Source organism: Ictidomys tridecemlineatus, chromosome 8, assembly GCF_052094955.1.
Source record: "Ictidomys tridecemlineatus isolate mIctTri1 chromosome 8, mIctTri1.hap1, whole genome shotgun sequence".
In the NCBI taxonomy this organism is placed as follows: Eukaryota; Metazoa; Chordata; class Mammalia; order Rodentia; family Sciuridae; genus Ictidomys; species Ictidomys tridecemlineatus.
The window spans coordinates 150,688,210-150,932,002 of record NC_135484.1 but is presented as its reverse complement, the minus strand read 5'-3'; the positions used below and the strand labels follow the sequence as shown (position 1 = coordinate 150,932,002).

The 243,793-nt window shown below is 47.8% G+C and overlaps 1 protein-coding gene across 2 annotated transcripts; it reads left to right on the top strand.

Moving 5' to 3' along the window:
- Positions 1–8,503: 8,503 nt before the first annotated feature.
- Positions 8,504–108,846, top strand: Mboat1 (membrane bound glycerophospholipid O-acyltransferase 1). 2 transcript variants are annotated; one of them, XM_078020590.1, is made up of 13 exons: positions 8,504–8,965; positions 56,880–57,025; positions 58,075–58,152; positions 63,296–63,391; positions 75,472–75,527; positions 77,529–77,583; positions 81,871–82,054; positions 82,969–83,161; positions 87,623–87,726; positions 90,480–90,544; positions 92,728–92,860; positions 101,059–101,210; positions 107,560–108,846. In XM_078020590.1, the coding sequence occupies exons 1-13, from the start codon at positions 8,867–8,869 to the stop codon at positions 107,684–107,686; spliced, it is 1,488 nt and encodes a 495-aa protein (XP_077876716.1). In that variant the 5' UTR covers positions 8,504–8,866; the 3' UTR covers positions 107,687–108,846. The 2 variants fall into 2 exon arrangements, with proteins under 2 accessions (XP_077876716.1, XP_077876717.1); XM_078020591.1 differs by lacking the exons at positions 56,880–57,025; positions 58,075–58,152 and having other exon boundaries at positions 8,517–8,965.
- The last annotated feature ends 134,947 nt before the right edge of the window (positions 108,847–243,793 follow it).

The window sequence follows — 243,793 nt, the reverse complement described above, 5'->3', positions numbered from 1 at the left end:
AACTTTATTTCATTATTATTATTTTTTAATGTGGTGCTGAGAAGCGAACCCAGTGCCCCACTCATGCTAGGCAAGCGCTCTCCACCGAGCCCCAGCCGCAGCCGCCTGTTTACCTCTGGCTTGGTGTGAGTCCTCGGGTGTGCTGTGCCGTACAGATCACATTTCATTTTCTCCCACATGGACAGGTTTGCAGACATTTTCTTGCCTGTCATCCCAGCAGCTTGGGAGGCTGAGGCAGGAGGATCGCAAGCCCAAGGACAGGCTTGGCAAATTAGTGTGACCCTGTCTCAGGATAACATTGAGAAAGCAGGCTGGGGATAGAGCTCAGTGGGCGAGCTTTTTGTTTTTATGTCAACAAAGAAAAAAGACAAAACCGCCTTTTGCCTTCAAATCACAGGAGCCTGACTGTGGCTCTCCTTCTTGGGAGGCTGAGGCAGGAGGAAGGCTGCTGCCTGCAAGTTCAAGGCCAGCCAGGCAAAACTCTGCCTCAAAAAAAGAAAAAAGAAAGAAAGAAAGAAAGAAAAAACTCTGCTGGTGGAAACCGTGACCTTTGATGTTCGCCGTGGAGGCGTCTGAAGATCTGCACGTTCAGCGAGTCGCTGCAGGAATGCTGTGTGTGGATGGTGGGAACAGAAGCCAGTGAGGGCAGAAAGATCCGGAACAAAGGCTGACATCAGAGCAATGCCCCGCCGTGGGCACAACCTGCAGTGGGCAGAGGACTTTGCCCAGAGCGTGGGATCTTTGGCTTGCGGGGTGCATCTGAATTTCGCAGCAGCGTGACTCTGGCCGAATCTGGGGTACACGTGTGTCTGCACAACACGTGGCTGTCAGTGTCACCTTGATGAACCAACATGCTGAGCAAACGTGTTGGGAACCGCCTGGGATTCCCGCAGGTGCACCTTGAGGGACGCCACTTCTGTGCTCGGTTCGAATGCAAACCACTTTTGCAGTTTAATGTCCCAAAGGCTGCCAGTGATTCCGTCCCCTCCCCCGCCCCCTTTTCTTGCACCATGAGACCCTAAGAAATGACGAGAATCCAAAGTGGGGAAGCTCGCTTCTCTTTTTGGTAATGATCTAAAAAGATGCAGTCATTTTGCTGTGGTCCTGATGTGCCCCCTGAATCCCCGTGCCTAACACCATCTCACTGTGGTGGGGTGGAGACGTGGGGCTTCGGGAGGCCACTGGCCAAGCCCGATGGCACCCCGATCCCAGACTTCCCAGACTCCCGCACTGGGAGCAGCACCTTTCTGCTGTTGATGAATCACCTGGTCTAAGGCCTTTTGTCACAATAGCACAAAGAGACTAAATAGAGCACATCATCTTTCAATATTGTACCCGGAGTAGCTCCCCTTGGCCATCACAGGACCCGCCCAAATCATCACCCATGGCTCCGGGATCCCCGTGGCCATCTCTCCGGCCAGCTGGCTCAGGCCCCTCCTCTCTCCGCCCCTCACTCTGCTCCAGCCGACTGCCAGGCCTGCTCCTGTCCTTGGGCCTTTGCTGGAGGTGATTTTTCTTTCTAGAATGTTCTGTGCGTAGAAATCTGCTGTGTTACCTCCCTCACCTCCTGTGATGCCGCCTGCCGCTGACCCTTCACCCTGCCCTTTCCTTCCCCTCCCTGTGCATCGTCCTCATCTAACATGGCGATATTGGGCCTCGGTTTACGTCTTTCCCTGGCGGTGCAGGCTCTGGGAAGGGGAGGATTCCGTCTGCTGGTGGATGGAGCATATCCCAAGCACCTAGCACAGTGCCTAATACATTATAACCCTTAACAAACCCTTGCTGAAGGCCAAATCCCTCTGCACAAACAAAAGCCCTGTTTCTGCAAGTGTGAATGGGAATGCTGATCCGGGAGAAGTCTATGGTCAGTTGAGCCTGATATACCCCGTGGAATGTGCTGGCCTGAATACCCACTAGCAGATTTTTGTGATCTCTGGGAACATCAGTGATTGAGGTATAAGATAATCAGACAGCACTGACCAGTAACATTGACAAATGTTTAGAAGAGAAACAGTACATTAGGAGTTTGCAAAAAAAGCCCAGAGAGAGTGTGACAGCACACGCCTGTAATCTTGGGAGGCTGAGGCAGGAGGATCACAAGTTCGAGGCCAGCTTTATCAACTTTGTAAGACCCTAAAAAACTTAGGGAGACCATGTCTTAAAATTAAAAAATAAATAAAAGTAAAAGGGTTGGGGATGTGGCTCAGTGGTTAAGCCCCTCTGGGTTCAATCCCCAGTATTAAAAAAAAAATAAGGGGAAATAAAAGGGGCTGGAGAATAGGGGCGAATACCTAGTTAGTCCTGTAAATGTCAGGGTTCACTGTCCACTCAGCACCCAGGGCTGGCCGTCTAACGTGTTGACAGAGGGCCAAGCGGGCTCAGAACAAAAGCTGGGTCATGAGGACTTACGTGAAAAACAGAAGGGACAGTCATGGGTCTGGCTGCTGCACCGGTTGCCAGGAGAAGTCCATCCATTCATTCTACAGCATGTTGTGCTCACTGCTGTGTCCACCCTGGGACTCGGGCTGCGGGACAGAGGGAAGAGCCGGGGAAGTGAAGATGGAGGGAGAGCAGACCATCTCCAAGGAGGAGCCAGCGCAGGCGGCAGGTCATCACGGCAGCCGCCTGTGGCCACGGCTCCAGGACCCGCGGTGGGATCCGAGAGGGAGGGGCCCAGCGTCTCCCTACGGAGGACCCCAGTGTCCTAGGAACCCCAGGGCTGCAGGGCGGGAGGAGAGTCCAGCTTCCTTCCCCTGCGCACAGTCGACCGTGGAATCCCGGTAGCCTTGGTTTTTGTCTCTTTCTCTATTCTCAACATCGCCCTGATCACACGTGATCATCCACAGGACATTTCTTTGGCCATAGTGATTATTTGGGGCTCAGCCAAAGAAGCAGGAAATATGAAAAAAATAAAATAAAGTCTCTGAATATCCACGAGAGAATGGCGAGGAGTGTGTCCACTTACAGTCCAAGCACTGTGCTCGTTTCTTCAAGAAGCCCTTGGGCACTCGGCCAAAGCCCAGTGACACCGAGGCCAACTGTGACGTCCCCAGATCACAGGACAATCCAGGAGGGTGGCAGGCAAGATGACAATGACTGAAACATGGAGCAGAAGCAGCGATGGGAAAACCAGCAAGTGGACACAAGTGGACACAAGTGGACACAAGTGGACACAAGTGGACACAGGACTGAGAAGGTTGGCCTCTGGCTGTGGGCTGGGGCCAGACCAACCCGACCTGTCAAGGGACTCTGAGAGACCACCACACGGCAGGATGGGGTCTGGTCAAGCAGTGCCCAGTGCATTGACATGACTCAGTTCTGACCACTGACCCCACTTAGGTATGCGAAGACATGCGAATCGTCTCCTCTCAAAAAACCTAAGCCAAAATGTCAGCTCCCAGGTTCCTCAGAGAACTGGGAATGGAACCACCGTTTGACCCAGCCACCCCACTCCTCAGTTTATACCCAAGGGACTCAAAATCAGCATCCTACAGTGACGCAGCCACATCAGTGTTCACTGTCACACGCCGTCCCTGGGCTGGACTATGTCGTGCATCATGGCCTGATGAGGGGACAAGTCTGTCACTGGGAACCTCCCGTGGCGCCCCCACAGGGACTGATCACCCGATGCACGTGAACGTCCCCTCAAGCTCTGTCAGATCCCACACGGCACCTGAGATGGGTGTCACCTGCCAAGATGTCAGTCAACCTGCTGCCTGCAAGACACCAGGAAGCAAGACTCCGCCCTCGAAACCTTATTCCCGCCTTTGATGTCCCTGATATAAATAGAGCAGGCGCAGGCTCCGTTTTGCCAGAATACAGAAGCTCCATCCTCTGACTGGCTCGCCTGTCCTGCCTCTGTTTTGAAACTACTTTCTGTGTCCTGTGGGTTTTTGTTGGTCATTCTGTTTTTCTTAGCTTTTATTTCTCAGCCAGCCCATTCCACTGAAGGGAACCCATTCCCAATGCTCCTGCAGGCACAGGCAAGAGTTCATAGCATCTCAACCTCCAAACAGATGAATGGATAAAGAAAATGTAGTGCGTATACAAAATGGAATATTACTCAGCCATAAAGAAGAATGGAAATTATGAAATTATGGCATTTGCTGGTAAAAGAATAGAGCCTAATAGAACTTAGGCTGTCATCCTAAGAGAAATAAATCAATCACACACACAAAAAGAAGACTGAATGCTCTCTGATGTGCAGATGCTGACTCATAATAGGCAGTGGGGAGGGAGGAGTGGAGATTCACTGGATTGAATGGGGGAGGGGGGATGGGGGGGTTGAGAATGGGAAAGACAGTGGAATGAATTGGACATAACTTTCCTGTGTTCATATATGAATACATGACCTGTGTAACTCCACAACATGGACAGCCACAGAATGGGAAATTATACTCCATGTATATATGATATGTCAAAATATATCTACTGTCATGTATACCCATAAAGAATAAATAAAAACATTCCTCATTCTTTAAAAAATAATGTCAGCTCACAAAGGGTACGCTTCACCGAGCAGAACTGATAATACTTCTTGAACTGTTACAAGGGCTGGGGATGTGGCTCAGTGGTTGAGCACCCCTGGGTTCAATCCCTGTATGGAAAAAAAGAAAGAAAGAAAGAAAGAGAGAGAGAGAGAGGGGGGGAAGGAAGGAAGGAAGGAAGGAAGGAAGGAAGGAAGGAAGGAAGGGAGAAAGAAAGAAAGAAAGAAAATTGAATTTGGGATGTTTATTACCTGCCCCTCTTCTGTATTTCAGGCTCAAGTGATGACCACTGAGAAGCTGTCCAAAATCACTTTTTAAAATATTGTTCCGAGCAGTTCTAATTGATGGAGTTTTGTGAGCAGGCTTTATTTCTGCACCCAGTTATAGGTAACTGATTTCTGCTCTGCATTCTCTCGACTGCTGTCTTTCAGAATTGTTACCGGTTCAGTTGTCCTGGCTCATATCAACATCTCCTGGATGTGATGGTCTAGCTCACTGAGATGATTTGTCTTGATTCATCTCAAATGACTAAATGATACCGTGTTCTAAGGGGGAAATACAGTAACTCTGCCAGTAGGTAGATGGGGTAGCTGGTCAGTTGGTTTCTTCATTTTCTGAATGGGTAAAAATATAAAAACAATGTTTAGCTGTAGTCCCAAGCTTGGAAAACACGTTTGACTGGCAGGTAGCAATATGCATTCCAAGTAAACACAGATCAATTGAGCTAAAACACGAAGAAACAGCACTGACTGCAACACCTACATTCTAGAGTTTTGTGCATAATCCTTAAAGAAACTGCTCAAAACAAAACAAAACAAAACAAAACCCCAAAGTGGGTCTATTTTGGCCCTTCTATGTGTTAGATCTCAAATGTTAATCCTGGAGTTTAATGTCTCAGCAAGCAATCATTTCTGCTGTTTTCCTGAAGGTGGACTCCTAGTATAATAAAAAGATTTCTGATAATTAAAAGCAACAGTGGGATGCCCAAGTCTGAATTCTACTTTTGCTGTGTGCCGGTTGAATAACCGAGCAGCAAGTGACTGGAAACTTGGAATTATGAATAAAATGGAGATGATGACTTAATAATTAAGGTGGTAATAACACCTGCCCTTCTGATCTCTTAACAGTTGTTGGGAGGATCAAAGAAAATGATACAAATGAATATGCTCTGAACACAGAGCATCATTACACAGACACATTATTAAAAGGGCCATTTTATTTTTACATGGTTCCATCACTGAAGGAGGTTTTGATTATCTTTGGTAGAATCTTGACTGGTCTCGGTCGAATCATTGACATCTTCTTTTTGAAGGCTTATACCTTTCGTGCACTTTGAGGATGGTCTTAATTCACTTTTGCCGTTGGTTGTGTCTGGACTGGCGTGTGGCCGCAGTGAGTGTTTCAGTAGTCCACGGCATCGCCTTCCTGAGCAGGATGGAATCTTTTCCAGGTCTTGTGCCAGGCCTTTAGCTGTCTCAGGATGTGCGGCGGATCTCCTGAACAGCATTCATTTTGAGCATGGTTCCACAGGAAGGTTTAAGAAGCTGGGTTTGATAACAGGCCTGGGCACCACCCCCAAGTGCCTGGAGTAGCTGTGATGCCCTGACCACAGGAATGCCGTCACCAGCCTGTGTCGGGGAAGGGTGTTTTGGAGGAGGCAACATATGCCCACCCAGAGTCCAGGCTCCGGAACCAGACAGATGTGTTTTATTTAACCTCCCTTAATACTTCCAAGTGACTTGAGCTCCCTAAGCCTGTCTTCTGTCTACAACGAGAGACGAGTAGAACTCCACACGGGTTGTCACCAACTGGCAACTGAAACAGCTGCTTTTGAAAAGTGGGATCTGACATGCTGGAATCTAACATGTTTACGAATCCACCTTGACAAGGGGATGAAAGCAGATACAGACGAGGGGAAGAGAGCCGGATGACCATGGTGCAGCTGTTAGAATCATATCCCGCCTCAGAGGCCTGTTCATGGGTCGTGGACCTGAGCCACTCTCTGGGTCCTGGGTCACCTAACGGTTCTTTTAGCAGTAATTGTACTAGTGTATCAGTAAAGAGATTCTGAGTTCTGTGACCTTTTCTTTACAGGATCCAAGCATAGTTGCTGCTTTTTCCCTTCTTGTGGTGCTAGAGACGGAACCCAGGGCCTCTCACCTGCCAGGCAAGCCCTCTGCCACGGAGTTACGTCCCTAGTGGTTTCTTCTTTCTTTCTCTCTTGGGACAGGGTCTTGGGAGATTGTACAGGCCTGTCTTGAACGCAGATCTTCTTTCCTCAGCCTCTCAAGTAGCTGGGATGACAGGCGTGTGCCACCCCGTCTGGCCAGTCACTGCATTTTCAAGTGAAAATTTCAGACTACATAATCTGTGTTTTGTTGACGGAGAGACCACCTGCGGAGGACTACCCCCACCCCCTATGCCTGCCTACGTGAAGACTTTTCTTGAAAGTCTCAAGAGCCTAGACTGGCTCACGAAACAACCCACGAACTGAAGCATTTGCTTCAGAAATAGGACGAAAACTGGCCTACTTCTGTTTTCTGGCTATTTGCATCTAAGTGGCTCCCCAAACCCATTCCCAGTTTTTTTTCAACTTTCTCTTTTTTCAGACAGGGCCTCACTATGTTGCCCAGGTTGACCTCAAATTCCTGGGTGTCCCCCGTAGCTGGGACTGCAGGTGCACCCCCCCCCCCTTCCTGGTTCTTTTTCCTTTCAAACAATACTTTCAGGCCCCTTCCCATCTGAAATGCCTCACTTAAGCTGTCGTCTTGCTCAAGACAAGATGGACACTGCTTCAAGTCTGGTCATTTCCCAGGACTCTGAGATATTTACTGAGTCTGCTTAGCCTGGCCATCCTCAAGTCATAGGCCTGCACGTGTGTGTGTGTGTGTGTGTGTGTGTGTGTGTGTGTGTGTGTGTGTAAGGTGGGAGTTTCCTTGTGTAGTAAAGCAGGGATTGTGGCTTGCTGATGACCTCCTCTGAAATGTCTACTGGGTCACGGAGGGTGGCAGCAACATTTTTACCCCTCTTTGGCAGAGGACATCGATGGAGAAATTCTGGCCTGGAAAGTTGCTCTTGGGTGCAATTGTTGGTGATGAAACCCTGAAACCTTGGTGAGGGCAGCAGAGGCCGCTGCCCTGGGGAGGAAGTTGGGGCCGGTGCTTGACAGCCTTTCAGGTCAATCTGAAGCTGGGCCACTTTCAGAAGGTCTGCCCCAAGTCCCCGCCCGCCTGCAGGGGAACCCAGGGGCCACAGGCCCTGGGTTTGGGCTTCCTACCCACCTGCCCAGAGTGCCGCTTCCAGAGGCTTCACCACCTCACATCCGGAACTCCTGGAAAGGGTCAGCGGGATTTTTCTGGATATTTCTTTTAGACACGGGATCTGCCTGCGTGGCCCAGGCTGGTCACTCCTGTGCTCTGGCGATTTTCCTGCCTCCCTCTCGGTAGTAGGGACTCCAGGCTGCACCACCAGGCCCAGTTTAAGATTTTTATATCTCTCAAAATCTATCAAGAAGTGGGAAAACTTCCCCAAGCGACACACGGGTGTAGGGGCCTGGGACCATGTGAAGGGGCAAGGGACCCTTATTTAGGGCTGTTCCTTTCAAACACACCATGACCACGCGCATCTTGGAACAGCAAGCGCGCTCCTGACCCGGGTAAAGTATCCTCCACCCAAAACGACGCAGCCATCCGGAGTGAGCGGTCCTCGGTGTGAGCGTGAGTGGCCCGCGCCTGCGGGGATCGGGGGTCCGAACAGCGGCCGGACCCAGCGAGGCCTGGGATCGGGGGTCTCCGCGGCTGGAAAGGAAAGCGCAGGAAGCCCGGGCGGCCGCGGGGACCCGGGAGGGCGCGGCGACCGCGGCGAAACCCGGACAGGGTGGGGCCGGGGCTGCTCCGGGTGGCAGGCGCCCGCACCGGGTGCGACAGTTCCGTGGGCGGGGAGAGAGCGCGGCGAGCTCCGGAGAAGGAAGGGGCGTCGCCCGCCCCCGGGGCCGCGCGCACCAGCCTCCGGGCCGGGCGGCGCCCGCGCGTCGCTGTCCCCCTGGGCCGCGGAGGGCGGGGTGGGGCCCGGCTCCCTGTCCCCGCGGCTCCTCCCGCCCGCCCCCTCCGGGCGTCCCCGGCCGCGGGGCCAATGGGCGCCGAGAGGAGGGGAGCGGGAAGCGCGGCGCGTTCGGCCCGGCCTCCCAGGCCCTTGGCGGCTGCGCCAGCGCCAAGTTTGCGCCCAGAGCGTTTTCGCCGGTGCGCGTCGCCACCCTCCCGCACGGTGCCCCGCGAGCCAGGCCGAGGCCGCCCCTTGGCACAGCGCCCGGGCCCGGGAGGAGGCCGCCCCGCAGGGTGGCGCGGGCTGGGGCCGGGGCAGCCGCCTCCCGAAGATGCAGGATGGCACCAGAGCCGCCGCCGCCGCGCGCGTCCTACCGCACCACGGGCTCCACCTGTCTGCACCCGCTCAGCGAGCTCCTGGGCATCCCGCTGGACCAGGTAACTGCGCCGCCCGCGGGCACCCGGGCGCGGGAGCGATCGCCACCCCGAAGTCAGGAAAGTGCTTCCACCGTCCCCCTGCCCCGTACTGGACAGGTAGGAGGTGGGAGTACCGCGGATAGAACCCTGGGGCCCGCGACCACTGAGCCACACCCCCAGCCCTATTTTGTATTCTATTTAGACACAGGGTCTCACTGAGTTGCTTAGCGCCCTGGGCTCAGGTCAACTCTGAAGGACTTCAGTCAGTGGCTTTGAACTCGCGATCCTCCCGTCTCAGCCACCCGAGCCGCTGGGATTACAGGAGTGGGCCACCAAGCCTGGCGCGCGCCCTCCCTCTCTCTCTCTCTCTCTCTCTCTCTCTCTCTCTCTCTCTCTCTCTAGTTGGTTTTAATATTCTTCTTTCTGTAAATGTACTAAAAAATATTCTGTACACCTGCATGGCAAGTTCGACTGAACTCCGCCCCCCCCCCAAGTTTTGGTTTGTGTTCAAATTCTAAGATGGCCTGATAAATGAATCCAGTGTTTCCTCCGTCATTGTAGTCAAGTTTTTTTTTTTTTTTTTTAACTTTTTTTTCAGTATTGGGGACTAGACTCAGAGGTGCTCCACCATTGAGCTGCATCTTAACACTTTTTAAACATTTAAAATTTTTTTTATCTTTTATTTTGAGAACAATATTGCTAAGCCGCCTAGAATTTGGCATCCTTCTGTACCTGGATCCTCCCTACAGCGGGATGGCTGGCTCTGCCAGGCCAGCTAAGTCTTTATTATTTTAATTTAGGTGATCCGGACTGACCTGCAGACCTCTCAGTCCATGGGTTTGAATGAGAGACCTGGTTGTAGACTTTAATCAGTGAGCCTGGGCCAACAGGTGTGACTGCTGTTTTGTGTCCTGTGTGATGCCATCGGAAAGGCAGGAGTGAGGAAAAGGGATACTTTGTTTTCTGAGGACCTTGTTAATTCCAGAGGTTGGAGGCTTGTGAGTGGGAGCAGAGGGGCCCCGGTAGCTCTGGGACTGTCCAGGAATTGTCTGCTGCCATTACAGCCTTTCAGGCTACTGTCCTTCTCCTGTTCCTTGGGGGCCTGGGGCTGGACCAGCTCTGTGCTGAGTGGACCCGTGCAGGGCGTGCTGGAGAAGCGCCTGCCTCTGTGTTTTGCGCTGTTTTTGCCGGGTCCCCCCCCCCACACACACACACTGGTGCTCTTTTTCATTTTCTGACCAGCGCCTACCTGCTTCCCTTTCCACTCTCATTCCTCCAGCAATGAGGAAGCGGCCCTGGCTTTTTGCCCTCTTCAGCTACTGTTTACTGAGCCACCCTCTCCCTGGCCCACTCTGAGGATCTGACTATTGCAAATTCCAGAGAATCAAGAACTTGGGAGAGTGTCTGGCGAGGGCTTGGATGCCTTCTTCTGTCCCTCTTCAGCCCGTGAGGCCGGAGAGGCCCGGGACACAGGCAGAGGCAGACACAACAGCAAATACTTTGTTTCTGAAATGGAATATAGCTCTATCTTGTATTTCCTTCAGGGGGATTTATTTCGTACTTATCTCTCCACTTCCTATTGGAATTTATTTTAATTGCATTTAAAAAAAATGCATCCTGCACTGCTAGAGAAGAGAATCCAGGGAGCTTTTCGTACAGAGATATAGACGAAAGGCCCCACAGGTCATGGCTGCGAGGTGCTAGTGTAGAGTTACTAACGCTTATAACTGCATTCACCCGCCTCCCCATCTCCTGGATCTCTGATTTTAATTTATGAAAAAGAATGAAGGAACCATAAAGATATTTAAGATTGAGAGGAATTAGGGGATTTCTGGAATGAGCCCAGGGGAAAATGTGTGCCCAGGAAATGACACACTTGGCATCTGTTAGGTCTCAGGTTGTCCTGGTCACTTTCCAACAAGGTCAACCCTGAATGACTTTTTTTTTTTGGTGCCGAGGATTGAACTCAGGGGTGCTTACCACCGAGCTACATCCCGGACCTCTTTATATTTTATTTAGAGATGGGGTCTTGCTAAGTTCTTTAGAGACTCACCAAGTTGCTGAGGCTGTCTTTGAACTTTCCATCCTCCTGCCTCAGCCTCCCAAGCCTCTGGGATTACAGGCGTGGGCTGCTGGGTTCAGTCTGAGTGACTGTTGGTGAAAGAAGCACCCATAGGGCCGTGCCCCAGGCAGCTCGTCTTAGACCCAGGGAAAACCCAGACTGTAAATAATGTGGTCTGAGGCTAAACTGTGGCCTGAGAGTTTGGGAGGTTGGTGCGTTTTCTTTCACTCTTTTGAAGCTTTCTAAGGACTTTGATGTCAGACCCGTCTGGATGAATTCCTGCTTTGCCAGCCAACCACCTTTGTGACCTCTGGCTGGTTCCCTACCCTCTGGGAGCCTCCGTGCCCTGTGTGTAAAGTAGGAGAGGGCAGTAAGATCCACATTTTGGGACTGAGAAGTTTCATACAGAGAGAGTGCCCTAGGTCAGGGTGTTGGCAAGGAACAGAATTTAACGGGTTGAAATGAGAGACTTCCATGAAGTGCTTAGACTGGGTTAGGCAGGGAACCAAAGACCAGGGGCTGGGGTGCGGCTGAGCCCGCGCTTGCCTGGCAGGCACGAGGCCCTGGGCCCCACTCCCAGCAGGGCCAGGAAAAGGATGTTGAGTTACCCACATCTCCAGCTGCTGGGGAAAAGGGAAGAAGTCCATGGCATGGCCCCGTGGACCCCTCCCCTACATCCTGACGGGAAGCAGTGAACCTTGGCCCTTCTCTTTTTGTCTGCTGGGGCCCTTCCTGGGGCACAGGATGGGGACCAGTGAGGTGAGGGTGGAATGAGTGGCGATTAGCCCAAGATAAGCTAAAAACGATAAAGCGCACATCAAGTTACCCAAACAGTTCTTCATGTGCCACTTAGAGTCATCGAATCCTCTCCTCAGGGTCTTGGTAGTTCCTGCGTTGACTCATAATTTCTGATTGATTGGTTGTCCCTGGGTCGGGGAGTTGATTATCTACAAAACTGAACATCTTCTGAGCATCTGCTTTGCAAGTGGAGAACTCGTTATTACTTTTCATCTGGTTCTTCCATTTGTCTCTTTAGCTTCTGGGCACCCTTAAAGGGTGCCTGTGTACAGTGATATGTATATTAAGGATGAAGTTGAGGTTTCTAGGGACTTTTTAAAATGCTTATTTTGTTTATTAATTTTTTTTGTAGTTGTAGACGGGCAGAATGGTTTTGTTTGTTTTTGTGTGGTGCTAAGGGCCGAACCCAGTGCCTCACACATGCTAGGCAAGCACTCTGCCACGGGGACACACCCTCAGCCTTGTTTCCAGGGACTTATACCAGCCAAACTACTGAAGATGTTAAAGGCAAAGTCACTGTATTTAGTTAGAGACAAATACAATGTAGCAATTCAGATCAGAGTGTAGGGAACACCTGAGGACTTGGGACCTGTTCTGCATTTTGAGCGTGGTCCCCTGGGAGGTCTTGGATTATTTAGATGCAGAGCTGCACTCACCCTGGGTGAATGAGGCAGGAGCTTTTCTTTCCCTGTTATGGGGAATCAAGGAACAGAGAACGGAGTTCTAAACATCGTCTTCTCATGCCTCCCCACTTTGCTCTGGTTGCCGACTGTGGCATGATCTGCAGTCACTGGAACCTTCTCATGGTGAAAGATGATTCCAGACTGATCTTGTAACGTTGCTATTATTTGTTTGTGTGGTGCGCCTGGAGGTCCTGGGAACTTGGAAAGCCGAAAAAGAGAATGCTTCCAGCCTTGAGGTCCTTCTAGTGGTGGCCGCAAATTCTGGACGCCAAGGATATCTGGCCAGGTGCCCTCAGACTGTGAGTGCCAAGGGTCAGTTCAGTCTTTTTTTTTAATATTTATTTATTTATTTTTTAGGTTTAGGTGGATGCAATATATTTATTTTATTTTTACGTGATGTTGAGGATTGAACCCAGCGCCCCGCGTATGCCAGGCAAGTGCACTACTGCTTGAGCCACATCCCCAGCCCTCAGTTCAGTCTTAAGCCAGGATTTCCCCCCCCCACCAACAATTTAGGGGGGAAAAAAGGAAAAATAGATCAGGAAGTAAGAGTCTAGGAACTGATTTTGAGATTAAAGCAGGAAAGATCTAGGACTGTCCGGTGAGCTTCTGTTGCAGCCCCATCTGGAGGAATGAGGACCAGCTTTAAAGACCCGCACTCTGGACCGCTGGTGACCGCTGGTGACCACAGTGGGTTCTGACCACCCCATGGGGGCCGTGACCTTGGTTTTCTCAGCCTGCCCTGAGCTTTCAGTCACCTGGCTGGTTCCCTTGGTGGCGCTTGGAAAGGCCAACCTTTAGTCCTGTTCTTATCTAAGTGTTGCCCTTCACTGAAAGCTCGGCTCACATTCCACAGTCATTATTAGATCAATTAAATATTTATCCAATCCTATTAGTACCAGGTACCTGGCTGAGTGGTAGAAAAGGAAGGATTAAAAAGAAAAAGAAAAAGAAAACAAGAAACCCCCTAAGTTCCCCGTCCTGGAAGAGCTCGTCTACCAGTGGAGGGGTCGAGACCTATGCTAAGTATACAGGTGGTGCCACTCAGAGGTTTATAGAAGGTGCCCGGGGAACAGAGAGAGGAAGCCCATAGGCCACAATGAACGCCCGTAGACTTTGCTGTTTGCATTGAACACTTGGCAAATGTTGTATTACAAGATCGTGACCTTACTGGGTTCAGGTGCTGAACTCCAGACTCGTTTGAGGAATCCTTGTGGTCTGGGTTTTTATCCTCCTTTCCATTCTCAGGATATAGTAGGTGCTCAATAAAAGCTGATCATTAGTAACAGTATGTGCCAGAGTCATACATTATTAAACTTCAATGTCGAACACCTTGTTTCATTTCTATTTTTTGGTGCTGGGGTGGAGCTGGGGCCTTGCACAGGTTAAGCACGTGTTCCCCCTGACCCACATCCCCAGCCCCAGGAGCTGCGTTCTTAAGGTGGACAGTAGAGAGTGTTTGTGGAGGAAGCTCCTCCGCCCAGGCCCAGCCCTGCTGTTCTCCAGGCTGCCCCCGCTGTGCCCCGGGGTTCTGCCTCCAGCAGCCTGCCCTCACTGGGCTTTCCAGGCGGCGGGCTCCCGTGAATGGCGCACACTCAGCAGGCCGGGCGCCACGGGTGGAGCCTGGACAGGGTGCCCTGGAGCTGGGGGACCTTATCCACATGGCTGGGACCAAGAGAACCGAGCCAGGCGGGGGCAGGGGCCGCGGGGACATGGGGCGCGGGGACATGGGGCTCGGGGACATGGGGCGCAGAGCCCGGCCGCGCTGGTGGAGGGGGTGGGGCCTGGCTGTCACCTGAGGCAGGACAGGAGTTGGGTCTTGAGGGGTGAATAAGAGTTTGTGAGGCCAAGTGGGGAGGGCCATGCTGGGTGGGAAGAGCCGTGAGGCCTGAAGTTGTCTGCCTCCTCCTGGAACCCAGTGTCCCTGCGAGTGACCGCTTGGTGCCCAGTGTCCCTGCGGGTGACCGCTTGGTGCCCAGCGTCCCTGCGGGTGACTGCTCCTCTGGGTGCGGTTGTGTGGATCTGGGAGTGTGGGATGCAGAGGGAAGCAGGGCCCCAGGAAAGCACTTGACTTTCAGACCAGGGGTCAGCAGGCTTTTCCTACAAAGGGCCAGACAAGGAATATTGGACCATACAGTCCCTGTCACAAATGCTGACTCTGCCATGGGTGGCATCAAAGCAGCCATAGGTGACATGTACGCTGTGGGCACCGTTGTGTCCCCTCCAACCTCACTTAGGGATGCTGAAAATTGAGTTTCATGACATTTTCAGGTGTCATAAAATTTTCTTTTTTTCTTTTTTTGATGTTGTTTTTTTCAACCCTTTAAAAATATAACTGGTGCAGTGGTGCATGCCCACAATACCAGTGACTTGGGAGGCTGAGGCAGGAGGATCGAAAGTTTGAGGCCAGCCTTCGCAACTTAGTGAGGCTGTCCTTCAAAATAAAAAATAAAAAGGGGAGGGGATGTATCTCAGTGATGGAGCCCTAGTGTGCCCAAGAAATTGTTGTCTTTGAGATCCAGCCTCTACCTACTGGTGAGGAGACTGGCCAGGAGACTCCATGGGCGATTCTTGTATTTTTTTGTGTTTGTTTTTTCTTTTTTTTTCCTTGTGGTGCTGGGGATTGAACCCAGGGCCTCATCCGTGCTAGGTAAGTGCTCTACCTCTGAGCTACGTCCCCAGCTCCCTGGTGATTCTTTTGCCAACAGACGTTGGGGACTCATTACTATGGCCAAGGGAAGGCGCTGGACTTTTTAAGTTGTTCAAGGACTTTCATTTTCTGAAGGGGTGTAAGAGGCGGCCTCGAGGAGGAAGTGGGGGTTCTGGGGATGACTGAAGGCTTTGCATACTCTTTTCTTTTATTTTTTTGTACTGGGGATTGAACTCAGGGGCACTTGACCACTGAGCCACATCCCCAGCCACATCCCCTTTTTGTATTTTATTTAGAGACGGGGTCTCGCTGAGTTGCTTAGGGCCTCCTAACCCTCTGAGGCTGGCTTTGAACTTGCGATCTTCCTGCCTCGGCCACCCAGCTGCTGCACAGTCTTTAGGGGCTGATCCGAGGGACTGTAGTGGACAGCTGAGCGTTCAGTCCTGGGGCCCAGAGAGATGCCCACCAGCGTCTTTCCTGTGAGCGCCACTTTTCAGGAGCAGAGGCGAAGCATTGGAAGTCTCCAGAAGGCTCTGGGGAGTGAAGCTTGGGCCTTGAGAGGTGCTGACAGCGGTTGGGAGTGGATCCAGCACGAAGGGAGCTGTCTGGAGATGAGGGCCTCGGACGGAGCAGGTGCGGAGCAAGTGAGGTCTGGGGCCCGAGTCCCAGGGTGAGATTTCTGGTGACGCCTCTCTGGGCCATCCTGAAGGTGGCATGTGGCCACGAGGGGAGGGGTGAAGGTCAGCTCAGCTCAGCGAGCTCAGGAGCTGGGACGCGGGCAGGTTCCCCTCCCAACACTGAAAGTGCCCGTGCACCTGGGACCGGAAGTGTCGGGACTGTGGAGGGAGCCTCAGATTTCCAGCAGCAAGACCAGAGTCCGCCTGCGGGGCCCTCAGGCACTCAGCGCCACTGCCGCTTAGCGCTCCTCGTGCTGGGAGGCCAGGTTTAGTCGGGTGGTGGCGCAGCAGTGGGGCATCTGGAGCAGCCTGAGCCTTTCGGGAGGGACTTTGACTTTGCTGGGGACACGGGGCAGAGGGAGGTCAGCGGTGAGAGGGAGCAAGGCCGGTGACTCAGGAGGAGGAGGAAGTCAAGAGCAGCGCCCAGATGCCAGGGGGAAGGGCGCAGGGCCTTCTTGGGGAGGGTGAGTTGGAGGGTGCAGTGGGGAGGTGGCCACCTGGGTCCAGCCTCCAGTGGCTGACCCCATATCGGTGTGCGGAAAGTTCCTTTGTGATTCCCACGAGGTTGCATGGGGAGGTGGGAGGTGGGAGGTGGCTTTCGCCAGCTGCTCAAGGGCATGGGTGTGTTGAGGGGGTGGGCTGGGACACTGGGCGCCCCTCCGTCCGGCCCCTCTGCTTTCCAGCTGAGGAGCCTTTACGCAGTGGGAGGATGAGCAGCCCCCACCCTGGGGTCCCTAGGTTAGCCCAGGAGGTGGGCTGGCCCCCCGGAAAGTGCTGGCTGCCCGCGTCACCTGGGGCCCTGATGTGACCGTCATGGAGGGGAGAGCCAGCGGGGTGTGGTACGGCCATCCCCACCCTGGCATGCAGCAGAGGCCAGGCACCTTGGGGCTTTGACCTTCCTGGTGGGCAGGTGTGGTGAGCTCAGGTGACCCCCGTGGCTGACCCTCACCACTCGTTATCTCATTTAACTGGCCTGACAACGCGGACAGTCACTCCTCACACTTTGAATTGGAGAGCAGGTCCCTTGGGCTTGTGTGACCGCGTGGAGCCCTGCAGCTGCGAAGGGCAGAGCTGGGCTAGGAGCCAGGCCTGGTGCTGAGCTGGCTCCTGGTCAGCGCTGCCCGCGGGGCGGTACCTGCTCCTCTCTCTGCTGGGGACTTTTACTTCCTGTCCCTCCAGGACCCTGCAGCCTCTGCTCACACTCCCCGCCCCGGGCTCGTCCTCCTCCTGTGCTTGTCCCTGAGGCTCTGTGACCGCCTCCCCCTGGCCCTCTGTCACCTGGGCCTCCCCGTCCCAGGGCCCCAGGGAGCCCTGAGCTTTCCTTTAGTTCTCCTAGTTCAATGTCTGCACATGTTTATACAAACCCCTGAGGGCCGGCCGGCTGGACACAGCATCTTCCTACAGCCTGAAAGGAGATTTGAGTGAGGATTCGCCCTGACAAGGCAGAGGAAGCCAGCCTCTAAATAGTCGCATCCATGTCTCGAGTACGTTTGGTTTTCTAAAAAGAAAATATGTATTCTTGCCCGAGCGAACATCACTGTTTCTGTTTTGGTACCAGGGATTGAAGCCAGGCAGGGGTGCTGAACCACCGAGCCACATCCCCAGCCCTTTAAAGAAATACATTTTATTTAGAGATGGGGTCTGGTTGAGCTGCTTAGGGCCTTGCTAAGTTGCTGAGGCTGGCTTTGAACTTGCGATCCTCCTGCCTCAGCCTCCCTAACTTCTGGGATTACAGGTGGGTGCCACCCAGTGAACTTTTTTTTTTTTAGCACTTATGATGAATGCTAATACTTTGGTAACCACTTCTCATAGTTTATAAACACTGCACCCATGTTCTACCAAGTCCGTGAACATAGCACCATTTCCCCTTGAAAGTGCTAATTGATGAGGCCCATTTTTCCTGATCTTCACAGCATCCTGTCCACTCTGTACAGTTGTGCTCTTACCTTGTGTTTCTGATATCTACTTATTGGTCTTTCTGCTCTGCCTAACTCTGAGAGGCTTCAGCTGTTACTTACTGAGCACTGCGTGCCAGGGATTGGGGATCAGGGGTGAGTCTGGGTCTTCTAGAAGACAAACCTTGGAGCACTTGTTCAACTGCTGTCAAGCCTTGCAATATGATGTGCTCCCTGCCTCCGGACCTGTGTGTACACCCTTGCCCAAGGACAAGGGGCCTTAGCATCTACAGGCTGGTCCACAGGGTGCTGGGGGACAACTTCCTGGAGTAGCCACTGCAGGAGAAGAGGACAGGTAAGAGGAATTGGGGGGGGGGGCAGGGACCAAGTGGGACAATCAGAATACCCCAGGAAGAAGCTGTTGTAGCAAAGGCCGCATCACTCTCTTTAGAAAAGAGTGATGCTCTGTGGGCAGTGACCACTGTCAAAGAAATACGTGTCAAGGATTGATTTTCAGGATCTGATTGCCTTTCCTTAGCGGTTCATGAGTTGGGCCACATCTACCTACACACAGGAAGGTGCTCCTCTGAGCTGCACAGACCAGGTGGGCTTTATAGGAGAAAAGGCAGAGGGAAGTGGAAACAATAAACAAAGGGCAGATTGGATGAACACAGAGAGGGCTTCGCCTGGCGCAGGGGCCCAGGCCTGTGATCCCAGTGGCTCTGGAGGCTGAGTCAGGAGGATGGTGAGTTCAAAGTCAGCCTCTGCAAAAAGTGAGGTGCTAAGCAACTGAGTGAGATCCTGTCTCTAAATAAAATACAAAATAAGGCTGGGGATATGGCTCAGTAGTTGAGCGAGTTCAATCCCCAAATAAATAAATAAGTGAATAAAAGAGAAGGCTTCTGCATCATGTGGGCTATTGGTTGCTGTGGATGTTTTGGGGGAGAACTGGCTCGTTTTGAAGTTCACCCAGCACCATGAGCCCTTTCTGGTTTGGTCTGATCTGTTGAGGTCTCGTGCAGGAGGCCAGAACAAAACAATGGCCTCCCATAAATTCTATGTAATGCCACTGAGAATGGATGTGAAGTCCCTTTGTATGCTGAGTAGGGACTGAATTCATATTTGTTGAATTAAAATGGAATTTTGTTTACATTTGTGGTTTGGAATGAATGATGAAATTAAAATAAAATTGGGAGCCAGTTCTTTTACCAGCTGAGTTGGGCCTGTCTGTTATTTGGTATCAGAATTTCAGATCAAATAGGCCTATTACGAATTTAAAAGTTAAGTCGTGGCTCAGTTGCTGGTAGTTAAATGTTAATCTTGGGTTGCTTAATTATAATACACTTTCATTTCCATTGTATGGAGCTGAAAGTTTCATCAAGGGCCGCGACAGATGCAATTATTAACATCATTTTTTTTTTTTTTTTGAGCTAGTTGTCTCAGATTCCTGTGACCAGCAGGTAGAAGTTTCCCTTAGGTGCCAAGTGAAGTCACACCTGTAAGATACTCTCAAGTGATCTGTAGCATGGTCTCTGAATCACATTTACAAAAGCAATTTCAGGAAAAGACCCTACTCAGAGATGTTCAGCCTGGAAATCTCTTTTTATTTTTTTGGGTAATAAGAAATAGGGGTATTGGGGATTGAACCCAGGGGCACTTGACCACTGAGCCACATCCCCAGTCCTATATTGTATTTTATTTAGAGAGAGGGTCTCACTGAGTTGCTTAGTGCCTCACTTTTGCTGAGGCTGGCTTTGAACTCACAATCCTCCTGCCTCAGCCTCCCAAGCTGCTGGGATTACAGATGTGTCCCACTACGCCCAGCTGGAAGTATCTCTCCTACAGCAATGAAGAGGATTCTGTGTGTGTCATTTTGTAGCAGTGGTTGTGAGCTGCCCAAGGAAACTTCTATTTTAAGCAAGTGAGCCCTATCAGTAAATGAGATAAAGGGAAGATTTGCTGCGGTCTTATTAAGGACAGTCCCTAGTAGTTTGGCCAGGAGCAGAAGGATGGAGAGTCATCAGTGGGAAAATAACTTCCAGGAGTTTGTACTGGTTCAAAACGTGCTTTATTAAAAGGCTGCTGTCCCCCTGGGCTTACGAAATGTGACCATCTGCAGTGAGATGGACTCATTAACCCACTTGTAACATGTTTCTTAGTGATCCTAAAATAATGTGGGCTTGGTGACTCACTTACCAACTTCCCTGTAATAGTGGGGCTCTGGAGCTTTTTAAAGTTACTAGAGATCCATCTTTTCTGCGTTAGTGATTTGAGGTATGGGCCTGAAAGTCTACAATGGGCTTTGGACAGTTTAAAATATCGCCTGGAGATTTCTGGACTGATATTGCTGGGGATTTCCTAACCCACACGTCACATACACATTCCATCCACAGGTTTATTTACCCAGTGACCCAGAGCTCAGGTTCTGGTTTAATTTGGAAACAGCATGGGTACATTTGAAAAGTTCAAGTTCAGGCCGTTCTAAACTCTTCTTTTCAAACAAGGAATTAAAATTAAAAAAAAAAAAAATGACTGTGTTTTTTTTTTTTCCCCCTCTCCACTCTGTCTCATTCACCCCTGTGCAGCTCTGCTCCGGAGCAGATGAGTCAGCAGAGGTACCCGGCAAAGGTCGCCCAGGCCGACAGGAAGTTGCTACACTCAAAAGTCACTTTATGAAATTTCATGAAAGTGGCTTAACTGTGAGGGTCACTGGGATGGAACTTTTTTTTCCTGGTGTTCTTTTTTGCTCTTTGTTTTAAGTCATTTACTGTTTGGATATTTTGTGTTTTACCATTTTTTTTTTAAAATTTGGTATTACTACAGTTTAAAAGTAAAATTCTACATTTCTGACCTCGAAGTACACACACTTAGATTTATTAAAATCACAGGAGGAAAAGGATATATATATATATATATACTGAAAAGTCAGTCTCCGCCCCCTCCCCGTCCCCACTTTTCTAACTGGCCAATCTCCTGCACTCACCGGCAGCCCCAGGTACATCCTTTCAGAGAAACCTGATGCGAAGTTTGTCTAGCGTCTTTCTGCTCTCTGACCACCTGCAGTGAGATGTTATCATGCTAAGTGAAATAAGCCAGTCTCTCTGACGCGGGTGAGAATCTGGGACCCTTCTCCTTGCATTTCCCCATCTTTCAACTTAACACGGTCTCTTGGTCCTCCTCTGTCTCCCGTTCAGAGCTCTGGAGACGAGACCTCCTTTCCGCCTTCTCTGGAAGCTGTTTTGCTCTCCCAAGAATCGCCTTGGCCTTAGCGCACTCTGCATATGCTGCCCTTTGGGCACCTCTGCTCATGCCCAGGACTGGGGACGGCTCAGGGTCTCCATCCCAGGGCCACCTGTGAGAAGGAGAGCCCAGGGAGGCAGAAGCCTGACATGAGAGAAGTGATTCTGGTTTTAGGTGCGGACACGGAAGATTCTCGGATGCCCTGTGCGTCAGGGATGTAAGTGGCTCTGCCCTTGGTAGGGTTTCCCCAGAACCTGTGTCTCCCCTCCATGGATCCTTAAGGCCAGTTCAGCTCTGCCGTTCCAGGACCCTTCACGGATCCAGGACCCTCCACAGTAGTGTGCAGGTTTGTTTTTAGATCCTGAGGGCGATCCTGTAGAGAAAGGCTTCTCTTTTTATTTTTTTTTTCCACCAGCAATGTGGAGCTTAGCCTCCTTTCTGCTTTCTAGAAGATAACTGACCATATTTTGAAAAGTGTCTGTGCAGTTCCTTGGCCCATTTATTGATTGGGTTATTTGGGGTTTTTTTGTGTTAAGATTTTGGGGTTCTTTATATATCCTAGAGATTACTGATCCATCTGATGTGCGTATGGTAAAAATTTGCTCCCATTCTGTAGGCTCTCTGTTCAACTCATTGATTGTTTCTTTTGCTGAGAAGAAGCTTTTTAGTTTGAATCCATCCCATTTATTGTTTCTTGATTTTAATTCTTGTGCTACTACTAGGTGCCCTTCAGGAGATGAAAGGATAAAGAAAATGTGAGTTTTATATATATATATATATATACACACACACACACACACACACACACACACACACACACAGAGACACACACACAATGGAATATTATTCAGCATTAATATAGAATAAAATCATGGCATTTGCAGGTAAGCAGATGGAGTTGGAGATTATCATGCCAATCTCAAAAAAATCAAATGCTGAATGTTTTCTCTGATGTAAGGATGCTGATACATAATGGAGATGTGGGGGGAGCTTGGGAGGAATAGAGGAACTTTAGATAGGGCAAAGGGGAGGGAAGGTAAGGCAGAGGGCAGTGGGGTAGGAAAGATAGTGGAGTGAGATGGACATCGTTACCCTGAGTACATGTATGAAGACACGAATGGTGTGACTCTACTTTGTGTCCAACCAGAGATGAAATGAAAGATTGTGCTCTATATGTGCACTATGAATTGATTTGCTTTCTGCTGTCGTATGTAATGAATTAGAATAAATAAAATTAAAAATAAAAGATTACTGACCACTGTCTACAGCAATAAGCATGAACTTACCTTATTTTAGCCAAAGGGAAGCCAGTCAACATGATAGAGATTGATATTCAGAGAGCCACTTTGTACAAATTGTGGAGAGAAAAACAAACAGAAATTTTTACTTTTCAGTTTTTTAAAAAATATATGGGTCCTTGGATAGAGTTTACAAAGGCACATGGAAGATCTTGTCTTTCCTTAGTTTTAGCCTTATTGAGGTAATGTCTACTTAATTTTATAATTAGGTTTACTAAGTTGCAAAACCTAAGTTGACTTTATTCTTTTCATCTTTCCAATGACGTATTTAGATTGTTGTCGATACATCTTTATCTGAATGCCAGTTTGGTTATCTAGGTTTAAAAGATAATGAGGCTATAAACTAAAAACAGTCATTTCATCAAGATATAGGGTGGGGCTGTTTCCACCGTGATCAGGAATCATGAATTATGGCTGCAAGTCTTTGCTGGTTAAAATTGCAGGGAGAATTTGAAGAGAAGGAGTGGGCTGTAAAGTGATTTAGAAATTGGACAACTTATGACTTTTTATGAGGGCTGAAAAGCCACCTCTTGTGTACTTGGCGACCTTCAAACATTTATCAGAGTAATGTGTGTCTAGATTTGGTTCCCTGTTGAGTTTCAAAACAACTGGAGAAGGTAGAAAAGAGTAAGAAAATTGGTATAAGCACAGCTAGACTGCAGACTGCCCAACGAAAGGACGGGAACTTAAATAAGACAGTGAACTGGCTGAGAAGGGCAGCAGCCACAGGAGCCCAGAGAGGACACCCCAAGACCTTGGAGGGCAGGAGAGGTGGCCCCTGCTCTCCTTTGCTGAAGAGGGCCCCACGGTGACGCCCTGAGGGGAGAGCCTTCCTTCTGCTGCTTTTGAGCTCAAGAGAATGTGTTTCTGTTCCCATGGTTCATTTGCCCAAACCAAAATACTTAGGTGAGTACGCCGTAGCTGTTAGAAATCTCCAGATTTTTTGAATCTTATCGACTTTCCCATTATTGTCACATCAGCTAATTGACCCATCGAAAATGAGTTTTTCAGTATAGTGACAAGATTATCTGACCATTGTCACCGCCTCATTTTAGAGAACATTTCCATCTCCTCTGAAAGGAAAGCCCACCCCTAGCCGTCCCCATTTCCCCCTGCCCTGGGCCTCCCCCTCCCCCCCACACCCCAATCCTGGCACCTGTCAATCCACTTTCTTCCCATGTAACTTTGCCTTTTCCGGACGTTCCACATAAATGGAACCGTAGGGCATGTGGTCGGAGCGACTGGCTTCTTTCATCTCCGGGGTCTTTGGTGACTTTGGATTGCATGCCCCTTCTCTCTTGTGTTTCATCTGTGAGAGTATTTTGAGGCCTGGATTTAAGGTCTCAGTACTTCCGCTAGGCACCCGGGGCCTTCTCAGTCTGGCTCATAAACTGCATTTCCTGCTTTGGATTCTGTTTTGCCACACAGGGCGTGTGAAGGGCCCCCAGACCCTCAGCCTCAGGGGAGTCTTTGCACTTTTGACTCTGCCCCGAGCCAAGTCCCCTCTAAGCACACATCTGCTGTCTTCCTCTGTGGGAGGCAAGTCTTTCTTTCTTCTTGTGAGCCATGTCCTGTTAGAGGCTTCAGTGGGATCCTGGTCTCAAGATGTGTCTTAGCTTCGTGCAGAGCCCCATTTCTTCCTGCGCGGTCTCTTTCCAGAGGCTCCCCTCCAAGCCCTAGGCCGTTTGGTTAGGCAAACACCAGCTCTGATAGTGTTTGAATCTCGGATTTTTTCTTTCTTGCATTTCTGGTTTCTGAGGAATTCTTTTACTTTCTTAGCTGTTCGGCTGTGCAGGCCTGGGAAGGACCGGTCCATCAGTGCATCAGCCTAGCTAATACAGGTGGTTACCTACAAGAGTACTGATGGGTATGTGAAGAGTCAAGGGTTCGCACACACACTTGAATTTCCTTGCTTTATCAGGTGAGAGGGTCTGTAGGACGTGACACTCCGTCAGTAACAGGTGCACCCAAGCCTCATCTTGGCTCCTCGAACCATTCTCCAGTAGAAGGTACCAGGGCTCCTTGAAGGAATAGCCAATTCTAGGACTGGGCCAGGAAATATACACGAGGAGTTTGGAGCATTTTGTAAGTGTTGGAAAGTATGGAAGTACTCAGAAACACAACCCATAAATGATAATGGGATGTCAAGTGGATACAGGAGCAGTTGAAACTGGCCAAAGCCGGATAATTTAAGCAAACAAATAAAGAAATGTTAACCTAAAGGAGTACAGATTAAAGAGGTAGAGGTTATAGGTAGTATAGATGATAGAATTTGAAAATAAACATCCAGTGAGTTCATATTTGATATAAATAAATGATTGAGTAAATAAGTAATTGTAAGAAAAAAAGACAATTTGGAATTCCCTGAAGAATTTCAAATAACTTCTTTAGACCCTCTGCCTTGAGGAAGGGGAATATACTCCCCACTCCTTGCTGCGCGTAGCCACTTGCTACTCAAGAGCGCCGTGGAGAAGCTGGACCACACACCACTGTCCAGTGCTCCAGGCAGGCCCACATCAGCACCGAGAGCTGTCGGATGTCACCCTAGGTGTGATGTGGGGGAAACGGCCCTCCACCTCTGGGAGCTCCCTCACAACCCCGAAGCCTGTCCAATTTTGAGAAAAAGAGCAGACGGATTCTGATTGGGTGTTTCTATAAGATGCAGGACCAATCGCACTGGGAACGTGTGGCCAGGGGAGGCCTGTGACCCCTGGCTGCTGGACAGCAGAGAGGGAGACGAAGAGGCCACTTCCCAGGGCTCACCTCCAGTGACCTAACCTCCATCCAGTCCCCACCCCCGGAGGGTTCCACCCCCAAACAACAGGGACCTCAGAGACCCACCCAACAAGCCCCTCGTGCCTTTGCCCTGCCCACTGCGACATCCCTTCGTTAAGTTTCGGCCCTGGAACTGCCATTCTGCCTCTTCAGGATGCCGCCTGTTCTCCACCCAGCCTCTCCTTGTCACAGGCCATGGACAGTATTGTTTCAGCCACAAGAAGCCATGCCGGCCTCTGCTCACGGTGAAGTAGGGATCCAACACGGTAGCCTCTATCTTGCCTCCATCACGAATCCCAAGCCCCTGAGTCATTCAGACAGCCAAGCTTCTCACGCCAGACGTCGCTGCCTGGCGGTGGACACGTTCATAGTGCTTGAGAGAGTTCAGGAATATTCTGGTGGGCCCAGCCTACCTTTGTCGAACTTAGCATGTAAGCCCCTCCCTCTTGCCTGGATGTGCAGGGATCCACCTGGCTTGCTGATGGCCAACACACAGTTCTCTTTATAAGTCCCTAATAAATGTCACTTGGTGCACTTCTGGATCTGAAAAGAAATTGCCTCTGCCTTCCGTCTCATGACACCATCGGCCTTGGGTGGCTGGTTCTCATACATTGGGACTTGGTTTTTCTGAAACAAGGAGTTATGACATTCCAGTGGAATCAAGGTGGAAAAAACTCCCAACCAGGGTATGAAGGTGACATTTGTTTTTCCCCTGGGGTGTCCTGTGAGCTCACCTTGATCCAGGGCAGCGGGAATGGCTGGAACAGGACTGTGAAGGGCTGAATGGGAGGCCTAGGGCCAGTGTGTCTTGGGTGTGTGGCCTTGGGTCAGCTCTTTCCGCTGGATTCCTTATCTGTAAAATGCACTGATAATCCCTGCAGAAAGGGCTGGTGTAAATATGGAACGAGGTGAGTGGCCTGGGAAGGTTTCAGCCAGCTGTTAGCACAGAGGTGTTGGCTCTTACCACCCATCGCCAGCCCATCCGTTCTGAAGCGAGTGGAGAAACAGGTGTTGCTGTGGCAACTCTGAATTTCATAAGCAGTTTAGAGTTCACTTTGAAAGGGTCCAGGCTGCACATCTGTCTTTCTCCCCTGGACCATCTGGGATGCAGATGTATTCTTAGAACCACCTTAAGGAATGGATAGGTGTCTGGGTGGGGTGGGCTTTGGAGGAAGTTAGTATGTAGAAGACAGAGCAGGCTCAGTGTGGGAAACAACAGGGTTTTAAGCTCACAGCAGAAAAGATGGGGCAAAAGTAGGCTGCCTGAAAAGATGTGGATGACAGAAAGAAAAATTTTTTGATTGTAGTGAAATGGGAAGGTGGAAATCTCATCAGATGTACCCAGGAAATATGAAGAGACTCTCAAAGGAATGGGTCTTTTTCTCAGGAACAAATTACTTCTGATCTCTGAAGTCCTGGGGTTGCTAATCGAGCTGTGTTCATGGCCACCGTAGTGGCTTTGCTGTGAGAATTCTAATAAATAAATCAATCAGTTGTTTTCTGAAACAGGCCGCCAGCTACCATTTCTACTTATTTTCCAACCACTGGGTATAAAAAAGATAGAACTTCTTTCTTCTTTTTTTGGTGACAGGGTGGGGGGGGATACCAGGGATTGAACTCAGGGGCACTTGATGACTGAGCCACACCCCCAGCCCTATTTGTATTTTATTTAGAGACAGGGTCTCACTGAGTGGCTTAGCACCTCACTTTTTGCTGAGGCTGGCTTTGAACTCTCAATCCTCTTGGCCTCAGCCTCGGTAGCTGCTGGGATTACAGGCTTGCGCCAACACACCCGGCTCTTTCTCACTCTTTTAGTGAGAAAAGAACACACCTCTGGTTCCCAAAAGGTCTGGGCTGTAGGTATCCCCGTACACTCTTGCTGGGGAATAGCTCTGCCTTCAGCCTCTGGCCGCAGTGCTCCCGTGGCTGTGAATAAGGCTTCCACGTGGTTTTCTGGGCTGCTGGTTATGCTAAGGGCTTCACATGGAGCTCGTCATCGAAGCCACAGAACAGCCCAACTTGCTTGTTTCTTAACTTTCCTCCCTGAGAGCCCCGGGCCGCGTGACTGTGGGTTCATGGCTGCACAGCACAGAGCCAGGATTTGGTCATGCGGGTTCCTGCCCTGGACTCTCACTGGCTTTATGCCTAAGGGCAGGAAGAGGAGCCTCGGAGCAGGATGATTCAGAGACTGGGTGAATGTGGGAATGACTCAGGTCACTACGCACTTTGGAAGTGCCCTATCCGGCTAGTCGGGTGTGGTAAATGACCCAGGGGGCTTGCTTTGCTGTCTGGTGTCACTGCAGCAGGACAGGTGGCTGCAGCAGCCGTGTGTGTGCAGTCGGAGTCACAGCCCGCCTCTCCCCAGGGTTTTTTCCTTACTAGGCTGGGCCCAACCCTCTTCTGACGTCCCTGCCTACCCTGAATTCTGCTCCTAATCCAGCTGTCAGCCCCCGTGACTCCCGTCCAGTATTAATGAGCAAGTCAGTGGTCAGAGGGGCGGCCTTTCTCAGTGAGTAAAGACAGGAAGATCCTACACATGAAGTAGTAGAGGAGCAATTACAGGAGGCTGGGATTGTGGCTCAGTGGCAGAGTGCTCTCCTGGCATGTGCGGGGCCCTGGGTTCGATTCTCAGCACCACATAGAAATGAATAAATAAAATGAAGATATCGTGTCCAGTTACAACTAAAAAATGAAAATGAATGTTTTTTTTAAAAAATTTTAAAAAAATTAGATTCAAATGTGGTAGATCCCAACTGCGGACCCACAGCTGTTCAGAGAAAATGAGCTCAGAAGGAAAGGAGTGCGGGGTTCTGAATAAGAAGAGTAAGTCAGGCCAGAACCCTGAGCCACTGAAACTCAACACTAAGAAGACTTGGTCCATCCGTCTGTCTATTTGTCTTCTATCTGGTTTTAGAAACGTAGTCACCGAAGCATAGACAGGAGTCACGGTGACCTTGACCTTCTCATGCACCCTGAGGATCAGGACTGGGGAGGGTAAAGGAAACTTTTAAAGTTTCCCCATGTGATTGTTTCCACACAAGCCCAGCATTATCTTATTTAAAATCTAAGAAAAAGATCTCACAAGAGCCAAAATATGGTGTCAGCCTGCGGCCATCAATGGACAGATGGAGGAACAAGCCTGGTGTTAGGCAAGTGCCGTAGCATGAGCCAGACTGAAGGGGAGTAAGGGGAGGGAGGGGGAAGGGTTGGGAAAGACAGTGGAATGAATTAGACGTAGCTTTCCTATGTTCATATGTGAATATACGACCAACGAGACCCCACGTCATGTCAACCCCAAGGGTGGGAAGTGATACTCCATGTAGGTGCGAGATGCCAGATACACTCTATTGTCACAGTAACTAAAGAGAACAAGTACAATAAAACAGAAGGAAGGAAAGTCTGGTGCACATGTGCCTTCAGCCAAAGGAAGAAGGAAGCCCCACCACTGAAACGCCACCGAGGAGCCAGGAGAACGCGCTGTCGAGTGAGATCAGTCCGCCCAGAAAGACAGGCAGACGCTGCAGGTGTCACCTACAGGAGAAACCTGAAGAGCTGAGAGCGGGGCGGAGAGGGCAGGCGTGGCTCCCAGGGCTGCCGAGGGAAGAGCCCCTGGCCACGGGAGCAGGTGTCAGGGAGGGAACGTGGGTCAGAGAGCTGCTGCGTGTCGTGTCACAGTGGATACCTAGGTGTCACCCTCTGGAAAACTGGTGGCAAAGGACCGTCCAAGTGTCCTCAACCCCACTCAACGGGAGTGTGCGAGGAAATCCTGCTAATGGCTCAGCTCAGCCGTTCTGCAGTGGTTTTTCAAAATAGCTCGTCATCCAGGGTGAGCAGACATTCTTGGCCAATTAAAATTCCTGAAATAAGTAGGAAGAGTCCTGCCCTGATGCGACAGGACTGGGGGAGTTGTACTCGTTTACCGAGGCAGGGAGAGCGCTTGCAGGGTGTCAGCTGAGAAAAAGAAGGAAATCCTTAGGACTCCACGGAAGGAGGTGCTGGTGCCGACACCAGACGGCGTGTTGCTTGGGAACATTCTAGTCCTGAAGCCAACGGGTCTGGAGCCGGAGGCGCAGGAAGAGAAAGAGTCGGGATATCGTGGAGATGGCGGTTCTTAGGACGGCCAGGGCAGCTGGCAGCAGAGGCTGGGAGGTGAGGTGGCTGGAGGTGAGGTGACTTCTCTCTCCTTGGGCCACGTGAAGGTGGAAACCAGCTGAGGAGAGAAAGCCCTGTAGGCAGGTGTGCCCCGACCTCCTGGGCATCCAGCCGCAGGTGGGCCAGGAGAGGGAGTGAGCCGCCTGGTTCCAGGGGGTGGACGTCAGCTGAGACCACAGCAGAGGTGCCCCTGGGGACAGTCCTGGTGGAGTGTGGTGGGTGCAGGAGCCGAGGGAGGGTGGCCCACTGGGAATGGCAGAGGAAGTGGTGAGTGGGGGTTCCCTGGCACAGGCGGGCGGAGTGGCTGGAGGTGGGAAGAAGCCGTGAAGACCTTGGCCCAGCAGCCGTGGCTTCGACTTTTCAGCGACTGAAGGAAGCTGGCCGAAACGGGATCCACTCTGCACAGTGACTCTTGGAAAAGCCACGTAGGTGGAAGTGATCAACTGGTGGGTGTCGGATCAGGCGAGGCGTGCAGCGACCAAAGGAGGCAGATTTAAAAGGGCTGCTGAACAAGGCCCTATTGAGATGTCACTCCTGGGCGGAACTCGATCAGACCCACAGAGGGGACAGGAGGAGGGTCTGAGGAGGAACCGCACGGAAGCTGGACTGGACTGGACTTTTATGGGGCTTACGGCAGGAAGGGAAGGGCTTGGGACAGGAAAAGTTGTTTCTAGGGTCCCTTGCCCCTTTGGAGTTGGTCAGGGGAGTTGGCTGAACTCCAGGATTGGCCAGGGGGTCCTGCTGATTGACAGGCCTTAGTCAGGAGATCTGGCTGATTGACAGGTGTTTCCTCCGGCATCTGATTGATGTTCCTTTCCCACACGGGCTGCTTTGTTCTAAGTCGCCACCAAGTCGTCACCACTGGCCTAACAGTGGGTTGGGGCCCAGAGTGTCGCCAGGACCTCAGGCCTCCTCAGAGCCTCACGGCAGTGACCCTGGCTTAGCGCATTGATTCCCGGACACTGGCTGCCCCCCGTCACCTGGGCACCTTTTAACACATGGTCTTTCTGCGTCAGAATTTCCTCGCGACGTCCCCATCTAAGAAGGCAGGATCCAAAGAACTACTCCACCCTGCAACACTGCCGGAGGTCCTGCCGAGGGCGTGGAGGGGACACCTGGTTTTCAGGGCACAGGTACCGGGTGCCGTGCGGAGGGTCTCTGAGACTTCCCCCTTTAGGGATTCTTGGCTCGTTCCAAGGCCGAGAGTGTGGGGGGCTTTTGTTCCTTTCATCCTTTGCCTATGGTTCCTTGTTCCTACCCTGGTCAGGGGCGTGTCTGAGCACCCCTTAATCCTTCTGGGCCCTTTTACAGTTCACGGAGTCAGCGTGTGCCCCAGGTAGTGTCGCAGACTTAGGCAGGAAGCCTCCAATCAATTAAGTTTCCCCCTTCCTTGGCCTGACCAACGCGTTCATTCTCTCCACTTGTTTTCTTTTTAATTCCCAGGGACTTTTCACTTAGCGACGCACGACTGTTTTCCTCCTTTTCTTCTTTGTTGAGAGTAGAGATAGTGCAATCTCTTCTGATTTTGTAAATGGTTTTATGTTTGTAAAATAAAAATGTAACACTCTTTTCAGAGGGGAAGTGAGGAGCAGAAAGTCAATCCCGGGGAACCCTATCAGAGACTCGGATGGCGGAGGAGGTGTGGAAAAACCAGGCCGTGTTTTATGTACTTGGTTGGGGGAGTTTGAGAATATAATGTGATGCCCTTCCTCATTTTGTAGATAAGAAGGCTTAAGCTCATCGAGACTTGATCCCTTGCCCAAGGACACCCAGCTAGCTAGTAGCAGAACCGGTTGCCTGACGCCAAAGTCTGGCTCTTTGTAACTTGGCATGCTGACCACTTTGCTCATCTCTTTAGAATTAGTAAAATGTGGCCATATTAAGGAGGCTTGGCGTCTGAGTTAGGTTAGTGCAAACAGGTTGTTGCTCGGTGTTTAAACATTCCAGGCAGTTTGGGAATTCTCCGTCAGGGCCTTGGGAGGACTTTATATTAGTATCTGAATGAGCAAGTTGTGGTTGTCAAAGATGTTTTGGAGGAATAAACATACAAGGTTATTTTTAATCCAGAGATGTTTAAATTTGTATTACATGTTTCCAACCAACTTGGTAAATAGTTTGTAACCATGTTTACAGGCTGAAACTGAGCAGCTCCAGATGCCAACAGCTTTGCTTTGCCTTCTGTGTGTCAGAGTGTGGAACCCGTTAAATTAACTGGAATTGATCATTGGCATTGACCCAAGGGGCTGTGGCTTTTCTTCTGAATTGCTGGTTAGTTTGTTTCCTTCCAGGAGTAGATGTCTTCTTGTGGTTTTCTGAAGTCCCAGTGCCAGATGAAGTTTCACCCCTTTACATAGTTCAAGGGGAGCCTGGGGTAGAATGTTCCCATTTTCAAAGGTTCCCGCAGGGCTCTGCCCCAAACTCATGGCCTTTCTTCCTGCTCGGTGGGGCCCAGGGGGCCTTGGCAGTGTGGTGTCTGCATTCCACACAGGACACCCCGCCTCATTCTGCTGTGTGCCCGTCCTGCGCCCTGGCAGGGAGGGAACTCAGGGCACAGGCGTTTCCAGTGCTCAGACCTGCTCAGTGGAAGAGGACCCGGGCTTGGGGCACTCCAGCACCTCAGGGACAGTGGCATGGGAGCCGCTCATGGGGAGAACAAGCTGCAGCCTCCTCTTCTCACCTGGCCCACAAGCAGGACTGTGCTCTCGGCAACAGCTAGCCCGTTTCCTTTCTGCCAGTCACTTGTTTAGGTGAGGGAGTGAGTCAAGTAGAATTGGTCTTAAGGGGTCTGCCTCACCACCTCTGAGCCTGGGGGAACTTACTCTGCCTCCCTGAGTTTTCATCTGTTAAATGCAGATAACCCTAACTCATAGGTGTGCTAAGAGGATGGGATGCAAGTAAGTGCAGCGTGCTTGGGTCCTAAAGAATGACCTTGTATTGTCACATATTAGGCACTGTGCTAGGTGCTAGGTATTAGAGCTCACTAGGGAAATAGAAGCAACAAATGCATCTAATTGATTGTCTATTACCTATCCATCATCTATGTATCTATCATCTATCTATCTACCTACCTATCTATTACCTATCTATCTATCAATCATCTATCTATCTGTCTATCTATCTATCTATCTATCTATTACCTATCTATCATCTATCTATCTATCTATCTATCTACCTATCTATTACCTATCTATCTATCAATCATCTATCTATCTGTCTGTCTATCTATCTAACTACCTAGGTTGATTTATTTTAAGGAACTGGCTCACATGACTCTGAGGTTCAGCAAGTCTGAATCCACAGATAAACTGGCAGCTGCAGACCCGGGAAGAGCAGCAGGCCCAGTTCAGGGGCCGGCTGCTGGAGGGTCCCCTCTTCGTCTGGAGAGGTCATCCTCTCTCTGCCAAGGCCTTCTACTGACTGGATGAAGCCCACCCACATGAGGCTGATCGGCTTCATTCAATGTTACTGAATTAAATGTGAATCTCATCTTTAAAAAACAAAAAAGCCTTTACAGAAATATCTAGAGTTCTGTTTGACCAAATATCTTGGTGTCCTAGTTTAGCCAAGTTGGCATAAAAAATTTACCATCTTTCTTACAAAGATGAATAAAGCTGTTCCCTGCCTAGAGGAGACTCAAACTCTCCTAACACACACACACACACACACATACACACACACACACGCACACACACATTGCAGTTGAAATGCTAGATTCCACAGGTACCTAGAGGTGGTGAGGCAGACCTCTAGCCCAGCATGTGCGCACGCCCCAGGGTGGGTGCAGGAGTGAGAATGAGGGGGGAAGCCCCCCTGGCAGACGGAGGTAGAGGAGAGAGGGGTCAGCTGAAGGGGGTCTCCCTTCTGTAGGGAATGGGGTGTACCCACAGGGCCATGAGCCTGGGAGAGATGTGGCTTGGGACGTCTACTGTTCTTTTGGTGGAGGGTGGTTGAGGGAAGGACAGACTTAACTGGTCACCACAAACTTTGGAGAGTTTCCTAACACACGGGGGCTAGTCATCCTCCCACGGATGGAGTCCTAACCTCCAGCCGTGGCTTAGTGGCCACGGTCCTGCTCTCCAAAGGTCACCGTCTCTTTCTTGCCTGCTGTCCGCCAGTGTGGCCTTCCCATGGTCTACCCGGGATTGTCACGAGCTGTTCTCTGTCCACCCACTGTGACATGACATCACCTTGGACAGTTTCTGGTCCTCCGCCAGTTCCCCCTCAGGGATGCTGCCGTCACCGGTGCTGGCTTGGATGGCGAGGCTGGGCTCCCACGTCAACACCAGCACCCGGAGGCCTCCTCGCGTGCCCTCCCTGCACGGGTGAGTCTGCGGTGGGTCTCACCTCTTTCTGCTCATCCTGCTTGGGATTACTGGCCAAAGATCCCACAGAGTCCTAAAGTACTGTTCCATTTACATGGCAGAGATACGAACAAAGTTGTGGAGCTGGGTGGCGACCCTTCTGGCCAGGGCACTGTGGTGGAGTCACAGTTGGTCGTTGCTGGTGGACTTATATTTGCTGAGGCTCGGGCAAAGATATTGACCAAACAGATTGCTATTTATCTGTTTCCTGTGACCAGCACCCACATAAGCAGGATGCACATGGTGAAGGATGGGTACATAGCTGTTGAGTTTAGATCCACAGAGCAGGCTCCCCCGGCAAATTCCAAGTAGACTCAGGAGCCAGGGGAGAGAGCTGGGAGAGTGTCCTGGTCAGAGGGACGCCGGTGCCTCCTGAGCTGTTCCCGGCTTTGCTGGATGTGGTGTTTGTTCAGCTACAGCCTCTGGGGACATCTGCTCTGAGTCTCAGTGAACTCTTTTTAAAAACTTTTTTAGTAGGGTCTCTGCAGAACTCTACCTTCTGCGAACACATTGCCTTTTCCAGGTGGATCCTGTGTAGATTAGGTGACAGTTTATGTTGGTCACATTCCAGACCTGAGGACAGGGTAGCTTGGCAGGTACCTTGAGGCAAGGCTGGGCAGTTTCATGTCTATAGTGCACTCTATATTCACTTGTTCTTTGAATAAATGCAATGCCAGCCCTTTCCACTGTGTGACAAAATCTGTATCATCATCCATATTTCTAATGTCGTCTGAGGTTGTGAATCAGGGGAGAAGTAACGCGGGTCTCTGCTGCGTTGCCTCTGTCAGCTGCGGGCACAGCCAGCTCAGGGAGGCCTTGTGTGACCATGGAGCCAGAGTGGGGGTTCCTGCACCCTGGGCTGAGCTGCTGAGTCCCAGTCTCAGGTGGAGCCTCTGGACAGTGCCGCTGGGGCCTGACCTGGGAAGGGCCCGAGGACAGGGAGACTGGTGAGCCTGTGGCAGGCAACAGAAAGCGGGTCAGAGAGCAGACCCTCCGCACATCACCCCGCTCCCCAGAGGAAGGAAGGGTCTCCCCATCAGTCAGTCCCTTGGGCGGGGTGACTCTGGGAGAGGGGGTGTGGGAGGAAAGTTGCTTCCAGTGTTCTAGAAACGAGTGGTCCTTGTGTGTGGGCCCAGGGCAAAGGGTAGCACCTGCTGGACACGCTGCTGTCTGCACGTCTCCTCCCCTCCACGGTCCACCTGTGGAAACCCAGAGCCCGCCCCAGTGGTGTGAAGAGATGGGCCTGGGGAAGTGTTAGGCCGTGAGGGCCCTGCCGTCCTGATGAGAGGGGGGCCAGGGCCTGTTCACCCTCTGCCCCTTGAGGACATGTAGAGGTGCCATCTGTGGGGAAGGGGCCCTCACCAGACGTCGGATCTGCTGGGCCTGGATCCTGGCCTCCCCAGCCTGCAGCCCGGTGGTGGTGGTGGGGACAGTAAGTGTCTGTTGTCTGTACATGGCCCCGTCCGAGGGGCTTGGTTAGAGTCGCACCAATAGGCAAAGAGACATCACGCGCTTTCCCCGTGTCCCTCAGTTCTCCCGAGAGTCTGGGAGAAGGCTTCACACTCCTGTTTTACACCTAAGGAGTTGAAGCGGTTTGTCCAGGCTCACCCAGCCATCTCTGTAGGTAAGCAAGGACTCACACCCAAGTCCAGGCCACCCTGTCACACCAGGCCGCCTGTGAGAAATGGTGTGTGCCAGTGCCCCTTCCCTGGGGTCGCCACACATGTACGACACCCCTGCAGCGGCCGGGGCACTGAGCCACCATGTGCCTACAGACTCTGCAGGTCCCAGGCTCCGTGCCAGGACACGGGCTCCAGTTCAGATGGCCCTTCTGGACTCACCTGGTCCCTGGACAGGCACGTGACCTCCCCTTAGACACCCCCAGGGCCTGATCTCACGCGAGGAGGAGCCGAAGGGGCCTCAGTGGGTGTGGTGGACGGTGGACACCCCACGTGTAGGGGCGGCACTGTGCTCCACAGGGTCTGCACGCAGAGACGGGCTCCTGGGAATACTGATCTAATTGAATAAATCTGGGTCACTTTTCCTCCACTGAAGAGTTCAAGAGAGAAGAAAACGGACGAGAGAGATGCCAAGAGGAGAAAGTCGAATAAGCTGGGGGCGGGGGTGGGAAGAGCAGAAGGAAGGTCATCATAGAGGAGGGAAAAGGGGTCTAAGAAAGGAGTGTGGTGGGCTTCCTGCTCCTCCACCAGGTGCTCCCACGCCTTCCGGGGGCCATGGCCACCCAGCTGTGGCCCGGGCTTCCTGTCTTGGGGTGGGACTGAGGATGGGTGCCCGCCCAGCATGGCCAGGGTGGCCTCTGGTGTGGCCAGGCTGTCATTCATCACCCCTCCGACCCCACTGCAGCTTGGGAAGTGCCCTCCGTGGGCAAGTCCCTGTAGGCAAGACGAAATCCTCTGGTTTCTATTTTAATCTGTCACTGGCACTGCCTCAAACCGACTGGTTCAAGGGAATCGTTGGCTGGTGTTTCCATTTTAATTATGTGCTTCGTACGCTCAGTTTGGGCCACATCAAACTGGTTTCTGGTCATTTCATTTTGTTTCGTTCTTAAAATTTAAGTTCTAATCAAGCCTTTCTACACCTCCAATTTGAAATAATTTTCAAGTCTCCCTAAGAGATGCTGTTTATTAAATGAAAGCTTTAATTAAATCCGTTTTCCCAAGTAGGTCTCTGAATTTTAAAAAAATAACAAGTAATCAGTCTGGAGTGGTGGAAGGGAGAGGGAGCCTCCTGTTGGAGGTCAGCAATGCTGTTCAAAGTCCAGCAATTCCACTGACCGTCAAGGCGGCTCAAGGTGGAGTTTTGTGGTGCATCTTGAGCTGAGTTAGTGAAACCTCGGAGCAGCTGATTGCCTAAGGGTCAGAGAGTGGGCAGTGAGTGACCCAGAGCCGCAGGGTTTATTGAAGCAAGAGGCAGGTTCTGAGCTGCCTCTGGGGCCTGGGGTCTCCAGGGAGGCCCACAGGAGTGGAGGGGTGAGCCAGGGTGGAGAAGGGCAGGGCTGCTGGTCAGAGAGGGTGGGCAGGAGAAGTGGGGCTTGGCTGGGGGTGGGGATGGCGAGGCCAGGGAGAGTTCTGGGGTGACTGGGGAGAGGAATGAGGGGGTTCGGGCCAGTTTCAGGATACCCCCTGTGCCATGCCCTTGTGTGCTGTGTCCCTCCACCCAACCCTTTCCCTTCCCCGCAGGATGTAGATTCCTGGGAGCTAACTGGAGCTGCAGTGGTTACTTCTGCTCTTACTGTGGACTGGTTTAGTTCAAATGTAAAAACAGAAATAGGAAAACCACAACAGGAGACAGGAAGTTGCATCTTGGTTTAGCTGAGTTCCTCAGGTGAGTAAAAAAAATTGTTAAGTCTACTGGAAAAACCTTGTGTACACGATCAGCCTGAAACACAGAAAACCTAAGTCGTCCCCATCACGTGGGGACAGCGGGATTTGAGGGCTGCTTTGGAGCGTGGGAGAACCTTTCGGCCACTGCAGGGCAGGCGTCTTGCAAGTGATGCACGATGTAGCTCACCTGGCCAGGGCTCCTCCATCCTGCTTTCAGGGACTTAGAGAAACTGGTGTAAGTACAGGGCGGGGTAGTGAGGGAACAGGGGTGGGGGACAGGCTTTGGGGAAGGAAATGAAGCCGGACAAACCGGAGAGAAGGTCAGAGAGAGCAGGACGGAGCCAGGACACCTGCCGGGCGTCCGGGGAGCCGCAGCGCAGAGCCCCACTCTGTGCGGCAACCCCCCATTTCTTGGTGATTTATGAAAGTAGATGTGGGTGTCATCATGGCGTCCCCTAGGTAGGGACCTCGCTGTTCAGGGACAAATGACACTTCCTGGAGAGCCAGGGCCACGTTGCTGGCAGGAGGTGAGGGAGCCCCTCCTGTTCCCATGGTTGAAACGCCCCCCCTGGGGACTTCCTCTCTGTGATCTTCAGAGCAGCCACCAGCGGCCCACGGTTGGGACTGTCGAGTGTTGGGGGTTCTTGTAGGTATGAAATGGCTTGGTGAACCGTCAAGTTCCACCCTCCGCAGAGCTCAGAGTGCTGAAACCAGACCTCTGTGATCTCTGAAATGGAAGAGGGATGCTTAGTAAACGTCATCCTTTCTCCTGGTCTGATTTAAGGACTGTTTAAAGCCAGAGCTTTTAAAAATAAAATAGTGATTCCTGGAGTCAAAATCATCATCATTATCATCATTGCAAGCTCTGAGCGCGTCCTTGCAGGCACCACCATCAATATTCATATTTACCTGTTTAATGTATAAGACCTCCCTCCCAAGGGGTAGGGCATAGGCCTATTTTGTAGATGGGGAAGGACAAAAGCAGTTGGTGAGTCCCACCCAGATGTGAACCCAGACAGGCTCCAGATTGGGAGCTGGTGGGCACGACACTATGGTATTCACCCCGAAACAGAAACTCAAACCCAATCCATGCACCCCATGGTCGAGCTCTCAAGAGCTCTTGGCACACACCCGTCGTGAGGCGGCTATGGAGACCTTTTCCAGAGGAGGACGTGGTTTCTCCAATTTCTCTTGGAGAGAGAAATACAACTTTCTTTTAAGGACCTAAGCTTAAAATACCGCAGTAAAGGAGAAGCGAGGACAGAAAGGTCATTAACCGCCTTGAAAATCCCTCCTGTATTCTTTTTGTTGGTTGGAATTTCTTGAAGGGGACGGTGCTGGGAGAGGGGGTGGTTGTGGACACATCCCCCCCGCGCTCCTGCGAGGTCTTCCCTGTGTGTCCGGAACGTTCTCCACGGCGGTTTTCCTGGGAGCTTTCTGTTTCAGCTGTGTTATTCCATGGTGTCTCCAGGGTGGATTCATCTGCCTTTCGTGGTTGTCATGGCTTTACTTCTGACACTCTCCGCACCGCAGAGGTGAAAATAGAAATTAAAGGGATTTAGAAAACAGTGACCTTTTGCGTTGGCTGTTTCTTTTTGATGATTTCCATTCCATGTGAATTCTCTGAGTGGAACTGTGTTTAGGCACTCTGGATTTTCCCCAAGTTCCTTACAAGAGGTGGCCCTTCAGTTTTGAGACTGGATTCCCTCTCTCCTGTCTCACTCAGCAGATTGGTGGCCCGGGTACCTGCTAAGCTTGTTCCCTATTTTCCTCTCAGATGTCTTCGTTTTCTGTTAGCTGGACAGATAAAAACTGTCTTAGTTCTTTTTCCATTGCTGTAACAAAATACCCACAGCTGGATACTTATTACACAAAGAGGTTGATTTGACTCACAGTTTTGGAGGCTGAAGGTCCAAGACTTGGAGGCCTCACACGTTTGACCTCTGGTGAGGGCCTCCTTGGCGGGGTCACAACATGGTGGGGAAATGGAAAGGGAGCCAGCTGCGTGCAGCGGGGAGCATGTGTGGGGTGACCTCAGTTACAACAACCTACTTTTCTAAGGATTAACCTGATTCCTGCGAGAAACACAAACTCCCTTCTGAAGGCAGCGCCCCCGGGGACCTAACCACCCAAACCCCTGGCCGGTCCACCACCTTCATCGTCACCACACGGGGACAAAGCTTTCGGCACATGGTCATTTGGGAGACAGACTGCATCCTAACCGTGACCCGGGGAGGACATACAGGTGCAGCTTGAATGAAGTGCACAAGAATCATGATCAGAACTCGCGGCTGCGTTCCGTGTGCTTTCCTCAAGGTCCTTCCAAACGCTTTCATTTTATTTAAAGCCATAACTCTGCTCAGCACCTGGCATTGTTGTTTAGCCCGTCTTGCACTGGCGCCTGCGGAGGCCTCAGGGAGCATTGGGCCCAGGGTTTCCCGGACCAGCCACGGGGGCAGTGCGCAGGTCCCCGGGCGGGAGGCCAGTGGCTCTCCCTGTCTGGCCCATGCTCCTGTGGGACAGGGATCACGGGGCTGGGGGAAGGGGTGGCTGGAGCCAGTTTGCCTGAGCTGCTCAGCTCTGGAGGAAGGCACCAAGCAGCAGCCTTCCTTTCCAGTTGGAGAGGGAGAGTGCTCAGCAGGCGGTGGCCTTTATGCAGAGCAGGGAAGGAGCCGGGTCTTGGGGGTCCTTCTTCGGAGCTGCCAGTTTGGGGAGCCACTGAGTGGCCCCTGTCATGGTCATCCGGCCTCTGTTCTCTCCTGGTTGTGTCCACTTTCCTTCATCATGCTGTTCATTCATCCCTCAGGAGTCCTGCAGAGACGGACAGTGGCTTGCTGCGTGCCCGGCTGCTCTGTCCTGGGTGCTGGAGCCCAGAGAGCGCTGAGCTCTAGGTGCCTGTGACTGAGACGCCCATGATCTGTTGGGAAGCAATGAGACTGCGCTGAAGGTTTCCTCACGACGTCGGGCTGAGCGGCCAAGGTCCTGTCCACACTTCACAGCTGTCTGTGACAAAGCCACTGTCACTGCCCCGTCTTGGTCTTTCCCCTTCTTATCTATTTCCCTTCCCCAACATTCTGTCTTCTCCCTTCCTCCTGGAGCCACGTGAGCCTGAATATCTGCCTGCACCTCCTGTCTGCAGACGGCCCTCGGTGTACACAGCCTCTGCCTTCTGCTGCGCCTCCTCTTAGGTCAACCCAGTCTGGGTTCTCTTCTGTCCCCTCCGTCCATGAACAGTAAAGTGCCTTTGGACACACCGCAGGTTGCTTTCCAGAATGAGTCCTCAGCCATTTGGATGACTTATTTCCACTAAGTTTTCATATCTTTAAAAAAAATCCTGTTTTAATATCTATGATTATTCTATAAAAATTTGAGTTTTAAATCTTAGATTTACTTTCAGAAGTGGTTTTCTTTTATGGAAGCAAAAATTGAGAAAATACTCAGAGGACACAACATTTCAACTCTGTGTGATAAGGGTGAGAATTGAATCCATGCCAGGAAGCTAAATATGTTCATAGGTTTCTACCCCTTTTGTCTTTCTCACCCAGGTTTTTGTGCATCCTATTATGTTGAAACACACACTCACGACACACACACACATATATACACATGTGTATGTACACCTGTCATGATAATTGTGCTATTTCCCAGATGGCCTCACAAGACCTCTGTTTTGTAAATGTTAAATGTTGTTGTGTTTCATTTATATGCATACATATGTGTGCATATTCCTATTAATCATGACTTATTTACTATTAAATACGCTATTAATAGTAAATTAATAATTATTAAATGTGCTGATCATGTCTGTAAGGTCAATGGCACATATGCATATGTATTTTTTTGATATTTGTGTGTATTTGCATGCCTTTCATGCCTGACTTTTCATTGTAGTTCTGTTTAGAATTTTCTCTTTTTTGGAATAGAAATTGAGGCCTACAGGGGCTCGAGGCTAACTATCAATTCGGGAAGCAGAAAGGCCTCCCTCAGGTTCTGGTTTGCTTTAAGCAAGGCAGGGGGCCCTAATTTGGAAGGTATAGTGTGAAGAATTTTAGCTTCCCTGGGAAGCAGTTTTTATAGCAGTTTATATGCAGCATGCTTAATCGCTTCTCTTTTATTTTTCTTCTTTCATGATGTAATAGGATTTTCTGGCCAGTGTTGCTGTTTGGGTTGGATTAATGGGGATAACTATCACGTTTTCCATTTAACTTGGGGGCAAGAATGTGGTTTGAAAGAGATCAGATTTGGTCTGCATTAATATCTGAGCAAAGATATATAAAGTAACCTTGATCACCAAAAAGTGGCACTTGTATCTCACAGAGGAACACTCTTTTTAAAATTCAGTTTTAGTTGTACGTGGACACAATACCTTTATTTTCTTTTTATTTATTTTTATGGGGTGCTGAGGATGGAACCCGGGGCCTCACACGTGCTAGGCAAGCCCTCTGCCACCTGGCCACAACCCCAGCTCCAAGAGGAACGACCTTGAAGAACTCACTCATGACTCCCAAGCATTCCACGCTCATGCATCAGCCTTTGTGTGAAGGTTTCCGAGTGTCTGGGAGAGGCCTGGGACCATGTTACTTATGGAATCGAGAGAAAGCACTGTCTTTAGGACCTGGGTTTTCGGCTCTTGCTCTGCGTTGCCTTGATCTACCTTTTAAATTTTCTCCTATCTTACTGGCTCCTGAGCACAGCACTCGTTCATTCATCAACCCGTTGACCCCAGTAGGTGCCAGGCAGCACGGACGGGTGCAGTGGTGGAAAGGGCGGGTGTGGCCTCTGCCTTGGGAAGCTTTTTGCCCAGGAGAAGAGGTGATCACAGAGAGAGGGTCCTGTGCGACGTGGGAAGTGCTGCGACTGCAGAAACCGAGGTGCTGCCACGTGGTGGTGGCAGGGCACTTATCTTGCACTGGGACAGCAGGGGGATTCCTGGAAGAGGTGACACTGAGCTGGGGTCCAAGGACCAAGGAGGCAAGGTGGGAGGCTGGGTAAAGTGAGAGGAGTTTGCTGGCTGCAGGAGTCATGGAGGTGAAGCGAGTGGCGGCCAGAATCAGGGAGATGGGGCGTGCTGTGTGTGCCAGGGGGGTGGGTTTTACACAGAACGGGGAGGAGGAGTGAATAGTGTAGGAGGTTGGTTCTCCTCGGGGGCATGGAAGAGGGCGATCCACTTGTCTGGTTTCTAGTGTCAACGACTGGGTGGTGCAGATAGAAGACCAGCAGGAGGAGCAGCTAAGGAAGAGGACATGAGCTCTTGCTGGACAGGATGCAACTGGGGTGTCTGTGGCTTATCCAAGCGAGGATTTCGGTGGCGCCGGGGTGTGTGCCTGGGAATTCAAGGGAGACATCTGGGTTGAGGTGAAGATTTGGAAGTCCTCAGCTGGTGTCTGCAGGCACGGGGTGGAGAGATTACCTTGGTTAGAATAGGAGCCAGCCTGGGTCGGCCCCTGGAAAGGCATCATGATTGCAAGGTGGGCAGTAGGGAGAGGGACACACAGTGACCAGAGAGTCAAAAACAACAAGAGAATGTGGGGTCAGGGAGTCAAGGAGAAGGAGCAGAGAATAATGAGCATTATAGAGGCTGCCCGGGGTCTTGGCAGGTGAAGACTGGCCTTAGCAAGGGAGGAGGGAGTTGGGGACGTGGCCGGAGCACTCATGGAGTGGCAGGGCAGCGCCATGTTTGTGGCATGAAGGAGAGGTTCCAAATGGAGTGGGAGTTCAGAGGTCCTCTGGAATTAAATTTAAAAAAATAAGTCCCCCTCTTTCTTCTGTGACTCCAGAGAGAGATGGAAGGCAGGAGAGTTAGCAGGCAGCTTGCTTGCTATTTAAAAAAATTTTTACGGTGTAGTTGGTAACTTGTTTGCTATCTTCTGTGGAGTAGGGTAGGTCCTTTTACACAAGGATGTGCCGATATTTCAACTCTTGGTCTGCATCAGAGTTCTTATTATACACACGTGTTTTGGAAAAGGCAATTAATCACAGAAGCTCAAAATAGCTTAGCTCCCAGGGACCAGATAAATATTCCTATGTTGACGGTTCCCCAGTCCACAAGGGCCACCCCGCTTTGGGTACACGCCATTCTTGGAGATGCAACAATGGTCCTATATCCCAGAAGGCCCCACAAGGCCTCTTGTTTTGTAGATGTTCAGTGGCATTGTGTTTTGTTTTCCAATTGAACTAAATAAAAATCAATTTTGTTTTGAGACTTTTGAGAATTTCACAACGCACTCTGAGATAATTGGTCACACCCTGGGGTATTGCATAAGAAGATGTAGCCCTGGCTCTGTCTTCCCTTGTCCCGGAAGACCTCACCCGTGGTCATTTCTTCCACAGTGAGTGGAATGGCTGGCGACAGGAGAGCAGAGATGGCTGGGGAGACACTCTCTCTGAGTAATGGAGATTTTCCTTGGGTCCACCAGGACAGAAGGTGTGCGGGGCTAGTTTTCTGTTTAGCAGGCAGCATCGGTCATTGGGGAAAAGCCACTTGGGAGTTTGTTTTCCTCGCTCTCTTCAAATAACCTTATTTAACCTCTTCCTTTTATCCACTGGGAAAACGCTGATGATATTTGTGCCGATGCCTCCTTAGTGATGTGAGACAACCAGATTCTATGTGTGCGTGCTTGCTTGTGAGGAGAGAGACACACACGCAGTGACAGAGCATTAGAAAGTTACTCTTTTTGTAAGAAAGGTGACACTCTATAATTCACAGCATAATTGTCTGATGCCGGTTGGGCTTTTTTTGAAAGAAAAATTTATTATTTCCAATGTAAATTGAAAAGTCTAGGAATTTAAGAATAAAGAATGAAGAGATTAAAACTTGAGGAATGAATTCGCTGTCTTTAAAGCACAATGATAAGCCCACATTTCCCGTGGGAAAGAAGATGGGCTGATTGCAGTATGAGGACACTCTAGTCCTCTGTGCAGGGGCTCGTGAGTTTGCTAGGCCACTGTGGTGCTGCGAAGGTCTTTTCATCACCGATGTGCTTCCTATTGAAGGTGGTGCAGGGAGTTGGGCATCTGTGAGCACCTCTGGGCTTTCCTCTTCCAAACCATGTTGGGTGAACCGTTTAATGGAATAGAAGAGACGACTGTATGACCAATGTGATTCTGCAACCTGTACATTCAGAAAAATGAGAAATGATACCCCATTTGATTCAAATGTATGAATTGTCAAGATCATTGTTCTGTCATGTGTAACTAATAAAAAAAAAAAGAGATGACAGTGATAATAGCCAGCATGCAACTGCACACTGAGTGCTGTGACAGACTCCGTGCTGGCCACATGACATGTGAATTCTGTGAGAGTGGCTGCATCATTCCCATGTTACAGAGTAAGTCAGAGACTCAGGCAGAGGTCAGATGACTAGGGTTCGGGTGGGAGTCCATCTCCAAGTGTCTGCCTCACAGCTGCGTTCTAAGTCTCTTCCAACCCCCAGTTACTGTTGACTAAAATCCATGTGTCGTTCATGCAGTGACACTCGCCATTGATAGAACACTCTAGTAGCCGAGAAACTAAAATAAAACTATTATTGGCCAGAGACCAAGAATCAATGAAACGGTGCTCAGCCAGGAATCAGGCAAATGCAAATTGAAATGAATACAAAACCAGTTTTTTGCCACCTGATTGTTGAAATTAGCAGCTTTGTACATCCAGCGTTGGGGTGGGGTGTGGTGGGGGGGCGCCCTTATGTGATTGGTGGAGTGAAAACCAGCTTCAACTCCTGAAAATGCAACTGGCAATATTTATTAAAATATTAAATACGATACCATTTTATGGAGCTAGGAATTTATCTCAAGTGTAAACTCACCAGTTCACAAGGACATGGGGTCCATGGTTCTTATGGGGCTGTTTGTCACAGCAAAGAACTGGAAACAGCTTGGAAGTTGTGGGATGGCTGAAGAAATCATGTCACGTCCATGTTGCAGTTTCGGGCAGCTCAGGAGCGATGTTCTTTGCTTTCCTTCTTAGACCTGGAGCCAATTTGGAAATCAGACATGAGAAGCAGGGAGCTTAGACATTCCCTTGAGTGATGGGAGCCCACGGGCCTCCACAGACTTCCCACTGCTTTGCCTTTGAACAGTCCCCGGGCTCCTGGTGCTGAGCAGGTCCCACAGGACCCCCGGGGCAGGACACCCAGGGAGCCCAGGGTGCAGAGGGCCTTGGTGCTGAGGCTGGCAGAGATGGGGCCGAGCTGGGCCTGCCCACTGCCTTCTCTCCCCCCATCAGCTGGTGGACACTTCCTCCCTCCCTGGGCAGGCCAGGGTGGACAACGGGTGGAAAGGTTTCTTCTGTATTTGTCCTCTGTGGTGGCGTGAATCCTAAATGTCCCCCGAGTGCCGTGGGTTGAAGGCCTGGTCACCAGCTGGTGGCAGTGTTGGGAGGGGGAGGGGAGGTGGGCCCAGAGGGGAGAAGTGAGGTCACTGTGGGGTGTGTGGGGACCCTGGCTCTTCCTCTCTCTCCCTTTGCTTCCTGCCTCCCATGAGATGAACTGACCTCCTCCGCCGCCATGTCCTTCCACACCACAGGCCCACGGGGTGGAGCCACGTGGATGGGGACGAAGCCTTGAAACCATCAGCCACAATAAATCTCTTCTCCTTTAAGTTGATTTATCTCAAATACTTGATCACCACTAATATTGCTAAGAGCCACAGCCAAGTAGCATGACGTATGGCATTTTTGGTTGAAAGGTGACACCAGCAAGCCATTGAGATGACATGATTATGTGAAGATCTGCGTTCATATGGATATTGGACTCCTCCTGTCCATCTCGGCCTGCCACGGGACTCCTGGAGAGTTCCCATTGGTTGGGGAAGTGCGGTAGGAGGGAATTCTGGAGGAGGAACTCTCTTGGGATCCAGGAGAACCCGCGTGCGTTGATTGGCAATCTTCTCGGGAGCATACGGGGCATTGGCGGCAGTTTCAAAAAATAAAGTTTGTTCCTGCTTGAGTGGCTCGTGATTTTGTGCCCAGCCAGACTGCGGCATAATATACCCTCCAAAGAGATGAAGTGGAAATTACATGATCTCTGTGAGAATCGAGGGATGGAAATGTTCATCCTCCTCCCCATGCTGTGGAATAGCGTGCAGCTTTAAAAGGTACAAGTCAGTCGGGCGCAGTGGTGCGTGCCTATAATCGCTTCAACTCGGGAGGCTGAGGCAGGAGGATCTCCAGTTCAAAGCCAGCCTCCGTGAAGGGGAGGCACTAAGCAATTCAGTGAGACCCTGTCTCTAAATAAAATACAAAATAGGGCTGGGCTGGGAATATGGCTCAGTGGTCGAGTGCCCCTGAGTTCAATCCCCAGTACCAAAAAAAAAAAAAAAAAAAGGGACCAAGTTAATTAATATGACTTTGCTTGGAAATATATCCATCTTCTTAGTAGTGAAAAACCATATTACGTGGTAACTTTTATACTATGGTTTATTAAACTAAAGGAGAAACCCCCATATATGAGAATGCTTTTGGATTTTTTTTTTCATATATAGACAAAAGCAGTAAAGAGCATCCTCTGATCTGCTAAGAAGAAAGATGAGTGAGAGGTGGGTGTAGAGGCTGTGGATGGGAGATGACGGACTTTTTCATCTGCATCTCTTTTGTATCATTCAATTTTAAAGTGAGCATTTGTTGGTTTTATTATTGAATGAAATTACAGAAAAAATAAACTGTGTGGCTTCCTTTGATTGACTTCCTGTAGGCGTAGCGTGGAGCTAACGGATGCGGGAAGAGGACCTGAAGTTCTTGGGTTTCACTCTGTCCTGGGAGGCGGGATGCGGGTTTGGTCAGCCGGGGGGCTTTTACCCACTCTCTGTGGACCCGTTGGTTTCCCTGTCCACTTTTAAACCTTCTGCAGAAAGTTGGGCCCACGACGTGCCAAGCCTTTCCTGTCGCCCTCTGCCAGTTCCTGACGCAGGCGTGTGGAGTGGAAGCAGAGTACCAGCCACACGCTGTGAGGCTCTGCCAGCAGCCGCATGCTCCATCCATCAGAGAAGAGTGGTCATCAGGGGTGTCCTTGGCTGGGCACGTGGGTCCAGTTCTGCAGTGGAAACAGGTCTGTCGCTAGTGTCAGGAGACTGGCTGTAGTAGCCGCTTCTCTCTGGGAACCGGTTTCCTTACCCCCAAAATGAGAGCTTTGGACCGGATGATTGACGAGCGCCTGAGTTCTTGTCTGTTTCGTGCCTGTAATTACCGTGACATACACTCACCAAACTGCCCCTCGCTTCCCGTTAGTGGGCTAAGTCGAAGCTGTGATCTCAGCCCTGGCTGTGCGTTGGAATCACCCAGGGAACTCTGAAAGAAAAAAGGTGCCCTCACCCAGTTTGATCTGGAGGGGGCCCTAGCACCCAGCCTCAGTCTTTTCTAAAACTCAGACAGCTCGCTGGTGTTCTAGTGTTCAGCGTCGGGAGCCTTCCTCACACGGCGGTCTGCTCATGGACTTTAGAGTTTGTAGTTAAGCTAATGCTGGAGCTTTGTAGTTCCCAAAGCACTTTTTTTATGTAGCCCTGAAAGTGTGGCCGTCCTTAACCTGAGGTTACTTTTCTCTGTGGAACCAGATTGAGTGATGACAACTCCGGACTCAGCTGGGTGGGCTTTGGGCAGATGAACAGGTTTTCTATCTGTGTCTAAATCTCACACACACACACACACACACACACACACACACACACATTATCATACAGGATATGTGAAATATATGTGTGTACTATTTACACTATACCCACATTATGTAGATCATATGTTGAATATATGCACAACGTTTCCATTTCATTTAAGTTGGTCAGCGTTATGCATGGGCATGCACATAAACACACTGAGGTCCACTCCTGTTGCCTGTGGTCTCTGTCTGTGTGTAAAACTGACGTGCCCAGGCTCCAGTCAAGATCGCAGAGTGGACTCCTCACTCCTCTGGGCGCCAGGGTTCTTCACCAAGGCCCTCATTCCTGCATGGGCCCCTTGGCCCCGCGCCCTGTTTTGCGTCCACCCCGTGTCCAGGGGTGGAGAGCCTTAGGTGGGCGTGCTAGGCCTGAGTCAGGATGCTGTGCTTTGGTTCTAGAATGTTCCCCAATAGCGCACTGTGGAAGGCCGCTCCTCAGCTGATGGTGCCATTGGGAGGTGGTGGAACTCTAGGAGGTGGGCCTGTGGAAGGAAGTTAGGTCTGGGGGTGTGCCCTTGAAGGGGACTCGGGGACCCGCCTCTCCCTGGCTGTCATGAGGTGAGCAGTTCTCCTGCACCTGCTCCTGCCGTGGTGAGCTGTGCTGCCCCAGGCCCGGGGCAGCAGGCCCCAGTGACTGTGGAGCTCCCTGACCCTCAGCCAGATAAGCTGCTCCTCCTTTGCCCTGTTCATCTCCAGGATTTGTCGCAGTAACAGAAACCGACTAACACATGGGGCGCGTGAGACGCAGTCCCAATCCTGAGGCTCAGGGGCTGTCTGACCCAGGCCAAGTCACATACAATCCAGGACTCTAGATTTTCTTCATTTGGAAAAGGAGATGTTGGGATTAGGCGGAGGCTGAGTTCAACCCTCATGTCGTGGTTTGGGAAGCAGACTCCCAGGGTAAATTCCACGGTAGCCGCTGGTGAGGCGTGTGATTTGGGGGAAAATTTCTTTTCTATTTTTTTGGATATTTTTTAGTTGTAGATGGACACAATATCTTTATTTTTATTTGTTTATTTTTATGTGGTGCTGGGGTCCGAACCCAGGGCTTCATGCGTGCAAGGCAAGCGTTCTACCACTGAGCTACAACCCCAGCCCTTGGGGGTCAATTTCTTACTCCCATGACTTAATTTCCTTATCAATAATATGGGTGCCTCCGAGACCTCAGACTTGGAACGTGAAAGGAGGTATACAGGCAGAGGCCTTAGGCCGATTCCTGGCCTGTAGTTAGTTCTGGAAACCCTGGGCCCAGTGATGGAAAGGAGGAAGAAGGGGAGGGGGAGGGGAGGGGAAGAAGATGACTTTATATTCACCAACAGTAAAACTGACTCTAACCGACAGCTAGTTTGTGCATGGGAGTCTCAGGACTTCTGCATGATCCCGGTTCTGTTCCGTCTTCTCTGCCTGCTGGGCCAGGGGTCTCAGGACATGATGTCTGGGTGGGAGGCAGGCTGCAGGGGATCCTAAAAAGATTTCACCTATGTATTTCTGGGTGTTCCCTTGCCGTGGCTAAACAGACAGCATGATTTCCTTCCCTTATTTCCGCTTGAGTCAGTTTTTAAAGAGGTTTCCTTCCGAATCTCAACCAGTGAACGTGGCATGATATTTGCAGAATGAGGTGAGCCCTCGTGTGCAATCTGAACTCCGACCAGGTAGGTAAGGACTGTTTTTCTTAGGATTAAGAGGGATTGTCTCGTCCCAGAGGGGCTGGGTGGCTCACTGTGGACTGGAGATGGTGTGGCCTGTGAGCATACAGACTCCAGAGAGGGAGAGTCTGTGGTCAGAAAGGACTTTGACCCCGGTAGGGTTACTCGGGATCTCCTCCTGTACAAGAGGGACCTCGGGAGGCCGTCACATGCAGACAGCACGCAACTCAGCTTTCACTATGGGAGTTGGCCCGAGGAGGAGTGCTTTGAGGGCTGTGCCTTGGCTTCCCCAGCAGCACATCGAGGGTTGATTAACTGAACTAATAGACAAACGTGGGGCATTCAGAGTCACAGCAGATGGTTGTTGAGCTATTGTACACAATATGTGCTCAACAATTGCAGATTGTCCCTGCTTGAACACTTTGGAACAAAGGCCAGAGAGCAAGGGACGTTCTGCGCAGGACTAGCCTGGAGTAGGCTAATGCCTTTGGATGGTGTGGGGGCAGCAGGCAGGGGCAGCCGCAGGCCCTCTGGGCAGCTGTGTGCTTGGCGCCTCGGGCCCCTGTGCCGCCTGTGCAGAGGCTAACGCGGGCCCTGTGGTCTGGGTCCTGCTGACTTTCCACCTGTAGGAGCGAGGACAGTGAAGTCTGTTTCATTTCACGTGTTTGAGCAGAGAATTTTTATTGGGCCGTGTTACGGGCTGATTGCCCACGTTGAAGTCCTAACTCCCAGGACCTTGGAACGTGGCTATATTTGGAGATGGAGGGTCTTTGAAGAGCTGATTCAATTTAAATGAGGTCATGAGGGTGGGCTGTGGTCCAGCCTTGTAAGAGGAGGAGATGAAGATACAGATACACACAGAAGGCAGGCCACGGGAGGCCACGGGAAAGGACAGCCATCTTCAGGCCAAGGAGGGCCACCCCAGCAGAACCAACCCCGCTGCCACCGAGCTCTCAGACTTCCAGTCCCGAGAACTGAGAGGGAGAGCATTTCTGTGTTGGGGCCACTTAATCTGGGGTGCTTTGTTATGGCAGCTCTAGGCAGCTCATGCAGACTACCAGGACATCCTCCCAGTGGCGGTGCTGCCCCGAGAGGCTGGGACTGGGGGAGGCAGCACAGGAGCAAGACCGCTGGCCGGTTTATCTCGTCTCTACCACGCCCAGACTGACTGCGGCCATTACCATCTGTGGCCCCTGTCCCCCTGGGTGCAGCAGGAGCTTCTCACAAGCCTTACCCCGAGCCCCACACGTGGAGCACACTCCACAAAGGACATTCTTGGTTGTGACGAGACAAAATGTCCATTGAGGGGCTGAGCTGGTGGCTCAGGGGCAGAGCGCTTGCCTAGCATGTGGGAGGCACTGGGTTCAATTCTCGGCACCACATAGAAATGAGAAATAAAGGTATTTTTTTAAAAAGTACGTTGAAAATTTGGTTGTAAATTATGTACGTTGATGATCCATCTTAAAGAATGTTTGCTTCTCCACAAGTTTGGGAAAGGGTGGGCTCTTTACAGATTTAAAAATGTTCGAAGGAGTTGACAATGAAAGTATGACAAGGGTCTCTTTGAAAGTGCCCAGTAGTTGGAGAGTTTGGTACACTTTTTGTCCTATTGGACAGAAAGTATAGGGTCTTTAGTGCTCTTCCCCCAGCCACATTTATTCGTAAGGGGCACGGTAAAAGAGCGCTGTTGGTGGCGGCTTGCCTTAAATAAGGAATTGCTTCATCAGCTGACTTGGTCTTGGAGCCGTAAAGCAGTGTTGCTGAGAAGGACATTGCATGCCAGGACCCTGGTCTGCACCCCATTGGTGACCCACTGGTGAACCCCTATGGGAGGGAGCGGAAAGTTAAGTTTTGCTATTTGTTAAAAACAGCATGTTTGCATCTGTGCATTAGGGGGAAGGTAATTTTTTTTTTTTTTTCGCTCCAGACAAGGTTTGTTTCTTGTTTTTTATTTGTTTCTGTTTTGTTTTGTTGTTGTTAGAAGCCACAACAGCCCTGATCAGAAGCCCCCACATGATGCCTTTCAGACTACATGAGAGGGCACAAAGATTTAAGACTCACACTGGAAAACTGCAGCACAGTTTCATTGTGGTGGTGAGATTAGGAGTCAAACGTTTGGGCATGCGTTTTATTTCCTTGCAGCAACTTTGAAATCTTGCAAGAGCTGTGGAAATTGAGCTCTTGCTGAATCTGAGCTATGCCAGCCTCGCTTTGTTTAGGAATCTGATGGAAACAGCTGTGCTCCACTGTTTCTCGATGCAGAAGGGCCCCACAATGCCCTCATTGTCGCCAGCATATTGTTGGCTCTCACCAATGAAAGTGCCCCTTTCTTTTCTGCTCCAGGGGCAGCGGAGCCACAGGAAAGTGAAAACTTTGCACATGTTTCTTGTAAATGTGAAGGGTTATTAAAGACTACCATGGCGCATACTTTCTCATTCTCTGGCCACCCACGTTGTTGCTCTGGACATTTCGCTGACTATAAGAAGTGTGTTTTTCTTCAAGATGACACTTATTATTATTATTATTTTTTAAATAGATTGTCTTCTTCCATTTCTGGCTAACTCCTTCCTAACCTTCCTTTGTAGTAGGTGCTAATAAATAACAACCCAGAGGATAGACAGAGTAAGAATCAAATAAGGATTTTGTGTGTGTGTGGTGTGTGTGTGTGTGTGTGTGTATAAGATAGACTTGGATTCTAGTCATAGCCTTTTTTGGAGAACACCAATTTGTGTGTGTGTGTCAGTGTGTGTGTGCATAAAATTTTACAGGGAATTTTACAATTCAAAATTGCACAAAAGATTTACAAAACAAAGGCCTAGATCCTGGTCACGCTGGTATAACAGCTGTGTTCAATTTTACATGTCCTCTCTGTTCTTTTCCGTATGTTGCTGTGGATTGTTTTACATGGTTCTAAGTATTCATACTGCTGGATATTCTACTGTTTATTAGTTATAGGAGAATGTCTTTCATTTTATTACGGGTGGGATTTTAATTGATGGCATGCTATCCCACGGAGGGATTTACATCTAGTGTCCTCTTTTTAGGTTGCTTTTACTTAGTTCTGTCCTGTAAATGATACCCTGTCATTTTGGGGGCCTTTAGCTTTTCATCTCTTGAATAAATTTCCAAGAGTCAGTTGAAAGTTTTGGCTGATAGCAAACACTACCACTTTTAGTTTCCTTCTTTTTGCTACTGCAAATAATGCTCAAGTCAGTATATTTGTGCAGAACTTTTGTACACATTTCAAGTTCTGTTAATAATAGTAGGTCTAAAATTCATACAGATATGCTCCAGGGCGTAACTTTTAAGATCTCTCCCCACTGAAGTTAGTGTAGCACTCAAGTTTCATTGCTAATGGGACAATTCACTTTAGCATAACCGTGGTTAACTGAAGGAGCTGTCCATGTCTCTGCTTGGAAAAGATCTGAGCTCTGAGGGAGTCATAGACCATCCTGGCCTTCCTTGCTGGCCTCTGCTCAGTGAAGCTGTCCTTGTGGTCTCAGTCTTGCCCTCTTGTTGCGGCCTCTGCGGCTGCCTGCAGCCTTCCTTGGCTCCCGGAGGTCAGTTCATACTGTTCTTACGTAAGTCAGCTTTTTCTTGCCACCACCAAAACACCTGACAAGAATAACTTAGAGGAGAAAACGTTTATTTTGGTTTATGGCTTCAGAGGCCTGAGTGCATGGTCAGCCAGCTCCATTTCTTTGGACTGAGTTAAGGCGGAACTTCATGGTGGAGGGGCATGACGAAGGAAGGCTGCTCAGCTCATGCATCTGGGGAGCAGAGAGAAGGGGAGGATAAACCATCCAGGACATGCCTCTAGAGCCTGCTTCCTCCAACCAGGTCCCCCGTGCCAGTAGTCCATTCAGCTCTCAATGGATTATTAATCTATCAATCCTTAAATGGATTAATCTACTGATGAGGTAGGAGCCTCATGATCCCATCAGTGCCTAAAAGCCCCGCACCAAACCTTGCTGGACTGAGGTCTGTGCTTTCAAACACGAGCTTTTGCACATTTGGATACTCCAGTTCTCAGTCCAACCCCAAGAACTTTTCAGTCCACGAGGCCTCACCTGGCCTCTGCTCTTCATACCCAGGGTCCAGGGTCTGCATCTGACGCCTCCTCAGCCTCCTGGAAGCCGCGCTTCTCTGAGGCCACCTCCTCTCTTCTTCCGGAAGCCAGGCAGCCATCTCTTCTACCGGGGTGGCCCCGCCAGGCCTCCAGGCCTCCCTAGGGATTCCACCGGTTTCTGTGGTCGTGGCTCCCTGTCCTCACCCTTGCTGTCCGCCTCCAAGTGCCTGTTCTGTCCACCCTCAGACTGGGGACATCCCTCCTTGAACCTGCTCTCCAAACTCTCCATCTCCTTTTGTGCAAAAAACCGCCTTTCCATCATTCAGAGTTTTTCTTCCTTTTCTTAATTGTTAGAAAATCTGTTATTTTCTTCACCTTTGCTTTTGATTCATGGAGATAAGCTTTTGGAATTCAAAGGGGAAAATTATCTTTCCCAATTTTCATTTTGCAAACTGCTTTGACTTTTAGATTTGTCTTTGCTTTAGGTTTATAAAATTATACTTAGGAGCAAAACCCCAGAGACGGATGGTCCTGGGTTGCAGTGCTTCTCCCTACAACAGAAGGATGCTGGGAACTCGGGCTGCTGTGTAGACGCTGGGTGGGAGGCAGACTGGGTACGAGGTGAGTCTGAATGTCGGGGACAGCCATGTCACCTGCTCAGCAGAGGTAACCGCTTACTGGATTTATTCTGGGCAAAATTTTGTAGCTTTAGAATAATTTAATAGAAAGTGCCAGGCACTTTGAGGGTGACCATGAAACTGGAATGTGAGGTCAAACTTGATTCTGTACTTCTGTGGGCAGGTGGGGCCTGGGTAAGCTGTAGGCCTCTGCGGCCGAGAGAGCCCATTTTAGTGTCAGCAGTTAGGCCCAGCAGGGGACACCTGCTTGGTCGCAGCTGGCAGAGAGTCTCCTCTCTGCCCCTGAGTGGCGTGCCCAGCTCTGGTCAGTGCCTGTGCCCGCCAGTGTTGCCACAGACTTCAGCAGCTCATGGCGACTCCCTTCCCCGTTCTTTCAGGTCTCATAAATCTGGAGACTGAAATTCAGGGGACAAGGGAAGGCAAGAGTGGAAGGAGTAGGTTTATTCAAGTGTGACAAACAGAACTCTTAAAGGGGCAGGAGGGGGCCCCCATAAGGGCTACCACTCCAGTGTGGTAGTCAGGGGTTCGTAGAGCCCTTGGGTCAACGCTGTTGTTCCAAGTTTAGGATAATCGGGGTTTGCAAAAGTACTAATGCCTTTGGCTAGCCCTCGAGTCTGCACTTCCATTCAGGCCTGCCCCACGGCTGCTTTCTTGCTGCTCAGCAGGAAGTGGGAGGTTGAGGTCATGGATCACGGATGCTCTGGGTTTGGACTTCTGCAGTGGCACTAGGGGAACAGGCGTTCCCACTGGCTGTGGCCTGTGCTTGCTGCTTGAGCTCCAGCTCCCCTGGGCACCTGGAGGAAGTAGGAGGCTGAGGTTGTGGGATCGAGGATGCTCAGGGTTCCAGGCTGTGGTGCATCTGCATGGCCCACATGGGCCCTGCCTGGCTGCCGCTTTGTGACAGGTTGGTGCATCTTCTCTGGCCTCGGCCCTGGCTCTCTGTGCCTCAGGCCTGCACTGGCATGGTGGACTCCAGGGGGCCATGGCCCCTGCTTGCACCCGCCCTCCAGCCAGCCTGCGCTGCTGCAGCTTCTCCTTGGGGATTAGTGGGATGGCTCAGCAGCTGGGGAACCAGGTCTGATTGGAGGATGCAGGGGTTCTTAGCAGGGTTCATACTGAAACTGATCTTATAAGGAAGTGCACAGGTGGAGCCTGGAGAAGATTCAGGAGCTTGATGCAAGTTTGGTCAAGCAAAAAATCTTTTTCGGTTCCGACGGTCCCATGCGATTATTTTTAGGTTGTCTTCTTTTCACATGGGCTCCTCGAGGGCAGGGAACAGGCCCTCTTTCTCTTCTATCCCGGTGGTTCCTAAACTCGAGGATGCTGGAGATCTGTTAGAACATCCGCTCCCAGGTTCCACCAGGAAATGTCTCCCTCCGTGGGCCTGGGGAGGCCGAGAGTGTGCATTGCCTGCAGGTTTCCAGATGAGGTCAGGGCTGCTGGCCTGGTGACCACACTCTTGAGAACCACTGGTCTGTTCCCTGTGTCATTCTCTATGTGCGGATGCTCAGTAGTTATTGGCCAAACCAAAACGACGGAGCAGATTTCTCCACAGTTGGTCTCTTGAGTAAATACGTTCATGGAAGTGCAGGTCCCTGGGCCAAGAGAATGAGAGAATGTGATTGGTCATCTCAGAGCATCCTGACCTTTTGACTTTCCAGTTGCTGATTCTTTCTCATTTTGTGCCTTGCAAAGTTGATCATTTCTCTCTCCCTGTGAGTGTGTGTGTGTGTGTGTGTGTGTGTGTGTGGTGTTAAGTTAGCCTACACAAAAGATGTGGCCACATGTTGCATGACAGACCCATATGTCACTCTCTGTGTCTTTTAAGGTGAAAAGTGAAGGTGAGCTGCAGTGAGCACAGGTTTTTGGGGACAATGGTGGGGTCTAATCTCCAACTAGGGAGGAAAATAGTTCACTTTTAATAATGAAATAAAAATTCTTTGAAGGCAATGTTTTCTAAGGGTCCAAAGTATTGTTGCTTTTTATTAGAAAAACAAAGTGGGCTCAAGTGTTCCTCCAGCCTTACCTCCTTGTGCAACCCTAATGACTTATTAACGGCTGCAGTTTATTAAAGCATGAAAATCCCCTGATGGAAAATTGGAGCATTTATTCACATTTTCAATATTTTTTTGATTAATTGCCTTCTAAAAATGAATTAGTAGTGAAGTTTTCATCCTGCCTACATTGGAGAATTTCAATTACTTTTCTAGTTTTCATTAATCGTTAAGTCACTCACTGTTTGATTTGTATTGATTTATGCTATGAAGATGCACGTTTGCTTGTTCTTTAAAAAAAAAAAATCTCTCCTGCATTTCAGTGAATCGTTTTATATTTCCCCTTAGTAAAGTGGGTGTGTGTATGGGTTAGTTCCTGGGGGTGGAACCCAGGGCCTTGCCTAGGCTGGGTGCTCCCGCTACCACTGAGCTCCACCCAGCCCCTGTGTGAAAATGTTCTTGAGAGAGAAACCACTGTGACTTTTCCAAGGAAATATGTAGCTACCTTGCAAAATTGGCTACGCGTACTCTGGAGGTTTCACGCAGGTCTGTGTCTCTTTTGGGGGGGGGATTTAGTGTCTTATCTTGACCTTAAGGAATGCTCTTACTAATTAAAAATGAGAAGATTGAAGTCATAAAACACCTGATGACCACTTCGGAGAACACTGACTTATTAGGTACCAAACGGGAACACTCGCCCAGCTCGGCATCTCTGAAGAGCACCTCCTTCCCCTCCTGGTCCTGCTGGGGCTGGGAGGAGACCTCATGGGTGCCTTGTACACTAGGACCCTGTGCCCTTGGAGAAGCAGCCTGGTCACCTGTGGGCCTGGAGGAGAAGCTGGGGGTGTCCCCCATGAAGGCAGTCCCCTTTTTGTCTCTTGTTCCTCCTCCAAACCTCCACTGAGGGAAACCCAAAGCCCAGTCTGGGATGCATCTTGATGCAGCCCCTGAAAGACAGCCAGGGCGGATCCGAGTGGGCAAGACCGTGACGGCCCCCTTCTCCCCAGGTGAACTTCGTGGCCTGCCAGCTCTTCGCCCTGCTCGCCGCTCTCTGGTTTCGCCTCTACCTGCATCCTGCTAAGAGCAGCCCCGCCGTCCGGCATGCCTTCGCCACCATTTTGGGCACTTACTTCGTCATCTTTTGCTTTGGCTGGTGAGTATGAGCCTCAGAAAGGCTAATGGTTGTCATTTGGGTGTTTTGAGGGGATGTTCTTGGTGGCACCAAGGGAAGAAAAGGACAGGGTTGTAAAAGAGTGTGCTGTGAAATGAGAGTTGAAAAAAGGTTTGCATCACGGTAAAGCATTGCAAATACTTTATTGTAAAATAATGGGGATGCTGCAGGAATCCCCATTTACTATATTAAAGACAGAAAGAACTAGAACCAATAAGCTGACCACCCACTGGAAGTCAGCACAATGACTTTTTGTCCTTAAAATCAGGCTTCCGCAGCCCCCATGGGCCATGTCCGTGGAAGCTGGAAAGTTCACTTTCTCCCCTGCTGCGGGCCTTTCCCAGCCTTCGCGGACCCTGGTGGGTTTCTGGCACCACTCTGGAGCCCCTGGTGTTAGTCCTGCTCCGGGGTTAGAACAGTGGCTTCAGACAGGCCTGGGGGAGGTGGAGTCATCCTCTGACAGAGCAAGACCTGTTAGAACCGGGTATGCCTGGCAGTGCCCAGGGAGGGGCACTTCTTTGACATTTTAGGAATTTCAGATTTCTAGAAGTGTATCTTAAGGAAATCTGTGCATCTGTTCAAGGTCTGGAGGACCACTCCAAATACTTCACCGAACATTTGGAGCAGGACTGATAATCTGAATCAGCCACCAGGCGAAAGTCTCGGTGTCTGGAAAACCTGGTTTGGATCCTAGTACTTTAAAATAAATGAATAATGTCCTGAAGGAAAAACCTCATCTCTCTGGACTCTGCATCATATATGGACGTGAAGAAACATAAGCAGTCCATTTATGGATTTGTGACATTACGGGCTGTAACTGGCAAATTGTGCCATGACCCGTGTCATTTCAAGATGTAGTGTCTTCAATTACTCAAAAAAGTGTCCTTGATATATTTTCTCTCTCTTTTTTTTTGATATATTTTCTCTTACACACTGATCATTGCCTTTTGGCAGGGGGAGGGGAGGCTGAGTAGCCAGAGGGTGTGTTAATATGAAATATATCCAGTGTCTCCCTCCCTCATGTCTTAAAGGTACTCCGTCCATCTTTTTGTGCTGGTGTTAATGTGTTATGGAATCCTGGTCACCGCAAGTGTATCCAGTATACACAGGTAAGACCCTGGTGTTGAGCAACACAAGACAGGTTTCTCGTGTGATCTTTGAAATGTACAAAGTTGTAAGTTCCCGGTTTCCCACGGTGGTGTGTCCTAGCTCCTCTAGGATGTCTGAGGGAGGGATGGTGGTCTTCAGAGGAGGCCCTGTGAAGAAGGTGGGCTGTCCCTTGGGCCTTGCATGAAAGAGTTCATCAAGATTGGCAGCTCAGTTTGTGACAGTCCCAAACTGGAAGTAAGTTAGGTGTCTTGGTGCAATACTACCCAGCAATGAAGAGGAGTTAGGTGTCTTGGTGCAATACTACTCAGCAATGAAGAGGAGTGAGCTCTGAATGGACGCAGCAACATGGATGCATCTGGAGTTAAACAGGCTGAATGAAGGAAGCCACACAAATCAATTCCAGAAAATGCAGACTAATCTCTAGTAACAGAAGATCAGAGGTTGTTGCTAGGGAGGCGTGATGCAGGGAGACAGAGAAGGGGTCAGAAAGGCATGGGGGATGCAGGTCTCCGCCATCTTTGATTTGGTGATGGTTTTCTGGGTGTACACCCAAAACTCGTTAAGCTGTATACTTAAAAAAAAAAAAAAGGGTTTTGCTATGGTATATTTTTTCATTTCAAAGTACCGAAGTAATTTATTCTACTTGAAGGCTCTGTGCTTGGATAGTCAGTGCGGGGGGCTATGTTTTGCAAGGTCTCTTTCCCATGGTCTTCCTGGAAACTCAGTGCCGACTGCCTTTTGGGGGACCCTGGAGTGTAAGCTCTGTGAAAACCAAGGCTTCTCTCTCATTCACCGCTGTATCCTGCTGTATCCTCAAAACCTAGAAGAGCACCTGGCACAACAAGGGTCGATAAGAACTGTGGGACGAGGGACTGCAGCGCTTTTAAAAGTTGCTGACCCTTTTGTGGCTTCTTTTCTGATGGCGTCTCTAAAAAGTACGTGTCTTTCCTCAGCTTCGGTGAGCTTCCCGATTAACAAGACTATCAGCACTACCTTTTATCTTTTTAAAAGCATTGAAATCTGTCCTTGTAGTATATGATTTTATAGCTACTCGTGGTAGAGTCCTGGTTTTCAGAGGAGGATGTTGTTTCCTGCTTTTCAGCTTTACCTTCCTTCTGCTGAGTGCCCGAGGGAGCTCTGACATTGGAATCGTCACCTCTCTCTTTTCAATGGCCTTCTTGAGAGGTCAGTGTCATTCCTTCCAAAAGGGAAATAGGAAACTTGTTTTCTAGTTTGGAAGGAGTTGGTGTTGGAAATACTTCATAGGATGACATGCTCATGAATTTTTTTTTAAAGGATGGTGGGGTGTGTGTGAGATTTCTTGCTTATTCTAAACAGAGTTCCGAGGGCAGTCATATGATTAATAGTGATGCTGGTCTCTATTGCGTGTTTCCAACTCCCTCCCCACTGGAGTCTACAGCTTTCTCGATACTTACGTAAGGCTGGCGGGTACGGCCCTGTTTCAGAGGGTGGAGGACTGGCAGGCACACTCATCCCACGGCGGCCCAGGTGTCCAGGATTCCCTTCCAGGGGCTGACTTGACGAGGAGTGGTCTGTGGCTGGGGTGACTCTCTCCCCAGTCCTCTTGCCGTGGGTGAAGGCTCTACCTTCAGAGTAACAAGGAAAGACGCCCCAGGAAGCCCTTCCCTTTCCCTCTGCTTGGGTGGTAGCCAGTGTGGGAAGGTGGTTCCCAGTTCAGTGGGTGGACTTGGTGTCCATTAAAAAATAAAAAAATTCTGAAGTTGTTTCCTATCGATTCAGGGAAGGGCCCTGGAGCGCGTTGGGAAGTCAGGTCACACAGCACCTCTGCCCGTGAGATCGCCCACCCGTGAGGTGTGGAGTCTGGGGGACTCTGAACACCAGTTCTCTGCAGGACCCCGATTGAGTGCTTCTTGGTGACTTCTCCTTTCTCTTCCCTGAGTCACAGAGCTCGGTCCAGTGGCTGGGAGGAGGAGAGAACTGGCATTTGCTGCATTGAGAACTGACCCTTTTCTGCACTGATGCTACTCAGGATTTTGTTAGAGAGTTCTTAAAGGAGCCAGGTCTGTCTCCTTCCCCAGCCACCGTGTGGGGCAGGAGGCATAGGGATCAGTTTACCAGGTGTGGGACAGAGGCACCGAGCCACAACAGTGCTACTCTCAGTCCCTACTCTGTGCCACATCCCAGGACAAGCTCCTTTGAAAACATATGACATTTCACTATTTTAAGGACACAAACTATTTGCCAACACAGTATTTAACACTGTATCTCTTCCTTTCAAATACATTCCTTCTAAGACAACTCTTTGGGATCTTTATGTATATACATGCTTTCTTCTTTATTTTTCTGAGATGTGGAACTGAAAGCTCTGAGAGGCAGAGAAGTGGAGTTTGACGGATTTTCACAAAGTGAGCAAACACCTGTAGCCTCCGGCAGGTCAAGAAGAGAACAGGATCATCGCTCATGGCCCAGTCTCTGCCGCACCCCTCTTTCCTAAAATAATCTCTCTGCCAACTTCTCACACCACAGATGACCTTACCAGGGCTGGGATTTGAACTTGGATTAGTCTGTGTCCAGAATACGTGTTTTCCGTGCCACTCCTGGATGCCTTAGATTTTTCAGGTCAGGCTGGGGCTTGAATGCTTCACCCTGTTGTATTAGGAGTCCGCTCGTCCTTGACAACCCAGGGCCTATTGGGATGGTTGACTGGAACATGCTTCCCCTCCAAGCCAGGTTCAAGCCTGAGGCTAACTTCTGTAGGAGACAAAGGGCAAGTGGCGACAACTGGTGTGGTGGCTGCTTTTGAACTGGGCCTGGAAGAATCTGCCTTTCGAATCTGCCTTGGGCTTCTGCCTTGGGCTCAGGAACTGGCTGAGAAGGGGGATGGGTGCTGGAGGGCAGGAGGCCTAGTCCATTCTGTTCCTCCTGCTGTTCTTGGGGGGAGAGTTTCCTTAGCTATTTGCTTTACTGACTGTCTTATAGGGTTTGGGATGAATCCGTGGCAGGAAAAAATCTCCTTCTATAGTACCCGTTGAGTATTCCTTACCCCAAAAGCTTAGGACAAGAGTGTTTCCAATTTTGGAGTTTTTTTTTTTTCAAATTTTGAATATTTTAATAGACTTTAATGGTTGAGCACCTCAAATCAAAAATATCTGAAATCAGAAATGATTTAAAATTTTAAGCTTTTTTTTTTTTTTTTTTGCACCAGGGATTGAATCTAGGGGTGCTTAATTACTGAGCCACATCCCCACATCCCCAGGCCTTTTATATTTCTTATTTTGAGGCAGGGCTTTGCTAAGTTGTTCAGGGCCAAGTTGCTGAGTTGCTGAGGCTGGCCTTGAACTTGGGATTCTTCTGCCTCAGCCTCCAGAGTTGCTAGAAATATAGGCATGAGCCACTGCACCCAGCTTCAAAATTTGAAACTTTTTAAGCAGTGACATGATGTTCAAAAAGTTTTAGATTTGGAGTGTTGGGGATTTCAGAGCACTTCAGATTTCCATATTTGAGATGGTCAACCTGTAACATCTTTGTAAATAATGGTAAAAAGAGCTTACGCAGTGATTTAGTTTACAGAGCTCCTTCACACTCCTGACTGGCTTTTTTGCTGCTGAATAATATTTTATTACCCTTTACTATTTCCTAGGTTGATCTCATCTTCATGAGTTATTTTAATGTGAATGTGTGAATTTCAATATAATTTAATATCAGAATATTCATCTTCCCTGTTTTATGGGAAAAGTTGGACCATCTGAGTGTATGTCTGTATCTGATGGGCTCTGAACCATTCAGAAGCATTTAGTGTGTTCGGTTTGGTTTATTTATACTAATAGTAACTGCATCTCCTATGTGTCAAGCCAAGGTTGGGAGGCCCAAGGTCAAGTGCGTTGGGAAGCAGACATCTATGTAAATAACTTTCAGCACTATAATTATGTAGGTTAGCAGGTAGCACTAGAAAAGTGCCGACAGTGGAACCACATGTTGTGTTGAGGAGCAGGACATGGGGTGAGGTGGGTGGAACAAGACCATGCCAAGTGACAGGGAAGAGGTGGCATTGGAGCTGAGCCTTATCTGATCAGTAGAGTTCCGGATGGACTGTGGGATGGATGGACGGGGGAACTGCAGGCCGAGGAATGAGCATGAAGAAAGACATCGGACCTGAGAGTACAGGGTGCAGCCGGGGAACAGGAGCAGGCCAGGGCACCTGAGCTCAGGTGACCGTGAGGCCGGTTGCAGGTGAGCTGAGAATGCTGAGCTAGAGAGCAGAGTGTGAAGCACTCGTGTGCTGTCTGCAAGTTCTCACCTGCCTGGGGAGTGGCACCCACTATAAGGGCATTAGTCCCGTTCACTAGGACCTTCCAAAGGCCCACTTCTTACTACCAACACATCAGAGGATTTCAACATAGGAATTTGGGGAGGACACACATATTCAGCCCATTGCACACATTATCAGGCAAATTTATTATTACAAATTGATAAATGTTGTGAATGACAAGGGTGTGTACGTATGCACGTGTGTGTCTGTGTGTGGTCTGCCTATGTGTGTGTTGCTGGTTTACACTCATAGAGGAGCAGACGGTGTCTCTGAAGGAAGCTGGGGAGTGCCAAGGACAGAGTGGCCATTGAAGCCTGAGGTGTGGGTAGGGAGGGTCCTGTGCAGAATTAGCCAGAGGGGTGACAGGAAAACAGAAGCATGCACACCAAGAGAACCAAGCCTTAAGGAAGGGCGTGGTCAGGGATAGGTGGTGGTTTGTGTTTTGTAAAGATTATCATGTGAACACGATGGTGGGTCAACAAGAGGGTCCGAGTACAAGACCTTACGGGTCAGCAGTACCCAGTCCTGGCTGCGTGTTGGAATGCCATGTGCACCTGGTGCCACTCAACCAGGACAGCTGGGGGAGGTCCCAGGCACCCCCAGTTTGCTAAGCTCCCTCGCTGATTCCATTATGCCGTTGGGACTGACGGCGACCACCGTGGTCCTGGTGAAGAGATGGAGGCCTCAGAGCCGAGGGTGGAGAGGTGAGGACTCAGGATGCCTGGAATGTCACTGGACCAGGTGTGACTGACCATTTTCCTGTAGAGGGTGAGGGAGAGGAGGAAGAGGACATTTCCTGAGTGCATTGTTGGTCTGCATAATAAACTGCTCTTCTGTGTTTTTGCTCTTAGATACACTTTTTTTGTGGCGATGGGATACCTTACGATATGTCACATCAGCCGAATATACATCTTTCACTATGGAGTGCTCACGACAGATTTTTCGGGGTGAGTATCTTAGTTTGGGGACTAGGGACTGACTACGGACTTTTGACTCCATCTTGGAGGGTCTGTATGTATCGAGTGTGCATAAGAATTATCAGGTGAGTTAAGTCCGTTGGTAAGATGTTGTGTGAACGGGGTGGAGGTTGAAGATTGGGTTGTTCTGCGGGATTGTAAACTGTGCTCAGCTGTAAGATCAGGGTCACAACCTACACCCTAAGTGTTCTGTCCCACTGACTTTTGTTTTTTTTTTTTTTAAGCAGTCCTATTGGAGGGTGGCCAGACCTTGCTCACGGTTGTCTGACTGCTCTGTCACTACAGTGGCTGAGCTGAGTCATTGTAGTGGAACCCTGTCGCTGGCAAAGCCCAGAACATTCACCATTCAACTCTACAGAAACAGTTTGCCTATCCCTGTTCTGAGGCCTGTCATGCAGGGTTGCTGCTCACCCTTCTGGTTAATGACCTAGAAATTCTTCCTGGTGAATTGAAATAGCTGTTATCCTGAACCTTGTGAGTGTCCCCTGGCTGCTCTGTCTCCCCCCTGAGACGCCCCTAGACCTCCAGCTGCCAAAAGGTTCATGCACGGGACAGCGTGAGGCCCCCAGCCTTGGCCTGGTGGAGCCCTCCTGTCCCAGCTGGTCGCCTGGTGAGGACCGCAGATGGTCAGTGTTCTGTTGAGGTTAGCGGAGGAACAGCTTTCTGTGAATCCTGCAGGATGAGCAGCAAGCAGAGTAGCCCCTGGTGACATGCATGTCATCCACCTACTTCCCGAGGGATTTGGTTCTGTTCCTTGCAGGTGGCCTGGGGTCGGGGAGAACTCGGGTGGTTGGATTGCATCTCATTTGTTGAGTCGTTGGTGAGCAGGCTGGAATAAGGGGCTGCACTCAGCTCACGTGTGTGGACTTTGCCATTGTGCAACTCACCTGTCCCCCCAGGTTAAGTTCAGGAGGGCGAAAGAGTGTTGCTTTTGGACACAGAGACTGTTACATTCAAATCTTCACCCTGTGGCTTGGGCCTCTTTTCTTCCTCCGGCCGCTGGGATTTTCCCTGTTTCTCTTCCATCTGGGTGTCTCTACCCCACATGGTCAGAGCACACTGCCCAATTTTTCTGAAATAAGTTCACAAAAATCATTTTATTCTTGAGTGATATGCATTGCTATAAAACACAGTATGGGAGCAACAAAGATAATAAAATAGCCAGAAAGTGATACTATTAAAAATAACCCTATCTCCGCACAGTGTTTAATCAATGACCTCCATGCTCGGCTTTCACCCCAGAGTCCCCCTGTACTGGAAGGAGTTCTTGCTACTTAATATCTATTCAATAAGGGAATTAGCTAAATACTACAGAATTTGTTGGCGTATTTTTCAATGTTTCCAGGAGACTCCTTCTAATTATCCAACAGCCATATTGGTCAGGATGATGAACAAAAAGCTTTGGCTTTGGCTCAAACTACATTAGTTTCGTGTGAATATCAGCCTCTCTTTCTCATGCAGTCAATGTTCATTCATTCATTTCTGCGACAATTTTTGAGTCTCCAATGTGCTGGGCACAACGCCAGGTGCCAAGGACACTGAGTTCCTGGTAGGAGAACAGGTGTTCCCAGCACATGGAGCGGCTGGCTCTGCAAGAGAACAGAAGGGTGAGGCAGGTGCCCACCGAGGCCCTTCCTGGATAGCGGCTTCTGTCATCAGGCGTGATCATTCAGCAGCCTGGTTGTCACTGGACTCCATCTGCTGCTCCTCGTGCCCGTAGCCACCCCCTGGACCACTGCGAGTCTGCAGCACCTTCCCTCCCCTTGCCCCTTCCCCAGTCTCTGTTTTCTGTATCTGCCAGAGTGAGGTTCCCCACTGCAAAGCAGATGGGATCCGGACCTGAATATCTCCACTTGCTTTCCTGCCACCTCCTGCTCCCACGCGTGACATGGAAAAAAGCTCATGGTCCACACACGCTGGGATAGTACTGTGCCTCGAGTTCCCCTCATCAGAAAGCCCTTCCCCGTCTTCGCCAGCCTAGAAACCTTTCTTCACTTCTTAAAACCCAGCTCAAAGATCGATTCCTTGCAAAGCGTCCATGGTTGCCACCCTCTCCACCTGCCTTGGAGTCCTGCATTTTGGACCTGGGACAGCAGGATGCCTCTCAGCCTGGCTCGCACTGGTCAGGGCCACCCTTGCCTGCTCATCAGGGTCATCAGCTTGCTGGAGTATGGCATGTTCGTAACCAGCAGATGTGGGCACCCCCCTCATCGTCAAGAAGTCCCCCAATCTGCTGTCTGCAAGTTGGAGACCCAGAGGTGCTGCGGAGCTGACGGAGTGTCTCAGGCTGAGGGAACCAGCCAGAGACCTAGACAGGTGTGTCTCAGAGCCTCAGCCTAGTGTCCTCATGTCTGAAGGCAGGAGAAGACGCATGTTCCAGCTCGGACAAAGAGGAGGGGAGAAAGAGAAAATTCGCCCTTCCTCTGCCTTTTTGTTCTGTCCAGGCCCTCGGTAGACTAGACGTTGCCCAAATGCTCATCTCTTCCAGAAACACCCTCACACACACCTCAGAAACAATGTCTCCCAGCTGTCTGGAGACCCCTGACCCAAGTCCAGTTGATGCACGGAGCTAGCCATCTTGACTTACATATAAGCTCATGAGAGATGGATGTGGAAGCAAAGATGGTGATTGTTCTAAAACTAGACTGGGTCCTTGGCAGAGTCACAAAGCAGGGTGAGCACATTAAAAGTAATTGCTGTTGAGTGAGATGTGGATGAGCCGCCGGAAGGATTGGGAAGGCCTCGTAAGCATCAGATTCCCTCACTCAGAGGCTTTGCAAGCATTTGTGCCATTTCACCTTCTTAGTAAATGCTAGAGGACGTCACTCTGGAGATGGCGGATGGGGTTTTTTGTAACAGAGATGCTGCCATTCAGCAGATCCGCTCTGCAAGGAAAGGCTTGGGTCCTGCCTCAGACCCTTGTTCTTTCATTCTTCAGCAGACACTGACTAGGAACCCTGGATATACCAGCCATGTCTGCAAGAGATGGAGTGAGTAGCCTGCAGGATCAGTGTGCACGTGTTGATTTCAAGATCTCCTAGAAAGTGAAAATGTGGCCATATCGTTTTGTGTTGGGTTGACAAAGTATTCCCCTAAAATTCATGTTCACTCAGACCCTCAGACTTTTTCCTTATTTGGAAAAGGATCATTGCAGATATAACTAGTTCAGATGATGTCATACTGGATCAGGGTATGCACTGGGTCCAATATGTCCCTGTAAGAAGGCCATAAAGGACAGACCACAGGGAGATGACTATGTGGGAAGATGGAGGCAGAAATTGGAATGATGTAGCCGGCTACTAGGGAATGTCAAGGATTGCTGTCAGTCACCAGAAACCAGGAAGAAGCATAGGACAGATTCTCCCTCAAAGCCGGCAGAAGGAACCAACCCTGTTGACATCTTCGTTTTGGACTTCTAGCCTCCAGAAGTGTGAGAAAAGGATTTCTGTGTTTGTAAGCCACCCAGCTCGTGATGGTTTGTTATGGCAGCTGGAGGATACTCATACACACTGTTCCTCATTCTTTACCTTTTCATGTATTAGTGGCTGTCTCCTATTCCTCCACGGTCCCTGTCTCTGGCTGCCCTTGTGATACCTTCTCTTCCATTTGTTTTGTCAAAACCACCAAGTGCTTGAGTAATTTAAGCTTCTTTTTAATGCAGTCAAAATTGTGGGCAGGTATCCAAAGGAAAACCGTGCAGGGCATTTGCGGACAAACATACTTGTGAAATGGGGTGACTTTGGGGTTGACAGCAGGAGGATGGAAATCAGGTCCTGTCAACCTCGCTTTCAGAAGCAGAGTCTCGAAATTGGATTAAGAAATCTCTGACGTCACACACAAAACTGCAGAATATTTGAACTAGAAAGGCTCTGTTGTCAGGAAAGAATACAAAGAAAAGGCATCTGCTGCCTGAAAATCACACCTGGTTTAGTCCTTTGGTCACTGAGTGGCCAGGCATTCAGTTCTTGGAGGGTGTGTCTTTATTACCATCTTTTCATAGGTCACGTTGAATGGCATTGTTTTCCCCTATCACCTAGGTGCCCACTGACGTACGTCCCTCTTCTTGGAGTATGCCAGTGTCTGTGTTGACAGATAGAGGGGCCCGTACCTCCCGGAAATTGGCAAGATGTTTTAAACCGAAAATTGCCAATTAGAGAGGTTCTGTACTATCATGTGTTCTCATTTTGAGCGCACAAGCAGCCGCAGATTGTCTTCCAGAATGGGATTCATCTAACCCCACTGTTTATTTCAGTTGAAATATCATGTGTAGGATTTTGCGGAGAGGTGAAGTAGTGTCTTGAAAGTGGAACGTGGCATTTCAGAGCAGCTGGATGTGTAACTGTTCTCTTTGGAGCAGGCCTGCGAATCTTAGTGCTTAGCACATTTTATCACACCTTCAGAGTGAGAGCACAGACAGGAATCGAAAATGGCGTTGGATGTGATGAGTGATTTTGTCAAACAACACATATAGATGGTTTTAATTTTGGAGAACACATAAACTTGTACTTTAGGCTATTCCAGGAACTTGCAATTTTATTTATCGTTCTAAAAGTAGTCAAGTTCCCATGGGCAGGGCTGGTGAGAATAGTAAAATACATTTTTTATTTGTGCTGCTAATGTAATCTATATCAGTGCAGGTAGGGGTGAACGTCTGTTCCGTTTTTCCGTGACTGTGGGCTGGGAGAGGCACCAGCATGGTCGCTGTTCTCCCCGGGGAAGCTCAACAGTTGCAATAAAGCTGATTCCTTTTAGGCTTGTGATTGTGAATGGATTCTTCCAAGGGCAGCAGCAAGAACTCTGTTTCCTTTTTGCAGTTTCAGCCGGATTCAGGCAGGTAATTGCTCCCCTCATGTTGGGAGTTCGGTTGCCCAATGTGTGTCTTAAAAACAGTGTGAAATGAAAACTCGAGACCCGGCCGGTGGGAGGATAAAACCCTCGGGAAGGCAATTTTGCCATAAATTTCCAGTGAGAGTTTTCAAAGAGTTCCTATCTCATAATAGTCTAAACGCTTAAGTAGTTGTAAAGAAGCCAAATCTATTTTATTTTTCACAAGGCTGTTTGACTGCTGTCAGTAGTGAAAAACTAGAAGCATCCCAAAACAATCTAAAAGAGGTGAATGATCAGATTAAGGTACCAGCGTGCTTCCATTACATAAAAACCACAAGGCAAAGACATGCGTCAAGATTCCATTTTTTTTTTTCTTTGTGGAGTTGCATAGAAAATGAGTGAGAGGAAATAATGAAATATTAAGACAGGTTCTGTCAGGGGGGCCGTTATTGATGATTTGAATATTCATTTTACTTGTTTATATTGCTACGATAATGAAAACCCTGGAATGTTATTTAAATACATTTGCATGCATATTAAAGATTCTGGTGAACTGCAGCGAGTGGGACTGTTGGAACAGTGGCCACTTGTAGTTCCTGTTACCTTTTCGGAGGACAATAGACACCTTGTTGGCCTGGCCTGCTTTCCAGAGGGGACCTTTGCCCTCTTGTTCCATGGACAATGTTTTTTCCTATCACTTTATGACATTCTGGTCACCTCGTTTGCCCAAGCCCCAGTATGTTCAAATAATTGGGTTATACGGTATGGAAAAAAAGATATTTGCAAAGAAATTTCAAGATTTGCTTATTCCATATTTCTTCTTCAGGTCACTCTAGTTTTTTATAGTCATGGGCTATTGAATTTTGCAGTCAGAAGTGATACTGAATGTACCTGGTGGGTCACTGTTAAAGTGAACACTGGGTGATTTTGTTGAGTGCTAAAGAATAGAGGTCAGATCTTGGAAAGGTGTGTGTGTGTGTGTGTGTGTGTGTGTGTGTGTTGGGGTTGTCCTTATTCTTTTTACTCCAAACATCTTCATCTACCTGTTTTTCTTCTTCATTTCTTCTGTTATATTTCTTTCTTTTTCTATGTTTGGTTTTATTTGTTCTAATTAGTTATACATGACAGCAGAATGCACTTGGATTCATTGTGCATAAATGGAGCACAACTTTTCATTTCTCTGGTGGTACACCATGTAGAGTCCCACCATTCATGCAATCATACGTGTCCCTAGGGTAATGATGTCCCTCTCATTCCACCATCATTCCTACCCACATGCCCCCTCCCCTCTGCCCAATCCAAAGTTCCTCTATCCTTCCACCGCCCCCCCCCATGATGGACCAGCATCCTCTGGAGTTGGAGAATATCATGCTAAGTAAGCCAGTCCCCCCAGTCCAAAGGCCAAATGTCTTCCCCCATGATATTTCTTTGTTTTTTCCTTTTCCTTTTTAAAAGCCAGAACATTTATTGGGCGGCTAATTGTTGAGACTCCCAAGATGAACTGGAGGCTGCCACAGCTGCCCGCTTGGGTCAGGAGTCCTTCCTTCAGGGAATCCAGGCCTGAATCCGCTGTGTACGATCTTGGATGCCTCATTCGACCAGCCGGTGGTGGTATTTTGTCTGTTAGCCTTGGCATCCAGTTATACTTCCTCTTGCACTTGGCAGAGTAACCACACTCACCACAGCTCGACTCCAGAAGGTGCCAGGCCTTGGAGCCACAGCGCGGCACAACGTGTGCGTCTTATTATGATGCTTTCCTTATCAGGATCACCTTCCCTTCGGCATCTCACTTCCGCCACGGAGACCAGAAAGACACCCCACCCCTCATTATATTTCTTTACCTAAATTAGACTAAGATTCTTGGGTTTAAGAAGGAAACTATGATTTTATTTATTTATGTTTTAATTATGAAAAACAATTGCTGCAGTGAAAGGGAGATGGGCTGCCTGCACCATGCTTGGCCTCAGCCCTTGGTTTCCGGTTGGTCACAGAATCCAAGGAGCCAAGTGCAGGGCCTGTGACTGGGAGTGTGTGCAGACTAGGGATGAGGAGGAGAAGATCCCAGTGCAGCTCAGATGCAGCCCAGCCTCCCTGGGCGCAGGAGAAATTCTTTGGCTGCATCAAGGAGCCCCGTATAAATGCCCCCTTGTTGCCAAAAATGAACATAAATTCTGATGCAACACGGATGAGATTCAGGTTTCATCTTCAGTTAGTGGCTCTAGGGATTTGATTCTTGAGTCGTCGTGACTTGTACGGTCCACATTTTTGTATCTGATCAGTTCAGTAGAGTTAAAGAAATTCTTTAGCCAAAGGGCTCAGAGGGGAATTGTTCTGGGAAAGGCCGTGTGGTTGGTGCTCTTCCTAACACCCATGGAAAAGTGAGTATGTCGGGTTTCTAAGCTGTTCTTCTCAGGGAACAGGTTTGAGTTCCAATTTGTGGCTTTTTGATCTGCGATCTGCTTTACCACAAGTTACCAGCGCATTATGTTTTATGAATTCATGATCACATGTGAGTTATTAATCTTTGCTTAATTTGTCAGGAACTTCTTTGGATATTTAAATCAGAAACAATATAGTGTTGAAGTGCAGACTGGATGAGGTGTGATAATACTTGAGACAGAGCTGCTCTATTTATTTATTTTTTTTCCGTAGAAAAGAACGTCTTTTCTAAGTCATGGATGATATGGTTCTTACGTAGATCCAGACGCACAGATTTCGTCTGAAACATGAGTATTTTTGATACAGCAGTAGGGGCTCAGTACTTGGTCCGGATCCCCCCTAAGCAGATGCCAGGATGGGAACAGCAGCTAGGAGACTGAGATGCAGGCTCGACCCCTGAGAGGAGGCAGGAAAGGGGGGAGCTCCTGGACTGCAGCAGGCTTCTCAGTTCGCCTCCTTCTGTGGAGTCCTGCTGCTAAGTTCCCAGCGCAGAGGAGTTGCCTGGCTTTGGAGGGCGTGGTCTAAGTATCCAGGCGCTGCTCATTCATTGGCTGGCGCAGCCCAAGGGAGGCGTGGCCTCTGCGGGAGCCCTTCCGCCTGGGTGCTCCTGAGCTGAGTGCCTGGAAGTCCTGCCTGTGGTCTGCCCTAGACCGGTGGTTGTTTCCCAGACATGGAATTCGTTTTCTCCAGACAGAGGGCAATAATGTTGTATTTCTACAGAGACAGAAAGGTGGGCTAACCCAATACATTATCTCTCTCTCTCTCTCTCTCCCTTTTTTTTTTTTTTTTTTTTTACCAATTTTGGGGTCCTAAGATGGAAGTTAGGAATCAAATACATGGTAGACACTTAATGGGTTTACAAATGGAGCGATTGCCAGGGAGCCCGCCACACATTTTAAAAATTATGTGGTGGGTTTTGCGTCAGGAAGGCTGGTTCCTAGGGTTTCCAAACTTCCAAACAAAACACAAAACAAACAAAAAAAAAATGGCAAAAGGCATTAGAAAGAAAACCATCCTGCTTTGAAGCCTGATTTGAAAACTGTCTTGAATGCCTTGCTTACAGGGAGTCCCTTGAAGAAAATCGGCTCAGCCCCATCCGGGTGCTGAGTGCGAGGCCTGGTTGGACAGCAGAGGGAGAGCCAGAGAGTCCCATTGGTCTGTGAGAGCCGCTTGGCCGTGCACAGAGCTCTGGTATAGCCCTCTGTTCTGGGACCGGCACCTCCGTTTTCTGGAAGAGCAGGATGTTCTTTTCTTCTCCAGGGTGAGAGTGTGGTCTGCGGGAGCCTCACTGATGAGCATCTCCTGAGACCCCAGACCGAGTGTCCTGGTGCCCTTGTTGGCCATTCTCGCCCGTTCTGGCAGGACGCAGAGAGGCCCTTCCCTCCTCCCCTGGGCAGGCTGCCCCCTCTTTCAGCATCTTGCTCGGCATCAGGAGTTTTTCATCTTTGGATCTTTCTTGTTGCGGTTGTAGGTGGACACATGCCTTTACTTTGTGTGTCTGTTCTTAGGGGGTGCTGAGGATCCAGCCCAGTGCCTCACTCGCGCCAGGCCAGCGCTCTGCCACTGAGCCCCAGCCTCAGCCCCACGTGAGGACTCTTGTTTTAGTGGCCCATTGGCCATCGGGCTTTGGCCAGTGAGATGTCAGGTGAGGTGTAAAGGGGAAGATTCCCGAGGGTGGTTGTCGACAACGTATTCAACGCGGTGTACTTATTAGTGCAAATGCATGACTTACTTACGACATGCTTGTTACTTTAAAGGGATGGAAAATAAGAATGAGAATGAGCAGAATTAGACAACCAAGTGGACTCACAGAGAAGGGGTGAAGGCAGTTGACACTTGTCATATTTGGCCAAAAGATGGCTGGGTCCGGCCGCGTCATCCCGCACTGCTGCATGTGGCCTGCTGGACCCTGCGGAGCATCCTCTGGATCCAGGATCCTGTGATAAGACGTGGGTCAAACCCTCAGCCTTACAGATAACAGGCCGTCTTTCCTTAGGGTGTAAAGAGAGCAAATCCAACAAGAAGCCGTAAGAACGGAAGTCAGAAAACCAGACTAAGGCTGAGGTCAGAGCTGTGGGGTTTCATCTGTGGGCAGTGCAACAGCCCAGTTGCTTGTGTCCCCTTCTAGAGTCATGTCAGAATCCTGTCCCTCAATGCTGAGGCATTGGGCTGTGGCTGCTGGGTCTCAAGGGTGGAGCCCTCATGCATGGGGTTAGAGCCCTTGTCAAAAGGGCTGCAGAGCGCCTTTGCCCTTCCTCCCCATGAGGTGACGGGAGACAGCCATCTTGGAAGCTGGCCCTCAGCCAGGCTCTGGGTCTGCCAGCTGGCCTAGGACGTCCAGGCTCCAGGACTGGGAGAATACAGTCCACCATTTGCAAGCGCCCAGTGAGTGCTATTTTGTTATAACACCTGAAGGAACTTTGACAAGAGTGAAGCTGTATCACAAGTTCTAAACTAGGGGAAATGGAAAACCAGATGCCACTTTTCCTTTTCTTTTGAAACTGGGTCTGGCTGTGTGGCCCAGGCTGCCCTTGAACTCCTGAGCAAGCAATCTCCTGCCTCAGCTTCCTAAGTAGCTGGCACTAAGGACATGTGCCACTGCACCTGGCTCCCTTAAAAACGTTTATGACAGCTTTGTTGAGATAGAATTTGTATCATTTGAAATACACAATCCAGTGGTTTTTAACATTCTCACCCAGTGAAGTAACAAAGCGTAGCCACGACCATAATTAAATTCACATTTTCATCACCTACTTAAAGAAACCCACATGTATCAGCCATCATACCTCTTTTCTGCCCACTTCCCTCAGCCTTGCACAACCAGCAGTCTACCTTGTTTTTCCATGGATTTCCTTATTCTAGACATTTAATATATAGAGAGTCATAGAGCTGGTGATTTTTTTTGTGTGTCTGCCTTCCTTTTTTACTGCTGAATAATATTCTATTGTATGGACATACCACATTTCATTTATCCGACATTTGGATTACTTGATGGACATTTGGATTACTTCTTTGGGCTGTTGTCAGTAATGTTCTCTGAACATACACATGCATGCTTTCTTGTGGACGTATTTTCATTTCTCAGGGGTGTATATCTAGCAGTTGAATTGCTATATCCTAAGGGAACTCTGTTTAACTTTTGAGAAACTATCAGACTGTTTCTGCAGCAGCTTCACCATTAACATTTCTGCGAGCAGCCCGTGAGGCTCCAGTGTCTCCAGACTCCTGTCAACACCTGCTGCTGCCTGTTGTGGATCCTAGCTTTCCTAGTGCTTGTGTGGTTGTGTCTCACAATGTGATCGTGGTTGTGAGGTTGTGGTTTCAATCTTCCTGTCTCTGATATATCCATTAATTAATTATCCGTAACTATTGTTGTGCATCTTTTCAACAAAAAGCTGCTTATTGGCTATCTGTGTATGTTTTTAGAGAAATAGCCACTCATTGTTTTTTCATTTGAAAGTGATTTCTCTAGTAGGTTGTGAGAGTCCTTCATATATTCCAGTTAGGTGTATGATTTGCATTTTTTTTTTTTTGCATTCTGTGAAATCTTTTTACTGGCTTGAAGGTATCTCTCTATGAAATTTATTTTTTCTTTTGTTGCTTGTGCTTTTGATATTATACCTAAAAAACCAGTGCCTGATCTGAGGTCATAAGATTGATACCTAGGTTTTTTCCTAAAAGTTTGGCAGTTTCAGTTCCTAGATTTGGGTCTTGGATTCACCTTTGAATTGTTTTTTGCTCTTTCCATGTGGACATCCAGTTGTCCTCATCGCAGTTTGTTAAGAAGACCTTTCTTGCCCTCACTTATTTAGGCTAACATCCTCTCTGACACGCGTGCCGCTTCTGAGGCAAGTTTTATTCGCCGACTCTTATTTACTGAAGGTTAGCACTAGTTTTGTCAATAAACGGTTTGTTTACCGAGAGCTGCATTTTACAAACACGACTTTTACCATGTAAAAGGTAGGAGACTTGCCTCTCATAGAGCCAGGGCTATGAGAACACAGTTGGGTGGAAAGGCAGGTTTGTGTCATTTAATGAGGGAGGCGTTCTGAGAAATGTCTCACTGGGTGGCTTTGTCACTGTGTGAAGACAGGGTGCACTCACACAGACCCAGATGGTCTAGCCTAGTGCACCCCTGGGCCATGCAGTAGAGCCTCTTCCTCCAGGGCTGTGAGCCTGTACAGAATGTCACTGGGCCATTGTAGCCCAGGGCAGGTGTGTGTGCACTTTTCACATCTAGACAGGTCTGCACGGGCATCGCCACAGACATGCCGGTGACACGTTGCACTATGGCTTTGCGATGACGTCACCAAGGTGTCGGAGTCATTCAGCTCCACTTTCATCTTCTGGGACCACTGTTGCCTGAAACATCCTGACGTGGCACACGACTGTGCAGGTCTGTCTCTCCAGGTGGAGCCTGGTTAGGCGTCTCCCCAGATTCCCGTGCTTTCCATGTTGGCGTGTGTTGGAGTCCCTGGCCATCTTGTAAAACAGATTCCCGTGTCAGGGGGTGTGTCGCTGAGTTGCTCCAGGTGAGGCCCAGGGGGTGGTTCTGGTCCTGGGGCCTCGCTCTCGAGAGAGACCCTCGTGTGGCTCCTCATTCAGTGTCATTACATCTACTCATTTAATGCGATTTGGAAGGGAAATACAAACTGGATATTGTGCATTGTCCCGTTCTGAGATTTTATTGAATAAACTGCAAGATGAAGACCACCACACAGAGAAGCAGGGTCACAGCTTCCCCCAGAGGGTTTCTTCACCGTGACCTCTCCATCTTCTTCCAGGCCCCTGATGATCATCACTCAGAAGATCACAACCCTGGCTTTCCAAGTCCACGACGGTGAGAACAACCACCTCCTTGTGGCCCTCCGAGCCCTCCTTTGTGCGCCCCAGGGTTTAGACAAGTGCCGGGGACCTCGCCACCTCTTGTTCTGACTTTCCAAGTCTCTTTAACCTGTCCCACTCACCACCCTCCACTCCCTGGGGAATCTGCAGTCTAAATGTGCTGAAATACTCACTCCGGGAACCGTGGGTTCTCGGTTTATCTTTGCAGTGTTTTAAAATTTGTGATTCTCTCTGAATTCATTTCCAAATTGCTTAAGAAATGGCAACCTTTTTGCTTTGGTTTAATCTCCAAAAAGCTTATAAGGTGAATAAGAAATTAAACAGCATTGGATGTTTAATCACTTTTGAATAGTAGATCTTTTTTTTTTGATGGAAAATCATCTAATGGATAATCATCTAATGGATAATCATCTTGAAAAATCATCTAATGAGATGAGCCTGACCCTATAAAAAGCCGGGAGAAGGGCTGGGGTTATGGCTCAATGGTAGACCACTTGCCTGGCATGTGTGAGGCACTGGGTTCAACCCTCAGCACCACATAAAAATAAAACAAGGTCTTGTGTCCAATACCTTTTAAGTCCAATATCAATTAAAAAAATTTTTAAAAATTGGGAGAAGGAAGAATGTGTCGTTTTCCCAGCAAATGCGATTTGCACTGTTCACAGTGGGACCCAGGGAGGGGAGGAGGCTATTTCAGTTGGAGGGAAGATCTCTACCTGGCTTTACGAGGTGCCAGGTGCGGTTCCTAAAAGCACCTTCTGTGGACTGTGCAGCTGCGGCCGGTGCGCTTGACTGTGGGGTGTCTTCCCTGGGTGACAGGTGGAGAGGGTTGTCTCCAGGAGCTGGTTTTCTTGTTGATCCTTCCATCTTCCGAACTGGCGACACTTGGTCCGACCTGGTGTCCCCTGTTTGGTACCGGGCGCTCTAGCTGTTCTGTAGAGAACGGAATCATTTTAGACCGAGATGGAGTCTTCCCAGGGAGCTACCCTCCTGTGCCCAGCACCGAGAGGTCTCCCGGGTGGGAGGCTAGTGAGGGTCGGGGAGAGGAGCCCTGCAGAGTGAGCAGCCGTGCAGACCGACAGCCGGCGTCAGTGCCCCTCGGGTTGCTCCATGGTACTGTGAGTCGAGATCCTAGGGGGAAACAATGAGGAGATTTTTTTTCTTTCTTTTTATTTTTTTTAAACACTGTTTCTTCTTTTTTTTTCTTTAAATGGACTTTTTGCCTAGATTTGATTTTTGAAGTGTTCTCACCCCCACATCCACTTTCTGGGGCGTCCTTGTGTGCCTTGTTCATTGGCCTCCTCTTTTCTTCCCCGCGTGTGGGAGGAACAGGGACACTCCAGAGACGCTCTGCCTTCTCTGAGGCTGCTGCCGTTCCTTCGTGGTTGGTGACCGTCACCAGCCTCAGCCGGCCAGGCGCTCCCACGGTTGACTCCCTGCAGTGGCTTCTGTGCAGTCCACACGGCCGTTTTATAGGGCGCACCGCCCTTGGGTTGGAAGGTTCTCTGCTAAGGGCAGGTTTTGAGAAGAAATCTGGCCGTGTCTTTGTGCTCTCCTTGTTCTCTGTTTTGTTCTCTGCCTCCGCAGTGACATCATACAGGGGAAGGAACCCCCGGTGGAGGAGGGGCAGGGTGTTCTGGGGCCCTCTGGGGTTGGGGTCACAGTGTACAAATTAGACAGAAAAGCTCGGAAGGCTCCCTGTCATTGGAACCTGCAGAGACTTTCCTTCTTCACCCAGGCTCCTGGGCAGCTCTCTGACCCGGGGAACTGCCCACCCCATGCTGGGGATAGAACCCAGGGCCTAGTGCATGCCGAGCCCGTGCTCCACCACTAAGCCACGTCCTCCCAGGGATTTTTATAAAATGAAAACCAGGGGCTTTGTGATTTATGAAGCAAAAATAATTCGCCTTTTTCAAATGGGTTTGGTAAGACTCGTTAAGATGAGCCGTCTGCTCCACTTTAAACGTTGCATTTCTATTTTTATTCTTTTAAATAGGATTAGGTCGAAGAGCTGAAGACCTTTCTGCTGAGCAACATCGACTAGCAATAAAGTAAGTTAATATGTTTTACGGTCCTCTGCAAATCAGCATTCAGAGACTGTCCTCAGTTTTCTAATATCTGTATATTAATTCTGTAATATGAATATTGTTTATTTATTAGATCTATTGATGGATGCTTGGATTGCCTACCAATCTTTGCCTTTGACAAGCAATCAGTGATGAATAACCTTGTACATGGATTATTTTTTTTTTAATTTTCATCTATTCATTTTTATTTTTTATTTGTTCTTTTTAGACATGCATGCTAGTGGAGTATATTTTGACATATTATACGTACATGGAATATGATCTACTCTAATCAGGATCCCATTCTTGTGGTTGTACATGATGTGGAGTTACACTGGTTACGTATTAATATATGAACATAGGAAAGTTAGGTCCTTATTTCCCATCCACGTCCCCCTCGCTTCCCTTCATTCCCTTTGGTCTATTCTGATGAACTTCTGTTCTTCCACCTTCCCCTTTATTGTATGGTAGCATCCACATATCAGGGAGAACACGTGGCCTTTGGTGTGGGGGATTGGCTTATTGCACTTACATGAAAGTCTCCAGTTCCATCCATTTACCAGAAAATGCCATAATTTTATTCTTCTTTGTGGCTGAGTAATATTCTGGTGTGTGTGTGTGTGTGTGTGTGTGTGTGTGTGTGTAACATTTTCTTTATCCCTTCATCTGTTGAAGGGCGGGCACCTAGGTTGGTTCCATAGCTTAGCTATTGTGAGTTGAGCCGCTCTAAACATTGATGTGGCTGCGTCCCTGTAGTGTGCTGGCTTTAAGTCCTGTGGGTATAGACTGGGGAGTGGGATACCTGGGTCCCCTGGTGGTTCCATTCCAAGTGTTCTGAGGAATCCCACGTGGATTATTTTAAATGTGTTTGAGTCTAGCTGTAGGACCGATTCCCAGAAGTGGATTGTTGGGTCAAGGAGTAAAAGAATCTTTAACTTATTAGTTCTAAAGATTCTCCTTCACCAAAGTTGTTCTGTCTGCTCTGGAGTTATTTTCCCATGGGCATGTGTCTGGGGCCCTCTGTGAACCACTGTCTGTCCACCCACATCAATGTGCCAAAGTCACCCGGAGAGACAGGAGGTGGGGCAGGAGAAGTGGGCCTGGGCTGGGCACCAGGAGGCAGCCAGTGCAGGTGGGCCTTGGCCAGTGCAGGTGGACCTTGGCCAGTGCGGGTGGGCCTTGGCCAGTGCAGGTGAAAGGGGTGGTGCAGAGGGAAGGAGCTCCCAGGACAGGGGAGCAGCGTGGACATGGGTTGACAAAGGCTCCGTGGGCTGAGGACAGAGGCGCTGCCCAGTGTGGGCCGGGAGGGTACCCAGAGCCCACGGAGGGAGGGGAGGCGGCCCAGGTGGTTTCCTCGTTGAGAAACTGGGGTGTGACAGCCGCGGAGAACCTTTGGAAGATTCTAGTGGATTCCGCCTCCACTTCGCATCTGGGGGGTACCAAGGATGGGGCACAGCCGCGGCGCGGGGTAGCTGGGAGTTTCAGAACGCCTTTCCCTGTGGTTCCCAGCTGCCCCGAAGCCTTAAGCAGAACTGTTTTCACCAGATTTTCCCTGCCACCTCCCTGGCCTGTTACTCAGGGCCTCGTCTGGATGCCAGAGCAGTCAGCAGACTCGCCGCCCTAGTTTACGTGGCTTCTTCCAAGTGGAAACTGGTTCCACCCATCATTTGTTTGGGGTTTATTTTGGCAACCTGGAGGGTTTTCCCTTTTCGGAGCATCCCAGTCAACTCACAGACTCTCATTAGGGCAGGTTCTCACCCTGCCTTAGGCGCATTTACCTTCATTTTGTGATGCAGACAGACAAGGGCGATAGGAAAAAGCATCTCCCAGCCTCCCAGGAGCTTCTGCCCCAGGCCCAGCCCTGGGCAGTTACAGCTGTGACCAGCAGAGGGCACCCTGGAGCCCTGAGCCTGTTCTGACCACCTGCCTGGTCAGTGGGTGCTTTGAACCAGGTTGCTCTCTTCCCTGATTTCCCTGTTTGCCCATTCTGAAGAAAGGCGGGAGACCAAGGAGTTTTCAACTTTTAAAGAAATCAAAAACTGAGTCAAAATTTGGGGCTTTGTAGTTAGAGATAATAAGTGAGGTTCATTTCGACATCGTCATAAATGCATATGACATGGTTTTCTCCATTTCAATCCTCAGTACTGACCGTTCTCTTCCTTCCTCCCTCCCCCTGCCCTGTATTGGTCTTCCTTTTATTTGTTTATTTTTAACTGGTTCATCGTGGTTACATATAAAATTGAAATGCACGGTGACATATTCACATCGGCACATAGCGTAATCTGGTCAACTTCATTCCTCTCTTCTTCCCCTTCCCCTCCCCTCCTCGCCTCTCTACCCATCGGTCACCTGCTTCTGCTCTGCTGTTCTCCCTTCTAGTTTTGCAAGATTCCTTTTTTTTAATGATTATTCATGGTTTTTCTCTGGCTTCTGCACATGAGAGGAAACCTTTGACCCTGGGCTCTCCGAGTCTGGCTTGTCTCCCTTATCACGGTATCCTCCAGTTCCATCCCTTTACCAGCAAATGACAACTTCACTCTTCTTCATGGCTGAGCAGAACACCCCGTGTATGTAACCACATTTTAGTTATCATCTGTCTACTGATGGACACCTGGGCTGGCTTCATGACTTGCTGTTGTGGATCGCGCTGTGATACACATTGGTGTGCCTGTGTCATTATAGTCCGCTGATTTTAGTCCTTTTGGATAAATATCAAGGAGTGGGATAGCAGAGTCATATGGTGGTTCCCAGTCTTTGTAGAAATCTCCATATGGCTTTCCAAAGTGTACTAATTTGTACTGACAATGTATAAATGTACCTTTTCCCCACGTGCTCGCCAGCAATTACCACGATTTGTGTTCTCGGTGACTGCCGTTCTGACTTGGGTGAGAGGAAATCTCGGTGTAGTTTTTGATTTGCATTGCCCTGGTTGCTAAAGATGTTCAACATTTTTTCCTATACTTTTTTGACCATTTGTATTTCTTCTTTTGAAAAATGTCTCTTTAGATCTTTCACTCATTTATTAAGTGGATTATTAGTTTTTTTGGTTTTAAGGTTTCTGAGATCTTTATATATGAGCCCCGAGTTGAAAGAGCAGCTGGCAAAGATTTCCTCCCATTCTGTGCTCTCTCAGGGCTCTCCATGGTTTTCCTTGCTGTGAGGAAGTTCTTTAATGCTGTCCCACTTATTGATTATTGGTTTCATTTTTTGAATTTTAGGAGTCTTATTAAAGAAGTCCATGCTAATGTGCTGGAGTGTTACCTGTTTTCTTCTAGCAGTTGCACTGTTTGTAGTATAATTCGTAGGTCTTTGATCACTTTGAGTTGATTTTTGTGCACGGTGAGAGGCAGGGACCTGCTTTGATCCTTCTCCACATGGATATCCAGTTTTCCCAGCACCATTCCAGGGGCTGACTCTTTTCCAACTTACGCTTCGGCACCTTTGTCAAGAACCAGATGACCGTGTTTATGTGGATCTGTCTCTGTGCCTTCTGGTCTGTGGCTTTGGTCTTCCTGTCTGTCTCTCATGCCAGGTGCTCTGCTGTTTTTGTGACTGTCACTCTGTAGTATAATTCGAGGTCAGGTATCGGGGTGCCTCTGTCCTCAGTCTTGTTGCTCTGCGTTGCTCTAGCTCCTCTGGATCTCTTACTCTCCCATGTAAGTTTGAGGACCCTTTTCTGTTCTGTAGAGAGTGACGTTGTTGTCTAGATGGGGACTGCACTGAGTCTGTAGGTGGCCTTTGGCCATGTGACCATTGTGAGGACACAAATTTTACTATCCATGAACATGGTAGGCCTTTCCCTCTTCAAGGTATTCTTCAGTTTCTTTCTTTGCTGTTTTACGATTTTCACTGTAGAGGTGTTTCACCTCATTAGTCACATTTATTCCCAAGCCTTTTATTTTATTTTGAGGCTAATGTGAATGGAATCGTTTTCTTGGTTTCTTTGAATTTTGTGTGTTGATCATGCATCTCGAAACTTCACTGAATTTGAGTATCAGTTCTAGAAGTCTGCTGGAGGTTTTTTTTGGGGGGGGGGTGTCTCCTACATATAGGATCATGTCATCAGTAAACAGAAATAGTTTGATTCTTCTTGTCCTGTTTGTATTTCTTTAATTTTCTCTTCCTGCTGGATTGCTCCAGGAAAGGTCTTGTCACCTTCAGTCATCCACAGAGATAACCACTGTGTTTAGGATCCGCTCACTTGCACCTCCTGGAGGAAAATCAAAGACTATAGAGAGTTTTCAACTTTCTTCTTATTATTATTTTTCACAGAGTGAAGCCCTCTTTTTTGGAGTACTTAAGTTACCTTCTCAATTTCATGAGCGTCATCGCTGGCCCTTGCAATCATTTCAAGGACTATGTGGCATTCATCGAAGGGAGACATACCCACATGAAGCTGCTGGAAGTGAACGGGAAGCACAAAGATTTCCACAGCTTGCCAGAGCCTTCTCCAACTGTAAGTCTTTAGTGCCAACTGTTTACTCCGAGTCCAGAGAACAGATTTTGCTGCCAGGGTTGACTCACTGCTTGTTTTAGTGAACAAGCCAGGGCTGGGGTGCAGCTCAGTGGGAGAGCATTTGTCTAACGTGCAGGAGGCCCTGGGTTTGATCCCCAGCACTGCAAAAAGGGAAGCTAAGCAATTCGCCAGAGAGCTTGGCCAGTAACTTCCCTCACATTGGTTTAAAATGCCAATATTGGTGTTTATCTGCAGGGGTTCTCAGTGTAGGAGGACTTAGCTGGGACTCAGGCTCTGTTCCCGGGACCTAGTACATATCCATCCACTTCCACGAAGGCTGCCCCCGGGGACGTGCTCTCAGTAGGCCATACTGCAAACAGAAGTCCATTTTTATGAAATTGGAAACTATGGATCTCCAGAAGGACATTTCCTGGAATGTCAGAGAGGCTGGGCAGCGTCACTCTGTTGAAAGGAATTAAAAAGCCAGGGTCACTTGATTCTAGAAGGGACTACACCTGAGCCCCCCGGGAGGCTAACGCTGTCCATCACCTGCCCACACACCGGCTCAGGTGTCCTCCCCCTGGCCTAGACTCGCTGTCCCTGAGCCTCTGACCTTCTGGCTGGGAACTCCAGCACGTTTCCTGGGTTCTGAAGGGTATAAAAGCAGAAGGCAAAGTGTTGTTTCTTTCTGATGGGAAATCGTCTCCCTGCGACGCTGTCCTTCAGTCTGATGTTGTGGATAATAAAACCACCTGTCCTTTGTTGGTGAATACGCTGAAGGAGGTTGTCATCCGTGCTGGACACGGGGGTCCTCCGTGGCCAGTGTCAGGGCAGCACCCTGTCCACGTGCTCTCGGGGAAGTTGCCCTCCATGCCTGAGTCTTCCAGTGCTCACACGGGTTCCCCCCGTTTCAGGGAGCTGTGATGCGCAAGTTGTGTGTCACGCTGGTGTCTCTCCTTCTGTTCCTGACGCTCACCAAGACCTTCCCGGTCACCTGCCTGGCCGAGGACTGGTTTGTCCAGAAGGCAGACTTCCCGACGCGTCTCTGCTACCTGTATGTCGTCATGCAAGCCTCAAAGCCCAAGTATTATTTCGCGTGGACGTTGGGTAAGTTTGCCGGAGGGGCCTGCTCCAGCCCATAACCGGAGGCTCTTGAGCAACGGTCGTTTTTGACTTTCCAACACAGCACCCATCTCCTCCTCCCGCCGCCGTAAGCCCAGTCATCACGATAGGGGACAGCCTGTCCTGGGTGCTGTTAACCCAGGGCTGTGAACAGACGTCAGAACCGGGACGCTCGGTTCCACCCGTCACACTGGGCCACTGAACACGGAGGAGGGTCAGGGAAAATCCCAGAGGGGGTCTGATTTCCCTCTGGTTTTCCTGGATGCTGTGTGACCCAGGAGGCCTGCTGAGTCCGTCTCTCCTCACACATGCTAATTCAGGCTCACTGCCTTAAGAAAGTTAGTTTTATATTCAGTTAGACGCCAATCTCAAGTTTTTTCAGTGTTTAAGGTAGAATGTTCAATTTTATTTGGTCTTATCACACTTTTTTCCCCCCTGTGGGGTAACTTGGTCAGTATTAAACTTTTTTGAGGGGAGGTGGGTACTGGGGATTGAATTCAGGGGCATTCAATCACTGAGCCACATCCCCAGCTTTTTTTTTTTTTTTTGTATTTTATTCAGAGACACAGTCTCTCTGAGTTGCTTGGGGCTTCACTAATTTGCTGACGCTGGCCTTAAGCTCGCTGTCCTCCTGCCTCAGCCTCCTGAACTGCTGGGATTACAGGTGTGTACCATTGCACCTGGTTTTTGAAAAATTTGTGAGCTTGGGTCTCCCCAGTTATGGAGGTTGGTTTTGTATCTATGACCCTCCCACCTCAGCCTCCCAAGTTGCTGAGATTGCAGGCGTGGGCCACCCACGGTACCTGCCCATGTGCTGTTATTTAATTGGTGAAATAGACGTAATACAAAGTTCACTGTTTCAACCACCGCTAAGTGTACGATTCAGTGGCATGAAGTACGTCCACGAGGTTGTTCTGCCATTGTCTCCAGAGCTTTTTCATCTCCAGGTGGAAACCCTGTACCCATTCAACCCCAACTTCCTATCCTTCCCAGTCCAGATTATCGTAAGGGCCCACATGCCCACGCCCAGCGCCTTGCGGTCCTCCTGTTCCGTTTGGCCGGAGAGGTCTGAGGCAGAGATCTTCTGAATCCACAAAGCTGGGCATCTTGTTTCTGATTACGTCCAGTTTAACTCAGGGAGTTTGGTGAGCACAGGCTTTGGGCTGGGAGGAATTCAAAGCTGGGTGAGACGCTTTCCCTACCTCAAGACTGAGACGACCTGGGGGACCGTGGACATGGCCAGCAACCAGGCAATAGGCCTAAGGGCTGTCAGGTCCCAGAGACGACTACCCTTATGCATGGGGCGTGGGGAAGGCATTGTCTCACTCCTCCTTTTGCTATTGCTTTTTTTTTTTTTTTTTTTTGGTACTAGAGATTAACCTCTGGGACACATGACCACTGAGCCACATCCTCAGCCCTTTTTATATTTTATTTAGAGTCAGGGTCTCACTGAGTTGCTTGGGGCCTCCCTAAGTGGCTGAGGCTGTGATCCTCCTGCCTCAGCCTCCCAGGTGTGCGCCCCAGGCCCGGCCTGCTATCGCTTTACTGTTTAGAAATGAGGCTTTCTTTCGTGGCCAGGCATTAGACCTACTCAAGATGGGAACCCGCTTGCCACACTGGATATGGTTTTGTCTGTAAAACAGTTAATGGCTCTCTTTAACCTGAGTACGCGGGGGCATATGCACAGCAGAGAACACCGTGTGTCCCCCCCGCCCCCTTTCCTCCTTCTCCCTCCTCCCCCCTTCCTTCCCTCTCCCTCTTTCCTTTCCTTCCGCTCCCCTGTTTCCTACCAGGCCTGGAGCCTGGAGGAGGGAAGAAAGGCCATCCTGTGGCCTCCGAGGGACAGTCCAGCTTGAGCCGGCTGGGCAGTAGGACCTGGGGTGACAGGCATCCTCCAGCCTGGAAAGCGCTGACAGGGAGGCCCTGTCCTGGAGAGCCCTCCCTGTGGATCCCCCCAGCCCCCCACCCTCTCTTGATCTTGTCTGGGTGCTTTGTAGGAGCGCCTCATTGGTTTCTGTCGCCTCTGTTTGAAGTTGGTTCTGGCTCAGGCTGGAGCTCAGGCTGGTCTGAAATCAACCTTGGTATTATTTATGAAGAAAGAAGCCATGAAGAGTGTATCAGGGAAGATTTAAACTGCTTAACCGAATAATGGCTGGATCCAGCTCTTTAAAACGCCATTTGCATATAATTGATGTACTCATTATAGGCGATTATGAATTTAATCCTCCAGGCCGGCCTCTCACGGTGCATCTCAGCCGAGCCTCACTAGCTCTAGTTACTGTTTATGTTGAAATAATAAAATTATTTTCTTTGGACTTAGCATCCAATTCTGGTTTTTCTCCCCCTCCTGTCGTTAGTGCTAATTAGAGAGCCTCAATTCCAGCCCAGGCTGCAGTTCTAAGGATCCAAACCCCAATACAAGGGTGTTGAAGTGAATGGATCGGAAATAATAGGTCAGAGCCACGCACAATCCAAGGAAGTTAGTTTTGGACCCGGGTACTCACTACCTCCGACTGCTCTGGGACCAAAGGTGTCCAGAGAAGCCACTACAGAGTGGGGACTTCGGACCTTGTTTCAGAGGTGGGGGTCCTGAGAGTCAGGACTTGGAGTCGCTCACCACTTGCTCTTCAGAGTGGCTCTCAGCTGACCAGGTTGTGCTGTCAGAGCCCCAGCATTTGGATTCTGGCATCGTTCCCCTCCGCGTGGTCTTAGCGTTCATCTAACACTAACCTCAGGCCCCTTCATAGCCGCTGAGAGGTGGCCATGCTGGTGATAACAATGGCAGCCGGGGTGGGGTGGTGCACACCTGTAATCCCAGCCGCTTGGGAGGCCAAGGCAGGAGGATGGCAAGTTCAAGGCCAGCCTGGGCCACCTCATGAGACACTGTCTCCAAATATATGACAAAAAGGGCTGGGGGTGTAGCTCACGGTAGAGGACTGGCCTGGCACGCGCAGGGCCCTGGGTCCCACCGGCACTGCAGGAAGAACTCGGCAGCCAGCGTTTGTTGTGGGCTGCCTTGGGCCAGGCTCCGCTCTCCGTACTCCACACGCTCATTTTCATTTACTCCTTTCAGCAGCCCCTTAGGATGGGTGCCACGAGTGTATCCATTTTCTACATGGGGAATGGTTCCGAGAAGGCAGACGGCTCTCCGGGGGCCGGGCACACAGCCCGCAGCCGACCCTGCCCTGGGCCACTCTAAGACGGTTGTGAGGACTGGAGAAACGCTGAGCAGCTGTGACCGCCCAGTCCCCGGATGACTGTCGGTCACTGTCCTGTTCTTTCCGTCTGACCAGTGCTGGGCGTGGCAGCAGGCGCTCAGGGATGTCTGACCAGTGCTGGGCGTGGCAGCAGGCGCTCAGGGATCACTGCGTGGGCCCAGCTGCAGGCAGCCAGCTCTGGTCTCAGGGTCCACGTGGCCTCGAGGGCCGTCTCCTGTGTGGTGCACCTCTGTGGTCACCAGCTTGTCTCCACGCGGGTAGAACCGCAGGTGCCTTCCGACACTCTCTCATTTTGGCTCTTTTTCTTTGACTCTTGGTCACTTGGGAGGATGACACAGAAAGACTCAATGCTCCTTCCTCCTTTCTTGTAAAAGGAAGCCAATCACTTGACAGTGGGCCGAGTCGGAGAGGAGCTCCATGGGGTCGACAGCTGTGCCCAGAGTGGAGGACGCAGAGAGGGTTTCGTTTGTGTCAGTGCAGGGGTGGAGCCCAGGTCTGGCACAGGCGAGGCCGGCGCTCCACCACGGAGCCGCACCCCGGCCCAGGACGGGTGGCTCTCTTTGGACAGCTCTTCTGCCGCCGTCTTGGTTTGGCCGTGAACTCTTAGAGGGAGGAGTTCTCCACCCTCCAGGTCTGAGACTCTACAGTGCGGGGTTTAATTAGTTTGATTGATTATTTTCTGAAAGGATTCTAACAAAATTTGAAACAAGATAAATGAAAAGAGAAAACTAGCTTCTTGGTCATTGTCCTGAGGGTGTGTCAGTCTCGGTGGGTTTCAGGAACACTTTGTTAGTGCATCCCCCTGCCCGTGCCCGGCTGGTTCCAGTGACGGCTTTGGTCCTCTGCTGGGCCCCCCGTTCACGCCCATCTCTACTCTGAGCGCAGGTGTACTTGTGTCTCTTTCTCGCGCACATCTGGTTGGCCAGTAGATCCTGCGGTTCACGTCTTCATGTCAGTTTTTCCCTCTGATCCATCCTCGAGGTCACCATCTGGGAGCCTCCAGCGTCTTTCCTCTTGGCGGGTCTCCCTGGGAGCTAGGGGGTGAGTGAATGAAAATCAAGGTCACCAAACAGCCAGATGGATTCTTCTGGTTCATGAGACCGGACCCTTTGAATTTGTTGGTTCCTTTCCCCGGGAGCCAGCACCATCTCTCCATGCCCAGTTAGACCAGTCTTCCAGCAGCATGTGACTGTCGTTCGCGCCCTGACTTCCTGTTCTAAACCCACAGCTGATGCGGTGAACAACGCGGCCGGCTTTGGGTTCAGTGGCGTGGATAAGGACGGCAGGTGCTGCTGGGATCTGCTGTCCAACCTGAACATCTGGAAAATAGAGGTGAGTGGGTCCCCCACGTTTCACTGCTGCATGCAACAGCCGGGGCAGGTGGTCTGCCCTGAGCGCGGTTTCCCTGACGTTTCTCAGCAGATGACCAGGGGAAGCTGCTCTGGGAAGGCCAGGTCCCGCAGCCCCTGGACATTTTGCGTCTTTGATTCCCCCCTTTGTTCCTTTGAAGATCCCCGCCTTCTTGATAGCTTGAATGCTTCAAGGAAGGACGACACCAAACTCTGGGAAAGAGCCAGGAGCACCTCTCTGCTGCTCACATTCCTGTTCTTTTGGCTGGAAGTGCACTGTCCTGTTCTCTAGCTTACATCCTGCTTGCTTCAGTAGAGTGCAGAACCGGAAGCTCCCATGTCAATATGGCAGGTGTTTTCTGCGGATCCTTTGGAAACGGTTGTCATTGTTTTCTTTGAAGGAGAATGGTCGTGGGCTGCGGTGCTGGCTCAGCGGCAGAGCGCTCGCCTTGCACGTGTGAGGCGCTGGGTGCGATCTTTAGCACCACATAAAAATAAATAAATAAAATAAAGGTCTAAAAAAATACAATAACATTATTAAGGAAAAAAAAAAGAAGAAGAAGAAGAATCGTGATGTCCAGCCTCCGGGCCGCTGGATCTGTGTGGTTCTGCTTTCCGGGTCTTCATTCTGGACCGCGAGGGTTTGCACAGGTTGCTCCTCACACATGGTGTCCCTGGCCGCCCCACTTGTGGTCCTCTTTTCTCTGTTAGTGAGAGGACGGTCAGCAGGGCCAGCCCAGGGCCAGCCCAGGGCCTTCCCTCCTCCCAGCTGGCCGGTGTTCTCAGCACACCCAGCTCCATGTCCCTAGCCAGGTGGCTGCTGTCTCTGCTGGGCTCGGTTTCCTGCCACCAGGGCAGGCACGGTGCGTGGGGAGAGAGCGGGCAGAGGGGCCGTGGTGGGGGCAGGAAGTCAGGGGCCTGGGGAGATGGGTCGCCTTCCACCCCCGCGGAAGCTGGGCCAGGAGGAGAGTGGGGCGCTCTCCTTCCCGGGACTCAGGAAAGCCCCCAGGCCAGGACGGCCCTCCACCCCACAGAACAGAGGGGCTTAGGGGAAGGACGGGGTTTTTATTTCTTCTCCTTCTTCCTCTCCTCCTCCTCTTCCTCGTTCTGCTCTTTTCTGCTTTTCTATGTATTTTTAGGAAGCACAGACACACTGGTACCTGTCGTCCAACCACATGGCCGCACACGGTCAGCTCACAGTGTCCTTACTCACGCCAGAGCCAAGCCATGCTACTGAGTGCCACCAGGGGCCAAACCCTCATTCTCGGATAGGTCTAGAGGCCCGGGGCCCTGTGGGCGGAGGCCTGGGCACACCGACAGCCGGGGCCCAGCACGCTCCTGAGAGAGGAAGGAAGCCTTGCCTGCAGGTTGCCTCCGGGAGGTCAGAAGCAGAGTCCAGCCTTCACAAGGACTGTCCCGTGTTTGGACAGGCCCTGAGGGCCCTCTGTGTCATCTCCTTTCTATGTAGATGACGTCAGGGGTGCTGGAGGAGTGACGCTTCTCCCTTGTCCACTTCCCAACTTCTTCTCTCCTCTGGGCTCAGGGACCCCCTGGAGCTGGGCAAGTGCCCATCAGAGGGCTGCCCACCAGTGTGCCCACGGTGCCCCAGAGGATCGTCCTCTCAGTGGGTTGTGTTCAGGGCCCGAATTATCAGTTACGTGTTTATCATAAAAGGAAACCAGAGGAGAGAGGCGGCATTACCATGGTGTCGGACAAAGAACATGGCAGCCCGGTGCAGTCAGGGTACCGTGAGGCTGTGCCCTAGAAAAATGGGGAGCCAAACCCCTTAGTGTTTTAACGCAAAAACAATACAAATCTAACTGTTTGCCTGTAATCAGTCCATCTGTCTGTCTTCCACCTGTATCTGTCTTCCTGTCCCCTTTCACTGCCTGCTCACTCCCTTCCCGGTATGTGTCACCCAGTATGTGTCACCAGGCCCCTGTGTGGCCTACTAGGATTTTCTTGTGGTTAATAAACTTCGGCAGGAAGACATGGCGCCCCACTTCCGCGGGCGCTACGAATCGTGGTCCTCCTACGTGTGCTCCATGCTCTTTAGCCCTGGCCTTTGGTACCACAATATGCATATTGTAATGAGAAGACCCAGTTGACAGTTAACTTGGGGACATCTCTCCCTCGAGGTGGACTGGCTTTCATCATGGCCGTGATCTTTCCTTGTTTTCTTTTCTGCACTGTGGTCCCTTCATGCGTGAAGCCTCTTGCTCTTGCAGACCCAGCTAGACCCAGCTAGAAGCTTCTCAACTCTTGTAGCTCTTTATAGAATTAACTGCCAAGAGTGACCTGGTTTGTACGTGGCCCCAAATGCAAAGATGACAATTACATTTAAACTGTCTCCCTAAAGGCGTTAAACTCACAGGATCGCACTTTTCCTCTGGTGAATTTTCTTTGTGGAATATTTCACTTTTAAGATTCAGATGACTTAAAAAATTTTTTTAATCAGAGCGGAAGGGAAATCCACAAAATGTTCCTTCGGTTTTCCTATAATTTGAAAATAAATGTGGAGAAGAATTCAGACTTTGAAGCCAAGGTTTCGTTGCCAGGTTGATCTTATAAACACCAGGAAGCCTTCCTGCGTGCATGCTGCAGCCCCACGGCTCTTGCCTGAGACGGTCATTGTGAAACGCCACACTCGCTCCGCCGCCCTGGAAATTCTGGAGAGGACTTTCCGAGACTTGGTATTTTTGCAGCTAATGATAGGTGTGATTTTCTCCTCTCTAGACTGCCACGAGTTTCAGAATGTACTTGGAGAACTGGAACATCCAGACGGCTGCGTGGCTGAAGTGGTAAGGAAATCAGAAGCAGGCTCCTGACTCAGGACACTGGGGCATGCTTTGAGGGACATCCCAGGCCATCGGCCGTCATCTGGGTAGTCATGTCTTCTGACCCTTTTCTTCTGTGTTGATATCTATGTCCTGTAAATGAAAAAAAAAAAAAAAGTCGAAATATGTTGCTTTGAGAAGGTCACAATGTAACATTTATTTTATCTCCTACTACTGTCATTACTGTGTGCCAGTCATTTATTCCACAAAGTAGCTTCATAAGATGTTGATCTTTAGCCCCACTTTACAGATGAGGAAAGTGAACCACAGAGAGGTTATACAACTCACCCAAGTCACACAGCTAATGAGTGACAAGTTTGAGCCCAAATGGTCTGTCTGCAGGATCGGCTCTTGTCCTCTGTGCTGTGCTGCTGTTACCTTAAGGACAGTCTGTCAGGGGTAAGGAAGGGCACATCAGCATCAAAGCCCTGGTGCTTGCTCTGCTCATCCCTAGCATTGAAAGCCTTATGGTGGCCCACAAGTTTATGCTTTTTAATTTACATTTTTATTGTGATTTCTCTGTTCTTTGTCCTTCTGTTTCAAAATGAGAAGTATTTCTTATTAATGAACTAATGATATGTTGGAGCAGAAAACTGCCCTAGTGGAGTGCTAGGACATTGCCTTCCAACAGATCCCCTCTTTCTGATGTGTAACTTCTTGTATTGGTCAAAACCTGGGGCAAGAGGAGAGACGGTGACGTCCCAGGTGCTCAGGTGATGTCTTGAACGTCTGGCTTTAGCGAGCTTGCTGTCTGTCAGCATTGCACAGGATCATCACACAGACTCCGTCTCTCCATGTGTGTCAGTCCCCTGGCTCAGAGTCTCCGTCAGGAGCTGAGAGATGACTAAGGGTACCTGTGTGCACATAAAACTTGGACAACAGTGCTTCAAAATTTTTGGCAATAAAATGTTTCACTCTTTAAAAAGAAGCTACGAGGAGTAAGAAACAAATATATACTGTACTGTGCCTACTTCTTATTTCAGGAAAAAAAAATCCAAACAAAACATTACAAATGGAGTCTTGCGTTTATCTCCCTAAATGCCTTCTGTCTCCTTTGATGAAGAGGCAGCCATAATCCTTAGTTTGGGTGTAAATCAGTTGCTTCTGAATCAGCAGAGAGGGGCTGGTGATAACTGGATTTCTGTTCCATTTTTATTTGGTCCTCTTTGGATCCACTGGGCAGTGGCTTCCTTAGGGGGCCCTTGGCTATTTGTAGGCTGAGTGTGGGGGGAATCCCCTATCATTTTAATTTCATAAACAGCCTAAGAGTCAAAGTTCTCCACGGTCTTTGTTGACATTTTCTAGATCCTCACAATATCCCTAACCTGAAAATCTGAAATCTAAAATGCTCCAAAACCTGACACTTTTTGAACATGAACACGATGTCACAAGTGGAAAATCCCACACCTGACCTCAAGTGACAGGTTGCAGTCAAAACACGGGTACATTAAAAATATTGTGTGGAATCACCTTCAGGGTATGTGTGCAAAGTGTCTATGAAGCAGACAAATGTGTGCCTTTGTCTTGGGTCTCATTGTGGATATGCAGGTATTCCAAAATCTGCAAACACGCGGAATCCAAAACACCTGTCACTCTTCAAGGCAGATTCCTGAGTCAAAATCTGAGGGACAAGTGAGGCCTGAGCAGGTCATGTGACTGGCACGCTGATTTTTGTGCCCGAGTCCTTGTCCAGAAAAGACTGAGTGAGGACATCCATTTCTCAGGACCCTTCGCCTGAGAATTTTCAATGCAGTGGCCCTCACTCAAGTTCCCCCAGATATGAGACCACGGCTGGAAACAGATAGGGCACCATGGGCCCAGGCCATGTAGTCTAGGAGGTTGGACATTTGTCACATCTGCCAAGGCCGAGGCGTGGTCATTTGTCTGGTGGGGCTCAAGGGACCCAGAGCAGCACAGGCTTTGTGGTTCCATAGCAAGACCCTGGACAGCCCGAGGCCAGCGCCCATCAGAAATGGCTTCTGCAGGGCCTGCTCCAAAGAGGGGCAGGTGCATGGCAGGGCAGGGGAGGGCAGGGGCAGAGATAGGGGCAGAGACATGGGCAGGGAAGGGCAGGGGAGGGGAGGGGAGGGGAGGGCAGGGCCAGGCTCCGCACGCTTGCCCTTCACTGTTCCTTCCTCTCTTTGCAGCGTGTGCTATGAGCGGGTTCCCTGGTGCCCTACGGTGCTGACCTTCATCCTCTCCGCCCTCTGGCATGGCGTCTACCCGGGGTACTACTTCACCTTCCTAACTGGAGTCCTCGTCACGTTAGCAGCTCGGGCGGTAAGCTGCCTCTGGGTGTGGGGCCTTGCCTTCAGGGATCTGCTGCTTGGATCTTTGTTGGTATCTTTTAGGTCCTGGTAGAAATTGGGGGTGGGGGGAGGCGAGAGGGACAGTGGGAATTATATTTTGAAAAATCAAACAGACAAAAATCTTCCTATTAGAGAAATACTTCCGTGTACCTGTGATTATTACAAAGAGAACCATTTTATTTCTGTATCATTTACAGAGGGTTTTTGTAAAACAAAAGGGATTTTAGGAGCAATATTTATTACCTGAAGAGATGAACACATTTTAATTATTAAACCCTGCGAAGACACAGTCTACTAATTATAGACGTTGATGATTGTTCACGTAGGCTCCGTATAACTTCAGTTTGGTTATGTACTGCTTAATTTAACAGTTTTTAAAAGATTTTTTTAAAAGATGGACACAATATCTTTATTTTATTTATTTAAAATAAATAATTTTTTTTAAATTTTGTTTTTATGAGATGCTGAGGCTCATACCTACTGCCTCACATGTGCAAGACAAGTGCTCTACTGCCGAGCTATAATTTTGGCCCCTGATTTAACCTTTTATTATCCCAAGTCTAGAGAGAACTCACAGGGCAGTGAGACAGCCCCCGCAGTGCAGGAGCTGTGCCCTAGGGGACCCACCTCACCTCTTATGGTCTCGAGTCCGATCCAGTGAACTTTGTGTAAAATTATTTGTGAATTTCACAAATTGAGTTTTTGTGTGTTGTTTTTTTTTTTTTTACCTTTTAGCATCAATTTATTATTTTTTATTGTTGGTAGTTCAAAACATTACACAGTTCTTAATATATCATATTTCACAGTTTGATTCAAGTAGGTTATGAACTCCCATTTTTACCCCGTATACAGATTGCTGTATCACATCAGTTACACTTCCATTGATTGACATATTGCCATTCTAGTGTCTGATGTATTCTGCTGTCTATCCTATTCTCTACTATCCCCCCTCCCCTCCCCTCCCCTCCCCTCTTCTCTCTCTACCCCCTCTACTGTAAATCATTTCTTCCACTTGTATTATTCTTTTCTTACCCCTCCTTTCCTCTTATATGTAATTTTGTATAACCCTGAGGATCAACTTCCATTTTCATGCAATTTCCCTTCTCTCTCCCTTTCCCTCCCACCTCTCATCCCTGTTTAATGTTAATCTTCTTCTCTAGCTCTTCGTCCCTACCCTGTCCTTAGTTACTCCCCTTATATCAATGAAGTAATTTGGCATTTGTTTTTTAAGGATTGGCTAGCTTCACTTAGCATAATCTGCTCTAATGCCATCCATTTTCCTCCAAATTCTATGATTTTGTCGTTTCTTAATGCAGAGTAATACTCCATTGTGTATAAATGCCACATTTTTTTTATCCATTCATCTATTGAAGGGCATCTAGGTTGGTTCCACAATCTTGCTATCGTGAATTGTGCTGCTATGAACATCGATGTAGCAGTGTCCCTGTAACATGCTCTTATTAGGTCTTTAGGGAATAGACCGAGAAGGGGAATAGCTGGGTCAAGAAATCTCCCAACTTTCCAAGAAATCTCCATACTGCTTTCCAAATTGGCTGCACCAATTTGCAGTCCCACCAACAATGAACAAGTGTACCCTTTTCCCCACATCCTCTCCAGCACTTGTTGTTGTTTGACTTCATAATGGCTGCCAATCTTACTGGAGTGAGATGGTATCTTAGGGTGGTTTTGACTTGCATTTCTCTGACTGCTAGAGATGGTGAGCATTTTTTCATGTACTTATTGATTGATTGTATGTCCTCCTCTGAGAAGTGTCTGTTCAGGTCCTTGGCCCATTTGTTGATTGGGTTATTTGTTATCTTATTGTCTAATTTTTTGAGTTCTTTGTATACTCTGGATATTAGGGCTCTATCTGAAGTGTGAGGAGTAAAGATTTGTTCCCAGGATGTAGGCTCCCTGTTTACCTCTCTTATTGTTTCTTTTGCTGAGAAAAAACTTTTTAGTTTGAGTAAGTCCCATTTGTTGATTCTAGTTGTTAACTCTTGCGCTATGGGTGTCCTATTGAGGAATTTGGAGCCCGACCCCACAGTGTGTAGATCATAGCCAACTTTTTCTTCTATCAGACGCCGTGTCTCTGATTTAATATCAAGCTCCTTGATCCATTTTGAGTTAACTTTTGTACATGGTGAGAGAAAGGGATTCAATTTCATTTTGTTGCATATGGATTTCCAGTTTTCCCAGCACCATTTGTTGAAGATGCTATCCTTCCTCCAATGCATGCTTTTAGCCCCTTTATCAAATATAAGATAGTTATAGTTTTGTGAATTAGTCTCTGTGTCCTCTATTCTGTACCATTGGTCCACCCGCCTGCTCTGGTACCAGTACCATGCTGTTTTTGTTACTATTGCTCTATAGTATAGTTTGAAGTCTGGTATTGCTATACCGCCTGATTCACACTTCCTGCTTAGCATTGTTTTTGCTATTCTGGGTCTTTTATTTTTCCATATGAATTTCATGATTGTTTTATCTATTTCTACAAGAAATGCTGTTGGGATTTTGATTGGCATTGCATTGAACTTATAGAGAACTTTTGGTAATATCGCCATTTTGATGATGTTAATTCTGCCTATCCATGAACAGGGTATATTTTTCCATCTTCTAAGGTCTTCTTCTATATCTCTCTTTAGGGTTCTGTAGTTTTCATTGAATAAGTCTTTCACCTCTTTTGTTAGGTTGATTCCCAAGTATTTTATTATTTTGGGGGATATTGTGAATGGGGTGGTTGTCCTCGTTTCCATTTCAGAGGATTTGTCGCTGATATACAGGAATGCCTTTGATTTATGCGTGTTGATTTTATATCCTGCCACTTTGCTGAATTCATTTATTAGCTCTAATAGTTTCTTTGTAGACCCTTTTGGGTCTGCTAGGTATAGAATCATGTCACCTGCAAATAGTGATAGTTTAAGTTCTTCTTTTCCTATTTTTATGCCTTTAATTTCTTTCGTCTGTCTAATTGCTCTGGCCCGTGTTTCAAGAACTATGTTGAACAGAAGTGGTGAGAGAGGGCATCCCTGTCTTGTTCCAGATTTTAGAGGGAATGCCTTCAATTTTTCCCCATTCAGAATGATGCTAGCCTGAGGCTTAGCATAGATTGCTTTTACAATGTTGAGGTATGTTCCTGTTATCCCTAGTTTTTCGAGAGTTTTGAACATAAAGGGATGCTGTACTTTGTCGAATGCTTTTTCTGCATCTATCGAGATGATCATATGGTTCTTATTTTTAAGTCTATTGATGTGGTGAATAACATTTATTGATTTCCGTATATTGAACCAGCCTTGCATCCCAGGGATGAATCCTACTTGATCATGGTCCACAATTTTTTTGATATGTTTTTGTATCCGATTCGCCAGAATTTTATTGAGGATTTTTGCATCTAGGTTCATTAGAGATATTGGTCTGTAGTTTTCTTTCTTTGAAGTGTCTTTGTCTGGTTTCAGAATCAGGGTGATGTTGGCCTCGTAGAATGAATTAGGAAGTTCTCCCTCTTTTTCTATTTCCTGAAATAGCTTGAAAAGTATTGGTGTTAGTTTCTCTTTAAAGGTTTTGTAGAACTCTGCTGTATATCCATCCAGTCCTGGGCTTTTCTTAGATGGTAATCTTTTGATGGTTTCTTCTATTTCCTCAATTGATATTGGTCTGTTTAGGTTGTCTATATCCTCCTGACTCAATCTGGGCAGATTATATGACTTAAGAAATTTATCGATGCCTTCACTATCTTCTATTTTATTGGAGTATAAGGCTTCAAAATAATTTCTGATTATCTTCTGTATTTCTGAAGTGTCTGTTGTGATATTGCCTTTTTCACCCCGTATGCTAGTAATTTGAGTTCTCTCTCCTTCTCTTCGTTAGCATGGCTAAGGGTCTGTCGATTTTATTTATTTTTTCAAAGAACCAACTTTTAGTTTTGTCAATTTTTTCAATTATTTCTTTTGTTTCGATTTCATTAATTTCAGCTCTGATTTTAATTATTTCTTGCCTTCTACTTCTTTTGCTGTTGTTTTGCTCTTCTTTTTCTAGGATCTTGAGATGAAGTATGAGATCATTTATTTGTTGGTTTTTTCTTTTTTTAAGGAATGAACTCCAAGCAATGAATTTTCCTCTTAGAACTGCTTTCAATGTGTCCCATAGATTCCGATATGTTGTGTCTGTGTTTTCATTTAACTCTAAGAATTTTTTAATTTCCTCCTTGATGTCTTCTAAAACCCATTGATCATTCAGTAATCTATTGTTCATTCTCCAAGTGATCCATGATTTTTCCTTCCTTCTTTTATCGTTGATTTTCAGTTTCATTCCATTATGATCAGATAAGATGCATGGTATTATCTCTACTCCTTTATATTGTCTAAGAGTTGCCCTGTGACATAATAAATGATCTATTTTTTAGAAGGATCCATGTGCTGCTGAGAAAAAAGTGTAACTGCTTGATGTTGGGTGGTATATTATATATATTTCAATTAAGTCTAGGTTGTTAATTGTGTTATTGAGTTCTATAGTTTCCTTATTCAACTTTTGTTTGGAAGATCTGTCCAGTGGTGAGAGAGGTGTGTTGAAGTCTCCCATGATTATTGTATGGTGGTCTATTAGACTCTTAAACTTGAGAAGAGTTTGCTTGATGAACATATCAGCACCGTTGTTTGGGGCATATATATTTATGATTGTTATGTCTTGTTGGTGTATGGTTCCCTTGAGCAGTATGTAGTGTCCCTCTTTATCCCTTTTGATTAACTTTGGCTTGAAATTTATTTTATTTGATATGAGTATGGACACTCCTGCTTGTTTCCGCAGTCCATATGAGTGATATGATTTTTCCCAACCTTTCACCTTCAGTCTATGTATATCTTTTCCTATCAAATGCGTCTCCTGTAGGCAGCATATTGTTGGGTCTTGTTTTGTGATCCATTCAACTAGCCTGTGTCTCTTAATTGGTGAGTTTAAGCCATTAACATTTAGGGTTACTATTGAGATATGGCTTGTTCTTCCAGCCATATTTGTTTATTAATGCTACTAAACCTGACTTGTTTTCCTCTTTGATTATTTTCCCCCCTTTACTGTCCTACCTCCCACTGTTGGTTTTCATTGTTGTTTTCCATTTCCTCTTCCTGTAGTGTTTTGCCAAGGATTTTTTGAAGAGATGGTTTTCTAGCTGCGAATTCTTTTAACTTTTGTTTATCGTGGAAGGTTTTAATTTCATCTTCCATCGTGAAGCTTTATTTCGCCAGGTACACGATTCTTGGTTGGAACCTATTTTCTTTCAGTGTTTGAAATATGTTATTCCAGGATCTTCTAGCTTTCAGAGTCTGTGTTGAGAGATCCGCTGTTATCCTGATTGGTTTACCCCTAAATGTAATCTGCTTCCTTTCTCTTGTAGCTTTTAAAATTCTCTCCTTATTCTGTATGTTGGACATCTTCATTATAATGTGTCTAGGTGTGGATCTCTTATGATTTTGCACATTCGGCGTCCTGTAGGCTTCTAGGATTTGGGATTCTGTCTCATTCTTCAAGTCTGGGAAGTTTTCTGGTATTATTTCACTGAATAGATTGTTTATTCCTTTGGTTTGGAGCTCTGTGCCTTCTTGTATCCCAATGACTCTTAAATTTGGTCTTTTGATATTGTCCCATAATTCTTGGATGTTCTGCTCATGGTTTCTTAGCAGACTTGCTGAGCTGTCTATGTTCTTTTCAAGTTGAAATACTTTGTCTTCATTGTCTGATGTTCTATCTTCTAAGTGATCTAGTCTGCTGGTAGTATTCTCAATTGAGTTTTTAAGTTGGTTTATTGCTTCCTGCATTTCTAGGATTTCTATTTGTTTGTTTTTTATTACCTCTATCTCCCTGTGAAATTGATCTTTTACTTCCTGGATTTGTTTATGTAGTTCCTTGTCAATGTGATCTTTCATTGTCTGATTTTGCTGTCTCATGTCTTCCTTGAGACTCCAGATCATCTGAAGCATGTATATCCTGAACTCTTTATCTGACATTCCATCTGTTGCAGCTATTACCTCTTCTAAAGTTGAGTTGACCTGCATTGCTTGTGGTCCTTTCTTTCCTTGTCTTTTCATACTGCTGGCATTTCTTTCTGCTTGGTGAAACTGTTGTGTTTTTGAAATTTTCCCTCTATTTATTTATATTGCTCTTGTATAGTTGAAAAATCTCCCTTGCAGGGCAGGTAGTGGCTGTGATCCTCCTCCAATTGGGGTGATCTGTCTACCACGCTGGCGGGCCGCTAGGTCTGCTCTGCCGGTTCGGTCGAAGGTCCGCCTACCCAGCAGGCATGTGGGGCAGCTCTGTCACTCCACAGGTTGCTGGGCCTGACCTGCCCGTGGGTCGCAGGTCCGCCTACCTTGCAGGCACGGAGGGAGGGGACCTTTTGTTTTGTTTTTTGAGAAGCCTCTAGTTTGTCCTCGGTTGTTCCTGCCACTCAATTATTAGGAAGCCAGGTCTTAAAGGAGTGAAAAATGTGATTGTCTTCCAAGAAGATGAACATACATAGAAGTACTTGCAATTCCAAGTGTTTCTGTGGCCAAATGCAGGGTGATAGATTTGGTTTAGTCTCAGCCCTTGATGGTGGTGGTGGTCTTCCTTAGTTCAGACGCCAGGAGTTTTAAATGACACTAGTTGCAGTCGACTTTAGATGTGGATTTCAGAGCCTTCAACGCATTCCTTCTGTGAATCTGTCAGGAGCCACACGTGGCCATCGTAGGTGCCGAGTCATCCCAGCCACCACGACATTCCCCTGAGGAATTCCTGCCTTCGCTGGGCGGAAGTGTGCTGGGGTCCACAGGCAGACAGGGCAGAGGGCTGACTGCTGTTTGCTGGTTAAAATACTTTTCAAACTGAACACATTTGTACCTGCTTGTTCACGACCAGCAGGGCAGATGGGTTCTTCTCTCCCATCCATAATAAAGCTCTGATTAGGAAGGACAGCGGGAGAGCTTTTCTTTCGGGGGCTTGGAAATCTCTCCCACCTTCAGGTGGTGGAGGGGAGAGGGAGGGTTCATGGAGCAGGGTGTCCGTCTGTTCTAGAAGGAGATTGAACTCAACAGTCAAGAAGTCTGAGGCCAGGGGGAGCCACCTAATAGTGTCCCACAGAAGCCCAGCCTGGTCTCTGTCCTGGAGAACTCAGGGGGCCTGGCTCCCAGGCAGCACCAGGCCTGAGCCCCCTCCTGTGGGCTGCACGGCCTGTCACCGGTTCCGTCCTCAGGAATCTGGAGAGGAGGTGTCCCCTGGAGGCACACCAGGCACAGTGTCTGAGGAGTGGCAGCCTTTCCCACATCAGGGAGCTGTCTGAACATCTTCCTCTGTACCATAGGGACAAAGGTGCTTCCTTGGTGGGCTCTTGGCCCAGGCATGGCACCTGGAGCACCCGTAAGTGGGAGCTGTGCTTACTGTTAGGAAGAGTGACGTGGTTTGTTCCACCATCACCCAAAGGAAACAGTCAGGGGACAGCGCAGAGATGTATTGACTAGGGACTGCGTCACAGAGCTGTTTGTAATAGCAAAACAGGAGGTGAGAAGACAAGCTAACTTCCACAATTCACTTAAAATCATGATGGAGAGTACTGTTCACTGACATGGGAAAAGTCCATGGTAGATGGTTGAATGAAAAAGTCCATGAGAGATAGTTAACATGAGTGCCATTAAGAATACAAGTGTGATACCATAGAAACAGGAAACGCCTTGGAGGGCTGTTGTGTCTTTTTTTTTTTTTTTTTTTTTTTGAGGGGGTATTGTGGATCGAATCCAAGGGTGCTTAACCACTAAGTCACATCCCCGGCCCTTTTTTAACATTTTATTTTGAGACAGGGTCTCACTAGGTTGCTCAGGTCCTTGCTAAATGAGGCTGGCCTCAAACTTGCAATCCTCCTGCCTCAGCCTCCAGAGCCACTGGGATTACAGGCGCCTGCCACTGCACCCAGCTATGTGCCAAATTTTTAAACAGTGCTTTTTTCCTTAGGAAGATGTTTAAAAAAAAAAGTCTTTTTTTTTTTCTTAGTTGTTTCTTAAATGTTTTTCTACAGTGAACCTGTATTTCTTTTTGTCAGTAAGGAAGGCCACCCTGGTATTTTCAGGGGAAGGAGAACTCTGGAGGTTGGTGATTTTCGGCAGCCCGTGTTCTGTCTCTCACCCGCCCCCTGCCCTGCTTGACTTGCAGGTGAGGAACAACTGCAGACATCACTTCCTTTCTTCCAAAGCTCTCAAGTGTGCGTATGACCTGGTGACCTGGGCTGTCACTCAGCTGGCCGTCTCCTACACGGTGGCGCCGTTCGTCATGCTGGCCGCGGAGCCTGCCCTCAGCTTGTACAGGTGGGTTCCCTGCCCGCTGCTGCCGCTCTGTGGTCTCTGGTGGGTCCCATCAGCATAGTGAGACTGGACCAAGAATTCCCAAATGGGACCGCGAGAGGAGGCGCCTGCCCCAGGACCCCAACACAGACATCAGCACCTGCGGGGAGGTTCCAGGGAGCGCCTCAGTGTCCTGGTGCCGGTAAGGGGCGCTCCAGGCAGTAAGGTGCTGCAGGTTAGAGATGCTGCCTCCGCTGCTCTCCCTGGCCACAGTGGGGGTCAGAGGGCCGGGGCTGGGCTCAGGTGGGCTGGTTTGCATGGTCTGTAGCAGCGCTCTGTGTCCTTCATGAGGTGCTGACTCTGCGGGGTGTGCACGGGGGTTTGTTCTCCTGATGCACATGGTGGAGAGGGGTGTGTGGGATTTAGGGTCCAGAGGGAGGCTCCCACCAGAGGTGCGAGGGGTTCCCGAGTGAGACCCTCCTCCTCCATATTGCGCTGCCAATGCACTGCTGACCTGCAGTTGCTTCCTTTTCTTGTTTCACACTGCTGTTTGATCTGTTGTGTTTTCCCACTACTGTGAAATGGTGGGGCACAGAGCCTCAGAAACTTCCTGTGTCGCCTCACCGTGAAAGGAGGCTAAGAGTAGAATCCACCGCAAGTGTGGTGGTTGGGACTGTCCTTGGAATTGAAGGAGGAGGATTTGCAGAGGGCCCAGGCCAGGACCTATGGCCTGAATTCAGTAAATGTAGCTTCATTACCTGATGAGCAGCACAGGCTTTTCCAGGTTCTGTTTTGAACATAGTATGGCTACAAAGGAAATCGACTTGGAAAAAAGAGACACAGTGCAGTCCTCAGGGCTCAGGAAATGACAACTCAAGTTTTGATGCCTTGTCATGCAGAATGCTTTGAACTAAAGGAGGGCCAAGGTCTCTCCTCGCCTCTCTACCCAGCCCCAGTCTCTTGCCCTTATTTTTCCTCCCAAAGTGCAAGAAGGGGCTTTCTCTGAAATTCTCCTATTTATGTAAAGGCTGGACTCTAAAGAAGAAATAATTTGCAAGAAAAATTGACATGCATCCAACACCCCGGCAGCCTTTGTCCCAGGTGGTTGCCTGTCATTCCGGCCTGTTCTCCCCTAAGTCATTTGTTCTCCCTCTGGAGCTGCCCACAGCTTCACCCTTCCCTCCCCGGTGAGAGGCTGTTTAAGCTTCAGCCATCTGGCCCTTGACATTCTTCACGGGACCCCATGCACAGTGCACATGATAAATCTCTACCCCTTTCTCCTGTTCATCTGTCTGCCTGTTTTCCGTTTGTTTCCGCAGACCCAGATCCTGCTTAAACACACCTTATTTGTGAGCTGAGGATTCCCCGGACTGGTTAGGAATGGATTGGAACTTTTCCTGTCCACTATGTGTATCGGTATCCATAAGTAAGAGGATTTTCTTAAGATTATAGGAAAAGAAGGTGGAGGGAACTGTACACACTCATCAATGAGGTCTGTTCGGCTACGTGTGTTTCCACGGTATATTAGGTGATGAGCAGTCACACCGGGGTGACGTGGAAGTCGTGCTGGTCATGCACCGTGTTCCCGGGATGCCAGGAGAGCAGGAAAGTTACCATCTCTGCAAACCGGAGCCCTCAGTTCAGCCGCTGCAGCAGGAGGAGCCTCTTTGCTCTGTACTAGGAAACTTGACTTGAGCACCCCTCCCCGGGCTCCCCGGAGACCACGCCCCCAGGCTCCCCGGAGGCCACGCCCCCAGGCTCCCCGGAGGCCACGCCTCCAGGCTCCCCTGGAGACCACGCCCCCAGGCTCCCCCAGAGACCATGCCCTCTGCCCTCTGCTGGCTGGAGCCCCTGTGCCTTCCTTGGGGCCGCCCCCTGTCCAGCCTCCTTTCCACGTCCTTATGTCAGGGCCCTGGATCAAGCAGGCATTCTTCCCTTTGCCTTTGCATTGTTAGTTCCCTCCGGCAAGGTCTTCAGCCGCGGGAGCTCTCGGCCTGGGCTGTCCAGATGTCGCCATGGGTGTGGGTCTGTGGGTCTGTCCTGCTTGGCCTCCTGGTCCCCGAATCTCCCAGGTGTGGAGCTGTCTGCCTCTAGGACAGGACCCCCTGCCCCCAGAAGCCCCCGAATTCTAATCTAATCCGGAATGTATTTGTCATGTTGCAAAACTGTGTGTGTCCCACCGAGTCCGTTGGATCCCTACCACGCGCTGGACGTTGCGCAGTGGACAGGTCATTCGTGCTCCCACGGAGGTGACGGCCGATGGGAGAGAGAGATAAGGGTGACAAATTATAAACACACCCTGAGACAAAAGATTCAGGAGTCTATCTACAGGAATCTGACCCTCCCTGGGGCAGAGGGCAGCTCTGGGCGGAAGTGGCCTTTCAGCTGGGCCCTGGGGGCCTGAGGCAGGGCTCTGGGCTGTGCTTCTGGAATGGGAACGGCATGGAGAGGCCCCTGGGGAAGGAGGAAGCTTCAGATCTTGAAGTCCTGAGAAACAGGGATGTGCACAGATCAGTAAAGTGCCCAGCGGTGGCTGGGAGAGAGGGGGATAGGCTAGCAGTCTCCCCCTTCATCCCGTGAGGAAGTGGAGACCCAGAGAGGGTGCGTGCAATAAAACTCACACAGCAACCCAGAATCAGCTCTGCGTTTCAGACTCAAAGTTCCTTTAATGGCAAGATCAGCAGTGTAATCACTAAAAATTTGTTGAGGAGAAGCTATTTTGGAAGCAAATTGCTGCTTGCAGATCAAAGTAAGTTAAGACATGTTTATGATAACATGCATTTAACCAACTAAAGCGCGTGCTAATTCCGGCACTTAGGTGGAATCAAATTGTTGTCAAGCAGCTTTCCATTGCTTTAAAAAAACAATCTAACATGCGTTTTTAAACACCTTTGTTGAAGATAAAACAAAATATTTTTCCAAATTGGTCCATTAGAGTTGATGTGACCTAAAGTTATCTGGCATGTAGGATAATACGTGTAATCCATACTCTATGTGTAAGCTCCCTGTCTGCATCAGCCCAGCCCAACAGAAGCGTCTGTGGTGGATGACATGTTCTTTTCTCTGGGCATTAGATGGCCCATGTATTAGCCAGGAGCATGTGTGACCACTGGGCATTTGGAATGGGGCTAATGACTGAGGAACGGAGCCTTCAATCCCATTTAATTTTAACAGCCACCTGAGTACCCATGGCCATTGGAGATTGATTGCACCTCCAACGTGTTTTCAGAATCTCTTGAGAACCTCTGAATCTGATGAAAGAGTCAAAACCACCAGCCATTCAGTGGAGTGAGCCTCGGTTGCTTTCTGGATCTGCACCTCACTGGGGCTCCTGGCTGTCACAGGCCACCAAAGATAGCTGTCGGCAAACGGGTTTGTCAGCATGCCCTGCGTTGCTCAGCCTTCAGGCCCCTCCTGTGCTTTGTGTTTGTGTCTGGTCCACTTTCAGTCCAGAGTGTCCTCAAATTACAGCTTTAAATCTCTCAACACTTTTCCTTTGAATTGTCAGTGAGTCTCATGAACCCTTGACTGTATTATTATTAATATTATTATTATTTTTTTACTGGAGATTGAACCCAGGGGGGCTTAACCACTGAGCCGCACCCCCAGCCCTTTTCTGTATTTTATTTTGAGATAGGGTCTTACTAGGTTGCTTAGGGCCTCGCTAAGTTGCTGAGGCTGGCTTTGAATTCACGATCCTCCTGCCTTAGCCTCCCAAGCCGATGGAGTTATGGGTGTGCACCGCTGCACCTGGCCACTTGACTGTATTATGAAAGAAACTTTCTGTGAAACCATTTTGAAAATCCGAATCCTCATACATTGATTTGTCTTTAATTAGATAACGCTTTCTTAAATTCAGCATGCAGGAATGTGGGAAGAAATTTTGCAGATGGCAGACTCCTTGAGGGCAAAAATTGTGCCTTATTCACTTTTGTATCTGGAGGATTTGGGTCAGCACCTTGGCCTGCTCAGGAAATGTTGAGCTGAGTTTTTCCTTAATAAAAAGATGAAATAGTCTTTCATTTTTAATTAATAAGATTATAAAGTATAGGATACATCTTATTCTCATTAGGACCCCAATCTTTATAGTCCTAGAAAAATATGGAATCTCAGAATAGGTTACTAAACCTCTCTAGGGAATTAAAATTTTGTTTCCCTTGATTGCCAAAGTATTTGGATTTATTTAATTAATTATATTTGCAGTACTAGGGATTGAACTCAGGAGTACTATATCACTGAGCCACATCCCCAGCCCTTTTTTAATTATTTTATTTATTTCACTAAGTTGCTAAGGCTGGTCTCAAACTAGCAATCCTACTGCCTCAGCCTCCCAAATTGCTGGGATTGCAGGCATGCACCACCATGCCTGGCTGCTGTTTGGATTTAATCTAATATAGTTGCTACCATGCCGATTTGGCCATGTATAAAAGATTAATGCAAAACACCCGGACAAAGTGTATTTTAGGTGTGTAGACTTGGAAAGCCGTAGTTACCTATGGCTAGAGCACATTTTGAGAAAACCTCAGTGTATATGTGTTAACCAGCATGTTTATCTGTGGAGCCCTTTTTTACCCTCAATAATGTTCTTAGAAGTAAATTAGATGATTAATTGCTGTACCTATTCACCCTTTGCTTCTGGTTAGGTGAGCATTAATCCTGTCCAGTCGGTCCTCTGTATCGATGGGTTCGGTAGCCATGGATTCAACCAACCGTGGATGGAAAATAGGAAGAAAAAAATTGCTTCTGTCCTGAATGAATACAGACTTCTACTCTTGTCGTTACTCCCTAAATGATGTAGTGTAACAACTGTTTGCATAGCACTTACACTGTGTAAGGTATTATAGGTAATCCAGAGATGATTGAAGTACTTTAAAGTACTCCAGAGTACGTGCGTATGTTCTATGCAAAGGCTGTACTATTTCATATAAGGTGCAGTACCTTTGGGGAGTCCTAGAACCCATTCCCATGATTCCACAGAAGGATTGTTATCTTGTTATCATTGTCCCAAGAGAGGGGGTGGAAGCTTATGTCTTTTTGTAGATCCTAGTTTAATGCTTTACACTTTTCTTTTTCTTTTTTTTGGTGTGGTCCTGGGGATTGAACCTGGGGTGCTTCCTCATTGAGCTACCTTACCAGCCCCACCCCTCCTTTCTTTAAAAAATGTTTATTTTGAGACAGCCTCTTACTGATTTGCTTGGGCCTTGCTGAATTGCTGCAGCTGGCCTTGAACTTGCCATGCTCCTTCCTCAGCCTTCTGAGCTGCTGGGATTATGCACCATCGTGCCTGGCTAATGCTTCATCATCTGAAGCAATAAATGTTTATTGAAACATTAAATGAATGAAAATCTATTCCTGCTCTTGACTCTTCTGCAGACCACTGTAGGGAGACTCCTCCTGCTGAAGGAGGGGGCAGCTGAGAGCATTTCCTGGTACTCCTGTGCCTAACCTTCTACTTAAAGCTGAAGAATGGTGCTTAAGTCATTGTGTTTCCCCCTTCCTCTCAAACTATTTCTCTTGAATCTTAAGACGGTATTGGAGAGCTGGGCACGGTGGCACATGCCTATAATCTCAGTGACTTGGTAGTCCGAGGCAGGAGGATTGTGAGTTCAGAGCCAGCCTCGGCCACTTGTCGAGCCCTAAGCAACTTAGTAAGACCCTGTTTCAGAATTTAAAAATAATGTGGCTAAGTGGTTAAGCGCCCCCGGGTTCAATCCCTGGTACCAACACCCCCCCCCCACCAGCCTTTTCTCCTGGAGAAAGCACCCTTTCCAGCATCCAGATGGATCCGGAACAGTTCTGCTAATGTGGGCTGTTTCTAAGTACACACATTTATTGATAGGCCGTGCCCAATAAATATCAGCATCTACATCGTGCACACTGCTGAAGGATGTGTGTGTGTGTGTTTTTTTAATGAAAGTCAGAGCTCAAGCATAATACTTGTTTCTTATTAGTTTGGATGGAACTTATTTTCAGGATTATAGACCAGTTTTCAAAATCAGAATCCTTCATGAGACACACAAGAAGAACCCCTCACACTTAGGAAGAACATACAGGGGAAAGTATTTTATATTTGTGTTGAGTATTGGGTTGGAGTTGGTTCTTGTGCATTTTGAATGTTGAAGATTTCTGGCTTATGGAGCGACTTCTCTTATTCTGCTTGTTATGTTCCTGGAGCAGTAGGACGCTTGTCTGCAGATGGCTGGTTGGTTCGCTCCGCACAGCCCTGAGGGATGGTCGGGGCCAGCCTGAGTGGGAGCCTCCTTGGCACCTCTAAAACAGTGTCTCCACTTGCCTACTGAAGATGTGGTGCTCAGGAGATATTTCCCGTGTAGGTCCTTTGAAGTATAACTTTTTTTTTTTTTTTTATCCTTAGGTCCATGTACTTTTACTTACACATCATAAGTCTCCTGATCATACTTTTTCTGCCAATCAAACCACAAGCTCATCTTCAAAGGCAGCCTCAGACCGCAAATTCTGTTAATAAGAAGAAAACAGACTGATACCTCCAAGAAAGCCGAACAAGTAAAATTGCAAGACACTGGAGAGACCAGAAAAGGGCTCGAAGGCTCTCCAGTGACTTAGAGGCCATGTTTACATGCTTTTTGTTTGTTTGTTTGTTTGTTTTAACTGCAGGGAGTATTTTTATGAAGCCTTTTGGTACAGTTACATTGGCCATGTGCAGTCTATTTGTTTTAACAGTTTCTAGGACCTGTCAGTGGCTGGAGGTGGGGACACAGTCCGCCTGGGCTGCCGGGTCTTGGCCTTACTGACGGGTTTTCATCCGCTGGACTCTGGGTGCCGCAGGCTGGGCATTGGCTCCGGAAGTTAGAAGGTGATTGCTGAGACGTGTCACAGACCTGGCGGTTCCTCGAAAGCTCCAACCCCTTTGATGTGTGACCTTATTGGTTTGTGGGTACGGTGACTGCACTCAGAAGACCCTGGAAGAGGGGGATCATGGAGGACTGCCCCTGAAAACTTGAATGAACTCATGTGCCCTCAGAGAGGCTGCATTTCCCCCAGGAATGTAACCCTTTCCCTGCGTTTTTTCTGAACTGAGCCAAGATAGGAAATGAGTACCTCTCCCATGAGTGCCCAGAGCCGCAGAGGGGGCTGCCATTTCCGTTTCCCAGGCACCGGCTTCAAGATGGCCCCAGGAGACACCGAGACCCCCGTCCCAGGCAGCAGAATGCCCTCTGAAGCAATAATCCCTTTAAAACAAAACTGAAAGTCACATAGAAGTTTGGTAAGAAGCAGAAGATGATTCCCTCGCTCCCCTCTTTTCATGGAGGTGTTAATGATGGTGGCCGCAACGTACACACAGGCTGATTTTCCATTTTTCCATTTTGGTAGCTGATTAAAGCCAGCTTTGTTGAAGTTGACTTATCATATATTGGAAAGCAGAAATTTAAAGTCAGTTTTCTTTTCTATCTTTGTTATGAATGTACCGTGGCTCCTTTTGGGGACTACTATTGGGTGGTGTTCTCTGTGGGAGAAGAAAACATGCTATTAGATATTGTGGAAAATAATGAAGATAACGATGAAATATATGCTGCAATGATGTGCCTTCAATCAAACAGCTTGGGGGGAGAAAATTTGTTCCAATGAGATGGTAAAAGTTAGTTTCTCACTGAATAAATACTATGTTTCTGTATAAAGAAAATGTTTCCGAATGTAAGCTTTACTTTTTGCTTCGAAATAACCGATATTCAGGACTGTGTGTGTGTGTGTGTGTGTGTGTGTGTGTGTGTGTGTTAATAAATGGGCACAAAGTTTTATTGTTTTGTAGGACCTTTCAGCAGTGGGGCTTTATTTCCCTAAAATGTGGGCATTGCGGCATGCTCAGTTTTACTCTACATGTCAGGCACTTGGATGGTTTTTCTTTTCAGTCTGATTTGTGGTCTTGATTCCCAGTTTTGCAGGTTAATTTCCTCTGTAGAGGAGGAAGCTGATAACTGGACATTTGCTAAGTGCCAGGGCTAGTGGTAGAGCTGACCTGTGGTTGCTGGCCCATCTCGTGACAGCCGGTGGCCGTGGGTCTTTCCACGCGGTGTCCTGCGGCTGCTTCTCTGAGGACCGTGGATCCTGGAAGTGACGAACTCATCCTTTCAGTGCATTTTCCCGATCCTGGTGCTGGGGGAGGGGACATCGTCCTTCCTCTGCAGCCGTGGGGCGTTGGTCTCAGGACCCTTCAGATCCAAAGTCCAGGGACCCCTAAGTCCCTTTAAGAATTAAATTGTTTAATAATAATAATAAGTGTTAAGCACAGACACCCTTCCCCACCAATATTTTCAGTTGGTGGAAGCCAAACCAGCAGAGGAGAGTGGTGGTGGGGCAGGGGTGCAGAAGCGGGCGGAGGCCGAGGGAAGCGGAGACCGGGCGGCATTGGAAGCTGGAGGAGGTAGAACAGCAGGTGAGAAGCCAGGGGACAGGAGAGGCCCACGTCAGGAGTGCGTGTGTGCCAGGGCAGGAGGCTCCCGGGGCCACCCTACTCCACAGTGCGATCCAGGAGGATCCCAGGCAGGCCAGGGATGTAGGTGCCTAGAATCGATCAGTCTTTCCAACACAAAGACCTTGAGGTGCAAGACCAGGCAACATGCGCATCTTGCCCACTAGTGACAAGGGTCCAAGTCACCATGGGCAGGACACGTGTGCATACTCCAGAGGAGTCTCTGAGCTCGCCGGGTGATTTCTGGCTGTATGGTTTATGGTCAGGTGTCACTGTGCGTGAGTATCTTCATTTCTGGGAGAAGAACTTTGGTAATGAGAAGAGAGGTGGCCAAGGGTGGCCAGCTTCTCAGTGTGACTCTAGTAGGTACTGAAAGCACAGTGCAGAGACAATAGACTCCTGCCCGTTTTCTCTTGAGGAATGTTTACCCATAAGAAAAGTGTTCCAACTGAGGGTCAGAGTTCGAAGAGGTTGGGTCTGGTTTTTTTGCCTTAGATTTCTATGTTGACCCAAATGTAATGTGCACTTAATCAAAATGTGTTGGATTGGGGAGTTTCAGTGGAAAAGAAATAACTTTTCTGTTTTTTTTAAAGCCCAATCTGAAGTGCTCTATTTTAATGCGAGTGTGTGTGTGCGTGTGCGCGCGTGTGCCCCGCCCTCCCTGCTCCATAAGGAGCAAGAATATTATTCAGTAATTGCAAAAAGCAGTAGATATTTCTGTTTGAGAATTTGACTGGTTAAGGGAGGAAAAGGCAGGAAGAATCGAGTAGGTCAAGAAGAGAGGAATTAGCAGGTGGTGCCCCGGAATTGGAGGGCTGCTTGGCCACCATTACTGAAGGTTCAGTCAAGGAGTGGCTGGTCCCCCTGGTCTTTCTGGACTCCTCACATTGGAACCACAGCCAAGGTTAAAAACGTCGGTCACAGTGTGGTTGCTCCAGGGGCTGCGCCTCCTCTCTCCCCTGGCACGCAGTGTGGTGCCTGTCACATAATGAAGATTCAGTAAGTGTTTGTCGATTGAATGAGGGAGTGAGGGGATTCGTTCAATGCATCATTGCACTTGACAGCTTTGATTGAGCTGCTTCTGCACTGGGAAACATCATTTCTGCTTTCCAGAATTAGGGTTTGAAATAAAAGCTTGTGTTTTCAGGGAATTCTGTAAGCAAGTTATGTGAAATCATCACTCAGGCAGCCCGGTTGACACAGCCTGAACCTGCTTGGTTAGTCCATCCGTTAATTAATGCATCTGCTTATTTATCAGATGTGTCAGGCCTGGTAGGGGATTGGCACTCTGCTATGCACTGCAAGTAAAAGATGCTGAAGACCCCATCTCTGCCCAAGACATGGTCAAGGTAGGCTCAGAAAGATGCCGTCCAGAGCTGGGTGCTACAGGAGCAAGCAGAAAAGGGAGAGTGATTGGCCTTATCCTCATCTTCCGCCAAGTGCAGAGCATCCACATCTCACAGTGCTCAAAGGTGACGCGGTGCGGGAGCACCACGGCTCTCTGTGCTCTATCCAGGTGAAGTGAGCCTTGCCCTGACCCTGAAGTTGCCCACTGACCTTGAACATGCCCATGCCTGTCAGTGCCGTAGCTGCCAGAGGAGTGGTTTGTGCTTTCACGGTTGCCCATGGAGGTAATGTCCAGGCTCAGCAGATGCCTTCATGAAGCCAGGCAGGAAAGACGTTCTCTAGAAAAGTCCCAGCCCACGTGAGCTTTGTCTCGTTCCCTAAACTTGGTTAAGGCTACCTACTATATGCTGAGAGGAAGAGAAGCAGCATTCATTGACAGCTATTTTCATTTTTAGTACCTAATCCAGTTCTGGGAACTTGGCAGTGTTTTCTGCTCTTTGCAGAAATGGAAACCAAGCCGTGGTGGCCGGAAGTAACAGGTGTTGAAGGATGAACTGACAACAAATTTAGTTCCAGCTCTAACTGGGTCTTTCCTTTTCCTGATTCATTCACTGAAACAGCCTCTATTCTATGACATACAAGGGGAGCTCCCAGTGGGCAGTGGGCGACAGTGAGTTTGTCATTTGGAAACAAGGGAACAGTAGAAAAATAGCTGAGTGGGTAGCATCAGGTTATTCGGGTTATTTTTGTGTGTGTGTGTGTTCTGTAAGGGATAAAGAAGAGGGACTTCAGATTACACGAAACCAGGTGCAGTGACACCTCCTGTAGTCAGGAAAGCCTGGCTGTGTGGATCTCACCCTGCCTCCTCAGCACGAGTGGCACCACTCAGGCTTGGTCAGGTCTACTGGGGCTTGATGCTGGAGCCAGACCCCAAATAGAGGCCTCCCATAAACTCTGTTGAACACAGGTAACGTGCCTGAGGTTGCACAGCTGGTCTGTCGGGGAGCCGGGCTTGAGTCTGGGGTGGCTGACTCTGAGGTCCATCTCACTCTCCGTTGCAGAAGCACCTTGGTTTTCAGAGAGACAAGGTTTTAGAGTGAAAGTAACTCGAGCCTCACCTGGTCTAGGTTTCCAGAGGCCGACTGGCTGGCCCTACCCGGGGAGCTTCCTGAGCATGCAAGGAGAGGGGCAATAGGAAGGGGGCCAGGTGGATAGCTGGGCCTCCCTTTCCCTGGTGAGGTGGAGTCAAGCCAAATTGTTCGATTATGGTGAAGAAATGGCCTTTTGGACCTTCTACCATTGATTTTTGCCGCAGTCTGGCTGGGCACAAATCACGAGCCACTGAAGCAGGAACAAACTTTATTTCTGAACTCCACCAGCACACTCCACACACGCTCCCCGGGAACTCTCCCGAATGCCACCCACGCGGCTCCTCCAGGAACCACCAACCGGAAATCCCTCCTCCGGCGCTTCCCCAACCAATGGGAACTCTCCGGGAATCCCGCTCCAAAGTAGCGGGCTGAGTCGGACAGTAAAGGTCTAATATACAATTGAATCAACCCAGCATCATCTTAATGGCTTGCCTCTCAACCAATACTATTGGCAAAATGCCAGGGGCCATTCCTACTCGGCTGTGGCTCTCAGCAGATTTTATTAATAAACGGACTTTTATTTAGTATTGACATATTTTGAGATATGCAAAGGTTGTCTGAGACTTGGGGTGGCCCCTGTATGCTGTGAGGACCCTGCTTCATTGCCAGAGAAATCAAGGGAACTTTGGTGAATTAAGGCATAGACAACTCAGGAGCCAAATAAGAGATGACAGAAATGTAGGCCTGAGAAGAAGGAGAATTGTCAGTGGGTAGACAGGTCAGGGTGGCCTTTAAGAACAGGAAGGTGTTTAACTGCTGATTGTCATATAATTTTCTCTCTTGGCTACAAAGACTTCTTTAATTTTTATTTTTGCAGTGCTGGGAATTGAACCCAGGGCCTTGTGCACACTAGGCAAGTACTCTATCCCCAGAGTCTTAGAAAGGGCATACTTGATTCCAGTTTTGCTTACTGTTAAGAGAAAAGAAAACAAACTGAATAAGACAGAAAATTCAGTAGGAGCTACAGATTTTAACAAAATCTGTGCTGACTAAGCTTCCTGTGAGAATTCCCACATATACTAGCTGTGCTGGTCAGCTTTCCACAGCTATGACAAAGCACCTGAGAAAATCAGCTTAAAGAAGAAAGGTTCATTTTGGCTCATGGTTTAAGTCCTCCAATGCAGTCACAGGTTGCACCTGCCTCCCTGTGCACTGGTCTGGAGGAGTCACCAGCTGCCAGGCAAGATTCTGCCTGGTCACCTGTCACGTTGTCCCTGCCATCTCCACACTGCTGCTGGGGACTTCCTGGACAGCTCATCTGGCCCTTGCTCTTCATGAAACCTCCTGTTAGCTCCTGCTCTCTGAGGCATGACACCCATACCTTCCCTCTCCCCAGCCTGGGTGTGCCCCTTGCTTCAGGCCAGTGTCTGCCCCAGTGGTAAAGCACCTCTCCAGCAGAGAGCTGTTTCACTTAGTTCTTCATTCTGCTGCCCAGATAAACTCCCCCACTTCCTTCCTTCATAACTTCCCTCCTTCCTTCCCTAGAAATTTAACTCAGAGGCGCTTAACCACTGAGCCACCTTGCTAACCCCCCTCACTTTTTAATTTGAGACAGGGTCTCACCAAATTGCTTAGAGGCTTGCTAAGTTCTGAGGCTGGCCTTGAACTTGTGATCCTCCTGCCTCAGCCTCCTGAGTTGCTGGGATGACAGAGTTGCACCACACCTGGCTAAGCCCTGTGTTTTCTGAGCAGGCACTTACCACGGCAAAAAGAGCTCAAAGCTGGGCCATATTCAAGGGAACCTGGCCTCAGAGGGAAGAGGAAGCATGGAGCCCTTGGCTGGCTGGCCTCTACATTTTCAAAGGAATCCCTTGTACAAGATGCCATTCCCCCTGGGAAGTCCGTCACCTCTGGGTTCTGCTCATGGGCTGACTGGCTTGATCCCAGATGTCTCTCCCCAGCCACACGGCCCGATGCCTGGCCTCCCTAAGTTGTGTTTCTTCTATCTTTGTACCTAGTAAAGCCCTGTCTCAAGAGGTCTGGGGACAAATGCACAGGTGAGTGAATTCCACTCACCACAGCAGGTTGCTTCTCTGGCTGAGGGAGGGTGCCATCTTAAAGATTGATCTTGGGCTTCTTGCCCTTGCATCTGGAGACCAGCTCTACAAATGGCCCCAGCAACGGGCCAGCCGCTCCATATCTCCTCTTCCTTAAATCCAGGATTTCCCTTGAACATGGTGCTGCCTGAACTCCTGTCCCCTGGGGATTGGGTGAAGTAAGAACAACCTGCCGAGAAGGCCCCGGGGTGCCCCAGCCTCTGGACACCTCATTTCCTGTGTGTTGGCCTTTTACAGCTCCTGGTAGTGGGTGATTCTGTTACAGACTGTCGTGTTTCATTAACTGCATAAGAAGAGTGTCATTCCCTCCCAGGACGGGCTTTGTGCTAGTCATCTCATTGCACTGTCACAACCAAGAGCCGTGCATGGCCTCATGGTCCCGGAGGCTCCAGATCCAAGGCCAAGGGATCATCAGGGCTGGTTTGTCCTCAGACCCTCTCCTGGCCTTGCAGATGGTGGACCTCGCCCTGTGCCTTCTGTGGTCTTTCGTGTGTGCACGTGTGTGAGTGTGTGTGTGTGTGTGTGTGTGTGTGTGTGTGTGTGTGTCCTAAACTCCTCTTCCTGTAACAACTCCAGTCATACGGGATTAAGGCTCACCATCATGAGCTCATTTTAACTCTTTAAAGGCCCTATCTCCAAATGCCGTCGCGTTCCCTTGGATAAAACTTGGACATCTGAACTGAGGGAGGATACAGCCCAGCGGGGCAGCCCTTCCGGCTGCTCTCGCTGTTACCATGGTAACAAACCAGCCCCATGGAGCATCATTTTGTATTTCTCTGGAGCACCCGTGGGGTGTGGTAGGTAGGATCTGATCGTTTTTGTAAAGAAATGGACTTTGAGCATTCCCCGGGGCTCCTGTTCTGGGGGGGGAGTGTCTTATCAACTCTTCCCTCCCTTGAGATGAGCAGGGATCCCCCTTGGCCACATTCTCATGGGAATTTGGTGTCACCAGGCCTTTATTTTTTGCCAATCTGATCAGTGTGGAAAAATGGGCAGCGAAAAGTAGCTCTCCTTCCTCAGCCGGCTAGAGCTTTCGGGTTCCACTCCCGGGAAGCGGCCACTGTCCCTTCTTATATGGCCTGAGAAATCCTCTGCCCTGCGTCTGGCTCGTCAGCTTGCTGCACAGTGGCTGTGCCACAGGCTTTCCTCCACGCGCTCACAGGAGCTTCCTCAAAGGTGTTCTTAATTGCTGCATAATATTCTTTACATAAACATACCATAAGTTTGAAAAATATTCCCCTGATTTTAGACACTTGGTTACTAGTTCATTTACAAATAATAAAAATAATAATAAGTAAAAATTAAATAATAATAATAGTCTTTCTAGAAGACCTTGAAAATACATAAACAGAATAAGGCATCCATTACCCCCAAATCAGTTGTTATTTTACCTCTGGTTTTCGTTTTGTAGTTTTGGTTTGTATTTCCAGTTATTCTTTGGTATACTTACTGTTTTTCACAAAAGTCTGATACTTCCCATAGAGACTGGAGTTTTGATTTCTCGTTTAACTGTATAGTGTCAGCATGTCCCCTGCCCTGGACACATCAATCCCCTTCTCCCTGCTCCAGGGAGCACGTGAGGAGTGGAAACAGGGAGGCTGACGTGAGAACTGGCTTAGACATCATCTAGCAAGTTATTTAACTTTTAAAAACATAAATCAATCTCCAACCTAGCTCTTTAGACCTTATCAGGAAGAGATGACTTTGAGATGTCTTATAATTCATCTCTATGTGGTGACTGAGTCCTGTTTCTCAGAACCACTTAAACTGGTAAGCGGGAAGGGTCAGTTTGTTTACCCTTCTAGAACGGGGGACTCACCTGTATAGGAAATATGCCTATAGGTTAAATGGCTCTTTCATCTATGAAGTTGAATAGTTTCCCCCACACCTACCAAACATCTAACAGCATGAGCTTCCCTCTTTCCCAGGTTTATCAAACCTCAAAGGCCATTAAATATTATTTATCAACTGCAATTTTAAAAAGTTAGGAAATGAGTCTCATTAGGTCAGTAGGAACACTAACAAAATACATCAATCTCCCCCAAATTTCTGGACCTTCAAAAAACAAAAAATCCTACTTCAATCCCCAGTACCCCCCCAAAAAAATCCACAAATATATTGTGCACTAGTAGATTTCATATGAATAAAGTACTTAAAATAAATGTGACATTTATTTTGTTCCTGCTAACCATAGCTGGGGTTGAAACATGGACTTGAAACATTGTAGTTTTGGTGTTTCAACACTTTTAAAAACTTGAAGCAATGATTTGCAAACGGGTCCTAATGATAGTCTTTTTTTTTTTTCCCTTTTAACACCCATAAGCACAGAACAGGGCTAAACTGGATGGTCAAGTCCACGTGTGCGTGAACTCCTGACTGTAACTTGAACTTCAGACCTGGTGGGGGAAAGTGTGAGAAAAATATTTCCAAAGGAAAGCACAATTTAAACCCTCCCGTGCTTCCTTTTGGAAGTTGCTGAACTGCTGTTTCCTGTGAGCCTGAGACAGTGAAGGTGATAGGATTACAGGAAAGTGCTGAGAGACGTTTGCAAAGGGAGCAGGCTGAGGGTCAGGACAGGGGACAGGCCTGCCAGTGTTTTGTTGTTGTTGTTGTTTGATTTGTTTTTGAAATGGGTCTTTGCTAACTTGTCCTAGCTGACTTTGAACTCCTGGGCTCCAGCACCCTCCTGCCTCAGCCTCCTTGGAGTTGGGGCTGCAGGTGTGACATTGCCAGCTCCTGCCTGGGTTTCTGCTGAAACAGGTGAGTGGATGATGTCGCCCAGCTTTACAGAATCCAATCTCAGCCTTATTTGAAGTCTACCCTTTTTTGGTATCTCCTTTTTTAAAAATATTTTTATTAGTTGTTGATAGACCTTTATTTTATTCACTTATTTATTTGTATGCAGTGCTGAGAATCCAACCCAGTACCTCACACATGCCAGGCATGCGCTCTACCACTGAGCCCCGGCCCCTGCAGCATCTCTTCAGGTAGGTTTGAGAGAAATCAAGGGAGCAGTCTTGAAGCGCATGAGAAATAACGGAGCCCTTCTCAATTATGAGTGACAGATCCTCTCTTTCTATAAAGGATCTGAAATTCTTGCCCTGGATGGGATTTTTCTTTTCTTTTCTTTTTTTCTTTTTTCTTTTTTTTTTTTTTTTTTTTGAAGTGGTGTAAAGTAGTGACACCTTGTGGCCATTTGTGGGAATTTCAGGCGGCTCTTCCATGTTGAATTACCAAGTCTGCATTCATCCTTCCCTCCTCCACTGAATCCCTGGCAATGCCACCTTCACCTCTCTGCTCCTAATCTTGAACATCAAATGCTAGTCTGTTGTCGTAAAGGTCGCATGTTCATGACCGATCCTAGGGGATCTAATACTGAATGGATTCCTGGCCAGGCCCTTGCTCTCCTCACCAACAAACAAAAACAGGAGGGGTGTGGGTGGCCCCCAAAGGAGGCCTTAGGGGCGAAGGGCTTTGTTTAAGGTGAGCTTCTGCTTCCAGCTTGCAGTGTGCCTCTGGAGAAAGAGGGCCACCTCTTCACACTTTCCCTCTTGGGGGATAATAGCAGTGATTGTGAGGGTCCCCGAGGTAAGTGACAGTGAGTTACTGAGCTGAGAGATTCCTGCAGTGGTGGCACAGTGACAATAACCAAGTCGTTGGATTTGGGGCCATGGACATCTGTTGGGCATTAACGGTACCATCTGCGAGGGATGTGCATGAAGGCAGGAGAGCAGCATGCTGGCCCCTGCTCCAACACCCTGATCTGTCGTTTCTTCCACGTCTGAAGCGCTCTCCGTCTCAGAACTGAGCATCCATTGTGGTGGTAGCGTGGGCTCTCATGGTGTGGCCCACAGCTTTGTGGTACAGTGTCTCGTTTCCTGGGTGGTACGTTCTGAGTGGCCAACTTCTAAAGAAACATAGGCGCATTTTGTATGTTCTATGTCTTGGCTGGTATTTCAGTCTTACGGTGGAGGCAGTTGAGCTAGGTTCTAAATTGGGAAAGACACAAATTGACAGGCAAATAGTTAGGTCTCCACTGTGTGTCCAGCAGGTGCAGTGAATGAATTCCTTGCTCCCATGTGGGGGTCCAGCACAAGCGTTGGCCTCCTGTTTTTTTCCTAGGTCTCCTTTCCCAGGTCATTTGTTTCTCAAAAAAATCCAAAACAGGGAACTTGGATCAAATTCACAAATTCAGTCTATGCCTTCCCTTCACCAGGGAAATATTAGAAAGCCATAGTTTTTTTTTTTTTAGGCAAGCCTATTTTTCTTTCCTTCCTTCTTTCTTTCTTTTCCTTCTTGTGATTAGTTTTTTAAACACTTCAAGAGTAGTTCCAGCCCCTTATGGAAAGAGTGACGTTCCAGTTCATGGATTCATCCATTCCGTGTTCTATCTGTGATTCTGTTTCTAAAGCCCTTTCCCACCCACTCTCCCCGTTGTGTCCCCACAACAATCTGAGGTCAGCTGAACCCGTGTTCCATCCGTTTCTAAACTGGCAACCTGAGTCCTGAAGGAGTTGAGTGGCTTTCTCAAAAACAGCTTTCTAGCCTGAGATGGTGTTAGTGTTAGAACGCTGGGTCTCTTTCTGGGACCTAGTTCTGAGAGTCACAGACTGTAAGTTTTAAGAACTATATATATATAAATCCTCCTTGTGCGATTAGTTTGAATGGATTGTACTCGGACTTTCTTTTTTTAGGCTTTGTTAGTACCTGAATGTTAGTCCCTTTAGCGAGAAAGGCCAAGGGATAGTCTTGGGCTGTGTCCACAGACCCTGAGCTGAGGAGTGAATTTTAAGCAGAAGGAGTTTGGGAAGTGACACTTGGAAAGACTTAGAAATGGATGGGGAAGGGTTCAGAGGAAACCAAGGCAGGTACATTAATTAGTAGATCACCTCCGTGGCCACTGGTGCTCAGTCTGCTGGGGACTGTGTAGAACACATCTCAGAACTGTGCCACCTGGGAGAAGAGGAGGCTGGTGTTCCCAGGTCAACTCTCATTTGTCATTGAGACCACCCAGCACACTGCATGTCCCAGGGCAGGCCTGCTCACTACCTGGAGGGGCTTCTTGGAAGAGTTGCAGGGACTAGGGTAAGGAGCGGCCAGGGGCTCAGGAAGGACATGCTGGGGTGGAGGTGCAGTACTCTGGCCCTGTCCCCTGCATGGATACACCTGCTCTTCTGCATCCTGTGTGATTACCGACTGCGAGTCCTATGTCTGCATCATGCCACATGCCTCTACCTGTCACAGAGACTGACTGAAAATATGTGCAAATGTGAAAAAGTAACACCGTGAGAGAATTCATTATCAAGTGTCAAAATGAGTAAAATGAACCTTAAGCTCTGTAAGAGTTTAGAGAAGGGAGATATCACTGCGACTCCTTGCTGAGGAAGAATGCCAGGGGTGGAGGGATTCGGGTGGGGAGAGTGAAGAAGGAATGGGTGGGAAGTACAGGCATCTGGGCTGCTCATTCTCAGACAATGGAACGGTCCGCCCCCTGGTATCAAGGGAATGCATACATATAGCCTAGGAGAGAGAACTAGTCTAGAGGCTGAAGATGGGTTGAGAAGCTGGATCTAAGTTTAAAAAAAAAATAATTGACACCTTATAAATACAAAGTGGCCAAGATGTGGTTCCTAATAATGAAACAGATGAGGGTACCATGATTAAAGTTTATCACCCTCAACTTATTTGAGAAAGGATAAACTCGAAAATATCATCCAGAAAACTAGAAAGAAGGAAATTAAAAGGTAAGAGGAAAAAAATGGGTAAAATGGAAAGCAACCATAGAGAGGTTGATAATGCTGAAATCTGGTTCTTGGAAAGAAGTAATAGAATTCATAAATTCCTGAACAGACCAAGAGAACGAGGTGGAAAATAGGCATAGCTGTTAGCAGGACTCAGAGAGGAGACTGTTAAGGTCTGTAGACAAGTCAAAATAACACGTGGTATTTTGCCAGAGAAATGTTAGAGTTCGTAAACAAGTCTGGATGGTGCCTGGCAAAATGCCAGAGGGAGAGGTTTGAGAAGTAACAAAAGCAAGCCATTAAGTGTGGAGATTCCTTATTGGTTGACTGATGTATCTAGTTTATGCTAATTAAGATAAGCTGTGCAAAATGTATAAATAGCTCTGTTGTCCTACAATAAACGGCTCCCATTCCTGCTGCATCAACGTACACAAGTTATTCCTCATTCCCCCAGCTATTCTGCTGCAGCCGGACTGCGGCAGGAGACAGTGCTGCAGATTCTGAGGTGAACGGGTACCTGACCTTAAGAACCACACGAGCAGAGTTAGACAGCAAAGTGATAAGTCAGATGATGTCAACCTCTTCCTCAGAAAATCACAGCTGACCAAAACTGACACAAGAAGAAACAGAAAGGTAACTATGAAGTAAAATAGATTTACAACCTCCCCCACAGGAAAGCTTTAATCTCAGAAATCTCAGGGGTCAGTTCTTCATGATATTTAAAAAAAGAATCGATGCTAAACTTCTGCAGTCCTTTCAAAGAAAAAGGATAATCTCGAATGCTTGAAAAACCTTGATGCCAAAATATGAGAAACATTATAAGAAAAACTACAGTTGAATCCTACTCAAAAATCCTAAAAAAAAAAAAAATCCTGTAATATGTAAAAAGGATAATAAATCTTGCTTAGATTGATTTATTTTGGGAATGCTAGTTTGGCCCTGCCGCAGTCGGCTGCAGCAAAATAACGGGGGATGGTGGGGGGAGTGGGGGGGTGATGAACAACTTGTGTAGATTGATACAGCAGGAGTGGGAGCCGTTTATTGTAGGACAGGAGGGGTATATATACATTCCACACAGCTTATCTAATTAACATAAACTAGATACAGCAGTCAACCAATAAGGAATCTCCACACTTAATGGCTCGCTGGCGTTACTTCACAAACCACTCCCTCTGGCATTTTGCCAGGCGCCATCCTGACTTGTTTACAGTCTCTAACATGGCCCAATATTCAAAAAATGTTAATCACACTGATTAGTTTTTGCAATCAAAAGGAGATTTTTTTTTTTAAAGAGAGAGAGAGAGAATTTTAATATTTATTTTTCAGTTTTCGGCGGACACAACATCTTTGTATGTGGTGATGAGGATCGAACCCGGGCCGCACGCATGCCAGGCGAGAGTGCTACCGCTTGAGCCACATCCCCTGCCCCCAAAGGAGCTTTCTTTATCTAATAAACACATGCAGAAACTGATCAACATATTGGACAATGAAATGTGCAAGCAGTTCCCCTGTGAAACGTGCACTGGAGCTTCTAGAAGTGGATAATTTACAGATAAAGCTTTAGATGTAAGTGAGCTTTGGGAAGTCTTGAAATCCAACGTCTATAGACAAAAATACATCTGTGATAGTGAACAGAAAGGGAGAAATAAAAAGTAAAAACTCCACAGATGAATAAACACACAGGATAGTGTCCCATTTTATAGAAAGTCCCACACCCAGGAAGGACTGAAGCCTATCATTAGAAGTAATGGCAGTGCTCCTGAGGAAGAGGACGGTGGGGTGGGAGGGGGCAGAGGGCTTCCAGGTGCTGCGGACGCCGCTCCTTGGTCTAGACAGGTGTTACAGACGCTCCTGTGGCACTCTGCACCGTACATGTATGTTTTGACAACTTGCTGCATGGAGATGAAAAGTTAGCAGGATAGAAGGAAAAGCTAGGCTTGTTGGCTTAGTAGGCAATAGTATCGGTAACTGTAATTTAACTTTAGAAACATTAAGTTATTTGAATGGAATTGGAAGAAAACCAACCAGCATTCATGTATAACCACAGAATTTCACATCAGTTTGTGTCAGAAACATAATGACATAGTAATGCGAGAATGAATAATAGCCCCTCTATTTTTTTTTTTTTTTGGTGGTTCTGGGCATTGAACCCAGGCCTCATTCATGCTAGGCAAGCACAATACCACGGAACTCCATTCCAAGCCCCTTTTAAAAAATCTTTTATTTTGAGACAGGATCTTGCAAAGTTTCTGAGCCTGGCCTCAAAGCTTGGAATCCTCCTGCCTCAGCCTTCTGAGCAGCTGGGATTACAGGGTGCTACCACCCCTGGCTCAGTAGTTCCTGCTTATCTTCAGGTTTGCTTCTCATGATTTCAGTTACCTGGGGTGAACCATGGTCCAAAAATAGTAAATGGAAAATTCCAGAAGTGAACAATTTGTACGTTTCAGATAACCCTTGTTACGTATGTCATTGTGAGTTTTCTATCTTATTGCCATTGTTGATCTCTTGCTCCGCCTAATTTATGAACGAAACCTTATTGTAGGGGTGGGTGTGTGCATAGGAAAAAATCATGTGCCGTCACTCCGGGGTATCCCTGGGGATTCGTTCTAGTTCCCTCGGCATGTACCAAGATCTGGGGACGCTCGGGCCTGTATATAAAATGGCACAGTATTTGCAGGTGGCCTCTGCCCCCCCCCATACACTTTAAGTCACTCTAGATGTCATTGAATGGAGGGTTTAGTGCCATCCATGGTCCCCTCAGTATCTACTGGGACCTTGGAATATGTCGCCTGTGGATGGGGCACCACCATAGGAGCCTGGGGTGGGCACAGATGTGGAGAGCTGCGGGAAAGGCCAAGGATCCTCTGTGAAACTGAGTGGAAATCCAGGAGCCATCGAAGGAGGGACCGAGAAAAGGACTTTTAACTGTAAAAACATTGAAACCCAAACGCACCTTTCGGGGCTCCCGGCACGTGGCAGTGCATGGCCGCTTTCGGCCTCTCTGGTCACACGTGTGGTCACTTACCTCATTGTGTGCCTGGGTCCCTATCTGAGGTCTGCAAAAGCCGCTGGCGAGCTGAGCTGGGGGGAGGACCCCCTTGTGCTGGGGCACTGCTCTGCTCCTCTGCTGCCCAGAGACCACCGGCCTGAACTTGCTCTCACTCTCTCCTGCCGTTTAATTTCAGGTTTGGTTGACATTCTGTATTCTCGTCCCCTTCCTCTACTCTCCCAATAGTCGATGTTGGTATTACGTCACCCTGTGACCTTGCTCACGCTGGAGCACAGCGGCCCGTGGTCGTGGTGTTTATTTTCGTGAAGGGCTTCTATGTTACTGGCTAGTAACCGTCTCGTCTTGGTTTGCCTCTTGTCCTTTGTACCTGGGGTAACCCTCCCCAGCGTCTCAGGGGCCTCTTGGGTGCTTCTCAGTGTTGCTTTTCTCGGGGCCAGTTTCTGACGATGGCCTGGTGGCTCCCTCTCTTCGGGGCCGTCTTCCTGCTCTGGAGAGGCCTCTGCTCCTGGTCTTGCCAGCCTGCCTGGCCCTCTGCCCCCACGGCTCCTGTGCTGGAGCTCCTGTCTCAGGCGGAGTTTATTTTACCTTGTTCTTCACTGGTGTGGCACCAGGGAAGCAGACCATTCAGGACCGTGGCCGAGGGAAGAATCTGGTGTCCATTTCCAGGGCATGGTTTAAGTCCTTCGAGGGTTCAAGGCAAACCACTAGACCTCGTGGGTGAGAGTTGGTGAGGAACAGGCCGTTTAGCCACCAAGTGCTCATTGGTTACAAAGGGGGAAAGAAAAACGGAACAGAGAAATAGCAGGTGTGATCAGTGGCCACCACCGGGTCCCATGAGGCAGCATCCCATGCCTCCTCCTTCGAGCCAGAGAAGGACGCGCCTCGCTTCCCAGAGGTCTCTGCTCCAGGCCAGACTGGGTCAGATCATGGAAAGTTGATGAGGCACCAGCCAGGCCGACCTGCTGCCCAGTGAGTGTCCTGACTCTTATGAAGACGCAGTAACAGAGGACAAGGACCGTCTGCAGAACTCTCCAGGCGGAGGGGAACTAAAGAGTCATGGCTGTGTGTGATGGAGGTCAGATCCTGGATCAACTGCCTTTTCTCTTCTAAAGGACGTGACTGGGATAATCGGGAAGATTTGGAAAAGGCCCATAAGTTAGATCTTGGACCAATCAATGTCAACTCCTTGATTTCAACCATTGCTCCATGGCCATCTAAAAGGCTATCCCGTCTTTACCTGCTGATATTTAGCGGGGGAAAGGGTATGTGGCGTGGAACCTCTTCTCCAATGGGGAAAAAGCATGCTACGTACATGCACAGAGGGGTCATGGAGTAGGGTGATGAATGATAAAACATTCATGATAAAACATTAAAATTTAAGAATGTTAATGTTTGAAGAACCTGGGTAAAATGGATTCTTTATATTCTTACTATTTTTCTGTAAGTCTGAAATTATTTAAAAATTAAAATAGAAAGAGATTTCCCAGGGTGTAGCCGGAGAAGTCACCGGAAAGAGGACAACGGGAAATATGTGGCGCCGAGTAGCAGGCAGTGCGGCCACCCAGGGAAGTACTCGTGGGGACTTGGTGTTGAGAGGTGGCAGTTCTGTGGAGAAAGCCATGGACCCAGAGCCACTTAGGACATGCAGTGGATCGGCGGCAAAGAGGAGGCAGGGCTGGGAGGTGGGAGGTGGGAGGTCGTTCACCCAGATAAGGCGGAGCTGGGTAGACGCAGGCTTAGAGGAACGGCTGGGTTCCATGTTGAATCACAGGCAGGAGTTGCCTTCAAAATGCTCAGGTGGCTGATTGGAGTGGACAGTGGATTTGCAGTTCCAGGGCTCAAAGAAGAGGTCAGGGATGAGGAACTGAGAAGAAGGCTAAGGAAGCCCGTGGTTCTTGAAGGTGAGCTAGAGAGGCGAGCACACATGCAGCGTCAGGAATGGAAGATGTGCATGAGGTAGAACCGTCATCCTAGGGTGTCACACACACTTTTATGACATATTTGAAAGGGTAGAGGAGACCTAGCTTTCTAGTACAACACAAAGTAAAAATTGCAAACCGTGAGCAGGTTATATCCAGGGAACAAATTGTAGAGGACCCTGAAGATCTACTCTACTTACTGTTGGAAAAGGAGACATGCCCAGATGTATTTCACGTGACACTCGGTCTGGCGTTCACAGAACTGAAAATGTCGGTTTCTAAGGTCTTGACCTTGGAACAGTTCATCTGGGAGCAGAAGAGGAGTTAAGAAGAAAGGATCAGAGAATTAAGAGGAGAATAAAGAGCGTAAGGGTGGTATAGTCACAAGAGTCGGGGAGGTCTAAGAGTTGACCTGATTCCTGCCCAGGATTCAGTGTCAACCTCTCAGGACTCCCGGGCCTGCGGCCACCGTTGGCAGTGTCTCTGGATCAAGTCAGAACGTGGGCCTGGACTCTGATGCCTGTGAGTACTTAGACCATGAGGAATGCTTGCCAGGCTAAAAGAGAGAAGCTGCTGTTTGGAAATGCAGGACTAGTTCTGGCTTTATGTTTTAAGCATGTGCCATCAAAGATCTGGGTACAAGGACAGTATTCTCCCCTTATTTGTGGGGGATACATTTCAAGATCCTCAGTGGTTGCCTGAAAACACGTTTAATTCATAAGTTAGGCACAGTAAGAGATTAACAATGACGAATAATTAAGTAGTACAGTTGTAGCAGTCCAGTCTAATCAAAGGTATGTGAACGTGGCCTCTCTTGAAGGAAGAAAAAGCCCAGCATTTCCAGACGGTGGTTGACCATGGGTAACTGAAACCCCGGGAAGTGCGGCTGCAGATGAGGGAGACCACTGACCCGTCAAGGCGTTGACACTGTGCTGGGGTCTAGTTGAGTCTCCTCCTCTCACTGGCAGAGCACCAGGAAGGGGACACACCAACAGAGGGATCTAGTCTGGACTCCCAATGCAGGGAGACTGCGGTACTGGCCACAGACCAGGGTAACCACCAACCTGGGTGCCAGCAAAGGAGGCTTTTGAGAGGACACTGGCCATGGGCTGTGCAGGCTGCAGAGGGGCGGGGCTCGGGGTGGCTGGGTAGACTGCTGATGACAGTCGGGTGGCCTTAGACCCCATCAGAGAGCCTGGGGAGTCTCCCTGGCTGACCTCGTTCCTGCACAGCGTGAAGCAGAGCTTGGCTTCCGACACTGGCCCTCCGGAGCTCAGCACGTGCCTTTCGCAGCACACGGCTCTGGATGGAGACAGGAAGTTGGAAGCTCCTTCTGGTTCTTACTGTTAAGCCCTCAAAGCTGTGGAACGAGTGGTGTTGAGCCTCGGTGTCTCTGGAAACCCAGCGTTTGCGATGGAGGAAGACAGAGGAGTCCCTGTGGGCTTCCTTGTTGTGCGGGGGGAAGTGGAAACAGGGCGACTGGGGCGACATCCCTGGTACGGGGCTGGGGGCCTGGACTAAGGAGCAGGTTTCTCAAGGCCCAGGCCTGTGCTCTTCTCCTTGTCCACGATGACCTTGGAGACTGGGCCGGTCTCCACGGGGAGCCAGGTGGTGAGCGAGTCCCTCCCGCAGCTGTGACGGTGACATCACTGATCTCCTAGGGTGAGTGGGCTGGCAGTGGGGACCGGGAGGCCCATGTCCTGAAGGCCAGCACTCCTGGTGAGGACAGCGGCCTGCTCAGGTATCGCCCCTCCATGGGTGGTCCTGAAGGGCAGAGGACATGGAGCGAGACTTCAGGAGGGACATGGTTCACCACATGGTCCCACAGGGGCTGGCACAATGTCTCCCTCAATGACCGAGTGCAGTCTGACCTGACTCTAGGCAACCGATTCACTTCCTGAAAGATAGAACATGCAGATCCCTTTTTCTTGACAAAACACTTTATTGGGAAAAAACTTTATAAAATCTTTGGAGAAAACTAATAATATGCCATAACTACTTTTGAAAAGGAGCCTCAGATGCTTAGGATATCACTTTCTCGTTGTCATTCTCTCCTGAGATTTTGGCCCCCTGGGTCCTTAGGGAGACGGAGGCCCCTGGCTCCCAGGCTCCGTGAGCTTAACCCCAGAATCCATCCAGACCCAAGCCCTCCCCATGCTGGGTTTTACTTAAGTGGGTTTGAAAATGGTGTGCTACCTGGACCAACAGAAACCCCACTTTCAGTCTTGCCTAGGGTCCTTGACACTGGGCACAGGCCGGGTTATGGAAACACTTTTAACAATAAGGGATAAGTTATCCTTGCGTAGCTGCTGAAAAGCCACCTCCCACCTTCTGGGTTCTCCCCCCGCCCCCCGCGCTGCTACACGCGCTGCTGCCGCAGGCTGGAGCTGAAGTTATGAGCCTGGAATCAGAGGCTGCAGCCTCTGCCGTTTCTGGGCTGTGTGCCCTTGAACATGTGACTTCGTTTCTTATGTCTCCCTTTCCTCATTTTTATTATGGGATAATAATAGTAATTATCTCAAAGGGATGTGTTAAAGATGGAACAAAAGTGCATCTAAAACACCGGGCATATGGCAGGTACTCAGTAAATGTTACTAGTAAATGCACAGAATTGAAGGTAATGGGGAGGCTTGAGCACCTGTAGTTGAGCCCATCTCTGTGGATAATGAACGATATGAATAGCAACTAACCTTTACTGAGCATTTACTATGTGACTGCAGCTCTACTGAGAGCTCAGCCCATGCTATCTCATTTGATTCCTACCCTCTGTAACGTCAAATCGGCAACCTGTGTCCATTCTAAAACCTGATGGGAGATACTTTTTGTATGTGATTGATCCACCTGAAGGAGGTAGGCAAATGATGGTCCTCCTGATGATTTCCACATCCTAATCCCCAGAAGGTATGAATATGTTACATAACAAGGGGGTGGGGTGAGGTTGCAGAAGCAATGACAGTTGCTAATCAGTTGACTTTAAAAATTGGGAGATTATTTTTGGGTGTGGTAGAGCATGCATGAAATTCTGCCTCAATAGGAGGTTGAGGAAGGGAGCATGCCAAGTTCCAGATCAGGCTCAGCAGCTTAGTAAAACTCTGACTCAGAATAAAATAAAAAGGGCTGGAATGAAGTTCAGTGGTAGTTCAGTCACTCGTTTTATACAGAAGAACATTGGGAGATTTTTCTAGGTTGTCTGCGTGGGTCCATTCTGTCCCCCAGCCCTGGTAGCCACCTGTCTGCTCTCCACTCCCACGAGTTCGGCTTTCTTACAAAAACAGGCAGTATGTATCTGCCTGGCTCATTTCACTGCTCTTGTGACCTCTAGGTTTATTGATGTCCCAAATGACAGGATCTCCTTCTTTTAGTATCCCTGCGTGTGTGTGTGTGTGTGTGTGATGCACGTGTGTGGGTGTGTCTCACACTGTCTTTATCTGTTCTTCCATCAGTGGACACACAGGCTGCTCCCCTATCTTGGCTCTTGTGAACAACATTGCAATGAGTGGGCACACAGATGTCTCTTTGACGTACCGACTTCATTTTCTTTGGCTATGCTCAGGAACGGGATGGTGAGATCCCATGGAGGTGCTATTTTTAAGTGTTTGAGAAACTCCATGTTTTCATAGTGGCTGCACTAACTTACGTTCTTGCAACAGTGTCTACGATTTCCCCTTTCTTGACATCCTCACCAGCATTTGTTACCTTTCACATTTTTGGTAATAGCCATTCTGGCGGAGGTAAGGTGCTACGGTCCTTGTGATTTTAATTTGTATTTCTCTGATGATTAGAGATGTCAAACATTTTATCAAATACCTTTTGGCCATTTGTATTTTTTCTTTTGAGAAATGTTTGTTCTAATCCTTTGCCTGCTTTCCCTTTCTCTCTGTCTCTCTGTCTCTGTCTCTGTCTCTCTCTCTCTCTCTCTCTCTTTCTTTCTTTCTTTCTTTCTTTCTCTCATACAGAGAATTGAGCCCTGATCCTTGTGCATGCTAGGCAGGTGCTTTAGCACTGAGCTACAGCCCTTTTTATTTAAGACAGGTGCTCACTAAGTGGCTGAGGCTGGACTTGAACTTGTGATCCTCTGACCTTAGCTTCCTGAGCAGCTGGGATTACAGGTGTAACTGCTGTGCCTAGCTTCCTTTGCCCATTTTAAAATCAAACTATTTGCTTATATTGCTATTAAGTTTGAGTTCCTTATGTTAACTTCTTATCATCTATATGGTTTGTGTCTAAGTCAGCTTTCTCCATACTGTGACGAAAGGATCTGACCAGAGCAATGTTAGAGGAGGAAGAGTTGATTTAAAGGCTATGGTTTCAGAGGTCTTAGTCCATAGAAGGCTGGCTCCACTCCTCAGGGCTGGAAATGAGGCTGAACATCATGGCAGGAGAAATGGCAGAGAGAAGCAGCTCACATCACTGTGATCACACAGTGACCAGAAAGCAGAGAGACTCCACTCTCCAGATACAAGTATATACTCAAAGCCACACCCCAATTCCCACCTGCTCTGGCCACACCCCAGCACTCCAGTTAGGTTAAGTCCATGACCCAATCCTTTCTCTTCCAAACTTTCCCGCATTGTCTCACGTGTGAGCTTTTGGGGGACGCCTCACATCCAAACCATAACAGTTTGCAGTTTTTTTCCATCCCATAGGTTGCCTCTTGACTCTCTTGGCTGTTTCCGTGGCTCTGCAGAAGGCTTTTGTTTGATGAGATTCCATTTGTCTCTGTTTACTTTTGTTTCCTGTGCTTTGGGGCACATATACAAACAACAACAACAACAAAACAAACAACAACACAAAAACATTGCTCCACCCAATATCATGGTTTTTTTTTTCCCTAGTCGGTTTACCCTGCAGGTCTATGTTTCAGTCTTTAATCTATTTAGAATCGATTTTTTTATATGGTACCAGATCAATGTCCAATTTCATTCTTCTGCATGTGAATATCCAGTTGTCTCAATAACATTTATGAAGAGACTGTCTTTCTCCCATTGTGTGTTCTTGACATTTTTGTGGAAATTAATTGGCCATAGTGTATGGATTTATTTCTGGGCTCCCTGTCCCGCTCCCTTGGTCTGTGTGTCTGTCTTGTGAGAGTAGCAGGGTACTTTGATCACTGTGTCTCTGTGGTGTATTTTGAAGTCAGGCAGTGTGATACCTCCCGCCCTGTTCTTTTGGCTCAAGATTGCTTTGGCTGTCAGCTGTTTTTCAAGGTTTCATATGAATTTTAGAATTACTTTATCTATTTCTATGAAAAATGTCATTGAAATTTCCACAAGAATTGCATTGAATCTGTAAATCACTTTGGGTTTTAAGGGCATTTTAATACCAATTCTTCCATTCCATGAACATGAGATATTTTTGTGTTTATTTGTATCTTCTTCAGTTTCTTTCACCAGTGATTTAGAGTTTCCAGATTATGTGTCTTATAGATCCTTGGTTAACTTTATTCCTAAGCATTTTATTTTTTAGGGTGGGTATAAATGAGGTTGTTTTCTTGACCTCATTTTCAAGAAATCTTTGTTAGTTGTATAGAAATGCTAATTTTTGTATGGTAATTAATTTTATTTTTTTTATAAGTTTATTGATTTGTTAGCTCTAACAGTTTTTTGACCGAGTCCTTAGGATTTTCTGGATTTAAAATCACGTCATCTGCTATCAGGGACAATTTAACATCTTCCTCTTATTTAAATGCTCTGTCTAGGACTTCTAGTTCTATGTTGAATAGAAGTGGTTAGAATGAGCATCCTTATCTTGTTCCTGATCTCACAGGAAAAGCTTTTAGATTTTTACAGTCAAGTACAGTGTTAGCTGTGGAGTTGTCGTACGTAGTCTTCATTGTACTGACATATATTCCTTCTATTCCTATTTTTTTGCATGTTTTTATCATGAAAGGATGTTGAATTTTGTCAAATGCACTCTTTTTTTGCATCAGTTGAGATATTCTTATGGTTTTTTTCCATTCACTCTATTAAAGTGGTGTATCACATTTATAGATTTCCATAGTTAAACCTTACTTGCATCCCTGGGATAAATCCACCTTGATTGTACAGAATGAGCCTTTCAGAGTGCTATTGAATTCAATTTGCTAGTAGTTTCTTGAAGGTGTTTGCATCTATGTTCTTCAGGCCTATACTTTTCCTTTCTTTTAGTTTTCTTGTCTGGCTTTGGTGTTAGGGCGATTCTGGCCTCATTAAATGAGTTAGGAAGAATTCCCTCTGTTTCAGTTTTTTGGTAAAATTGGAGATTAATTGGTATTAGTTCTTGAAATGTGGGGTTGAATTCAGCAGTGAATCTCTCAGGTCCCGGGCTTTTCTTTGATGGAAGGACTTATGACTTTGTGTTATTTTAGGCCACTAAGTTTGTGATGAGTTGTTACAGCAGCTATAGGAAACTAATACACAGTGCCAGCAGTTTAAACTGGGGAAATCCCCCCAGCACTCTAGAGTAGTGCTCTAGCCTCTGACTGGTCTCCACTGCTTCCACCCTCACACCCCCGCCTGTCTCCACCCTGTGCTCAACAAGACCATGGAGCCATGCCTTTGACACCTAAGTTGGGCCATGCTGGTCCTGCAGTCACTGCTCTGTCCTACACATTGCTGAATTCTCAGCCCCAGAACCACGCCTGGGCATAGTGGTTCACCAGTACACTCTGCTTACGAAGGTCTAGACTCTAAATCCCACAGAAGCTGAGATCAGCAACATGGAGAAAGCTAAAAATCATCCCAATGCAACCACCTAGAAATAGTGAATTGCATCATTTCTTCTGGACTCAGCTCTAGGTGCACGTGGATTTGAATCAGCTCATACTTTATCATCACTCTTGTGCTGTTCAGTCTTTCTTTTCTGAGATCAGGACCTCGGCCTAGTTTGGCCCTCCATGTTTAACTGCCATGGGAAACTTAGGATTTTTTAAAGAAGGCATGTAAAGAGTAAGACACGGGGTAACCAGCTCTGGCATATGAAATTGGACTGGACAGTAAACAGGCTCTTGTCTCATAAACCTCATTCTCTCTTGAGTCTCTCTTTTCAGTATCTCAAGGGCCTGGAGTATTAGCAGCCAGGACCCTGCTCACCTCGAGTCTTGCAAATTGTAAGCAAAATGGAGAGAGGAGGTAAGAGGATGACTTTCTTCCTCCCAGCCCTGGTCCTGGGCCCCCAGATTCAGCAACAGATAAAGCTGAGCTGTGTAGGAACACACATGCTCTCTGTTCTGTAATCTAATTTTTGACCATATAAACACACATCATAGACAGCTTTCTGGATTAGTAAGTCTAGCTCTCCATAAATCATTTAACATATTTTCTTCGTATTCCATTGTCTACAAATGTCAAAATTTAAACTCCCAGACTCCTGTTAATGGAAATTTAGATGATTTCTAATTTTTCACTCTGTGGACCATGCTGATGGTCATTCACATTGGAGGCAACTGCCCGGCACCCCCGAAACCTTTCAGAGACTCCAAGTTGAAGCCATAGCTTTTTTTTTCTTTTTCTGCCATAATATAATTTGGCAAGAAAGATAATTCCCCACCCCCCACCCCCCCCGTATATATGAGAAATAAAAAGGAAGGAGAATAGGGATTTGACAAGCAGGGATTTGCTCATGGCCACGGGGACATGCAGAGGCTGGGGCCTGTGCGTGCCGTGTGCATGCCCAGTTTCTTGTTCCTGGCCAACCATGACAGAGCTGGCAAGATAATGGTGCAAGGTGGTGATTCCTCATGCCTCTCAGAATTTGCTCACCTGCCTCACACAGGGTTCCCTGGTCCCGGCCATCACCAACCTCCCTGAGTCCCTGGGGCTGAGAAAGAGGTGGAGGGCGAAGCTGTGCAGAAGACACGCCTCTGCCGCGCTGCTGGGATGACGGACTGGAGGAGATGGAGACGGGGGGCCCTGCGCCGGCTGGCAGCCCCATCTCAGTGGTCCAGAGGCGGGTGCAGGGCGAGCTCTGTGTATTGAGAGCCTCCTGCTCCCAAGTGCAGGCTGCTGCGTGGCTTCAATTAGACTTTTTGACTGATGGCCAGTTTAATGAGCCTATTTACAGAGGGTCATTCAACATAGCAATTACACCTATAAATCTATTTGCAGCAGGACTCGAATAACCTTGTGCACACAGCCCTGTATAAAACCGCTGTCTGATTAATTAACATTGATTTCCCCACCGTATGGAACCAGCTGCAATTGGTGTAAATGCTTCCAGCTCTTCTCAGCAGGGCCCAGGAATGGCAGGGGTCCTGGGGTGGGGTGGGGGGGTTTTCGGGGACTTGGAGGAAGGGAAAGGCCGGTGGTCACGGCGTTGCTGTTCCAAGGGGGCTCATAGTTTTTCTTCCCTCCCTCTGTTCTTTCTCTTGTCCCGTTTGATTGATGTTTCAGGGCAGTGTCATATATAGGGGGCAAAATTCAATTAATTGGATATGAAATATTTATAACCCTGCTGTATGTGTCTATCAGCAAAGAGCCCTTAATAGATCTCCTCATTAGTATGAGCTGGTGACTCATTTCTCTGCTTTCACAGTCATTTGGAATTAAAATCCAATTAATCTAATATCCCTGTGAATGTTATTAAATTATTGGGAAAACTGCATTCAGGAGATAGGGCGAGGGGAAGGCGCGGGCCTTGTGGGGACTCATTTCCTCTCTGCAGAGCACACAATGCCGGGGTGGGGGCGGGGGACCGGCCCTTCGTCCCCCGGGCGCTCCGGTTTCCAGCTTTGCGTCGTGTCTACCCTTGGCAAATGAGGCGCGGGATTGTGAATCGGGGGCTCTCAGCTGCCACTGCCAAGGCTAATAACCACAGCCGCCGCCGCCGCCAGCCCAGAACGCTGGCCTCTAAAACCAGCAAAGCCTCTGCAGGCACAAGCTTGTAATCAAGCAAAGAGGTAAGACTTGCCTTGTTCTGAGCAATCTCTCAGCGAATCCCTGGAAGCTGGGAGCAGCAGGAGGGGCCAAGGCCGAGGCAGAAGGGCCCGGGCTCCGCAGGTTCTAGAAGTCTGTGATTTTATGGGCTCTTAATCTGGGTGCCCTGGGTGTGGGGGGATAACTGTCTATGATTTCACAGGAATGGTGAGTGGAGCCCAAAGCCAAGACTGCTTGTATCTAGAGGAACAGGGACCGTTGCCATCATTAGGAAAGCACTTTCACACAGTAGGACCTCATTTTCTTTGCCCAACCCTCTATGGAAGCCTTTGAAATGTTTGCACTGGGGGGAGAGGGAAAGGAAACGGATGCTGGCAACCAGTATCCTGAGGCTTTGCTGATTGGACTGATGAGATGACGTATTAGGTCATTATTTGGAGCTTGCCAGCTCCAAACTTTAGGCTATGGCAGCAGCCTAAGGATCCTAGAAGTCCTTGACCAAAGCTCTCAAAGTGCTTCCCCCCGGCAGAACCCGACACTGCAGTTGGATGGACACTGATGGAGTCCTTGCTGCATGCCCACACGGCGTCAGCCTCTAGGGGTCACAGAGCCATTGTTATATTTCCAAGAGTCTTTGACTTACAACGAATGGCTCAGCTTAACCATGAGTTAGAAATTTTAACACACATGGCTTGTAAATTTCCAACTTCACAATGGTACCAAATTGACACATAGTAGGGAGAAACTGGACTTTGAACTTTGGTCCCCTCCTAAGCTCATGATGTGCTCCCTGATCCTCTGGAGATGCTGGCCAGGGGCAGGGAGCTGCGGTTCCAGGTCAGCCCCACAAGCAACAATGATCAACCAGCGACACTCGGTGTGCAGAGTCCCTAGGCTGGGATGTCTGGTAGGTCAGGCATGCCGAATGCATTTCCAGGGAACATTTCAGCTTACGGTGGGTTTATTGGGATGCAGCCCGTTGTAAGTTGAGGAGCTTCTGTACATTTATGAACTGAAATATCCCCCAAAGGATGCGATGAGGAAAAAGACTTGGCCCCTGACTTTGAGATGTTTTAGATGTGAAAACAGGTCATTTAAGTCCTGAGGGTTGAAAAGCTTTGCTGCAGGATCCCAGCAGGAAGACAGAGGGGCCAGGGAGGGCCTAGGGGGTGGTCAGTGCAGGTGGTCAGTGCACCCCGCTCCTCACAGCTTTGACTTTCTGACAGTGTCATGTAAATGCTACACTGGGCCTCAGGACCTGAGGGTCCCCTTTCCCTCCCCAGGATGCCTTTGAGGGGTTTTGAAGTTGGGTGGACCCCTCCCTTGTTCCTTCCTGTCACTAGAGGCTCCTTAGCTTGTATGCACATTCATCTGTTGGACACTTGGGTCGTTTCCCACTTAGGGAGTGGGAAATTAAGCTACGCCAGCATAGATGTGCATGTTTTCGGAAGAATGTATTTTCATTTCCGTGGAGATAAATATCCAGAAGTGGGATTCCTGGGTTGAGTGATAAGAGTTATATGGGCTTTTATGACACCGCCAAACGGTCTTCCAAACTGGCCCAGCTTTTTGATTTCATCCACTGATGTTTGAGAATTCGGGGCTTCGAATCCTCCCTGGCATGTGGCATTGTTAGTACCAAGCACGGTCCATATTTAGAACTTAGCCATTTTGACTGTGCGTGGAATTTCATCATGGGTTTTACTTGGATTTCCCTGGGGGTCACGATGTCATCCACAGGCTCTTTGGTGAAGGGTGATGTCTAGCTGTCTATAGCTGCCCTGTCCCCAGGGTCCCCAGCACTATTCCTGTTTAGGGAAGGAGAGATTCATCCTGAGCAGGGGGAGTCGCGTCATGATGACCGTTTTCCCCATTTTGAAAATGGCAGGGGTGTCTTACTCCAGGGGTGTGGCGTCTGCGCTCCTGGGAGAGGTAAGTGACATGGAGACCTTGAGGGGTTGGAGGATGATCCCGCGGAGGCTCTCTGGAGCCCTTTCCTTCTGTTTTACTGGTGGAAGCCTGGAGTCCTGTTGGCTCCAAGTCCACCTGGCAGGAAAACCTGTCACCACCACTGGCGTGGGAGAAAATGAACTCACAACCCCCGATGGCTTGCCAAGGGTCGAATTCACATTCTCCAGCATTTTGAACTCTGTGTGCCTGGCCTGGGGAGGAATTCCAAAGTTATCTCTGATTTCAAGACCTTCTCTGCGGCCGATGCCACCGTCATCAGGAACGCTGGAGTGATCTCTCGGAGGTATCCAAGGGGCCTGGACCCTCATTCTATAATACAAGGAAAAAACGGAGGTGCCGAGAGGTTAAGAAAGAGGACGATATGTGACTTAAACGTGGATCTGTCTGACTCTAAAACCTTGCTTTTCCTAATAATAATAACAATAACAATGATTTAATATACAATCAGAACTCAGTTCATTTTTTTATTTTATTTTGGTACTGGGAATTGAACCCTGGGGACCTTAACCACTGAGCCTCATCCCCAGCCCTTTTTATTTTTTATTTTCAGATAGGGTCTCACCAAGTTGCTTAGAGCCTTGCTAAGTTGCTGAGGCTGGCCTGGAACTTGCAATCCTCCTGCCTCAGCCTCCTGAACTGCTGGGATTTTAGGCATGAGCTACCACACCCAGCAGCCATCTGTAAAAAAATATGCTTATCTATACACAGTGATTTTTGCCCTAATCAGGGGGAAATCTAGGCATTAAACTTTAGGTTTCAAAAATACAGAATATCTTTTAAAAAGTACAAATATCTACATCTTCCTTAGAATAAATTTTGGCGAATTATGTTTTAATGTCTTTAAATTAAAAACCGCAAGCCTATCACACAAGGCCATAAGTCAGAGCAATGCAAAATAGCCAAACAGCTTCCAATGACCCCTTCCTCGTGGGCACTTCCAGGTAGGGACAGGGTCTGCTTGTTGCTCAATCTGCAATCTATCCTTTAGAGAAGGATTTTAATACAGTGTTAAAGCCAAACATTTAAAAACCGGCAGCAGACCTTACAAGGAGGTGGTAAGTCCGAGATGCCCGTGAACTTGGGTAAGCAGGTCGCTGGCAGAGGACAGGGTGTGGGAAGAGTCACAGGAAACATTTGATACCAGACCACATGGGACAGCTCCGCCCTCCTCACCCACATCCCCAGGGAAGTTGACAGGACTCTTCTAGAAATAGCCAGAACTCAGGAAGTTCACTCTCGCCTCCTCCTTCGGACTCTGACATTTCCCACCCATGTCTGAGTTGAGTCTATTTTCATAGCACACTGATGGTAGTTTTTAAAAAACCTGGTAGCTCCAAAGTCCCAGTACAGCCTTCCTGGTGTATTTCCAATATTCTTACAGATGATCAAGAGAAAGTGATACAGAGAAAAAGAAAGAGTCGGTGAGAAAGGGAGCCACCTCCTCAGACAGCAGACCTGCCGAATCTCCAACGAGAGGATCTCCAACAGAGCCAAGAAATCTGGTGGAAAAGGCCCTCTTCCTGCCTCAGCCACAGTGACCAGGCATGACAGTCCCTTGGTAGAGGTCAGCTTCCACCACAAACTTCTTTCTTTGAATTCTTCCAGAGAATAACTCTGAACTATATCAGTAATTTTAGGCACTTCTGAAATGGGAAAAATTCAGAAGTCTATCCATAGTCGAAAAAAGGAAGTTACAGAGTTCCCTTGTTTTCACCGTCCGTTTTGAGTGACGGTGAAGGCACGTATCTCAGAGAGAGATGGCCGACACAGTATGGAGCATAAGAAAAAGTAATGAAAAGGTTACAAATAATTGCACACATCTAGTAATGAAAATGACTTTTTCACTTAAGTGAACCGATAGCCAACATAAACCATAAATTGTAACAATCCCCCTTTTTACCAGGCATGGTGGTGCACATCTATAATTCCAGTGACTGTGGAGGCTGAGGCAGGAGGATCACAAGTTCCAGGCCAGCCTCAGCAACTTAGTGAGGCCCTAAGCAGCTCAGCAAGACCCTGTCTCAAAAAAATAAAAAGGGTTGGGGATGTGGTTCAGTGGATAAATGCCCCTGTGTTCAATCCTCAGTACCAGAAAACAAAACAAAACAAAACAAAACAAAACCCTAAACTCCAATGTTGAAAAAAAAATCACCTTTTCATTGCAATTCATATTCTGTGTTGACAGTAGCAGTTGCTTAAGGAGTCAATGAAGTGATGATGCTGCACCATGATTGTGCTGTTTTACAGAGGGCGTAAGGCTACAAGGAGGTCTCCCGCATGGGGGATGACCTTACAGGAGCTTCTTCATTTAAGAAGCACAATAATAATTTGGTGGATGTCTATTTCAATTCAAACTGGGGTCTGACAGCTTCTCCAGGTGGGAGGCATGTTCTGAGATTAATAAGATCTCCATCACAAGTCAAAATCAAGGTCATCTTGGCATTTAGAAAACGGGGTCCTGTTTGGTGGAAAGGAGCAGGCAGGTACCTGTAAATATGCACACACTGCCATCTGGCTCCTGGCCGATAGGGCAGATGCTTGTTGAAGCTGAGGACCAGTTCAAAGTCAGTCTGATCGGCATAGCTCTATTCCAAGCACAGGAACTAGGGAAACTTCAACAAAAACTTCTGAGTGCATTTCTATGATTCCTAAACGTCTTGTACCTAATGTCCTCCTCACCCTTCCTCCTCGGCGGACATCGTCATTCATGATCACACTCAAAGCCCTCATCAAAGACGACTATGTCCACTGGGAGAGAGCTTTCCCAGTGAGGAGACCACACAGGCTCCGCTTGGTCACACCTTGGCCCTGGCCTGGGTGGAGCGGGTCCTGCCCTGGCTCCTGTCCTCTCCACCCAGAGCCACGTGCTCCATTCTCAGGGGACAGATGGGGGAATCCATGACGGTCTGTCACTGTGCGGCCCAGAGGCAGAGCATGTGGAGGCCTTACTGGGGGGAGTCTCTCAAACATCTGTGGCCACTGCTCTTCAAGAACTTCTTGTTCCCCTAAAAATGAATCAATCAATAAAGAAAAAATAGACAGACAAAGGAAAAAGAAGAGGAAAAGTGGACATACCGTTATGCACCACTTTTATAATAGATCCTATGTCTGTAATACATGAAAAAACTGTGGAGAAGAAAAAGTGTTAAGATCGCAAAAAAGTACTTGGGTACTTAATGTAGTTTGTTCATGAGTGGATGCTGGAGGGACGTCATGCACCGCGTGAGAGAAGGCTAGCAGGCCAGCATGCCTCTGGGTGCCATGGGGAAGGTCACGTGGGGGACCCCTTCAGCCATACCTCGGGGGGGGGGGGGCAACTGCAGAGCTGTACCTGAGAGCCCCGGGGACTTCTGCTTCCCGGTGAGGCCACAACAGAGGGGCGGTCCTCCAGCTCGGGCCTCCTGGAGCAGGCATGACTGGCCCCTGCTTTCCCATCTGCTCTCTGGGGCACAAGCCTGCTCTGGAGGTTGCACGGCCCGCCTCGGCTCATGGCACCCGGCTTTGCTGGCCGATGGCCCTGTGCTGAGAAGGTGTCCTCCCTCCTGCTCCCAACTGCAGGTGGGCCTTCCCCCTGCAGCTGAAGCTCACGGCACAGGAGGGACCATCCCCTCCAGCTTAGTGACCCGACCCCCGCGGGCATCGCCCGAGACTTCCTGATGCCTCTGGTTCTGCATTTCATGCGATTTATGGGCCTCATTGACATTGTCGTGGGCTTTAGTTCAGAAAAATCACTTCTACAGTTCACTGGATATGAGGATTAATAAAAAAGAAAAGAAACCATCATTAAAAATATGGCCCTCCAGTCTGTAAGGCATAAAAAGAAGAATCACATTAAATACGCTTTTCTTCCTCACCTTCACTACATGGTGTGGTGGCAACACACAGGTGGCCCTGCATGTCTGTGGCTTCCACATTCACAGATCCGGCCAACCGCAGGTCAGCGCATCATCAAACCTACGATGGTGGCACCTGTAGCAAAGGTGTCCGGGGATATTTCCCCTTGAACAATGGAGCTGTTTACATCACATTGATTGAATTAGAAATGATTTGAAGTTGTAGGAGGTCGTGCACAGGTTATATGCAAATACGATGCCATTTTTAGTTAAGAGACTTAAACATTGATGGATTGGTTCTGGAACCAATCCCCTGCAGAGACTGAGGGACAGCTGTATACACGATTTGTCCATGTTATCAGGTGTATTAGCTATCTGTTGCTGTGTAACAAATTAGCCCAAAGCTTGGCAGCTTAAAATAACATTTATCTCCCATGGTTTCTGAGGATCATGAAAACAGCTTAGCTGGGGGGTTCTGGCTCCGGGTGTCTCAGGAGGCTGTGATTGTGTGAAGATCACTGGGTGAAGGACTTGTTTGACAGTCCCTCTCAGGCCCGGTTTGTTGCCAGGGTGGTTTGAAAACGTGGCATCTGGCTTTCCCCAGAGTGAGCCACCTGAAAGGGACTGCCATGTCCTTTACAACTGGCTTTCAGAAGTGACATTCCTTTACTTCCAGCACATGATGCTAGTCACCCAGGTGAACCCTGGGACAGCGTGGAGGAAGGGCTACAAGGAGAGAGGGGCACTGGAGGCCACCTTGAAGCCTGGCTGCCCCTGGGTGTGCTTCTTCCGCAGAGACTTTGGCCTGAAGAGCGCCCCGAGTGCCCGCCCCTCGGTAGCGCCCAGAGTGCAGAGCTGGGCCACCTTCGCCAACAGCCTCGGCAACTCTCCCCCCATCCGACCTTCCGTGGTGAGTTCGCAGAGTGACCTGTGCCCTGCCCCCGCCCCGGCACCCACCTGTCTCATTCCAGCCCGGGACACTCCTCCGCAGCACCCTCCCGATGCCCAGCCTGGGTCAGGTGCCCCGGAGTGCTCTCCCGGCACCCGTCTCCTCTGCCAACGCCCCGTAGGTGGTGCCAGTTCATGGTATAAGTCAGTAAGTGCAGAGGCCACTAAAGCGCCTCAGGACACGGGGTCCAAGCCGCGGGACAGAGAAGACTTTTTTCACATTCACCATTGTCAGTGTCATTGTCACCAACATCCCTGTCCCCACACCCGAGTGTCGTTATTGCTGTTGTCTCCCCGTGGGCCGCCGCCGTCCAGAGCTCTTGTGGGGGGAGCGCTTCCAGACCACGTGGTGCCCGCGGCGTGGCCCTGGGTTTGTTTTCACTATCCAGCTCCGGTGCAGTTTCAAGTTAATTTGAGTCCTCTTCTCACTTTTGTGTCCTCTAAAAAGGGCTGTGTTCCCACCTGTCTTGGTACCCCAGGGCCCAGCCCGTCTCCTGAGGATGCTCTTGGCCTGGCGAGGGCTGATGCTGCCCCGTGTCCTGTGCCAGGGCAGTGGGCTCTGCGGCTTCCACGCTGTGGGCGGCTCTCCACCTGGGCTTCGGGGAAGCACGCCCAGGCCACCAGCGCCAGGACCCACCTGGGCCTGACGGCTCTACGCTTATAAAATCCACTCAGAAGATGCATTATCATTAGCTTTACTGTTTGCTTTCGCCACGGTTAAAAGCAGACAATATGAATCATGAATCATTCTGCAACTCTACAGTTTTGTAAGTGTCCCTGAGATGCTTGCTCCGAAGCCGACTGGTGCTGAGAAGCGTGTCCAGGAGGCCGGTCATAGCTCGGTATCCGTGGAGGACTGGCTCCACGGTCCCCTAGAGCACAAAATCCTTAGATGCTCCAGCCCCTTGTGTAAAATGGCGTGGTATCTGGGTGTAACCCGCCCACGTCCTCTCATATACTTTGATTATATATCATACACTCCAGATTACTTATTTTATCTAATGCAATGTGAATGCCAGGTAAATAGTTGCTATACTCTACTGTTTAGGGGATAATCACAAGAAAAAGTTGGAACTCATTCAGCCCAGATGCATTTTTTTTTTTTTTTTTTTTTTTAGTGTTTTGGATTTGCGGTTGGTTGGCTCACAGATGGGGAGCGCACAGATATCAGGGCTGCCCGAACCTTTTTCTTCCTCTTGACACCAGATCTCCATTCTCTTGCCTGCCCCTGCTAGGATATCAGACTCACTCGTGGAAGTGAATATGGCGAAGTGGAAGCTACTCCAGGCATCTGTGCCATTTATTGAGTACCTACTGTGCTCCAGACCCAGCGTTAAGCATTTCCACGTATTTGACCTGGTTGGGGCCTCAGGCCGCCCTGTGCAGCCAACACTCTGAGTCTCATTTTGCAGAGAGTCTGGATAATGTGCTCAGCGCTGGCCACGTGGAGGTCTGATCCTAAAACCAGCTCTTGCCCAGGCTCCAGTCCCCACCTTCTCCTGCTGGCCTTCTGTATGAGCATCTCAGTTGCCCCAAGAGGACTATTTCCTTTGAGTGCGAGGGTTCAGGGGCTGGACCTTGGCGTGGAGTGGATGGAAGGGACCCTGCGCCATCTTGCCGCTGGACTTTCTGGGGAGTTGAGCAGAGCAGCGGGTCCTCTGGTTGGGCTCCCAGCCACGCCTTCTCCACGGGCAGTGGCGGGGACATTTCTGTGCTGTGGGGTGGGGAGTGGTGACCGCAGGGCCCAGAGACAGGCCTCCGGGAGCTGTTCTGAAGCCTCTTCCTGCTCCAGGCTTCTGCTCCTCGTCCCCTCGACCTTCTCTGTGTGGATTTTTCCCATAATATTTCCAGGACCCAGAGAGGGGTGGTGCCAGCATAGATGCCAGGCAGGCGGAGGGGACTAGCTCTCTGAACACTGGCAGCCTCAGTTTCCCCAATTAACGAACAGCAGCTTTAAAAAAAATAACAGAGATTTGCTGGTCTCTCCAGGAGCCGTGGCTGGGTTCCCACCGTCAGGCCCCCACAGGAGGGTCCTATATTCATCTCAGGCTCCGGCCTCCCATGTGGCAGCTGAGCCATCAGCCTGGCTGTGAAATGCCTTATTTTATTTCCTGCCTAACATCAGGCTGCAAATGAAAATACCTTTTCAACCCTGGTATTATTACCCCTATGGATGGCACCTTTAATGTGAGCTATTCATTGTTATAATGGCCGCACCTGTGTAGCGAGCGCACATTGGAACTGCGGCAGCTGTGGACTGTAATTGCAAAACATTATTTTCTGTTTCTCCCTGAAAGCTTCCGTGCATGTGTGTGCGGGTGTGTATCTGGGTCCGTGTGGTTGCTCCATCTATAATGACGCTGGCCCCAAGGTTCCCCCCACCCCTTCTTTGAGACACAAGGCCAAATGTAAATTCGTTTATTTCTAAATGCATGTTTCAGAGAGAGAGTCAGAGGCAGACCCCATCCTCCCGCCACACCCAGCCGGTGATGATAACACTTCAGAGACCTACTTGGGAGCGTGTGGTCTGTGCAGGGTTCCCGGGATGGCTGCGGCTGGGAGCAGGGGTCTTTATGTGCTTGGCACCCAGCCTCTGCCATGATGGATGCATTTGTTCCTGATAGGCAGCCCCTGGGCGTCTGCAGGACAGTGAATCAATTCAGCAGTTGCAGGCCCAGATTATAAAGAGAGTTTTGCACCAGGGACTTCCCGATTCAAAATAAGATTCTAAGAAGAGCATGCTCCCCCCCCCAATTTCCTTCCTTTGCTTCTTTGTGCTCTTCCAAGAAGCCCTTGCAGCCTCCCCTGTGCCACTCAGCACTGGGAAGCGGCTACTGGCTGGCATTCCAGGTGGTGCTATCCAAGGCAGCTGTACAGCTAGGAATAGGGGGCTGTAGGCAGAAGTCCCCCCCCCCCCCGTGGCTGAGCCTCTGTGTCCCCTGCACCATCCTGCCACTCCCCTGGGGGACACCTCTGGTCTCTGGCCTCACGGGTGGTATTTGATGTAGTTATCTCAGCTAGTGCCTGTGAACGGTGCAGAAAGCCCATCTGGTGGCTGGTTAGACACTGGGCTTCTGTCCTTCCCTGACACCTCGCTTAGAAAGACACCAAGGAGCTTGCGGCTGCTCCCAGCCAGGGCAGGAGTGTGCAGGACCACACAGCCACGCTCTGGCAGAGCATTGAGCCACTGCCCTTGCCTGCGAGACAGGATTAGGGACAGAGGGTGGGCTGCCCACAGTCTGGGGGATGTGCTGCAGGGTGGAGCCTCACTACAGAATTTCTCCCCTGGGTCGGTGAGGACAGAGTCCATCACCACCAACCACCCCCTCACAGAAGCAGGGTTCCTTGGAGAAACAGCCATCTTCTTTGAAGCCCTTCCAATGCCCCCAGAGGAGCAGCAGGGCCTTCCTCTGTGCGCCCCAGCACAGCAGGGAGCATCCGTCTTGCAGACTTCATGCTGGGTCTATCCGTGTCACAATGTCCCCAAAAGACCACTAGCTTAACGATGATGTGGGCTGATGGAGCGCCAGCTCTTTTTGTCTTTATTTTTCTTTAGTTACAATAGAGAGCTGTTCAAAGAAATTAACACCATCTTACCCGGGAGTGAGGGTGGCCTCATAGGGGGTTCACTGAGACGGTAACAGAGACATTAGAATGTCAGCAATGGTCAGGACCAGTCCTGGGGTCTCTCTTGTTTTGGTGGGGGCACTGGGGACTGAACACAGGGCACTCCACCACTGAGTACCATCCTCAGCCCTTTGTAGTTTTTATTTAGAGACAGGATCTCTGTAAGTTGCTCAGCGTCTTGCTAAGTTGCTGAGGCTGGCTTGGAACTTGCGATCCTCCTGCCTCAGCCTCTCAAGTGGCTGGGATAACAGGTGTGTGTGCCACTGCATCTGGATTGGAGTATCATTTTTTAATTCTCAAAATATTACTGATGGCTTTAAAATCTTAACATATTCTGAAAAAATAAATGAGATTCGGACTATTTAGCTAGGGAAAATTGAACCTATTTTAAAGACAATCGAATACTAATAAAAAGGAGAAAACATGGTTGTGAATATATCCACCTTTCATGAAGCTCTGCAAAAGTTAAGAATTCTGTGAGTGAAGTTTTTAAAAGTCAGGTAAACTTTGTCAATGTGATCTACCATTCTTCTCTGAAGAATCTGCTTCATTGGTGAAATGGGCTTTCTGTCCTCTTGTGCATTATTAGTGCTTTTATAGTGACTTTTTTTTAAGTATACCTATGTTGTGCAGGAATAATTACAGGTCAGAAGGCGTGGTACAATTCTTAATAAACCCACGAATGACGGGTAAAACCCTGGACAAGTATGTGCGATGCCTGCGTATTGAGCTCTTGTCCAGAAGGTGGCGACATTTCCTTAGGAATTTGCAAGAAAACCCTTGCTTCGGAAAGTCACAATTTATCTCAGGACACTGTGTTTTGTTCTCTTGTCAAAGGTTCGGCTCTAGACACGTGGTCTCTCCTTATTTTCAACAGATGATTATTTTCTCTCTCTCTCTCTCTCTCTCTCTCTGGAGGACAAATTTAAATTGCTATGATTTTCAGGCTGGAATGAGCTTATGCCAAAGTGAGTAGATGTAACTGAACATTTTAGACTTCTGGTCTCCCCACCCTCCAGAAGTGGGGTGATTTTGTGGAAGAGGGTCTGGGTGAAGTGTCTTACATTCACAGCAGTTAAATCAGCTGCCCGCTCACACCCCCGAGTGTGTTTTACTGTCTGAAAAAAAACCTCAAGGTGATTCTTGGCAACCATAGCTCTTGGTTCTCTCTCCTCTATTCATGTTTGTTCATGCTGGAGAGACCCTTGTTGAGCTGAGGGGGTGACAATGACACAGTGGAATAGGTTTTCCTGATTTGAACATCCAGAGCACTGTGTGGGGTAGGGTCTCAAGAGCAGGGGGAGAGCCTTGATGGGAACTAGAAAGGGTGCCTTGACCTGCAGCCCACCTCCTTCCAATAGTCCCCCACTTTCTGAGAGATTTTAATTTTGGGAAAGCATGGTAGCTGTAAACGCGCCATACCTCTGCACCAAGGGCTTAAAGTGGCTTTGAAAACTGCTCTTCCTCTGCCCCTGACCATCTCTGCGGAACACATCTGATTCCCGATTTGGAAAGGTTGGGGCCTGAGGTGGGAAAAGAAAGTTTGAAATGATAAGTGTCTGATGAACAAATGTCTGATGGAAACACACGTTCCCCTGATCCGATCACTACAGTGCACCCGCGTGCTGAAACGCCCCACGGTACCCCAGAAATAAAGGGAAGAGAAGCTGAGATAGGTATTATTTAGGCATGGGAATCACTCCTGTCATAACCGAGGAAGGTGGTGAACATGGGTGGGTCTTCGTGTTTAAAAGGGAAAGCGAGGAAGAGAGACGGGTGAGCGAGACGTGAGAGACGGAGTCCAGGCAGAGACACACCCAGGAGTTGATTTGTCAGAGCTGACACAGGAAGGCCACCTCTCTGTAGCAGAGAGAGGCAACGCAGGCTTGAGTTTGGGACTTTGATGGGCAGGCGCAGGAATCAGAGCGAGGGGGGTCCTGCTGTGGGCGGTCAGGGGTTGGGCTGGTAGGAGGGAGTGGTGAGCCTTTCTCAGAAAGGCCTTTGGGCAGGAAAGCGAAACTTTTTCCTTAAAATGGCGGCTGTCACTTAAGATGGCCATGCAGATGCTAAGCCAGGACCTTACAGGCTGGTGCCTCTGGTGCCGCAGGGATGGATGGCATGTGTCTTCCCTCTGGACTTCTCACTAGCCAGCCTCCCTGTTCTCCATCTTTCTCTCCCAGACCCGCACGCTTTCCATGAGGAAGTGCAGTTACCTCTGGCGCAAGTAGCCCCCTGGCAATTCCTAAATCCCCTTGGGCAGAGGATAGGAGGTGGCTTCTGACTGATTGAGACGGCTCCTGTGGTTCTGTAGCCATGACTCGGTCGCCTCTCCTCTGACCACAGGGAAGACTCCTCACTCCCAGGAGATCCCTTCCCTTCCTCCCCTCTCCCAGGGCTCACCTGCCCTCCGAGGGCCTCCTCATTCTTTTCCTGTTTTACTCCTGAATGGGGCAGGGGGCTCTTGGGAGCTGCTCCAGAGACAGTGCATGAGTGCAGTGACCAGACGTGGCAGGGAGGAGGAGAAGACCCTGCCACCCAGGCACCTGGGCACATGGACTCCAGCAAGACCCTGGGAGACTCCACATAAGCGCATGACGCATGCCCACACCACTCGATCCCAGGATCCGAGAGGGGGATTCCATCCTCCTGAGTCCAGAATACCAGCTTCTCCCAGCGCCCGGAGTCGCCCATCGACACATGAAGCTGGTTTAGACGTTCCCCGAAGCTTCTGGAGTCAAGCCACAGATTCACACATGCCACGCTCCTCTGCCTAAAGAAACCGTGGCCTTGTTTCTGGGCTGGGGGTGGTGCTGGCAGGGGACACCGCCGTTTGTAAGACTTGTCACCTTGTCTGCTGTATGGCGTGACCTCTGCCTCTTGGGGACTGTGAAACCCCTGTCCCTGGCCTGGGTGCTCCTGGAGGTGGGGTCCGTGTGTACGCACACCGCCTTCTGAGCAGAACGGCCGGGCTCTCCTGCTCCTGGGCCTGGTGGTCACCGCGGAGCGTGGGTTCCTTCTGACTCTTGGGTGCTGCTGGGCTGGCACCTTCCCCTGGTTTGGGCCACTGGTCCTATTCTTGAAGCCCCTGAAGCTTCCTCCACCTGCCCAGCCTGGGCTGGTGTCCCTCGAGGGCCCTCACACCACGCTACTGTAGAGTCCCCTCGCACACTAGAGGAGGCCAACTCCACTGATGAGGGCTAGGACCGGGGACGGGCCACCAGCACAATGCGGGATGATGACAGAGCTCTGCCCCACCCCAGGGACCAGGAGGAGTTGCTTTGCTACCTTTCTCACCTCCTCCACCCACAAGCCCCCGCTGGAGGGCAGCCTCCCACTTAGACTCTCGGAATCGACCCTCTGCCTGGCTTCCTCTTGCCAAACCCTCTTCGGCCTGTCCTGAGCAGGATGGGGGCCTCCTGAGGGAGAAGCCACGACTCTCTTCTTCTAAGGGAATTCTTGTAGGTGGCATTGGGCATAGGACAGGTGCATTGGGCCTTCTAGAAGGCCCAGCCTCCTCCTGGTGCCTGTGGGGTGAAACAGACAGAGGATCTTCACCCCGAAACCTCCTAAAAATGGCTGAACAACGAAGAATCATCAGAAGTCACTGCAAAATTGTGAGTTAACCCAGATTGTCTGTAAAGGATGGAAAAATGACTCCAATATGTCTGACCTAGGCCTCCGTGGGCACCTCTGTGTGGATACCAGCAGTTTGGGGTTGGAGCTGAGGTCCGGGTGTTCACTTCCTATTGGTTAGTAGGAGATTATCAGCTGGAATTTCAAAGGCACGTGTGAGCCACAGCCTCGGTCCATATTTACCCACGATGATGGTTCTCCTCAAAGCGGAAGGGCTTCGCTGTGAAGTGACTGTACATCACGGCCCATCTCGGTCCAGGATTTTAAGGATCATTGGCAGCAGCAGCAACAAACATTTATTGAGAAGCTACTATGTGCTGTCATTAGATTAGTGAACTTTATCATCGCGACTTCCTGTTCCCACAAACATTTGTTGAAGTTCTGTCTCCGTCCAATCACACGGCGTCAGGCCGAAATGCCTTGCCGTTCACGAAGATTGCTTTCTTTCGTGTAACTCGGGTTTTCCTGGAAGTATCCAGTGGACAGAAATCTGTCTATAGTGGATTTTCTAGAATGTCCAGCAGTGGGGCCCTGGGGCATGGAGGTCCCCAGGGGCAGGTGGCCTGCCTGGGCCTGTCACTCCAGCACCCCAGGGTCTTCCCTGGCCCTGGCCTGGCTCTGGTAGCCCCTGGTAAATGTGAGGTCCTCTGTCCTCTGGGTGCCAGGGCCCAGAGGATGCCAGCTCTGGACATCCACACTGTCTTGTGGCAGAGCTCCTCTTCCCCTGGGTGTCCCCTGCTGGCAGTGTTCTGGTCATCTCTGACCACGGATGAGATGACTTTCTTCCAATTACTTAGTTGGATTTTGGGCCCAAAGGTACGGCGGCCTCGCGCCTGCGGAGGGGCCGGGGCTCTTCGTGTCCCTCACTCCTGCTCCCAAGCTGTGCACCTCTCTGCGCAGGATCACTTGAGGGATGTGTGGGAGGGGACAGGGGCACTGCTGGGCACACTTCTGACTTTCTCTTGGTTCTCACACTAGGCCAATCGGGCACCTGGACTGTGACTCCCGTGACTCCTCTGTTGGGGACAGTTGGCCCTGCCTGGACCCTGGCCAAGACATCAAGGACAGCTCTCGTCCTCTGCTTGTTTATGGGGCCAAGGAGACAGGATGGCTTTTCTGAGACTTCAGTTTGGCTTCTTTCTCTGCGGTCGCTTCCGGCATTCTGTTCCCAACCAGTATCTGGAGTTGGCTCTCTCTTGACTCAAAATCAGACGTTCCTCCCAGATTTGGAGAAGCCCAGGCTCAGGTGGAGTGAGGTGTCCCCCTGGGAAGGGAGAGGAGGGGTCGCTCCTGCTGGCCTGGGAGGAGGAGGTAGTGTCATCACCGTGGGGTTCCCAGCGCCAACCCACAGGGGCAGCCGGCCATGGGAGTGGACTCTCAGAAGGGACACCTTCCTTGGGGCCGGGCTTCCAGTGGGCCCATGAGTAGAGCCGAAGCGGTTGAGCTGTTGCATCTCAAAGGGTCAGTACCAGGAGCCCCCAGAGGTCTTCTGTGTCCCCAGCTCTTCAAGACCAGCGGGGCCTTTCCAGGGTTAGCGCAGCTGGAGATGCCCTGTGACCTGGGGCAGGGCCTCTGGGAGTGACTGAGTTTGGCCTTTCTGCACGTCAGGGGAGTGGAGCTGCGAATTTACTTTAGAGTGACTTCAGGAAACTGAGGACCCGTGACATTTCTTGGACTCGGTTCTCATGAATGGTCTCTGACTGCACTCTGTCCAGTCTTTACGCCTCTCAGGCCCATCGCATTCCATGACAAGCCCCTACCTGAGTTCAGTGCAGGTCTGGCAGGTGTGGTGTCCTGCCGGGAGCATGCTCAGTGGACACTCCCGTGGGACCGCCGTGACTTACTGAAGAATGACTGAGGTTTCCTCACACAGAAGAATTTCTTCTTGTGACACCAGGTTGCAGGTTGCACTAGTCCTGTGTGAGGGGTGTGCCTGCTGCTTCAGCAGCCCACGGGCAGAGAGGGAGGACGAGCAGGCGGCCGGCAGCCCGTGAGGGACCAGTGGCGTGGGTGGCCTGGTTGGGGAGGGAGGCTGTCCCCTGCTCTTTGGCACCTCCTGATTTGATGCTGCACTGGAATGGCTACCTACGAGCCTGAACTGAGCAGGATGTTTTAAGATGGCTGAGGAAGTTCACTTCAAGTATCTCACCATCGGACGCGAGAAGGTGGTGAGGGATGGACCTGTTCATCAGCTCGGTTTAGTCAATCCGCGTTGTGAGTGTGTGTGTCTATGTGTGTGTGTGTGTGTGTGTGTGTGTGTGTGTGAGTGTGTGTGTCTATGTGTGAGTGTGTGTGTCTATGTGTGTGTGTGTGTGTGAGTGTGTGTGTCTATGTGTGAGTGTGTGTCTATGTGTGTGTGTGTGTGTGTGTATATGTGTGAGTGTGTGTGTCTGTGTGTGTGTGTGTGTGTCTGTGTGTGTGTGTGTCTGTGTGTGAGTGTGTGTCTATGTGTGAGTGTGTGTGTCTATGTGTGAGTGTGTGTGTCTATGTGTGAGTGTGTGTGTCTATGTGTGTGTGTGTCTATGTGTGAGTGTGTGTGTCTATGTGTGAGTGTGTGTGTCTATGTGTGAGTGTGTGTGTGTGAGTGTGAGTGTGTGTGTCTATGTGTGAGTGTGTGTGTCTATGTGTGTGTGTGTGTGTCTATGTGTGAGTGTGTGTCTATGTGTGAGTGTGTGTCTATGTGTGAGTGTGTGTGTCTATGTGTGAGTGTGTGTGTCTATGTGTGTGTGTGTGTGTCTATGTGTGAGTGTGTGTGTCTATGTGTGTGTGTGTGTGTCTATGTGTGAGTGTGTGTGTCTATGTGTGAGTGTGTGTGTCTATGTGTGAGTGTGTGTCTATGTGTGAGTGTGTGTGTCTATGTGTGAGTGTGTGTGTCTATGTGTGTGTGTGTGTGTATGTGTGAGTGTGTGTCTATGTGTGAGTGTGTGTGTCTATGTGTGAGTGTGTGTGTCTATGTGTGAGTGTGTGTGTCTATGTGTGTGTGTGTGTCTATGTGTGAGTGTGTGTGTCTATGTGTGAGTGTGTGTGTCTATGTGTGAGTGTGTGTGTGTGAGTGTGAGTGTGTGTGTCTATGTGAGTGTGTGTGTCTATGTGTGTGTGTGTGTGTCTATGTGTGAGTGTGTGTCTATGTGTGAGTGTGTGTGTCTATGTGTGAGTGTGTGTGTCTATGTGTGAGTGTGTGTGTCTATGTGTGTGTGTGTGTCTATGTGTGAGTGTGTGTGTCTATGTGTGTGTGTGTGTGTCTATGTGTGAGTGTGTGTGTCTATGTGTGAGTGTGTGTGTCTATGTGTGAGTGTGTGTGTCTGTGTGTGTGTGTGTGTCTATGTGTGAGTGTGTGTGTCTATGTGTGAGTGTGTGTGTCTATGTGTGTGTGTGTGTGTCTATGTGTGAGTGTGTGTCTATGTGTGAGTGTGTGTGTCTATGTGTGAGTGTGTGTGTCTATGTGTGAGTGTGTGTGTCTATGTGTGTGTGTGTGTCTATGTGTGAGTGTGTGTGTCTATGTGTGTGTGTGTGTGTCTATGTGTGAGTGTGTGTGTCTATGTGTGAGTGTGTGTGTCTGTGTGTGTGTGAGTGTGTGTGTGTGTGTGTGTGTGTCTATGTGTGTGTGTGTGTGTGTGTGTCTGTGTGTGTGTGTGTGTGTGTGTGTGTGATCTCCAGGTATCACGTTATATCACAATTGCATCATAGGTGTAGGTCATTACGATTTGTCAATTTAAAATCATGTCATTAAAACCGCTGCAGTGAGGACCCTTGCTCTGCAGGGCTTGTGCCTCCTGGGTGGCACTAGGGGACGTCAGCACGGTGGCGGCCGCCCTGCCCCCTCCTGGAGGTTCCTGCAGGTGCAGGTGGTTGTCTTGGAATGTGCAGAGGCTTTGGGGCCTGGAGGTGCCCACGTGCAAACCCCTGAGGGGGAGGCTTCCTGCTCCCTCCTCCTCTGCCAGCGACAGAGGGCCTGCCCATGTCCACACTCGGGCCACGCGCTGCCCCTGCCCTTTGTCCTGTCAGGAGGGTGTGGGCTTGGCACGGCACCCCCATCTCAGGAGCAGCAATCACACTTACGTAAGTATAAATATAATAACACTCACATGCTTATCTGGCGGACCGTTTTGTCCTTTTTACTGATTAGTTTCTTTGGAAATGGGAAGCCTGCCTGAGCCCCTCCTGTCCTCTGCTGGGACCCTGTGATGAGTCTGGGGTGTGGCGACACCACCGCATCGGCTGGCCCTTCACGTTAAACGTGGAGGAGCAGGGATGCCCTTGGGGTGGGGCTGAGAGGGCTCCGAGGGCAGCCCCCTCCCAGGATTCCCTTCTCTGAATCTTCCTAACGACTCGATGAGACAGGCACTGGCGTAGCCCCCGCCAGATGAAGAGTGGAGTCCTAGGGAGGTCCCCACTGCGCAGGGTCTCGCACAGGGATGAACGTGGATCATTTGTACCTGACGTCCGTGCTCTTGGCGTTCTACCACACGGCTCCCTGGACTTAGACATGGATCAGAGCAGATTTGCTGCAGAGGGAGGCCGTCTGAGAGATCTAGAACTCCAGGGTTTGGTTGAACTGGTAACAAAATGGAACTTACAAAGTAACCGGCCGATTGTTTGATCACGTTGGGAGACGGCTCTGACAGCTCGTCTTGGAGCACGGTCTGCGTTGTTGGGTTAAGATTAAAGTGTCTGAGAAATCCACAAGAGGGTTAAAGTAGAATCACTGTCTATTGCTTTATTTAAGTCATAAAAAAGATTAACATGTACTAAGCTGAACTGAAACGACGGGGCAGAGCCAACAAGACGTGATTTTGCTTCTGACAGATTCTCTTCCTTGTTCTTCCACTCGCTCCAGATGGAGGGTAATGTGAACTTGACATCAGGAATAAGTGCCTGTTGATTGATTAACATCGATGACGGCTCTGCCTCCATCCGTATGTGAAAGTGGCTGTTCCCAGAATTAACCCCTTTATGGGCCTGGCGCGTGCCACCGGGATGCATCCAGGGTCCTGGAAGCCAGGCTGCCCACAGCTGTGCCATTATGCAGACGAGGCTCTTTCCCAGACAGAGGTAAAAAGCTACTTTTGTAGTTTAGTTTAGATACAACACACATCAGAATATCGTTACTGACTTCATTTTGGGGGGGGGGTGCGCACGATACCTTCTAATTTCGGGACTTTCACTGCACAGTCAAACAGATTTTTCTGAAGTCAAGTTCACCATGAGGCATCCCCATGTGGTCAGGATCAATGTCCTTCACGTCAGAGGTTCATTTCTTATCTAGGCCGGGCTTTTGGTCGGAGGAGAAATTTGTGCCTCTTCCTTCTGGCAGTCAGGGTAGAAACTAAAAGAGGGCTTGGTACCTGTTTGTGGATCTTTCACCTCCAGAGCATCTTTTCTATAACATGCAATTCTTCATGTGATTCACAATTTTGGAGCACGAGAATTTCCTGTTGGTTTCCACCTGCTGTTCATCTCATCCAGGGCCCTGTCCTTGGCAGAGGTCCTAGGAACAGACCGGATGGGTAGTGCTGGTCTTGCTAGATACCACTGGCCCGATCACATTGAGGTGTCTACCACGTAGATGTGCTTTCATTCAGCAACCGCCAGCAGCGACCTGAGCAGGGCATGTGATACAGGAAGGGCCCAAACAGAAACTCTCTGCCTTTACAGTCTGGTAGGAAAAATAAAATGTGCACATGTGGATTCAAATACAAGGTAATGGTAATACTTGCTCTGAGTACGTTACAGGGGAGGGGACCTCAGACGACAGGGACATTTAACGTGAGTCCATAGGCCCAGCGTGCGTGGACCTGCCTAAATCCTCCTTGAGCATTTTCCTTACTAACTCTGTTCTAAACCAGGACGTCCTCTTATCGATTCACCGCACGTTGGATGACCTGTCATAAGCTCTGTCCCTGGAGATTTCAGAGTGGCTTTCTCAGAGTTTCAAGTTCCATCCCCTTTATTCTGATAATGAAATTGCTTTAAGAGAATTGATCAGGTGCTGGCCAGTTGTGGAGCCTAATCGGCCAGCATTCAGGGCCACAGCGGCCAGGAACCGGGAGTCAGCTAGCGTGGAAAGAGGATATCAAGGTTCCCGAGAAGGAACCTCATGATGAAAGAGGGGTGCTGGTTCCAGTCCTGTCACTCGTTCCTTGGACAGTCACTTAACTGCTCTATATTTCAGTTTTCATAGTGACAAAATTCAGATGACAGGAGTTCGAAAGCCATTACAGGAAATCCATGGTCGAACAGGTCGTTAGAATCCCAAGACCTTCAAAGGCATCACCTGGTCAGTGTCCAGGTGTAATGTTCAAGGAGACACACTGAAGGACTCTTGAGGTAACATGAAAACCTTTCACATACACAGAATATCCACCACACACACACTGGGCATCTCCAGTTTGGAATGTCACCGCCAGCCTCAAAATGCACGTGTTAGTCTGGGCACCTCGTCTTCCGGTGTCTTCCGAGGCTTTGTTCGTTTTTCCAAGGTCTGGGAATCTCCTGGGTTTCCCCTTTGCTTCTTGGTTGAGTCAACGGCTAAGCACTGAGGGTCCGGCCTCAGAGATGTTCCTCACCTCTGTGCCGTGTTGTCCGCTCCCACTGCCCTGCCATGGGGCTGTCGTGAGATCTCTTTAAATTAGAGCATGTCTTTCCATCGGTTTCCCCAACTTCAGTTCTGCTCAAAGATGGTCTTCATTTCTCTACCAAAATAATAGAGCCAAGACATGAATCTAGGGAAGCCGTTCTCCTCTGTAACAACCATCGATAGCCGCAGAATGAACTCCAAGCTCCATATGAGAACACAGGGCCCTCTCTCAATTGCCCGTACCACCTCCTCCTCTGTCCCCTGCCGCCATCGTGGGTCTGTTGGGCTTTCCCGCCACATGTACCTGGAGGGCTTGCGGAGCCAGTCTTTCTGTTAAAGGTCCCTCTGCCTGAAAGACCCTCCTTAGCCCTCTTCCACTCAGGCCCCCATCATTTTCCCCAGGAAGCTTCTCCTGTCCCCACCGCACAGCTGGGCTTCAGCGTCCACCTCCGTGAGCTCATTCACTACTGTCCCTGCCTGTCCCATAGAGGAGACCTGTGCATGGAGAAATCCTCTCACTCACTAACTTGCTGGGATGTCTTCCGCTCGGCAGCACAGAAGGGTTTACCAGTGGCATCTCCGCATGTCACAGCGTGTCCAGGGGGACACAGAGAATCTCCAGTCCTGTCCACCTCCTCACCCAGGACAAACCGGCACCAGTGGCGTGATCCTCTACACCAAGACACGCAACACTGTTTGTGTGACCGGGTGGCTAAGTGCGTGGGCAGAGCCAATCTCCCCGGACTCCAAGGGGCGTCTTGACAGACAGGTGGATCGTTGACCGACAAACTGTTGTTGGCTTTTGGGCTTCAGGGGCAGAGGGCATGTGAAGGTGCTGGGCAGAGAACAGAGCAGCAGGAGTCATCTCCCCACATGGTACGGGACCTGGTGAGGTGCAGCAGGTTGGTCCTGCGTCTTGGGACGCTCGCATGTTTTATGGGTCACGCAGCAGCAGGTAGTGCCTTGGGGAACTTCTGTTTGAAGGGGGCAGAGTGCCTTCATACACCTGCCTTCATACTGCCTGAATCCGTTGCCTGTCATGCACATGCAGAATTGCTCCGGGGACTGAAGGTGTGAGGACCTACTTTTCTTTGGTTGGTTGAGATAAGAACAAGGGTGAGAAAGCAAAGAATTTTCTACAGAGTCAAATCCAAACTCCTTCCCACGGCCAGGAAAGCCTTGCAAAGTCCCTCTGCCAGCGCCCTGGACGACTCCCACTCGCTCCGCCTTCCACGCCTCGCCTCTGTGCTCCCTCACCTCCTGGGTTCTCGATGCTCCTGGGCGTTGACGGGGCTTATGGCTTGGGTTGACCAATGGCAGAGGTGGAGGTGACCCTCTGCCAGTTCTGGAGAGGCAGTTTCCGGCCCGTCTCACTGGACGCGTCCAATACCAAGCAACCGTGTGGGGAAGGAAGGAGAGCCACAGCACCCCCTTTCTGGCATGTGGGGTATTTGCCTTACAGGTGGCTCTTTTAACTCCAGTTGAGTGGCCCTGACTGACAGCTTACGGAGCAGAAATGCAGGGTGCCAGTAAGCCCCGCCAGAGCTACACAACCCTAGCACTCAGTGAGTGCTGCAGTTTGGGGGCCAGTGGGTGGTCAGCAATAGATGCTCAGCCCATTTTCACTTTTTGCAACTTCTTTTATGCCTCTGGACCCTTGAATGGGTCACTTCTCTACACAGAATGATTCTTCCTTTCCTTTCCGCTCTGACGTGACCACTGACTTTCATCCTTGTCACCTCTCTACAGAGCCCGGCCCTAAAATCAATCTATTAGAGACGATTTTCTATTTTAATTCATCACTTACTGTTTGACCTTGGGCAAGTTACTCAACCTCTCTGGGCCATGGTTATTCTTAGCTCTTAAATGGGGGGGGTATTGTGAATACTGCTTCACGGGTACGATCGTGGATGGGGTCACATGAATGATGCATGTGACGTAGTGTAATGCCAGCACATAGTAGGCCCTTCATAATGAATGGCTTGACTGCGCTTAGCCTGGGAGGGGATTTTATCTGGAATCATTTTTAGCTTCCAGGACTGACAAAAGTATTTATGCATATTGTGGGGAAGGCGTGTCCTAAAACATCCGTTACCCCTGGACGAGGACAGCTCACGTCGTTTATCTTGATGGTTTTCAGACCTGCCAGCGGCCGTGGGTCTGGAGATGAAAACGGCCCGTCCTGTTAGAGACTCAGGTCTGGTGTGGGTTATAATTCTGCCATTAGAGCCCTGGTCATCTCCTTCTATTTGCATGGCTCTCCTCCTACACTGAACAGGAGAGCCGGGGGAAGATAATGATCCTCATTTGTATCAGTTAGGGTCTCAACCTGCTCTGAAACGCCCTTCTTTAGGCTTGTAGGCTGTATTCATTTTCATTACTCTTGGACTTTCAGATCCATTGGCTGCTGCGGCTTTTTCTGGACCTTTCTCCCTGCAGAGTTGTTTGACTGCACCAGCAGCGCGGCGGCTCCCTTTCGCCTTTTATTTTGTAGATCAGCGAGCTCTCCTCGTCACCTGGCCTCGGCCAGAACGGCCAAGTCCCTGCCACCTTCCAGTCCCCCTGCCCATTACCTTGCCACCCGGTTTAGCACCTTGCCTGGCCGACTTCCTCCCACAGCCGTGGGAGGTCTGGAGTGCTGACCAGCTCCGTCCTGCAGCGAAGATCACCTGCTCGCCAGGGCTGGGAAATGCTGGCTTCCAGTCTTAGAGCCACCAGACCACTGATGACCAATAAGCAATGCCTTGCAATTTCGAGGTGTGTGCAATCTTTAAAAAAAATGAAATAAAAGACATTAACTGCCAAGAGCTTCACCCCGCTGGCAGGAAGGAAGCGTTGGAGATGTGGGTGCGGTTGACTCTCCCAGGACCTGGCCGGGAGCCATTCTCATAGTGCTTCCCGTGGCACAGAAGGGCCTCTGCGTCCCTGACGATGGCATGTGGCCCTGCCGGGAGCGGCAGCACCACCCAAAGCCCTGCAAGAGCTCTGGCGGAAGGTGCCATTGTGCGCAACACACTTGGTATTTACTGCAGCCCGGGCTCCCACGTGCTCTTCCTCAGTAACAAATGTGATTCTGTTAGTAACTGTTTTGGTAAATGAGTCATATTGTAGCAATCTTCATGAATCAAAGATAATTATATTTTTACTCCGCTAGCACTGGTGAAGAAGACGCGCTCATTCTTCAATTAGCTCTCTTTTCACTGTGGTGTTTACCCACGGGGTCTTTCCTATAATTTTCACCTAATTCCTTGTGCCCCTTTCCCCATCAGTTAACGCCTTTTTAGATCTTGGAGCCTCCCCACGTCTCCCTGCCTATTCTTCATCAATGTTCCTCTTTTTGCATGCGTAGGAAACAAGTGTGGTGGATGAAAGTAGGCTGGCCCAGAGGGGCGGGTGATAACACTCTTCCATAGCCAGGAGAATTATTTATAAACCATGACATTCCTTCCTCAAAGAGAAGATGATGGTCTGCATCTCATCTGTCTTATACTAACTTTAAATCTTCTTCAAAATGACCAGGGCAAGGGAGATGGCCACTAGTTAAAGCCACTAATTTTGCCCCTATGTACCACAGACACTGTCAAGAGATTCATACATTCAGTTCCTGCCAGGTCACAAAGACTCCACAAGTCAGCTATTATGTTCTGCACTTTACAGATGAGCAGATCAAGGCTTTCAGGTTAAGTCATTTGCCTAAGGCCACGCAGCTGTGGCAGAGCTAGTAGACCCCAGCTTTGACTCAGACATCTCGCATACGTTGCCCACTTCATAGCCTTCTGTGTAGGCCCTCTGGGTCACTATGACAAATGACCCGAGACTGGATAATGTTAAATAGCAAGAATTTATTTCTCACAGTTCTGGAGACTGGGAAGAGCGAGGCGCTGGTGGCACGTGATGGGGAACCTCTTCACTTCCAAGATGGGGCCTTGGTGCTGTGCCATACTGCAGATGGCAGAAGGGCAGAAAGGGGCCACCCTGCCTGCAGGAGGCCTCTTTCCCAGAAGCCCACTCCCCAGGTAAGGGGCCTCAGTGACCACTCACTCCTAAAGGGCCTCCTCTCAATGTCCTGGTGTTGGTGACGAAGGCTCAGCATACATTTTGGAGGGGGCACAAACACTCAGACGGCTCCTCTTATCCACCACAGAGCACGGTCACTTTTCTGCGCTCGCCCTCTTTATGGTGGGCACACAATCACCTGCCACGACTGGGGTCAGGGGGATTGGCTCCTGGTCCTCTTACCAGGGGAGGGGCAGGGCCCGGCGACACTGGGCCTGCTTAGCTTCCACTTCTCCACCCGCTTTCTGTCCTGACTGCGCTGGGCCTTTGTGAAGCGGGAATACAGGCCAGTTTGTCTTTGAGGCCCCTGAGCCCCTATTGTGTGTCCTGTCCTCCTCTCCCTGGTCCTCGCCTCTCTCAAAGCCTCCCCCTACCCCTTGCGGCGGTGCACGCCTACAATCCCAGTGGCTCTGGAGGCTGAGGGAGGAGGCCCGCTGGCAGGTTCCAAGCCAGCCTCAGCAGCTTAGGGAGGCCCTGTCTCTAATAAAATACTTATAAAAGGGCTGGGCTGCGGCTCAGTGGGTCCAACCTCCCTCTGGGGTTCCCATCACGGCCCCGGTCGGGCAGGCGGATCCCGCGCAGCCCCAGCCCGTCTCAAGCTTTAACGGTGGAGGCACGGGACTCCGTGGCAGTGGCCTCGTGGGGCGGAGTCCGTAAGTCCACCACGTCCCCAGGCCTCGCCGTGGTGAGGACAAGCGCCCCCTAGAGGCTGTCCGCTGAAGGCCAGCCCCAGCCCCGGGCACTGTGGGGGTGGAGCCTTTAAGAGGCGGGGCCTGGCAGCAGGAAGTGAGGTCACGGGGGCGTGGCCGTTGAGGGATGCCGCGCGCCGCCCTTCTGTCTCCCGCTGCGCTGTGGGGGTGAGCGGGGGGTGGGCGGCCCTGCTGATCCGCCCGCCCCGCGGTCGTGGTCGCCTGGTCCTGGTCCCAGTCTGGGAGACGGTGAGACAGAGTGAACCTTTCTTCCTGCTCAGTCGCTGGCCTCAGGCGCTTTGTGACAGCGGCGGAAAGCTGGCTCCGCGCGGCCTGGAGCCCGGGCGCCCCACCGCTGCCGCACCCGGTGCTTTTATCTGTAGCTTTGAGGCCGGGCCTCGCCAAGGTGGCCAGGAACTTGGCCTCGCCTGCCGGCCTCCGCGGTGCTGGGCCCGCAGCCTTACCCTGCAGCCTTGCCCCCAGCTGGTGTTCACCCCTGGGCCGGGTGACGAGGCGTGGGCTGTCGGCCTGGCGGGGCCCACCTGCGCCTCCACCGCGGTGGTTCCTGGGCCCTGCAGGGCAGCTGTGCTGGGTCAGTCCTTTAGGGCCCTCCTACCCAGGCTGCTTCCTAAGGCTCGTCTGGCCACCAGGCCCTGACCGCCGCGTGGCCTCGAGGCCCGCTCTGAGTGCTGAGTGGCGCTGGGTCATCTGTGCCCTGTTCAGGCTTCCATCCTCGTGGTTAGCAGGAGGTGGGACCCGGAGCACGTGGTTAGCAAGAGGTGGGACTGGAGCTCACCCAGGTCTGCCATCCCCCTCCTCCCCCCCTGTTGAAGCAGAAGGGGGAAGAGGGACAGCTGGGGCTTTGGGAGGTCGCTGTGGGGCTTGGGGGGCTCCAGGGGGGGAGCAGAGTGTCCAGGGGGAGGTGGTGGCCGCCTCCTGGCCCCTTTCTGATGGGGAGGTTTTGCCCGCCAGCGTGGAGAGGTCCCTGCCCAGCAGGAAACCCACCTGTGGCTGTCTGCCCCGCCGGGAGGTGCCTGCAGCACTCTGCCCTTTCCCAAGGGGTGTCCCCGCGGGCATCCACCTGCAGTGTCTTCACCCCTTTCCCACCTGGGAGCCACCCGGGCTCGTTCCCTGCCTTGAACCTCGTGCACCGGTGGCTGGAGGCCCTGCGGGCTTCATCTGTGAGAGCAGGAAGCTCCTCCTATCTCATTCACCTAATAGATAGGATGAGGAATCAGCTGCTGATGTGCAACTTGGGGCTGTTCCTTTTGTCACAATAAATAAGTCGCTGCTGCTGCTGTCGCGGGAGCCGGGTGCTCAGCCCTGTGCTCTGCTCTCTCCTTTACAGTCCCCACAGATGTACTCCCCTCTGACCCTGCCTCCACAGACTGACTTCTGAGTCCTTGGGGTTGTCTGGCTGATTAGGGCTTTGCCTCAGAGTCACCCTGGGGCCCCTGGCCCTGTGCCACCTTCCCCTCACCTCTACCCCAGGACACTGCAGCCCTGCTCCCCAGGCGTGGCCCATGACCAGCAGCCTCGGGTCCCCTGGATGCCTGTTAGATGCGTGGCCTCTGCCGCTGCTGCCTGGACTTCCTGAACCAGAAGTGGCAAGCACTTAACAAGACCTGGGGTGGCTCATGCCCCTGCGCATGGAAGCCTGGAGAGCACAGGGGCTGGTCTACAGGAGCCAGGACAGACTGTGTAAATTCAGGAGACGCGGAGCTGGAATCCATACAGCACGTGGCACAACCTTGGGGACTAGTAGGGTGGCCTCCCCTCTCCAAGCCTGTCTCTCAGTTCACTGGTGGTCAGCGAGGTGACTGCTCAGGCTTCCACACCAGGCACAAGGGCAGGGAAGTGGCTGAGCCAGTGAACGTGAAGAGGACGTTGTTACTGGTGTCCTAGGAGGGACAGAAGCAAGGGACAGGGTGTGCCTCAATCCCACTTTGTTTAGACCAACTTCTTTCATATTGTGCTTATTGCTGAAGGAAGAGATGGACTGGGGATGTGGAGGACATGAGAACTGGGATGATCTGACCTTCAGGTTGGAGGTGAGCCTTCCCTGCTGCATGCAGATATTGCAGTGGACCCTGGATTAGTGTCCCAGGGCCACTGTAACAAAGTGATTGGTGACCACCCAGTCTTGCCAGCCGGGGGCCCATCAGCACTCATTCATTCTCAGCCCTGTTCTGGAGGCTGGCCGTCCAGGGTCAAGGTGTGGGCAGAGTTGGCTGCTGAGGCCTCCCCTCTCTGGGTGTCTCTGTGTCCCCATCTCTTATAAGGACAGCAGTGATAGTGGGTTAGGGCCCATTCTGTTGGCTTCATTTTATTTACCTGCGTAAAGCAAGACTCTGAGGTGAATCCGCTCCCATCCTTCTCTGGGCGCAGATTTGCTGGTGACCTTGGCAGTTCTTGACTAGGAGGTGTGTCACCTGGTCTCGGCCTTCATCTTCACCGCACACTCCCTGTGAGCATGTGTCTGTGTCCACGTGACCCCTTCTACCAGGACACCAGTCCCGTTGCAGTGGGGTTCACTGCAACTTGATTTACCTCTGCAAAGACCCTCTTTCCAAACACCAGCATTTCTGGGGTGCCCGGGATCAGGACTCGGCATCCTTTTTTGGAGAATGCAGTCACAGCCCTCAGCAGAGCTGAATTCTCTTTCGCACTGCACCTGATGTCGCAGGGCCAGGGGAATGGCCCTCCTCTGGGAAGCTTTTGGGATCAGGAAGTGGGGGTGGGTGGCAGGTCAAGATGACAGGCCTGGCAGAGCCGCTGGAAGAAAGAAAGAGTAGCCAAGGCAGGCCTTTTTGTTGTTGTTGTTGTTGTTTAATGTTTAGAAAACTAAAGAAAGGGAAATCAATTATGGGGCCTACCTGAATTTTATTTCCTCACCCAAAACCAAATTACTCAGCAAACTTATCGCTCGCTATTGCAGGCTCTGGTATTAAAGAAAACAATCAGGCAGGCAGGATTAATCTCCGACAGCCGCCTTATCTTCCACTTGCACCTTTGTTATTTTCTGATGAGCTTCTCCTTTTCTGCTGCCACGTCGTACCATACCTCACTGGTCCCTTTCATTTTATCATCAGGCAGGAGCGGAGGACCTTTCAGTTTATTAAAAAACCTTTATTTGTGAAGAACAAAGAGGGGGGAAAAGGCAAACAATGAGGTCAGACAATCTCCTTCCTGCCAGGAGTCACTCACCTGTTATTTAGAGTGTTATCAGTTAGGGGGAGACTTGCATCCTGGAAACGAGGCTCTGACAGGCTGCTCGGTTACACACACAAGCACACACACACACACCCGCACACACACACACCCCTCGCATCTGACTGACACACATCAACCTCCACAGAGGCCCTGCACTAGAAAGCTGCAGCGTTTTCTTTTGTCTCTAAGCTTCTGGGAAAGAAAAACTAAAAGGGCCTGGCAGTCCTGCCCCTGGCACTTCCTGGCACACCCACTCTCCTCTCGTCAGTGGCCACGGAGCTGCACCCTGTGGCTGGGAGCACGGTGGTGGGTCGTCTCTGCGTCTTACCTGCCGTTTACTATTCTGGGGCTGGGTGGCAGGGAGCCATTGAGGCACCTGCTGGTTTCTGTGTGGGGCTGAGGGGATGTTGTGTGGGCCTCACCCTGTCCACACGTGGCTGGGGTAGTAGTAGGCACTAACTCCCAGGGCAGGCTCCCTCGTCTCTCTGTGCCTCTGTTTCTTGTGTCGGAGGGCCTCCAGCAGGAGGTCTAAGATCCTGTCGGCTCTGATATTCTGGATCCTGGACCCGCTTCACAAACGTGGCCAGGCCTGTGCCACTGTGCTTGCCTTTTGTTGGCAGGGTGGCTTTGAGAAGGTCACTCGTACTCCTCTGAGATCTCACGTGGACCTGTGAATCTAGGATGGGTATATTTGCTGTCCTACGTTATTGTGCAAATCTAAGAAGCCTGAAGTTCAGGTAAGCCACCTGCTTCTGTCCGCCAGCAGGTAGGCACGTCGTTTCCGCTTTTTATTGCTGAGCCAGAGTGCTGTGGGCTTAGCCACGTGCAGCTCTGGGTGGCTGGGTCTTCTGCTCAGGCTCTCGCTGATCCCATGGTGTCACTGAGGCCACGTGCTCACCAGGGGCTGGAGTCTTCCTCTGGGGGACCCCAGGGCAGCTCACTGCATGGTGTTCACCTCCCAGGACTGTGGGGGGCGTCTCCAGGACACTGCACCTTGTGAAGAAGCCTGCTCTGCAGTCAGCAGTAGGCAGTAGGAACACCACAGTCTCCCTCAGGAGAGTTGCCTTTGGCCCTCAGGTGGTGTCCCTCGTATTCACAGGTCCCATGTGCAAGGGAGGGTGGGTTCCAGATGCAGGCAGCACCCCAGGGGGTGGGATCCTGGGGGCCATTGGAACCCACCTGCCACACTGTGACTCCGAGATCTTTGGTCTGAACGTCCCTCTGGGGCCCATCACACACTTGTTCCCTGTTGCTGTAGGGGTGAGGGCAGGTCCACCTGGGGTGGGGGCTCCGACTTCTCTGTTGGCTGTTTACCCCACTGATGAAATGGAGAGTAAATACTATGGTTTGCCTGATTGCAACTAGAAAGACCTGAGGGTGTCCGTCGCCTGGGGGACAGTGGCTAACCCCTGGGAACAGCCACCTGGGGTGGAAGAGTGCCAGACAGGGACAGCCAGGGATGTGGGGCCTGTCCTGTTCCTGGCAGTCTGCTTCTCTGTACTTGACAGGACCAAGTGACCTTGAACCCTAGGGCTCCTGGAGTCTTTTCCTGCCCCCAGTGTCCCTTGTGAGTGATCCTAATTTAGAAGCCCAAATCAGGCCTTTTGGATTTTTGACCCCATTTCCTGTAATTTGCCTGTATTTCACTCCAGATCCTCGTCTCTGGGGGTCTGACCTCCCTGATACCCGGGTTTTGAATTTCTCCCTGTTGGTATCTAGTGCCGTCTTTGAGTCTGGGCTGGACCTTAACTGTCACTGGATTTGGCAACTCGGCCAGAGGACCTCAGTCCCTTCCCTTAAAGACATTGGGCCCTGGGCGTCCCTTCCTTCCTCGGGCTGGGCTTGGTGTGCTCCCTGATTCCCCTGCCTCTTCCCCGCTTCCCTCTGTCTTCCCCCAAGGTTTCCAAGGACCTTTGGGGAGTTTGGACGGACATGGCAGGGTGCCAGCTTCTCAGCCTGCGTGCCCCTGTGGACTCTGCTGGACTCGCTCACGGCGTCCTTGCTGAGGCTGAGTTATGTCCTCTCCTGAGAACCCACTTCCTGCCCTTACCCGGAGCACGGGGCTCGGGGTCTGAAGGGAGAGGCCCTTTCTAGTCCCGAGAGAGCCCACTGCTCTGTTTTGATCTCCCACACTCATAGAGGCGGCCAAGGCCTCAGTGGGCTCCACCTCACGTGCACCAGGATGGGTGTTGGTGGGATGTGGAGAAGCTGGGACCCTCATGCCTTGTTGGCGGGATCGTGAAGTGATGTAGCCACAGGAAAGCGGCCTGCACAGAATTATCATGTGACCCTCGCCATTCCATTGCAGGTGTATCTCAAAAAGAACAGGAAAGGAGCTCAGAGAGATTTGCATAGCCAAGTTTGTAACAGCATTATTCACAACAGCTGAAAGGGAGCAAGGACCCCAATGGCCACTAACAGATGAATGGGTAAACAGGATGGTCTGTATGTACACAGTGGAATAGTATTCAGCCATGAGCAGGATGGAAGTTCTGATGTGTGCTCAACATGAGCCTGGAGTTCATGATGCTAAGTAAGATAAGCCAGGCCAGAAGGACAAATATTGAAGAGTTCCATCTAAATTAGGTACCTAAAGCATCAAATCCATAGAAACAGAAAGTAGAGCTGTTGCCAGGACCTGGACGAGGGGAAACAGGGACATTGTATCAATGGTATGGAGTTTCCACGATGGCTTGAAAGAGTGTCCTGCAGTGGCCCACGTGTTAAAGGCTTGGCCCACGTGTTAAAGGCTTGGCCCCCGGCCTGTGCCCTGTTGGAAGGTGGTGGAACAGGTCACCTGGGGCCTGCCCTTGAAGAGGTACTCAAACCAGTCCCCTTCCTCTCTCTTTGCTTCTCAATCACTATGAGGTGAGCAACTTGCTGGGCCCTGTGTTCCCGCCCTGATGTGCGTCTTCACCTCAGGACAAAGGGCAGCCCGACCAAGTGGCATGGCTGGAACCTCCAAGACTGTGCCCAGGAAAATCTTTGTCTTTATAAGTTGGTCATCTCCAGTGCTTTGTTATGGTGGTGGAAAGTTGTCACGGTTCTGTTTAGGACGATGGAAGAAAATCCCGGAGATGGTGGCAGTGTGGCTGCACATCGTCACGGTATTTAAAGTCACTGGGGTATGTTTGAAAGGGTTAAAGTGGGAGTTTTATGTTACATGTTTCCACACAATAAGAATAAGTGGTACACAGGCATGTTAATGTGTGTGCTTTGAAAGCCTCCAGCATGCAGATTAGGCAGTATCCTACAGAGATAGGGAACTCTTAGATAGCAAAGTGGTGTGACAGCTCGTGACACCTATCAGAGCCAGAAAATTGATGGGAAAACTACAGAGTATGCGTCTTCTCCAGCTAGGTGGCACCACATGCAGTGGTACTTGTTCATGCTTAACTAAACACAAAGCCGGATTCCAAATGAAAGCACCTACTCTGTATTTTTATAGCACACTTTTTGAAAATAGTAAAAGTTTATTTTTCATGCCAAGAATTGCACCACCCACTCTTCTATTACGGAATCAAAGTGGTACAAAAGTGATGTGGAAAGGAAAGATGAAATAAACAGCACTCAGTGAGGAGAAGAAAAGGCCGAGGTTCAGCACAGCAAGGGCCCCCGGTCCAGGAGGCAGGTTTGGGCTCTGCTGGGCACCAGCCAAGTGGTCTTCCAGGACCCGGGGTCGGCCTGGGGCCATCGCTCCTGAGCGTCTTTGAGTGAAGGACTCTTGCAGGTCTCCCTGTCCTCTGGGAACCCCAGGAAGACCTGGTCCTGGCCATTCTGGATCTCATAGTCTGGCAGAGGAGGCCTCTGTACCTTACTAAGGGTCACCCATCTGCCACCCTCTTCATTCCCCCGCTCCCCTGAGCCCTGGCTGCTCCTGGGTGTTGTGCCACTCAGGTGTGCCCTGTGCCTCTCCTGCACTGGCTGCATCCTGCTTGCTCAGCCGCTCCTTGTGCAGGGTTTCCTTCTCTACCAGGCCGTCGGTCCCAGAGCTGCGATCAGCCAGGACACACTGAGCCCATCAGACACACATGAAATCTCTTTGCGGCTCATTTTTATAATTTTAAAAATGATGATTAGTTAGGAAACTCTGGACAACAGGCCTGTTGGGGGTTGCCACCCTAGTCCAGGAGTTCACGTAGGGACTGAGCGGGGAGGAAGGAGCTGGGAGCAACACTGTGCACATGGAATCTGCAGCCCAGTCCTGAGAGCAGCCTGAAGGGGACCAAGCAGGCCAGCGCTGGCCACGCCCACCAGTGGAGGCAGGAGCATCAGGTGGGTGGGTGGGGCAGGCACAGCAGGCTGCAGGGCGTGGAGGCAGGTGGCAGGTAGAAGCCCAGGAAGGTGGTGGGTGTTGGAAAAGCAACACTAGGGTGGGAGGGTGAAGCACAGGAAGCCAGGGTGGGCCTCGTGCGTCAGTCTGGGCAGAGTTAGTTTCCTAGGAGACCGGCAGTGGACAGGAGGCTGCCTGGGGTGGAGGAGGTGGACTCCCTTGCAGGCCTGGCAGGGTGGGGCAAGGACCAGGCTGGGGAAGGGAGACACCTGTGACAGCTGGGCACAGGGTGGGAACTTGATTACAGGGGAAAAGTGGAGGAACGGATGTCGCAGGGTCTGGTGTCGATTTTGTTCTCCCCTCATTCAGTAAATACCAAGGGTGTTGCGCTGTGCCAGGGGCACTGCTGCACCCCGGGAGGTGAGCCGGGCAGAGGGGCCTGCAGTGCACAAATGCATGAGTGAACAGTGTAGAGGGGCAGGTGCCATTTCAGGAGTGACTGGTCCCCAGTGCCCGGGTATTTGAAGGACTAATAGAAGAAGCTCCTGTCGTGTAGCACCTGTGAAGCTGTAAGTCCATGCGAGGAGAATGGAGGCCCCAGAGGAGGCGAGTGTGGTGGAGGAGAGCTGGTGAGGGACTGTGGACAGAATGGAGGCCCGAGAGGAGGCGAGTGTGGTGGAGGAAAGCTGGTGAGGGACTGCGACAGAAGAGGGCCCTGGCGGAGGCGCCAGGGAGCATACTGCCAGGCCTGGAGTGGGTGCGCAGCCCTGGGGCTGTAAGAAAACTGAGGGCCCAGAGGACTTCAGGACAAGGGTGTCTGGGGCAGGGGTGGTCCCAGGGAGCAGGCTTTCCTCCCCCAGCCTGCAGAAGTGCCCTGCTGTGTCCTCACATGGAAGAATAGGGACCTGCTTCCTTCCTCAAGACTCCCTCCCCTCACCTCGTCTAAGCCTGGTCACCTCAGGCACCGTCACCCGGGGCAGGTCTTCCACACGGATTTGGAGAGGAGGGGACAGGAGCATTGAGTCCACAGTGGGCTGACTGGACACTTCAGAATGACCCCGCTGCTCTGTGGATGGGGTCTGTGTATCTGTCGGTGCCTGTGTAGACACTAAGGGTTTGGCAATAAATTCCTTTTGCCCAGGACAGGAAAAATTCCAGAGTTGCACTAGTCACTGGCAGGTCAGTGCAGTGCGTGCGAGTGTGCGAGCTCTCCTGTGCTCCTGCAGGAGAATGGAAGGGGAAGGCGGGGGAGGTCCAGAGGAGAGCGAGGCACAGATGACCCTGGTCCCAGGGTTTCCGTCACAGCCACCCGAGCAGAGCCCTGAGCCACCTCACATCTCAGCGTGGCTCCCAGAGCTGGAGTGGACGCAGCGCATGTGCAGACGGTGCCCTCATCCTGACAGAGTGAACACTCCTGGTCACCAGCAGCCAGCTCCATTACGAGAACGTCCAGGGCCCCTTCAGGTCCCCTCTGGCATGGCCACTCTCCCAGGTCACCTCTGCTCTGGATCCTGGTGGCCTGGACTAGTCTTGCCAGTTGGCGTACCTAAGAGTGTTGGCTGCACTGGATTCTGTTTTAGAGTGACTCCAAAGCTGCTTTGAAGCTTTTCCCAAAGTGACGTCCTCCCTGGGAAGGGGGCAGGAGGGTGAATGAAGACCTGCTCTGGCTTCCACGGTGGCTCACAAGTTAACAGCGCCACCCGTGTGCTCCAGGGTGGCTTTAGATCAGGGCAGCAGCCCATCACGGGACACCAGGTGCCACTGTCCTCGCAGTCTCACCCTCTTCCCTGCTTGGTGGCAGACCCCCATGGCGCTGCCAGGAGAAACGGAGTGTGTGGCTCCAATAGGACTGCTCAGGAGAGCCCCTGGATGGTTAAATCCCACACTTGGTCTTCAGCAAAGCAAAATGTAAGAAGATCCTAAGTGGAAAGGAAGTCAGTCAATTTATATTCCACGTGTGTCTCTACAACATTTTGAAGTAGGCATTTTACTGTATTTTGCAGATAAGGAAACTGAGGCTCAGGAAACAGTCTCAAGACCACCCAGCTGAAGACCCCTGGATCCTTCCCACTCTGCAGCTGTCTGACACACTGCGTCACTTCTCTGGACCATGGTGTCTCAGCAGCACTCTTCCCTCTCCCTTTATCACCTGTGATTTTAAAACATAGGAAGGAATATATGTTTTATTCAGCAAATGAATGAGACGCTTCACATTAGCGAGATCCTCATGTGTTGAGTTGGGTCTTGGGTATTGAGCAAACAGTGATGATCAGACACCACAGGGCTTCTGCCCTCATGGAAGTTGGTTCAGTGAAATTAACTTTAGGTGAAGAATTCTTTAGGTGAAAACACCTAAAGAAGAAATCGCGAGATGGTTAAGAAACAGGGGTTAGGAAAAGCTGTAATGTGGTCTCACTACGCCAGGGATTTCAGAGAAAGCTCATTGAGAACACCAGCTGTGAGTGGAGTTCTTGGAGTGGGCACTAACAGGGTGAAATGGTGGCAGGAAGGGTGATTCCAGATATAAGGAGTTGCATGTGCAAAGGCCCTGGGGTGTGTGTTTGGGTCTGAACCATTGTGAGCATGAAAGATGAAAGAAGAACAGTGTGGCTCGAGTGCAGACAGCAAGGCGGGACACTTGGGGAAATGCAGGAGCAAGACCATGGGGCCAGACCAGGCTTCCCGAGCCAAGAGAGTCTGCAGCCACAGCACAGAGTTTTACTGAATGGCAAAGGTAAAGAAACACCAATTTTCAGCTTCCTTTATCATCTCCTGTATTACAGAGAATGCTTTGTAGCAAAGTGTGAATGTCCCTTGGAATTAACATTATTTGTTTCCTTTGGGGAAATATGTTCATCCCACAGTGCTCTCCAGAACCAAATTAAAAATAAACATCTAAACCAAATTAGGCTGCCTAGAAACACTGATAGCACGAGCCAAAGGCAAGCCAAGTTGAAACGCTGAGTTCATGTCAGGTGAGCACAACTCACGTCCAGCAAGGCTCACCCTGTGTGATTTCCAAGAAGGCCAGCTCTGTCCGTTGACCCAGGAGCCTGCCTTGCACAGGGGCTCAGGCTACATGGCTTCGGGCAAGTTCATTTCTGCTGATTTCACAACTACATATACCTTAGATTAACAGTTCTCAGCCCGTGTGTGGCAGACCCCTAGAAGACTTGAAATGGTTTCAGGGGAGTCTGAGACCCCATGGACATAGAACAGATAAGGTCACGCCTCCCCCAGTTTATACATTGTACGCAGATGCTTTGTGATCACGCAGGTTCACTGTGGCTCTTGGTCGAGTTAGTTTTAATCAACAGGGGTCCAAGTGTGCCTGCTCTGCTGGGGGAGGCCCTTCCAGGTGGTCGACATTTAGAAGGGGCCTCCTGCTCAGAAAGTGTGCAGATTAAGCAGTCGGCTCCTGGAGGCTTGGCAGCATCCAGTGAGGGTTGTGGTCACTTCTCGTCCTCGCCAGGACGGGCTGCTGCAAGGACCAGGAGACAGGGGCAAGGCCGTGATGGCCAGCAGAGGTCGCAGTCCAGGAGGAGAGTGCTCCCGCAGCTATCCCTGCTGAGCTCCCCTCCAAAGCGCCACGCGCCCCTGGCTGGGAGGCTGGGCCTGGCCACCTCACGTGCTCCTGAGCTGAAGCACACTGCTGGACACCTGTTCTGCCAGACACCTCTACATCCCTGGCGGGCGGCTTGGGATCTGTGTGGAGCCGTCTTCCTCCAGAGGAAGAGAAAGGTGTGTGAGTGCCTAAGCCTCTGAGCACGTACATCTTGCTTCCACCCCTGGGTTTTGTGTGAGAATCCAGTGTGTTTCACCTGTTTTGCTTGGCCAGTTAGGATTTGGGCTGCTCTGGTATGAAGTTCAGGCCCAGAAGTGACCAAGATCTCTGCTGGGAATTTTCAAGAGACAGATGAAGACTCCTGGGTCACGAGGACACTGCCACTGCTCACAGACTCTCTGTCCTGTGGTCCCCTAGGTGTAATGGGAAGCAGGGGCAAGGAAAGGTTCCAACCCCAGTGGCGTCCGCACACGGCTTTCCCACGCAGGCTCTGCAGTTCTTACCTCCCAGCAGCGAGGGGGTGATTTTCTCACTTTCCCTTTGCATCCACTGAGGCTCAGAGAAGCTCCATGACTTGCTCAGGGTCAGGGAGGCCAGAGGAAGGACAGGGCTCTGAGCTAGGGCTGCCCAGTTCCATCTGCGCTCTTCCTTGCTACATTCCGGTTACCCTCAAGTGGTGGGAAGCGGCTTACACAGGACATTGGTGACACAGGGGCTTGCTGGGCTCGAGGCAGGTCCAGGTCACTGGGTGGTGAACTGGGCAACAGCTGCTCTTAGGGTGAGGTGGTGAGTGGAAGACGGTGACAATGGCAGCCTAGGCATGCGGTGAGTCAGGACTGCTCCTCTCCAGTGGCCTTCCCTGTGGAGCCTGCCTTCCCACCAGCATCACCTTCAACCTGGGCTGGGTCACCACCAACAGTTAATGCCAGTTCACGTTGACTTTAATGTGTCACCCGTCTCTCTTCCCCCTGGGTAATTTCCAAAACTCTGCCATAAAAACAAATAAAAACAAAGACTGACGAGCCCAGGCAGGTGGAGGATCCCTGGGAACTGAGGAAATGCGGCTCCCTTCTCGGCAGTCGGGTGCCTCCTGATCCCCTTTCCTTGCTCATCTTGCCGACTGCAAGTGGAGGCTGCCGTCTCCTGGTCCACTCTGCCTTTTCTTCCCTGACCTCCTAAACTTTCCTCCAAGGCTCAAGGTCCGGAGAGCTCTGCCGACGCAGGGAAGCGGCCGGTGGTGGTCTTGGGGTGTTCCGCTCCGCGTTCATCCTGGTCTCCTGCAGTCTTCCCAGGTGGCCTTAGGTGTTTGAAAGAGGTCACAGAAATTCCCAGCAGAGATCTCGGTCACTTCTGGGCCTGAACTTCGTACCAGGGCAGCGCAGAGGGCTGGTGGTGAGCAGGGAACCCGCTGGTTTAGGAGGGCTGCGAGAGCCATGGAGGGCCACAGCTCCTCTCCTGAGGGCCTTTACAGAGCCCTGGGTCGCGACCGTCCCCAGGGCTCCCACCTCAGTACTGATGTCCATGAAGGCAAGGGTCACGTGACCTGAGGACTGGGGAGGTGGCGACTCTCATGTCACTCGAGGGCAGCCTTTAGCTGAGATTTACCTGTGTCACCCACTGAGTAGTGTGTGCCCTTGGGTAAGGTATTTCCTGCTTCACAGAGCTCAAGGGCTCTGAATGTGAGATGACCCGCGAGCACCACCAGGTTGGAGCAGCAGACTTGCCCACCCCTGCCTTCCTGGGGCATTCGGTCCAGAGAGGACAGAGCAGGCAAAGACCCAGTGTGGGCGAGCTTTCCTATGTGTTTAAAGACAGAAGTTACCGTCAGAAAGCTTAACCGACAACTAACTTCATTCAATTAAAATAAAAATGAATGGTGGTTACCAAAATATCTGCACTATCAGAAGATTGTCACTCTGAATGTAGTGCATAAATCCTCAGTGTTATAATCACGGGATGATTGAAAGGCTGTTTTTTGTTTGCTTGTTTTTAGTATTATAAGTGTGATTCCATACTGGTTATCTGTGAAAAAAAATCAGTTTTTTTTAGAGAAGGGGTTATTGAAGATTGCACCCAGGGGTGCTTTACCACTAAGCTACATCCCTATCCCTTTTAAAGTTTAAAAAAAAATATTTATTTTTTAGTTGTAGCTGGACACAGTACCTTTATTTATTTAATTTTTATGTGGTGCAAAGGATCAACCCAGGGTCTTGCATGTGCTAGGCGAGCACTCTACCTCTGAGCTACAACCCCAGCCCCTGTTTTAAAATTTTTTATTTTGAGACAAACTCTCACTAAGTTACTTAGGACCCCACTAATTTGTTGAGGCTGGCCTCAACCTTGGAATCCTCCCGCCTCAGCCTCCCAGGTTAGTGGGACTACAGGTGTGTGCCACCATGTCCAGTGAAAAATATCTAGTTTTGAACAAAATTAGACTGTTATATATACATACCCCATTGCTTATTAACCATGGTGATGATGATAGCTAGTGCCCACTTGCAGTAAGAGAGGACTGCTCCATGCCCTCCAAGTTCTATTCAGAGTTTAGCTCCTCAACCAAGTTGTGTGTTGTTGGCAAAATAAATGCCTGGGGCATTGCGTGTTCTCTGTGGATGATGTGTAGGGGGGGCAGGTCTGTAGAAGCATGGGCAGAGCCTGAGAAAACCCAGGCACGGCTCATCCTGCCACAGGCCTGGTCTTTTGGGGTGTACAGATGTCTGTTTCGGGAGCCAGGAGCCAGGTGGCTGGAAAACAGGTATTTTATTTCATCTGTGATTTATGTCTTGCTTCCTAGTGGCGTTGGTTGGGCTGCTGGGCTCCCCCAGCCCTGTTCCGCTGGACTCTCAGTGGGTGCTCAGGGAGTGGTTTATTCTCATTTGCTTTATGTACATCCTGTGAATTCAGCATCAAGACCTGCTGTCAAGTAGCCTGTGTTTTCCCTTTTCCAAATTTGGTGTCTTGTTGTCATTTGAATTCATTTTAGCTGTTTCTGTTTTCTTAGTTTTTCAAATCCCTGCCCTACTTTAAGGAACCTTAAGTCTTGTGTATTGAAGGCAGAGTTTTTAGGTAAAATTGTTTCTTTCATGCACTGTAGAGATGGGTATGCATTTTGTATGTTTGTTGTAATAATATAAAATGTTCTCAACTAATAACGTATACATGCACATAATCATGTGTATATTTTACCCGCTATCTGGCCCGTAGATTCATAAGAGCATTATGGCAAACGGAAAGTGGTGGATATTTTTTTCTTTCATTTTAAACTTAAATAAATAAATGAATAATGAATAAGCATGCCATTTGTCTGTAAAAAAATTAATGACTTTTTTTAGTGATAACTTTTAAATATATATTCCTGATGAATAAACTTCATAAATACTGTACCAATACATTATGAGCTGGATTTCTATAAGGAGATGGTAGTTATCAGATTTTTCTTGAAACAAGGAGAGGAAAACAGAAAAGGGGTGCAACTCATTCATTTTACCCCTGCTGGGTGTTACAGGCCTGCTCTGGCCTAGCGGGTGGGCCCCACTGTATCTCACATGATGCCCTGTGCACTGTCAGGCCGTAGGCACAAAGGGGACAGGAGAATCTGTGTCACCAGAGTGGGGTCTGGACACTGCAGACCTCTGCTGCTGACGCCTTCTACCAGGGAGGAGCGTGTGCGGTCAGTTCAGCTGTCCTTGTCCAGGCCGCTCTCTTTACCCGCCTCCAGGTGGCCAACCATCAGGTCCTTGTTGCCCTAGGCAGCTCCTGTAACACATCCTTCTGCTGACTTGTTTACTGTTCCCTCTCCGACTTAGAGGTTCCCTGTGGTAGGGGCTGTCCTAGTGGTCTTAGGTCATCAGCAATTGGCACAGTACCTGGCACGTGCCCAGTGTAGGATCACTGCTGATGAATGACTAAGCCAACTGCATGATGTATTAGGGTTCTCCAAAGAAACAGAGCTGGCGGGGTGTAGGTGGTGGGGGCAGAAGAAAGGAGGAAGTGGGGGTGGGGTGGGGGGAGAAGAGAGATTCAGGAATTGACTGATTGTGAGCCCTCCCCCAAGTCAGTGGGGAGGCAGCCAGGCGGGAGAACCAGAAAGAGCCCATGGTACAGCTCAAGTCCAAAGGCTGGTGGAATTTCCTCTGCACAGGGGATGCCAGTCGTTGATTCTCTTGAGGCCTTTAACTGATAGGATGAGGCCCACCCACATTATTCAGGGCTACTATCTACTCTACCAAACGTCCCCCAATGTAAATGTAAATCTTATCCAGAAACACCCTCACAAAGATAATCAGAGGACTGTTCAACCAAATATCTGACCACTGTGGCCAGCCTAATTGACACATAAAAAGAACCATCATACGTGATTTAATCACATTTTAAATAGGCAGTGCCTGATCGCTTTGCTGGCATCTCTGAAGTTATCACTTCCGCGGGGGAATGTTTAACTGGCTGTAATGTGTTTTACCCAGACAAATATTCTAACGCTGACAAATGTTGGTGTCAGTAAAATAATAGATTGCTCTTCTGTTTCAACTCTAATTCCCAAACTGATATGTAACATAAAGTCAGAATTAATGCTAAGAATAGGCAGTTATTTTCTTTTAGATATTTGATGACCAGGGATGGAAAATTCAGTATGGTTATGCAGCAAAGAAACACTTTACTATTTTATTTAATTTTCGAACATAATACATTCACATAGCTTAATAGTCAAATATAAAGAAATCATTGAAAACTCTCTGCAGTCTCACATTTCCTACTTCTACACCCTACTTCCTCTAGATACCTTTTTTCTATATTTTAATGGGTGCATTATGGTTGTACAGAATGGCAGGATTTGTTGTTACACATCATACATGTACACAATACCACCGTATAATGGGGCCAGTCCCACTGCCCAGTTGTCATCCTCTCCCTGTCCTTTCTAGCTCTGCTGTACTCCACTGGTCCACCCTGGGTCTTCATGAATTCTGTCACCACCTTTCATTGCCCTTTTCCTCTTTAACTCACATATGAGAGAAAACATAGGAGTCTTGACTTTCTGAGTTTGGCTGTTTTGCTTTAAATAGTTTTCTCAAATTCCATCTGTTTTCTTGCAAATGACATAATTTCATTTTTCTTTATGGCTAAATAAAAATGTGTCTTTTGCCACATTTCTTTATCCGTTGGTTCACTGATGGGACACCTCAGCTGGTTCCATAGTTCTGCTAATGTGAGTTGTGGTACTATAAACACGGGTATGCATGTGTCGCTACAGTATGACTTTAATTAATCAGGATAAATACCTGGGAGTGGTATACCTGGGCTATATGGTGGCTTCATGCCTAGTCTTTGAGGAACCTCCATACTGATTTCCATATTGATTGTAGTAATTTACAGTCCCACCAAAAGCATGGAAGTGTTCCTTTTTCTCCACCGCGTCTCCAGAATTTATTATTGTTTGTATTCTTAATAACTACCGTTCTCACTGGAGGGAGATGAAATCTCAGTACAGTTTTGATTTCTATTTTCTTGATTGCTAAGGATGTTGTGATATTGGCTTCATAGAATGAATTTGTAAGAGTTCCATCCCTTTTATTTCATGGAATAATTTGAGGAGCATTGGTATTAGTTCTTCTTTAAAGATTTGATAGAATTCAGGAGAAAATCCATCTGGTTCTGGGCTTTTCTTTGTTGGAAGTCTTTTTATTACTCTTTGCATCTCATTATTAGTTATTGGTCTGTTTTGGTTTTCTGTATCCTCTTGATTCATTTTGTATCTAGAAAAGTATTATTTTTTCTAGGTTTTCAGTTTATGAGAGTATAGTTTTCAGAATATCCCAGGGATGGCGTGTATCCCTGTGATGTCTGTGGTGATGGCTCCTTTTCATCTCTAATGTTACTAATCAGATAGTCTCTCTTTTTCTCTTGGTCAATTTGGCTAAGGCCTTATCTGTCTTTTTTAACTTTTTTCAAAGAACCAACTCTTCATTTCATTGATATGTCGTGTAGCTTTTTAAATTTTCAATTTCATTGATTTTTGACTCTGATCTTAATTATTTCCTTCCTTCTGTTAGTTTTGGAATTGTTTATTTTTCTTTTCCAGTGGTCTTGAGATGCATCAATAGGTTGTTTATTTGGGATTTAATAAAAAATAAATTTTATGTGGGCACTCATTGCTATTAACTTTCCTTTTAGAACTACCTTCATAGTGCCCCAAGGATTCTGGTATGTTATGCCACAATTCTTATTTGATTCTAAGGAATTTTAAATTTCTTCCCTGCTTTCTTCTATCACACATTTATCACTCAAAAATATTCAATCTCCATATGTTTGTAAAGTTTCTGTACAGTTTTTGGTTTTGATTTCTTGTTTCATCTCATTATTATCAGATAAGATGCAAGGAATTATATTTATATTTTTAATATTTGCTTAGAATTGCCTTGTGACCTAAAAAGTGTTCTATTTTGGAAAAGGCTCTATGAGTATCTGAAAAGAAAGTGTATTTGACTGCTGTAAGAAATATTCTATATATGTGTGAAGTTCTTTTGATTTGTATTTTTTTTTTTTTTTTTTTTAGATTTGATGAGTCTTTACTGAGACTCATATTGGTGAGAGAGGTGTTGAAATCACCCAGTAATATTGTACTGTGGTCTCTCTGAGGTTTTAATTTGAGTAGTGTCTATTTTTGTAACGAGTCACACCAATGTTTAGGACATAAATGTTTACTATAATCGCATCTTCCTTTTAAAAATTTCCCTTTACCAGTATGAAGTGACCATCTTTGTCTGTTCTGATTGATTTTGGCTCAAGTGTGCTTTGTCAGGTATGTGAGTAGCTAATCCTGCTTATTTTCAGGCCTCATTTACAAGGAATATACATTTACATCCTTTTTTAAGCCTGTGGCTGTCTTGGCCTATAAGGTGTATCTCTTGCAAACAACATATAGGTGGGCCTTGTTTTTTAATTCATTCTCCCAGCATATGTCTTTAAGGGGAGAATCAAAGCCATCTATATTCAATGTTATGACAGGAAGATGTTTATTTCTGCCATTTTGGTTTATTTCTAGTGTTCATTTTGCTCTTGTTTCTCATTTGCCTAGCTACTCTTCCAGTGAAACTTGCCCATTTATGAGCTCTGGGGTTCGTTTTGGATTTCTTCTGGATAAAGTGTTTAAGTATTTTTCTATAATGCTGGATTATAGTCATGAATTCTTTTAGTTTCTGCTAATCTTGGAATCTTTTTATTTCTTCCTCAATTTTAAAGGATAGCTTTGCTGGATATATTCCTGGTTGACATTTATTTTCTTTTAAGACTTTGAACACATCATTCTATGCTTTCCTAGATTTTAGAGTTTGTGCAGAGAAATCAGAAGTCATTTTTTTCCAGCCTGATTTAATTTTTTAAAAAAAACTTTAAATTTGTTTTAATTAGTTATACATGACAGTAGAATGCACTTTGATACATCATATATAATGGAGTATAATTTTTCTTTCTTCTGGTTATATATGTAGAATTGAACTGGTTATATAGTTATTAATGTGTTTGGGTAATAATGTCTGATTCTTTCTCCTATCCTTTCTACCTCTATGCCCACCCCCCTCCCTTCACTCCCTTCTACCTAATCTAAAGCAATTGCTGGTGGAAATGCAAATTGATGCCACATTATGATAGAGATTCCTCAGAAGTACTTCTTATTGACTTGCTTCTAAATGTCCCCTGACTTTCTTGAGTCTTTTAAAGTTCTATCCTTGTTTCATATGTTAGCATTTTAATATAATGTGTCATGGAGAGGGTTTTTTTTCCTTTTTGATCTTGTCTGTTTGGGTTTTTGAATGCCTCCTGCATCTCGATGTCAATTTTATTCTCATTGGAAAATTTGTTATTAATTCCCCTAAAGAGGAAATTGCCCTGTGTCTCACGATGCTCTTCAATTTCAATTTCAATGGTTCTTAATTTTAGTCTTTTAATGTTCTCCCAGAGTTCTTGTGTTTTCTGGTCATGGTTACTTCTTTTCTCTTCTTTAATACTGGCTGGATGCTTAAGATGGCCACTTTGTCTTCTGGGTCGTAGATTCTGTCTTCTACTGGACTACTCTACTAGATAGACTTTCAACCAAACATTTTGTTTGATTTATTGTGTTTGTTTTTATTTCCAAGATTTCTATTTCGTTCTCTTTCAATATATATCTCTCCTTATTGAATTTCTCTTTCATATCCTGTACTAACTTCTTTAATTTATTCAGTTGTTTCCATCCATTCTCTTAGAATTCACTGATTATTTTTTATAATCACCTTTTAAATTCTTTATTCTGATATTTCATCTACTTCAATATCTTTGGAGTCAGTTGCTGGTGAATTATAAACTGTAAGAGTTGCTATGTTACATTGTTTCTTCATACTTCTTGTATTCCTGTTCAGGTTTTTATGCATGTGTTGGGATGAGTTTCTCTTTCATTCATGTTTGGGTCTTTCTAGGAGAGTCTTTTCTTGCCAGAGTGCCCTAGAGCAAACTAAATTGAGACCCCTTGACAGTGTGGTATCTGTAAATTCTCTATTTTGGCTGTAGTGAATGTCGGTGAGCGGGACCTGAGGTCCCCCCAGTCATTCCTACTTGCAGCCTGGTCTTTAGTTTGGGATTTTTTTCTGTTTTATTCTTTTTACTAAAGTGTAGCTGAAATGTGAATGTGATTAATTTGTGTGTGGAGCAAGGTGAGCTGTCATTTTGCTGGGTTTAGTTCAGCAACCGAGTCTCTACCTATGAACCTGTAGGCTCCGTCTAGATTCCCACCACCTCACAGTAAAGGGGAAACAAACAATAGAAACAACCAAAGAAAACAATATTCAGCATAAAACACACCCAGTGCCTACTGTGGCATGTACAACATGAATCACAACAAAAGCAGGAATGAGTGGTCAGCAATTTCCAATAGGAAGAATAAGATCTGGCTTTGAACAGTAGATGTCAACTGTGACATCCACAGTACTAACAATAACTACATGAATGTGGTTGTAGGAGTTTTATGAACCAAAAGTTCTAAATGAATGTAAAATACAGTTCCTTAAGAAAAAAGAAAATGTGATAAGAAAGTGAAAGAAAGTTTAGAATGTTCAAAATGTGAACAGAGAGAGTGCACAAGAGATGGAGCAAGTGATGGCTATTAAGGAGGAGGAAAAAATAGGAAAAGATAAAGGAAAGGGAGAGGGAGAGAGAGAAAGACTTTGACTCAGTGGGAGAAGAAAGGAGAGAAAGAGAAACAGGAGAAACAAACAAACAAACAAAAAAACCAAACCAGGTGCCACCCACTGCCACCATGCTGCCCCGTCTCCAAATGCAGCTGCCTCCAGCTGCCCCCATGCTGCCTGCTCCCATGGCCTCACCTCTAGACACAGCCACCTCCGCCTGGGGACACCACTGCCACCATTGCCATCTCAAGACATGGCAGCCTCCATCTTGGGTCACCAGCCAGGGCCTAGAGGTCCATTGTCAAGGTGCCTGTGGGTTTGGTTGCACCTGCAGTCTTCCTGCTGGGTGTGCTAGTAGCCACCATCTTACTGTAGAGGTGGGAGAGAGTCAGGCTCTCCCCAGATGCCTGGTCCCTGACACCAGCCTGGTCCCCAACTCCCTGCCCAGTCTGGTATCCACTGCCCCTGGCCCCACTAGGTTCAGCATCAGTCTGGCACCCAGTAGGACCTTCTGGCTCCCCAGTCCCCAGTCTCCCAGCCCCTCCCTAGACACCAACCTGGCCTGTTGCTCACAGCTACATGGCTGGCCTACAGCTCTTAGCACCTGCTCCTGATCCCCCTGGTATAGAATAGCTCTCCATGACAGGTGCACAGGTCCGGGTGCTAAGCCCTAGGGACCTCCTGGGAGAGAAGTGCCTGAGATCTTAGTAGGAGCTGTATTGTTTACATTGGATGCTGGAATATTGATCTCCTCCTTAAAGGCAAGGCTGGAAGCCTTCAGGGACACTGTAAGTCTACAGGGTAGAAACTGTACTACCTCAGATCCACACTGCTAGGTGGGAATACATATGAACAACAGGAAGAAACATGGGAACAAAGTACTTCAAATAAATCAAGGTGCTTCAATAATAGAATCCATTGACAACAGAGTAGAAGAAATGTCAGAGAAGAATTCAGAATGCACATAGTTAAACTGATTTGCAACCTAAAGGATGAAGTGAGGAGTGAAGTCAGAAATAAATCTCAGGAGGTTAAAGATCATTTCAATAAAGAGAGATTATGAAAAGAAATCAAGCAGAAGTACTTGAAATGAAGGAGCCAATTAACCAAATTAAAAATTCAATGGAAAGTATCACTAACAGACTAGACCACTTGGAAGACAGAACCTCAGGCAACGAAGACAAAATATATAATCTTGAAAATAAAGTTGACCACACAGAGAAGATAGTAAGAAACAATGAGCAGAACTTTCAGGAATTATGGGATAACATGAAAAGACCAAATTTAACATTTATTGGGATAGAGAAAGGAACAGAGAGACAAACCAAAGGAATGCACAATCTTTTCAAAAAATAATATCAGAAAATTTCCCAAACCTGAAGAATGAAATGCAAAATCAAATATAAGAGGTTACAGGACTCCAAATGTACAAAATTACAACAGACACATACGAAGGCACATTATAACGAAAATGCCTAGTATACAAAATAAGGTTAGAATTTTCAAGCCCACAAGCGAGAAGTATCAGATTACATGTAGTAACAATTCATATCTCAGCTGCTTTCTCAATCCAGACCCTCAAAGCTAGGAAGTCCTGGAACAACATATCCCAAGCTCTGAAAGAATGAATGCCAATCAAGAATTTTACATCCAGAAAAAGTAGGATTCATGTTTGAAGATGAAGTAAAAATATTACATGATAAACAAAAGTTAAAAGAACTCACAACTAGAAAGCCTGCACTACAGAATATTCTCAGCAAAATATTCCATAAGGAGGAAATGAAAAAAAAGTGAAAACCAGCAAAGGGAGGAGCTACACTAAATGAAAGGTCAATCAAAAAGAGAAACTAAGTCAAGTTAAAAACCAGAAATAAGCCAAAATGAACAGGAATACAAATAATATCTCAGTAATAACCTCAAATATCAATGGCCCAAACTCATCAATCAAAAGACATAGACTGACAGATTGGGTTAAAAACAAGACCCAACAATGTGCTCTGTCCAAGAGACTCACCTCATGGGCAAAGACATCCACAGATTGAAGGTGAAAGAATGAGAAAAAACATTACTCACATGGATTGTGTAAACAAGCAGGGGTTTCCATCCTCTTATCAGATAAAGTGGACTGCAAACCAAAGTTAATTAGAAGGGACAAAGAAGGACACTTCTTACTGCATAAGGGAATTATACATCAAAAAGACATAACAATCATAAATATTTATGCCCCAACCAATGGAGCATCTATGTACATCAAACAAACCCTTCTCTATTTTAAGAATTAAATAGACCACAACACATAATACTGGGTGACTTTAACATACCTCTCTCACCACTGGATAGATCATCCAAACAAAAACTAAACAAAGAAACTATAGAACTAAATAATAAAATCAATAATTTGAACTTAATGGACATATATAGAATATTTCATCCATCAATGAGTGAATATACTTTCTTCTCAGGAGCACATGGATCCTTCTCTAAAATAAACCATATCTTATGCCATAAAGCAACTCTTAGCAAATGCAAAAAAAATAGAGGTCATACCCTGCATTCTATTAGACCATAACGGAATGAAATTAGAAATCAAAGAAAATAAAAAATAGAAGTTACTTTAATACCTGGAGACTAAATAATATGCTATTAAATGATGAATGGATAGCAGAAGGAATCAGTGATGAAATTTAAAAAAATACATAGAGGTAAATGAAAACACTGATACAACATATCAAAATCTCTGGGAGGCTATGAAAGCAGTGCTAAGAGGAAAGTTCATTGCATTAAGCTCATTCATTAAAAAAATAGAAAGTCAATGAATAAATGACATAACATTACATCTCAAAGCCCTAGAAAAAGAAGAACAAATCAATACCAAGAGCAGTAGAAGACAGGAAATAATCAAAATCAGAACTGAAATCATGAATTTGAAGCAGGAAAAAATTCAGAAAATTGACAAAGAGTTGGGTCTTTGAAGAAATAAATAATATTGATAAACCCCTAGCCAAGCTAATGAAGAGGAAAAGAGAAAATGCAAATTACTAAAATTCATGATGAAAAAGGAACTATCACAAGAGACACTATTGAAATACAGAAGATAACTAGAAACTACTTTGAAAATTATTACTCCAAAAAAATAGAAAATCTTGAAGACATCAATGAATTTCTAGAGACATATCACTTACCCAAATTGAATCAGGATGACATACAAAATTTAAACAGATCAGTCTCAAGGAATGAAATAGAAGATGCCATCAAAAGCCTACCAACCAAGAAAAGCCTGGGACCAGATGGAGTCTCAGCCTAGTTCTACAAGACCTCCAAAGAAGAATTAACACCAGTACTCCTCAAATTCTTCCATGACATAGAAAAGGAGAGACTCCTTCCAAACTCATTCTATGAGGCTAGTATCACCATGATACCAAAATCAAACAAAGACACATCAAGGAAAGAAAAGTTAAGACCAATATCTGTGATGAACACAGATGCAAAAATTCTCAATAAAATTGGGGCAATTATATACTAAAACATATTAAAAAGATAATGCACCATGATCAAGTGGGGTTCAGCCCAGGGATGCAAGGTTGGTTCAACATATGGAAATCGATAAACGTAATTCATCACATTAATAGGCTTAAAGACAAGAATCATGTTAATTTTAATATACGCAGAAAAAGCATTTGACAGAATACGGCACCCCTTCATGTTCAAAACACTAGAAAAACTAGGTATAATAAGAACATACCTCAACATTGTAAAAGCTATCTATGCTAAATCCAGGGCCAACATCATTCTAAATGGAGAAAAATTAAAAGCATTCCCTCTGAAAACTGGAACAAGACAATGATGCCCTCTTTCACCATTTCTATTCAATATAGTCCTAGAAACTCTAGCTAGATCAATTGGATAGATGAAAGAAATTAAAAGGATATAAATAGGAAAAGCAGTACTCAAACTATCACTATTTGCTGATGACATGATTCTATATTTAGAAGATACAAAAAATTCCACCAGAAAACTTTTAGAACCAATCAATGAATTCAGCAACATAACAGGATATAAAATCAATAGTCATAAATCAAATGCATTCCTAAGTGATGAATCTACTGAAAGCAAAATTAGGAAAACTACCACATTCAAAATAATCTCAAAACAGACAACAAACTTGAGAATCAATCTCACAAAAGAGGTGAAAGACCTCTACAATGAAAATTACACAACACTAAAGAAAGAAATTGAAGAAGACCTTAGAAGATTGAAAGAATCTCCCATGCTCTTGGATAGGCAGAATTAATATTGTCAAAATGGCCATACTACCAAAAGTGTTATAAATATTTAATTCAATTCCTATTAAAATCCCAATGACATTCTTCATGGAAGTAGAAAAAGCCACCATGAAACTTATTTAGAAAAGTAAGAGACCCAGAATAGCCAAGGCAATGCTTAGCAAGAAAAGCGAAGCAGGAGGCCTCACAATACCAGACCTTAAATTACTGCAGAGTGATAGTAACAAAAACAGCATGGAATTGGCACCAAAACAGACACATAAACCAATGGTACAGAATAGAAGACACAGAGACAAGCCCACACATACAGTTATCTCATGCTAGACACAGGTGCCAAAAATATACATTGAAGAAAAACCTCTTCAACAAATAAATGGTGCTGGGAAAACTGGAAATTCACATGCAACAAAATGAAATTAAACCCCTACCTCTCAACCTGCACAAAACTCAACGAGGATCAGAGACTTAGGTACTTAAACAGATACCCTGTGCCTAATAGAAGAAAACGTAGGGGCTGGGATTGTGGCTCAGGGGGAGAGCACTCGCCTGGCATGCCTGAGGCACTGTGTTTGATCCTCTGCCCCACATAAAAAAAAAGATATTGTGTCCACCTATAACTAAAAATAATATTAAAAAAAGAAAAAAAGTAGGTCCAAATTTTCACTATGCCAGCTTAGGAACTGACTTCCTTAACAAGACTCTAAAGTGCAAGACATAAAATCAAAAATCAATAAATGGGAAGGATTCAGACTAAAAAGCTTCTCAGCAAAGGAAATAATAATATGAAGAGAGAGCCTATAGAATGGGAGAAAATCTTCACCATATGCAGCTAAGATAGAGCATTAATCTCCTGGATATATAAAGAACTCAAAAGCTCAACACCAAAAACCCAAATAACTCAGTCAATAGATTGGTTAAGGATCTCAACAGACACTTCACAGAAGAAGAAATACAATCAATCACTAAACATATGAAAAACTGTTCAACATCTCTAGCAGTTAGAGGAATGCAAATCAAAACTAAAATTTCATCTCATTCCAGTAAGAATGGCAATCATCAAGAATACAAATAATAATAATGTTGGTGAGGATGTGGGAAAAAGGTACACTAATGCACTGTTGGTGGGACTGCATATTGGTGCAACCACTATGGAAATCAGTATGGAGATTGCTCAGAAAACTTGGAATGGAACCATCGTTTGACCCAGCTATCTTAGTTCCTTGGCTTATATCCAAAGGATTTCAAATCGGCATACTAAACTGATGCAGGCATATTAAAGTTCATAGCAGCTCAATTCACAATAGCCAAACTATGGAACCAACCTAGATGTCCTTCAACAGATGAATGGATAAAGAAAATGTGGTCTATATATACAACTACTCAGCATTAAAAGAGAATGAAATTATGGCATTTGCAGGTGAGTGGATGGAGTTGGAGAATATCATGCTAAGCAAAATAAGCCAGTTCCCCAAAACCAAATTCACAATAAGCGAGCTGGCTAGGGAAAAACAGAGGTACTTTACATTAGGCAGAGGGGAGTTAAGGAAAGGGAGGGAGTATGGGGAAAGTAGAATGAATCACCCTATGTACTACATGACTACATGACCGGTGTGATTCTACATCATGGACAACCAGAGGAATGAGAAGTTATACTCCATTTATGTATGATGTGTCAAAATGTGTTCTATTGTCATGCATAACTAATTAGAACAACAACAACAACAACAACAACCAAAAAAAAAAAAAAACCCAAACCCAAACAAACCCCAAACCCTAACCCTCAAAACAAGACAAGGAAAAAGAAATATTGTAAAAATTACTAAAAACGAGAAGAAACAAATATGTGTGTATATCTTCACAAACCAGTACAGCAGGAACACACGCCATACACATACAAAAGATTCTTGATGAAAAATTAAAAGAATTGTCCTCCATTGAGGTAGTCAAAACTGTTGATGAGGGTGGACAGCCACTGCGTCCACCCAGCTGTCCTTTGTTCCATTTCTTCTTGGGCTATGGGAGGAGGGGAGGAAAGGGAGAGGTAAAGGGGTGTTACCTTTTCTTTTTGTGCTGCTCACTGAACAGCCTCTAGAGTGGCCTAAATCTGAAGTGTGTTGATGGAGCTCCTGACTCCCTTCTCCTCAGCATAAGGTAGGACGGAATGGGGAGTTCTGTAGATTAGCACTGGGTCTGGACGGAAGTCCCTGGTTAGGCTGCTGCAGAGTTCTAGGAATGGAGTTCTGGAAGCTGGGACTTAGGTTTAGTGGGGCCTTAGGGACTTTGTTGGGTGGTGTGTGTTCTTGTGAGATTAGATCAACATACCCCTAGGGCCAGGGGGATGCTGATCTCGACTGGGGGACTGAATCTCAGAGCCTCCCAAGAATTCTCCTTGTGGGGTTGGGGAGTTGGCCCTTCCTAGCTCTCATGCCCTCTGCTGCCCAAGAATTCTGCCCTCCCAGGCTTAGTCCCCGAGTGTACGAGTGTACTCACACTCTCCACTCTCTTCAGCTGGTCATGGGAGCGCCAGACTCCAAGGACAAGTGGGTTTTCCTCCCCTGATATTTCTGACTTGGAGTCCCCTGGGGTGCAGTCCTCTCTGTGCCTGTAGGTGCACTGTAGGCCACATGGTAGGTGCGGGCCACGACAGCAGTGCTTGCTGTGACTCCCAGCTCTGCAGCAGCTACAGCGTGACCGCCTCAGCTCTCCGTGGCCAGCTGAGAATCGACCACCTTTCAGGTACCAGTTTGCTGTGCAGGCTCCGGGTCAGCTAAGTTCAGGCTGCTTTTCTGAAGTATAGGTTTTCCACACCAAGTTGGTCCATGGTGTTTCTGGGTTTGTATTATCCCACTCTCTGCAGTGAGGTGGCCTGCTGATGCTGGTGCTACTGGCTGGCTCTTGTGGACTCTTGTTCTTTGTTCAATGCACCTGAATTTCTGAGTCCCTAAGAGACTCTGACTGTCTGATACTGAATTTCAGTGAAATCCTTCTTTCAGCCACCTAGCTGAGAAGCAGTACTTCCACTGCTAGAATCCTGAGCCACGCAACAATTACAAATGCAGCCTTCCTCTGATCTGCCATCTTGACTCTCTCCTCTAGATCGCTTTTTAAATTTTGGAATATATTCTAAAGTTTCTTTATGCAATTAAAGACAAATATAGATATTTTATTTTGTATATTCCTTTAAATTTTTTTCATGTAATGGAAAAATGTTTTACATTAAGATTAGACCATGAAGTTGTTAAGTAGAAGAAATCAAAATAAAGATGTAACTTTAAAATTAGTTTGCTTAAAAAGTTCAAGAATGAAGGGGGGAAGAAAGAACCACATCTAAAGTGTGTTGATAGAGCTCTTGGGAAAAAACCCAGGAAAAATCAGGCCAGACAGAGACATAAGAATGAGATTGGAGGCTTTATTCATAGCTGCCACAGAACAACCCAACCAGAGAAGCCACATTCTGTCACAACTAATGCCTCTGTGTGCCTCTGTGGACTTTTGTAAATCTTTGTGAACTGGTCTTTTAAGACATGGCTGTAAATGAACTTTAATTTGGCACATTGAAGTTTTTTCAATAATAGGGATCAGAGTTCCCTTTTGGTATCCTCACATAGACTTCTGTGTGGAAAGAAGACTTTATACATATTTTAGTCTTTGGAAAGGGACACAACTCCTTAGAACTATGGTGATTTATGAGGTCACACCTTCCTCAACACTAGAAGAATTCAAGTCTGTGCTGGAGAACACCTGTTGGAAGTTCTCTTGGGGTAATTCAGGATGAGAAGGAAGAACTCAGACTGAATTTCATCAAGGAAGTGTTCCTACATTTTCTAAATGCAATGCAACACTTAAAAATTCACATATGAAATCACAATGTTATGTTCAAAAGACTTGTAGTTGGGGCTGGGGATGTGGCTCAAGCAGTAGCGCGCTCACCTGGCATGCGTGCGGCCTGGGTTCAATCCTCAGCACCACATACAAACAAAGATGTTGTGTCTGCTGAAAACTAAAAAATAAATATTAAAAAATTCTCTCTCTCTCTTTTAAAAAAAAAAGACTTGTAGTTAAGAGTAGAGTTTAGGGCTGGGGATGTGGCTCAAGCAGTAATGCGCTCGCCTGGCATGCGCGGGGCGCTGGGTTCAATCCTCACCACCACATAAAAATAAAGTGTCCACCGAAAACTGAAAAATAAATATTAAAAAATTCTCTCTCTCTCTTTCTCTTTCTCTCTCTTTTAAAAAAGAGTTTATTTGTCCACTGCTTATTCTGATCATGTAAGTCATTTTTTGTTAATTATGAAATTTATTAGCACTAATCTTTAGCCTTAATAAATATCAAAAAATACATCTAGAAAGGAGAAGACCTGGCTGGACTGTTCCTGTGGCATGGTGGCCAAGATCAGAGAAAAACCAAGCGTGTCCCCTTTGACATCACCAGTAAATCACACAGCCATCATTCAGTGTAGTAGAAGGTGTTTTGTTTTGTTTTGTTTAAATCTAGGACAGTCCACATTGAATGCAGACAAAATGAAGTTGAGGTTTCAGTTTTGGTTAATGTCACTGTCTTAGCTCAGAATTCTTGAATTAGTTGAAGCAGTTGCACTTTCAGAGGCGAGAAGGTGGATTTCCATGCATGTTTTGTTAAAGCCACTGCAAAATCACTTAAAAGTCATCACTGGGAATGCTCAAATTCTTAAGCCTTGTCTTGGCTTTTCATTACTATAACAAATACCTGGGTTAATCAGATTATAAAAAGAAGAGGTTCATTTTGGTGCAGTGTTACAGGCTTAGTCCCTGTCTGGTTGGTTCTGCTGCTTTGGGAGTGCGGTGGAGCAGCACAGCAGGCAGGGAGGGCACCGCAGAGCAAAACCACTCCTCGTGACTTAGCGCTGAAATAAAAGAAGGGGCAAGTGGTCCCACCCTCCTCTTCAAGGGCAAGCCCCCAGTGACCTGAGGAGCTGCTACTAGTACCACCTCTTAAAGATTTCACCACCTCCCAATAGCGTCACTCTGGGGACAAGCCTTGAAGAATGGGAGGACTTTGGGGGACATTCCAGATGTGGACCATAGTAAGACTGCAGAAAGGCAGACATTCAGTGGTAAAACGAGGTGAGAGCTACCGCATTTATTTTATACTGTGTTGTTTTAAAAGACGAATGTGTCATGACTGAATATACCCGTAGAATTCAGTATTTGAGAAGGGCAACCTTCTTGAATGATTCCTTAAGGTAATTTTTACAAAAAAAATAATCTTACCGGATAACTACTAACGAAATCTCAGATGATAGCACAGTGATTGCTAAACATGTCTCATCCAGGTAAGAATTTATCTTGCAGATTTGCTACTTGAGGCATAAAATGTTCTCTGGAAATCATGCACCTGAAGAGGTGGTACAATACATTTGTCTAAGCAGCCACCAGGAAATAACTTTTACTTTGTCTTCATTTTAGCTCATTTTGTGTAGCTATAACAAAATACCTAAAATAAAGAGTTTTGTGTAGCTCACCATTCTGGAGATTCAAGGGCATGGTGCTGGCACCTGCCTGGATCCTATGAGGGCCCCATGATAGATGGTATCACAATGGTGGGGTGATTGCCTGCAGAAGAGATCTTATGGTGAGACAGGAAGCCAGAGATGGGAGGGACTAGGCTTGCTCTTTATAGAGCTCTCTCTCAGAGTACTCATCTGCTCTCACAAGAACAGGAATGCCCATGAAACAGCGTTACTCCAGGTGAGTGGGGCTCATGGACTAAGTACCTCAACTTCGACTCCACCTCTCTAAGGTTCCACCCTCTCAACACCCCCACCCTGGAGACCACGCTTCCAGAACATGAACCGTAAGGGGACACACACAAAGCCTTTGAGAATCACAGCAGTCATGCAACACAATCATCAGAAAGTTTCCCATCTCTGGGAGTAAAGCTTTAGCTCTGCAGGAGGAGAGGTGGGAAGAAGCACTATTTTATGTCCCAGTGGCTATGCGCGTGGAGACAGTGAGGCAGTGGGCAGTCCTGGAAGAGTCCCGGCTTCCTGGGCTTGCTTGGGATGCAGATGAGGCTTCAATGTTGCTCCCATGGGTGAAGAAGTGTCCTTGGAGAGTTACTTTGTTCTGGGATTTCTTGCTGAAAAATGGAGACGATGACAGTGTTTACATCATACGATGTTGTAAGATTAAGTGAACAAAGAACATACCAGGTTTGTACACTGCTGACTTGAGGCACTTGATCAGCTCTTAATGAAGAACATGAGGACGTGAGAGTATCACACATGAACAGTATAACTATACTACTGATAACGTTGACCACAGTTCATCCAGAGGGGGAGAGCCAGGTCCAAGGACAGATATTCTAGGTTAGATAGAAGTAGGGAAAATGGTAGCTTCTCAGGAGAAACTGGTATACGGGATGCTGCAGAGGCGAAGGTTCTAGAGCCCTGTTTCTGGGTTCAAGTTTCCATTCTATTGCTTAACAGATGTGTGACTTGCTTATTTAGAACAATACTCGTTTTTTCAGCCTGAAAATGTTCATGATGAACCCCCTTCTGAGACCCCATATTCTACACCCTGCTATATAAGCATGATGTATCTTTCCAACTAGAAAGAAAGACACCAAGTTTCAAATGCTTAATAGAAACAAGCAAACCAGAAATGCTATTTAGGAGTGGGAATTATACAATATGTACACCTAAGAAAACTATGGAGAAGGGGATGGAGAGGCTAATTCAGTGTATATTAAAAGAATTAGTTACAGTTAACAAAACACTTGATATTGGCATAAGAAAAAACAGATCAATGGAACAGAACAGAGACCAAAGCTAATTAAATATTTGACGGAGGTGGAGGTGGTATTTTAGTTGAGCAATAAAGGATAGGAGGCAAAATTATTAAAAGCAAAGAAGGTTGTACCTCTCCTTCACATTATATAGAAAAAAACACAGTAAAGTACAGTGAATATTCAAGTATTAGGACAAAAAGATTTGGGTGAAAATATAAAATAATATTAGTTTTGATGAAGGGGTGAGGTGGGTACTGATAGGCCAGATAACAATCTTAAGAGCTATGAAAGAAAAAAAAATAAACGTAGGATTATTCTTACTTTTAGACACAAGAAAGGCAACTGATACACTTTATTTGTCATGAAAAATATAAGATTCAATACCCATAATATGTAAGAGCTCATACTCGTAAAAAATTAACATCACAATAAAAAATGGACAAAGGATGTTTCTTTTCAAGAAACCTGTGAAAAGACAAATAATTTTTCTAGTCCTCAGGAAAACACAAGTTGATGTGCTAATATAATTTCAACTTTAATCACTTAACCTTTTGTCAAAAATTAAGAAAGAGCACTAAAGCTCAGTGCTAGCTGGAAAGCAAGAAAAAGGCATTCTTTATTGCTGGGGGCCCAGGAACACTGTGGTCTCTTGGAAAACAGCCCAGCAGCATCCATTCAGTGAAATACCTTGGATGAACTGGGCACTCCTGCTAGGAAGCTTTCCATAGAAACAGAGTTAACTTCGAGAAGAGAGGAGCGAAGAGCCTGTCGCCACACCACAGAGATTCACAGTGAAGCAACCCCCATGATCGTTGGTAGAGACGGGAGTGGGTAAATCAAGGTCACTTAATCATGGACTAGGATGCATCTATCAGGATTAAGGAGTGTCTGTCAGTCAAGGGGACGTTCCTAAGGCATTGTTAAGAAAACAGGGCGAAGAAAGGCATATGATCCAAATGTATTTTTGTAAAAAACACGAAATTGAAAGTCTTCAGGCATGCTTATCAATATTTGTGTATATTTGCATGACCATGAATAAAGATTTGTCTCTAATGCTGAAAATTGAGAGGGAGTGATGTTAGAGAGGGGCTGTCAGTCAGTGGAAAAGAGACATTTCCCCCAAAACATAAACAAGCAAAGAAATAGCAAGTAGACACGGCTCAGTCTTTAACTTCACGAACTGGAGGGACTTGGGGGTGAAAACAGTTTGCATACGGACTGTGGACAAAGACCCACTTCAGGGAAAGGCCTGTCGGTGGAACCTGATGGTGAACTCGTTTGCCCACACAGGGTTCCTGGACGCTGCTGTTTGGAAATCCTACTGCGACTCGCAGCTCCTGTTCCCTTTGTGCCGTTTCTCTTGGTGCTCAATGGGGCTGTGCACAGGTGGATGCTCAATAACCGGGGCACTATTGTGGCAGAGGACAAGGAAGCAAAGCAAGAGCCCTGAATGCAGACGAGGGGGCCCCATGTGGTCCCGTGGCTGGAGCTCAGCTAACAAAGCAGGGCCTGCTGGGCTTTCTGCCTGGCGGTACCAGAAAGGGAGAGAGGAAGGCCATTCCTGGACACCCTCTCAATAGGTGTATTGATTCTTTGGACAAAAAGTGAATTTGGAGCTGGCAGAAGCTGTGTCCAGTGGCCTGAACAGAATGCGAAGGGTCGAGCAGGCAGCATTTTTTCGGTCTGTGCTTCTGCCACAGGATGCGACAGCTTTGGATCTGTTTCTAGGACGGGGGACCCTCCAGTTCTGGCATGCCTTTCTGTGCGCTCGGGCATTCAGCCCCTGGCTGGAGATGGAGACCCAACAAAAAGGACTATTGGGAGAAGCAAAACCCAGCTTTGTGGAGATGGCAGAGCTGCTTGGGAAAGCAGAACTCGGCCACACGCTGGAGCCCGCGCGCCCTTCCTGTGGCGCTGCCCTGCGCGTTCCTGCTCACGATCCTCTCCCTCCTGCACACCCTCTTTCTGCAGCAGTCTGATTTCGTTTGCTTGGATTCTCTTCAGTGCCAGCTTCAGAATTCTGCCATTAAACTGAACATTGTCTGGACAGGGAAAGAGAAGGAAGAAAAAGAGCAGGAAAGCCTGCCGCGGTGGATGTGGAAGTTCCCAGGCTGGAGACATGGATGTCAACGGTGGCCTCTCGGCCTGGGTGTGGTTGAGTCCTCTGTCACTTCGCCTTTGTTCCGCTCTCTTTACCTCTTGCTTTCCATTAAGGAGACACCCATTAGGCGGTGCTTTCTCTATGGACTGAAGAGATGGAAGTGCTCCCCCAGTCCCTTCAGCTTCTACCAGAACACACACTCACAGACACACGCACCCACACATACCTCCGTGTGCCTGTGCCTTTACACACCCTCATGTGTGCACAGGCACAACACTGACAGTGGTATTATTGTCAGTATCTCAAGAGAAAACTAGCTCTTACCGTTTTCCAGCAGTACAGCACAAGGTAGATGATGGAAATCCACTTGGGTAGCTTGGGAAGACCTTTGGAAACTTGTCACTTTTAACCTCCTGCGGTTGAATTCTAAACTCTGCACACATCTCTAACCCATCAGCACTCGGAGGTGAGGCCACCAGTTTTCAAGATGTCTGTGTGAGTTTCCTAGACCTGCCACAACACATTGCCATTAAATCAACAATGGTGAATTCTCTTATGATTCTCGAAAGGAAATAAAAGGCCCAGGTGTTGGGGGTGTCAAGCTCCTCCAGGGAGTCTCCTTTCATCCTCTGCGGCTCCATGTCCGCCTTGGCCCGCGGCTGCCTCACCTCACCCTCCGCCTCCGCCTCCCCTCTGCCGGTGTCTTCTGTTTCTTGTAGGATAGTTGCCATTGGGTCTAGGGCCCACTGGTTAATCCAGGACGATCACATCTTGAGATCCTTTACTCAGCTTCACCTACAAAGAACCTTTTTCTCAATGAGATCACATTCACAGGTTCTGAGAGTTTGGACATGGACATATCTTCTTGGGGGCCACTGTTCGACTTGCTCCAATGTCCAAAAGCAAGGTAAGACACTCCCCAGTCAAAACAGCTCGGCTTGGCATTGCATTTGGAATTACAAAGTCCACTCCACGACCCGGGGACCTTGCCTGTTCCCACCTCCTCTACCTTCCAGCTACACGGTTCTTCCTTCAGAGTCTCAGGCAGACCTTGGCTCCTCTTCCTTGGGCTTTTGTCCACACTGGGACTCGGCCTAGAATTCCCTCCCCACTCTTCACTGGGCTGGCTCCGTTTCTTCTGTTTATACGTAATGACTTATAACCGTAAGTAAACCAGGTCTTCACATCATCCTCCATGGTAGCCACTTCTTGATGAGTTTATTGTCATGATCTACACTGATTTAGCTGTGGATTTCATTGTCTGGGTCTAGGCTACGGGTACCCTGAGCTATCATGGGGTTGCTCATCCTTGTTTATCACTGTTTTGGCCCTCACATCTAGCATGTGGTGACCAGTGAGTAGGTGTTGAATGAATGGATGGGTGACTGAAAGGTGCTGTTGGTGTGGTCCCCATGGTGGTGGGGGTAGTTCTACACATGTGAGCTGTGCCAGAGTTTGGATGGTTAAGCAAGGAGGTGTTTCTCATCGCACAGTGAGGCAGCGGTGACAGATTAGCAAGATGCGCAGTCACTTCTGCCAGGGCTGCGGGTTAGAATCAGGTTTGAAGGAATTTCTCCAAAGTAAGACAGTGATGAGGCTGTAAAAGGGCAATCCTCCAGGGCTTCTCTCTTCCATCTGTCTTGGGAGAGCCGTCTGGAAGGAACCCTGTTAACCCACGGAGAGAGCATTCCTTTTTAGCAAACACAGCGAAGCAAGCCAAACCAGAACATGTTGACAGGACCCAGAACGGATGCTTCCTGTTGCCCTGGATCTTTGCCTACCCTTTAAGGCTTAGGTCAGTGGGCTCTGGACATCTTGGCTTCATGATGGTGGCCAAGGGGCTGCCAGGTCACCTCCTGGGGCTGTTAAGAATCTCCAAACTCACCCCATTGCCCCAAGTGGCCCACATGAGCAGAATCCTAGAATAAATGGGAGAAGGGCCTTTGAGAAGTGACATGGCTTCCGCCCACTGGGGAGCGCTGGGCCTGAGGCTCGAGGCACAGTCCTCTACAACAGCCAGGGGAGGAGAGAAGTGCAGCCTTGGCTGGAGAGGAGAATCTGGAAACGGGGGACAGTAGCATCCTGATGCCAGGAAGTGAGTCCTCTTCTGAGAGAGAGGGAGGGGTCTGCAGCCCTGTGCTGTCAGGCAAGAGAGGGTGTCATTCCAAGGGGTGTGTGACAAGTTGTGGCTGGGAAAGAAGATCAACCCATTTTCTGTTTGTTTCCCATGGATGTTAGTCATTTCAGAAAACCAATTAGACACACGAGTAACAGGCTTAGGAGATCCCACTTGGTAAAGGCAGGATGGTTAAACTTGGCTGAGCACTGGCACCAGGCACTACACTGAGCACCTCCTGCCCTTTGTGTGTGTGTGTGTGTGTACCTGTGTGCATGCAGGTGTGTCGTGGTTAATGCTCTCTTGAGTTTTCATGACCACCTAATGAAGTGGGCACAGCTGTGTCATCTCCTTGTAGATGAATTAACAAAGATACGAGATGAGATCATTTATTTAAGTCCCAAATGAGAATTTGAACTTTCTATTTTTCTCCATGACCCCAAGATGATACACTGCTCAGCCATCACTGTCTATAAAAATACAATCACATATATATTCTGTTTGCCTGAAAGGGAGGTTTAAGAGAGAAAATGGTCTGTGTTGTTTAAGAACTGTGCATAGCTTGTCGTTGTGTTCCATGCCCGAGGTTGGAGGTTGGAGAAGATGTGGTCCCATTTCCTCCTTCAGTTTTGCACAGTCTACCTGGGAGATGAGGCCTGTGCTAGAAGCACTGCTCTGTCCCATGATCACACGAGTGCAGGGTCCTCACGTTTTTGTTACATTCATGGAACCACCTGCATCCCATCCCGTGTGTGCCAGGGCTGTCTGGGCCACACAGACTTCAAGGTGCTGTGGGGATGCAGAGCAGATGGTCAGGTGGGCTGTGGGGTCGGTGGGTCACCTGCATGGTGTCAAGAGCATTTTGGTTGGGGGCCTTCTCTAGAGGTCTAATCTGGGGTGACTCACATCACTTCCTTGGGCTTCAGTTTCGTGGTCAGTAAATGAGGCACAGGGCTATTCCGAGGTCCTTCCTGATGACCAGCTCTGTGATTCTGTGATATGGTAGAAAATCGCTTGAACAAAGGACTTGGGGGAAGAGGTGACCAAAGCATGAGGGGAGTGTTTAAGGCAAAGAAAAGCTCAAAGAAAGACAAGCTACTTATCGACTTCCCTCTCGACCTCCTACAGAAACAAACTCCAGAGTAAAGGCAGAGCTGAGCTACTCAGGCAGCCTGAGACAGTAGGTGGGGAGCAAAGGGAACCTAGAGGGCGCTCCCCAGTGGACGCGGGAGCCTGATGGCCAGGAGCTCGCGTGTGAGTCTTCAGGGAGACCTGGCGTGCTTGGGAAATTGCCTGATGAATATGCCACGGCTCTGCACAGCTTTCACCCATGTCAGCAGTTGATGCTTCCTGGGGCCCTTCTCTTCCTCATTAGCATTTTCAGAAGGTTACATGGCTCGGATCTATTAGTCAGACCCACTCCCACCCCCAAATCACGAGGGGCTGGAGAAAGAGAAGACAGGGCGATGGACTGGGAGGAGGCTCCCACCCCAGCCCCACGTCCTTCTGTCCTTCTGGGGGCTGGCAAAGTCTCTGTGTTTCGGGGTGAGAACACAGGTGGTGACCCCTTCAGACGCTGTCTGCAAGAGGCAGGGGTCACAGGCTGCGGAGTAGGGGGCACTCAGATAAAGGACCCTTGCTGCCAAGTCCATCTCTGTCCTTGAAGGGACTCTTGTGCAGCCGTAGACTCTTGCTGGCTCCCTGGTGAGTTGACCCCGGATGCATAGCTTGCTTTGAGACCAGCTCCTGGCTGTCACATCCACATCAGCTGAACCTCCTTTCATGAGAATGACCTAGAGGTGACCCTCCCGAGGAGACAGTGTGTCTCTGCTGTTTGGCAGAACAGATAACTAGAGTCTATTCTCAGGAACAGCCAGGAGGGATGGCGAAGGAACAGCAGCACCCCCTCCCCCGAGACTAGCAACATGGTGTGAGAAAGGGACAGCAGGACAGGCTTCCACGCCGCTGGAGAGCGCAGAGGAGGGAAAAGGTAGTAGCCGGAGCTGAGGGGCGCCCAGGGTTCCTTTGGACCATCAAAGAAGTAGATTTGGAAACAGAGACTGGTATTTGGGGAAATCTGCTTAGAGGAAGCTCTGGATGGGGTGGGGGGAGCCTGGGCCTGAGTCCTGAAGAGCAGAATCTAGAGGAAATTAAGTCGTTACTCTTGGCTAATCTGGACAAGGTTGAGAACAGATTAGGAGCAAATGCAGGTTCGCCCACAGGAGTGCCCGTGTGCCCACGAGCAGGTCATCTCCTCCACCTACAACGATGCAGGATCCCTGACACCAGATTCCTGTGCTGCTGAGCAGGAAAGGTCTGGAAAAGTCTCTCGAGATGATTCAATACTAAGATAATGAGAGCCAGAAGAATTTTCTACAGATCAAAAAAGCACAGAAGTATTGGCCTTGTAGAGATGCTCCTCATTGAAAAAGAAAAAATGTGGAAAAAATTCTTTCCACAAGTGCTATGAACAAAGTTAGCATTCTAAATATCTGAGAGTGTCTTCAAATAGACACTTAACTACTTACATAGACAGAGGAAGTTAGAGAAGTGGGTTCATAAACCTACTAGCTTCACTAGTAGTAAATGAAAAATTTAAATACTAAAATATTCAGCAATCATATTATTCATTTTAAAAATGATAATACTCATACATTGATGCTGCATACCTTAATGGGAAAATTGGCATGACATTTTTGGAAGGGAATTTGTATACACACACACACACATATACATATATATAAGATATTTCTACCCCTTGATTTACATTCTACCTTCCTGTGACTACCCTAAAGAGAAATAAGCAAGTTAATATAGATTAAGTTATTTATCAAAATAGTATTTAGAATAGCATGAGTAAGGAAAAGGAGAACCACCCAAATATCCAGTCTTGGGAACTTGAATAATTACAGCACAACTTGTCATATGGTAAATTATTATAAAATTATTCAATTATATTTTTTCAGCAAGAATGTTTCTAAATGGGCTGGTGCTGTGGCTCAGCAGCAGCACACTTGCCTGGCATGTGTGAGGCACTGGGTTTGATTCTCAGCACCATGTATAAATAAATAAAAGTCTATCAACAACTAAACAAAATTTTAAAATGTTTCTATACATTGCTAATATACTTGTGGAATGTTTCATGCAGTTATTTTATGATATGATCACAATCATTTACATATAAATATAATGACTATATATAAAAATATGATCAAAGCAAAGTTGATTTTTACATTTCCACGATTTATTGTATAAAGTAATGCCTGGAAATCATTACGAATAAGGAAAAGTGGGATCAAATGATGGGGCTTGCATGGGTTATGAGTGATAGCAGGACATTAAATGTGCTCTCTCTTAGCTCCAGGAGGAAGCCTCCAGTGAGGAGGATACTGATCTGGACTAAGTTCTTATATAAGTGATTTTTTAGATTGGTTCATACCTTCGTGTACCAATTTCCTCATGTTTAAAATGGAGCCTGAGATAACCTAGAATATTCCCATTTTTGGAACTGTATTGCCTTAAATCTTGTAATGGCAGATGATAAAATGCTAACATGCATTGTTTTGAAGTTTTTCACATTTGAATGAACAGAAAATATCTCATGTGGTTTCATTTTGCATTTCCTTGATTACTTGTAAGGTTGATGTGATTTCATGCTTATTAGGAAGTTGAAATTCTGTGATTTCTATCTTTTTTATGATTTGGAGTTCTTTAAATATTCTGAGTAGGAATTTTTGTTATGTGTATTATAAATATTCTATCAGTTTCTTTGCTGTCCTTCAACTTTTCATCCAGAAAGATCTACCATAGAATGAAATTTTGACCCAAATCACGAACACTTTCCTCATACTTACATAGTTAAGCTGTATACATCTATAAATCCAGAACTCAAAGTGTGTGGCAGCACTAGGTGTTTTGAAAATGCCTGATCTCGGTCCTCGCCCCAGACCCCAGGTCTGCTCTTTACACACACACTAAAGCTTAAGAGCACTGGAGAGGGGCTTCTGGGGACAGGGACATAATACGGTGTTCTGCTGACCCAACACTCTTCAGTTCTGCCACCTCAGTCCTCTACTCAACTACAGCCCCAATCCCCAGGGCTGATGTGGAGGAGAATGTGAATCTAGGGAGGTAGGATCACTTTTGATCTTTCAGTACCCAGTAGATCAAATAGAACCTCTAAAACCCACATGTAACACATGCCTTAATTCTGCAGGTGCAATGAGAGGAGACAGAGAGGTGACTTGTTCAGGATGAACGTGGTGTGGGTTTGGGAAAACATTTAACATGCTCACATATCTGCATATGCATTTGGAGCATTATAATTATACACCAGAGTAAAAGTCATCATTACATGCTCATAACATGGACACAACTTATCAATATAACTTGGTCAGTTTTGTTCCCTAGTACCTCCAGGTTTAATCCACTCTTATAAGTGAGATCAAAGTTTTCTTGTGTGTGGATGGCAGTTTATATATTTTCAAGTCACATATGATGCTTCTTCCTGGGTACAGTTAAAAGGGCTGTACACATGCACAGTTCTGTGGGTACCCTCTTGTTCTTATGCTGTCTGTGGTACTGCTAAAGGTGAGAAATCATGTTGATTCAGTAGGTTAACTTCTAAGTCCAGAGATAAATAACTCTGGCCCCAAACCAGCATATATCTTAGCAATGTAACAGTGCACACACTGCCACAGTTCCACACGGCTACTTTCTATTCCAGCTCCAGGTGGCTGATGGATATGCCAGGTTTTGTAAGGTGAGACATTATGTAAAAACCCCTAGAAATAAAGAATCAAATGATTACATGAATTATAAGGTAAATAATTTTTATTCCTAAATAACACAAACATTTGTTCTCCTGGAGACCGGTGCAAAAGAAAGTCTAGATTGTGTTTTGTTTTCTTTAGCCTACAATATGGTTTTATTCGTTGAACCTGTGAGTTGATGTGCAGGAGTTCATTGTGTACATATGGAGTGAATTCAGTTTGCAAGTAGATCAAATTACTCAACATAAAACAGTGCCCAGATTGCGGGTGGTTTGAGTGACAGAAATGTATCCTCTCCGAGTTTGGGAGGCTGGCGGATTGAGGCCCAGGTGTCCGCAGGGTTGTTCCTTCCCAGGTCCTGGAGGTAAAGAGCTGCCCCAGCCCTCTGCTGGTGGTGAGCACTTGGCCCTCTCTGCCTCCTCGTGTTCTTCCCCCTGGACATGGATAATATCTTTATGAAGCTGCAGCCTTTTGCATTAAGGTCCACCCCAATTATACCGATTTAATTTATTCAGCTCTTTAAAGACCCTCCCGATTCTGAGGTGTAAGGGACTTGGGGGAGACAGCTCAGCCTGGGACAGACGGTGTCGGGGAGGGCCGTGAACAGGGAGGCAGGCCTCTGGGTACCCCTCACCACGAGCTGTGCTCTCGGAGCTGGTCGTGGGCCATGGCTCCTCTCCTGCAGGCTGGCTTTTGCTTCCTGGTGAGATTCAAGGACAGCCGACTGCTGTGAGCTCTTTCTGTTCCACTGGTATAGCCCAGACAGCCCCCATCCTGCAGGGCTGGGCGGCCGTCCATCAGTGTCCGGAGAATCTGGTGCGCGTCCCCATCTCACACAGCACTCCTGATGCTGCCTGGCTTCAGAGGGCTCCTTCCTCTGGGGGCCACCGGGCTCCCGCATGCTGGGTGCTGAGGCGGCTCCTTTCTTGGAGATCTGCTCCTGAGAAGGACCCACCCTGGCTCCTTCTCCCCAGAGTGTCTTGGCAGGGGCTGTTGTGGGGAGCAGGTTTCCACAGGAGGTGTTAAGGGGGGCGGGTGACTGGGTGATCACAATAGTGGCTCTAAGAAAATTCTTTAAAAATCCCACAGTTACTTGGCTTGGGCTCTTGCTGTGCCCTCTGTTTAGGTCCCTTTTATTGATTAATTGATGATTTTTTTGGCAGTGTCTTGAATTCTGGGGCTTAAGTGGTCCTGTGCCTCACCTCCCAGGTTCTGCTAGTACATGCACATGCACAACTGGTTCTGGGTCCCTTTCTTTTCCTCAAAACCCGTCTTCCATTCCTCCTCCTCCTTCCTTCCTGGTGCTCTCAGGTACCAGTCCTGGGTCTCTCACACTCAGCGGCAACGCCAAGCTTCCTGTTATTATGCCAAGATACAGTTTTTTCCAGTTACTTTTTTTTTCCTCTCTCTCTCTCTTTGCTTTTAGGCAGCCCCTGGGAGGAGCAAAGTGAAGTGTGCTCACCTCCCTCAACCAGGGGCTCATCAGGAAATGCCCCAGGCCCAGTTGTTTCCTTCGGGGTGAATTATGTTCCTAAAAGAGTAGAGCCTCCAGTCCGTCTCAGTCCGTTCTGCTGTAACAGGACACCTGACGCTGGGTTATGAAAGGAACAAGGATTTAGTTCTTGCAGTGTTGGCGGCCAGGACGTCCAAGGTCATGGTGATGGCGGGTTGGGTGTCTGATGAAGGCCTCTTGCTGCATCCTCCGACGGTGGAAGGTGTAAGGGTGAACAGGAGGGTCAGACGCTGGTCTTCACATGGCAGAACAGCAGAAGGGAGCAAACCCACTCCTGCAAGCCCTGGTTTATGGTGGCACTAATCCGCCCGCGAGGGCAGCACCCTCCTGGTCTAAACTCCTCCTATTCCTGCCGTCCTGGGGACCAGGTTCCCGCACAGGAATTCTGAGGGATACATTCAGACCACAGCAGTGGCTCCGTCTCCAGTCAGGCCCTCTTGCTCTTCTCCATACTGCCTCCTGTACATGTCACGTGGTGGCTTTCAGCCTCATTCTTTAATCTGTCACATGGATGAAGAGCAGCTGTGGCCACATGTTGATATTTTTCTGAACCGTGGACACCAGTGATATGAGAAAAGACCTAGCTTGTCCTAGTGGTCTCAGACCACTGACAATTATTTCAGGTAGAAAAGCCTCATAGCCCCATCTCCTGGATTCCCTCTCAGTTAAAAATGAAGTGGGTCAAGGGAGAGAGCCCATTTCGTGCTTATTATTGGAGGAAGCTGTCAACCCTTTTTCTCCTGTTAACAAAAAACACAGCCTGACTCTTTTGAGCTTTGCAGCTGCCGATGCTCCAGCGCTGTCCCCTGGCTAATTCCTGCTGTGCCCAGTGCTCTTTATCTCTCGGGGCTGCGGGGACCCTGGATAGCCTCGTGGTGAAGGCGCAGACTCTGGGCACCAAACATTCGTGTTCTGCACTTGGTCCGTTACTTGTAGGTTATGTGACCCAGGGTGGTTACTCACGCTGTCCTGGTCCAGCTGCCTTCTCCGGAACATGGAAAGGAAGCCTGCTCACGGGGCCACAGATCCCGGCCACAGATCCCGGTGAGGTTCCTGTCCTCTGAGGCCTTGTTTTGGCCAGAAGGACTTGAAGCCAGGGCCAGGTAGGGCAGCTGCTGTGACTGTGCATGTGCCCGGGCGTGTCTGGAGGTGCAGCTGGCATGGTGGCCAGCCTTGGTGGCCTGGCACACTCAGGGGAGGCACAAATGATTGGCCCCTAAGAGTAGCAGCTGGCCCCAGGCCACCTGGGAAACCAGGACAGTGTGGCTTCCGCCAAGTGCAGGGAAACTGAGGGCGGGTGGGAGGGACAGTCCCTGCAGGGGGAGGTGCGTCCTGCAGTCCTCCCACTGGGCCTCAGCCTGCACCATGACCTCCGGCCTCCCACTGAGCCTCTCAGCCTGCACCATGACCTCCAAGTGGAGGAGACGGATTCCAGGAGTGGATCCCAGGAGGAGGCTGATCCCTGGAGAAGCCCCTGAGGCTGAGCTGAGGACAGTTCCCCTCTGAGATCCGGTAACTCTGAGAAGAACCATTAGCGAGGTAATGCCAGCCACTGTGCTGGGGTGGACACGGACTTAGTGGGGCCTGAAGCTTATAAAATACTGGGAGTCCTCTTGAAGAAAATCATGCACAATTATAAAGTTTGATATGAAAAGGACTAATGCTTTAGAATGATAAAATAAATTGTAATTATCACATCTTTAAAAAGCTGACAAATGTTACAAAGCCCAGAAAAAAATAACAATTTATTTCTATTAATTGTCTGACATTTCTCTTTAAAACCTTTTTTTTTTTACCACTTTCTTTGGTGGCATTTCTTTCAATCATGTCTCCCTAAGACAATGATCTTATAATATCACTTTTTGTAGAGAGAACGAAAACATAATTTGGTTTTTCTTCTAGGATAAATAATCAAAATTAATTCTCAATTATTGATCGCTAGGATGAATAAGAGTGAAAACAATGTGAACAATGTCTTTTTGTACTATTCTTACAGCTTGTGCTCAATAAACACAAGCATTCTCAAAAATTCTATTTTGAGTGATTCCTATGATAAGGAGGAGGAAAAAATGTATGGCACATTTATAATTGTACATACTGACAGGGGACAGTCTCAGTGGCATTGATGGAGACCACATGGTCTGCTTCCACGTTGACATGACCAACGGTGAGAGGAGGTTCTCAAAGCTTCTGGGCATTTCCAGCCCCATCCCCTGCAGCCCGTCCCTCAGCTCAGGTACCACAGGCCTGTACACGTCAAGTGAAGGCCTCTGGTTCTCCTCTTTCATGTTTAGACACCAGGAGAATCGGCACAGAGGGCAGCAGGCGGCTTCTTGGAAACTATTTTTATATGGTACAGCTAGCCATGAGTTAAGTAAGCCAGGAAGTGACTTTGAACCTTTAAAAATAGAATAAACTTTCCTTAATTAGGTTCCCAAAATGCCCCTGGACACTATAACTAATGTCTCTTGAGACAAGGTGAACTGCAGTGGAAGGGAAATTGGAGAGGAAAATATTTTGTGCAAACTTTAGGAAAAAAATATGACCACGTGAACTCATTGCCAGAGTCTTTCCCAGATTCTTCCATGGGACCATGAAAGTGCAGGGTTCCAAACTCAAGTATCATTACTTTTTCGGGAAATGTCTACTCCCCAATTTTGGTGATTTGACTTGATAGTTTATGTTTCGTTCACATGATGGTGGCCATGGTGGGCTTGAGCAGGGAGTGGGCCGTGTGGTGGGAGAGGCCCTGCTCCCTGCAGCTGTCTGGGAACCAGGCTGACAGAGGCTCGGGCGTCCTCAGCTTTGGCTTCCCCGGTCACCCTGGGCACTGACAGCTAGCTGCTGGATAGAGGAGGAGGGAGGGCACATGGAGGGACCCTGTGGGAGTTCTTATGGGCCAGATCAGGAAGAAGCGGAACCACCTCCTCACAGAGCTTGTGGGTAGGCGTCAGCCACCTGGCCATGCAACTGCAAAGCAGGCTGGGGCCCAGAGGGAGAGGATTCATGGCATCTCGGACACCGGAGGGGACAGAACTTTCCCTCAATTGGGATTGCAGTGGCCCAAGTATGTCAAGACAATGCTGGGATCCGCAGGAGGCTGCTGAAAGGTCACCACAGCTGAATTGGGCTCTTGGTGTCTTCTTGAACCATGAAGATGCTCAGGGCCTGGTGCAAAGGTGTGTTGCAGGAGTTGACCGAGACTCTTGTTTCATGACTGGTGTTTTTACTCTTTGTGCCCCTACATAACCGTAGGAAACCAGCCTAAGGGGCATTGGGTATGAATAAAAAGACACCTACAGCAAGAAGTTTGGAAGGCAGATCACCACATTTTACTTACTGCCACTCACCAAAGGAATTTTCCGTGGTTATTTCTGTAGGTTGTGAATCCCAGGAATGAGCATGCTTCCTCTATATTTGGGTTCCAGTACCTAGTGTGGTGCTGTGTTGGATTGAAAGAATATTCCTTCTACTCTCCTACAGGCATAAACATCTTATAATAATCACATGAACATTTTTGATATGTAGCATTGTTCAAAGTCTTGATAGAACAGATTTCAAGGCCGAATTTCAATGCTTTATGGTCATCCTGATCCACAGTTCCTGTATATTCCACGTTAATGAATTTAGGGTCATGCTTTGTGATTGAGACTTTCCATGAAAACTTTTACATGTAGAGAAAATATATAAAGTTTATATGTAAATATGTATTTTTTTGGCTTTCTTGGATTATGGAAATTCTCTAAATCAGTTGGAAAATGTAATTCTTCATTTCTTCTGGCAAATGGAAAATTACTTCTCCCTTCCAGCTTTTTTTTTCTCCATGTAAGTTAAAAATCCATTAGTAAATTAGGCTTAGCTGGGTCCATTCACTGATATTTGATCCTCAGAACCTCTCAAAGCAATCAATGTGTGGCTTTTCAGTTAATTAACATCATGTTAATACAATGTATAATGCTGGCAGAGCTAGAATCCTTGTACTTAGGTTTCATCGTAGGCTGAGTTACAGAAAGGGCAGATCAATATTTTTTCAGATGAGAACATATCCATCTACTCAAGGGAGACTGACACAGGGCTGCTCTCAGGTTAAAATAACACCTGTCTGCCACCCCTACACGCCTACCTGACGGGGTTGGCTAAGGCAGGAAGGAAAGTAGCTAGAATGAGTCCCAAGTGAGAAGGTGGGGCCACAAACTCTGCACATGTCAGGGGAATTAGTGGCCACAATTAGTGTCCACATAGGAATCTGACATGAGTGGCAGATTCAAAATCAGGAGTTTATAACACAGAGTTTGGAGAAGGGTGCGATGAGGAAGTGTGGGCTCTTGCACGACGGCCTTACATGGTTCTCTGTGGTTAGGGGATGTAGTTGTGAACAGTAGCTCCCAGGACTGAGCCCAGGTGCACAACAGGCAGACATTTTCTCCCCTCTTGTCTCCCTTTAAACACCTTTTTAATTGCAGTGAAATACATGTGACCTAGGGATGGCCAGGTGAGTGGACCCAGCCAGAACATGGTCCTGGCCTCACATACCTGATAGAGTAGCCCCTGGACCACCCAGAGACAGTTCTCTCCTGTGGGGCCCATGCTCCCCTCCTGTCCACGCCCCCTCCTGAAGGTCATTCAGGCTGTTGGTCAAGGGCAGAGGTTCAGCCTAGACCTGGCCCATGGACATCATTTTCCCTCTCCAGGGGCTCTCCTCCCAACCCCTTCTCCCACCTCTGCACCCCAGCCTCAGTCACCGTCTGCTGTGACTGGTGGGCTCACTCACCTCCTCCTGCTTACCTCCACTTCAGCAGGACAGTGCTTCAGAGGTTGGCAGGCTGGTCTCTCCACCAATCCCGTGTTTCCAAATTCATCGTCCCACCCCCCAGGCTCTGCCCCCAGCTGCTGCTGCCTCCCCTGTGCGACTGAGGGGAGAAAGTAGAGGTGCAGCTGGACCAGACCCCTCCAAAGGAAGAGGAAGGAAGGGAGAAAAGAGGGCGGGGGTCTCCAGGGAGTGGGGAGAGAGGCTGTGGGTTCTGGAGTGGCCCCCGGCTCTGACAGTGGTCGAAAGGCCTCCTGTCCCCACTGCCCCAGGGGTGGAGGCCACTCACCTGACTGGGCTCCGAGCTGTGCCCTTTCTGGTGTCCAGTTAACACCTTGAGCAGGGTCACCTGCCGAATAACTTTCTGTATTGCTCTTCAGAGGAGAGCTATAAACTATGTTTCCTCTTCCTAGTTTTTATTTTACTTTTATTTCTTTTTTGTGGGAAGAAGCTGAAGTTAGAAAGAGTGTTGGAAACTCAGTTACAAAACAAAGGTGGCCTTTGAAATATAAGGTGTGACCATAGGATGCACATTTTCATTTCTCTCTTACCTCAGAATTGTGCTCCCACATGCCTGTGTCTCCAGCCCAGCAGGGCAGAGGTCCCGCTGTGTGTGCTACCATTAGCACCACCTCATACTGGTAAGGCCACCTAATATTTCCAGATCATTCTCCCTATTTTCCCTTTAGCATTTACACATAAATTCTTATATGTCTTCTTTTCTTACAAATCTGGCAGATGGCCTAGACCAATTGTTTGGAGGCTCATTTTAGTGTGCTGTAGTATAAAGTAAGAGTGCTTCAAGCACAATATTGAAGTGCTGAGGAAGGCACTTTGGGAAAATGAAACTCAGGTAACGCATCCACTCGCTGGAAAGGGGGAATTATGATAAAGTGCTAGAGTTTTGTCACTGTTACTGAACGAGTGTGTCTTGGAAGGAAGTAAATTGTCATCACGACGGCTGCTCTTTGTCTTGCTACTCTTTCCACAACCCTAACAACGTGTTTCAAGTAATAAAATGTATTCCTGGAACAAATGGAAAAATAAAAACCCCTGAGGTCAGAGGGTGGAAAGTGGAGCTGATAAAATAATGAAATAGCCCACGTCTTCTGCCATCCTTTTTTTCCCTAAGGGAAGCCATGTAATGCTTGTTCCAATTCAATTCTTTGAGCTCCAAAAGTTTCACTTCGTTAGGACACTGTTACAGTAAGCGGTTTTGCCCAGCTGGCCCATGGAGACTAAGCTTTGGCTTCAGAACACTGGTATTTTATGCTGAGTTTTCTTCTTATGGCCGTGCACATTTCATTCATAGTGGTAGGATACTGCAGATGTCAGGAAGGGACTTGAAAGATCTAGTGTATGAATTGCATGATTAGCAAGCAGGGGCCTCGTGGCTGCAAGTGGGAGGGTCTCCATTTGGCTCCACTTCATTTCTGGGAAGAGGAAATTGTGAAGCAATCTTTGGCTAGAGGAAAAAAGTTGTGAAGTCCACAGGATATGTCAGAAGTCAATAGCAAGAACTTTGGAAACTTCTGGAAAAATTGAATCTGTACTGACTCCACAACTCACCAAATCCACTCATGGCTGTTAACTCAAGAAAAAGAAAAATGTATGTCCACAAAAATACTTTTACAAGAATGTCCATAGTAACATTATTCATAACAACCCAAGGCAGAGAATGTCCATCAACAGGAGAATGAATGAGCAATTTATAGTATATTTACATTTGTGTAGTACTTGACAATAAAAAGAGATGAGCAACAGCCATACACGAGAGCATGGTGACTCATACAGGATTCACTTGTGTGGAAGAGTCAGGCATGAAGAGTGCGTACGTGTGATCTCAACTGTGCAAAGTCCTAAAACCCACAAGTAATCGTTAGCGATATTGATTCAGAGCGGCTGCCTCTGGGTGTGAGGGAGGATGGGCTGGAAGTGGAGGGAGGGAGCGCTGTTCCCTGTCTGCAGGAGTGTGGATTTCATGGGGTTCATATCAGTCGGAGCTCATCAAACCCCTGGAACTCAAAACTTCAGGTTGTGCACTTCACAGAACATGAATTCTTACTTCAAAAATTTAAAAAAAAGAATAGAAGAAAATATTTGTTTAAAACCCAGTAGTGAATGTGGGTGCCATGTCCCCGAGTGGGGTGTCTTAGGCATTGCTAGTGTGGTATCCCCGATCCTCAAGCCTGGCCTGTTGCTTGGCTGTGGACCTAGTCCTGCCGATGCTGGGAGGCCCTCCAGAGCTTCTGACCCCAGAGGTTTGGGAGTCGTCCAGGAATCTGGGTTTCAGAGTGAATTCCAGGGCTTCTCAAGGTGAATCTTGAAGCAGAGTGAATTTCAGGCATCAGACAGTGGCTGGCATTCCTCAAAGGCCACATGGTGTTGGGTCAAAGTCACATCTGATGTTTTTGAGTTATGACACGGATGAAGAAGAAAACAAGTGTTTTTCTTCACGTCTGTGTGCATGTTGATAAGAGAAGCAGGTGTGAGTGAAGATGGAGGACAGGAGCCAGCGAGAAGGGGCTGGGGCGTACGAGGGATGGGTTAGGTGCCTGATGTGGGTGATTTCATGTAATTTCTCTAAGAAGCACACTGCTCCCTGCTTCTCCATGTCCACTGCCGTCTCTGTGGTCCAGGCCCTGAGCTGAGTTACACTCCAGCTAAACCAACTGGGTCTTCGTGGCCTGGGTCTTGGCAACGTGTGGCATGGTTTTCTCCCTAATGGGCCGCATGCATCGGTACTCGTCTTTGAGGACCCAGGTGACGTTTCCAGGGTGCACACGGTCCTTCCTGCTTCTTCCCTCTGCCTGCCAGAGGGGTCTCCTTTCCCTGCAGGTGGAAACGGCGTCTACCTTCCTAGGATTTGTACCACAGCACGATCAGGAGCTTTCTCCTGTGAATAGACAACCACTGTGACTGTTCCATGCTCTGTCTACTTGAATGGAGAAGATGCTTCACAGAAATGCTGTGGTGGCCGAACTCTGAGTGTCACACTCATCACCTGGCAATGCCACTGCTGTGTCCATTTCTCTCACCTGTAGACAGAGTTCCCCTTGTGACCCAGGACTGGGGCAGAACCTGGCACCCATTTGATGCCCAGTGAACTGCTTGAAGGAGAGACTGGATGAAGGGAAGAGATGGCCTTTCTGCTCCTTAAACATGGCTTGCACCAGAGAAACAGGGAACCTTCAGAAACTCCTCATCGACCTCAAGGAAAATGTAAAGCTTCAAAATGGATTTCAAGGCTGTCAGTTTTTGTCTGCTCTATCCAAACTGTAACTCCAACTAATCTCATGAGCTAATGGTTACTAAATTAAATTTGCTAGCTAAGACATATGGATCCCTTCCTTGAACATCACACGCTTTCATTTTTTATGTGACCTTGGTTTGAATTGCCCTTCGCTTCATGGCATAATACCAAGAGCATGCGGTATCCTAAGATGCTAGTAAGTCTTGATGCCCATCACAGGAGCTGTGTGACACTGGTCAAATGACTTAATATCTCTGAGCCTTCTTTATTTTCATTATTAAGCAGGATAAGGGATTTCCCTGGAAGCTACAAAGAGCTGCACAATTATTATTTTTCTATTTTTATCCTTTTGTGTGAAGCTTAAGGCCCAGTATTCTCTGAAGTCCGGGAGCCTTGGAGCCTGATTTGTTTGTTTTCCCTGAACTTTCAGGTAACTTGCCGTCTAACTACGACAATTCAACATACACTGTCATCATGGCTTTTTAGCTGTTTCATTTATACATGGTCTTTCTCGTGAACAAAATCGAAAGCTCCTCAAGGGCAAGTACAGGGGACTTCCGATTCCTTCTGTTATGAAAGCATAAAAAGATCACTTAGCAAACTGTAACAGATACGAGGTCGTATGAATATTAAATCATATTCAATAAGGAAGGTGGAGACTATATAGAGAATCAGAATTTTAGAGTGATATTGTTAAAGAGCCTTCTCTCCAACCTTTTCTTTTTTATGGAAACTATAAAGATGGTCTAACCTACCATCTTCTCTCTTTTTTAACTTCTATATGTTATATGCCTTTGCCAAGATGCAGCAGATCTTAATACGAGCATATGTTCTTGGAGACCTCAAACCACCATGCCAGGCTATTTAAATGAGTGATATGATTTAGTGAGACTGGAGTTGTTATTATTTCCATTTGATAAATGAAAAACCTGACACCTCAAAGCTGGGATTCAAACCCAGACTCATTTTTCCAGACCCTTCCCATCCACCTGCTTTTCGTTCTCACACTAGTGTACTTCCTGCCTCGATGACAAGCAGATTCTTCTCTCCCGGGCCCAGGTTCTTCCAGCAGAGACAGTGTCACCGGGGAAGGTGTTAGAAAAGCAGAGTCTTGGTCCCACCCAGAGCTGATAAACCAGACACCCCGGGAGGGGGAGTCTGTCGTGAGGTCTTGCGGGGTTCCAGGCACTCTCAAATCTGGGAACGGTGGCTTTAGGGTAAGTACTGTCTGCCTCTTTTTGCTTCTTGTATCGTGATTTCATTGCTTACCAGAATTTATATCCTGTGCAAGTGTACATAAGTCCATGTCTCTTCATCAGCAATCAATGGCTTGGATAGTCTACATTTGAAACTCCCAGCAGAGGACAAATCTGAACTCTGCCTCTACCCATCTTCTAATTTTATAATTCTACGTATCTTAGATACTTTGTGAATTTACTTGTTCTTTCAGCTGTTTTTATTTTTTACTTAACTTGATTATAAGGAACAATTAGAATTTCCCCTACATAGTGGCTGGAGTGTTTCACAAAAAATCGCATCTTCCGTTCCTCTGCCAGTGAGTCTCTGTTCTGATCCGAACCCGTAAGAGAGGTTTAAGCCACTTAAGGGAAGACTCAGAATAGTTTTTACTAAAATTCCAGTCAGTTTTCATCCTGCACAGGATGTATACAAAATATAATAATCAGGGACGAATCAGACTTTGTTTTCTATCCTATGCTGACATACAGACCAGTGAAAAGAGCGTAGTTTTTCACTATTCAGTGTTCTGTGTTCATGTGAAAGCAACAGGAGTGAAGTTCACGTGACTGAATGGGATTCTTCAGAGGAGGCTTCCAAAAATCCTTGCAGTGATTTTTTTCCCCACATAACATGGTACAGTGCAAATCTGAACTCAAGATGGTCCTGAGACTATGTATGTGTTGTCATTCAAACATTCTGCTGAAGTCATTGCCATTGATTTACTTAGAAGAGTAACTAAATTGAAGTCAACCTGAGTTTTCTAACATTAGAAGGGCAAACATTTCAGCATCTCACTACTGACAATTTTACTCCAATCAAAGATGGCACCAGAGACCCCAGATTCACCGGGGTGTGTTAGACGTCCAGTATTTTTGACTTTGGGCTTTAGTGAGTGGAGTGTTGGTGATTCAATTTTCCACAGAAGGAAAAATGTAAGAAAATGAAAAATCTCATGGTTGGAGGAACGCCAGACTTAAGATCTCAAATCACACCGAGGCGGCTGTGCCATCAGCTTGTCTTGGTTTGGGGAGGGAATAGCTACTCTTCTGAACAGTCTAGATGACATCCGGGCAGGGGTCTATGTGGCCACTTGGAAGACATGAACAAGCTCCGAACATCATCACCACACACAGCTCAACTTGTTCTGTGCTTTGAAGTAATAAGGTCAGTGTACACATTGTCGTCCTCACGTAAAGGTAATAATTATTGAGGTAATGAGGAATTCGTTTGGAGTAATAAATAGATTTTTGACTTTTAAGGAGAACTCGTAACGATGGCTTACCAGAGAATGGGCCCTGCACTGCTTTTTGAAAAGTAAGGCATTCTAAGGGCATTTCCAAGAATGGAGTGTGGCTCATGTGACTTTGGACAAGCCTACCGTGACACGTGTTGTTGACGTCTAGTCTAGTGCTCATCAGCCCCGTGCCTGTTCAGCGTCAGCTCTGAGGACTGCCATCCAGGCACTGTCTGGATACCTCTCCCAGAGACAAGGGAGACTTCCTCTATTCTTGGACAATTGGTTCCACCTTCTCACTTCTACTCATTGGCGCAAATTCTTCCTCTGGGTCACACCAAGTGGCTAGACCCTCATCAACAACTGCATCATCAATAGTTCATAAATGTCCCTCTTTAAATTGAGTTTTCAGAATAAGCACCATTAATTCAGCATCTGTCTCCAATTAATGCAGCATGGGGCAGGAGCAAGCAGTCTATCCAGAGTCGGTCTCCAACATATTTCTCTTTTCTATGGCCTCTTTTTCTTTTTTTTCCCATGAGATTAATTGAGGTATAATTTACATACAGTATAATTTGCCCTTTAATATATAGTTCTGTGAGTTTTGAGGAATAAAATGTACAACCATCACCAGGGTGAAGATAGAGCACCTGCATCACACCTGTGTGTCCCTTTGTAGTCTGCCCTGTCCCTCACCCTCAGCCCCTAGCAATCATTAGCTTAGTATTCTTTATATGAGCCAGGTGAGGTGGCACACGCTTGTGATCCCAGTGGCTTGGGAGGCTGAGGCAGGAGGATTGCGAATTCAAAGGCAGCCTCAGCAAAAGCGAGGCACTGAGCAACTCAATGAGACTTTATCTCTAAATAAAATACAAAATAGGGCTGGGGATGTGGCTCAGAGGTCGAGTGCCCCTGCGTTCAATCCCCAGTACTTCCTCCCCAAATGAGTAGTCTTTATGTGGTTCTGTCTTTTCTTCTTCAGTGGCGTCTTGATTGATGGAGCCCAATGTTACATAATATGCATGAAAGTCTATGGATAAAGAAATTTACAAATGGAAGAAAAAATCAGTGAAAAAAATTTGGGAGGGGGAGGGAGGAGGAAAAGACCTAGAGAGAGGGAAAGAAAGATCAGACAAGGGCTTGTGATTGTGATACCCGTGCCTTGGACATGATGTTGGAGGTCTGCTTGGACCTGTCCCAGTGCTGAGCTAACCCATTATGTGGCCTGGGATCCCAGAGAACATGCAGGTTGGTTGCTCAAGGGGAGAAGAACTCTCCAAAGCCAGGGTGCTCAAGCAGAGTGAGAGCAGAGGGCGGCATCTTCCCCACGGTGGCGCTGTCCAAGGTGCTGAACCCCCGTCTCTGGGTCACACCTATGCCTTGGCCTTGGATTCTGGGGACTTCTGTCTGATCTCTGTGTGAAGAACAAGATTCTGGAATAGGAAATCTACTGTGGATTTGGGACCCTGACTTTGGGACAGACACTTTTGGAAAATAAAAGACATTTATTTTTAAATAATTTCAGTCGCTTTACAATAGCATTTTTTCCTGGCCAGTTGGGAAGATACATACCTTCCTCTGCCCTTCTGCTCCACTCATTTCTGTGCTTCATGATTTCCCCCCCAGATTCAGTCAGTGGCGACTTTTCTCCTGACTTCCTTTTCTATGGAAGATGCTCAGAGCCAGGTGTCTTGAGATTTGAATCTGATCTCAGCTGTGCCCCAACGAGCTGGCTAACTCCGAGGTTGCTTCTCAGAGTCTAGGAGGGCAGTAGGTTTATCAAATTAAAATATAGGATGTTTAGTTTTGTTTGAAAAATATATCTCATACTAAGTTGTTAAAATATTCTGAAATAAGGCAAATTCTATGAAACATTGAGTAGTTGTGTTGTTTAAAAAGGTGCCTTCGGCTGGGCATGGTGGCTCATGCCTGTAATCCCAGTGGCTCAGGAGGCTGAGGCAAGTGAATCTCGAGTTCAAAACCAGCCTCAGCAATAGTGAGGCGCCAAGCAACTCAGTGAGACCCTGTTTCTAAATAAAACGCAAAACAGGGCTGAGGATGTGGCTCAGTGATTGAGTGCCCCAGGGTTCAATCCCCAGCACCCCCACAAAGGTGCCCTTGATTTGAGAGAATAAACAGTGTATAAGCCGTGTCCAGGAGGTTGATTGTGAATTCTACACATTGAAGGAAGCCTCACTCTGTGAAATTACCAGATTGCACTGGCCCTTGCAGTTCTGGGTGAGGTTCCTGAAAGTCTCCCTTGGCATTGGGTGAGGACACTTCAGGGTGACAGCATTTCGTGTTCCTAGCTCAGGTGTGTTTTCTGTGATTGTTTTCAAATGCTCTCTTTTGCTTCCCTTTTTCTGTTTGCTCATCAGCTCATTTGTTCTCCCATTTGTGTTTTAAATCCTCACAGTTTATTTTAATTTAGAATGTCATCCCATGAAAAATAGATTTTTTATTCTGTGTCCTGGACACTGCATTGCCAATTTTTATTTATCCTGCCTGAGGGAAAACAAGTATTTAAAATGCATTGTTGTTGCATCTGTGAGTAGATAAATTTGTTACTTATTTGTGATGGTGCCATAGTGTACTTCCTTACTTCTAATTTTGCCACCAGCAATTATTGTGAGCAGATTGTCTATACTCAGAATGTCCCCGTAGAATCTCACTAAGTACTTATAAGATTAATAAGAGTAGAAAGAACAATGGAAATGGACATTAGATAATTATAGTTAATTCTTAGCAAAGAGTAAATTTACTTCCAAGTTTTAGATTTTTAGAAAATGGCTGTATTAAAAATTTCATAAGTTCATCTGTCTATCAAAAATCTAGTGAGTACAGATCAGAATAACAGATTAACGTTAAACATGATTTCTGAGTGACAGGAGATTTTGTTCTAGATGGAGCTGATGTCTTATACATATGTGACTGACAGGTTCATAATGGCTCAGTACATTTACTTTCCCACTTCTCTCCTGTGTAGGCTAAAAAATATCATTTGCAATAAAGAGAGTCACATTTCCAATAACTTACTTTTAACTCATCATGCAATGGAAAGTTCTTTCAATGAGTAGTTGAGCGATATATTTTATTTTGATTTTTTCTTAGTGATGCCTTTAGCTTCCCAAGTCATCAGGTACAAACTAAAAGAGGTAAGTCAGAAAAACAAGATAATGATTTTTCTGGGCCTGGATAACTTAGTCCTCTAGTGAACAGAACCAACTAACAAAAATTGGCTTTCATTTAGAAGTCCCTTGGCATCTGTGATCCAAGAGCCGGGCATTACTGTGTGTGTGGTTGTAAGCGGGGATTGTGCTTCAAGAGGAAACTCAGAGACAGGATAAGGAAGCCCACATCTCAGAGAGGCTGGAGCTGAGAAGTGGTTTTCTGGATTATCCTTCTGACCATCCAAATAATTTTAGTTATATCACTTTTTCTTCCTTTTGTAAAATGGAGAGATTTCAAGTTAAGAAGGACTTGAGGGATCTCCAACTCTACCTTCTCTTTGTATCTATGAAGAATCTAATATCTAGATGGGTTCATGGGCTAGTCAGTGGCACAAATAGTATTCAGTGGGGTTGGGAGCAGACTTAATTCTGCAGATGATTAATTTAATGCTCTTGTGACCTGCATTTTAAAGGAGTGAACTTGGAATGTGGGCTTTGGGTTTAGTAATACTGAATATGAATCAAATGACTTTTTCGAGTAACAAAGTCCTTTGGTTCAGTTTTCTCATCTGTAAAATGGGGGTATCAGTATTTGTCTTGTCTACTTTTCAAGTATAAGTGTTTATGGAGCAATGTAAAGTGCCCCAAACCAACCAAACAAATAATCCAAAAAAGTATTGTGTTGCTTATTTGCTGAGGTGTGACAAATTATCCCAACACATCAGCTTGAAATAATGCTTATTATCTCAGATTCTGTGAATTCACAATCTGCACCTAGCTTAACTCATGTCTGGATCCAGTTCTCTCAAGGGGTTGCAGTCAAGCTGTCTACTGGAGCTGGCTCATCTGAAGTCTTGACTTGCAGGTGCGGGGTGGTATCTGCTTCCAGCTCATCCATGTGATTGCTGGCAGGATTCCACTCTTGCAGGGGGTTGGCGGGAGGCCTCCTGCAGCTCAACGCATGTGGGCCTCTCTGGGACTGCTCACAATATGGAAGCTGGTTTCTTCAGAGCAAATGAAAGGCAGAAAGAGTCTGAGCAAGGTGGAAGCCGGCCACCGCCTGTCTCATCTTACAGGTAGCCTCCCATCACACGGGCTGTTTTTTGTTTATTAGATGCAAGCCACTAGGAGCATGAATTCCACAAAGGTACGGATTCCAGGAACACTGGGGCCATCTTAACGGCTCCTATTGCAAGTGTTAGTCTCATTTCTATGTGCAGTTTCAAGGCAGCATTAGATAGTAGATGGAAACCTTTAATAAATGAAAGACTTTCATGAAAAGAAGATGGTATTAATATTTTCATTCATATCTATTGATTGACTCTCTGCTTGCAAAAAGGATTTGATGTGACATTTATATCTAACTACTTGCATATGCTATTCCTCCTGTTTAGAATACCCTCCAGAATTCTCTAGTCCTTGTTCACCTGAGAACTGCTAAATCCACCCAAATCCTTCTGCAAATCCACCCAAATCTTACCTCTCAGATTGGTTACTATGGTTCAACTATTATACTTTGTAATGTGAATTTGGCCATAGGACCTCACACAATCTGAAATACAGTTGCATTCCTAGTTGTATCATAGTCAATGGTCGCCTGACCATTCCTAAATGTGTTTAGGAGCAGTCATGAATGACGTTAGCAGGACACCTATGTCTCACTGGTTGGTTCTATTTTAAGCCTAGACCTTCAATGATCTGTTCAGAATTATTGGAAATCTTTCGGATTCCTTGCTAGGGACGGAGAAGCATTTGAAGATCTTTGTTATTTGGAATATTTACCAAAGAGAGGCGAGAGGCATCCCAAACATTGGAAGATGTTACAAGTGTGAATTCCTGTGCCTCGCCTCTGTCCCGCTGGGTCAGAATCTCCAGAGTTGAACCCAGAAATATGCGTTTTTAACAAGGTCACTCTAATATAAAGTTTGATAAACCTAAGTTGGAAGGAACCCCAGGAAGCTTGTGTGTGGTGACAGCCTACAGGTGTTTTTTCTGTCTTTGTATTGGCATGATTTGGGATTATAATCTTCCACGATGCTGATGGTTGTAAAGTGCACCATTATCTTTGTACTATTAAGAAGGAGGGAAAGAAAAGAAGGAAGGAAGAAAAACTCTGCTTATTATGCTCTTGAGCCTCCATTTCATTTCAGAGATGTTAAGATATGAGAAAATCTCAGAATTGATGTGACAAAATATATTTCTTTTTGGAAAACAGAATATAGAAACTATATTAATATAGTTTAATATAGAAACTCTACATTCTATTCTCTAGAAATATATTTTTCTGCTACCCTGTCCTTCTCATCCTTCTCCGTTCATTCATTCATTCATTCCACACAGGGATCAGGCTCTGCTGGGTGCCTGGCCCTGTGCTCCTTGGCAGTGGGGGTATTGTCAAAGAAGAGATGCCTCCTGAGGCTGGAAGGGGAGAGACGCTAAACGAATAGACACAGATCAATTCCTTTCTGCTTGTTAGGATAGGAGCAATGAAGAACAAAGAGGGGTTGTCACCTCGTAGGGAGCTGACATGTGGATAGAGGATCAAAGGACCTGGGGGGTCTGAGGCCACCCCCTGGGTGATGCTGAGGGGCAGGTCGGGTGGTGCTCAGTGCTGGGTATCAACCGGGCTCCCATCATAGATTTCTGTAGGAAACACCCAGGAGCTGCCCACTGAGCAGTCCTCCCCCAGTCCCACAGAGACGTGGATGTGCATAGCACAGGTGTCCAGCTGAATGCAGAGGCCAGCCGTGGAAAGGTGAAACACCTCTGTGGAGCAGACGTCAGGTCAGAGGGAATGGCCAGGTGAGCTCCAGCTGCCCCCAGGCGCACCCTTGCAGCCTTGACCGCTGTGCTGAGCATTCTCCAGGGTTGGTTCCTGGCTGACTCCTAGGCTCACGGCTGCCATCTGCCGTGTGGACTAAGTGTGGACTAAGGATGAGTACCCTGGTCATCACTGCCATTCCAAGATGGATTCTTACAACTCCTAATGTGACAGAGCAGATGGGTCTGCCCACTACGTGTCGGCTCTCTGAAGCTTCCCCTCAAATCTCCTCCCCCTCCCTTCTGCTGCCTACATGACGCTCTAGAGGGAAGGGTCTTCCTGTGATGGCGCCACATCTGCGCGGCAGGGTTAGGCAAGGTGAGCGGATTCCGGGTCCACTCGCCCTCATTTGCCTTCTCATGCTAGTTGGATACAATGGAATTCTACAGCCTTGTCAGCTCCCTAAAGGCACCTCAGTCTTTATTTTGTGAGAATTTGGTATAAAACCCAATCACTCTGGGTGTCATTTGGCAGTCTAGGACAAATGACATTGTTAAAATGTTTATCACTGAGCAGTAATTTGAATACCCACCCCCTGTCAAAACAACAACAACAACAACAAAAAAAACCCTGTTCTGTAGAAGGAAAGCAGATCAGTTGTCTTGGGGAAATTTAAAATAAAAGGTACTGTTCATCTTAAAAAATTGAACTCAGATGTTGTTAAACTAAGTATGCTGTGCATTCAGTATTCATGGGGTAAAACATAAAAGAAATAACATGGATTTTTTAAAAAAGATATTTTTCTACTGCATGCTGCTTCTCTCAAACCACCTGAGAGGTGATTTGAGAAGGGCACTGTAGAATAAAGACATTGTTCTGACAGCAAATACAAATGAAATAAAATTGGCCCAAGGCTTTGATGCTGGAACTCACATGGTGAGCTGCGACGTAGCAACACACTAGCTTAATGCACGGGAAGAATAGAACCAGCCTCGTTTGTGGTGGAGTTTGAGGCAGAGATGAAAGAGAAAAACACTGAAAAAATAAAAAAATAAAAGTCCCAGAGATTAAAACAGACTTTTCAGGTTACGTCAGTTCTCCTATTGCAAGAACTTAACTGCACACACAACAAGGTATAGACATTCAGAAATGACCCTTTGTCTCTGTGGTCAGGGGAAGATTTTTGAGAGGGGAGGAATGAGCTGCATCCCTCTAATTTTTCAGAGAAGTAAAGAAAATATGAAGGTGGAGGTCTTTTGAGCACCAGTGAGATTCTTCCCAGCTTCAAACATAGGACATTCCCCAAAGTCATGGGCTCACTGGTGTAGGTCCACTCTAAAAACAAAGTTTCTGAAATGGTTCCTGGTCATATAGGCATACAGCAAATCAGGGAGGAGTTAAAATAACAAGAAAGAAGAACAGAAATGTCACCAATGTCGCGGAAGACCTTAGCCCGTGTGAGAGATGAGGAAGAAGAAATGGAGACCCCCGTGACACACCCCGCTCAAAGGTGTCCATTCGCTTGCTCATTCTTTAGACCAGTCGCAAATACTGCAGCAGAGGCCTGTGGAAAGGATCCTGGGAGTCTTTGCTGTGCCACCCCAGGGGGTACCAGAGGAGGCCAGGGAGCTGTGGCTGGGAGCTGACGCTGTCCCTGGACGGCTACTGTTTACTGGTACCTGGGAGATAAAGCAGCACCGGTGGATTTCAGAACAGACACGTCTTGAGCTCCGTTCCTACTCTTAAACCTCCAGACAACAAACAAAGGCAACTCAACAGCTCAAATTGAAAGTGCATTGTAATTTTGTCTTCAGTTATTAAATTCATAATTTAGACTTTCTTTTCGATAAATGATTTGGCCTGGGGGGAGGCCATTTCCGGCATGTCTAGTGTGGAAATAATGTGGACACGTGCGCTTCTCAAAGGCCAGTTCCGGTTTTCATTAGCCACATAACCCTGGGCAAGATGCTCACACATTCTGAGCTTCCGGTTCTTCATGCATCAAATGGAATCAATATCTATTTTTTGGCGTTATCATAAAGATTAAATAGGTTATGTCCAAATGCTTAGCAGAGTGCTTGATATTTCCCTTCTAAAGATTAAATATTTAGACATATTTCATGTATCTCAGAAGACCCCAAAAAGGGAAAATGAAACAACTTCAGCTTTTCAAATGTTTTAAACCTGTAATTCTTTTCCAATTTCAAAAGAGACCTATCTTCCTATAAAAATTAAGATGTAAAATATTAAACAAAAAGACTCATCTATAATCTCATCACCATTAATACTTATCTGTTGACAATATGCTGTATGTACTATAGTCCTTTAAAGGTATTTTTATATTATATATTTGTTCATGGGGTTAAAGCAGAAAAGCCTATCAAAGAGCATCTTTTCTAAAATCAGCCAGCTCTTCAAATGACACACAGCAATTAAATCTATATTCTATTCTTTCTTTAAATATAGTCCATTGGTGTTTCCTTATATGATGAGACTCTATTACTGTGTATTCCACTCATGTCTGTGGAGGTCATAAATACGTGGGGTACTATCAGTGTTTTGCTATTGAAATTCACATTGAGGTGAATATTTTCACAAATTTCCTTTTTATTTATGAGTATTTTCTATTACAAGGTCAATGAGTGTGGTTATTTTTAAAACTTTTGAAACATTGACACCGCTTTCCTACAGAATCTGGTCAATTTAAAAGTCACCAGTAACAAACATGAGACCCCACTTTGCCTCAGTCTAGTCAAAAGGTTTTGTGAAGGTGAAAAGTGGCATTTTGCTACTTAATTTTTATGTGTTACTGGTTGTAGGCTTTGAATGGTTTCTTTGCTCCTTGTGCCCATTTGGAGATTGGGACCCTTCTGTTTTCTTACCACTTAAGTGTATTCTCTATAGAAAAGATTGACATTTGGTCAAATTTGCTGTGAATATTTTTCTACCTTTTGCTTTTTTAAAATAATACATATGAAAGTTTCTTTAAATCTTTAAAGCTGTATTTATTCTTTCCTCATGTTTTTTTTCCCAAGGTTACCCCTTAAGACATCCTTCTGGGACTATTATTTATGTTGCTTTTGAAAATTTTCCCACTCAAAAGATTTCTATGCAATATCCAAGACGTGTCCATTATTTTCTTTCTTTCTTTCTTTTTCTTTCTTTCTTTCTTTCTTTCTTTCTTTCTTTCTTTCTTTCTTTCTTTCTTTCTTTCTTTCTTTCTTCCTTCCTTCCTTCCTTCCTTCCTTCCTTCCTTCTTTCCTTTCTTCCTTCCTTTCTTCCTTTCTTTTTTTCTTTTCTTTTCTTTTCTTTTTTTTGTGGTTCCTGTTAGGGGAATAGAAGCATAGAATGGGAGAAAAAGATCACAAATGCAAATGTATTTCAAACATGATGAAAATGATTTGTAAGGTATTTTTTTAAAGCAAAACCAAATACCAATGAAATATTATTGTGTGGTTTCAAGGTTTGAGGAAAATAGGAAGCGTGGTTGACCACAAGTTGGAATGTTAGAATCAGCAGGTTTCTCAACAGATGGGACAAACAGTTACACCAGGAGCAGTTTGAGACAACAAGAGTCTGTGTGTAAGTGCAGCGTCTCCCCAGGACCTGGCTACTCCCAAACGGTTTTCCTGTTTGCGTGTGTCTGAGGCACCCAAGACAGATCTGAGGGAATCTGGCCCTGGGAGTCCGTGAACAGCAAAAGAGAGACGAATGATTTCTGAATGAAAAGAAAGCTACACGCGTGTGATTCTTTCTGATGCTAACAGGAAAACAGTAAGAAAAATCTGTCTTTGTTTATGGTCCCAGTTTTGCTTCCTCAACACTCTTTTCAGCAAATTCTGTAATCCCCTAACAAACACAGTTGGTCACAAACACAAATTTCAATGAGCAAGATGTTTTCTAAGTGTATTCTCTATTTTTGTGTTTTTTTTTTTCAAACACTAATTCTGGAGACAGTTTTGAAATCAAACCTGAGAGCCTACCCTTTCCAGCTCTCTGCTTTTAATAAACCAGTAAGCCATGAATCCACATGTAACTATCCTGGGCAAAGGGATGCCACACCCGACTGCAGGGCATGTGTGGCATGAGAGAGACTGTACCGTCCGTGTCCTGCAGGGAGATGGGGACAGGGAGGAATGGACCAAGAGCATCACATGTGACATGTAACCACAGGTGTACTCAGGCACCTGTGTGTAAATGGCAAGCCATTTTGATCAGCTTCAAGTCCTTAAGGTACTTCCTGCGAGACAACCCCTCATGATACAAACCCCCTTTCAGTAATGTGAGGTAGAGAAAATTTCCTTACTTCATAAAGGGCATCTACCCAAAGCCTAGGGCTAGCATCATCCTTAAGATCCCGCCCATGGAGTATCCAATGAAATCCACAGGAAGGCTCTGGACGAACGAGTGGGATGGCTGGTCATCGTACACATGCTAAGACTTCAGGCTTGTGTTGCTGAGCAGTGGAAGCCACGGAACACTGGCCGGAGGAGTGAGTGGTCTGACTCTGAACAGAGAAAGTCCTCTGGTGGTGAGTGACCGCTGGTCTGCCCTGTAAGTTGGGGGACTGAGAGACCAACAAAGGATTTGCAATAGCTCCTGTGAGACCCAGTGAGGCGTTAAATAATGACAGGTTGAATGGAGAGCAAACAACGGGTCTGGGTTTCTTTTAAAGACTAAAATATCTGACCTTATGAGAATGGGAGCCAGGGAGGGACAGGAGCCACAGGGAGTGGCAAGGTGGTCGCGCACCACTTGAAACCAAGGTACTGCAGGGCTCCTGAGGTGCCTAGACACTAACACTGAGCTGGGAAGGGAAACAAAACAAGCAGAACTCGTGTTTTTGTAAAGGAGCAAATATACACTGTGTGTGTTGCCCTGACACGCAGGCTAGGGTGACACTAGGCCATTCATTAAAGCAAGTGACAAAAAAGCATTAAAGCATGTGATTGCTTTCTCAGTTTTGAGTTCTGACCTCATCTGTTGGTGGCAGTTTTGTACATTTGTGCACCTTCATCAAAAATGATTTTAGTGGCTGGGTAGGCTGAGGCAGGAGGATCTCAAGTTCAAAGCCAGCCTCAGCAAAAAGCGAGGCGCTAAGCAACTCAGTGAGACCTGTCTCTAAATAAAATACAAAATAGGGCTGAGATGTGGCTCAGTGGTCGAGTGCCCCTGAGTTCAATCCCCAAGTACCCCCTCCCCCCCAAAAAAACACCAAAAAACCACGATTCTAGGTTTGAAAGATTGCACAGAGCTGCCAACCTGTGATAACAAAGGCTTCCCTCATTAGATCTCCGAGAAGGAAGTGTAAGTTGTAACAATTGGAACTCTCTGGAACTAATCACAGTTTTTAAAGATGAAGATCCATAATGACTTCAATCCTGAGCACAACAGTTCATGATCTGCTCTTTTCCCTCCTGCTTTCGATTCCTTCATGTCAAATGTGAAACATCAGGGTTAGGAGGAGGCTTTCCGGTGACAAATGCCTTTGCTCCCAGGAAACTTGCCCTTTTCCCTTTCCATTCCGTTCATTTGGGAGTAGACATCAGGCCTTCTTGTTCTGCGGCTATTATTTGAGGGAGGAAATACAAATAGAAGCCAAGAGTATATTTTAAAAATTGAAGAGCATCAAGACACGAGAGCCCGAGTTGGCCATAAAGATTCACAATTACATTTCCATCACAAAGACCCTGGCCCATCATATTTGGCCATGACCATTTATGTTTTGATTTCTGTTTCTTTGGCGGGACAACACCCCAATTAGACAGATGAGCGTTCAGTTCTGCTTTTGGAGCCCTTCCTTGCTGGCCTAGCTTGCTCCGGGACTCCTAAAGCGATTCTCCACTCCATGTGCCCTGGTAGCTACAGTCCTGCTATCCACGGATCATCCATGTCAATTCTCTCCAGGTTTACACTCTCAGGGTAACTGAACCTTGAGTGTGTCACAAGGTAAATGAGTAGCATTTTGTCTGAGTTCTCTTGTTCTTTCTTCCTGGTCCACTCTGTGCTGCATAGATTGAGTGGCAGGGAAATCGTGAGGGATTCATTCTTCTCCCCTTAAGTCCAGCAACGAGGTCAGGCTGCCTGCTTTGACCTCCTGGTGGCAGACAGCTTTCTTCTTTAAAATACCGTCCTGGAATCGTAATTGGAGAATGATGGTAAAAACCGAGTTCTAACTGCACATTCTGACTTGTGTGGGAAGAGAACCGTCTCATTTAGAACTCACTCTTGCTCGGACAGCATACAGCTCAGGGTCTTGCGGTCGTGTATGATGTGGAACAAGGTTCACTCACATCTTCAGGGAAGGAAGCACAAAAGGAGAAATAACCAGACTTCTGCTGCTTGCAAGAAAGGAGAGCCACAGTCACAAACAGGGCTTCCCCTGCATTTCAAACCATTCCAAGAAGAGGGGAAAAAAATTAAAAGTGACACCATGGACAGATTTTCCTTTCACCGGGGTAAGAGCTGCATTTCATTACTTTAAAAATCCTCCTTCATTTAACCAACACTAAATGCTTCCTGCTCTGGAGATATAAAATTATTGGATGGCCACTGCTGGCCATTCATCTGAGACCCTGATGTGCCACAGTCGATTTTTGAGAACTGCTCTGCCACTTAATGTGACAAACATCCAGCCTTGCCGTTTAAGGGATCTCTGAGAAAGGCCATCCCCACATGAAATGAATTTAACAGCAGCAATTTGTCATTTTGCCCTTCCTTTACTGGGGGAAAAAAAATGCTAGTGATTTCTTTTGACTTAAACTGGGCATTCAAAAAGCTGTTTTTATTAATGAATCATATTAAGCCACCAGCGAAAGGCTCCCTGACTCTGTTTAAATAACAGGCTATGATTCCTCTCCCCTCGAGTTCCCCCCACCCCCCATTTGGCTGCGCTGCTATTAATTGAGGAGTTTCTTTGTTTCTTTCCTAATGAAGCTAACAGAACACATCTGTCAGGTGCCCGTATTCTTCGCCTGTCTATAGTATGTAATAGACCAGCTGGAGGCTGTAATGCCACACAATACCCCTGGCCGTTACAGCAACTATTTATTCCTGGGCTTTTCCTCCGAAAGGGATTTGAAAAAAAAAAAAAAAGTCTGAAATTTGGGCCTAATTGCTATTTACCCAGCGATAGACACCTGTTCTAGCTGAGACATTGGCTCATGAATCCCACACCTGAGACCTCAGGGAGAGTAGAGGGGAAATTTCCAGCAGCTGCCAGTCCATTAGACGTGGAGAGCTTCAACTTGCAGGGTTTGTGTGTTTACATGTAGAGGCATATATTTTAAAATACTGTATGTTTAGTATGCACACCCATAACCAGAGGGTATATATTAAAAGCTGTGTACTATGATTTCACGGTCAGTTGCTTATCTGAAGGCTACACACATACTGGCATGCAGCTACAACTGCGATCGCTTTAAAAATATTGCAGTGAGGCTGAATTCTGTATTAATAATGGACATGTGTCCTTCAAAATGTCCATCCCAGGCCCCTTGAGGGAAAATGGTTTCTCAGGGTAGATCAAGGGAAGAAATTAATCAAACATAACTTCTTGGAAAGATTCGACTTTGTTTCAGCCGTTCCTTTGCCAAACAGCTACAGCTCTGCTTTTGACACATGGAACCCACTTGTCCCTTCTCCTCTGGAGCCTGTCAGCACAGTCTCTGCTCCTGGTCTATTTTTCGGAGTCAAGGGAATTTAACCTTGTCTCTCGGTCGGCTGTCATGGTGCCTTTTTTGCCTATAAATAAGAGAAAGAGCCCGTGGCCATGATGACAGCACCAACCTGTGAAAAAAAAATTAAATACAAAAACTAAAATGTAATTAATAATGGAGGCCATATAATGTAAGTTCCTATATTACCTCATGCCGTTTAATTACAGAAATTCACTTATTAAAATGGTATTCACAAACACTATTGCTTGGCATGTAACAGAATGGAGTATAGGGTTAGCTGTGTGTGTACATGTGCCTATGTGTGAGCCATGTGTGAGCCACGTGTGAGCCACGTGTGTGCATTCCCCAGCTCCACCGCTCATTCCTTGCCATGTAGATATGTTTGAAGAGAGAGACGGGAATAGAGAGATTGCGCAGAAGCTCTGTGGCAACAAAACACAAGCGTTTCTCTGCCATCTTCTCTGGTCTCTGGTCAGGGACAGTCCTGCTGCAGAGGGCCAGGGTGGAGATCGGGCTGGGACTTGAAGGGTTAGGTGGGGAATGGGGGCCGGGCACATCTTTTTTTCTTTTTTCAATCAGGGGGACTTCTGAGCTTTTTTTTCTTTTTTTTTCCTTTGCTCTTTTGGTACTGGAGATTGAACCCAGGGGAACTTAACCCCTGAGCCACATCCCCAGCCCTTAATGTTTTTTTTTCCAAGGGCTAAGTTGCTGAGGGCCTTGCGAAGTTGCTGAGACTGGCTTTGAACTTGTGATCCTCCTGCCTCAGCCTCCCAAGCTGCTGGGACAGGTGTAAACCACTGTACACAGCTAATTCTGAGTTTTTTGATGGATATGCCATGGGTATTATTGGAGCAGCTTCCCATTTAGTTACTGTGTGAAGAAATTTGGCCTTTCTGAGGAAATCAAATAAATGACACCTAATTTGTTATCAAGCTACAAAATTATTATTCTCCCAAAGGATATATGAGACATATTCCACACTGGTGTGAGTGTTCACACAATAAAATTAAAAGGATGAAAGAAAATTTAAATAAAATGCAAAAATATAAGTCATAAGTGGAATCAGAATTGTCTGAGTGATATTAGGTTATGTGCATGTTGTCCATGCACAGGGCACTCCACCCACCCCCTCTCACCACTGGTTAAGAAATTCCCTCTGGCCTCATCTGAAGCCAGAGATGACCGAAGAGCCAGGGCCTCAGGAGGGGTGGGATGACAGGAGAGATGGACAGAGCTCCCATACAAATGAGTGCTCTGCCTCAGGGCACTCACAGTTGGATGGAGAGCTGATGCCGAGACAGAAATTCATTTCCCAGGAGGGAGGAAAGAAGTGTGTGGGGAACTCGGGGTCACACCAGAACAGGTGATAATGAAATTAGAGTTAATGAAGGCGGGAAGAAACCAAGGCCAGATGGGTTGGTGGGACTGTTATCTGAGATGCACACTAAAACCAGACATGGTATCTCAGGCGGGGGCGGGGGGGGCATGGCTGGAGGCACAGAAGAGAAAAATCCTGGGGAATATAAGAATCCTGTCATCATCTCTGAAGCAGCTCATGTCTTTTCTGTTACAAAATCACAAAGGGGATGATTCCAGGTGTAGACCATGTGACGGGCAGCAAGACTGTGTCTGAGCCCTCGTTTCCTCTCTGGTAAAGTGGGCTGATAATGCCTGCCTTCTTGGAAGGAGCAGATGAGGAACTCTTTGCAGAACAGCTAATATAGGTGCACATAGTTGGCGTCAAATATAGATAACATGACTATCTTTTTTATAAGCAATTAGGACGTTCTTGTAAAAACAGCAGTGAAGGCTATGCCAAATGACTTGTCAGAGTAGTTGTCTCTTACCTGGAACCTGATAGTGAGCATGCGAAGTCGGAAGAGTGAACCTTAAATATAGCTTTCTGTCCTCGATAGGTTCGTAATCTGCAGAGTGTTATGAAAGATAATGATTTTGTCCAGAGGAGCCCAATGCACAAGGCAGTTGTTACAATCAGAGTGTTTATATAGTGTCAGGGATCGGCATCGGTCCTACAAAGAGGTGGATTTGGAGACTGATAGAGGTGTGGGCTGAGGGAGGCAGGCTCCCTCCCCCCTGCCAAAGTGCCCTGTTCATGAGGCCGCCCTGGTAACTGAGGGGTGAGTTGCAAATAATTTGCTGAAAGCTCCTTTCTCTGGGCTGTGATTTATCTGCCTGGAGCACATTTTCCCAAGCCCACAGCGGCAGGGAATGACACTGCATATTGTGTTATCATTCAGGGCAGCTCAAAACCTTCTGAATACTCCTCTTTATTGGTGCCTATTAACTGTACAGAACGGTGGATTTCTCTGTGGCGTCCTCAGACAAGCACAGGGACAATTTGATCAGCTTCCCGCGCAATTCCTCCCACTCTCCCTTGTCCCCCACCACTCCCTTCCTCTACCCTCATGGTCTCCCTCCTACTTGATGTCAAAGCTCAATATTATGATATCCAATTTCATCTATTTTCCTGCAAATGACATGATTTCATTCTTCTTTATGGATGAATAAAACTCCACAGTTTCTTTGCTCATTTATCTGTTGACAGATATTTAGGCTAGTTCCACACCCTGGCTATTGTGAGTCGTGCTAGTTTTTTCTTTTCTTCTTTTCTCCTGTACCCAGTGTCAAACCCAGGGCCTCGTGCATGTAGGCACGTGCTTCAAGTGCTGAGCTGTACCCGGCCCTGGAATCCGCTTCTCCTCTTGAATCTATTCCACATGGGATCTGGCCTTCTCAAGAAGACACCCGGAGACCCCATCACCGTGGTCCCTGGCAGCACAGGTTCAGGCCCATGACCTGGCTCTGCCGGTCAGAAGCCACAGGCGCACAGCAGTCAGGGGCTTAATGAGCAGAGTACCTCTCAGTAATCTGGTGGCAAAGATGGTCAGTTTCCCCATGTTGATGCTGGAAGTTTCCTGGGTGTGAATGTCATGTTGCTAAATGGTATTCACATGATTTTTCAATAACAAATTTTTGGTGTGACTGAAGAGCTTTATGGTCTGGTTCTTTGACTCTTCTGAAGATTCTGAGGATTCTCTAATTCTTTTTAATAAAGTCCTTTTCTGTTTGCCCTACGTGGGGTAGATTCAGATGGTTACCATTAAGAATGTTGAGCGCCACAGGTTGTTAACGTTTGGATATAAGGTGTCCCCCAAAAGCTCCTGCATTAATGTTCAGAGTTGAAATGATCCGATCATGAGATCTGTGACCTAATTGGGGAACTAATCCATTTGATGGACTAATACGGAAGACCACTGTGTTGGGTGGTATGAGGCAGGTGGGCATGCTAGAGGAAGTAGGTGTGGGGGTGTGTGCCCTTGGGTTATATCTCGTCCCCCTGGCCCCCCTTCCTCACTCTCTGCTTTCTGTCCATCAGGAGCTGAGTAGCTTCCCTCCCACACCCACCCTTTCACCAGGACGCTCTGCCCCCTGTGGCCCAGAGCAGAGACGGGACCTTGAAATTGTGAGCCACAACGAACTTTTCCTCCCCTGAGGGTTTCTTGTCAGGTGTCCTGGTCACAGCAATGAAAAGCTAACTGACATACAAAGGATTACATTTTCTAACACGACAAAAGTAATGGAAAAGCTTTAGTTACACAGTGTTGGGAGGAATAGAATTTGTCTACCAAATAATTTTTTAAAAAAGTGGGAACATGCTTCTCCTAATACTGTGCCTCGTGTTTTATGGACTCTTGAGAAAGGAAAAACATTGCCAATTAAACCCGCACAGTGTTTTTGTTACCTAGAATTTTGGCTTTATACTTTTTATGAAAGCTCTTTCACACCTATTTAGATGTTTTCCTTTGTCCTCTGTTGCGTCTGTGTATATACTTACACTAAAAAGGAAAATGTCAGCGAGATAAATCTGTTAAATATTCTAAAACTTCATGGTCGGTTTGTCCTCCGAGATATGTCTATGCCTTGGTCCAGCCCAGGTGCTGTGGGCTGGATCTCTCCTGCTTAGGGCTGACAGGGCGTTGACAGCCTCAGCGAATGCAAGGTGCCATGTTGGGCTGTGCTCCCCTCAGGCCTGGTGTCTCTGGGGCTACGGCCTCTCCAGTTCTCAAAATTTCCTGTTAAGATTCCCTCCCCTTGAACAAAGGTGATAGTGAACTGGAAGAGATCTCCATGCATGTACTAGTTTGTGAGAATGAACCCAAATACTGCGTATAACCTTAAAGATCTAATAAATCAATTAAAACAAAACAAGGTCCCCTCCCCTTGTTTTCAAGTCCAGGTAGTGACAGCTTCTTGGTGGGACCTATTTTTATTGAAGTCCCTTTGTTCGACTGCTGATGGTGACTCCAACTCCTGGCAGTCCTCGGGGACTGAGTCCACTTCTTCTCTTCACATTGTCTCCTGCTTTTCTTCCTCGGTCCTTCCCGGTGCCTTTGAGAACCCAGCTGATGTAGCTCTTCCTAAGGGGTGCCCACTTCACTCCAGGAGGGCTATGAGATGTACCTCTGCGAGGCAGCCACGTCTCTCAACCTTGGTGACCACTGTCACTCCTGTGTAGAAGGCACCCCTGTGCACATCTGTATCGCGCCTCCCTCCTGCCTTCAGATTCTTGCCTGGAGGACGCTGTCTTCCCAGAGCCCAGCCTCCAGCCTTTGCCTTCCCCTACTCACATGCACAACAGTACCACACTTGGGCTCAGGGACCATCCAGCGCTCTGCAGTCTCCCTAGTACAAAGTGAAACCCCTTGCGGGATGATATTCTATGATATTGTTCTTCTGGATATAACTTTTATCTTTAAAGTCACATGTTTTTATTGCACTCCTGGGCATGGACCAGCTACTGTTCCAGGAACTGTGGATGTAAACACAGGATAGATGATTTCAAGGTTGGGGACAGGTAGGAAAGCCACTGATTATGCTGGAGGGTGAGTGCGACATATAGACATGTTGTATTTTGCTCACTGTATAGTCTGGACACAGGAAGCTGGGTCACTTTAGCAGCAACAAAGCAACAATCACCATTATTGATCTGATCCTTTCAACATCTACTTTTACATGATTCTCCATTTGCAAAGGTTTTCCTTGTGAATGCCCTTTGTCTTGAGTCTCAAGCTCATATTTCATCTATTTAATGTTGTCCATAAAAATTTGACCTGTTAAAATAACCAAAGGGTGATTTTTGTATTCGTTTGTTAATGGCACTAGAGCAAAAGCTTTCTTGATGCCTAGAGAAATTAAATTTGTACCATCTTCCCATTGGCCTCATTTTGGAAAAAAAGACTTTCCAGGTTGTTATGCATTAGGTTGCCTGCTGCTTTAAGAATCTGCAGTCTATAACTAATTGCTCTACATTTTCCTCAATTTTAGCTGTGATATTTGTGTTTCCTGTTTGTATCCAAACTTTTAAATTTCATGGATATGAATGTGTGTGTGTGTGTGTGTGTGTGTGTGTGTGTGTGTGTGTGTGTGTAAACTTTGGTATACCTTTCTCTGATGCCTTTAATGAAAATTCAAATTTTCATTTTCTGGTAATGATAAATTGGATGAGAAGGAAATATAATCTCAAATTAGTGTCCAGGAGGGAAACACAGGTTGGCTGCAGTACATACAATATATTGCTCTCTTACCATTTTTCTTTTTTACAGTGGAGCTCTTGGGTTGATTGCAGGTGAATAATAAATCTTGTGTTATGAGAAAAATAATTTTAATGACAGCGAACCTTAAAAAATTACCTTTACTGACTAAAAGAGCTGATCCATTGATTCTGGACAACCATTCTTTGTTGGAAACATCTTACAGTTGCCTTCCTAGGTGTTATGGTTTGGATATAGGTGTCCCCCAAAACATTATGTGTAAGACAATACAAGAAAGTTTAGAGGTGAAATGACGGGGTTGTGAAAGTCTCAACCTAGTCAGTGTGTTAACCCTGACGGGGATGAACAGGTGGTAGTGTGGGCAGGTAGGGTGTGGCTGGGGGAGCTGGCCCCTGGGGAACATATTTTGCCCTTGTTAAGCAGAGCTCTTGCTCTCTGCTTCTTGGTGGGATGTCCTGGGCCACTTTTCTCCCCTCCACACTTCTGCCATGACGTTCTGCCTCACCTTGGGCCCAGAGCAGTGTCCGGCTGTCTGTAGACTGAGACCTCTGAAACTGTGAACCCCAAATAAACTTTCCCCCTCTAAAATTGTTCTCATCAGGCCTTTTGGTCACAGCAGTGAAAACACTGACTAAAATACCTGGTTACTTGTGGAGGCTTTCATCAGCTGAACCAGGAATGATTTTCTGAACTAAACGAGAGTTTAATAAATAGGGAAAACAGTTGCATCCAAAATGTAATTTAGAGGGCTGGGGATGTGGCTCAAGCGGTAGCGCACTCGCCTGGCTTGCGCACGGCACTGGGTTCGATCCTCAGCACCACATACAAATAAAGAAAGATGTTGTGTCTGCCGAAAACTGAAAAATAAATATTAAAAAATTCTCTCTCTCTCTCTCTTTAAAAAATGTAATTTAGAACTATTTATAATCTCTTTTCCTCCTCTTCTTCCTTCTTTGTAACTCCTGTTTCATCTTATCTTAACTCATTCTGAAATTAATTATAAATGAGTGATAGCTAATTTGGAGATGGGAGGGGAAAAATTCAGAGTAGAAAAAAGTATATAAAAATATTGGACATTAAAGACAATGTCTCATATCCAGACTACTGCATAACAACAAATTATGTTATTGAGGTCAGTTTGCAAAAATAACTCAAATTAGTTTCTCTGCTGGACACTAATTTGAGATTATATTTTAAATAAGTCTACATTCAAATTAGCAAAAAGGTTTTTGAGATTTTTCACTGTGTGATAAATTTTATTAAACACCTACTATGTGTTCAGGCACCCAGAGGATCTCCTCACTTTACAACCTTACTAATGCCCACAGAAAGCTCACACTCTTCAAAGATTCTCAAGTAATTCCCCACCCACAGAAGTGCTACATCCAGTGTGCCCAAGAAATGGGTCTCAGGGAATCCTGTGGAAATCTTAGAGAATATCACACTTTAATTTCTGATGATGCTGAAGAGGTCAGTGTTATGGGAGATGACACGGGTGCGTTTCTCTTGTTGCATTCCCAAGGTTGAAGGTTGCACCTTGCCTGTGACCTACCTGTACAGTGTCTAGTAAGGACTCTATCTGGGGCAGATAATCCTGACATTTACCACTTGTTGCTTCTTTTCCTATACCTTATCAGTGGAGGAAGTGGCAGGGGTCCCCGACTCCTTGTTGTTTTAGCATAGACATAGGACAAGCAGGTAGACATTGCCCCAGCTTCCAGCAACTATCCCATCAATAAGCAAACAGAAGAGCGAGTACTCTGCAAGCTCACAGGGTCTCTAATGCTGGAGGAAGGTCATGTCTAAGCTTGAGTGTGAAGCACAAGCCGATGTGGCCTGGGCTCTAGGTCGAGGCAGCCTGATGGAGAGGGCAGTCTCGTGGAGGAACAAAGGAGGCACAGTGGGTGTCAGCCCAGAGTGTGAGGCCAGAAGGTAAGATAGGCTGGAGGGGCAAAGAGGGACCCGATGACACCAGGCTTCAGCAGCCAGGTGTGACCAGTTTGCATTGGGAACACTGAAGTGCTTTAAATAAGATAGAAATGAGCAGAGATCAAAACACTCTGACCCTTGCTGATCAGATCTGCAGTTCAGACACCTCTTGGGGGTTTACTGGAAAATCTGCGTTAAAACACAGAAAGTCTAGGTAACCTTGAAGAGCTTGGGAGTTAGTTTAATCAGAGGAAATTAACATCAAGGACAGATTCAAACAACAAACCCTGATTTTTGGCTACCTCTCCAGAAAGCTGCATAGTATGGAAACTTATAGTTTATAGAATCAGTTGAATGAAATAAAAATTTAGGTGACATTTACTGTGTTTAAGAGTGCTGCTTGCCAGGTGTGGAGGCATATGCCTGTAATACAGTGACTCAGGAGGCTGAGGCAGGAGGATCACAAGTTCAAAGCCAGCCTCAGCAACTTAGCAAGGCTCTAAGCAATTTAGGGAGACCCCATTTCAGATAGATAGATAGATAGATAGATAGACAGTCAGGCAGGCAGTGGATGTGGCTCAGTGGTTAAGTGCCCTGGGTTCAATCCCCAGTATCCCAACCCCTAAAAAAAAGCATATTTGCCAGACTTCTGTCACTGTAATGAAATACCAGAGACAATTAATTTAAAAAAGTAAATATCTTTCTGGGTTACGGCTTCCCAAGCTCCTATCCCAGGTTGGGAAGACCCTAGTTTTGGATATGTGGCGAGGCAGCCCGTCATGACAGGAGTGTACAGTGGGCAGAGCAGCTCACCCCTCGGCCAGGAAGAGGAGGAGGAAGAGGCCTCACAGTCCTCTTCAGGGCATGCCCCCAGTGGCCTAATGACCTCCCCCAGGCCACACTTCCCAAGGGTTCCCCACTTCCCACGTGTGGCCTGGGAAGCAAACCCTTAGCTCATGGGCATTCGGGAGGAGATCCAACTGTAGCCAAGGGTGAGTGTGTCAATTGCACAGCCACACTGCTGGTGAACACAAGAAAGCATGATTTGCTTTTCTTCTTTAAAATTGGAAACTAAACAAAGTGAGGTATTTGGTTTGTTTATATCTTCAGGTTTTTTTCCCCCTGTGCAACTAAGGATCATCTTCCTACAAAGGAAGAAGTGATCAGATAAAGCTTTAAGGTATCTGTGGTCAAAATGATTTGAAAATGATTTGTGGCATATGCTCAATTAATACATGAGAATATATCAGAATAGATTTTGAAAAATCACTTGATAGATTTTTAAATTCTTATACTGGGACTTGAAAATATATAATATTAAAAAATTTGGCTTGGGAGGCTGAGACAGGAGAATCACAAGTTCAAAGCCAGCCTCAGCAAATTAGTGAGGCCCTAAGCAACTTAGTGAGAGCCTGCCTTAAAATAAAAAATGAAAAACAAAAGGGCTGATTATGTGGCTTTGAGGTTAAGTGCTCCTGGATTCAATCCCTGGTTCCAAAAAAAGAAAAAAAAATCTCCTAACCATTTTTAAATGTAGATCTCAGTAGTATGGAGTGTAACCATATTTTTGTGAGACAGCTCACCAGAACTCTTTCATCTTACAAACCTGAAACTGCATGTATTAAATTAAATAATGCCTGTTCCCTTTCTCCCTGCCAGCAACTGGTAACCATGGTTCTGTTGTTTCTATGAATCTGGCTATTTCAGATACTTTGTATAAGTGAATCACACAATATTTGTCTTCTTGTGACTGGCTTATTTCCCTAATGTGATGTTCTCAAGTTCACGGTGTAACATCTGACAGGATTTCTTTTCTGAGGATAAATTATTTTCCACTGTATCTAATATATGCTCACTGCTGCTCAACCAGATGTCTTTCAACTTAGAGCAGTGTTTTGGACCTAATTAATTTTCAAGTTGATTTTCCAATACTCTGGATCTGCTGAAATCAGGCAGGCAAACAGCAATGGGGAGAATTTGGATTTTGGGGATTTGCCCTCTTTCTACAAAGTGCTTTGGATGCCATGAGATCCTTCTCTGTGAGTTCTGTATTAGTTCACTGTGGCTGCTGTAACAAATCAGCACAGACTTGAGATGTAAAACAAAGCCAATTTATGATCTTGTCGTTATAAAAAGCCCAGAATGGCTGGGGTTGCGAGTGAGGAGCCCCTTCCCTCTGCTCCAGCTTCCAGAGTCTTCCTGCGTCCCCCAGCTCAGGGCTCTTTCCCCATCCTCACACGCATACCCCCACCCCGCTTCTGCTCTCACACCTCCTGTGTCGATCTAGGACATCTCAAGATCCCACGGAACTTTCCAGAAGACACAGTAATCTTTTCCTCTCAATCTTTTCTTGGACATGCACATCTTGATAGGGAGCTGAAGGCATGTTCTTTGAATGTCTTTTCCTTTTTGAAACAGATGTATTTTTAATTGGCGAAGACTGTCTGTGGTTGTGGTGTAGAATGCGTTATATGTGTTCACAGCAGAAAGGGTAAATCAAGTCATCAGTGGATCCTTGGCCTCACGGGTGTGTCATTTTTTTGTGTATGGTGGAAACATGAAAAGTCTTCTCTCAGCCACTTTCAGCTACACAGTACATTGTCATCAACAGGTCACCACAAGGCACAGCAGATCTCGAGTTTATTCCTCCTGTCAACTGGAACTCTGTTTCCCTCGAAGCAACACCCCTTCCACTTCAAGTCGCTAGTACCCCATTCTGTTTCCTGCTGCTCCTTTTCTTTTTCTTTCTCTCCCCCGGACCCCGTCTCTTTCTTTTTTGAGCCAGGCTCTCCTCTGTTGCTGGCCTTGAACTCCTGGGCTCAAGCAGCGCTCCCATCTCAGCCTCTCAAGCAGCTGGGCTGCACTTTTCACACAGTTTATGCTCTGCTCCTTTGAATTCAGCTCTTAAGATTTCACATGCAAAGGAAATCATGTGGTGACTGTCACCTGTGCCTGGCTTGTTTCACTCAGCATAATGTCCTCCCGTCCCCTGCATTTTGCTGCACATCACAGTATTCCATTCCTTTTTCGTGGTTGAACAGTATTCCATTGTCTGTATGTACCACATTTCCTTTATCTGTTCATCGAATGGATACTTTTAATGTCGCAGTGAAGTTTTTCTTTTTAAACAGGCTCCTTCAGCATTACTTAACTATCTAGGGATATGTCTGTGTTTGGGTTTGCTGTGGTCGCACACTGGGCGGTGTGTGAACTTGTAAACCTGAGAAGAAGTGCAGGATAATTGTTGCCTAGGGAAGAGAAGCCCAAAACATTGAACGTTTTTCCTCTAATTTGGCAGACTTATTTTAAAATCATACCCTAAATCTATTCCTCTTGAGTTTCATCAGTGCACCCATTTTAATGGCTCAGCTTATTAATAAGTTGAATACGTTTTTACAAAATTTTATTGGTGCATAATAATTTTACACAGGACTAGGACTGTGAGGGATTCCCACTGGCACATAATTTGATCAGTTTCCTGTCCTTTTCCTCCCGGTGGCCTCCCATCTGCCTGTCCCCTCACTCCTCCCCTACGTTACTGGTTTCCCTTCTACTTTCATGAGATGCCTTTTTTTCCTTTTTCTTTGTAGCCTCCATATATTCATGAAAATGGATGCCCTCCCCCGCCAACTTTCTGAGTCTGGCTTATTTTGCTAAACATGTTGCTCTCCAGTTCCATACATTTTTCTGCAAATTAGTTAATTTTGTCCTTTTTATGGCTAAATAAACTCCATTGTATATGTGTACCACATTTTTTAAAAATCCATTCATCTGTTGACAGACACCTTGGCTGGTTCTATGACTTGGCTGTCTTGAACAAACTGTTATAAACATGGGTATGCATATATCACTATCATGTGCTGAGTTTCTCCTCCTCCTTTTCCTCCTCCTCCTTCTCCTCCTCCTCCTCCTCCTCCTCCTCCTCCTCCTCCTCCTCCTCCTCCTCCTCCTCCTCCTCCTCTTCTTTCTTCTTTTGGTACCAGGGATTGAACTTGAGAATATTTAACCATCAAACTGCATCTCCAGCCATTTTTACTTCTTATTTTGAGACAGGATCTCACTAAGTTACTTACAGCCTCCTTGCTGAGGCTGGCTTCGAACCTGCAATCCTCCTGCCTCGACCTCATAAACCACTGGGATTCAGGTGTGCACCACCACGCCTGTTCTTTCTTCTTGATAAATATGAGGAGTGGTATTTATATACCAAGGAGCTGGGTCATATGGTGATTCCATTCCTAGTCATTTGAGGAACCTCCGTTTGATTTCCACAGTGGTGGCACTATTTTGACCAACATGTATAAGAGTTTCTTTTCCTCATGTCCTCACCAGCATGTGTTATTATTTGTATTTTTGATGACTGCCATTCTGATTAGAATGAGATAAAATCTCAGTGTTGTTTCGATTCGCATTTCCCTGACGGCTAATGATGTTGAACGTTTTTTTCATAGATTTGTTAGCCATTTGTATTTTGAGATATATCTCTGGTTCTTTTGCTCATTTATTGATCGGATTATTTGGGTTTTCTTTTTCTCTTTTTCTTTTTTCTGTGGTAAGTTTTTAAATTCTTTATAAATTCTGGATATTAATTCTCTGTCAGAAGAGTAGGTGGCAGAGAGTTCCTCCCATTCTGTAGGCTGGCTCTTCAAGTCTTGTTTCCTTTGCAGAAACTTTTTAATTTGATGCCACCATTTATTAGTTCTTGGTTCTAGTTCCTTGGCTTTGGGAATCCTATCCAGGAAGCCATTGCCTGTGCCTATATGCCATAGTGTTGATCCTACCTTTTCTCCAAGGAGTTTCAATGTTCCTGGCCTAGTCCTAGCTATGTAATTCGTTTTATGCTGACTCTTGTGATGTCTGAGAGATGGGGATAGGGATCTAGCTTCATTCTTCTACCTACTTTATATACAAACAGGTATGAAAAATTGTGGGATATATATGTAATAATAATAGTAATGCAGAAAACACAAAGTACATGTATAAAGACACGAATTGACGAGAACATACTTCATAAACAAAGATATGAAAAATTGTGCTCTACATGGTAATACGAATTGTAATGCATTCTGCTGTTGTGTATTAAAAAACCAATTAAATTTTTAAAAAGACTGTCTTTTCTCCAATGTATGTTTTTGGAAGCTCTATTGAGGATCAGGTGGCTGTCTCCATGGGGGTTTGTCTCTGTGTCTTGGTCTGTACCTCTGCTTTTCAGCCAGCACCATGCAGTTTTGTTCCTGGGGCTCTGCGGTATCATTTGAAATGGGGTTTCATGAGGCCTTCAGCATCGCTCTTTTTCTCTCAGGTCTTTTGTTCTTTGTATAAATTTTAGGACTGATTTTTCTGGTTCTGTGAAGAATGTTATTGTTATCTTGATGGAGATTGCACTGGATCTGTAGACCCCTATTGATACTATGGCCATTATAAATATTAATCGTGCCAACCCATGAACATGGGAGGATTTTCCATCTTTTTGTGTCTTTTGCTTCTTTTTTCAGTGTTCTTTAATTTTTGTTGTAGAGGTTTTCAACTCCTTGGTTAGATTTATTCCTAGGTGTTTTTGTTTCGTTTTGTTTTATTTTGTTTTGCTATGGTGAATGAATTATTTTCCTACATTCTTTCTCAGTGGATTCATTATTGGTGTATAGAAAAGTTACTGATTTTTATATGTTGATTTTGCATCCTGCTACCTTGCTGCGTTTGTTTATCTTCTAAGTATAGGATCATATCATCTGCAAACAGTGAAAATTTGACTCATTTCCTTCCTGTTTTTATCCTGTTTATTTATTTGTGTGATTTCTCTAAAACTTCAAGTACTACATTGAATAGGCGTGGCAAGAGTTGTCTTGTTCCTGATTTTAGAGGAACAGATTCCAGTTTTCCCCCATTCTGGATAATGTTGGCTTTGGGTTTGTCATAGACAGACTTCGCGATACTGAGTAGGTTCCTTCTACCTCCAGTTTCTGCAGTTTTATCATAAATGGTTGCTGAATTTTGTATTGAATACATTTTTAACAGATCCATGCAATATTTGTAGGAGAGCCATGGTCTGAAATCTTGAAAATTATTCTTTGATAAAGAACTGGATGGCAAACTGTACCGGTGGCCTAGCAGCCAACAACATTGACTCGGTAGATATTCGGTCTCTCTCCCAACTCCAAGGGCCTGGAGTGATCTTTACCTCTCTCCTGTGCTTTCAAACCAGTGCTGTACTCTCAGGGAAACCTGATATAGATGGAATTTTCATTTTAAATGTTAATGTCTAAAGCTTTTTTTTTTTCTTCCTTTCCTGACTTGAATACTATTCGTTTTCTATACCATTTTTCTAACTGATCTGCAGAGTTGGTGGCAATGGTGATGGATAGCTGATGCAGCCTGCCGTCGCATTTACATAATAACAGCTTAATGGAGCCTGACAGTCAGAGGTGGGACAGAGGCACCAGGCTCAGTCACTGGATGTAGGAATCTGAGGAGCCCAGGAAACTGATGTGGCTCCTAATGGGAGTGAAGCAGCCTGTAATGTGCTATGTCCAAAATGGGCAAAAACGGTAAACTCGGGGAGAAGCAGTGAACTACTCTGTTTAAAGAGGGAAAGTCCCTCTCCATGACCTTCCTTTAAAGTAACTGGAGATTAAATATACATTGTCACGTTTTCAACAATGGGTTATTGTTGTTCTATTCTGTGTTCCTATATTTTTAAGATGTGATATTTTAAAAATAATAGGAACGTGTAAATAACTGTACAGAAAGACACAAAAAGTACTGCATGAGGGTTCTGAGGATCCATTTGCACCCCATCAGCAGTTCACACAAAATTGACGTGCTCCTGAATGCACAGAGCGCCAAACGTTCTATTAAGGAGGCACAGGGCAGAGTGGCTCCATGTCATCATAATCGGACATTATTTACCACAGTATATTCTTAATTAATCAGAAAGTATGCGAAGGCACAGAGATCATTGGAAGCCTATGAGGATTGCGTGTTCTCTGTGTAACAGTTTCCTGTTTGTTTAATTTGGTAAGAAAAATAAAGAAGAGGACGGAGCAGGGTGGATACTGGAAGCAGGCAAGAAAAGAAGGAAACAGATGATCCTGGGTCGTCTCCCTCATTGGCAAGTTGGACTTGGACTTTTTCTCAACTCCATTTTCCTTCAGCCATTCCACAACTCGCTCTTACATTTGCTTTCCATTGCAAATGTTTATTTCCCTGCATTGCCATCAAATCTATATTTTTTATTTCTTACTGAAATAAACGTGGGTTTTTTTCTTTCTTGCAATGCCTATCTTGTAAGCCAGTGCCACTTCACTCATGGCAGTCCACACCCTGGGCACAGGGGTGGTGGTGGGGGTGTGGGGGGCAGTCTGGTGAAATTACCTGGCACGGTTCAGTAGGGAGTACCTCTTGCCTCCCTGTTATCTCAAAACGAGAGGCTAAGAAACAGAATGCCAGGACAAGAAGTAGACAGAACATTCCAGGCGCTGCGTGGCGTTTTGTTTTGTTTTTGGTGATGGCGGAGAATGCAAAGTCCAGTAGAAACATTCGGGAGGCCGCCTCCCCTGAGATGGGGGTGCTGGAGGAGGATTTCTGAGCTCTAGGAAGAATTTTAATTAGGCTGCTACAGATACCTAGAGATAGCATCAGACAGCTTCCACTTGGCTGCCTGGCTAGGGACGGATGGCCCCTGGATGTGATCAAAGACCCCTGAGCTCTGGGGGTCCCCCTCGGATCCAGCCCATCGTTGCTCACTTGGATGCCGCGGGCATCTGGCAGGGCTTGGCGCTGCTTTTCCTCCCCGTGCTTAACCTCTTTTCCCCTAAGATACAAATGTCAATATTGGATTTAGTCTGGTTGAATGGATGTGTCAGAGGGGAGATTAGTGACTGGCAGCCACAAAAGCGTTTTTCAATTGGCAAAAGTAAATTTCTCACAAATGAATCAAAACAGTTCGAGGTGGGAAAGAAGCAGGGGGAAAGAGCTTGCCAAATTTAGTCATGATGCTTCATTAAATGGATTCCAAGACTTTGGTGTGGGCATTTTATCTAGAAGCTCCTGGATTCACCCAGCAGGAAGCCCAAGGAGTGAGGATGGGCTAGAATTACTGTAACACCCTCAGCTGCCTGTTTGCTGGGAGAAGTTGAGAAGTCTCAGGTATATCATCCCCCTCCCATTTTTTTTTTTTTTTTTTTTTTTTTTTTTTTTTTAGCATGAAGCCATGCACAGCCCTGCTTCAGATGATCCGTGAGCCGGTCCACTGCAACAATCCCTGGGCCATTTATGTAATAAATTAAAGTGGCAGTCTTTTTAAATCAGTGCTTACATTTATGCCTTCTGAAATTGGCTGTGCTGCCTGCTCTGCTGCTCGTTTTTGCTGTGAAGACTCTGCACTCGTCACCCACCCCTGCAGCACCAGTGGAGAATGGTGCAGATGGTGGCTGCCGTCCCATGGCCTTTCTTGGACAATTCCCACTTCGGACACGATTGCCAGGCTGGGGTATCTGAGAAGTCGGCCTCCAGATCTTCCAGAAACATCCTTCACAGACGTGGCCCACTGCAGTGAGTCTTCCCAACACCCGCACCTGCCAAATGGCAGGTGAAAGCAGCCTGTGTGCTGAAGTCCAGTGTCAGAACCTCTGGGTGGCTCCTGCTGGCTCCCTGAATTCCCCACAGCAAAACATAACAACACCCGAAAAGGTCAGAGGGCACATTACAAAGACTTTTTCCTAATAACAAAGAATTATCAGGCTCCATGCCTCAGGATTAGATTTTGCCCTGGTCGAGCCTCCGTGTGGGTAAGTGGGGGTGGCAGTGCAGGAGTGGTATGGCGGCTCAGGAGTCCTCACTGGTGTTATGTACATTTGGAGCTTCTTAGTCTGGTATCCAAGGTCCTTCACACCATCCCCAGGATTTCCACAGACTTCTTCTGTCCCCAGCCAAACTGTCACCATTACATCCTGCTCCTGTCTTCAAACACAGTCTCCCCTCCTGAGTGCCTTGTGCGTTTCAGGAATCTCCTCATTCCTCCACTGCATACCCACCAGGATGGCTGTTAAAAAATAACAAGAAAATGGAAAATAATAAGGATGTAGAGAAGTGGCAGCTTTGTGCATTGTTGGTAAGATGTAAGATGGTGTGGCTGCTTGAGAAAATAGTATGATAATTCCTCAAAAATTGAAAATAAAATGATTATGTGATCCAGCAATTCAACAACCTTAAGAGGAACTCGATCCAAAACGATGGACTCCCATAATTTTTGTTTAACACCACATGGTACTTAATTCCACTTAGACATCCAAAAAGGGCGAATCTAAAGAGACAAAAATAATATCTGTTCTTTCCAGGGCTGGAGAGGATTGAGGATCGGTGAGTGAACTCTCCAGGGTGGGGGGTTTCTTTTTGGAATAATGAAAATATTCCAGAACGATGACGGATGCACAGCCCTGGTATACACAAAGTCATGATTTGTGCAATTTAAGAGAGTGAATTGTTGCACGTGTGAATTAGAGCTCAAAGAATTATTTTAAAGCAAACCAAAAAACCTGTAACAATATACAATGTGTACTATTTCCCTGTCATTACTTCTGCGTGCGCGTGCGTACGCGCGCGCGCACACACACACACACACACACACACACACACAATGTACATATTTTGGTATTTTTAATTCTCTATATTTAAAAAAAGTCCCCAGATAGATTGCAACCTCTAAAGTACAGCTACATGTCACGCTTCTGTAGAGGCTTGCTGCCAGAGACAGCGACTTGCTGTGGGGACGGCGCAGAGGCCACGAGCTCCACCTCGGAGCCTCTCCTCCCTGAGCCACAGAACCTCTTAAACTTGGTGTTGTAACGTCAGAACTCAGACGCCCAGAAAAGCTTTTCCACTGACCTGGAGCCTCAGGATCACTCCTCAGGGACAAAGGAGGAGCTCTGTGGGGACCCCCTGCAGGCTAAGGTCACAGACAAGGAGCACATGCTGCCCGCTCTCCTTCAGCTTGGTGGCATGCAGGCCCGTCAGTCTCAGGGACTGTGGCCTTGCCCAGAGCTGCCTACCAAGGTGGAGCCCAGGAGGGTCAGGAACCCATGGACACAAAACAGGGGCAATTGACACCTTCAAGCCAAACGTGACCTTCAGATCTGGGTTTGGGCCAGCTCTGAAAAATGTCATCAGTTATCAGAATTTAAAACTTGGAAGATTTCAGACAGCAATTGTGCCTGGCTTCTCCTGTGGAATTGGATTAGCTAGGGTGGGGGAGGCAGCAGCCTCTAATACTGAGCAGGCGCACAGGGTGAGCTGCAGCTCTCCGTCACTAATGGGCCCACCCTGTTGGGCAGGACGCTCACCCCAACTTCTCACAGACCTGCCTCCCTCCGTGCTTTATTTTAGCTACATGACCCTGCAGGGACTTAGATTTGCAATTTCTATTCTGAAATGTTTGGTGCCTTCTGTAAGTACCTCCTGAGGCAGGTATGACATTTTAGGGCCAAATGCTTGTGACGGGTTCCTTCCAGTTTGGGGATGCCTCTCTTCATGCAATTTCTAGCAGTTTCACTTGGCAGTCCTCATGCCACCGTGGTCGTCATGGACCATCACAGATAGATTAGAGATGCTCGGAGGACAGAAAGTAGAGTTGGCCTGTCGTCTGGTATCCACCTGACAGGGATTATTATGGAACTTCAGATCCTCTGCATGCTCTTATAATTTCTCCCACACAGTATCTGAAGCTCGGGGAAGACCTTACCAAAAATATCAAGCTATCCCAGGAACGTGGGTTACTGTTTTAGTCAACTCTTGCATTGCTATGACCAAAAGACCTGACAAGAACAATACAGAGGAGAAAAAGGATATTGGATTCACAGTTGTCGAGGTCTCAGTCCATAGATGGCCAATTCCATTGCACTGGACCCAAAGTGAGGCCTATCATTGTGGAAGGATGTGGCAGAGGAAAGAGGCTCCGGAAATGGCCACCAAGAAGAGACCTTTCACCAGGGGCAAATATCAGTCCCCAAGGCACGCCCCCAGTGACCCACCTCCTCCTGCCACACCTCACCTGCCCACAGCCACCACCCAGTTAAGCCCTGGCAGGGGATTCATGCACTGAGTAGGCCAAGATCTCAGAACCCAGTCATTTCACCTCTGAACCTGGCATCATCTCACATGTGAGCTTTTGGGGGACACCTCACATCCAGGCCTGACACTGGATTCAGAGACACACAAGTGTCAGGTGTGGCCTGCTCTCTCTCAAGGAGAGCCAACCGGGGCTTCCCACAGTCCTCTGCTGTGCTTCTGTGACAGAGGCCACGGTGGAAACTGGTGGTGCTAGGCCTCAGCTGTGTTGAAGTGCCAGTGTCC

What these genes read in the sequence shown, in the direction of transcription:
- Mboat1 (XM_078020591.1), top strand. Translation starts at nt 8,619, where the DNA reads ATGGGCGCCGAGAGGAGGGGAGCGGGAAGCGCGGCGCGTTCGGCCCGG. An exon ending in GGCTTTCCAAGTCCACGACG is followed by an intron (nt 75,528 to 77,528) that starts GTGAGAACAACC and finishes TCTTTTAAATAG; the next exon opens with GATTAGGTCGAAGAGCTGAA. An exon ending in TTATTTCGCGTGGACGTTGG is followed by an intron (nt 83,162 to 87,622) that starts GTAAGTTTGCCG and finishes CTAAACCCACAG; the next exon opens with CTGATGCGGTGAACAACGCG.